This window comes from Sorex fumeus, unplaced genomic scaffold (genome assembly GCF_029834395.1).
Source record: "Sorex fumeus unplaced genomic scaffold, SorFum_2.1 ptg000169l, whole genome shotgun sequence".
NCBI classification, from domain to species: Eukaryota; Metazoa; Chordata; class Mammalia; order Eulipotyphla; family Soricidae; genus Sorex; species Sorex fumeus.
The window spans coordinates 4739134-5024261 of NW_026606226.1; the positions used below are offsets into that span (position 1 = coordinate 4739134).

At 48.7% G+C, this 285128-nt stretch overlaps 6 protein-coding genes across 10 annotated transcripts; 3 read left to right on the top strand and 3 right to left on the bottom strand.

The window, feature by feature from the left end:
* Positions 1-11310: 11310 nt before the first annotated feature.
* On the bottom strand, positions 11311-23891 carry HTR3A (5-hydroxytryptamine receptor 3A). Its single transcript, XM_056107542.1, has 9 exons — positions 23837-23891; positions 20667-20833; positions 18906-18950; positions 17112-17221; positions 15568-15737; positions 13726-13886; positions 13066-13276; positions 12773-12973; positions 11311-11606 (listed from the first exon to the last, which is right to left on the bottom strand). The coding sequence occupies exons 1-9, from the start codon at positions 23889-23891 to the stop codon at positions 11311-11313; spliced, it is 1416 nt and encodes a 471-aa protein (XP_055963517.1).
* A 23577-nt stretch (positions 23892-47468) lies between these two features.
* On the bottom strand, positions 47469-127329 carry HTR3B (5-hydroxytryptamine receptor 3B). The gene is made up of 10 exons (XM_056107543.1): positions 127264-127329; positions 126737-126830; positions 80595-80740; positions 64399-64443; positions 60837-60946; positions 58619-58788; positions 57923-58080; positions 49700-49910; positions 49374-49556; positions 47469-47704 (listed from the first exon to the last, which is right to left on the bottom strand). Exons 1-10 carry the CDS (start codon positions 127327-127329, stop codon positions 47469-47471), a joined length of 1419 nt encoding a protein of 472 aa, XP_055963518.1.
* Positions 127269-185375, top strand: USP28 (ubiquitin specific peptidase 28). 5 transcript variants are annotated; one of them, XM_056107589.1, is made up of 26 exons: positions 127269-127384; positions 142288-142365; positions 144433-144565; positions 146040-146145; positions 147839-147998; positions 150006-150092; positions 150753-150890; positions 152050-152123; positions 153071-153144; positions 154937-155085; positions 157593-157720; positions 158050-158145; positions 160795-160974; positions 166415-166632; positions 167792-167862; positions 171073-171301; positions 174127-174318; positions 174887-175023; positions 175282-175464; positions 176635-176730; positions 177540-177718; positions 177834-177912; positions 179661-179740; positions 180663-180786; positions 181952-182147; positions 184089-185375. In XM_056107589.1, exons 1-26 carry the CDS (start codon positions 127328-127330, stop codon positions 184262-184264), a joined length of 3420 nt encoding a protein of 1139 aa, XP_055963564.1. In that variant the 5' UTR covers positions 127269-127327; the 3' UTR covers positions 184265-185375. The 5 variants fall into 5 exon arrangements, with proteins under 5 accessions (XP_055963564.1, XP_055963565.1, XP_055963566.1 ...); XM_056107590.1 differs by lacking the exon at positions 160795-160974; XM_056107591.1 differs by lacking the exons at positions 175282-175464; positions 176635-176730.
* A 9632-nt stretch (positions 185376-195007) lies between these two features.
* CLDN25 (claudin 25) lies at positions 195008-195661 on the bottom strand. Its single transcript, XM_056107544.1, has one exon. The coding sequence runs from the start codon at positions 195659-195661 to the stop codon at positions 195008-195010; it is 654 nt and encodes a 217-aa protein (XP_055963519.1).
* Positions 195662-204985: 9324 nt separating this feature from the next.
* ZW10 (zw10 kinetochore protein) lies at positions 204986-235080 on the top strand. Its single transcript, XM_056107570.1, has 16 exons — positions 204986-205158; positions 206657-206791; positions 212204-212305; positions 213255-213332; positions 213471-213630; positions 215134-215286; positions 216089-216280; positions 218568-218731; positions 219275-219457; positions 222172-222407; positions 225523-225594; positions 226530-226699; positions 228689-228819; positions 229430-229561; positions 230448-230650; positions 234422-235080. The coding sequence occupies exons 1-16, from the start codon at positions 205054-205056 to the stop codon at positions 234540-234542; spliced, it is 2337 nt and encodes a 778-aa protein (XP_055963545.1). The 5' UTR covers positions 204986-205053; the 3' UTR covers positions 234543-235080.
* A 13857-nt stretch (positions 235081-248937) lies between these two features.
* TMPRSS5 (transmembrane serine protease 5) lies at positions 248938-264868 on the top strand. The gene is made up of 11 exons (XM_056107681.1): positions 248938-249036; positions 254131-254234; positions 254342-254445; positions 254818-254940; positions 256067-256205; positions 256693-256803; positions 260882-261060; positions 263117-263215; positions 263634-263776; positions 263954-264106; positions 264789-264868. The coding sequence occupies exons 1-11, from the start codon at positions 249019-249021 to the stop codon at positions 264795-264797; spliced, it is 1182 nt and encodes a 393-aa protein (XP_055963656.1). The 5' UTR covers positions 248938-249018; the 3' UTR covers positions 264798-264868.
* Positions 264869-285128: the final 20260 nt, after the last annotated feature.

Sequence of the window (285128 nt, forward strand, 5' to 3'; positions counted from 1 at the left end):
TTAAATGTCAAGGCAGCCCATACCTCTGGCTCCCTTTGGATGTAGAAAGTGGGAATTTGGGAAAGAAGCCATTACCTTTTCCTGGGTTTCCACTTGGCTTCTTAGTTTAGGCACTAGGCAGCCTAACAAGGCTCAGACTGACAATTCACCAGAAGGTTTGTTTCCTTCTTTCCTTCTGAGCTTACCAAGCGTGATGGGAAGGCCGGAAAGAGCAGGGGGTGAAGGAGTTACCCCACGGGGCCCCTGTTGGCCTTTTCTCAAGCCAAAGCTGAGAGCCCAGCATGTGACCAGGCCAGCCTGCTCCACACCATGGCACATTCTGTCATCTGTGCCAAGGCGTCCTCTGAAGTCCTCTGTTGCAGAAAGGGAGACGGATCTCCCAGTTTGGCCCCTGCACTTCCTTGCGTTTGGCTCTAAAGAGTGAGAACGCTTGGGTACCTAGGGAGGCCCCGGCAGCCTCAGTGGGTGATGCCAGGAAAGGGGGATGTAAAGTGTGGACCTAAGGTTGTCATATGGCCACATGGACCCGACACCCAAGGCTTAGTGACCCCAGGTCAACCGAGATTGTCCTTGTTCGACCCTCCAGTCCATTCAGAATGGGTTTTCTTTCTTTCTGTCTCTCTTTCCTTATCTTTCTTTTTTTCCCTCTGCCCCTCCATTTTGGGAAGGTACAACCTCAGGAGAGTAGAATCATCCAGGATATTTAGATCAATTTTGATATGAGTGCAAAGCCAGGAGTAACCCCTGAGCATCACCGGGTGTATCCCCCAAACAAAAAAAGCATACTGAAAAATCTGGGTTTGCTCTTCAAGCCCATGTTCTCGCTTGCTTGTCTGTTTCTTTGCTTGCTTATTTCCGCTCTGGAGAAGAGCCTGTGTTCTCTCTTAATCACACACTTCCCCCTTTCTCTCCCCTCACATTCTTCTGGATAAGTTTCAATAAAACCTATTTTGGGAGCCAGAGTGATACTACAGTGGGAAGGGCGTTTGCCTTGTACACGGTGGACCAAGGTTCAAACCCTGGAATTCCATAGGAATTCCTAAGTACCGCCAGGGATAATTCCTGAGTATAGCCGGGTGTGATCCAGAAAGGCATAATAAATTAATAAATAAAAACTATCTTGCTTCACTTATAATAATAATAATAATTAAAATGAACTGTGATGCTGATTGTGAACTAAACAGACAATTCCCAGGGGTCCCAGGACTTGGGGCCCTCAGCCCACAGGGGTCTGCCTACTTCTTCTTCTTCCTCATGAACTTCAGAGACAGGGCCATGCCCAGTGCATGTTCAGCACCCTCAGGTTTGGGATCGGGACCATCTTAGATTCCAGAACACACTTTCCTTCCCAAGTTAACTGCAGGGCACAGAATGTGTGACCCGTCCCTTTGACAACTGGGATTTCTCAGGCCCCCAGGGGACCATCACAGGCGCCTCAGAAGCAGCTGATGACAGAGATGAGGAAGGGGCTGTGTTGACACAGGGGGGCTGACACAGGCTGTCTGTGGCCCACGGGCTTGGGGTGAAGACATGCCCAGGTCTGGCCTCCCCAGCCCTGCTGAGGTCACAGTGTCCCTGCAGGGCTGCCCATCAGCATGCAATCACTCGTGCCACCTCTTCCTCTTGTTCTACTGTCTGACCCTGTCTTGCTTGATCAGGGAGGGCCACACCAGGTGAGGTGGCGCTGGGGTGGGGGGTGGGGTGGGGTCCAGGAGGGGACACAGCAGCCGGGATCTGCCTAGCGATACACAGGGGCCCACGCCTACCAAGTGTGTGTGCTCATCTGCCACCTAAGGCATATCTCTGGCCTGCTCCTGTCTTCTCTGGACGTCTGGTTCCCCATGTTCTCCTTCTCTGCCTTATTTTTCTTCCCTACCAGGAGCTGACTTAGACTAAAAGGTCTTGGGCACGTTCACGCTTACAGACTGGCCCCAGCTCCACGAACCAGTGGATTGAAAACCACCAAACAAGCCCTCTGGCAGCAATGGGCACTGTGGCACCCTCTCTAGGGGTGACGTGAGCTCTGGCCCCAGCACCCTTCAACATCAGGGCCCCACAGAGGAGGCAGATTGCTCTGTGACTGACTGAGTAGAGCTCAGCCCTTCCCCCCACACTCCGGGAACAGCCCTAATGATGGGGCATCTGGGTGACAAGGTGTGGTGTGGGCACCGCCACTGTCTGTGATGCCTCTAGCAACAACGAGTGCCTGAGAAGGCAGAAGAGCCCTTTCTGCCTTGGTGCTCAGATGAGAGAACGCACCGGAACCAACCCTGAGTTTGGGAGGCGAATTGCTAGAATGTGTCTGAGGAGTTGAACCAGAAGGAGGCGCGAAGGGGCTGGGAACAGGGAGGATGGAGAGTTTCTCTGCAGGCTGCTTCTTGGGGACCAGTCTCAGGGCGCCAGGCTCCCCCAAGGGAACCCCTGCAGGTCAGGGACAGAACCTGCCAATCTCAAATCCATTCCCACGTCCCACTGCTCCTCCTGAGGGTTCCCTGGTGCGGTGATTGGACGAGACTCTGAAATCTCTCCACCTGCCATCATGTCCTCCAGCTGGGGTGGCCCGGGAATCCACCAGCCACTGGGAGGTGGGTTCTGGGTTCCAGCTTGGAGGCCAAAGTTGCAAACTGGATCACAGCCCCCACCCCACCCCCCAGAGCTCCCTTTATGAGCCGTTTTACGGGGGAGTTTTCAGTGCCAGCCTCAGGGCTGGGCGGCGTTCAGCCAGCCAGAGAAAACAGCCTGAGCTGCCGGGAACGTGAGGGTTGCCGCTGGGTACTTGCAAAGGGCAGTTGTATTTCATTGCGAGTCAAGCTACTTCATTGGCAGAGAGGCTGGGAGAAAGGGGGGGGGGGTGTGGGCAAGTCCCCCAATCCGGAAGGTGTATTTCTCTCTGGTTCGGGCACCCCAGGGAGTCGGCACAGAGCAAGCAGATCCCGGGGGCCCCGTGACGGAGTTTATGGCAGCACCCTGCCTGCTGGCTGCGAGTTCGTGCCCGGGGTTAGTGGGACCCAGGAGGGCCTGGAATCCAGCTGTTCTGGGCACACTCTTGCTGCTCCTGCACTCGGGACTGACTTTGACCTTTGTGAGTCCCAAAATAGAAGCCAGAGCTTGCAGGAAGCAGCACAAAGCTCCCATGCACGTGGTTACCCGGGATCTCCCACTGGCAGAGGAAGGGAAACCTGAAGACAGAGGCACCGCTGGCCCGGGTTCTAATCCCCCATACTGCCCAAACCCAACCAGAACCAAAGCAGGACAAAGATCTGTGAGGCAGGGGCAGTACCCCGGATAGTAGGGTAGTGGAACGCTTTCCTGACATGTCTGTTAGTATCTGTTAGTATCTGTCCCAGCCCAGAGGTTATGTGATTTCACTGTGAACCCTCACCCAGATAGAGACTTCGGTGAGCCTGATGTGACAGTGTAGACTGGTGGGTTGGGACAAATACAGTTGGGATCTCCCTTGATAAAGAATCTATGGTGCACTGTGGGAAATCTCTGTGGCTTCTGCTTACTTGTGATCCAACACTACTCTATAATCACGAGTTTTGGGTTTTTTTTTTTGGAGGGGGGTTTGGAGTGGACAGGGGGACCTGGCTAGGTCACACCTAGCAAAGCTCAGTGTTGAACCTGGTTCTGTGCTCTGGAGTCACACTGGAAGTACTCAGGGGACCGTGCGGTGCTGGGGATTAAAACAGGGGTGGCAGTAAGCAAGGAAGTTCCGTAACCCTCGGACTGTGTCTCGGGCCCAGGGCGTGAATGAACACACTTGTTCTTAGGTAAGTCGGGACTCTACTGTGAGAATTTTATTAGGACAAGAAATACCTTTGAGGGGAAATGGAGCTGAAGCCAGGGAAGGTGGGAAGCCAAGTCTGACCCCGGTCAAGGAGAGAGCAGAGGAAGGGTGGGTGGGATCGTTCTAGAAATCCCTGGCAAGGCAGCTAGAGAGTCCTCCCAGCCGGGCCACCAAAGTCCCCAGGCTCCCTGCAGCGCACAGTCACGGGCTGGGAACAGCCCAGGAAGATGTGGGTTCAGTGGGGCGGCTGGAGCCCAGGCCTGTTCCCTCCCTGTGATGGGGTATGCCCATGGCCACCAGGGGGTCCCCCATTTCTGCATCTAGGTTTTAGAAAAACAACCAATGTTTCCCCATTTGGAGAATTCCTGGGGGGCAGACCAGTAGCCGGGGGCTCCTGACCACCCAGGGGGGCCCTGCAGGAGCTGCTCTCCGCTCAGATTGCTCAGTGGGGAAGGCCTGGCTGAGGGCTTGTGCTCTGTACCCGGCACACCTGGGCAGGGGTAGAGGGCACTAAGGCACAGATGGGGGACACAGGCACAGCTGGGGATACAGGCACACTGGGGGGGGGGGGGATACAGGCACACCTGGGGGGGGTACACAGCTGGAGGTATAGGCACACCTGGGGGTAGAGGCACACCTGGGGATACAGGCACACCTGCGGGCACAGGTACACCTGGGAGTACAGGCACATCTGTTGATACAGTCACACCTGGGGATACAGGTACACCTGAAGGATATAGGCACACCTGGGGAATACAGGCCCTTCTGGGAGCATGTGTCCAGTACAACCTGGGGTGCCCTTGGTGCTCCTCAAGAGCTCCCTGGCTGTGCTGCCCTGATGGTCCCAGGAGAGCTCCGCCCCTATTTGGAGGACAGGCCTCCGCTCTCTCTCCTTGGGGCCTGGAGCCTGCTCTGATCAGTCCTGACCGCTCTGAATCTCGGGGGCAGCCGTCTGGGCCATCAGCGGTCTGAGCCTCACCTGCAGTCAGTCTAGACACTGCCACCCGGCCCGGGGGAGCCCAAGTGGCCAGAGCCCAGCACTGGGCAGATGAAGCCTTATTTATGTGCCAGATCTGTCTGCAGAGGGAGCAGTAAACTGTGAAGCAAAGTATGAAGGTTGGCAGCAAACGCTGTAAAGTTTTATATGGCTGAAAACTAGGGATAAAAGATAGAACCATTTAAAACCAAGTGGATAAAAGGGGCTTCCACAGGCCTGTAAAACAGCCTGATGATCACTAATTGCCAGTTTTGTTTTGTTTTGCTTTTTCCAAGTAGAGAGGGTCTGCATGGCCTCTGAAGGGCCCGCGGGGGTCAGGGAGCGGGGCTGGCCTTGCAGGGAAATTCTGAGGGCGATTTCCACTCACTGCTGCCATGTGACCTCAAGTGACCTTGGGGTCATCTCACCCTGGGACCACAGAGTCTTCTTTTTTTTTTGCTTTTTGGGTCACACCTGGTGATGCTCAGGGTTTCCTCCTGGCTCTGCACTCAGAAATTATTCCTGTGGTGCTCTGAACCATATGGATGCTGGGAATCGAACCTGGGTTGGCTGCGTGCAAGGCAAACGCCTTACCCGCTGTGCCATCACTCCAGCCCCCACAGTCTTCTTTATCATGAGAGAGAATACTCCAGCTCCAAGTCACACTATCCCACTCAGCATCCCCACATCTCTGGCAGGCAGCATGTTGGGAAGGTGGCAAGGAGGAAGCTGAAACCTCTGAAACTAGGAGAGGAGACAGCCCTGAGCAGATGGCGGTGGGCGAGAGGGTTGGTGAGCTAGGGCCCCCAAGCTGAGGGCTCTCTTGGAGCTGCCTCTGTAGGTCGAATAGGAGCTTGCCCAGAAAAGGTTCCAGGTAAGAGCTTGCATGCATCCAAAGGCCCCTGGCAGAGATCCAGAGGCTCCATTCCCACTGAAGTTCCTATCACCTGAGTCAGATTGTGCTGAGGGAAAACAAAACAAAACAAAACAAAACAAACACGGGGGAATTCAGAGACGTGAAACCCGCTGGCCCAAGATCTCAGAATGGCAGAGGGAACAACGTCCAACCTCCAAATCCCTAGGGGCTGTGGCTCCGTTGTGTAACAGATCAAAGGGGCTTTGCCAATAGGATTAAGTAAGGATCTGGGGATGAGGGGTTGTTCTGGGTAATCTGGATGAACCATTGTGATCTCAAAGCTCCCTGCCGAGGGAGGCAGAAAACTAAAGCTCCCGAGTACAGACAGCTCGCGACAAAGACGCCAGGTCCCTGGCCTCTGGGACCTACCCGGGCCCTGCAGCAGGTCCTGGATGAATCTCTCTGTTGCATCCTCCTGCTCAAGGACGCCGCCCGGAGCTTGCTGGGTGCAGTGCCTGACTCTCACCCTTCTTTCTCTTGGAAAGCATCAGGGATCTAGTGTGGGAAGCGCTGGAGTGGGGGGACGGGGGGGGTGGGGGTGGGGAGTCCTCAGGTGCAGGGAGACCCAGGCTGACAGTGTCACCAGAGTTGGCTAGATTACGCTCAGGTCCAAACCCTTCTGCACCGCATCTGCAGAAAGGGGCATAGCCAGTTGTGCGGCCCGGGTCCGAGCACATCAGCAGAGGCAGGGGAGCTACCACACACACACACACACACACACACACACACACACACACACACACACACACACCCTGAGGGCAGGGACCAGCCTGCGCCCAGAGCACTGGCACAGAGCTCTAAGCATTCTAGAACGTGATCTTTAGTGCTAGTCACAAGACAGTGTTGGCCTGGGAGAAAGGGGGCTTCTGAAGTCTCTGGGGGAGGGGGCCACAGGGGGCTTCAGAGGAGTAGGTGGAAAGGGGGTCAAGGGTTCCAAGAAGGACCTTCCAGAGAACACCTGGACTCTGCTGCCACCTTGTGGTCAAAATTTAGGGAAAAATAGTTGTGGCTGTCCTGGGCCAAAAAATGGGCCTTAGGGAGGGATGACCTTGTTTCAGAGTTCAGTGGGGGTCAGGCGTGGGGGTCTGCTCTCCTAGACCCCCAGAGACCCAGACTCCGTACTCATGGGCTGTCCCTCTGCCAGTTTAGACAAGAACACGGTAGGTGGGGGCTGGAAACCTCAGTTTTGCAGTGGCCACGCACTTGCTCCCCTTCGGAGCTGTGGCCTGGAGGGGCGTCCGCAGAGGGACGAGTCCAGGTATGAGACGAGATGCAAGCACAGATGCTCGGACACAGGGCGCTGAATCCAGCCCCAGTAGCGCCCGGGGATGGGGACAGGAACTTGAGCTCCCGCGGGGCTCCTGGTGCAACCAGCTCACCTCGCCCTGTAGGGCTTTGCTAGGGGACAGTCCTACTGCCTCTGCCCCATGGGAGAAACCCCTGGCTCCAGGGGTCACTTCCCTGGGCTTTGTCCCTTGTTGGGGACTCAACATCTCTCTCTCTCTTCCTCTCTCTCTTCTCTCTCCTCTCTCTCCTCATCTCTCCTCTCCTCTCTCTTCCTCCTTTCTCTCTTCTTTTCTATCCTTCTCCTGTCTTGCCCCCCTTTCTCCTCTCTCTCTCCCTCACTTCCTCTCTCCTCTCCTCTCTCTCCCCTCTCTGCATCCCTCTCTCCCTCTTCTCTCTCCTTTCTCTCCTCCCTCACTCACTTACTCTCTCTCCTCTCTGTCTGTCTTCTACCTCTCCTCTCTCTCTTCCCATCTCTTCCTCCTTTCTCTCCCTCTCTTCCTCTTTTCTATCTCTCCCTCCTCTCCTCTTCCTCACTTCCTCTCTTTCTCTGTCTCCTCCCTCTCCTCTCTCTCTCCCTCACTCACTTCCTCTCTCTCTTTCTGTCTCCTCTCTCTACCTATCTCTCTCTTCTTCTCTCCCTCTTTCTCCTCTCTCCCTCTCCTCTTTTCTCTCTCTCTCTCTCTCTCTCTCTCTGCCCCCCCCCCCCCGGGCATGAGGCTCTGTCCTCTCCTCCCAGCTCCCTCAGGGCAGGTGCTGCTGGGGGGGTTCGGGTCTCACAGGGCGTCCTGGAGAGCAGGAGCGGGCTGAGGGGTGACTTCTGTTTGAGAGGGGCCTGCTAGGTTTCTACCGCTGGACTCTGCGTCTCTAAGCAGAGGGTGGGCCTGCCCCAGGCCTGCATGGGAGGATTTAAAGTTCAGGAAAAGGCAGGAAAACCCAACTTGGCTGGAGCTGCAGAGCCAGAGACAAGTGGGGAAGGGGTGGGGGGGAGGGTCCCATTGCCTGGACAGGGTGGGGGCAGGGCCAGAGCCCAAATGAGGCCCAGACAGTGCTATGGGTCCTCGCCCACGCCCACTCCAGTGGCGTCCCTCCAATCAGGGGAGGGGCTGCCCTCTCCTGCCCCCCACCCTCCCGAGCATTGGGGGAGAGAGGGAGTGATTAGCATGGGGGCATTGTCCCGGTAATGGGCCCCAGCTGCCGCTTGAAAGGCGAGACAAAGCGCCAGGCCGCTCCACTCGCATTATCCCCTCGTTAAATCTCTGTTATTAGATTAGATTCCAAATGTATTGATTCGGGCCTGGGGGGAGGGGCCGGAGCGAGGCGAGCTGCTGCCTGCTAGTCCCCCCAACCCCCACGACTCCCACTCGGGTTCTCCTGGGGAGTCCTGGGTCCCCCGATCTGGGTCCCCATGGGTTTTGCGCCCTAAAAGTTACAGAGAGATGGAGGGAGGGATGGTCCTTCGGAGTCATTGGGTTCAGGGCATCATATCTGAAGGGGAAAGGCAGCCCCACCACCACCACCACTAGGGATGGTGACTGTGGCGTGGTCCCCAACTCGGAGAGGTACCAAGGGCCGGAGAGATTCAGCAGGGCCATTTTCAAAGCCTGCAGTGGAATCCTGTGGACAGAAGAAACACGTTTTGGAAGGGGGAGGGGTTGGGAACTGGTGGTAGGAGGCGCCAGGGAATGGAACGGATTATGGCCACGGATTGGACCGTGGACCCCGTGGGGTGGTCTCTTCTGCCCAGGTGGGGAAAAGGGCAGAGCTGTGGACACAGGGCTGAAGGAAGCTGGGTGGGAGGGAAATTTCGGATGTTCCCTGTTCCTCGCCTCCCCCCCTCCCCCGGCTGGGCGCAAGGCGAGCGCGCGCACGGGGGGCGCGGATGGATGCGTTTGGTGCACCGGGGACGTCTCTGGCGCTGGACCTCAGTTTCCCGTCCCGGGCAGCGAAGCCTGGAAGCCTGGCTGCCGGGTCGATGCACTGATTGGTTGTGGCTCGTGGAGCGAGAGATGCTACAAGGAGCGGCTGGTGCGAGGGGCTTAATTGGCTGCCTGGATGCGGGGCGTTGTTACCCCATTGATCGCGGGGGCGGGGGTCGATAGGTTGATCCGTGTCTTACTAGTTCTCTGGCCGGACACTTTGTCAATGCCCCCCACTTACTGACCAGTGGCGCATCGACAGCCGGAGTGTCCAGCTCTCGCTCGGATGCCCCCGCATCCTCCAGCAGCCCGAGTGAGAAGAGGCAGTCTGAGGGGGCCGGAGGAAGCCCATCTCCTCTTTTTATGCAGGAGGCCCTACGTCCACCGCCCTCTGTGGGGGTGGGAGTGGGGTGGGGAGGAGTGACCTCAAAACCTCCCCTTCGACCACAGATAAGCATAAGCTCTAATGGTAAAGGTCTGGGGTGGACGCAGAGGACGACCCCGTGCCCAGATTACCTTAGGAGCCAGCACCCAGTGACGGTATTTCATGAGCACCCCTGCTCACCCCTGGGTGGGAAACCAGGAATGCAGAACCAGGCAGAGCTTCCTACTCTTCCACACAGGGACTCCCCAAGGGTCACTGTCTCGCCCCTTTCTGGCCAGTGGTGGTCACAGTTTTCTGAACAAGAACGGCTGTTTGGGGCCAAGGGGAGGACTTTGGGGTCTTTTGCTGCAGCCCTCCTGTGGGCCAGGCTGTAGTGGTCCATCCCCAATCCCTCTCCTGGTGTTCCCCCTGAGCTGGGGGTGCCCTGTCCCTGGCCTCCAGGACTCCTCCGAGGGACACGGAGCCCAAGACGGAGTGAGAGAAGAGACTGGAAGGGGAAGGCAGGAGCCAGGAAAAGCCTCACAGGGAACAGGAGTCCTTCCTGGAATGTTCTGGCACTCTTGCCCTCTGAATGCCTGTTAGGTGGAGACTCAGGGGGCTCTTTTGTCCGTCATAAGCCCAGGGGCAAGGATCTGAGCAGAAAGATCAGAGTCTAGGCCCTGACCCTACCTCCTTTTTGCATTTTTTGGGGCGCAAACTGCATGGGCAGTCGAGAGCCCAGCTCAGCTTTCTAGGCGTTGGTGAGCCCCAAACCAGTGTGGGTGCTGGCCAAGGTGCTGACGTCCTTGCCTCTCCTCCCGGCTCCTCTGGCAGGAGGGCAGTTTGCTCTCAGCTGCCCTGAGTCCAGAGCCCAGAGCCCAACCAGTGGACACTGGCCCTTCTAGAATCTCTGTGGAGAAGAGAAGGGGCGCATCAGGGATCCCCCTTCCTAACCCTCCACTTACTTGGTGGTTCTGGTCCTGACCCTACACCTTAAGTCCCACCTCCAAGGGCCTGGAAGATGGAGTTGTTTTGGTTTTGGTTTTGGCTGTTGAACCACTCTGGGTGATGCCAGGACTCAACCTTGGTGGGACTCGGTGGAGTATATAGGGTACTGGGATTGAACCTAGGTTGGCCACATGCAAGGCAAGTGCACTACCCACTGTACTATCTCTCTGGTCCTTGAAGATGGAATTTAAACTTCATTGCCAGGGGGTTTAAGTAGCCATTGCTAGAGCATTTATCTTACATGTTGGAGATCCTGGGTGTGATCTCCAGCACCATAGGAAAAAAAAATCAAACTCTGCTTCTACCTGCAAACACTCCGCCCTGCAATTATTAGGGATCCCCAGTGAGGAAGTGACCCAAAGATGTGGTTAAGGAAGCGCTGGGCAAGAGAGAGGGAGGGGCTCTGGCCCAATGGGACCATGCACCAAGGTGGACCCAATGGCCCCCCAGTCTGGGGGTTCCTGGGGGAAAAAAGGGGGGGAAGCATGCACTTTCTGAGGTTGCTTCTTCCTAACGCCATGCCCTGGGGGAAGCCGGGCCATTCCCAAACCTCATCAGTAGCTGTCCACCCGCCCCCAGCGGCTGACAATGGACGCAGGTGAGTTGAAAGTGTCATTGATTTTATTACCCCTGCACCCCCCACACCTCCTGGAACAGGAGCAGCGCCTGGAGGGAGTGCCAGAGGGGATAGGGATGAAGGTACCTTTAGGGCTCAAGAAAGAGCCTGGGGTAGAGAGCTGGGGAATCGGGCTTTGAAACTGCAGAGAAAGGTGCAGGGTACTGAGGCTCCTTATGGGGGGGGGGGGGCTTCAGGCCAGTGGAGAGCCTGAAGCTGGACGCTAAGAAGGAAGTGAGGGCTGGGGTGGAAGAGTGTTGGGAGGCAGCCAAGGATGGACCAGGGCAGGGAGGAAGCTGGGTTTGCCACACAGAGTTGAGGGGCCTAAGAAGTGGGAGGCCAGTAGGGTACTGGCTGGGTCTGTAGAGCTGAAGGGCGTGAGAGACTGGGCAGGGTGAGTGTCCACCGGGCCTTCCCGCGGCCTGACCTGCGCATGCTCAGCAGTACTGCCAGATGGACCAGAGCGAGATGAGCGTGGCACTGTAGGCCAGCACAGCCAGCAGGTAGACGCGGAAGAGCAGCCTGTCCAGCACGGAGCCCACCCGCAGCCAGTCCCGGGCCACCTCGCGACTCTCATCCCGCCGCTCCAAGTAGAGGCGGATGGCGGTCAGTTCCTGCAGCAGCCCACGCACGGCCAGTGAGGCAGCCCGTGGTGGTGGGGACGGGCTGCCGCTGGCCCGCGGAGGCTTCTCCAGCTCACAGGGTGCGCCCGGAGGGCTGCAGTGGCTCCCATCTAGAAGCAGGGAGCATTGGACAGGGAGTGAGGCCCAGCGGGTGGAGGGCCCCAGGGCACCTCCTGCACTCCCAGGCCTCCCGAGCATGACGGAGTGTGGTCCTAAGGGCCCCCAAGCCCTAGGAGGCCAAATAATAGACCAAAGAGGACTGAAACCTGAGACATGCCCCTGTGGCCTGCAGAAATATCACTGCAGACAGTCTGGAAGGCTGTAGCCAGAGCCTGTTTGCCCAAGGGAGGCCTGGGCTTGCTGCCTGCACTGTGGCCCCCTCGAGAGCACTGGACCCCCTCCCCCCAAGCACAGAGCTGACAGGCCCTGAGCAGCGCCAAGTGTCTCCCCAAGACCCAGCCAAGAGGAAGTTCAACTGGGCTGCCGGGAAGATGCCTGCGATCAGATCCAACACAAAGCATCAGCAGCCCCGCAACACACCTCACACACACATGCACATACATGCACATGCACACACAGAGACATATGCACATACATGCACACACTATATGCGTACACATACATATGCACTATACACCACATGCACACACACATGCATACATGCACATACACACACTCACACACATTCACTTACTATACACACATGTACATGAACACACACTACACATGTGCACACACACTCACACACATGCACAACCACACATGCACACACTTGCACATGCACACAAACACTTGCACACATGTACACACATGAACACATTCGCACACACACGTATGCATACACAGACACAACCACACACATGCACATGCGCCCATGTGCACACATACACACACACACACACACACCAAGAAGCAGAGCTGGGGTAATGCCCGAGAGCCCTAGGCCCGCCATGGTGGCGCCTATACTTGGCCTTGGACCCGGCCTGGGCATGGAGGGGCAGGACTAGAAACCCTGTCTTCTGCGCTTTGTTTTTTAAATTCAGGAGGGGTCGCACCCAGCAGTGCTCAGGGGTGCTCCTGGTTCTGTGCTCAGAAGTGCCCCTGGCAGTATCAGGGGACTGTACCTGGTGCTGGGGACGGAACCAGGGCTGGTGGGATGCCAGGCAGGTGCCTTCACCGTCCCCCATGCCTGACCCTTCCCTCTAGCCCCTGGCTGTGATTTGAACCCCCAAGGGACCCCTCTGTCTCTCCAGGAGAACGGGCCGCATCCTCTCACCTGCACATGCACGGGGGGAGGTGGCAGGGGGTGGAGGCTGCTCCCCGAGGCACAGCAGCCGGGACACGCGGTCAAGGACGAGGTGGCGCAGCCAAGCGGGCACTGGGCGCTGCAGGTCCTGCTTGTGCACCAGCCGCACGATGAGGATGGTCTCGGCCAGGCTGATCACCAGCAGGGCCATGCACACCACGAAGTAGACGCCTGTGCACCCCACGGGGTGGGGGGACACGAGCAGAGGGTGGGAGAGAGCCGAGGAAGGGACCCTCTGCCTTGGCCCCGGGACTAGGACTCACCGATGAGTGGGGTGCCGATGGCCGTGGCCGGCAGTGTGTCGGACACAATGATGAGGAACACGGAGTAGCCCAGGAGCAGGGTGATCTTGAAGGACACCCTCTCGCCGCTGTTCGGGGGCAGGTAGAAGCCCACGATGTCCATGACCATGAGGAAGATGCTTGGCATCAACAGGCTGACCACGTAGAAAAGGGGACGCCGGCGGATGACCACCTGGAGTCGAGAGAGTAACCGTGGGGAACCCAGAACATCAACCTGGAATCAGCACCCAGAGGCTATAGCTGTGTGGACAGTCTGCAGGTGAGGGACAGAGTCCACCAGGATCATCAGGGACCACTCGGCCCAGTGTCCCTGGGCACCTGGCCAGAGTTCCAGGAATCAGAGCGATTTCAGAACCAAGAAGAGGCCAGGCAGCCTCTTCCCAACATGCCTATTGATTTCTTCTTGGTTTTGTGTGTTTGGGGGGGGAGACACTGGATTCAAAGTCAATCCGGTGGGCTATTCAATGCAAGACCTTGGATGTGGGGTCCCAGGGGTGACCCCGGCCACTCCATCAATGCCAAGGATCAAAGCCTGCCCCTGTGTTATCTTCCTAGCCCCCCCCCCGACATCTCGCAAAGCCTACGGGGTGCCCTCCCTCAGGGGCGCCATGTCCCACTCACATAGAACTTCATTTCTGCATAGGTGTCGCTGCCTTCAATGCTGAACTCCCGAAACTGGGTGAGCACCGAGAGAAGCTCCCACTCGCCCTGGTTCATGAAGATGCTCTTATCTGACTTCACCTTTTCCGGAAGGCGCCACAGAGAGATGTTGATGTCCTGGACTGAGAAGGAGGCGAGCAAGCGAGCAAAGACACAGATACCCAGACACGCCCGTGGGATGGAGTGTCCGCCGCAGAAACACATCAGTGGGGAAAACGCTCAGTAAACGGTGGCATCCAAATCCTGAGCTATTCCTCAAGAGAAAACTTAGGAGCAAAGAGCTAAATTAACCTGGAAAAATGTCCAAGACTTCTTGGTGAGTAAAAAAAAAAAAATCAACTGATAGCCGATTATATACTTGTATATATATATATATATATATATATATATATATTTTTTTTTTATGACATCTTATTGTCTCATTCCTACTTTGGACAAACTTGCAGGCTATTGAATGTAGCCTGCCCACAGGGCAGAGTCTGGCAAACTCCCCGTGGCATACCAAATATGCCAAATACCAGTAACAATGATGGGTCTCATTCTCCTAAAGAGCCTTGAATTTAATCTCAGGGCTAGGATGAAAGAGACGTTACTGGGGCCTGCTCGAGGCAATCGACGAATAACAGGATGATGAAATGAAATGAAAAAAAAATATATGACACATTCATGTAAAATCAAAACCTAGTATATAACTTTTGTGTTTTCCATGCATGTGTGTAAATGTCTAGATGCAAAGGCCAGAGAAGGATCCAGGGGAATGATCACTAGGAAGCAAATTGAATAAAGGTGGTTTTTCCTTGCAGAAGAGGAGGCTGGGGTGTTGGGTAGACCTTGGTAGGTCCCTAGGGTTAGCCCAATAATTGGGGAGTGTGCCATATTTTTGAAAAAAAAAGAAAAATTAAGATTGGTTTTGAGGTTCTTAAGGCAATAGAAGGTTTGAACCATAATCAAATTTGCATTTTTTTGGCTTTTGGGGGGGTCATACCTGGCAATGCACAGGGGTTACTCCTGGCTCTGCACTCAGGAATTACTCCTGGTGGGATTCGGGGGACCATATGGGATGCTGGCAAACGCCCTACCCTACAGGCTGTGCTATTGCTCCAGCCCTCCGAATTTGCATTTTAATAAGCTTCCTCAGGACTGTGAGAAGCACGTGTTGGCCAGGACAGGAGTAAATGGAAGGAGGCTGGGAGATGGCTCAATGGCTAATGCATTGCCTTGCAAGCATGAGGTGGAGAGTTCAATTCCCACTCCCGCCTCATGCGCCTTGCATGATCTTGGCAGCTCTGCGAGGCACTACAAGTGGCTTCGGACTGCTCTGCAAGCACCTCAACTAAAGAGTGTGACCTCCAGCAAATGCCATGGCTCCAAAGATGTTTGAGCACTGCAGTCAAGAGTTTAACCCACCCACCCACCCCCAGCAAATATGTGTGAGCACTGTAGCGAGCCTTAGTGAGCAGCTGAGCTTGAGTGTGAGTCCTGGCCAATGACAGGGAAGGAAAGCAGATGGGACGAAGCTATGGAGACTCCAGCTGAGGTGAACATGGCTGGGATTGGGCGGGCGGGGGGGGAGCATCAGAGATTTGGTGCCAGGTCTGGTGCCAGTTCCTGCATTGTCCTTGGCCTGGCATGTAGAGGGGGTGACAAGGCAGTGTCAGCTCTGCTAGAAGTGGGGAGGAGGCAACGGAGCTAGTAGGTGTGGAGCAAGGAAGAGGTAAGTTGGGTGAGCCGGGGGGTGCACACCTCACGGGCGGGTCTCCCCCCACCCCCAGCCCCCTAGGAGTGCCCCCTTCCCCCGCTCACTGGTGTGTAGCCAGCTGGTGAAGGTCAGCGAGCAGTTCTGCACGTCAAAGGGGAAGTTGTAGATGTCCAGGCTGCAGGCGGTCACCACCTGCAGAGGCTTGTAGTTCATCACCTGACCTTGATGCTGGACGTACACGTATGGAATCTCTGGGGACTTGCCCACATCCACGCTGGCCAGGGGAGAGAGGTCAGGGTGGGGGCTCAAGTAGCAGGTGTAGCCCCGAGGCTGATGCTCTCGGAATAAGCCACAGGGTAGAGACCCCAGAAGGCCCCCCACCCTCTCTGACCCACTTTGAAACAGGTGTTTTCAACCTTCTTGCCCACCTGACGCCACCTTACCTACCAATGTCAGGTAAGGGCGTTTCTTTATTTGTCAAGGTGGTGTGCAAGGAACCCCTGGGCCCTTGACCCACGGGCGGAAGGAACATGCCCAGCGAATTTTCCATGGGCCGCACAGTGCTCAGCTGCCCACTACCACCGGACAGCTGGTGGCAGTGGGCAGCTTTGGTGGGGGCAGCACCTGGTTCCCCTTTGTCCCTTATCCCTGGAAGTTCTGTGAAGTGAAACGTCCCCAGACCCTACCTGTCTGGGACTTCCTCCAGCTGAGCCATGCAGGACCTGCCTGGGCCCCTAGGTCAGCTGCTCTGCTCAACTAACTACGGGGTGAGTGGCACTCCAGAGTCAGGGGGCAACTTTGGACTCCCCCGGTCATTGGCTCTACCCTTGACTTGAAAGTTCAAGGAGTGAAACCAGAAGAGGATCCAGGATGGAGATGCCGTGTAGAGGTGCAAAGGGTGGAAGAGCCACTGCCCATAGGGAAGCCTCTGCCTGTAAGGGGGTCACTTCCTGTAGGGGGTGCCACTTCCTGTAGGGGGCCACTTCCTGTAAAAGAGCTACTTCCCGTAGGGGAACCACTTCCTGTAGGGGACCACTTCCTTAGGGGGTACCACTTCCTTAGGGGGTGCCACTTCCTGTAAAAGAGCTACTTCCTGTAGGGGACCACTTCCTTAGGGGGTACCACTTCCTTAGGGGGTGCCACTTCCTGTAAAAGAGCTACTTCCTGTAGGGGGCCACTTCCTATAAGAGGGCCACGTCCTATGGGAGAGTCACATCCTGTAGGGGAGCCACTTCCCTTAGGAGGGGCACTCCCAGTGGAGGGAGCCATTTCCTATGGGGGAGCACTTCCTGTTGAGGTATAGACTGTCAGGGACAGAGGTGACTTAGCAGCAGAGGGAGGAGGCAATTGAAATAAATGAGTGGGAGGGAGTGGGGGGATGGGGGTGACCTGCCCTGTCCCTCGTTAGGCTACTCTAACTTCTAACTCTGTGGCATCACCACTGGCTGCCTCGCCCCAGACGGGACCCCTGGAGGGAAAAGTTTGGGTTCAATATTGGTCTATGGAAAATAGGGCATTTAAAGGAAGAAATAGGCACGCAGAGAGGACGTGGGCCCCTTCTCTTCTGCGCGTTTGAGGGTGGGCCGCCTCAAAGCCAGCGCTCCCAAGCCACCAATGCCCCCAGCCCTCGGTCCCTGCCAGCACTCACAACTCGTTGATGAGAATGTCGGGGACCCAGATGCTGTGCGTGGGGATGGACAGCTTGGTGATGTTGTCGAAGTCCTCGGGCTGCCACTGGAGAAACTCATCCGTCCAGAACTGCAGGGGGGCACCCCTCATCTCAGGTTGGAGGCCAACAACTCAGGACCACTGCACCCCTTCGTGTCCAGGCAATAGGCGGGCACATTATGGGGGGAGTCTGGGTGCCTGTGACCCCCGGTCTTTGCACCCACAGACACAGCCTGGGAAAGCCCGGGCCACTGCGAATGGTGGGGACCCCCATCCTCTACTGCAGTCTCCAGGAAGAGCTCCTTGCATCCTGGTCTGCACGTGCATGCCCGAGCCTCCTGTCGCTTCACCCCTGCCTCAGTTCCGGGGGGACAGCTCTTGAGTGAGGGACACCAGAATGAAGGTAAGCACTTGCATGGGTGGGGGATCACACCTGGGGGTGCTCAGGGTCCCTCCTAGCAGTCATCAGGGGACCAGGTAGTGCTGGCGACAGGACTGGTGGATTAACTCCTGAACCACCATCTCTACAGCCGTAGCCTCTCGACTTTTAAAACCTGTGAACTGGGTCCTTTGTGGGTTCCAGCTATGTGGCACAGAATGCAGGGAGCAGCTTTCTTCTTGCCTCTGCAGGGAGCAGCCACCTCTGAAGGGTCAGCCCCTCCCCCAGGACAAGTTGCAACCCCTTTCCCGGGCAGGGCCTGGTGGCTCCTCTCTGCTCTGTTGGCCCTTGCCCTCACGGCCGACCTGGCATCTGCCATTGGGCCCGGGGGCTCCGCCCCATCCTGCTTCGGCAGACAGGGAGGGTTCTGAGGGGCCAGAGGTGGGACCCAGGCCAGGGGTCTCCCGGAGAGAGCTGGGAAGCCCCTCCATGTTGGGGTCTCCATGAACTCAGGAGAATAACTCCTCAGGCCGACCAGAGCATCGGGGAATCGGCTTTCTGGTTCTGCGTCTGGGATCCGGAGCACTGGGGTGGAGGGCACCTGTGAGAGCTGGGGAGACCCCGCTCTATAATCTCATCCTCCTGCGCCCCACCTCTGTCTCAGCCTCTCTCTGCCCTGCCGCCTCCCCCAGCCCAGGGGCCAGGGCTGGACAGTCTGGAGACCACATCATCCACCTTTACCTGCCTCCCCACCCCTCCCCTCCCCACCGTCCTCCTCTCTCTCCTCTTCTTCCCTCTCCTCCTCTCCTTCCCACCTTTCCACACCTCCTCCTCTCCCCTCTCCTTCCCTTCCCTGTTCCCCCTGCCCTCCTCTTTCCTCCCACAGTTCTCTCCCATTCCATGCTCTCCCTCTCCCTCCCCTCCACCTCCTCCCTCCCTGCCCCTCCCCCCTTCCCTCTCCTCTCCCTTCCCCTCTCCTCCCCTGCCCTCTCCTGCCACCTGTGAAACACCCTCTGCCCCTGGGCTCAGGGACCTGGTCATAGGGTGATGCCCGTGAGAGCAGAGGCGAGGGGAGAGAGCCAAAGACGTGAGGGCTGAGTGGATGGACTCGGCCGACTTCCATCACCTGATTGGCCTCCAATTTGGCTTAATAGAAGGAAGAACGTTCTAGCAATTAGGGCAGTGCGGAGAGCCAAGTGGCGGCCGGGTGAGCGGTCAGTCGGAGGAAGTGCTGGCATTACAGGAATGAGGAAGGAGCTCAGAGCAGGGAGCGGGCGGAGGATGCTCAGGGGCTCTCTCAGACCCTGACTCTCACTCATCATCTCACCAGCCTGCCCCAAGCCTCGCCCTCACCAGGCCCCAAGTCCAGCCCAGGGAGGGGGCAGATGGGCTCACCTGGCGGTACCAGATGTAGGTGGTCAGCACCTGGTTCTTCTCGTCCTGTGAAAGGAAAGGGAGCTGGACAACAGGGGCCCTGGACACCACCGGGGAGCTTTCTCCCATGCCCCTGCTGTCTGGGAAGGGAAGGGCGGGCAGTCACCAAGCAGGAGAAGCTCCCTGGCCAGCTTTCCCCTTCCTTCCTCCCTTCCTTCTCCCCTCCCTCCCTCCCTTCCTCCCTCCCCCCTCCCTCTCTTCTTTCTTCCTCCCTCCCTCCCTCCTCCCCTCCCTTCCTCACTTTCTTCTTCCTCCTTTCCTCCCTCTCTTCCTCCCTTCCTCTCTTCCTCCCTCCCTCTTTTCCTCCTTCCCTCTCTTCCTCCCTCCCTCCCCTCCCTCCCTTCCTTCCTTCCTTCCTTCCTTCCTCCCTTTCTTCCTTCCTTCCTCCCTCCCTCCTTCCCTCCATCCCTTCCTCCCTCCATTCCTTCCTTCCTCCATTCCTCCCCTTCCTTCCTTCCTTCCTTCCTTCCTTCCTTCCTTCCTTCCTCCCTTTCTTCCTTCCTTCCTCCCTCCCTCCTTCCCTCCATCCCTTCCTCCCTCCATTCCTTCCTTCCTCCATTCCTCCCCTTCCTTCCTTCCTTCCTTCCTTCCTCCCTTCCTTCCTCCCTTGCTCCCTCCCACCCTTCCTCCCTCTTTGGGCCACACCCAGTGCTCAGGGCTGCTCCCAGCAGAGTTCATGAACCATGGGGTGCTGGGGATCAAATGTGAGACTCCCACATGCAAACCCACGAACACTAGCCCTCAGAGCCATCTACCTAACACCAGAATTTCCTTCTTAATTCTAACATGTATATGTGGTGTATAACACAGCGGTAGGGCGTTTGCCTTGTACGCGGCTGGCCTGGCCATGCTGGGTTCGTTTCCTCCGCCCCTCTCGGAGAGCCCGGCAAGCTACCGAGAATCTCTCGCCCTCACAGCAAAGCCTGGCAAGCTACCTGTGACGTATTCGATATGCCAAACACAGTAACAACAAGTCTCACAATGGAGACGTTACTGGGCCAGCTCGAGCAAATCGATGAACAGGATGACAGTGCTACAGTACTACTAACATCTATGACTTTTAACAATAAATATACAACAGAATGAAATATTGCAATAGCAAAAGGTTTAATCATACTGATCTTCTGTTGTCTTCTACTATGTTATGAAAATTGTATATGTGTTCATGATTTGACACATCTTACATAGATAATACACATAACACATTGGGAGATGATTCTTCAGCACAACCCTGTCTGTCTGTCCATTCATGCATCTGCACCCCATATAAAGGTCAGTTTCCGAGTCCGGCAGCCCTAACTCGGCCCTGGCGCTGATGGACAGCTCCTTCGTGAGAGATGTTCTGCAGCCCAGAGATGCTCTGCCTGTGCTGAGCTGGGCTTGGTGATGGGGGTACCTGTGGCCTCCGTGTAGCTGCCACCCCCAGACAACCCCGCCCTGCACTCGCCCTGCTTGGGACTGATGAAGACGCAGATCTAGAGGGTCTGCAGCAGCCGAGCCGTGACGGTATAAAACGCCCTGTGGGCATGGAGACCCCAAGTGTGACACCTCCAAGAGCTTGAAGACAGATGGTCCCGCGGTGAGGCCTGCTGGTGGGGGGTGGGGTGGGGAGATTCAGGGACCCCATCTGCGTCCTGAGCTGCGTCCCAGCCATCACGACCGCCTCCTCCCATCCCGCACTCCCAGGCCCAACTCCAAGCGGGACCCGTGCTGGGCTCTCACCACGTTCAGGATGGCGTAGATGATGACGTCGATGGACACGGTGGTGGGCGTCCTCCAGTCCCGCACGGGTCGCACGCCCTTCTGGTATCTGGCCAGGAGGTGCCGAGACAGCCGCTGCAGAGGTGGCTCCGGGCCGCTGTGGGCTGGGAGTGCCCCCCTCTGCCTGGCTGGGAGGGTGGAGAGTCCTAAGTTCACTCTCGGACCCCCATGGAGAGTGTTGTCCCCACCGACCCGCCTCTCTGAAGGCCCCTGCACCCTGCAGGCAGCTCAAAGCACTCAGGCTTCGGGAGTCCCGAACACAAAGTGCCCCTAACACATAGGAGCCAGTGCCGGGCCAGGCTGAAGAGCAATGTTGAATGCGGGTGAGAGGGAGCAGGGTGAGGATGTGTGTGAGTGTGTACAAGTGTGTGAATGTATGAGTGTGTGTGTGCATGTGTTTGTATATATGCGAACGTATTAATGTGCAGGTGTGCATGAGTATGTGTGAGTGTGTGTGCTTGACTGTTTGTGTGTGAGTATATGTGAGTGTATGTGTGTGCGTGTATTTATATATATATGAGTGTATTAATGTATGTGTGTGCATGAGTATGTGTGAGTAATGAGGGTGTGTGCGTGTATTTGTACATGTGTGAGTGTATTAATGTGCATGTGTGAGTGTATGTGTGTGCCTGACTGTGTTTGTGTGTGAGTATATGTGAGTGTATGAGTGTGCATGTGTATATGAGTGTGTGTGCGTGAGTGTGATTGTGTGAGTACATGTGAGAGTATGAGTGTATATGCATGTGTTTATGAGTATATGTGAGTGTATGAGGGTGAATAGGGTGTATTGTGTTAGTGTGTGCATATGTGTACATGAGTGTATGTATGTGAATATGTCTATGTGTTGTGTGTATGCATGAGTGTGTGAATAGTGTGTATGCATGTGTGCATGAGTGTGTTTGTGTGAATACAGGAGAGTATGTATGAGGGTGTACGGGGTGTATGTGTTAGTGTGTGCATATGTGTATGTGTCAATGTGAGTGTATGTGGCTGTATGAGTGTGTGTGTGAGTGCATGTGCATGCATGCATGCATGTGAGTGTGTATGTTTAACTCCGTATGTGAGCATGTGTGAGTGTGAGTTGTGTGTCATTGTGAGTTTGTGAGCCTAATGTGAGTGTGACTGTGCCTGTGTGTGTAGCAGGAGCCCAAGGGAATCTGTGGGTGTGGGGGAAGCACCCCTAAAGACCCTATTCCTCTTGTGACTCTTCTGGTGCCTTTTCCCCATTGGGTGCTGGGGTTTGAACTGTGCCCCACCCTGGGAGGCAGAGAGACCCCCCCAGGCCCAGGTCCCTTCCCACCTGGCCATCCTATGTCCACAGGGGCACATTTCTGGGTCTGCCCAGCCCCTCTGGGTCTCCTTGACCAGGCTGGACTGGTGAAGAATGGAAGGGGACAGACATCCTGGAACCCACAAAATCCACCCAAGAAGACCCCCCCATCCTGCATCTAGACACACCCGCCCCTGGGTAGCGGAATGCCAGGCCTTCACAGGGCAATGTGAGGGAATGAGGAGGAGGCCGGGAGGACCTGGGGGAGGCAGCAGGAGGACTCAGCCCCAAACCCAGCCTCACCCCAGTGACAGGAACTCCGTGAGCCTGTTTGCCCTCCACCTTCTGGAAAATGGAAACACTGGCTGAGAGGGACCAGGAACTTGGACCATGACTGTGAGGGAAGCCAGCAGGTGATGCACTCAGGGCCAGGCCGGACCAGTCCCCACGGCGAGCGCCCCCAAGTGGCTCTCTGGAAAATCACAGCCCCGTGCAATCTCCCAGCTGCCTGCATCCCTCAGGGCCAGCTCCGCAGGGAAGGGACAAGGGACCACTGGCTCTCTCTCCTTCAGGACAGCATCAACACATGTTACTCACTCTGGCCATCAGGAGAGCTCGTTTTCAGCCAAGTCACCGCAAGACAGGGGAATGCCGGGTCCCACAGAAGCAGGGCCTAAGACTCAAACCCACCTCCCCTGCGTCTGCACTGCCCCAAGATCCCAAGGACCCTGGCCCACACCTGTCCCCTGGACACAGAACAGCCTGGGCCCTTCAGGGCCTCAGCTCACTGCCGGTGGCAGATGCTCAGACCAGCCCTGTTGAGCCCAGGGTGGCTCTTCTGATGCAGCACCCAGGGGACCTCTGTGCCCAGTCACCCTCAAACCTACCCAGTGTCTGGACAGCACTGCCCTGGCCTCCCCAGCTGGATGGAACTGGATCCTTTTGTGAGGCCCTTGGATAAGGCAGGCAGGCAGGAAGGGAGAAGGGGCACGCAGAGAAGTTTGGTGATGTTGGAACTAAGCCCCAGAAAGGAATTTTTGGTCTGATTTTAGGGTCACACCCAACACTGCTCAGGGCTCACTCCTGGGACTCTGGGGACCATCGGGGTGTGTTGGAGACAGAAGCTGGGACAGGCACATGCCAGACAAGCACCGTGCCTGGGGGTCCCACAGCTCCGGCCCCTGGAAGGGAGCCTCTGAAAACAGGCTCACAGGCCAGTGCAGGAGGCGGGGAAACCCAGCACGAACACTCTTAACCCACTGACCCCATCTCAGCTCTAACAAGCTGGCGTGACCGAACAGTGAAGCTCTCCCTCCTGGAGAAGACAGTTCCAGCATAAAGGGGGTGACGACATGGGCTCCAACACCCCACAGCTATTGCCCACTGCCAACGGATGCCAGGGGTCCTCTCCCAGGCCAGCACCCACATTTCCCACAGCGGAATCTCTTCTCTGCAAGCCTGCTGGCCACCAGGCATCGCTCACCAGGGCTCACCCCTCCCAACTTTTTTGTTTTGGTTTGGGGGCCACCCCTGGCAGTGTGCAGGGCTGGCTCCTGGCTCTGGGCTCCTAGATCACTCCTGGTGGGATTCGGGGGACCTTACAGGGCACTGGGGTTTGAACCTGGGTCAGCCGCATGCATGGCAATGCCCTGCCTTCTCCTCTGTGCTTGTGTTCCGGCCCCATCTGCCCCATCTGCCCAACTTTTAAGCGGCGTGGTCTCGAGCTGAGAGGGGTGACAGCTGACCCGGCTGCCACATCCACGCCCCAACCTGAGGGCACCTAACATGCAAAACCCCACCCCCACCAGACTGCCCAACTCCCAGGTGGTGCAAGTCCTGCCTCTTTCCCATGGGCCCTTACCTTCTCCCGGTGCCAGGAGCACAGGCAGGAGTGAGGCGAGCAGAGCCAGCAGCATGGTGCCCTCCCGCCTGCCCGGTGCGGCCCTGCAGGTGAGCCCTGAGATCAACCAACCCGCTGCGGCTCTCCGCGAATTTCTGCGGCTGCAAACCAGGGCTGGCCACCAGGGCTGGGAGGCCGCCGAGCCCTCCAACCAGCGCTTCCTCCTCTTCGGGATCAGGTTTCCGAGCAGGAGGGGAGGGGCGAGCCAGCAGGAGGGAGTCCCTGGGAACCCGCACCAGGGGAGGGGGGACCCCCAGGGAGGAGGCCTGCCCGCTCCGCCTGGCTGATGTCTTGCGAAGTCCTTTTCAGTCTGGTGGCCTGGCCGAGTCGCCCCAGATGTTGCTCAGGGTTGGGGTGATGCTGGAGCCAGGAGCCTGGAGGTAGCTCTCTGCAGGAACACCCTCATGACTGTCTTCCTTTCCCATAGACAGAAAAAGTAACTCTGTGCCCCGATGCTGCCATAGGGTGGGCTGGGGTAAAGGACGAGACCAGGAGGGGTCCCCACAGGACCACACAGGGGACCTCGAGCCCGGGGGTGGGGGGATCTCTGCCGAGAAAGGGGGACCCTTTCATTCTCATTTAAATATTCATATTTAAAAATGTAATGCAATATATTTTAGGTCCCAGAGTTGAAAACTTACTTATAGACATGAGAAGAGGTACTTTGTTGTATTGAATTAAACGGTTTTAATTTCCTTATTTACATAGGTTATGATCATATAGCCATCAGAAATTGGCTTTGACTGATTTATTTTCTGATCATCCTATTTGCCATTGAAGTTTTGTTGGAACCCGCAGCATAAAGTAAATTTGTCATGTCCCTAAGGGGACAGATTGGGATTGGGAGGGAAACTGGGGACATTGATGGAGGGAAGGTCACCACAGGGGTGGTGCTGGAACACTAAATGCCGGAAACAACTATGCTATGGACAACTTCATAAATCATGGTGTTGTAATAAAAATAAAATAAAATAAAAATACAATTTTTAAAATATATTCATATTGATTTGCTCGAGCGGGCCCAGTAACGTCTCCATTGGAGACTTTGTTGTTACTGTGTTTGGCATATCGAATACTCCTTGATATTCGGTAGCTTGCTGGGCTCTCCGAGAGGGGCGGAGGAATCGAACTCGGGTCGGCCATGTTGGCCGCTTGTAAGGCGAACGCCCTACCCGTTTGTGGGCTGGAGCGATACCACAGCGGGTAGGGCGTCTGCCTTGCACGCAGCCAACATGGCCGACCCGAGTTCGATTCCTCCCGAGAGTATTCGATATGCCAGACACAGTAACAACAAAGTCTCCAATGGAGACGTTACTGGGCCTGCTCGAGCAAATCGGTGATCAACGGGAGGGCCTTTACTTTACTTTTATTCATATTGAAGCCATGAAGTAAGGCCAAAGAGAGAGCTCCATGCATTAATGTGCGAGTCCAAGATCCATTTCCTGCCCTGTGGGGTCCTGAGTACCACCAGAGCGACTGGATACGGCCCCAGAAGTCGTATATAGCTGCACATATAGCTCAGTTCATGTCACACACGTATACTTGTACATTTACTATACATAGGAAATATATGCGAGGCATATGCTCCCCCACCTGTTCTCTCTCCCCTTCCAGTATGAATTTAACACAATTAACCAGACACCTGGCTTCCTTACTCCACGGCCTAAAGTGTCCTATTCAAAGCCCCTTGTCTATCCATGAGGGACCCCACACACACACACTTGCTCAAAGCTGAGAGCAGGTTAGAGAAAGAGAAAGCAGGGAGAAGTAAAAGAAATAAAGAGCGAAAAGAAACTAGAAGAAAAGGTGGATGCGCTAAGAAGGGAAAATGGTAGGAAATTGAAATGGAAAGTGGGAGTGAAAATAGGGAGGCTGGGTGCTAGCCGGGGTGGGGGGCAGTGCTGAGACCCACCCCGGGAGGAGAGGGGGTTCAGGTGAACACAGAGATGCAGTTCCGGCTTCTACAAGGAATTCTTGGAATTCTCATGGTTGGCCCAATTGGGTTAGTGAGGGAGGAAGCCAGGAGCACATTAGGAAATTAGGCTCTTAGGTAACGGGATTAGAGGCAGCCGGTCAGGCCAGGACCTCGATGGAACTGGACCGCTTGTGGGCCCCTTTGATGGGGTAGCAAACAAGTCTTCCCCCAAGAAATTTCCTATTAATGGACCTGATGGCACAACATACGGGGTGGGGCTCGGAGCCGTGGCCAGGGGCGGGGTGTACATCGCCTCTGATGAAACGTGGGAGTCACTTTTGCCCCTTTTAAATAAGCAGAGAATCAGCGCGAGGCCTTGGTGAACTCTGCGTGGCCGTGGGGGTGAGCAGAGAGCAGCGGCCTGGCTAATTGGATTCCCGAGCTCTGCCGGCAGACGGCCAGCCTCCTCCCAGGGCGTGGAGGCAGACACGAGGCTGGCCGCCAGCCAGCGTGGACAATGAAAAGACATGGGCTTCGGAGGCCGGGTGTGCCCTGAGTGGCCAGCTGCTCCCAGGGCCCCGGCCACACAAAGTGGGAGGAGGGGGCTGAGGCCATCCCTGTGCCCAGAGGTGTCCACTAGGCCTGGATTCTGTCCACCGCGCCATCACTCTTCTCGCTGCTATTTCCCAGGTCAAAACACAGAGTCCAGAGCCCCCGAGAGAGTCCAGGGGTTATGGTGCTTGTCTGGCACCATATCAATACCCAGCACCCCATATGGTCCCTCAAGAACCAGAGCCAGGTTCACCTGCCTCCCAGCACTGCCGGGGGTGGGGTGGGGAGGGCAAATTTAGCAAACAGAATCTCAGAGTGTTGAGTCCTCTGCATCCTGCCCAAGGCCCCGGGGCCAGTGGGGTCCAGAGCTGTGAGCCAGTGACTCCTGGCTTCAGCCTTTCCCGTGGCATCTGCCACCATCGCTGTTTATGGATCTGTAAAAGTTTTACCACTCAAGAGCTTGACCTTTTAAAACCTATAAACTTAAAAACAACAGCAATAACAGTAACAGTGACCTTCTGCAGCCCGTCAATGAAGTGACCCCCAAGAAATTTCCTATTAATGCGTTTAACGGTATAACACATGGGGTGGGGGTAGGGGATAGGTGCAGTGACCACCAGAGGTGAAAGATAATTTAACAAATACCCCAAGGGGCTACCTGCAGGGAAAGGTTGAGGGGTGGAGGTTTCCAGTGCTTAAGGCAGTCAGACCCTTCAGCCCCTAGTGACTTCAGGGACCTCTGCAGAGGAGGACATTCAGGCTCGGCACTAGCTCATGGGGGCCCATGTGGGACACCATCTCCCACTCCACACCGGGGGGGGGGGGGGGGCGGGGTAGTGAAGGAGGAAGCCAGGAGCACATTAGGAAATTAGGCTCAGACAGGAAGTGCTTTTCCACAGACAGGAAGTGCTCTCCCTCCTCCCATTCCAGGGATCTGACACATCCGTGAGTGGAGGGGTCTGACTTAGGAGGCTCTCTGCCCAGGGGAACGTGAAGCCCCAGGATGGGAAGTGTCTGACTCAGTTCCCAAAGTGGAGCAGGGAGACCAGAGAAGGGAAGCCATAGCATGCCCATGGACAGGAAGTCTCCTCCCTCCCCACTGGGGTTCTTTCTCGAACGTGCATGTTTGACCCTTCATCACGGCCCGGCCTTTGGGGTGGATGCCCTGACCCCTAACACCGCTGCCAAGCATTTGCCAAATGTGCCCTCGCACCAGGCCCCTCCCACCGGTCCTCTGCTCTGACTGCATGTCAAGTCACCGTCTGTGACTGTGGTGTAAGAGCTCAGCTAGGGCTGTTGCGGTGTCCCCACATGATGGGCTAAGCCATGTATCCTAGAAGGGCAGCAGTATGACCAGTCCCGTCTTGTGATGGAGCAAATTGAGTCCCGGCGACCGTCGTCCACTTGTGCGGGTTCTAGAGCGAGCGGAGGAAGTGGAAGCAGGTCTCCCCCACCTGCCACCTCCCGGGAGGATGAGACTCTGGCTCTCATCCCAGGGGTGAATTAGAAGCTTCCCTCCTGCCTTCGTGGCTCTGGCGGAAAGGCCAGGCTCATTAGGCTGGCCCTCCATGAGTCTGCTAATTAAAGATATTTTTATTGAAGAGTGTCATAAGTAAGACTCTGGGATGACTTAATGGACCATTAAGTTTTCTAGCTTCCCGGTACCAAACACTTTCAGAAACACCGTGTCCTGCCACCCTGGGCTCCGCAAGGCAAATGGTGCAAATGTCACATTGGTGCAAATGTCACAGAACCTGGTGGTGGGCAGTGGGCTGGGCTGGGGGTGACCCTCGTCTTCAGCAGGCTCACCCCAGAGAGAGGCGCTGGCATTTTGGTTTTATTCTGTGGAGCCTGGCCCCTGGACAGTTCCTCCCCAGCAGTGTCCACTCAGCCTACCTTTGTCTCCGGGTACCTGGGGAAGTGGCTTCTCGCCCTCTGACTGGGTAAGAGTGAAAGTAAGAGGGGCTGGAGTGATAGTATAGCAGGTAGGTGATAGATAGTATGCTTACCTTGCATGTGGCTGACCCAGGTTTGATTCCCAGCATCCCATATGGTGGTCCCCCGAGCACCACCAGGAGTGATTCCTGAGTGCATGAGTCAGGAGTCAGCTCTGAGCATCACTGAGTGTGACCCAAAAAGCCAAAAAGAAAAGAAAAGAAAAAGAGTGGAAGTAAGAGCCTCTTCTCACATTTGGTGGTCACAGGTGATGGATGATTCTCCTGGGAGGGGAGCATTTTTTGTCTCCCTTCCACGGGGAGTCCAACAAGGAGCAGGTTGGGAGAGAACCCCAGTCAGTGGTCTGGGAAGAACCCTGGGCCTTAGGGACCCTGCGATGCTCTTTGGGAACACCTGGAAGTCTAGGCCAGGTCCTGGAAGGTGGAGAGCCCTGGACCATGGAGATAGAGTTTGGGTCCTCCCACGGCCCTTCCTGGAAGTCCTGCCCATGTGGGCAATATCCACCTTTGCCCTCCAAGCCTATGCAGGAGAAGACAGGAAGTCTTGGGAGTGAGAGAACCGTCTGAACAAAACAAGATGGAGGACAGAACTGAGCTGCCTGCAAGGGAGATTCGGGGCCTGTTTCCCTAAGTGACATGAAGTCATGTGTCACCTTCTCACAAGCCATGAGAACAACAGGGGGTCTGAGAACTGAAGTGGGCAGGGTTCCTTCTTCTCCCCTGTCCACGTGGAGAAAGGGAGAAGGATGTCCACCCCGGCCCCAAAGGAACCCCCCTTCTCCAGGCTTGCCAGAGGGGCAACGAGGGGCCACAGCTGACCCTGGATCTTCCTCCCTGTCCGGGACTACTCTGCCTCTCCCCCAAACTCCATCAAATTCTCACCCTTGAGAGGGAGGCCAGATTCCAGCCCCCCAATAACACAGGTGTTGCAAGGGTAAGTGACCCCAGAAAATGCATCGGCAGCAATGTCAACAGCACTGAGGGGACGTGACGGGGCTGGTGCGGGGGTTTTACTGACTCGTGTTCTCCCAGAGCCGGCCCTGGGTGCAGAAGGATATTTGGCTGAAATTTCCCTCTAATTCAAGGGAATTACTAAATTCCAGGGAGGAAGGGGCCAGACAGGCCATTTTGTTCCTGGCCAGGGGCCATGAGCCCATCTGGCCATCCCAGAGCTGGACCTGCGGATAGAAGATGGTTTTGGCTAAATTTTCTAACTTGAACTCTAATTTCTAGAGAGAAAGGGCCCAGAGAGGCCTTTTAGTCCAGCCTCCGCCCCTGGCTTCTGGGATGATCAGTATCAATGCATGATTTGTTTTTCTGAGAGATTTTTAAAGGAAGGAGCTCACCAGTCCCTCTGGGAGTCCAAACAAAGTTTCTTCTAATATTTAACTTGAATTGCACTGGGTACCATCTGAATCATTTCCTATTTATCCTGCAGACGTGAGTCCCAGCGCCCAGCCGGCTGTCTGTGAGAGGCAGCGAGAACAAAGTAGTCCTTTCTGGAAATTTCCAAAGAAGAGAGTGGCGGGGGTGGCGGGTCACAACACTGAGCTAACAGTGCAGGTCTCTGCTCCCACCGGAACGTAGGTGACTGTGCTCCACTTTGGGGTGGACGATGAGCACTGGAGCATTTGGAGACTTACCCAGGATGTTCAGCTGCAAGACAGTATGCCTCCCATTGAAGCTCCTCCATGGCTGGGCTGAAGGAGTCAGTCTTCTCGCTCCTTCCCTGGGTTCGAGTGCAAGAGGAGAGCCAGAGAGAGGACACAGGGAGAGATGCTCACTGCTCAGGCTAGCTCTGGTTCAGTCCCTACCACTGCTGAGGGGCCTCTTGAGAGCCACTGCAAGTGATCCTTGAGCACAGAGCCAGAAGCAAGCTTTGAGAATTGCCAAGTGTGGCCCTTCTGAAAAATAAACAGACAAAAAAAAATTAGAACTGGAGAAGGCTGAGGAGCTAGCTCAGAAGTTAGGGACACTTGCCCTGCATGTGGAGGCCCTGAGTTGCATCCCCAGAAATGCGTGTCCCCCTGCAAAGTCCCTTTGGGTATGGCCTGGAAACCACCCAAGCACCAGGGGGGTTGCCCTATCGGCCTCCAGCACTGTAGGGCCCAAGTGCCATGCTGGGCCCGAGCACTTAACCGAAGACTAGTTGGTCATCCCTGAGTGGAGATGGGACAATGGGGTTCCCAGTCTCCCTCTTGCCTAGGGGGAGCAGTGAAGGGTCACTCAGGGACCAGCTATTTTCCCCAAGAGCCACAGCTCCTGTGCAGAACTTGAGGAGATCACAAGGACCCCTCCTTTGGGGGACCACTCTCTTGTTCACCCAACATTGATGGGAGAGTATGTGACCCTCAGTTGTCACGAAGGCGCATCCCAGAGGTCATGATCTCACTTTGCTTTTCACGCCCTCCTGAGTTAGAAGTCTCAGGGAAACGTCACTCGGGGCTTTAGAACCTTCTGGTCCAGTCCCCGAGTCAGCATGAGCCCAGCCAGTCTCTACGAGCACAAGGATGCAGTGGCGGCCATCCCTTTTGCAGAAATCTTGCTGACCCTGTTGCCCTGCTCTGCCTCTCAACAGCCTCCACTCCCTTGGCACTGTTCTCCCTTGGCACTCTGTGGAAGTCTGGCTCTGAAGGAGCCCACCGTCCTTCCACCATCAGGTGTTCTCATCCAAAGCAGAAGCACCCGATTCCTCCAGCACATACATCAGAAGAGGGAGGTCTCCAGCCAGCAGGGCAGGGGTGAGGTGTGACAGAGCACAGGGGTGAGGTATGATGGAGGCAGGGGTGAGGCATGGTGGTGCACAGTGGTGAGGCATAATGGAGGCAGGGGTGGGGAGTGATGGAGGGCAGGGGTGAGGCATAATGGACGAAGGGGGTGAGGCATGGTGGAGGATGGGGGCAAGATATGATGGAGGGCAGGGGTGAGGAGTGATGAAGGCCAGAAGTGAGGCGTGATGGAAAGCAGGGGTGAGGCATGATGGAGGATGGGGGTGAGGCATGGTGGAGGGTGGGGGCAAGACGTGATGGAAGGCAGGAATGAGGCCTGATGGAGGTAGGGGTGAGGCGTGATAGAGAACAGGGGTGAGGTGTGATGAAGGGCAGGGGTGAGGGTGAGGCATGATGGAGGGTGGGGCTGAGGCGTGATGGAGGGCAGGAGTGAGCATGATGGAGGTAGGAGTGAGGCGTGATGGAGGGCAGGGGTGAGGCATGATAGAGGGCAGGGGTGAGGCGTGATGGAGGTCAGGGGTGAGGTGTGATGAAGGGCAGGGGTGAGGTGTGATGGAGGGCAGGGGTGAGGCATGATAGAGGTAGGAGTGAGGCATGATGGAGGCAGGGGTGAGGCTTAACGGAGCACGGGTGCTATAGGGCTGAACCATCAGCCTGCCAGGTGCTCGCCAGAGTCGGTGCACTGAATGCCTGAGGGGACGAGTGATGCCAGTGTCTCTCATTCGTAATGGAGGAAAGGGAATGGGCCAGGCTGCTCCCTGCACAGGGCTCTCCCCACCTTTGAGCCCTGATCTGTCCTCTATCTCTTTTGGGGTTCCCTGAGCCTCCCAGTGGCCCTCACAGCCCGCTGAGCCCTGCTCACACTGTCTGCTTGGAGAACTATTGCTCTAGTCTCGTCTCTGCCCGCCCCAGTCACTTTCCTGAGTGCCCCTCAACCTCCTCCTAGCCCATGTGACCATGTTTAATGCCAATAATCTCCTAATAGCCAACACAATTAGCTGTCTTTGAGTCTGTCTCCACCCGTAGAACACCGGCTTGTGTTTGGGGGCCCTCACCTGCCCGTATATCATGGAACGGGATGTCTGTGTCTGGGTTACAGACAGAGGCCAGGACACTGGGGCTCAGGATTTGCTGAGCAACCCTCCTGGGTGCCCCAAGAGGTCCCGATCTTAGCCAGTAGATGCCAGACACTGTTAACAGACAGACAGGCTGACTCACGCACGACAGGCCTGGGGTGTGCCAAGCTTGGGTGTCAGGAAGCAGGTGTGAGGCTGGAGCGCTTCTGGGATCCTGCCTGGCACCCTGCCCTTCAGAGGCCGCCTTGCCCCCCAGTGGGGTGTGGCTGGGTTTCTGCCCCTCCCTTTGCCTTTACAACCCATCTGGGAGGCCCTCCAGGGGCACGCAGGGTCGCATACCCCGAGACACCTGGGTCCGAATGGCAGAGAAGTTTGCTGAAATGGCATAAGAGACTGTGCAGATGGGATCAGAATCAGCCCCCTGTGACGGGGAGAGAATTCTCCCACCCTAAGTACAGTCACAGCATCCCGAGGAGAAGGCAACTTGACAGCAAGAGTTCCTGGAGTTGGCAGGGCTGGGCAGTGAATCTGGAGGAAGATCCCCTCACCCCCCCATACCCCAGCTCCTGGGAAACTGCAGGAAGCTGAAAAGGTGAGCACAGGGATCCTCACCTCAGCTCCCAGAAGGATTTGCTGCAGCCACACCCTGACTTGCACCCAGTCCACCGGGAACATTTCCTTCCTCAGTGAAAGAACCACTGCTAAATCCATTTTGGAAAGTCAGACTTCATTTCGTACCTCAGGGTCATGAGTTTCCAGCCTACTAAGAAAAAACACCAGACCCCAAGGGCATGGGTGTAAACACCCGGACGTCTGACCACAGATAACGAGGATGATTCAAATCAATGTAACAGGGTGTATTAAAAGATGTTTCCCATAAAGTAACAAAGTATGAGATTAATACCCAAGAATAGCTGAGATCAGCACCAGGAGGATTACTCCATAACTTAGAGGCCAGCCGGGTATCCTAGAGGAAAGGGCAGTTCAGATAGAGAAGGGAGCACCAAATAAAGGATGTTTGGAGGATCCTCCCAGGAGGGGAGATGCATGTCGAAAGTAGACTATGGACTGAACATGTTTGCCACTCAAAGCCTCTTTTGCAGACCACAACACCCAAAAGGAGAGAGAGAACACAGGGGATTTCCCTGCCACAGAGACAGGGGGGATGGGGGGATGGGGGTGGGAGGGATATTATCCATGGTGGTGGAAAATGGGCACTGGTGGAGGGATGGGTATCTGATCATTGTATAATTGAAACCAAAGCACAAAAAATTATAAATTTACAACTGTAAAAAAATAAAATAAAATAAAATAAAGGGGAAAAAATTAAAAAAAAAAGATGTTTCCCTACTGGACCCTCCACTTGCTTGCTCAAGGCTATGAGATTACACCTGGCAGGGGGCACCCGGGCACGTAGGCAGGAGGGCATGGGCATAACACCTTTCTTGGAGGGCTGTCAGAGTTCCAAGTTTCTTAGGCTTGCGAACCCTCAGTGCTGGGTCCCTCGTGTGTGTGTGTGTGTGTGTGTGTGTGTGTGTGTGTGTGTGTATGCGAGTGAATAAAACACTTGAAATATCTGTCCTGTCTCTGTGTGTCTCAGTCGGCCGCTGAGCTCAGGCTTGTGGCCACTTAACACTCAGCACCTGCACCACACCCATCTCCAAGTTTGTTGTTGCCCTTCAGACCCCGGAAGGCCAAGATTGGCCTGGGGGGACCTGCTGAAAATGTTCAGAGTTATTCCAGCCCTGATGGACCATGCTCCCCCGGGGGTGCTGTTCCAAGTGGAGCGACCCTCCGCCTCCCTGGGAGCTCCCCACGGCTGGAAATAGCCCCCAAAGTGGCTTGCTGGACGGCCGTAGCTTCCCCAAGAGGACCCGCTCCATCTTCCTGCTTCCAAGTGTTTAATTAGCCCTAAATGAAGCGGCCTCGGCAAGCCGCGTGCGCTCTGCACATTTGCTGACATAATCACATTCGCACAGTTGCAGTTGCCGCTGATTGTTAGCCTGGAAGTTTTCCTCCCTGGTGCCCCCCACTCCCACCCCGGGGTGCTCCTGGAGACGATCCGTGAGTACCTTGAGAGGCCGAGCTCCTCAAGTCTATGCTCTTGTTCATGACCTTCCGAGGCCCATCACTCTGGCTCTCTGCCCAAGGTCCAGCCTGTCAGCCCCAAAGCATTCCTGATGCCCCCACGCCCACGCCAACACTGTGTGACCAGCGCAGACGCAGGAATTTAAGGTGACTCTGTCCCCACCATCTTCCCTTCCTGGAAGAAGAAATTCTTCCCAGTCCTGCCTGCTCCACTGTGCTCCTTAAGCAGCGCGGCTTCTCCCCCAAATGTCACCCCCATAAAGAAAAACAAACAAATGCACAACCTACGGGGTGTTTGATATACGCCCACCAGGGTGGTTCTGAGACAGCTTCTGGGGGTAGAGTTGAGCCATGACGTTGGTGGCACACCCAGGTAGAAAAAAACAGCACGGCTTTGGCAGAGGGGCCCCCTCCAGCCCTGCCTCACCCCTGCCCACAGCCTCGCCTGTCACCCGGGCCTCACCCCTGCTGGCACTGGGCTGCAAGGAGGCGGCAGAAGGCACGCGGCCCCTCCTGCTTAGCCATTCGCCTCTCAGGGAAACTGAGCCCTCATTCCTTCCCCCAGAGCCGCAGAGGCCTGGGCTGGGGTTCGAGGGGGAACCCAGGGAGAGGCCGCTGTTCAGAGGCCACATTCTTGGGGTGCAGGAACAGGAAGGAAGGTCGGTGCTCCTCCTGGAGAGAACCATCCTGCCAGCGCCCCCAGATGGGTTGTGGCCTTGGCGGGGCCAGCTGCAGGCTTCAGGGTCTGTCCCCACGGGGGCGCCTGGTCCCTGACGGTTGTGCAGGACAGAGAGCGGCCGCTGTCAGGGGGAGGGCAGTGCCCACGGCCTTCCTCCCCTCGCTACCGGCTCCCTTGGACGCGCACACAGCCATCTCCGCCATCTGCCCACAGCATGTAATTCCGGCGCCCAGCTGCTCCGAGCGCTTCACTGCGCTGATGGCAGGGAGGGCAGATTACCCCGGGGGCCTCGGTGATTGGCAGGTGCCCGAGGGCCCAGCTGCCCTGGTGGCAGAGGCGGGTGCCACGTGACACTGAGAAGCTCCCTCCACCGCACCCCTCACCACCCTTGTTCCCCACGTTCGTGCTTTAGATCAGCCCACATTTGGCTCAAGGTTTTTTTTTTTTTTATCTATGTCTTGGGGAGGGGGGAGGCATTGGCAGCAGTGCTCAGGGGTCACTCCCTCACTGTCCTTGGGGAACTGTCGCATCCCAAGGACTGAGCCCAGGGCTTCTGTGTACAGAGCATGAGTCCCAGCCCTTGAAGCATCTCAGAGCCCCTTCTTGGCTAGAGTTTCTTCCTGTCTCTGTCTCTGTCTCTGTCTCTGTCTCTGTCTCTCTCTCTCTCTCTCTCTCTCTCTCACTTTTATTCTGACTCGATTCTGGAGGCTTTAGATGATGATTCTTTTTTTCTCTTTTTTTTTTCTTTTTGTCTTTGAACCACACAGTGCTCAGGGGGTATTTCTGGTTCTGTGCTCATGAATTACTCTGGGTGGTGCTCGGAGGACCACATGGGATGCTGTGATCCAACCCAGATTAGCCACTTGCAAGTCAAGAACCCTCCCCCTCTGGACCATCTCTCTGGCCCCAGGGATCAAGCCCAGTGTTTTACAGATGCAAGGCCTGAGCTAAGCCACATTCTCCACCTTAAGATAGTATGTTTCTCACCAGTTTCTGCCTTCTCACCAGTGCCTCCTACTACTGCTAGTCCAGGGACTATGTTTTGAATAGGGAATCTTCAGGTTTCATATATCTGATCTCTCTGGGCTCTCGTAAGCGCTCCTTGGGAAGGCAGTGACAGTAATACTCATTATTCTCTGAGCCTCTGGGGCCAGGCACTGGGCTCAGCATTTCATAAATCTTGCTCTGGGATGCTCGCGTAAAAGCTCCTTGCCAGAATTTACAGATTTTGGGGGGAAATGGACATTCTGAGATAATAAGTAACTTGCCCAAGGTCACAAATTTAAGTGAAGAAGTGGTGGAAGTGGAACTTGAACCCCACAGTTTCTTATTCTTAACCACTTCCTCTCTCCTGCTACAAATGTGATCAATATGACTGTTTTAAGAATGTCCAGGGACTGGGCTGGAGTGACAGCACAGAGGGGAAGGCATTTGCCTCGCACGTGTCTGATGTGGGTTTGATCCCCAGCATCCCATAGGGTCCCCTGAGCACTGCCAGGAGTAATTCTTGAATATGGAGCCAGGAACAACCTCCGAGCATTGAAAGAGGGGGTTGGGGGAGAAGGAGGAGGAGGAGGAAGAGGAGGAGGAGGTGGAAGAGGAGGAGGAGGTGGAAGAGGAGGAGGAGGTGGAAGAGGAGGAGGAGGAGGAGGAGTTGTGATGGTCCAGGGGCTGGGGAAAAGGATCAAACGGTTGGTCCCTGGAGTACCACCTACACAATGATGGGTGAGTGGACTCCAAGTATTGCTAGGTGAGGCCTGGGAGCAGCACAAAGACTGATAAGGCCTAGGGGCAAACTCTGGGGTCAGAATTTGCCATAGAGCTGAGAGCCTGGACCAAACATCCACACGGAATTTCGGCTTTCTCATTTCAAGCTCAGGGGTCTTTGGCAACCCACTTATGCTCTCATGCCTCAGTTTCCTCAACATGAAATGGGCCCAAGACTGTTATTAAGAGGACACACTCTAAGTTCTCTTTTGATGTATATGTATCTCATGGTACATCTAATTCTCAGAACCCTCCTATTGCCTGTCTGATGGGACCTAGTGAGATCAGAGCAAGAAAGCACTAGGAGACACGCCCGCCACAGGTTAGAAGTGGCATCCCTTGGGAAAAAAAGGGGACCTCCCTAGCAACAATTGAATCTCCCACATAGTCAATGGCTTTGCATGTGCTAGTGAGCATTTTCTGAGCATTTCAATAGTGTTAACTCACTTAATTTCCATAAATATTCTATAAGCTATAAGCATTTTTCAGATGAGGAAAGCCATAGAGTTGAAATCCTTTGCTTTACATCACAGAAGCTCCCACAGAAGTGGGATCCCACTGCTAAATTAAGTTTTTACTACTCTGGACACTGGACATAAGGCAGAGAACATGACAAAGCTCCCTGCTCCCCTAAGGATGACATGCTGAGGATCCAGACTCACGTGTACGTGGCAAATCCCTCCATCAAGGTCAGCTCTGATGACCACCTTACCCCTGCTGCCCTGTGACAGGCATCCCTGATTCATCAGTTTTCCTTCCACACAGCGGCACAGACAGCCTCTGCCAGTCATCAGTTTGGCACTGACCCCCTGTCTCACCAACACTGCAGTGGAACCAGTGAATGGTCCTTAGCCCAAAGCCTCAGTTCTTTCCATGGCACCCGAACCAACAGCACCTCCAGGCCAGAAATGCCAAATTTCTTTCCCAAGGTGGGATTCGAGCCCCTGGCGAGGCCCCTGTCCCAGGGTAGATGCTCAAGTGACAGCTGCTGGATGGACGAGGGAACAAACGCAGGGATGAATGTGCGTTGCCGAGCTATTTCCGGCAATGATCTTCTCCTGCAGGCTCGTCATTGCACTGACTCAGACAACTCTGGGGTCCGTCTTCAACACAAAGTTTCCTGTGTTCATCAAAGTGCCTGGGACATTGAGACTGCTCCAGCAGGACTCTCTGAGCTGGCTGTCCTGCCACTCTGACCGGTTCCTAGAAACAGTGAGTAGCCTGTAGCCTGATGGTGGATCTGATTTCCAAACGCAAACTCACTCCCCGGAGCACACATCTCAACCTGCTCCTGTCTAATTCCCCCAGGGCTGGCGACCAACCACTGAGGACGAGCACCACAGCGCACAGATCCCCGTCAAACTGGCCACTGAGCCTGCTCCCTCGCCTCACACTTCCCTCCCCCAGGCAGTGACCTTCCTGCCTGCAGCCTGCTCCTGTCTGGTTTGTGCATGCATGGGGCATCGGGGTGGGTGCCCCGCCTCCATCCCTGACCAGGAGACTCTCTAAGACTTTTCCAAGACTTCTCCACTGTAGGATAACACAGTTTTGTCCTTCCTGCATAGCCTCAGGTAGTTTAGGTTTATTGGGTTGCTCCCATCACCGTGCTCCCGTTCCTCTGTGTTTATTTGTAACTTCTTTCTTTCTTTGTGCTCTGTTGACTTGTAAATATTGTTTTTCTCTTCTCCCTAAGTCCTTTCCATAGTTTATTCAAAGCTATGTCCTTTTTGTATGGACACAAGAAGACATGCTTTTGTAATGTGACTCTCAGTGATATTTCCCTCCTGGGCATCTGTTCTCTCACCTAAACCTCAGCTGCCTTTACTTCCTAGCGCCCCCAAAAGCAGGGTCCCGATGAGGGACTGGATGGAACCAGGACAAGCGGTAAGCTATGTGCTACATCGAGATGGACCTGGCCAAAGAGCCATAATGCTTAACTATAAGTTAAGAGCTTGGTCATGGACAAATGCTGTCATGATCCAAGAAGTAATATCTAGATGTGGACCCTGCTAGGGTTAGGAATGATTAATCTGGCCTGAGCGCTGTAGTCCGAGTCTGTGGCAAGATGTTCCCAGGAGAGCTGCCCTACAAGCCTCGATGGTATCTCTCACTGTGTCCATACAAAAATAACTAGTATTAAGATGTTGATAGTTATCGGACTGAGGAAAGGAGAAAAACACCTTAGGAGGTATTTTACCTGGGACAGTCAGGAAGGGCTTTAGAATACCTTTTAGTTGGGCCCCCAGGAAGGGCTTTCTTATGTTGATTTTCCTACCTGAGTGGGTGCAGTGTCAGCCCAGAGTGTGGGGGAGTTGGAGAGAAGAGAGCTGGAGAGAGAGAGAGAGAGCAGGGCAGCAAGATGGACCACAAGATGGACTGCAGAGAGAATAGCAAGGGGGACAGAGAGAGAGGAATTTAGAAGAATACAGGAGCAGGCACGTGGAGAGAGAGGGAGATTGCCCAGGCTGCGAGATGGAGCGCAGAGAGATGAGTGGGAGAGACAGGAGGAGACGGGGATGAGGAGCAGTGTGAGACTAGAATGGGAGGCTCAGAGAGACTGGGGCAGGCGTGTGCGGAGAATGGAATAAACGGCATCTGATCAATCAACCGGTTTGACTCGTTTCATCCACAGTCAACCCCATGACCCGGGCCGCCCCAGCTGGGTGAGCGGCCCGGGGCACCCTGAATGTAGGCGGCCAGAGGAAGAGCCATTGGAGCCCCCCTGGCCGCCCTTAAAGATTTTATACACTCCACTCTGTTCCAAGCACCAGCAGAGCCAGAGGCAATGCCTCACCTTTCTACAGAGTCAGAAGTGAGACTTTCATTCTGCTCTTTTGTTCATTTACCACAGTGTGTCAGAGGTTTTTCTAGGAAATCAAATCATTTTGCCATCAACTCACAAATGCATAAAACCTAGTCTTCAGAATGATGAGGGTGTTTATGGGGGGAACTGAGTCTACCTCATTCACTGTTGAATACCTCTTGGCATGAACAGATAGAGTCCGGCCTTCCCCCTTCCCACCACACTGCAGTGAACATGCCCCAGACAGAGAGTCCGGCCTTCCCCTTTCCCACCACATTGCAGTGAACATGCCCCAGACAGAATCCGGCCTCTCCCCTTCCCACCACATTGCACTGGGGAGCGTTTAGTGCTCAGAGGCCATCTCGAAGTGAGCATACATGGAACTTAATGTTCCAGTTGGGGAAAGCTCAGTTGTGAGGATCCCCTGTGCAGGGGGCTGCCTCTGTCCCCTGTGCCTGGCTGTCCTCCCAGGCTGTCCCCTGTGCTCAGTTGGCTGCAGGTGTGGCAGAAAGAGCAGCAGAAAGAAGAATGACTTTAGCCGTTGTGCAGCCACTGGCGACTCCTTGCCTGGTCCCTCTGCAGGGCCAAGGGGATGGGGGAGGTAGTGCAGGAAGGGGGAGGGGGGCTTGAGGCTGAGAGAGAACTGAGAGACGGGACAGAGAACAGCGAGCAGCACTGACTCCCTGGCTCAGGGGGGACACTGACTAACTAAGATGGCCTCTGGGCACACCTTTGCTAGGCAGAGAACTCAAAGTGAAGGGCGGGGGGATGGGGGTCCCCTACTCCAGGCCCCCTCTCCCTCTGCAGAGAGCTTCCCCACAATCCCTGCTTTATAGCCTCTGCCAAATGAAGCACAAACTTAACTACATCACCCCCCTCCCACAGGACAGGGGAGAGATGGGGCTGCACGCTGGGTGGCTCCGGCCCCCTCTTCCAATCACTTGCCTGGGTCATTTCAATTACGGACTCCGGCGTGGAAGGGAAGTGCGTGACTGCTCATAAAAAGCCCGCATGCTGGTGCTCAGCTAATTGTAAAGCTCACGCCAGCCCTGCAGGTGGGTTGGCACTGCGATGGAGTGGGAAGGGCTGGGAGGGGGAATCCCTCGGACCCCACCCAAATGGGGCTGTAGAGGGTACCCTGTGGTGACCACTCAGCACTCCATCCAGGAATCCACGGACTAACTACCCCCCAAGATTTGAGCTGTCGAATCATCTGCCCCACTGATGAGGGCAGGAAGGTAGCTCACTTCCCTTCAAGCAGCCTTACCTTTAGAAGTACAATTCAGGGGCTAGAGAGAGAGTATAGCCAGTAGGGCGTTTGCCTTGCATACACCAGACCCAGGTTGGATGCCAGCATCCCATAGGGTCCCCCAAGCACCACCAGGAGTAATTCCTGAGTGCAGAGCCAGGAGGAACCCCTGATCATTATTGGGTGTGACCTCCCCCCAAAAATTATACAAGTACAGTTTAGTCCTCAAGAACTGAGGGGGCCCGGAGACCCCAGGGGCTGCCCTGAGACCAGGGCTAATTCCCAGGGGACCGTTTCATGTTGCTGCAACATGTCCTGAAATTCTTCAGTTTTCTTTCTGATCTGGTTGTCTGGGCTTAAGTCAGCGCCAGGAGTGAGTGCGCTTAAAGTCAGCGCCAAGAGTGAGTGTCTGATCCCAGTGAGGCAAGAGGCAAGTAGCTGGGCGTCTGGAACCACAAGTCTCCGACAGGTAGGCCAGGGGTGCTGGAGAGAATGTGTTGAGAGGAGAGCAAGACCCTGGCCACCTGAGCTGTTCCGTACAAGAAATTGCAGAGGCTGGGATAGTGGCCCTTGAAAATCACTGCTGCCAAGTTTAGCCCAGAGTCACACGTCACTTTCCAAAATTTGTTTGACCACACCCGGCCATGCTCAGAGGCTACTCCCAGGAGTGCTCAGGGATCGACCCTAAGCCTCGTTGCATGCAGAGCACAACCCTAGTCCTTTATTTCACTTTTCCCTCCAGACATCAGCCCAAACTTGGAGCTGTGGTTTCTTGGTGAGTGATTGAAACCATATGAGCTTCTGGAAAAACCCCATTTCTGCTTTGCTTCTGGGCGTCCCTCCCTCCATGAAACAGGACTCATGAAATATGGGGGACTTGGGCAGAGCTCGGACTCTCCAGGCCCCGAGGTGTCGACGACCTGGTCTTCCACTGCAAGAGGGAACAGTGTTCCAGGAGTGGGTGAGAGAGAGAGAAACAAAGGCAGTGACATGACAGGCTCAGAAAGAAGCCAGAAGAAGCTAGGCCGACGTTTCAGTTCCAGAAGTCCTGGGATTGAGTCATGATTTCCCCAAAGTGAGATAGCCCTGGTGAGGTCAACTAAGGGTTACCAATCAGATGCAGGTAGGGAAGTCCCCCCTCCATTATAACCCTTACATAACTCTCATGCAACCCTTATATAACTCCAATTTATAACCAATCAGCTAAGTACAAATAGCGAAAAGTCCCTCAGACTGCAGCCAAAAGAGTGGTTCTTGGAAAGTCCCGTTATATAATGTGATGGCATAAAAACCCTTCACTTTTGAGAGTTGGAGCTGCTCATTCCGAGAAGGCTGCCACTGTGTCAGTGAGCCGGACGAGGGCCCTAGCTCAAGCTTGCCAATAAAGTCCCTTTGCTTATTGCATCGCAACTTGTTTTCACATGATTCCTCTGGGGAGATCTCGGCCTGGTTTAACATAGAGGGCCTACAACACTGAATGATGCTCTTGATGTGACTCTGACACTGTGGGGCTGAGGACAAGCTCCAGGCTGCCAGGCTGAGATCAGGGCCACTGAACGGCAGCTTCTGAGAGGCTGATGGAGAACCTGGGAGCAGTTGTCTAGGGAGGAAGGAGGGAAGGGTGAGCTGCCTGGGAAGTGGACTGGCAAGTGCCTTGGGCATCCCTATCTCACCCAAGCCCCCTCCTCCACCAATCCCCAAGACACAGGAAGTCATGTGATAGTCCCAGTCATCAAACCCGGGGCCCTGGGATAAAGGCACATTCGGGGGGCGGGGGGTTGGGGGATAAACAGGGGGACGCCCAGGGATGAAATCAAGTATGAGAAATTAGAAATAAAAACCCACCACAGACACATGCCTGAGTCCATCTGCTGAGAGCAGGCAGGTCTGAGTCTTATTATATTAGACTGAGAGACACATGAGAGACCAAGACACATGCCTGAGTCCATCTGCTGAGAGCGGGCAGGTCTGAGTCTTATTAGATTTCAAGACGTGCGTGGCTTCTCAACATGGTGTGAAATCTACAGCTTCATCCTGATCCTCACCACTCTGTGGTATGAGCAGCGCAGCTAGAAAGCAGCAACGTAAGATCGAGCCAGGTAAATGGAGGTTCTGAGAAGCCAAGCCCGAGGTTTCCTGTCTAGACGGCAATGGAGCTGGTCCCAAATCAGGGGCTTCCTGGCCACAGAGGAAGGAGGCTGTGTGGTGAGGAGTTCACTGTTTCCTGTCCCTGCCTGTCACTGAGGAAGAGGAGAGAACCGGGAGCAACCCAGGGGTCGGCTGAGCAGGTGGAGGCAGAGGAGGCCACAGCGGAAAACAGGAAGTGAAGAGTGATGATGGAGGGGAGGTTTCACGGACACTTCCTGCTCTGAAACTTCTTATACTCCTCATTTCATTAACAGCAGCAGCGGAATTTCATGGACAATTGGCGCTGAGCACTAACTGGGAGCTAATGAGAGAGGGAGGCTTCAGGTAAAGACTGTTTGAATTTCAATTCTTTTTCTTGAGGGGGGTTGGGGGCAGATTTTTTTTTTCTTAGGGACCATTTTAGTGCTGGAAAAAGTTTCCAGCAAACAGCTTTGGATGTGTGTCCTCTGCCTGCCGCTTCAGGTGTGACTCCCATCACTGAGTTCTGTGTGAGGGAACAGAGCCAGAGGACTCGGAGCTTGGATAGATTTTGACCCTCAGATTTGGGAGGCACACCCCAGAAACATCTGCACCATGCGCAGTAGGCTAGAGTGAGTTCTTCTGCAAAACAGAATTACCTGCAGCAGAATTCCGTGCAGCCAGGGGCAAAGGTGATGAGGATTAAGTGAGCAACAGAAAATAGGGTCACTAGCCGAGGAACATATGATCTGACACACGTGTGCATGTGAGTGCAGGGGTTTCGGTCAGAGGCCTCACACACAGAGAGACAAAGGGTCTAGGACTGGAAGCTGAGGCTTGGACAGAAATGAATACCTTCCCGAGGAGGGGAACAACAGACTGGGGAGATCAGAAAGACCGGAAATGCTGTCAAAGGAAGCAACGAGAAAACAAGAAACAGAGGAGTTTGGAACCCCAGATTCGCTGCTTGGACACAGGCTTGATCAAACAGATTTGGTTCCTGACACACATCAGGAATTGATGAGTCCCCCAAATGCCAAGTCATCAGGGTGTTAAGTGAGTGACAACAGGCATGGAAGGAAAGTCGAGGGGCCATCGGGACTGGGGTGGGCCACTTTGTGTGTCCATCAGTTAGATCACAGATACTTGGTCCCAAAATCATTCTAGATGCCTTTGTGAAACACTTTATGAAGAGGAGATTAACATTAATATCCGTGGACTTCTGGGAACAGGGAAATAGTATGGAGGTAAAAGTGCTTGGCTTACACGCCACTGGCCGAGCAAGTGAAAACAGAGATAGATAAATGGGACTATCTTAAACTAAGAAGCTTCTGCACCTCCAAAGAAACAGTGACCAAAATACAAAGACAGTCTACAGAATGGGAAAGGATATTCGCCGAATACACATCTGACAAGGGGCTGATATCCAGGATATACAAAATACTGGTTGAACTCCACAAGAAGAAAACATCCAACCCCATCCAAAAATGGGGCAATGAAATGAACAGAAACTTTCTCAAAGAAGAAATCCGAATGGCAAAAAAGCACATGAGAAAATGCTCTACATCATTAATCATCAGGGAGATGCAGATCAAAACCACAATGAGATACCATCTCACACCTCAGAGACTGGCCCACATTCAAAAGAACAAAAGCAACCGATGCTGGCGTGGATGTGGCGAGAAAGGGACACTCCTTCACTGTTGGTCGGAATGTCCACTGGTTCAGCCCTTCTGGAAAACAGTATGGACGATTCTCAAAACATTAGAAATTGAGCTCCCATTTGACCCAGCAATACCACTCCTGGGAATATATCCCAGAGAGGCAAAAATGTATAGTCGAAGTGACATCTGCACTTGTTTGTTCATTGCAGCCCTCTTTACAATAGCCAGAAACTGGAAGAAACCTGAGTGCCCAAGAACAGATGACTGGTTAAAGAAACTTTGGTACATCTACACAATGGAGTACTATGTAGCTCTTAGAAAAGATGAAGTCATGAAATTTACATACAAGTGGTACAACATGGAAAGTATCATGCTAAGCGAAATGAGTCAGAAAGAGAGGGATAGACATAGAAAGATTGCATTCATCTGGGGGATATAAAGTAACAAAATAGGAGATTAATACCCAAGAATAGCTGAGATCAGCACCAGGAGGTTTACTCCGTAGCTTAGTGGACAATTGGGCATTCTAGAGGAAAGGGCAGCTCAGATAGAGAAGGGAACACCAAATAAAGGGTGTTTGGTGGTCCCTCCCAGGAGGGAGGGGAGATGCATGTCGAAAGTGGACTATGGACTGAACATGTTTGCCACTCAATGCCTCTTTTGCAGACCACAACACCCAAAAGGAGAGAGAGAACACAGGGGATTGCCCTGCCACAGAGGCAGGGGGGGATGCGGGGATGGGGGTGGGGGGGACATTATCCATGGTGGTGGAAAATGGGCACTGGTGGAGGGATAGGTATCTGATCATTGTATAATTGAAACCTAAGCACAAAAATTGTAAATCTACAACTGTACCTCATGGTGTTTCACTAATAAAAAAAAAAAAATTAAAAAAAAAAAGTGCTTGGCTTAAACACGGACAGCCCCAGTTCAATCCCTGACAAAACATTATGGTCCAGGAGTGACCCCTGAGCAGAGAACAGCCCTGAGCACAGGGCAGGGGGAGTGGCCCAAAAATCAGTGAACATTTTGAAGAAAACCTATTTTCACATCCAGAATGTGGATGGGTTTCATAGAATCTTTTGACCTAAAAATCTGCTGACTCCCTGTCACTATTAGTAGACTAATAGACAATACTATATATTATCACGGTCATAGTCCTCCCGTTATTCATCGATTTGCTCGAGCAGGCCCAGTAACGTCTCCATTGTGAGACTCGTTGTTACTTGTTTGGCATATCGAATACGTCACGAGGAGCTTGCCGGGCTCTGCCGTGCGGGTGAGATACTCTCGGTATCTTGCCAGGCTCTCCGAGAGGGGCGGAGGAATCGAACTTGGGTCGGCCATGTTGGCTGCGTGCAAGGCAAACGCCCTACCTGCTGTGCTATCACTCCAGCCCACTATATATTATATATTTATAAAATATATATATTTCCCATCTTTGGACTCTGCCGCCTGCCTGTCTAGCCTACAGATGTTGGAGCTGCCAAGTCTTAAAGGAGAGGGTGGGATAAATTGTGTCTCTCTCCCCCCAATTCCTGATCCCCAGGACTGCAGTATGTGACTGGATGTGGAGAGGGAGGTCTGAGTTGAGATGAATTTGTTAGGTGGGCTCTCGGCCAGTACAGAAAGCATCACAGGAAGACAGGAAGAGTGGGTGCAGCTAAGTCAACACACAGGAAGAAGCCAACCCAACGATGTGGCACCAAAGACGCCACACCACAAGCCAGGGGAAGGCCTTGGAAGAAATCAGCTTGATGTTGCGGCTTCCAGAACTGTGAGAAAATCTGTTTGTTTCCAGAGTATATGAATGTGCTCGGAACCGCTGCAGGCAGACCCAGTTGATGATTTTGAGAATATGGATTTTTTTTTCTTTTTTCACACACTGTGATTCTCAAGGGTTACTCCTAACTCTACACTCAGGAATTATTCCTGGCAGTGCTTGGGGGACCATATGGGATGCTGGGGATCAAACCCAGGTTGGCCGCATGCAAGGCAAATGTCCCACCTGCTGTGTTGTCACTCCAGCTCCTGAGAATATGGATTAGAAGTTCCATGACCCTCATGGCAGGAAAGGCAGAGATTTCCTATTCCAGTTGATACGAGGTTGACCTTGAGAATGAGGCTGAGAGGAGGGAAGAAGGGACTGTGGGTGGCATCTGTCTTCTCTACCTGATTCTGTCAGAGACTTAATCACCACTCAACGACAAAGATTGGGAGAAGAAGTAATCTTAATATTATTTTTAATACTTAAATAGAAAAAGAAAAGATTTCTAGGACCAGAGAGAAAGTTCAACAGACTCAAAATATGCAGAGCATGCAGGGGGCCCGGGTTTTGTTTTGTTTTTTGGCTTGTTTGGGGGCCACACCTGGCAGTGCTTGGAGGTCACCCCCAGTGGTGTTTGGGGGGATGGTGCAGCATTGGAGTTAGAAGAACGCATGTGTGCAGCCCTTCGACTTCCTTCTCCAGAGGCCTGGTTTTGGTTCTTGGCATTTCAAGCACCCCCTAAGCACCACCAGGACTGACCCCAGAGTGGTAACACTTGAGTCCCATCTGTGTGTGTACCCCCCAAAACCAACAACTTAAAAAAAACCATTAAAATGTACATCTATGCTCGTTACATACCAGAAATTTTTGAGATTGCTAATGTATAGAGTCACTTCATGAGAGTGGACAGAGAGAGGAAGGTGGGAGCACTTTTTTCTGAGCCCTTGTAGGGTTTTACACTGTGGCCATGCCGTATCACTCCTGGGTTATCTGACTGTTCATAGGATGCACAGACATGGCGGGTGCTGAAGGAAGCATGGGGGAGGGGTGGAGGGCCGTGCCTACGCGACAAACTCTTCCTCTTCCGATTCTCCACCAAAGTGCTTTGCTGTGAGAACGCAGATGCAGACCGGTCCACCCGCACCGGGTTCAACAGACTCAAAATATGCAGAGCATGCAGGGGGCTTGCCTTTGGTTTGGTTTTGGCTTGTTTGGGGGCCACACCTGGCAGCGATCGGAGGCTCAGAAGCCGCTCCACAGAGCCCAGAGGGAGCTCAGGGTGACGGCGTAGAGCCCCAGCACCACCAGGTAGCAGTGAAAGAGAAGCCGGTCGAAGCGGTCCACGAGGACCAGCCACCGGACTCGCTGCTGCTCCGCCTGCGCCCAGGTCCCGAGAGAAGCACTGATGGAGTGGAGCTGGGTCCAGATTTCATCCAGGGGCCCCACCTGGCCCAGGCGCTCTTGACAGGTGGGGGAGTCTGCGGGACGAAAACAGCAGAGATGAGCCAGGGGCTGCCCAGGGATCCCCTCGAAGTCCTACTGAAATTGATGGCCGCATCCTCTCCGAGGGAGGAGTAGATTGGGAGGGTGCGGAAACTTTCTATCTGGCAAGAATGTGCTAAAAGGAAGCCCTGGGCAGAGCTGGCGTGGAGGCGGGCTGGGCTAGACCTGAAGATTTTCTGAGCCTTAGCGGGTAAGATGCTTTTTAAAACTTTCCACCCTGTAAGAACTGTGTGCTGAAAACAGGTAAAGGAACGGACATGAGAACCTCTCAGTAACTGTATTGCAAACCATAATGCTTAAAAGGGGAGAGAGGGAGATACACACACACAAACACACACACACACACACACACACAGAGAGAGAGAGAGAGAGAGAGAGAGAGAGAGAGAGAGAGAGAAGAGAAAGAGAGAGAGTAAGAGAGAGAGAGAAAGAGAAGGAAAGTGCCTGCCATAGAGATAGTCTCAGAGAAGGGTGGCCGGAGGGAAACTGAGGACATTGGTGGTGGGAAATGTACATTGGTGGAGGGTTGGGTGTTGGAACATTGTATGACTGAAACCTGATCATGAACAGCTTTGTAATTCTGTCTCTCTTGGTGATTCAGTAAAAAACAAACGAACAAACAAAAAGTCACTTTCCATCCCGGGGGCTGGAGAGATAGTACAGTGGGTAAGGATATTTGCCTTGTACTTGGCTGACCCGAGCATCAAACCCCAGCATCCCATAATGACCCCCAAGCCCGTCAGGAGTAAGTTCTGAGTACCGAGCCAAGAGTGGTCCCCAAAACAACAACAACAAAACAAAACAAAAAAAAACCTACAACTTTCCACTGAGATTTACTCGAGCGGGCCCAGTAACGTCTCCATTGGAGACTTTGTTGTTACTGGAGCGATAGCACAGCGGGTAGGGCATTCGCCTTACAAGCGGCCAACATGGCCGACCCGAGTTCGATTCCTCCGCCCCTCTCGGAGAGCCCGGCAAGCTACCGAGAGTATTTGATATGCCAGACACAGTAACAACAAAGTCTCCAATGGAGACGTTACTGGGCCCGCTCGAGCAAATCGACGATCAACGGGAGGGCCTTTACCTTTTCCACTGAGAGAGATATACTTCCACTATTCATCCACACAGCAACCCTCCACTGTAGTATTCTGGGGTCACAATTCCATCACTCTTGGTAATTGGTTAAAACTGGAAAAGGAGGGGCTGGAGCGATAGCACAGCGGGTAGGGCGTTTGCCTTGCACGCAGCCAACATGGCCGACCCAGGTTCGATTTCCAGCATCCCATATGGTCCCCCAAGCACCGCCAGGTGCTGAGTGTCTTAGCACCTGCGTGTCTGACCGGCTTCCTGAGTGCATGAGCCAGGAGTAACCCCTGAGCATTGCTGGGTGTGACCCAAAAAGCAAAAAAAAAAAAAAAACTGGAAAAGGAGTAAGTCAGGAGAGAATAAGCACCAGGTCTCTAGTCTCCAACAGTGCTGGGTGAAAGCTGGGAGAAGGTGGCCACAGGCCCAGAGCTTCCTTAGGAGGTAAGGAACGGGTGGCATAGATTTCTCACGTAGCCTGACAGGGCCTGGTGCCAATGGGCACTGGTGCTGAGAGGGATAAAGTAGAACTTGGTGGTGGCCGCTAGGCCTCTCACAAACCTGGTGCCCCCGCAAGGCCATCCCCGGGGTCCGTTTGAGGCCCGTCAGACTCGGTGTGCCCTTGGAGGCACAGAAGGGGCTGCACTCCCTCGCTGCAATGTTCGTCGTGGAGAAATCTCACCAGCAAGATGGATTTGGATAAGCTGAGCACCAACAAGGCCATGCAGACTGTGAAGAAGACCCCTACGGGAAGGAACAGAGGTGGGGGTAGAACATTAACCAGGATTCTGCGGCCTGTCTCCCCAGCCCAAAAACACCCCATCACACCCCTGGCGAGGTGGGTGGGTGGAGACAGGTGTGGCCTGCAGCCCCCAGGCTGCTCTCACCAATCAGTGGGGTGCTCCCTGCGCTCCTTGGCATCTCGTCAGTCATGTTGACCCGGAAGACAGTGTACCCCACCAACACTGTTGTCTTGAACATAATCCTGGCACGGCAGCTGGGCGGCAGGTAGAAACTCGCCAGGTCCACGAGCATGAGGAAGATGCTGGGTATCAGGAGGCTGACGACATAGAGCAGCGGGCGCCTGCGAATCACCACCTGACCAAGGGCCAGGGCACCGGCTGAGCCAAAGGACTGGGGTTTGGCTGAAGCACCAGTTGAGGAACACCGAGGTCCCAAGATTTTCACAGGAGGGGAAAAGTCTATTGAATCCCTCTTAGAAATGGATTCTTTTGTGACTTGGAAAAGGGGGGAGACATCCCTTGATTATTTATCTTAGCCTAGAGTTAAGATGAATAACGACCCCAAAGAAGCTACCCTTTGCTTACCACTTGCCATAAACCAGGCAATGAACCAAACATTTAAATGCTTTATCGCATTCAATCCTCACAACTCTAAGGACTGAGAATTTTTTTTAATCCATTTTATAAACAAGACAGATCCAAAGAGATGAAATTGCCTGTCCAAATACACAGCTGGTGAGTCTGGGGAAAAAAACAACTGCTTTAAAGTCAGTCTTACACCCAAATCTCTCCTCTTACACCAGGCCTTATGAAATAGCTATTATTGTGTGGGGCCCAGTCCCTTTTCTCTCTAGGAATGTGAGTGTCTTAGCACCCGCGTGTCTGTCTGAGCTTGGTAGGAACAAAGAGCACTGTTAAGCTGGGAGGTCTGAAGAGATGGTTTGCAAGGCAGGGGAAGGATGGAGGAAAAACAGGAGGAGGAGGAGGCCAGTACCCCAAAGACGGGGTGGGGGTGGGGGAGCAGTGGAACCTAGGGAACTATAGAGCTGTGTGGCTCGAATGCTGGGTAGGGAATGTGACTCCCCTTAGGGGTGCGCACACCCCCAGCCGACACAGAGGGAGGTGTAAGTCCCACTTCCTGCCCTCCAATCTCCTGCTTCATTCATGTGACCCCTGCACCTGCCAGGAGTGATCCCTGAGTGAAGGGCCAGGAGAAAGCCCTGAGCACCACTGGCGGTGACCCCAAAAGCAAACAACTAAAAAGTCACCTTGAGGAAAGACCAAGCATGCCTCCGGGCTGAGTGTCAATCCAGATGGGAGCGTGGCGGGTACCCTCAGTGCTATTTCTGCTACTTTAGTGACCTTGGGTGAGGACTTGAACCTCTTCTTGCCTTTTTTTCTTAAAAAATAAAAGGAAGGAAGGAAGGAAGGAAGGAAGGAAGGAAGGAAGGAAGGAAGGAAAAGAGGATGGGGGGACTGGAGTGATAGTAGAGCGAGGAAGGTGTTTGCCTTGTACACGGCTAACTGGATTCCATCTCCAGCATCCCGTGAGCACCACCAGGAATAATTTCTGAGTGCAGAGCCAGGACTAATCCCTGAGCATCACAGGCGTGAACCCCAAAACAAAAACAAAACAATAAAAGGGGCCATGCATCTATTTTGAAGCGCTCCTTTAACATGTGTGAAGCTCTGGGTTCGAGTCCCAACACCACACTACACCCAAATACTACTCAGAGCATCTCTGAGCACCAAGTCTAAAGCAGGCTTCCCCTGTCTCAGCATTGCTGGGTATGGCTCCAAAACCAAACAAAAAAGCAGCTGCGGCTTTAAATTGTGGGTTGTGACTCCATACAGGGCCGACTAACTGAAAGTGGAGTTGTGAAAGATCTTTTTTTTTTAAATTTAAAACTCTATCTCTTTGTGATTATCAGTAGAATCGTATGCCTGTCATATAGGCCCATCTGTCAGGATTGCATCACAATTTCTCAGGGAACAAGGGGTCAAGAGGGGTCAAAGTTGAAGAGCCCCTGATTTTGAGTGCCTGCCTTGGAAGCTCACAGGGTCAAGTTCAAATCTCTGGGGTCCCGCATGTGCCTTGCTCACAATCTTGGAAGCTGTTTGAGTGCTGCTGTGTGCAATCTCTGGCGCTGTTTGAAGAAGTGTGACCAGTCCTCCATGAGCACCACAACTCAAATGCAGTGACCCAAGGTGAGCACATGGATGAACAGTGAGTGGGTCCTGGGCAAGGGCCAGATCATCGCCACAGCACCAACACCAGTAACGACGGCGAAGGGATGAGGGAGGGAATGAAACAGCCTCCCCTTGCCTTGCCAAGCATCCTGGGTGCAATTGAGATTACCAGTTTGCACTTTAAATAAAGCTCCTCCGGAAGTGGCTCGTGGGGAATGGCACCCCTCCACCCAGCTGAGAGACTATAAAGCAGAGCTGGAAGTGAAGAGGGGCGGGGCGAGGGGGACCCCCGAGTTCCTAAAGACTGCTCATTCCCCAAATGCCAGGGGCGCCAGGTGGTGACAAAAGCTGAGCAGCTGGGAGGCAGGTTGGGGCCGGGAACTGTGTCGTCCCAGGCTCCACTCAGTTCTAAGCTCTGCAGTGCCTTTCTGCATCTTGACATTTTAGAAATGGGAGTCACGTGTTTGCTCTTCGCACAAGGACCCATGGGTGAGTTTGTGCAGAGGCTGCTCAGTCGGGAGGCTCACTGGGTACCAACAGTCACTGGGAGCCGAGTGGAGCCAGGGAGACCTGGGAGCAGACAACTAACTCCTGCTGTCACCTAAAGGAGACAGTTTTCTACGGTGCACAAAATAGAAAAGCTACAGAAACCCTCTCTTGCCCCTTCTCCTGCTGTTTAGCAAAGATGGTCCCATTCCTAATACAGACCAAATCATGACTACAGGGTTTGTTTTCTTTAAGAACAAAAGAGCCACCATTTTTCATAGGCTGATCTCGACGCATTGTTACCTACAGACTAGATGGATGGTCCCACAAGCTCAGAGCAAGCTGGTTCTCATGATTTCACTGGAGCTGGTTTCCTTTATTCCCTTGTCCAGGGAATCGTGAGCATGGAGAGTGTCGGACATTATCCTAGATGCCAGAGTTAGAACAGCTCAGTGCACTGGTCCATCACACACACACACACACACACACACACACACACACACACACACAGAGAGAGAGAGAGAGAGAGAGAGAGAGAGATACATACCCCTACCCCTGCAGCCCTGTTTGATGGGATCAGATTCTGGGTGGTTTCACAAAGATGCAGAGGAAGATTGGGCAAGGATGGACTTAACTGGAGTCATCACCTAATTCAGTTGTCGAGTGAAAACTTAGACATTTGGGTTTTAGAGCTGCTGCTGACATGGGCTAAGTGGGATGGTCAGGAATTGGGGGAAACCCAAGAAAATGAGACTGTGCTGGGTTAAACGACCACCAAGACTCTCCATCCTTTCCAGATGTTCAAAATGTATCCTTCTTTGGGGAGTGGGACCATCAGAAGTGTGACTAGTTAAGCTGAGGTCTTTCAGGGCCAGGGATAGAGTACAGAGTAAAGGTCTTTGCGTTGCATGCGGATGATTCCCACTTGACTCCCAGCACCACACAAGGCCCCCTGAGCACCATTAGGAGCGACCCCTGAGCACAGAGCCAGTAGTAGCCCTAAAGCGCTGTTGAGTGCAGTCCCCAAACAAAGTCGAGATCTTTCTGGAGCAGGGTGGACCTAAGCCGTGGACCCTAACTCATGAATCAATTTGCGACTGGTGTTTTCAATGTGAGGAAAGCCTGCAAGGAAGCCAGCATGGGCTAGGAGCTTAAGATGCATCTGTCCAGTTATGATGGAGTCTGTTCCTAACGCTTCTACTAGCTCCAGTGGAGGGGAGGAGTGGCATTCATCCAAACCAGGGCTCTCCTCCAGAGGTCAGTCATCAAAAGCTATCCCCCTTGGGGGTCCTTGCAGGAGTGTACCCTAGGCATCCACTGGGGGGGATAGGTGGGTTTGGGGAGACATTTCTCCCCGCAGAACGGCCCCTACCTAGCGCCCATCATTCCTAATGGACTAAAGGAGCTGGTGCCTTTAAATTCCCCAGCAAAGGAAGGAAAAGCAGTTTAGTTTCAGTCCGTGTTCTCCATTAGACACCCTTCAGGTGTTAGCAATATTATGCCACAATTTCATTATCCATTAAAGCCAGGTAATAATAAGTACACAAAGGTATTTGGAGCCTATTGATGTTAATGAAAGAGATCAATCTAATTCAGAATGTGTGTGTGGAGAGCTCCTTGGAGATGGAATAGGCCCCAAGGTTAGTCTCTAATTGCCTCCATGATGGTAGACCCCACCAGTACTCAATTTTGCATGACCGTCTTTATGACATAGTTGGAATTTTGACGCCTAGACTTGCGCTTCATATAGAACCCATTTTCCTCCTCTCCCGAGCCCCTCCCAACATTCCCAACTCCAAAAAGAATGGAAAAGGGACCGCCACTTAAGAGCCATGCAGTAGAGGGAGAGTTTCTTGGACCTGGGCCAAGAGTCGAGCTGGGTTGCTGGAGGGTTCATGATCCTGGGATTCCTGGAGTATTCCCAGGAAGAGTTCTAGGGCTCTAAATCCATCTCCCTCTGCTGCTCCTCTCCTCTGCTCCTGAGAAGAATCTCTCATGAGAGTTGATGACCTGCATTCAATGAATATCTCAGCCAAATTACTCCACCCAAAAAAAGAGAGAAGCACCTCAGAAAGAGAGTGACCGGGGCTGGAGTGATAGCACAGCGGGTAGGGCATTTGCCTTGCACGAGGCCAACCCGGGTTCGATACCCAGCACCCCATATTGTCCTCTGAGCACCGCCAAGAGTAATTCCTGAGTGCAGAGCCAGGAGTAGGCCCTGTGCATCGCCAAGTGTGACACAAAAAGCAGAAAAAAAGGGTGATTGGGGGACTTTTCTTTCCCAGAGGCCCCCTTGCATTTTTCTAGCAAATCTGCTGGCCACCCAATTCCTGCCCAAGCACTTGTAGCACTGTCCTCCTCTTGTTCATCGATTTGCTTGAGCGGGTACCAGTAACATCTCCATTGTGAGACTTGTTGTTACTGTTTTTGGCATATTGAATATGCCACAGGGAGCTTGCCAGGCTCTGGTGTGTAGGCAGGATATTCTCGGTAGCTTACCAGGCTCTCTGAAAGCGGTGGAGGAATCGAATCCCAGTCGGCTGCTTGCAAGGGAAATGACCTACCCACTGTGCTATTGCTCCAGCCCAAATGGTTTTTAAATTTCACGAGAAGCTAAGTTCACCGGTTCCCTTCTGTTCACATCCCACCCACTGTGACTTCTAGGGATCCTCACCTCTGTCCACTCCCCTCTTCACTCTGTGGAGACCAAACACTGGTCCTGAATTCTCCCTCCAGCTCTTTCCAAGGAACCAGCCACCCTGATGTGTGCAGTGGGGGGGGGGGGGGGGGGGGGGGGGAGAAGAGGGAGGGAAATGCCTCCAGGGAGGCAGGAAGTGAGCCCACAGGGTTCTCAGCTCTGACGTTCCTGTGCTCTCAGCCCCAGGGGAAGCCACTGACCACAGCCTCCCCCATGCCCCGGGATAAGCACCACGAGTTCTAGGCCAGTGGAACTGAGGCACCTCTTTGGCTCTGGCGGGGCATGAGGATGAGAGATTTGGACTGGATCACACTCCCTCCTGCCCTCCTGGGGCCTGCACAGACGAGGAGGGATCTGAATCTCCTGTCATCGCGCTGCTGAAGGGCGCCAGGTGTGGCTGTGGCTGGATTCAGAGGATGCTGGGCTGCAGGACGGGAACAGCCTGGCCCAGAGGGCGTGGCAGGCCTGGGCAGGTGGGCCCTGAACAGGCGCTTTCAAATCTGCAGAGCCACAGACAGAACCGCTCCCGGTCTGGTGCCCGCCCTGCCATCCACGAACCATAACCGTGCTCTGATTTCCTTCCTGGCTCTTTTCTGGGAGACCCGGGGTCAGTGGGGGTGGGCAGCCTGCTAGACCCCCACCCACCTTAGTCCTGGCAAAAGTTCCAAGAGCACAAAGTCCCAGAGAAGTGCCTGTCCATCCGGCCCCTCACGTCAGCCCTGTGGCTGGGACATAGCCTGGAAAGTAAAGGAACGTGAGTGCGGCTCTGGGGTCCAGGACACTGCTCCTTCCTCAAACAGCCCTTCGTGCCGCCTTCATCCTGCATCAAGTTGTATCTGCTCACTGACTCCCAGCAACACCACTGGCAACTTCTGTTATCACGCTGTTGGAACGCCTCAGTACCTCAGTCACGGTTCTGTTGGTGTTTTGGTTTCCATTTCTGGGACCACACCTGGTGGGGCTCAGGGCTGACACCTGGCTCTGTGCTCCAGGATCAGTCCTAACTGGACTCAGTAGACCCTAGGGGATGAGATCAAACCAGGGTCGGCTGCGTGCCAAGCAGGCACCCCTTGGACCCTCCTTGGTACTATCTCTTGGCCACTCAACACAAATTTTAAAAAGTAAAAATAAAATGGAGCTAGCTCACAGGTGCCTGCTACCCCTGTTGAGAAGACCAATCGGTATCTAGGACGAAGGGTGACAACCAAACAGCTGCCCAGGGTGGGGGAGCCGGGGTGGCGGGGGACGAGAGGAACCGGACCATCTCCACTCACCTGCCGGTCCATCCTCGCTCTCGGCCCATGTGGCGCAGGTAATGGGGTGTGCAGCGTTCTGGAGGGGGGTGGCGGGGGGCTGGCAGGTGACAGCGTTCCACCTTGCGTGTGCGGCTCCCTCCCACTTTCCTTTAATGCTTGCCATTATTCGGGCTGCATTAATAATGTTTGTGGGCTCATATCTTTAAAATTAATGAGGTGTTTACTCTTAGCCAAGAAACTCATTGAAATTGGAAAAAGCTTTCTTTTCTCTCCTTCCTTTCCCTCACTTAAAAAGGGAGGGGGGGGAAAGTGGACAAATGGATGGCAAGGCAAGCTCTTTGCTAAAAACCTCAAAGCAGACGAGGTGACCCACACGCCCACCCACCACACTGCTCTGAGCCGCCCCCTGCCCCAGCCAGTGCCGTTGGTATCCCAGCTGTTTTAAGATGCTCTGGGTTAACAAGAGCTTTGCTGGGAAAGCTGTGTATCCCCCTTAGTTCATAGGGAGGCATCTGTCCTCATTAATAGTTGGTGTTTCCCCCACACACACACCCTACACGTAAACATATAACAGTCCTTTAGCTCATAATTACTCATTACAATCTTCATCTCTCACCTACCATTTCCCAACTGGGAGCCAGACAATTCCCTTTGGGTCCCCAGGATAACCCAAGAGGATTACAGGTGAAAATTATATAAATGTGGGGCTGGAGCCAATGGTACAACGGGGAAGGCATTTGGCTTGCATGTGACTGACCCAGGTTCGATCCCCAGCATCCCATATGGTCCTTGAGCACTGCCGGGAGTGATTCCTGAGTGCAGAGCCAGGAGCAATCCCTGAGCATCCCTGAGTATGACCCAAAAAGGAAAAAAAAATAATCATATAAATGAGAGTCCTGGGGCTTAGCCAGTAGAACGGTCATAGGGGTCTGCTGCTGGGTAAGTGCTGAGAAACACTGGTCGAAATGTTTCTTCTGTCTCCAAGGGTTTGTTTGAGGGAAAATTCCCCCCGAGTGTGTGAGCTGGGCCTTCTGGCAGCTTGGGCTTGACAATGAGACCCTTGACTTGGCATGGGCACCTCACGCCCCTGACCTCGAGCCGATTGTTTGAAAGCAGGGCTCAGCACCAATGGGGTTGTCTAAGGTTAAAATGGAAAGAAGGGTCAACCAGGAAAGGGGTGGACAAGGCAGCAGGCTTTCCTGTCCTGTCCCCCACTGACCCCAGCACCCTTGCTGGATGAGTGACCAGCACATCTAAGAGCCTTCCTGGCAGAGTCTGAAAAGCTGGGTGCACATCACGTATGTTCAGGGCCGTTTTTATCTGATCTGGAACTGCCAGGGGGCTCTGCAGACCCTGCTGGTGACCTGAACCTCCCTGAGATACTTGGGTTAATAGCATGATCATGTTATGCCTCTGCATCTGGAATCAATTAATAATCGACTCAAAACCAGGACGCTAATGCAAGAAAGTGGTCCTTCTCCCAAGTGGAGTTGTGTGGGGAGAGTGTCCTGTGGTCTGTGGGGACTGGATGCAAAGGTTGGGGGACCCCTGGATGCTAGAAGGTTCCGGTCTCGGGTGTCTGAAGTATTCGCTTGAGGGATCTGGAGCCCAAGATCTGGACTCTGGAGATGCTGGAAGATGCACAGGTCTAAGGGCCTTTGAGCTTAAAAGATTGAGCACAGAATCCTGAGCCTGACCTGCAGAGGCAGCTGCGGGCCCAGGGCTGGCAGCACCTACATTAAACTGAATCTGAGCGAAGCTCCCAGTGCTGCTCTCCAGGATGCTGTAGGCAGAGGACACGGAAACCAGCTCCCACTCGCTGTCGTTCATAAACATCTTTTGGTCGTGTTCAATGTCTTCTCTGCTCCTCAGGAAGGCCAGGTCTACATCTTCCACTAAAGAGAACATAAATAACGGACTTGGAGGATGAGAACGAGGCACCGAACACCCAACACCCAAATTTGAACACACACTCCCGCCCCACGCATATCGTAAGTGGGACGGAGTCCAATGTCATGTTCAGAATTCAGGATAAAACCGTTAGAGCCACGGGAAGAACTACCAAGAATTTAGGGTGTGGACCCCTTTATAATGATAAAGCTGGTTCTGGTATTCCCAAAGCAAAAGCAAACAAATGGGTGCTACTCAAACTTGGTCTAAGTTTCTGCAGGAGCCAACTCACTGCAAAAAGAGATCAAAATGTTTTAAAGTGGGGCCAGGGATGTGATTCCATGGGATAGTACGTGCCTTGCATGTGTGAAGCCCTGGCTTAAATTCCTGGCAACAGCAAACACAAATTTTTTTAAAATTTTAAGTTAATCATGTTCAAGAATGAAACAGACCTGAAAGAAAACAAAACATAGAACTTGGCCGGTGTGTGCCAAGCCAGTAAGCAGACTCGGGGTTGTTAGAGTGGTCTTTAAAATGCTTTACCTGTGTGTAAAACACTTTTGAAGGTCAGGCTACAATTCTGGACGTCAAATGGAAAAGCATATGTCTCTAGATTGCATGCAGAGACCACCTGGATGGGCTTAAAGTTTTTGATGGTTCCGGAGGAGTTCACATAGACATAGGGAAGGTCGGGGGATCGCTCCATCTCCACGCTGGATGAAACCCAAGAGACATTGTTAGATTTTGTTTCAGTACATAAGTCCAACTTATTATGGGATGGCGGTATCCATGACATCCAGTAAAACCTCAGGGGTTAAAAGTATACCTTTCACACTTCAGGCTGGCATAGATGGACAATCTCACGAGAATATTTATTTGTTACTATTCTGATGCATGGAATCCATGAGTAGCTTCAAATATAGATGATCGAGTCTGTATCTTTTTAAAATATTATTTTTACAAAAGTTGCTTACAATAATTGAAATATTGAGTGTTCAATATTCCAACACCAATCCCACCACCATTACACCTTCCCACCACCATTACTTTCAATTTTCCCCACCACTTGCCCCCAAAGCAGGTCCTAAGTAATTTATATTTTATTGCTTGCTATAATAATCCACTAAAAAAAATTCCTTAGAGTGCTGGTGGTAATGCCAACTGGTTCAGCCCTTTTGGAGAACAGTATGGACGATTCTCAAAAAATTAGAAATTTGAGCTCCCATTTGACCCAGCAATACCACTCCTGGGAATATATCCCAGAGAGGCAATAAAAGATAGTCGTAGTGACATCTGCACTTGTTTGTTCATTGCAGCACTGTTTACAATAGTTAGAATCTGGAAAAAAAAACCTGAGTGCCCAAGAATAGATGACTGGTTAAAGAAACTTTGGTACATCTACGCAATGGAGTACTATGTAGCTGTTAGAAAAGATGAAGTCATGAAATTTACATACAAGTGGTATTACATGGAAAGTATCATGCTAAGTGAAATGAGTCAGAAAGAGAGGGACAGACATAGAAAGATTGCATTCATCTGGGGAACATAAAGTAACAAAATAGGAGACTAACACCCAAGAATAGCCGAGATAAGTACCAGGAGGTTTGCTCCATGGCTTGGAGGCCAGTCACACATGCTAGGGGAAAGGGCAGCTCAGATAGAGAAGGGAGCACCAAATAAAGGGTGTTGGGAAGATCCTCCCAGGATGGGAGATGCATGCTGAAAGTAGACTATAGAATGAACATAAAGGTAAAGGTAAAGGCCCTCCCGTTGATCGTCGATTTGCTCGATCGGGCCCAGTAACGTCTCCATTGGAGACTTTGTTGTTACTGTGTCTGGCATATCGAATACTCTCGGTAGCTTGCCAGGCTCTCCGAAAGGGGCGGAGGAATCGAACTCGGGTCGGCCATGTTGGCCGCTTGTAAGGCGAATGCCCTACCCGCTGTGCTATCGCTCCAGCCCAGAATGAACATGATTGCCATTCAATGCCTCTTTTGTAATCCACAGCACCCAAAAGGCGAGAGAGAACAAAAGGGAATGCCCTGCCACGGAGGAAGGGTGGGATGGGGGGTGGGAGGGATACTGGGATCAGTGGTGGTGGAGAATGGGCACTGGTGGAGGGATGGGTACTCGATCATTATATAACTGAAACCCAAACACAAAAATTTGTAAGTCTACAACTGTACCTCATAGTATTTCACTAATAAAAAAATTTTTAAATAATAAAAAATAAATAAATAAAAATTTTTAAAACGTTTCCTTAGAGGAAAGTGTGTGAAGATTGTTGTATCTCACCATGGAGCCATAAGCCCTTGTATAATAATTACTAACATGTTGTTATAGGTTGAACCCTGTGTGCTAATATATGTATATTTTTTATTGAGATAGGTTGCCTTGTACTTTCAAATCTGCGTCTTAAATGATGCCAACTCATGACACTTTTAACCTGAATGTTACCAACAATATATTCCTCATGTTGAGAAATAAAACTGAGTAACAATGATCGAAAGTAAGCAGCAACTGACCTGAATCTTCCAGTCTAAACCCCCAGAAATATACTCCAGGGCTAGAAAAGATAGTTTAGGGCATAGGGCGCTTGCCTTGCTTGAGGCTGACCCCAGTTTTATTCCTTGCACTGCACATGGTGCCCTGCATACCTCCAGGAGGCAGTCTTGAGCACAGAGCCAGGGATAGCACTCCCTAAGTCACTCAAGGTATGCCCCCATCCTGCAAATAAAGAAAGACACCCCAGCAAACTTACAATTCATTAATGATGATATCGGGAGCCCAGATGACACTTAGAGGTAGGGAGATCTCAGTAATTTCATCAAACAAGCTGGAGTTCCAGGATAAAAACTCATCATCCCAAACCTGTTAGAAGTAGCCAAAAAAGGGAAATTTACCAAAAATAGGCAATGTCATTTTCATCAAATTGCTGAAGGTGGGCTTGATGAATTACCCAAATTATCAGCTTGTTGGTATTATTAGGGAAGATTTCCTATCCAAATCCTAAATCTGGTTGCAAACAATGGCCATACCTCTGACAAGGATTCTGAAAGTTACATCTACTGTAAAACTAAAGATCATAAGCATTAAGATGATATCCATTCCTCAAGGGAGCAAGAAATGTCAAGTGGAGCAAGGAAAGCCTCTTTAACAAATGGTGCTGGCAAAACTAGACAGCTACATGCAAAAATATGGCCTCAGACTCTACCTAACGCCATGCACGAAAGTCAGATCAAAATGGATTAAGGACCTCAACATCAGATCAGAATCCATCAGATACACTGAAGAAAAGGTTGGTAAAACCCTCCATGACTTTGAAGCTAAATGTATCTCAAAAGATGACACGCCACTGACCAAGCAAGTAGAAATAGAGATAAACAAATAGGACTATCTTAAACTAAGAAGCTTCTGCACCTCAAAAGAAATAGTGACCAGAATACAAAGACAGTCTACAGAATGGGAAAGGATATTCACCCAATACCCATCTGACAAGGGGTTGATATCAAGGATATACAAGGCACTGGTTGAACTCTACAAGGAGAAAACATCCAACCCCATCAGAAAATGGGGCGGTGAAATGAACAGAAACTTTCTCAAAGAAAAAATCCAAATGGCCAAAAGGCACATGAAAAAATGCTCTTCATCACTAATCATCAGGGAGATGCAGATCAAAACAACAATGAGATGTCATCTCACACCACAGAAACTGGCCCATATCCAAAAGAGCAAAAGCAACTGGTGTTGGCGTAGATGTGGGGAGAAAGGGACTCTCCTTCACTGCTGGTGGGAATGCCAATTGGTTCAGCCCTTTAGGAAAACAGTATGGACGTTCTTCAAAAAATTAGAAATTGAGCTCCCATTTGACCCAGCAATACCATTTCTGGAAATACATCCTGGAGATGCAAAAAAGTATAGTTAGAAATGACATCTGCACTTGTATGTTCATTGCAGCACTGTTTATTTACAATAGTCAGAATCTGGAAAAAACCCAAGTGCCTGAGAACAGATGACTGACTAAAGAAACTTTAGTACATCTATACAATGGAATACTATGCAGCGGTTAGAAAAGACAAAGTCATAAAATTTGCATATAAGTGGATCAGCATGGAGAGTATCATGCTAAGTGAAATGAGTCAGAAAGAGAGGGACAGACATAGAAGGACTGCACTCATTTGTGGAATATAAAGTAACAGAATGGGAGACTAACACCAAGAACAACAGAGATAAGGACCAGGAGGATTGCTCCACAGCTTGGAAGCTCACCTCACATGCTGGGGAAAAAGGCAGCTCAGATAGAGAAGGAACCACCAAGTAAAGGATGCTTGGAGGGCCCGCTCGGGATGGGAGATGTGTGCTGAAAGTAGACTCTAGACCAAACATGATAGCCACTTAATACCTGCCTTCCAAACCACAACACCCTAAAGAGAGAGAGAGTAAAAGGGAATGTGTCTGCCACAGAGGTGGGGTGGTAGTGGGAGGGAGACTGGGATCATTGGTGGTGGAGAATGGGCACTGGTGGAGGGATGGGTACTCGACTATTGTATGACTGAAACATAAGCACAGAAGTTTGTAAGTCTGTAACTGTACCTCATTAAAAAATCACAGTCACATCTCACACCTCAGAGACTGGCCCACATCCGCAAGAACAAAAGCAACCGATACTGGCGTGGATGTGGCGAGAAAGGGACACTTCTTCATTGTTGGTGGGAATGCCGACTGGTTCAGCCCTTTTGGAAAACACTTTGGACGATTCTCAAAAAATTAGAAATTGAGCTCCCATTTGACCCAGCAAAACCACTCCTGGGAATATATCCCAGAGAGGCAAAAATGTATAGTCGAAGTGACATCTGCACTTGTTTGTTCATTGCAGCACTTTTTACAATAGCCAGAAACTGGAAGAAACCTGAGTGCCCAAGAACAGATGACTGGTTAATGAAACTTTGGTACATCTACACAATGGAGTACTATGTAGCTGTTAGAAAAGATGAAGTCATGAAATTTACATACAAGTGGTACAACATGGAAAGTATCATGCTAAGCGAAATGAGTCAGAAAGAGAGGGATAGACATAGAAATATTGCATTCATCTGGGGGATATAAAGTAACAAAATATGAGATTAATACCCAAGAATAGCTGAGATCAGCACCAGGAGGATTACTCCATAGCTTAGAGGCCAGCCGGGTGTTCTATAGGAAAGGACAGCTCGGATAGAGAGGGGAGCACCAAATAAAGGGTGTCTGGAGGATCCTCCCAGGAGGGGAGAGGCATGTTGAAAGTAGACTATGGACTGAACATGTTTGCCACTCAATGCCTCTTTTGCAGACCACAACACCCAAAAGAATAGAGAGAACAAAAGGGATTGCCCTGCCACAGAGGCAGGGTGGGATGGGGGAATGGGGGTGGGAGCGATATTATCCATGGTGGTAGAAATGGGCACTGGTGGAGGGATGGGTGTTTGATCATTGTATAGTCGAGACCCAAGCACAAAAATTTGTGGATCTACAACTGTACCTCATGGTGTTTCACCAATTAAAAAAAAAGAAAGCATTGGAAAAGTTCAGTCCAAAAGAAGGGTAGAGGGGTATGCAAAGCCTTATGTCCTCACAGGTTGTGGTGTTTGGAACATTGTTCACACAGGAAGAGATAAATGGACAAAATGGTCCAGACATATATGAATAAGGTTCTCTTAGCAGGTGAGCCAATCTCCAAATACCCCCAATACTCCAAATACTCCTGGCTCTGCACTCAGGAGTTACTCCTGGTGGTGCTTGGGGGACCACATGGGGATGCCGGGAATTGTACCTTGATCAGCCACGTGCAAGGCAAACACCCTACGTGCTATACTATCACTTAACCTGGGACACAGTCACTGATGTGGGATTGGGAAAATTCCACTGCCCCACACTGGGCATCAATTGTTGTACGCAGGGAATCCCTCCCCAAACCTAAAGATAGCTTCTTTGCCTAATCCCAAATAAAGAATTAATCAAAGGGAAAAAAAATCACGGCCACAGTCCTCCTGTTGTTCATCGATTTGCTCGAGCGGGCCCAGTAACATTGTGAGACTTGTTACTGTGTTTGGCATATCAAATACATCACGGGTAGCTTGCCAGGCTCTGCCGTGCGGGCGAGATCCTCTCGGTAGCTTGCTGGGCTCTCTGAGAGGGGCGGAGGAATCGAACTCGGGTCGGCCGTGTTGGCTGCGTGTAAGGCAAACGCCTTTACCCACTGTAAAACTTTTTTTTAAAGATGATATCCATTCCTTTGAATAATTTTGTTAGGAGTTCAGCACGTATGGAGGCGAACAGCAGTCTACCTCTTGGTACCACACACTGGTCTTCAGCTTCTGAGTCTGTGTATCCTGCAAAACAAAAAGAAAATCCACACCAAATCTCAGAATGGCAGTCCATGAAAGCCCAACTCAGCAATAAGGCAATTTAGAGAACAAAATAATAATAATAATAATAATAATAATAATAATATAGTTTATCTAGAAATACTGATTAAAAAGACAGCGCCAGGATTCTTCAATATCTGAGAATTCTTGGCTCTATTTCTTATGTACTGCAGTCTCTATAAAACTTACTTTGTCTATGACAAAATGGCACTTTGACTGCACTTGACATCTGGAACAACTTGTGAATATTTTCCCCACAGAATACTTTGCCATTAATCAGACTTAAAACTGATAGACTTTAGCCAATTCTGGTCTGAAAGATAAAAACAATTTTTTTATCCATAGTCAAGGTACTATTTGTCTTTCAGCGAGTCCTTGTTTTAATTAATTTACTTGTATTCTCTCTTCTCTTTGTTCTTGTTGTGATAACCAGGGGAATACATGCCTGGCTATGGTGCCTAAGCGGGGGGGCTGTGTGTCATATTTGAGGGCTACACACCTGGCCGTGGGGATCTCTGAAGTTTGAACCCCTTCCGAGTGATGCTTAGGGATGAGCACTGAGGTGCGGCACACATGTGACAGTGGTGGGGCATGCAGAGTGACTGCAGCCCCACACAAGCGCCCAGCAGAGGCTGCACTTCCTAGCCATGGTATTCCTACATGCTTGCTGTGGCACCTGCTGGACCCACCTGGCTGTGGCATGGCCAGAAGTCATATTTTTTGCCTCTAGCCATACTTTTTAAAAAATTTTTATTAGTGAAACATCATGAGGTACAGTTGTAGACTTACAAATTTTTGTGCTTGGGTTTCAGTTATACAATGATCGAGTACCCATCCCTCCACCAGTGCCCATTTCCCACCACCACGGATCCCAGTATCCCTCCCATCCACCCCCATCCCCACATTCCACCCTGCCTCTGTGGCAGGGCATTCCCTTTTGTTCTCTCTCTTTCTCCTATTGGGTGCTGTGGTTTGCAAAAGAGGCATTGAGTGGCAATCATATTCGGTCTATAGTCTACTTTCAGCATGCTTCTTCCATCCTGGGAGGATCCTCCCAACACCTTTATTTGGTGCTCCCTTCTCTATCTGAGCTGCATTTTCCCCTAGCATGTGTGGCTATAGCCAGAAGCCATTTGTGGAGCCAGGGGCCACAGGCAGCAGAACTACACAGAGCATGTTCAGTGAACATGGGATGTCTGGACTTCAACTTGTGACCATCTGCTCCAAAGGCAGATGCTTGGAGCCCCATGCCATTCCTTCAGGCCTTGTCTGAGCCCCAACTGCTGCTGGCAACCTTTCTGGCTAATGTAGTTCCAAAGCTAGGGATTTACAGAGCCTTTGTGTTTCAGTAATAATCAGCGTAATGTCAATGTTTAGTAAAATGCAGTTTGGGGAGTTGATGGCATGAACTAACAGATGTTTCCTCCCCAGTTCAGGATTGATTTAATTATCCTGCTAATTTTTAAACACAACTAAATGATATTTTTTGTGTAGAGGATCAAGCCGTCAAGATGACCACTGCGAAGATTCCAGATTGGGGAGAAGACAGACCCATGGATATTTCTTCCATGGGGTTGGTTTCCCCAGAATTGTATGGTAGGTCTAAAATACCAGGTGGACACAGAGTGGCATTTTTGTTGTTGCTGCTTTGGGGCCACATCCGACCATGGTCAGGGATTACTCCTGGCTCTGTACTCAGGGATAACACCTGGCACAGCTCAAGGGACCATATGGGGTACCAGTGATTGAATCTGGGTTGACTGTGGGGCAAAGTAACTGTCCTACATGTTACACTACCACTCTGGTCCCTAGAATGGCATCGCTTGAAAGAAAAACAATAAAGTGTTAATATTAAAGTTCCCTGATCACCACTCGGTATGGCCCCACCTACAAAAAATTCCCCCTTTTTGGGTTGCCCACACCTGGTTTCACTCCTAAACAGAGAGCCTGGAGTAGCCCCCAGTCTCTATTGGGTAGTCTGAATCCCCCTAAATTAATTTCCCTCTTTTTGCATCAAGAAGACAAATTGCTACTAAAACAAACATTTCCAGGTATCTTGGGAAAGAAGGGGTAGAGACCCTACTTAAATGGATTAAGAAGAGCTCGCATAAGTGAACTTCTCCTACAGAATTTGATGAGGTGCCTGGGGAAGACAGTTTGTTCCGGTGGTACAGAGAGTGAAAGACAGAATTCGCAAGTATTTCTCCAAGGAACAGCTTGAGGAGGTAGAGAGGAGACTCCCAGCCAGGGCTCAGCAGGGAGCCTGAATAAAAAACAACAACCTCTACTGAGAGAACCCAAGGTTAGGTGACATCTCTGTCTCCTGAGAGTACCAGCTGAGAGAGCCTGAAATAGATCGTGTCTCACCCACTGAAGGGCGAAAACGCAGCTCCTGGCTTAGCTGCAATTGATGAGCTGGCAGCTGTAGGAAGGGGTGGTACAGTGGACAGAGCACTTGCATTGCATGTGGCTGACCAGGGCTCCATTCCTGGCACCCCATATGGTCCCCCAAACACCACCAGGAGTGAGATCCCTGAGCAAAGAGCCGAGTAAACCCTGAGCACTCCAAAACAAAAATAAACCTAAAAATGGGGGGAGGGGCACAAAATGTCGTTTATATTACTGAGAAACAGCAAACTTCACTAATCTTTCACAATATGCCTTGTATCTATTCCTGACCAATTTCTTGATCACTGTCTCTCGGGGTCCGTGAATGCATCTTATTGATGCAGCAGCCATGTGGCTGAGGAAGGGCCTCTGTGCTTTTTTCCTTTTTAGTTTTGGTTTGGGGGCCACTCCTGGCGGTGCTCAGGGCTTACTCCTGGCTCTGTGTTCAGGGATCATTCCTGGTGGGGTGTGGGAGACCATCTGGGGTGCTGGGGAGCAAACCAGGGTCAACTATGTGCAAGACAAGCTCCCTACCTACTGTACCGTCTCTCCAGCTCCAAGGTTCTCTGTTTTTATATTTCATTTTCTTTATCATTTATCCAATTGATTCTTTTTTACTGCCACGTGAGACTAGCTCGTTTTCTCTTTGAGCTGTCATTTCACATGCAAGCACAGCCTTAATTTTTTTCTTGGCTTGCTCTTCAAGCCCTTAAACACTTGTCTAGCTTGCTTGTCTCTATGTTTCTTTTTTCCCTCTCTCTCTTTTTTCTCTTTTTAAAAAAAATAAATTGAATCACCATGAGATACACAGTTACAAAGGTGTTCAAGATTGAATTTCAGTCATACAATGTACACACCCATTCCTTCACTAGTGTATTCCATCCCAGTGCCCCCAATTTCCTCTCTATTTCTCTGTGTTTCTTTGCTTATTTCCACTCTGGAGAAGCCTATGTTCTCTCTTGAACACATATTTCCCCTCTTTTTCTCCTCTCATGTCTTTCTAAGAAAGTTTTATTCAATAAAAACTTTTTTTCACCCTCCCCCCAAAAAAAAGAAAGGAAGAAAGAAAGAGAAGAAAGAAAGAAAGAAAGAAAGAAAGAAAGAAAGAGAGAGAGAAGAAAGAAAGAAAGAAAGAAAGAAAGAAAGAGAGAGAGAAGAAAGAAAGAAAGAAAGAAAGAAAGAGAGAGAAGAAAGAGAAAGAGAAGAAAGAAAGAAAGAAAGAAAGAAAGAAAGAAAGAAAGAAAGAACGAAAGGAAGGAAGGAAGGAAGGAAGGAAAGAGAGGAAGAAAGAAAGATAGGAAGGAAGGAAGGAAGGAAGGAAGGAAGGAAGGAAGGAAGGAAGGAAGGAAGGAATTCTTTTTTCTTCAACTGGAAGATGGTTCAAAGGCATATTGCCCCAGAGTTGTTAAATTCATGGCACCACGCGGCCTCCTGAGCAATTCCAAAAGTAACTCCTCGAGAACTGTTGATATAGTCCCAAAATAAAGATAAATAAATTTTTAAAAACTGGGTCTGAAGCAATAGTACAGCGGGTAGGGCATTTGCCTTGTATGGAGTGAACTCATATTTGATCCCTGGTATGCCATATGGTCCCCCAAGCATCACCAGGAGTAATTCTTGAGTGCAGAGCCAGGAGGAACCCCTGGGAGTCGCTGGGAATGACCCCAAAAGTCAAAGTAAATAAATAAATAAATAGACTCTATCCTAGAAGTTGTTCTTTTAAAAATAATAAATAAATAAATAGATAAATAAACTAAGGGACCAAGAAGATATCCAGGTGGTTAGGGAGATTGCCTTGCAAGTAGCCAATCCTAGTTCTATCCCTGGAACTTGATGGTCCTGAGCACAGCCAGGAACAGCCCCTGAGCATTGCTGGGTGGTCCAGAAAATTAAATGAAAGATTTTAGAAAATCAAAATCCAGCCATTTCCCCCCTAGCATCTTATGGGGGTGTCTGGAAAGCTACATCAATTCAGCCCTACAGAACACAATGTCGAAAAGGAGTTTGAGGCTAAAACTAAAATCCTTTTTTGTTAACAGAGACAAGTTTCTCAATGCCAGCTGGTGAACATAATTGGTTCTCTGGTGGCATTATTCACAGCTTTCCCTCTGTGTATCTTTTTCTCTTTTTTTTTTTTTCCTTTAGATACCTTCCATCTTGCTTGTTAAAAGCAAAGGATATTTCAGAGAATTGGAATTCATTAGTCTTCCTAACAGAGGGAGTCTATTTAGATCTAAATTGGTGGTTAGCAAATATACAGATAATTCCCGCACATTCTTATTTATCTTTCCCAGTTCCGAGGACTATAGAAACAGATGCCTCAGCGTCTGGCTGGGAGGCACTCGTCAATGGACTGGAATACAAAGGTATCTGGGATTTGGAATTGACAAAACTCAATAGAAACAAATGGAGACTCTTCGCTGTTGAGTAGATTATCTCTATAATCAGATTTCCCTAAGGTACTCATAATACCCAGAAATTCTAAGGCAAGACTGTAGTCTTTCATATAAACAAAACAGGAGGCAAAAACAGTATAATGGAAGCGAAGTGCAGTGCGGAAAGCTAGGCTGGAGCCTCTTCATTCCAAACAAAAGTTGCCTGTAGTTCAGCTGTTCACACATGCACCCAACAAGTTATCTGCACTCTCTGGTGGGGGGGAGGGGGGGGCTGCTCAGCTGAGCAGGATCTGGGAGCAGATGAATCAAGTCCTTCAAAACTGGCCCTGTCAGTAACCAAAGTGAGGAAAAGGTGTTACCTAAAGGTAACAGAGACATTTGCAAAGTATATTAACTTAAGTCAGTCTTGAAACAATAAAGGCAACTGTAGAAGTGGTGCTTACATATTTTCATGATTCAGACAAGTATCTATCTAGTTTCTTGGAAGATATATTGTTATGCATATTGTGTAAATGAGTGTGAGGGTTCAAGACATGGGTCAATGAACTGGAGCGTAGGGATTGACTGAGACCCAGGTTCAGTCCTGGGTACCACATGGCCACCACCTCCTGCCCCCACCCTAGCACCACCAAGAATGACTCCTGGAATTTCAGGCTGGGAATAGCCCCTAAACACCACTGGGATTGCTCCTTCATCCCAAATCAATGACCATGAGCACAAAAGTTCATCCTTTACTCGCTCAGTAATAAATTGGAGAATCTTCCCAGATAGTTATGTGCATTTCAGTGGACTCAAAGGAAGGAGGAACTGCTGTTAGTTGGAAGAACTGAGACATTCCTTTCAGAAACTGCAGTGTGGAGGACTATTAATATTTTGCAGATGAAAGGAAAGGAAGATATTCAGTGGATGAGATAGAAGAAAGAATGGCAAAATGACAAGTTTAAGTTCGACCCAGTAGTGAATATCTATTGAAGACTGAATAGAGAGGAATATAAACACATTTTGTTTCCAAAGGGCAATTTTGCCACATCTAATAATATTACCTAATATTTTCTAGTAGCAAATTAGTATATTGCATAAAAGTAAAAAAGAGACATCTCTATTTAAAATGATAGTATTCTATGTACCTATCACAAGGAAGCTGATTTTCTTTTATCTTTTTTTCCAGGGTAGGAAGAATTAGGTTTTAAAAATTCAATTTGATATATCTTTATCAAGATCATTCTAAATTATTTAGTTCTCAATAAACTAAATATTTAGTTCTAAACAAGCAACCTCTGAAGAAGCCTGAGTATTCTACTTTTCTGAATTGGAAAAGTCATAAAATGGAAGAATGAGTAGAGAAGGGACCTGGAAAGGGGGTTTAATTTTTTATTCAAGGCTGAGCCTACCTCTGCTCTGGGGACTCACAAGAAATGGCTGAAGTCATACGCTTTTCATTAAGCAAAGTCTGACAATCCAGTCATCACAACCCACAGACTACAAGGACTAATAGTTCTTATGGAGGTGAAGACACAACCACAGCCAACATCCAAGTTCAACATCCAGTTAAAGAAAAAACTGAAATGAATCTTTTTACAGGGGCTATGTGTATGAAAGCCCTGGTAAAGTACTTCCTTCTGGAGAAGAGAAGGGTAATTTCTTTGTCGAATTCATTTATCAAAATATTGTTGCAGGCTCCTCTTTATACTTGTGTGAGTAAGCACACAAGTAAACACACAAGAAGGGATGGGTAATTCCTTTATCAAATTCATTTATCGAAATACTGTGGCAGGATCCTCTTTTTACTTGTGTGAGTATGCACATAAGGTGAAGAGAAGTTAAATTAGCGAGACAAAGGCTTGAAGCTGTAAGATAAGACAATCATTGAAGCCCTGTTATAACAATTAGACTTTTAGTTCAAAATTACTTTTTCCCAGGTCAGTCTGTACCTGTAAGGCAAGTTCATCAGCATCCTGATGGCGCCTTCAGACTTCCAGATACCCCAAAATTGCTGCTGTGCCTTTGGCCAGACCCCAAAAAGTTGGGGCAAAGTTTACCAAGAAAACCACCTCCAGCTCAGCTATGTAATTGGAGGCATGGCCTCTCTGGTTCCCGATCGAATTGCTTAACAGCCATGATCCCAGAGACTCAGAAACAAATCTTGAAACCCAACGGCTTTTGGCAGAAATGCGTCTAGTCCCTGAAGTAGGTTACAGGCGCTGGGCCACCCCAGGTGGGAATAGGTTTTGTTCCTTGGCCTGTTCCCCCTGGAGGCCCAGTGGCCGCCATCCTCCAGAGGCCACAGGACAGTCAGGTTTGGGTCCGCAGTGAAGAGACACTCACGGGATGGGGGTGGAGCCGGCCCTTTCCTCCCCATACCAACAAGACCCCGAGTTGTTGCCCACAAACAGTCTCTCTGGCCCCCGATCAAGCTGCTTAACGGTCATGAACCCAGAGACTTAGAAACAAATCTTGAACCCCAGCGGCTTTTGGCAGAAATGCATCTGGACCCCGCAGTAGGTTACTGTCGCCAGGCCATTCCAGGGGGTAAAGGTACTTCCCTCCACCTGCTCCCCCAAGGTGGCTTGGTGGCCACCATCTGCCAGAGGCCATTGGACAGTCAGGTTTGGGCCTGCAGTGACGAGACATGTGGGGCCTCATGGGATGCGCATGGAGCCGGCCCTTTCCTCCCCGTCCCAAAGAGACCCCAATCGCCACCCACGAATGGCCTTTCTGGCTCCTGATCAAGCTGCTTAACAGCCATGATTCAAGAGACTCAGGAACAAATCTCGGAACCCAGCAGATTGGGCAGAAATCCCTCCAAATTTATGTAAAATTTCGGAATTTCAAAATTGCGTGGCCACTGCTGCAGCCATGTGACATCATATGTTATTCATAACCAGCAATAGAAAACAAATTGTCTACTGTTGCCTTATCAGCAGATCTGGGTGTTGGGGTAAAATCCAAAATAATAATGGTGGGTCTAATGTCAAAATATTGAATGTAATCAAAGTAGAGAGAGACTAATTTGGAAATCATCTGCCCCACAGGTAGGGGGAGGGTGTGGAACGGGGGTATACTGGGGTTTTGGGGGGTGGAGAATGGTCACTGGTGAGGATACGGTTGTTTCATTGTATGACCAAGACTTAAACCCGAAAGCTTTGTAACTGATCTCATGGTAAGTCAATAAATAAAATTATAAAAAATGAAAAAAAAAAGTAAGGTGAAGTTCATGCCCAATTCAATCAGCTAATCAGTGGCTGAATAAATAGCAGTATTCCTATATAAAAAAAATTACTTTTTCCATGAATTCTAATTTCCAGTTTTCAAAAAAAATAGAGTATGAATCATAATGCTAAGATGTCCACAAAAGAAAATACTTTCATTAAAATTGACACTGGGGGGCTGGAGCAATAGCACAGCGGGTAGGGCATTTGCCTTGCACGCGGCCAACCCAGGTTCGATTCCCAGCATCCCATATGGTCCCCTGAGCACCGCCAGGGTTGATTCCTGAGTGCAGAGCCAGGAGTAAACCCTGTGCATTGCCGGGTGTGATCCAAAAAGCAAAAAAAAAAAAAATTGACGCTGTGAAATTATATTCATAAAGTAGATTAAGGTGACAACATTGTTTTGTGGGGTATGTTTCACATGTAAATGTAAAATTGCAGGGGGACATAGAACAAAAACTGGGAATGGGAGAGTGGAATTTGGTTTTATGCTTCTTTCTTTGGGGAGGCTTTCTAGAGGAGATCACCAGGATCATGCATTACAGAGATTAAGAGGCCATGCGGTGCTAGTGTTTCAACCAGGGACCCAGTTTATGCCAAGTTGTGCTTTTGCCATTTCTCCAGCCTGGGCAAACAGAGTTTCACTGTTGTACAGATTCATACCTATTTTGAGATGAATCTGACAGAAAACGTTATATTAGTTTCAGGTGTACAACATACTGACTTGTATATAATGTGAAATGATGAGCACAATGGATATAGCTTATATCCATCACTATGTATCGTTGTCATTTTTTCCTTGTGCTGACAGACGTTTGTAAATTTTATGTGAAATGTAACAACGTTAGTTCTACATGCTTTGTTTTAATAAGTTAATGATGATGGTGGGCTGGAGCGATAGCACAGCAGTAGGGCGTTTGCCTTGCACACAGACAACATGGCCGACCGAGTTCGATTCCTCCGCCCCTCTCGGAGAGCCCGGCAAGCTACCTAGAGTATCTCGCCCGCACGGCAGAGCCTGGCAAGCTACCCGTGATGTATTCGATATGCCAAACACAGTAACAACAAAGTCTCCAATGGAGACGTTACTGGGCTCGCTTGAGCTAATCAATGAACAACGGGAGGACCGTGATCTAAAATGATGATGGCACCAGAGGTGATACTAGCTATTCAGCTATTAAGGTGCTTATCTTGAACCCCCCTCCCCAAAAAAAAGAAAGAAAAGAAAAAAAAGATGGAAAAACTAATAACAAAATGTGTGATAAATGGATGAATCACTTCAATTAAAATGCATAGACTGACAGATTCAAAAATCGGTGGCCGGACCAGAGAGATAGTACAGCAGGTAAGGTGCTTGCTGTACCTGTGGCCGACTAGAGCTCAATCCCCACCACTGAATATAGTTTCCTGGTGCTTCCAGGAGTGATTCCATGAGCAGAGTCAGAAGTAAGCCCTGAGCACAACTGGGTGTGCCCCACCACCACCACCAAAAAAAAAGCAATAGTTTTTTCTGCAACTGTAAAGCCGGGTGGTTTCCAGCCAGGCTGGGGTTATTGGGTTTTTATTCTTCCCTGAAGTCTTTCAATAAAATGCTTTGACCCCTCCAAATAATAATTTTTTAATTAAAAAAAAACCTCTGAAGTGCAAACTAGAAACTACTGTCATGCACAACAACTTAGATAAGCCTGAAGGGAATGATTCTGAATGAAAGAAGTTGATCTCCGTGCTAACATCTTCCATGGAATCATTTCTGTAACAATCTGGAAATGACACAAATATAAAGTTGGTAATTTATTGGTTGACAGGGACTAGGTACTCCGGGGAAAAAACACCACAACATCACTCTACAAGAGCAAGGACAGGGCCTGGAGCAATAGCACAGCATGTAGGGTGTTTGCCTTGCACATGGCTGACCCGGGTTCAATTCCCAGCATCCCATATGGTCCCCCGAGCACCACCAGAAGTAATTCCTGAGTGCATGAGCCAGGAGTAACCCCTGTGCATCACCGGTGTGACCCAAAAGGCAAAAAAAAAAAAACAAACTAACTAAAAAAAGCAAGGACTTGATCAAGAGATAGGAGAGCAGGGAAGGCACTTGCCTCGCATGTGGTCGACCCAGGTTCAATCCACGGCGCTGTGTGTAGTTTCCTGAACACAACCAGGAGTCTCTCCTGAGCATGGAGCCAGGACTAGCTGTGAGCACCATGCAGGAGCAGTAAGGGACGGAGGGAGGAGGGACGTGGCTCAGCATATGCCTTGCATGGGTAAAGTCCTGGGTTCAAGTACCAGTGCCACAAAACAAAACCGGAAAATAACTTCCTCAACCTGTGACAGAAGAGTTACCAGTACACTACAGTTAAATCATACTTAATAGTAAAAGACTTTTCCCTAAGGATGGGAATGTACAAAAGAAAACTTAAAGAGAACTGACTGTTGACTCCCGGGGGCGGGGGGATGAGATTGGGAGGAAGTAAAAAGAGATGAAAGGGATCAGAAGGAATAAACTTTCAGACATATGTCTCTTTTTTTAAAAGTATAGATGAGCTATTTTAATTGATGTAGTATTACATTATAACATTATAAGTTTCAAGTGTATCATTGAAAATCAACATGAATATATATTACATTAAGCTTGCCCTAAAAATGCAAGTTTCAGTAGTTGGAAGCTTGCCATAAGTGTGTAGGGGCAAAGGGCAGTTAGGATAGAGAAGAGACCAGCATGGCAATAAAAGTTAGAAATGATCACTTTGGACAAGAAGGACAAGAACTGTGTTTATAGGGAGATACATAATAACCTCTCAGTATCTGTATTACAAACCACAATTCCCAAAAGGAGAGAGAGAGACAGAGACAGAGAGAGAGAGAGACAGAGAGACAGAGAGACAAAGAGAGACAGAGAGAGACAGAGAGACAGAAAGAGAGATAGCGAAGAAAAGTGCCTGTCATAGAGTAAGGCAAGGGCTGGATGGGAAGGAAATTGGGGGCATTGGTGGTGGGAAATATATGCTTGTGAAGAAATAGGTGTTGAAACATTGTATGATTGAAACCCAATCATGAACAAACTTGTAACTGTGTATCTCACTGTGATTCAATGAAAAAAATTAATAAAATTAAATTAAAATGTAGTTCTATTGTTTTCTCTGCATTTGTCCCCGTTCTTCCTATTTATCCATTCCTCCTTCCCCCTTCCCTTGGGTTAACCACTAATTACTCTTATAACCTAAAAAGCTATTTTATGTCATGCACTCATTTTTCGCTTCAGAAAAAACAACAAGTAAAATCATGTGGTGTTGTCTTTCCCCATCTGGCTTACTTTAGCAAGCATAACATTCTCCGTCTACATTATTACAACGGCATATCTAACCTTTTTGGTGGGGGACAAGTGTGTGTGTATGTGTGTGTGTGTGTGTGTGTGTGTGTGTGTGTGTGTGCGCGCGCGCATATGTGTGTGTGTTTACATCACATGATTTTGTAAGTCATTCATGGGTATGTAATATACAACAATAATAGATAATATTATATTGTGTATTTGAAAGTTGCAACGGAGTGAATCTGGGTCTGTTTCACATTCATGGTACCCTCAGGACTTGAACTCGGGACCTCAACTCATGCAAACCAAGTGCTATCCACCTGAGCTACTTCCCAGCCAAGAACAGTGAATCTTACAGGTTTTCATCCAAGAAAAACACTGTGTAAGTTCTGATAGTGATGGATATAACTAGAATCATTGTGATCATTTTGTACTGTATATGAATTTTGAATTATATTATATATCCAAAAATAATATAATAATGTCACATGTCAGTTTTACCTTAACTTATTTTGATTTTTATTTTGGCCCTATCTGGCAGTGCTCAGAGGAGACTCATGGCTCTGTGATTGGGATTTTTCCCAGCGGAGTTTAGGAGACCATGTGGCACCTGAAATCAAACTCAGATCTCCTGCATGCAAAACAGGAACTTTCTCTGGCCAAACCTTAATTAATTTTGCTATTTTAGCGGGGGAGCACACAATGCATGCTCAGAGGTCGTGCTCATCTTGGTGCTGGTGGAATTCCTCTTGTGGTCCTGGGGGGGCGGGGGGCGGCGAGAGGGGTGGGTAACCAGAACCTCTTGTATGCAAAGTATGCGCTCCAACTCATTTGTTGACCTTACACTCAATTTTTTTCAAAAGGAAATATACAAGGTGACTTTACACTAAAGAAGATTCATTTAAAATTGGGCAAAGGGGCAATGTGATAGTATAGTGAGTAGGGAGTTTGCCTTACAGACAGCTGGTCTGGTTTCAAATCTCAGCATCCCATATGGTCCCTGGAGAACCTTCCTAAGTAATCCCTGACCACAAAGCCAGGATTAAGCCCTGAGCACTGCTGTGACCCAGGTCCCCCACAAATTATAATAAGTATTGCTAAGATGCCAATTCTCCCCTAAATTTCTTTGCAGATTTTCCACCCTCCTAGATAAATTCTAAGAAGAGTTTTAGAAATTAAGAAAGAAAAGTTCATGGAAATTGAGGAGTTGATTATAAAACTCCTGCCCCCGCGCCTGGCTGTCCTCGCCGGGTCCCCTTGGAGGGGAGCGGGTTGAGCTTTCCTCCCCACCCCGACCAGGGCTCCGGCAGCCGAAGACCTCTAGGACCAGCCACCACCATGCTGAGACCACTCTCCGCACACATGAAGGTACTGGCAGAGGGACAAAGCCACGCGGGTTCCGGGGCCGAGACCTCCAAGCCTACTCGAATTGGAGTCAAGCATCTTCCACCCAGATCCTCCAAATTCCAGTAGGCGGGGGTCACACCCACCACCTGGCCTCCTGGCGCCGTGTAATCCCATCAGCGGCCAAGACTCAGAGACTATAAAATCCAGATCCTGGACGAGAACAGTGCAGTCTTCTGCCCCCGCGCCTGGGTGTTCCTTCCCGGAGTCCCTTGGAGGGGAGCCGGTTGAGCTTTCCTCCCCGCCCCGACCAAGGCTCCAGCAGCCGAAGACCTCCAGGACCAGCCACCACCATGCTGAGACCACTCTCTGCACACATGAAGGTACTGGCAGAGGGACAAAGCCACGCGGGTTCTGGGGCCGAGACCTCCAAGCCTACTCGAATTGGAGTCGAGCATCTTCCACCCAGATCCTCCAAATTCCAGTAGGCGGGGGTCACACCCACCACCTGGCCCCCTGGCTCCGTGTAATCCCATCAGCGGCCAAGACTCAGAAACTATAAAATTCAGATCCCGGAACCACGCGGCCGCATTTGCGGCCGCTCGACATCTTATCAGAACTTTTTTTTATGACATCTTATTGTCTCATTCCTATTTTGGACAAACTTGCAGGCTATCGAATGTAGCCTGCCCACAGGGCAGAGTCTGGCAAACTCCCCGTGGCGTACCAAATATGCCAAATACCAGTAACAATGATGGGTCTCATTCTCCTAAATAGCCTTGAATATAATCTCACGGCTAGGATGAAAGAGACGTTACTGGGGCCTGCTCGAGGCAATCGACGAATAACAGGATGATGAAATGAAATGAAAATGAAAAAATATTAAGAAAAAGAGACAGACATTTACTGTTTAAATTTTGAACAAGGCACCAAAACAATTCAATGAAGGAAAAAGAAGACTTTCAAAACTATGGTACTGGAGCTACTCCTATATAAATGGGGAGGGGAAGAGGATTCACAAGCCAAACAAATGCAAAATCAGTAGCAAGAACCTTGAATCATACCTGATGCATTCACGCATCACAAAAATTCTCCACAGACCGTAGATCTAAACCTAGGAGACTGAAAACTGTAAGTTTGGCAGAAAATATAGGAAAATATCTGCAAGAAGTTGGAAGCAGCAAAGATTTCCTAGTGCCCAGAAATCATTATAAGAAATAGATTTCATTAAATTAAAAAATTTCTGTTCCTCATCAGGAAACCCAATTAAGAAAATGAGCAATCTATAGACTGCAAAAAACATCTACACTGCATATCCAGCAAAGAATTATATCCAGAATATAAAAACAGCTCCTCTAAATCTAGTATAAAAAAAACCCAACAACCCAGAAAAATTAGGAAAAGATTTGAGCAGGTACTACACACACACACACACACACACACACACACACACACACACACACACATAACCAATAGCCCTTACATAGAGCCCCATATCATTAACATCAGGAAAATTTAAAATTAAACCACAGTGAGGGACTGAATAAATACTACAGTGGGTAGGGTGCTTGCTTCGAATGCAGTTGACCTAGGTCAGATCCCCGACATCCTATGTGATCCCGTTAGAACTGTCAGGAGTGATTCCTGAGTGCAGAGCCAGGAGTAACCCCTGAGCATCTCTGGGTGAGGCCCCAAAACAAAACCCCACATTGAAAATACCACTAATGGGCACTGGTGGAGGGATGGGTATTTGATCACTGTATAACCTAAACCCAAGCACAAAAAATTGTAAATCTACAACTGTACCTCATGGTGTTTTAAAAAATAATAATAATAATACATTAACTAGGGAATACAAAAATAAATAAATAAATAAATAAAAAGAATAGGAAGTCAATTGAATGACACAATATGTATGGTACAAGAATTCTAGCACAGGGGGTGCTCAGTAAACACTAGTTACTGTTATTGTGATGAATATCTTATCTATTAATCATAATTCCTTTGAAGTACCCTCCAACTCAATAGGTCGGGACGGGAGATGTGTGCTGAAAGTAGATAAAGGACCAAACATGATAACCTCTCAGTATCTGTATTGCAAACCATAATGCCCAAAAGTTGAGAGAGTATTTGGAATATTGTCTGCCATGGAAGCAGTGGGAAAGAGGGAAAGAGGGGGGGGTTATACTGGGGATATTGGTGGTGGGGAATGTGCACTGGTGGAGGGAAGGGTGTTTGATCATTGTGTGATTGTAACTCAAACATGAATGTAACTATCTCATGGTGATTCAATAAAATAAAAAAGAAATTAAAAAAGAAAAAAAAAAGAAAATACCACTAAATCCTTACCAGTAGGACTGATTTTGAAAAACCTGGTTACTCCAAAAGGTGGTCAGAGTAGAGCAATGGACACTCTCAGAGCAAACTGTGGTGAACATGAAACACCTATCATGGAGTCTGAGGAAGTAGGAAAAAATCCGCAAGAACTTAGAAGCTAAGGTGTTTGCCTTGCATGCAGCAACCCAGCTTCCATCCCGGCACCCCATGTGATTCCCTGACCCGCCCCCAGGAGCCAGGAGTGAGCCCTGAGCATAACTCATGTTGTCCCCAAACAAACCTATTATTATTTTGGTATTAACAATTGTTAGGTTGGTGCTGGAGCAATAGTAGAACAGGTAAGTAGTTTGCCTTGCATGCAGCCAACCGGGTTCCATTCCCAACATCCCATATGGTCCCCTGAGCACCACCAGGAGTAATTCCTGAGTGCAAAGCCAGGAATAGCCCCTGTGCATTGCCAGGTGCGACCCAAAAAGAATAAAACAATTCTTTTTTTTTTTTTGCTTGTTGGGTCACACCCGGCGATGCTCAGAGGTTACTCCTGGCTCTGCACTCAGGAATCACTCCTGGCGGTGCTCGGGGGACCATATGGGATGCTGGGAATCGAACCTGGGTCGCCCAAGTGCAAGGCAAACGCCCTACCCACTGTGCTATCACTCCAGCCCCTGAATAAAACAATTCTTAGAGTTATTTTTTTGTGGAGGTGGGTGGAGATACAGGGCTTGGGGCATTTGAGTCACACTCAGTGGTACTCGGGGGTTATTCCTGGCTCTATAATGAGGGGTTACTCATAGCAGTGCTCAGGGGACCATAAATGATACCAGGGATTGAACAGAGGTCGGCCACATGCAGGGTAAGCACCTGTGCTATTTTCTCTAAACCTGCTATCAATAATTCTTATGAGAAAACATTCTATTCTGAGACCCATTAGGGCAGGATGTGCATTTGTGAAACCCGCGTTGTCCTTCCCCGTGTAAGCTGAGCACTAGAAAGCATGAGCTGCCGAGGGAGATTTAACCTCAGGCTTACTGCTAAAGCGGAATCTAGCGTCACCCGCCTCTTGGGGTCCTGTCTCTGCAGTAGTTTTACAAGAGTTACTAATGGGACTGGGAGAGGAGTTAGCATCCTTACCACGTCCAGTACAGCTCGGAAAACTATGTCCAGGTAGACAGTGGTGGCATCGGTCCAGTCATGAACCGGCCTCACTTCCTTGTGGTATGCCTGCAGCAGCTCCTTGGTGAGATGGGACAGGGCAGCATTCCTGGGAGTGGGGGAGTCTGAAAGAGAATCGCCGTGGAGCAGGAGAGAGGAACTCAGCATCTTGAATTGATTTCTAACTGTTCAGCCCTCAGTGGCTCATGGCAGAACTGAATTTGTGGCGCACCCAATCTGTTTAAGTTCACAGCCAGCTAGTGGGCCCTTCGGCAGATCCTAATTTTAAGTTAGCTGACAGTCAATCGGACCCACCTGTGAAATCTCACAATAAACCCACTCCATCTCCAATTTCTTTTATACTGCAATCGCATCTTGGAGATACAGGCTTCCTTTTATTCCTATGTCATTTCACACTGGTACAAAGAAAGAAAGAAAGAAAGAAAGAAAGAAAGAAAGAAAGAAAGAAAGAAAGAAAGAAAGAAAGAAAGGAAGGAAGGAAGGAAGGAAGGAAGAAAAAAAGAAAGAAAGGAAAGAAAGAAAGGAAGGAAGGAAGAAAGGTAGGAAGGAAGGAAGGAAGGAAGGAAGGAAGGAAGGAAGGAAGGAAGGAAGGAAGGTACTCGGGGCTAACCTTAATCTCCCCCAGTTTTTCTTCTGCCTTTCCATTTGTAGTTCAACAATTAGGGGACCCATGCAAAAACATAACAGACAACCCCAAGATCTATGCATATTTCAAAAGAATTGAATTCATGAGATTCTCACTCATACATTTCTTGTTTATTAAAAAAAAAACTCATTAAAAAAAACATATTACAGACTAATACCCAAAGACGTAGAAACAAGGGCCAGGAAGGAAACTTGTCACAAGCAGAAACAGATAGGATAGAGAAGGGACCACTGTGACAATGATAGTTGGAAATGAACGCTCTGGACAAGAGCTGAGTGCTGAAAGTAGGTAAAGGGATATGCATGATAATCTTTCAGTACCTGATCTGCAAACCATAATACAGTTATGCATAAACCAATGCAAGAGAGAATGAGAGAGAGAGAGAGAGAGGATTAAAATGCCTGCCTTAGAGGCAGGATGGGATGATGATGGGAAGGAAACTTGGGGACACTGGTGGTGAAAAAATGTACACTAGTGAAGGGATGGGTGTTGGAACATTGTATCACTGAAACCCTACCATGAACAGCTTCGTAACTGTGTGTCTCTGGGTGATTCAATTAAAAAAAATTTTTTTTTTCTTTCAATCTCATTCCTCCCTCACTCTGCCTTTCAATCAAATGCACTTGTCAGAAAATGAGATCTTCCTTTTGGGCAATTCCCCTCCAGGTCTGGGCAGCAACCATCTCCTCTGACCCAGGAATCCTGATTTGTAGCAGAGCTATGCATGACTGGTGTTGCAGGCTGGGGTGGCCAGGGGGAAGCAAGCCAGAGAAATGAACACCAACAATTGGAAGTGACAAATTTGTGAGAACTTCCTCAGAATTGCAAAAAGATATTTTGTTCAGAAGCTGTGCATGGGGCCCCTGGGGGATTCACGGCTTCACTCAGTTGTCGCGCTGACGCGGGCGCACAGCCCCTGGCCCTGTGTGCGTGAGTGAAATCCATCAGCGGACTCCTGTGCGTGATCTCGCCCCGCTGCCAGGGTTTTGATGGTTATTTTGATGGGCTGCTGAAGGTGTGTGTGTGGGATCCAGCAGGAAGCTGTCAATGAGCTCTCTCTTCCCCGTGTGACAAAGCTGCTTCTGACCATTTCTTTATGAAGGACGCCTGTCACTGACTGCTCCGGGCAGCGATGTCTGTGATTTATCAGCGTCGGTGGGACAGAGATGCTAACCACGGTGCTGGAGGTGCCATTGCAGACTCAGTGTGGGCAGTGGAATATTCCCTTTCATTACCACGAGAACTGCGAGGCTAATGAGCATTTTAACTCCCTCACCACTCACCCGAGAAGCCGCCTATAGTGGCATCGCTATTCAGGCATGCACTACGAAGGTGGGTGGCTGGCATCCGGCGTCATTTATAGGGGTTTTGTGAACTGTGGTTGTCAAAAAAATGTGCTGTGAATCTCTCTCCCCGAGACCGTTTCTTGCTGTGGTACCCCAGGGGAGAGAAGTCAGGAGTACAAAGCGAGGCTGGTCTTGGTGCTTTTCCTGGGAACTTTCCCTGTGGGCAACTTTTACTTTTACCTCGCTTGGAAGCTCCCAATTCAAGTCCCAGTTGGGGAAACTGAAATGTGCATGTTTCAATCCACAAAACTACCAGAGACAGAATGAAAACATAATTCTGAGAAAGGACCTTATTTACCCTATACGCTCCACTCGTAAAGACGCCTATTCCCCCTAGGAAACTACTCATAGGTCCCCTATGAATAAGCACATCTTTTTTAGAACATGTCAAAGTCTTTAGGTTAAAAAAAAAAAAAGAAAGTTCTGGAAGTTAGAACTATGGACAAAGAGAAATAAGCCGGGGTAGGAGGAAAACACAAAAATAAGTGCAAAAGGAAGTGCAGGTAAATTGTCCATGGGATTTTTTTTTGGTTTGCTTCAGATGGGAAGAAATAATAAATTACATTTCTACTATGAATGCAAATTTGCTTGAGGAGCAAGATCAATTACAGGAGAGAGATTAAGGATTTAAGTGACCATTAATTAAACGTAAATTATGCCCTTTGAAAGCGAATGTGACATTCACACAAGCACCAAATGACTCACAGTTCAGTGATGTTTCATCAGACACTGGTGGGAGCTAGCAACAGACCCAGGAAAGATTCCTGGCTAGCACCGCCTTCTTGAATGCTAATAACCAGCTTCAAAGAATTCGTTGTGAGGTTTCTGGAAAGTGAAATGTGTGAGGGACTGAGCTATGAGTTAATAGCACTCTTAGGTGAGGAGAAATTTTTAAAAGATGATCCAACAGAAAATTCCTTTGTTGTCCTGGTCTGAGTGAATTACATTCTGCGCACCCATCTTAAAAGCATTCTGAGCTCTTTGATGAAAAAAAGCCATTCTGAGCCTGAGACATAGCTCAAAGGACTGAAGCGTGTGTGCTTGGCATGATGGAGCCCCAGGTTCAATTCCCACCTGGACGGTCCTCCAAACACCACCTGGAACAACCCCCAAGCACTAAACCCAGGAGCAGTCCCTGGGCACTGCTAAGTTTGTGTCCACCCCATCCACTCCCCAGCACACACACACACACACACACAGGAAAAGAGCTGTTTGTACTTTTTAGAAGAGTTGTATGTATATATCAGAGAGGTTATAAGTAAATAGAGGGTTAGGTGTGTGAGTCCCTAATAATGGTTGTTATAACTTTTTTTTCTTGCAGTGCTAGGAATTGAACCCAGGACCTCATTCATGCCCTCATTCATGTCCTACTATATCCCCAGTTCCCTAATAATGATTGAATACTTTCTGGACCCAGGAACTCGGCAGAAAGCCCTTTCCACGAGTGATCTTATTGAACCTTTACAATGACTTTCTGGGATCAGCCCGCTGTTAGGGTGACACTTCTACCATAGGTGAGGGGCTCTATAGACTTACTACTGTCCAAACATGAAGTGGCTGGGTTTAAAATAGGGCAGGTCTGAACCCAAAGCCCTTTCACTGGTGCATTAGACCCATCTAGTTCCTGAGAATGTTAGGAATAGGAGTGAGTGACCCCAAAAAAGGCTGCCATGCTGCATGGAACATATTATTGGAGAAAAATGACCCATTGTTATTTTCTCCACGTGTCTGTCTTCAGGTTAGAACTGCACATCTGAAGTTTCCAATGCTATCTCTTATTTGACCTTCAGGAATATGAAAAATAAAATAAAATGGACTCAAGGGAAACAGAATCCCTAAGAGACTGGCTGGTAGGCAGAGAGGCAGAAATGACTCCCTTCCATCCTGAGATTTCCCCACAGAGGACAGCTGCAAATTGGCCGTTAGTTCGAGGGTCTTAGATTTACAAATTATCATCATATTAATCCAATACAGATTCCAAGGGACAATTTTTTTTTGCAACAAATGTTCCTAACATGATTTATGTTCAAGCACTGATTATTAGACCCTACTAAAACACATTTTCTTCCATGTTTGGAACAAAAATCAAGCATAATACAAAACATCAGAAAGCAACGGCATTAAGAATTTCTTGTTTCCTTACATTCATTTTTCTATTTAATCTTACTTAGTTTAATGTTCACAATTATTTTGTGCTAAAAAACCCATTTGGTATGTAATGAAATTCCTCTGCTTTCATTTTTATAATTAAGATATGCTTTTATCCTTTAAGTTCAACATCCGGGATTTTTTTTTTGTACTTTAATGATAAGTGGCTACTATTCTTCTCTAGTCAATTAAAAAAATCATTTCCAGCTTTCTGGTCACCAAATTCCTTCCTCATTTCTGTAATTGCCTTGTTCCACTTTCAGTTGTACTTTTAAAAGTGAAAACTCAGATATGATCTGTAGGATAATCTTAAAAAATAAAATGTGGGATATTGGGTATACTAATATCATAAATAAATTCTTGACTTGTGCACATTTTCTAAGACTCTATTGTATTCTAACTAAAATGGTTCAATCCAGTGTAGTTAATTCTGGCACTGTAGAAATATAGTTACAGAAATTTATTTAGAAGTACGTTAGTGTCAGAAGCATTTTCAGATGGGACTGAACTTTAAAAGCTGCATGTTTTTAGCACTGATATTTATAGATGCATTTTTTGGTTATATAGATTTATACAGCCCCTGACACCCAAATGATATTCATCTATCTGTCCCACGATGCAGCCAAGGGATTCTTTCTTCTAGTCAGGTAAGGAATGTTTTTGATAAGAAAATATATATTAACTAGACATAAAGAAAACCTGAAACAGAGTGGCCCAGTGCTCTATTTTCTTGATTTCAAATGGCTGTAAAGAGAGTATGATTTCTGAAAGGCAAAGATAGATCAGATAAGTCCAATGTTCCAGGCCCCATTTTCAGCAATAAAAAAGAAAGTCCCACAATGTGACCCTGCACATATGTGGATCTGAGTCTGTAACTGTAAAAGTCAAGTCATAAGTCACTGGTATCCATGCAGCTTCATGGGCTGCCAAATGACAGGATGAAAAACAAACGAGCAGTTACGGAGCCCAGAGAAGAAAACTGCCTGCTGCTTCCAGTTCCCCAGAGTCCATGTCCTCCAGGCCAAATCAAGAGATCTCAAAGGACTCACCTGCAGCCACCACCAGGACGAAGGGCCACAGTGAAGCCATCACACTTGCCAGTATCCCTGGGCACATCTCACAGAGGAGAGCGATGCACACTTGCCCGTCGAACGGAAAGCCACTTAATTTTTCCTCAATGTTCCCCTCCACTCTGTTTCTCCACTGCCTGTCAGTTTATGCAGTTCTTGCTGGGGCTATTTGATAAAACGGGACCAAAGGCAATAACGGCACCACACCGTCTTTCCAGAATTGATGCGATCACCATCCTCCTTCATGTCTCCACTTGGTTCTGCCCTGGGATCAGATCATAGCCAACATTTCCATTTCCCTAACTGAAGATAGCTAAGTGAATAATAGAATCTAAGAGGAGCCCCTAAGGAGAGGAAATTCCACACTAATATGATTTCCTTTACAGCCTTTACCTAAGGCAATGTTCTTGCTGACATTCAGGACACTAATTTCATTAATAATTGAAGCCCAAATAGCTGTTTCAAATCAGACTTATGCAGTAACATCTTCAGCATTTGACAATGGTTATTGAACTCCTTGGATTACATAAAGCTAATGGAAACCTGGTCTTGTCTAATGAAGAACAACTGCTAACAATACTGAGGGAAACTGCTTTTTTTGTTTTTCCTAAGTCCCTTTAATTAAAAGAAACATTGATTTTTGATAAATGGGAGTACCTCTCAAATTTCCACTGTTTGAGAAGGAGACTATATAGAGGATGTTTTTGACCTTACTAAGACAATTATTAAAGTTTTATGACTTTTCAGTACATTTTTCAGTTTTTCACTTTTTGGTTGAATACCCACTCTCTCTTCGTTATTGAGGAAAAAAGATACAAAAATCTATATAAAAACTCTTTCCTTAGTAGGCCCTTAGGTTCTCTAGAAACAAGGTTTCATATTATTTTTAACATTTTCCCACCTTTTTAAAAATTGTTTTATGGATTGTAAATTATAGATTGTAAATGTTTTCATAGAGAAAGTTGAAAGAGAAAGTATGTACCTAATCTCTTGATTATTTGGTTCCTTGCCTCATAACTCACGAGACTTGACTCTACTTTTCATCTTATAGTAAAATGTAGCTTGATTGGTTTCCTACAGTTGGTGAAGAGAGTTAGAAATGTGGAAAGGGAGGAAAACTAGAATGAACCCTGGAACTCACAGAGTTGGTTTTGGAGTTATCATTCTGTTAGAGAAATAAATACAAGTGTCAGTGTGTGTGCATGCATTTCACATACAGTGGGCCAGAGATCCAGCTCACTCCGAAAGCAATGAGTATATCTGGCACAGATATACCTACTTAGCAGTACCAGAAAAATGGTGGGCGAAAGGAAATCAGGAGAACCTGGGAGACTTGCTGTAACATGAAAAGTGCTAAGGGAAGGGCTGGGATGACGGTACAGAATTCAACCTGCATGGGCTCCTGGTGGCCAAATCCATGACAACCTGAGTATCAAAATCAATAAAGATGGTCAAGAATTATGACCCATGAAATAATCATCTACAAGTTCATGCTGATTTAATGCATAAAAATAAGGCTTTTATTCATTAGAATGCCAATGAATAAATGTAGGAGGAATGATGGCAACTTCAGGACAATAATTCATGGAATATCAATTTCAAATGGATGAAAATCTCAGGTACGTCGGTTTTGTGAGTGAAATCTCCAGACTTTCACAGAGTCGGATATGGGCTACCTTCCTCCATATTCCTGTACTTTGGGAAGCCCTGGCAGCCACATCCATGAACCACCTCATGGTGGTAAGTAAGCTCATTCACTGGCCATGATCCGGAGACTCATAAATGAATATAAAAAGGGATCAACAGCTGCAAAGATTCTTTTGACCCCTTGCAAGGCATCCTTGAAGTGGGAGGATGATCCCGGGGCATGCCCAAACAGAGCCCCAGCAGCTGAAAGCCTCCGCACTCCACAATTGCGGAGGAGAAGGAGGAGGAGGAGGAGGAGGAGAAGAAGGAGGAAGAGGAGGAGGAGGAGGAGGAGGAGGAGGAGGAGAAGGAGAAGACAGAGGAGGAGGAGGAGGAGAAGGAGGAGGAGGAGGAAGAGGAGGAGGAGGAGGAGGAGGAGGAGGAGAAGGAGAAGACAGAGGAGGAGGAGGAGGAGAAGGAGAAGACAGAGGAGGAGGAGGAAGAGAAGGAGGAGGAGGAGGAGGAGGAGGAGAAGGAGGAGGAAGAGGAGGAGGAGAAGGAGGAGGAGGAGGAGAAGGAGAAGACAGAGGAGGAGGAGGAGGAGGAGAAGGAGGAGGAGGAGGAAGAGGAGAAGGAGAAGACAGAGGAGGAGGAGGAGGAGAAGGAGGAGGAGGAGGAGGAGGAGAAGGAGGAGGAGGAGGAGGAGGAGAAGGAGAAGGAGAAGAAGAAGAAGAAGAAGAAGAAGAAGAAGAAGAAGAAGAAGAAGAAGAAGAAGAAGAAGAAGAAGAAGAAGAAGAAGAAGAAGCACAAACTCACCTGCCCAGCTGAGAGTCATGCACCGTGAAACAGGAACAAATGAGGAGACACAGCAGCACTTGGTAGCCAGCTGCATGCAGAGATTCGTGGCTCAGGTGGACACAGAAAGAAACACCAGCACCAAGTCCACATCTAGGACACTCTACAAGACAACGAGTGCCTGTATAATCTTCCAAAATGCCAATGTCATGAAAGTTCAGGAAAGACCAAGACATGGTATCAACGAAAAACAGATGGAAGAAACGGGTTTCTGGATTGGATCATTTTGCTAGAAAAAACATTTTGGAGAGAATGGGTGAAATTCTAACGAAGTCTGTGGGTTAGATAGTAGTCGGGCAGCAATGGGGAAGGCCTGGCTTTGTGTTGAGATGAGGTCAAACAGCAACCCTGAGTGTAAGAATAATACAATGAGCACTCAGAGATCGAAGGGTACCCTGCTGGCAACTAGTCTCAAATGTTCTTTCCTCTGTTCTTCCTGTTTCTATGTGCATCCAAAATACTCCAGAAAACAGGGGGGAGGGAGTTAAATGCTGCCTGAGAGAAGAAATGTGATGTGAAGTTGTGGAAAGTCTTTTTGACAAAGACCATTTAACATGGAGAATATCATGCTAAGTGAAATGAGTCAGAAAGAGAGGGACAGACATAGAAGGACTGCACTCATTTGTGGAATATAAAATAACATAATATGAGACTTACACAGAAGGACAGTAGACACAAGGGCCAGGAATATTGTCCCATAGTTGGAAGCCTGTCTCATGAGCTCGGGGATAAGGCAGCTGGAATAGAGAAGGGATCACTAAGTCAATGATGGTTGGAGGGATCGTTCGAGATTGGAGATGTGTATGGAAAGTAGATAAAGAACCAAAAGTGCTAACCTCTCAGTGTCTGTATTGAAAACCATAATGCCCAAAAGTAGAGAGAGTGTGGGGGGAATTGTATCGAGGCAGGAGGAGGGATAGAAAGGAGGGTGGTATACTGGGGTCATTGATGGTGGAGAATGTGCACTGGTGGAGGGATGGGTCTTTAATCATTGTATGACTGAAACTTACAATGGGTCTCATTACCCTGACCCTAAAGGAGTCACTAATACTGTAGCATTGAGAAGGATGAGGAAGGAGATCATGATCAGATCACAATCATCCTGTTGTATGTCGATTGCCTCGAGCAGGCACCAGTAACGTCTCCTTCTTTCTAGCCCTGAGATTTTAAAAGAGCCATATTCATTGCTCTTTCGGGGCTAGGAGAATGAGACCTATCATTGTTACTGGTATTTGGCATATTGAGTACGACATGGGAAGTTTGCCAGACTCTGTCGTGCGGGCAGAATACTTTCGGTAGTCTGCCGGGTTCTCCAAAGTAAAAACAAGATAATAAGATGTCGCGTGGCCATAAATGCGGCCAAGCACTTCCGGGAACTGGGTTTTATAGTCTCTGGGTCTTGGCCATTGATGGGACCACCTGGTGCTGGTAGCAGCTGGTGGGTGTAACTCCTACCTACTGGAAGATGGGGGATCTTGGTGGAGAAGGCCTAGTCCTGATCTGAGCAGGCTTGGAGACCTGAGCCCCGGAACCTGCATGCCTGGTTTCCTCTGCTGGTTCCTTCATGCATGAGGCTTGTCCAGACATGTGGAGACTGGTCTCAGCATGGCTGTGGCTGGTTCTGGAGGTCTTCTGCTGCCGGGGCGGAGAGGGAAACTCAACCCGCCCCCCTCCAAGGGGCCCCCGGTAAGGACAGCCAGGCGCGGGGACAGGAGACACTCTACAAGGAGAGGCTGATAAAATCTCAAGGCCAAACTAGGCTGCCAAAATGAAGAAAGACAAAAATGATTGTCTGTATTTTCAATGCACGTACACAGGCATCAGATGCATCCATCGAGGACCTGATGGTACAAGCGCGAAAGATCATGTATGACATCATTGGTCTGACCGAGACAAGAAGGCATCAATCACATCATGCCATTTTTGACACTGGAGAAGAACTGTCCCTCGGAACATGCGATAAAAGAGGCATCGGAGGCGTCGGTGTCCTTGTCAACACGAACTTGCCCATGAGCATTGATTCATTTGAATGCCTAACAACCTGAATCGGTTGATTACATTTGAATAGATGTGGGTCACTGCCAGCAGTTTCTATCTTCATTGTCTATGCACCAACATTCAATTATGATGAAGGAGAAATTGAGGAGTTCTACACGGAGCTGGAGAAGTTCTATACACCTTCTACAAGATCATTGTTGGTGATTTTAATGCCAAGATAGGACCGAGAAGATCAGCCGAAGAACTCCACATCGGGACACATGACCTAGAATGGAATGAACAGGGTGAGAGACTGTCTGAGTTCATCATGTTGACCAAGACCATCCATGGTAATTCACAGTTCCAGAAGGCCGAATCTAAATATTGGACATGGGAGTCTCCCGGTGGACGGTTCCACAACGAAATTGACCACATCATATTCAATCGATAGTTTTGCCTGACCGATGTCGCTGTTGTTCGAAATTTCCAAATGGAATTGAACCACAGTCTCCTTCGTGCGGGGAGAAATGGCTGCAAAGTTTAAGAAGAGAACTCCCAGAACGACCACCAACTGAGAGCTCATTGGCACTATTGCTACAACATGGGAAGATGCTCGTCGTTGACAACATTGATGAGGAATAAGATTGACTAGTTCAGCACCTCCATGATTGTGTGAGGAACGCCAAGAGAGAGATAGCCACAAAAAAAAAATGCCTGTCTTTGAAAACTCTTGAGCTTATTCGCCAAAGTGGTTTGGCGCATGCCTTAGACAACCGCAAGCAAATGTCCGAGCTCGCAAAGCAGTGCAGAGATGCGATAAAAGAAGACCTCAAAAAGAGAAGAGCAGAAGAAGAAGCAGAAGGTAGATGTGGCAGAAGCCGGGAAAAGCATTCGTAACGCCCGCCTGTCCTTTGCCAACTAAAAGACCAAGATGACTGCCTCCGACATCCTGATGGATCTATCACATCTTCCAGAAGGGCAATGGAGATTATCCATGACTTCTACTCAGATCTCTTTGATAGCCACATCCACCTGCCCACATACCAAATTCCGCAGGATGGATATGTCGTTCCCAACGTTCTCCCTTCCAAAATCCAACATGCCATTTCATCGGTACAGAAGTGAACAGCACCTGGCCCAGACAAGGTCAGACATAAACACCTGAAGAACCTGCCGTCAGTACTCATCAATACGCTGGCTTGGCTCTTCACACGCTACCTGTCTGAATGCAAGGTTCCGTCCCAATGGAAAACCAGCAGGACTGTACAAGACTGTACAAGAAGGGAGACATCCGCGATGTTGGCAACTATCACCCAATCTGCCTATTGTCTGTCATCTACAAGCTGTTCACTTGAGTCATCCTGAATAGGATTAGCAGAACACTAGATGAAGGACAACCATGCAAGCAAGCCAAGTTCCGCAAAGGATTCAGCACAACTGACCATATCCAAAGCTCATTGAGGTTTCTCAAGAGTTCAAGATGCCGCTCTGTCTAATGTTCATTGTTTCAAAGAAGACCTTTGATTCTGTGAGACAGAAGCAGTCATTGAAGCCCTAGCCAATCAGGCATTCAAACTCAATTCATCTGGATCCTCCGTGAGCCGTATTATGGATTCACTACTAGGATCTCACCATTCTACAAAGAAGTGATCATCCTGTCAAGAGAGGGGTTTGGCAGGTTGATACCATTTCACCGAAACTCTTCAGTGCCACCCTCGAGAACGTCATGCGATGACTGGAATGGGAAGGAATGGGAGTGAAGATAGACGGTCGGCAACTACACCACCTCCGCTTTGCTGATGACATTGTTCTAATAACACCAAACATTAGCCAAGCGGCACAAATGCTTGCCGACTTCAACCGTGAGTGTGGAAAGGTCGGACTACAGCTGAATCTCATGAAGACAATGTTTATGAGAAATGGTCTCATTCCTGACGTTTTATTCACTCTCAACGGGACAAACATCTCCGAATGCAACAGTTATAGTTGTACCTAGGTCGAGAAGTCAACATGAGGAATGACCTGGCACGGGAGTTGTGCAGGAGGAAGAGAGCAGTTTGGAATGCCTTCAAGAGCATCGGAGAAATAACTAAGAGGACGAAGAATCTCCGGCTCCAGGCACATCTCTTCAATTCCACTGTTCTTCCTGCATTAACATACACCTCGGAGATCTGGGCCCTACGAAAACAGGATGAGAACGCGATTCGAGTCTCCCAAAGAGGAATCGAAAGAGCTATGCTTGGAGTATCACGTTTCACTCAAATGAGAGAAAGAATCCAGAGTTCCAACCTCTGTCGATGGTCAAGAATCAGGGACGCTATCTCATTTTCCAAGGCGTTGAAAATCAGATGGGCTGGACACATAATGAGATTTGGAGACGACCGCTGGACTAAAGCCATCACTGACTGGATTCCACGGGACATCAAAAGACCACGTGGCTGCCCACCTACCAGATGGTCAGACTTCTTCATCAAGACCCTGAATGATCAGTTTGAGGCTCTTCGTTTTCCTAGAACAAACATACGCCATTGGGCTACACTAGCACACGACAGAGACAAATGGAGACATTACTGGCTCCCACTCAAGCAAATCGATGATTAACGGGAAGTCAAGTGGTCAAATGATGGCTGAAACTTAAACATGAAAGCTTTGTAACTGTATCTCCCAATGATTCAATAAAAAAAAGAAAGAAAGAAGGAAGGAAGGAAGGAAGAAAGAAAGAAAGAAAGAAAGAAAGAAAGAAAGAAAAGAGAAAAAGAAAAATGATCATTTAGAGAGCAAGGTCCAGAGTTGAAGAAAGTACTCAAAGCCAGAGCCTCGTAGGCAGGAGACCCTGAACTTGCTCCCTGGCACTGCACAATTTCCCTGCACTACTGGAGTCACTCTGAACCCACCCCAGCTTGGGTGCTATTGGAGCAGCTAAAAAAATAAACAAATAAGATAGAGAGTGATGAGGTTTCATCAAAAGATGAGACCACCAAGGCTGATGTGGCCTTCTAAGTCCTAGGACTTCTCATCAGTTCTCCACACGACTGGCTTCTCCCTCACCCAGATTAGGACGGCAAGCAGCAGACAGCCTGTTTTTATGGGTCAGGAACACTGAAGCTTGTCTTTAATGCAAAGGTTTAATTGAGATGATGATCGACCTTGCACTCCTGCCCACACATTTCAGAAAGTCAGACCTCCTGGGACACGCTCTCCTTCCCCTCGCTTCCCACTTTCTCAAAGGCCCATCTGTTACTGGAAGGCCACTGCTAATGATGTGTATTACAGGTACATTACGACCTTCATTAGCTAATTTCACAACAGTCGGGTGATCCTTCCCATTACAGATCTTTATTGGCTGATGATGCTGCCAGGTCGGGAATGAGTCTGCGTGAGCGATTTGTCTTCGACGTAGTTTATACAGATGTTTCCGGATTTCCAAGCTCCCTCTGGCTCTGCACTGTCCCCTGGAACTGTCCACTGTCCCCCTGCCTCCCACCCCACTGTGCTGACCTGGCTGAGTTTCAGCTGTTTCTTGGGGCCTTTCTTTGAGTTTAGGGCCTCTGACCACAGAACCTATAATTTTTCATGAATACATTCTCCATTCACTCCTTAAATCTTCTACTCACATTCCTGATATTCCATTGGTCAAGGATTTCACCCTTCTTTCCTTCTGCATTGGAAGGATGCGTGAGGTGTCTGTCCATTCAGGCTCTTTGAAACCAGCTGATACAATCAAAAATAGGAATCACTCAGGGGTAAACACTTGGGTTTCTGAAACATGACCTAGAGCAAAGAAGGCAAGACTTATCAATCAGAACCAGCCAACCTGGGTCAATGGTCCAACCCAGCCCTGTCTTTAGGAGAAAACTAGAGATAAATTTCTCCATTTCTCCTGGGCCCTTATACCAAATCTCTCTTATATGGACCAGTGTCTTCTGAAAGAAATAGGGGGAGAGGTTTTATTATGCAAACATAATAAGCAAGTGTTTATTATGCAAACAGCAACTGAGTTATGTGTCCTTAAAGACTACTAAATAGTTTTTAATTACTGCTATATCAGTAAATCCTATAAATATGCAAATGCAATTAGTTCACAAAATAGGCCTTAAATATCTTTATTCCTCTCCAACAAAGTTCTTTGAAGTTAACCGCCAACTCTCTTTGTTCACTCCCTTGGCAGTCATACTACAATTGACAGGGATTTTGACAGATGTACATATTCAAGGGGAACCACATTCTCTGAGCACATCTGGTCAGCCTGGAGAGGAGCAGAAACGGGCACCCTGGCCAAAATCGGAGCCCACATGGGTCGATTCCCCTATGAAATCAAACTCCAGAGATTGTCCTCTGCAATAAACATCAAGGTGACGCTGACAGCCCATTTCAAGCCAACAGCCACACTCCACATCTGATTTTCTCCTGGCTTAGCCATTTACATGGAATAATAATGCACATTGTGAGGCCCTCTGGAAAAAGAAATAGAAAAAGAAGCAGCACCCCGCCCCACCCCATGCCCTGTGCGGGTTTCTGTCCTGTCCGAGTTCACATGAGAAGGCTCACTCAGAATGAAGGTCCTTTGCCATGGACTCAGACACAAGACACAGCTCATTCTGCTTCCCTGCATAGTTACCCGTGAGAGGCTCAGAGCCTTGGCCCGTTACTGCCCGTTATGGCTGCTAAGCCTTCATTTTCACATCTGAACAAAGGCTAGAAATAAGCTCTGCTGAGTTTTCTATGGCTGCAGAGAAAACTGCCACATACTTGGTGGTTGAAGACAAAACTCATCTATGAGCTCACAGTTCTGTAGGCCAGAAGCCCAGTCCCGGGACAGAGGCCCCCAGGCTAGCTATCATGGGGGCACAGAGGGGCCATTCTTCCTGGGTCCAAAGAACCCACGGTGGCCATCTCTGCCCGGCACCATTCAGAGACAACAGGTTAGTAGCTGGAAATCTGCCTCAATGGAAGATTTGCCACATGGAAAACAACCAGCCCCACGGACCAGGAGCCATTCCACCAACTGGTTACTGAACAGCGTGGAATCAAGGTGGGCACAGAGACGGCCTAAGTGCAGGGCGTTTTGAGTCAGTCCTGAAGAGAGAAATCAATGACAACAACAACAATAAAAAATACTCTTCCCGTTTGGGCTGTGAAAGGCCTAAGGCCCAGCCCACAGACATTCCAGTTCCTTTTTGAGTCCATGTGAAGACCAGGCTAGCCACATTAGCTGTGAATACCAGGGCCAAAATTCTACCTAACCAAAGAGCTAAGGATAAGAGTCTCCTTTTTAGTGGGATTTCTGGATTACACCATGAATATTCCTGGCAGTGCTCAGAGGACCCTGTGTGTTGAACCAGGGTCAGCTCCAACAAAGTGAGTGCCTCAACCTCCCTGTCTCTGGGCCCTGAATATTAATCTATTAACTTGTACTTCTGGATACCTGGGATGTTTCCTACCTCTGAGACAATGGGATGGAGTTTAAAATAAGCATTTTCTGATTGCTCTCATTTGTGGGGTACAAAAAATCATAATCTGCAATTAATATCCAAGAACTGAAGAAACAGGGGTGAGGAAGAACGGCCCATACTTGGAAGCTTGCCACGAGTATGTGGGGGGTGAGGGCAATTAGGATAGAGAAGGAACCAGTAAGACAATGTTAATTGGAAATGATCACTCTGGACAAGAACTGAGTACTATAAAGGGATATACATGATAACATTTCAGTACCTGTATTGCAAACCATAATGCCCAAAAGGAGAGGGAGAGAGAGAGAGAGAGAGAGAGAGAGAGAGAGAGAGAGAGAGAAGAAAAGTGCCTGCCATAGAGAGGGAAACTAGGGGTCATTGGCAGGGGGAAATGTACACTGGTGAAGGAACCTTGTATGACTGAAACCCAATTATGAACAACTTTGCAACAGTGTATCTCACAGTATTCAATTTTTTTAATTAATTAATTTAAAAAAAGGCCCTCCCGTTGATCATCGATATGCTCGAGTGGGCCCAGTAACGTCTCCATTGGAGACTTTGTTGTTACTGTGTCTGGCATATCGAATACGTCACGGGGAGCTTGCCAGGCTCTGCTGTGCGGGCGAGATACTTTCGGTAGCTTGCCAACATGGCCAACCCGAGTTCGATTCCTCCGCCCCTCTCGGAGAGCCCGGCAAGCTACCGAGAATATTCGATATTGTCAAAAGACCGCGTGGCCGCCCACCTACCAGATGGTCAGACTTCTTCATCAAGATCATGAACGATCGGTTTGAGGCGCTTCATGTTCCCAGAGCGAACAGATGCCATTGGGCTACACTGGCACGCGACAGGGACGAATGGAGACGTTACTGGCGCCCGCTCGAGCAAATCGGTGACTAACGGGAAGTTAAGTGATTAAGTGATTTGTTTATTGGGCCACACCTAGTGGTGCTCAGAACTTTCTCCTGGTTCTGTGCTCAGGGATCCCTCAGGAGACCTTATGGGGTACTGGGGATCGAACCCAGGTTGGCTGTGTGCAAGACAAGCGGCCTACCTGCTGTACTATAGCTGTAGCCGCAGAAAAGGAATTTCAAATGGGCAGAGGATGCTGAGAATCAAATTTCAGCGGTATATGGGCGGACCTGGGCTTAATCCCTGGCACTGCCAACATAAATAACAAGTGGTCACAGAGCTGGGGTATACGTCACTTGACAGAGCCCCTGTCAGGCATACCAGAGGTCCCAGTTCCATTCCCGCTCATGTTCCCAGGTGTAGGATAACATTGGTTTGTCCTTTCTGCCTTGCCACAGGGGGCTTAGGTTTATTGGGTTACTCCCATCACAGTGCTCCCATTCCTCTGTGTTTACTTGTAACTTCTTTCTTTGTGCTCTGTGGACTTGTAGATATTGTTTTTCTCTTCTCCTTAAGTCCTTTTCATAGTTAATTCAGAGCAATGACCTTTTTTTGTATGGGCACAAGAAGAGAGTTAATGCTATGCTTTTTTTTTTATGTAGGAGTACTGCTATTTGTTCAGCCACTGATTAGCTGATTGAATTGGGCATGAACTCCACCTTGCTTTTTTTTTTTCATTTTTAATAAGGTAAAGGTAAAGGTAAAAGGTAAAGGCCCTCCTGTTGATCGTCGATTTGCTCGAGCGGGCCCAGTAACGTCTCCATTGGAGACTTTGTTGTTACTGTGTCTGGCATATCGAATACTCTCAGTCGCTTGCCGGGCTCTCCGAGAGGGGCGGAGGAATCGAACTCGGGTCGGCCATGTTGGCCGCTTGTAAGGCGAACGCCCTACCCGCTGTGCTATCGCATTGAATCACCATGAGAGCAGTTACAAAGCTCTCGGGTCTAAGTCTCGGTCATACAATGAAACACCCGTACCTTCACCAGTGACCATTCTCCACCCCCAAAAATCCCAGTATAGCCCCATGCCACACCCTTCCCCTACCTGTGGGGCAGATGATTTCCACATTACTCTCTCTCTCTCTCTCTACTTTGATCACATTCAATATTTTGACCCACCATTATTATTTGGGATTTTACCCCAACACTCAGATCTGCTGAAAAGGCAACAGTAGACAATTTGTTTTCTATTGCTAGTTAAGAATAACACATGATGTCTCGTGGCTGCAGTAGTGGCCGCACAATTTTGAAATTCCAAAATTTTAACACTTAAGTCTGGAGGGATTTCTGCCAAAACCTGCTGGGTTCCAAGATTTGTTCCTGAGTCTCTCGGATCATGGCCATAAGTTAGCTTGATCAGGAGCCAGAAAGGCCGTTCATGGGTGGCGACTTGGGGTCTCGTTGGGGTGGAGCGGTGGAAAGGGCCTGCTCCATCCCCATCCCATGAGGCCCTGCGTGTCTCGTCACTGCGGACCCAAACCTGACTGTTCAGTGGCCTCTGGAGGATGACGGACACCGGGTTGCCAGGGGGAACAGGCCAAGGCACGAAACCTATTCCCACCTGGGTTGGCCCAGCACTGGTAACCTACTGCAGGGACCGGGCACATTTCAGCCAAAAGCCGCTGGGTTTCGAGATTTGTTTCTGAGTCTCTGGGATCATGGCCATTAAACAGTTCAGTCAGGACCCAGAGAGTCCATGCCTCCAATTATATAGCTGAGCCAGAGGTGGTTTGTGGGTGTGTCTCCCACATACCTAACTTTTGGCCATTTACTTTCTTGGTAAACTTGGCCCCAAGCTTTTGGGCTCTGGTCAAAGGCACAGCAGCAATTTTGGGGTATCTGGAAGTCTGAAGGTGCCATGAGGCTGCTGATGCACTCGACTCACAGGTACAGATTGACCTGCTAGCGGTACCATACCCCCTGCTATGCTTTTATAACTTGGGAGTTAATTGACTCTGAATGATATTTACCTCCTGGTCTGGTGTGGTGACTACCCCAATACAGAGAGTTGTTGGAGAGATGAGAGAGAGAGAGAGAGAAAGAGAGAGAGAGAGAGAGAGAGAGAGAGAGAGAGAGAGAGAGAGAGAGAGAGAGAGAGAGAGACCAGGGCAGCAAGATGGAGTGCAGAGAGACTAGCTAGGGGAACAGAGGGAGAAGAATGGAATGTAGGAGAAGTATTCAGGAGCAGGCGCACAGAAAGACAAGAGATGCAGCTGAGAGATGGAGCGTGGAGAGATGAGCGGGAGAGACAGGAGGAGACGGGAATGAGGGGCAGTGTGAGACTAGACTCGGGGGCTCGGGGAGACTGGAACAGGTGCGTGGGGAGAATGGAATAAACGGCAACTGATCATCAACCAGCTTGACCCGCGTTTCCTCCTTCATCCACCCCTTGGCCCGGGTTGGGGAGCGGCCCGAGTCCACCAAACCCCGGGCGGCGAGAGAGAGGGCCGTCGGGGCCTTTCCTAGCCACCCAGAGATTATACGCCCAGGTGGTTTCCAAACCACAAGCCCTCGTCTCTGCAGGCTGAGCAACACTGGGACTGGCAGGGTCACCCAACACTGGGTGTGGGGGTGCCTATTTAAAAAAAAAGCCAACTTTGAGGCCTGGAGCGATAGTACAGAGGTTGAGATGCTTGTCTTGCCCAAGATTCCCCAAGCACCACCAGGACTGAGTGCCTGAACACAGAGCCAGGAGTAAGCCCCAAACACCTCCAGGTGTGGCTCCAAATTACAAATGAAACACAAAGCTGGGGGATGGTGAGAGAGTCCAGGAGTTTGGGACTTGACTTGCATGTGGCCTGTTTTGGTTTGATGTCCAGCGTATGGCCCCTAAAGACTGCCAAGAATGACCACTGAGCACAGAGCCAGGAGTAAGCCCTGAGTACCATAGCTACCCCATCCCACCAAAAAAAAAAAAAATCAACAGACAGAAAAGAATTTTATTTGGGGGGCCAGAGAGATAGAATGCCAGGTAAGGTACTTTTCCCTGCACGCAGCCAACCACATATGGTTCCCTGAGCAGAGCCAGGAGTAAGTCCTGAGCACAGTTGGGTGTGACCCAGACACCCCCCAAAAGAACTCTGGTTTACCGGAGGGGGTGGGTGAGGTCCCACCCTGCTCCAAGGAACCCAGCCCTGACAGGCAAAAACTTCCAGAACTCACCGCTGCCACGCTCACAGTCGCTCTCCACACACTTGGACCAAGCCTCACCCACAAGGAAACCTATCCCTGGACCATGCGGTATCTCATATCTCATACCACTCATACTCCAAGAGTAGAGCACCACATTTGTGGGTTTAAAGTAGAAGGCAGGGGCTGGAGCGATAGCACAGCGGGTAGGGCGTTTGCCTTGCACGCAGCCAACATGGCTGACCCAGGTTCGATTCCCAGCATCCCATGTGGTCCCCCGAGCACCGCCAGGAGTCATTCCTGAGTGCATGAGCCAGGAGTAACCTCTGAGCATTGCTGGGTGTGACCCAAAAAATCAATCAATCAATCAATCAATAAATAATAAAGTAGGAGGCAACCAATCTTAGAGGGAAATATATTTTTACAGATATAAGCACACAAAGCTCAACCTTTAACAACGTATTAGTAATCTCTTATAGAAGAGTTTAATGACCCCTGGGTTAAATACAACACAATTATGTAATAATCTTTAAAAAAAAAAAAGAAATACAACAATCTTCACACACTCTTCTCTAAGGAAAATTTCTTAGAGCATTTACAGTGGTTTATTCATAACAAACAATACAAAATAAATTATTTCAGTTCTGCTTTGGAGCAGGGGTTGGGGTTCAGGATGGAAACATCCCAAATATGGTGGTGGGAAGGATAATGATGGTGGGATTGGTGTTCAAATATTAAATGTGATCACCTATTGTGAACTATTTTATAAAAATAAAATAAATTTTTTTTTAAAAAAGAAATCTGGTTTATAAAAGGAAGATGATCTCACAACGACCCTCCCCTTTTCAAACCATATCCAATATGCTGACCTTCCAAGCATCCCCCTACACACACACACACACACACACACACACACACACACACACTCAAAGACTGAAGTGGAGGGCCCGATGAATTGGGAGTCCAGTGGACTGATGTGCTTGCTCCAGGGAGTGGCCATGCAGAGGGGAAGTTGAATCACAGTGGCAGGGGGGTCCCGCTCTCTGGGGAATCTCTGAGGGTGCCTGCAGTCACCAGCACCCAGAGCCTGCCTGGAAGACCCATGGTCAGAGAGCCTGGGTCTATGCCCCCAACGACCTCAGTCCATGTTAGTTCAACCCCAGGTAAGGCAAATAAACTCAGTTCCCCACTGCTCCAGGCCTTCTGCGGGAATGATGGGCCTGAAAATCTTGCCTAGTCTCGCCTGATCTGTGACTTGTGTCAGGCCCCCGGGTGCTTCCACTTAGGCCCATTTGGGGGTTTCTGTGGACAAAACCATTTCAGCCTGTCATGATCTGTTGATCAAAGCAAGCAACAAGGTACCCTGGTTTGGGTCAGTTTCTGGATATTCTTATCTGATGTGCGCTCCAAATGGTTAAAGCATTGATGATCTCTCAGAGCTTGTTTTGATTTGTTGGGGGTTGGGGGGGGGTGGCTGAAGCGATAGCACAGTGGTAGGGTGTTCGCCTTGCACGCAGCCAGCCCGGCCGAGCCGGGTTTGATTCCTTCGCCCCTCTCGGAGAGCCTGGAAAGTTACCGAGAGTATCTCGGCTGCATGGCAGAGCCTGGCAAGCTCCCCGTGACGTATTCAATATGCCAAACACAGTAACAAGTCTCAAAATGGAGACGTTACTGGGCCCGGTCGAGCAAATCGATGAACAATGGGAGGACAGTGGACAGTGGGGGTTGGGGGTTCAAGCAGTTCTCAGGAGGCTCAGAGTGCCTTCCTGGGGATCACCGATCACTACCTGTGTAAGGGGGTTCAGTGTGACACCCAAGGCAGTACCCCTCATACAGCTGAGAAGTCACACCAGGATTGGCCATACAAGGCATGCGCCCTAACTGGTAGAGATCTCACTGGGGCCCCCTTATGCGTTTTTTTTTAATTTTTGGGTCACACCCGGCGTTGCACAGAGAGGTTACTCCTGGCTTTGCACTCAGGAATTACTTCTGATGGTGCTCGGGGGACCATATGGGATGCTGGGAATCAAACCTGGGTCGGCCAGGTTGCAAGGCAAACGCCCTACCCGCTGTGCTATCACTCCAGCCGCCCCCACCCCTTATGCTTATTTATTGAATTCATTGAGTCAGTAGAGGTAGAAACTGGGCATTGCAGCATCGAAGAGCTTGGGGTGGAGGTGGGAAGGAGTGTCTACCATCCAATGCCAACATCTGAGTAAACCAGGGAAAACAAAGGTTAGAAACAGAGGCCAGATTTATTTAGGGTGAGATAAAGAGAAACTTTCTAAAGTGGACATCTGTGCCTACAGAGAGAGTTAACTAGCCAAGGGAGAAAAAAAGTTGGCAGAAGGAGGCATTGCATGTGAAAAGGAGGGAGGGACAAGGATTAAAAAAAAAAAAAGGCAGCAAAGTGTTTTTCCAAGGTCCCTTCCCCTTCCCTCTCCCCCTCCCCACCACACTCCGCAGCCTCATCATATAAAATGGGAGGCAGAGAATTCCAGATTCACATGAGTGTGGTAGATGAACAAGTTCATGATACAAAGTGCAGGGGGTGGGGCTGGGAAGGGGGGGGGGCGAGTTGGAATAAAATGGAAAAGTGAAATATCGTATCGCGTGTATAAGTGCTGTTATTATGAGCAGTCTCCAAAATGCCTGTAGCAATTATTCTAAAATGCACAACAGCTGTATTTGTCCCCTTTCTGCCATTGCTGAAATGTACACTGTCATTGCTCCAGGAGGACGGCTTGGCACTAATAACAGGCTGGCTGGCTGTGGCTGGAGGGTGACAGACCTCTAGTTAGAGCCTTAAAGAACTGAGCGGGCGCGCGACAACCCGAAAGCGCGCTGGGAGTGCTCAAGTGAGTGTGGTCAGAGCGCCGCCTTGTGGCCGCGGTCAAGACTGCAGCCCCAGACCGCGCCAGGGAACGCATTTGACAGGGTTTTGCGCGGTGCACTTAGACCTGGTTTGAAAGTCGTATCACGCCACGTGTGCAGGTCGCCACTCTAGTTCCTTTGCTCTAAATAGCCCTCTCCGGCTTCACCAACACCGGCTCCCACCAACCCTGTGATTTCCGCTCTGCCTATCACAGTCAGCCCTTTCCTCCCTGTATACTTCCTCTTGCTCTCCTCCTTTGTTCTCCAGATCTCCCACATTTCCAGAGGTGAAACAAAATTTATTCAACCTGCTCAATAACTTCTCAAGAGGGAAATTCTCTATTCTCTTAAGAGTGTGTGGGGGGAGGTGGGGACTCCTTATTTCTCTCCCTCTCCAAAGTTTCCAACAATATTATCAAAGCTACAGAGGATTGATATTAGAAAGGATAAAATTCCATTAAGTTGACTGTCTACCTAGGACTTCCTGAAGCATATCTGAGGTGAGAATTCATGTACAGTGCTTGTCAGGGAAGGACTCACAGCTGCAATGGCTACGGAAAAGGGCTTTCAGCTGCCTCCCCAGGCAGAGCAACAGCAGCAGGGAGACTGAGCGTGATCCTTGTCAGGGTTGCTGGCTGGGAGTCTCTGAGGAGGGCTCCTTCCTAAGGGAAGTGTCCACTGTCAGCTCTTAGTGAGGGCATCAGCACACAAATAAGCTCCCAGTGGCCAAGAGAAGGAAACAGTGAAAAGGGTTGGGAGAAATCTAGAAAGACCTGGAGCTTTGCAATGCAGGGAGAGCAAGGGTCTGGTGGGGAAACCAAGTTTCCTCCTTGCCCACAAGACAATAGCGTTCCCAGAAAAGAGGTCATCCCTGCAGAAATAGAGTAATCTTCACTTCAATATCACCCATCCTGAAGCAAGCTCTTTTCTCCGAATACTAAAAAGCAACAACAATAGCAACAAATCAAAACAAAGGCTTATTGATTCCTAACTTGATCACATCTTTAAAAAAAAAAAGGATATACGTGAATAATCTTTCAGTACCTATATTGCAAACCATAATGCCCAAAAGGAAAGGGGGGAGAGAGAGAGAGAGGGAGAGAGAGAGAGAAAGAGAGAGAGAGACAGACAAACAGACAGAGAGACAGAGAGAGACAGAGAGAGAGACAGAGAGGTAAAGTGTCTGCCATAGAGGTGGGGGTGGCAGGAGGGAAACTCGGGACACTGGTGGTGAGAAATGTTCACTGGTGAAGGGATGAGTGTTGGAACATCATATGACTGAAAACCAATCATGAACAACTGTGTATCTCATTGTGGTCCAATTTTTTAATTAATAAAATTACTTTATTTAAAAATAAATAAGGAACCGGCAGAGGAACCCAGGTGTGAGGGACCTGGGGCATAGATCTCCAAGCCTGCTCAGATTGGGGCTGGGGCCTCCTCCACCCAGATCCCCCATCTTCCAGTATGTAGGCATTACACCCACCAACTGCCCCGGTGTAATCCCATCAATGGCCAAGACCCAGAGTCAATAAAACCCTGCTCCCAGGGAAGAGAACAGCGCAGAGTTTCCTGCCTCCGCGCCTGGCTGTCCTCACCGGGGCATTCGCATTCACATTAGAGTCTGTGTGACATCTTTTTATCTAGTTCTTACTCTGGAGAACCTGGCAGGCTACCAAAAGCATCCTGTTCACACGGCCGACTCTGGCAAACTCCCCGTGGTGTATTCAATATGCCAAAAACCAGTAACAATGATGGGTCTCATTCTCCTGACCCTGAAAGAGCCTCGAATGTGGCACTTTTTAAAATCTCAGGGCTAGGACGAAGGAGACGTTACTGGGTCCTGCTCAAGGCAATCGACGAACAACAGGATGACAGTGATACAGTGATTTAAAAAAGGATAGGTAAAGGGTAAAGGCAAAGGCCCTCCCGTTGATCGTCGATTTGCTCGAGCGGGCCCAGTAACGTCTCCATTGGAGACTTTGTTGTTACTGTGTCTGGCATATCTAATATTCTCGGTAGCTTGCCCTGACATCCTACGACCTTAAAATTTAAGTTAACGGAATATAAGCCTAAACAATTCGTTTGCCAACCTGGTTGCAAACTAGAATTTAAGAACCTGATTCACAACACCACAGATTCTAACGTTATGCAGAGGGCGGGGCTGGGGCCTTGGCATGACCTTTATACCACGGCTGACCCTGCTGCAGCCCTAAAACCCCATGTTTCAAGCCCTACAAACACACTCACCAGAAGTGGATAAAATGTATTTTCCTTCACCCAAGTGCTCTGAGTTGCAACCTGGCTGCTTGTCTAAAGACCTGCTGGGCTCTCTGTGGAGGCCAGGCCTCCTTCCTGGAGAGGGAAGCCCCCTTCCTCCTGCTCCAGGGTCCCAATGTGCATGGCTTTGTGAGCCGCCAGTAGCACAAGGGCTGGGTACCTGGTCTCAGCGGGCCTCTAGGCTCTTCTAGAACCCGGACCCGCAGCAGGAAGTCACCAGGTGGTTCGTGGGGCTGGAGCTGGGGAGGGGTGATGGACTCAGGCCCTGATGTCAGTTTGCAGTCCACAGAGAAGCAAACACTTACAGAGAGCGAGAGAAGGGACACAGAGGGATGCGAGACCAGAAACCACATGTAGCATGGTCAGAGAGAGAAGCACTTTTTATTCTTGATTCTCCAAAGACTGATTTCTTCCTTACTCATGTGGCCCAGCTGAGCCACCACAAGATCACTCTGTGGCTTTCACAAAATAAATCGCCCTCCCTAGCACTTTTTATTTAGACATGCTTGGTGCTGGTTTCTTCTCATACTTGCAAATTGAAATTAAAAACCCTTTGCTTGGGGACTGGAGTGATAGCACAGTGGGTAGGGCGTTTGCCTTGTACGCGGCCAACCCGGGTTCGATTCCCAGCATCCCATAGGGTCCCCTGAGCACCGCCAGGGGTAATTCCTGAGTGCATGAGCCAGGAGTAACCCCTGTGCAACGCCAGGTGTGACCCAAAAAGAAAAGAAAAAAAAGCCTTTGTTTTATCCATTTGTCTGTTCTCAGGCACTCAGGTTGTTTCCAGATTCTGGCTATTGTGAATAGTGTTGCCATGGTACATCTACACAATGGAATACTATGCAGCTGTCAGGAAAAATGAAGTCATGAAATTTGCCTATAAATGAATGGACATGGAGAGTATTATGCTGAGTGAAATGAGTCAGAAGGAAAGGGACTGACATAGAATGATTGCACTCATTTGTGGGATATAAAAAAAATATATAGTAGAAGGATAGTCCATGACGAGGTTAAATCAGGACCTCGAAGGACTGGCCAATGGTTAGAATCAACCAGAAGTGTGTGTGTTGGGGGGGGGGGCGAAAGGTAGGTAAATAGAGAAGAGGCCAGTATGACAATAATAGTTGGGAATGATCACGCTGGACAAGAACTGAGTGTTCAAAGTAGGTAAAGGGATATTCCTGATAACTTTACTGTTTCTGTATTGCAAACCACAATGCCCGAAAGGAGAGAGAGAGAGAGAAAGAGAGGGAGAGAGGGAGACAGAGAGAAAGACAGAGAGGGAAAGAGGGAGAGAGAGAGAGAGAGAGAGAGAGAGAGAGAGAGAGTGCACCTGCCATAGAGGCAGGCTAGTGGAGGTGATGGAAGGGCACTTGGGAACACGGTGCTGGGAAATGTAACTGATGGAGAGATGGTGTTAGACTGAAACCTAATCATGAACAGCTTTGTAAGGGTCTATCTCACAGTGATTCAATAAAATCTTTTTATTTAGAAAGATTTTTTTAGAGAAGATTTTTTTTTAAAGAAAAAATAAAAGCCTTTGCTAAAACAATGATAATTTAACCAGGTGCCTTTTTTTTTTTCCTTGTGGCCAGGAGATGGCTCAAAGGGTCAGAGTACTTGCTCTGCTTGCTTGAGTCCTGGTTGCATCGCCAGCGGGACCTGGAGTGATAGGACAGTGGGGAGGATGTTTGCCTTGCACACGGTCAACCCAAATTAAATCGCCGGCATCCCATATGGTTTCCTGAGCACTGACAGGAGTAATTCCTGACTGCCGAGCCAGGAGTAACTCCTGCTCATCACTGGGCGTGATTCAAAAAGCAAAAATCAAACGAATACACATAAACTCCCCCGAGTTCTGCTAAAAATGGTCGCTGAGTGCAGAGCCAGGACTAAGCACTGAGTGTGTCCCCCCCCTTCCAAAAACAAAGAGCTAGAGCACATGTTTTGCATATAGGAGTCCAAAGTTCCATCCTATGGCCCCTGAAGCCCTCAAGTACTAAGCATGGAGTAGCCCCTGAGCACTACTGGGTGTGGCCCCCAAACTGAAGAAATAAAATATCCAAACATATAGACCTTGATATTTTTCCCCTATTAGGTAAACAGAAGGATGTGAGCCTAGAGCGTTTCTCTAGTTCTGTGTGTTTGTAGAATCGTTCCTCTACTCCACATCCCCAAGCCCCCACGTCTGTCTCACTAAACCTGAAGGCATTTAAGGACAAGAGTTTATGCCCTAATATCTAGCCATAATATAACACAATAAAGAGGCAGATTCCAGGTTCAATAAATCATTGAATTCACAACAGGTTCGTCGAGTAGCTACACATACATTTCTTTATGGGAATTTATATTCCCATAGTTGTAAGGTTCAGGGGGCTGGAGCAATAGCACAGCGGGTAGGGCGTTTGCCTTGCACCCAGCCGACCCGGGTTCAATTCCCATCATCCCATATGGTCCCCTGAGCACTGCCAGGAGTAATTCCTGAGTGCAGGGCCAGGAGCAACCCCTGAGCATTGCCGGGTGTGACCCAAAAAGAAAAAAAAAGCAGCTGTAAAGTTCACGGTCAAGGTGTGGCATCACCTCTCCATTGGCGCCAGGGGTTACTCCTGACTATGTACTCAGGAATTATTCCTGGCGGTGCTCGGGGGAACATATGGGATGCTGGGAATCGAACCGGGTCGGCCGCGTGCAAGGCAAATGCCCTACCCATTATACTATCACTCCAGCCCCCTCACCCCCGGATCCCTTCTTAAGAGGAAAGCAGGTTTTGAGTCCTTGGGCTAAATGGGCTGGAAGATGTTTGCATGCCGTGGGCCGGGTTTGATTCTGGGCACCAGGAGGATATGTGGTCCCTGAGCAGTGCCAGGAGGGGCCCCTGCATTCCTAGCTGGGAATGGGCCCTGAGTGCCACCATGTATGGCCCCAAGTCCTCAAATGAACCAAAGAAGAGACCAGTCCCATTGAAGTAGTGTCTCCCATTTGTTCTTTGAACCGTACTCAGACCCAATGGCATCAGGGGCTAGAAGTCAACATATGAATCCAGTCTCTAACTCACAGCTTCATTTTCAGAGTCTGCATCAATGAGTGAGCTTTCCGCTTTGCTATTTTTTTTTCTTTTCATTTATTTTTTTTCAGGGGGTGTGGGGAGGTGTATCCAGCAATACTCAGGGCTTACTCCTGGAGCTGAGCTCAGGGATTATTCCTGGTGGGCTTGAGGGATTAAATGTAGAGTTAAGGATGGAACCCAGGTTGGCCACATGCAAGGTAAACACCCTACCCACGATACTATCACTCTGGCCCCTAATTACTCTTTTTTTTTTTCTGTTTGGGTCACACTCGGCGATGCACAGGGGTTACTCCTGGATCATGCACTCAGGAATTGCTCCTGGCAGTGCTCGGGGGACCATATGGAATGCTGAGAATCGAACCCGGGTCGGCTGCGTGCAAGGCAAACACCCTACCCACTGTGCTATTGCTCCAGCCCCCCCCCCCTTTTTTTTGTTACTCTTGTATTAAGTTTACTTTACTTTTTTTTATCTTTCCTTTTTTTCTGGGGGAGGGGGTTCATTTGGCCCCCACCCCCAGCAGTGTTTAGTGCTGGAGTTGCCCCCCAGTGGTGGAGTCCCAGATCCTACACTGGTACTCAACGAACCTGCATACACTTCAGGAGCCCTTTGTAATCGCCCTGTCTTCTTTGGGAAGGGATAGGTTTGGGCCACACCTGGCAGTGCTCAGGAGTCACTCGTACCAGGTAGCAGGGACCAAGCTGGGGGCAGCTACATGCAAAGCAAGTGCCTTAAGCTCTGTACTATTCTCTCCAACCCACAGCCTTTATCTCGTTAGAGTTGCTGGTCCAAGAAAATTCACATATGGGTCTCTAAACCCAGGCACTTCCCTAAGCCTGGGACCATCACACATGTTGATATGTTCTACGTTATTAACTTTAGTTTTAATTGTTTCTTTTTTTTATTTGGGGGCCACACCCGGCCAGCACTCAGGGCTTACTCCTAGTGGGCCTGGGGGTGGGGGGGGGGGGTGGCTAAGGGATGCTGAGAATTGAATCCAGGTCAATTGCCTGTGAGGCAAGCGCCTCACCCACTGTTCTTTGGCTCGGGTCCCAAGTGGAATTTTTGTCTCAGTACTTCTCTCAGTCCTATGCAAGCTTCTATGTGTGTTTTCTGGGGCCCAGTCTAATTTTTTCCATCATTTCTGGCGCCATGCCAGCAGTGTCCCTGGGTGACTAGGCCCACCCCCTGTACTGTGGTCGGAGATTGAGGACCCACCCAAGGACTCACATAAGGAAGAGCCTGTTGGGGCCAGAGCGATAGTCTAGCGGGTAGGGTGTTTGCCTTGCATGCGGCTGACCCGAGTTCAAATTCCGGCATCCCATAGGGTCCCCTGAGCACCGCCAGGAGTAATTCCTGAGTGCAGTGCCAGGAGTAACTCCTGAGCATCACTGTGTGTGACCCAAACAGCAAAAAAAAAAAAAAAAAAAAAAGGAAGAGCCTGTCACCCCAATCCTGTCCCGTGATTCCATTCTAGCTTTTACTCCCCAGTCTTGATGGCTGTCCTCTGTAGGAGGCCCTGACCATGGCACATTAGTCTTCCCCAAAAAATTAGGAGACAAAAGGGAAAATATTTTACAATACAGACATTTTAAGTGCTTGTACCTACTCTGAAATTTGGATTTTTGACATCCCTGCATAGCATCCCTCCTACCCTCATTTCTCGTGGTGCTGGGGACCGAATCCGGGTCTCCTTTCAAGTAACCAAACACGGAGCCAGCCGCATCCCTGGCCCATGATCTGCACAAAAAGGAATGACAACGTTTTTCATTTGTTTCATCGTAGAGTTCTCCTCATTGTCCATCGTGTGCTAATGTAAATTGAAACTTTGACTTCCAATGGTTAGAGGTGCTGTTTGTTGGATCTTTGACCTGCTTTTGATAAAGTACTGGGCAAAGTTTTTCTTTACCTTTGATTTTTTTTTTTATGGAGGCCACACCTAGCAGTACAGGGGAACCCGGGGGTCACTCCCAGGAATTCTCAGCCAGGGAAGGAGGCCAGATTGTTCATAGTGCTCGGCTCAGCAGTGCTTAGGGTCTCAGTACTGGGGGTCCCTGGGATAGCCCGAACAAGGTAGGGAGAAGACCCCACTGTGTTGGGGGTTATACTCAAGGTCTCGCACGTGCCAGGCCATATTCCAGCTCTTTCCCTTTTGGGGAGAGGATGGGACTTCCCCACTGGGGAATCCAGGGTCTGGGGGTTTCTCCCCATGATACTCAGCCAGGAAAGGGCAGGTGACGGCTTGATGCTCTGGCTGGGTGGGATCAGGGATCGAACTCGGGACTTAACACAGTCAGAGCCAGACTCTACCATGCTGAGTTCTCGCTGGACGCCTTCCTTCCTTTCAAGTCGTCTTCCTAGAAAGCCAAGACTTTGGGTTTTTTTCTCTCTCTCTCTCTCATTCTTTGGGTCACACCCGGAGATGCACAGGGGTTACTCCTGGCTCTGCACTCAGGAATTATTCCTGGCGGTACTTGGGGAACCACATGGGATCCTGGGAATGGAACCCTGGTCGGCCAGGTGCAAGGCAAATGCCCTACCCGCTGTGCTATTGCTCCAGCCCCCAAGACTTTGGGTTTTATGGAAACAGCTTCCTTCGATTCTTGTCATGCCTTTATCATCAGTTCTTGATTGCTTAAGTCAGTCTTGTCCCACAGGGCCAGGAAACAGTTCAAAGGGCTGTGCACAGGCTCTGTGTGTGGGAGGTGTGGGCTCAACCCCCACACCAGCATGGTCCCTCACCCCACTACACCCCTGGGCCCCTGCGCAACCCTCAGCACAGACGGGTATATAGTCCCCCACCCCAAGGGGTCAGCTGGGTGTAGCCCCTAAACAAACAAAAACAATGGCTCGTTTGCAGGGCCTGGGCTCTGGCGAAGTGGTAGAATGTGTGTCTGGTGACCTGAACTTCAATTCCCTGCACTGCCCAAAATAGTGTACATTAATAATCATGTACATCAATAATCGGGCCCACTTTTAGGCGAATAAACTAGTTCACTGCGATTATCTTTTTGAAATCTTTTTATTTTTATTGAATCACTGTGAGATAGATGATTACAAAATTGTTCATGATTGTGTTTCAGTCATACAGTGTTCCAACACCCATCCCTCCACCAGTGTAATTTCCCAGGACCAGTGTCCCCAGATTCCCTCTCACCCCTTCAAGCCACCCCACACCCCTGCTTCTCTTCTCTCTCTCTCTCTCTCTCTCTCTCTCTCTCTCTCTCATTTTAGGCATTATGGTTTGTGACACAGATGCTGAAATGTTATCATCCCTGTACTGCTTTCAACACTCGGTTCTTGTCCAGAGTGACCATTAACAACTAGTATTGTCATAATGAACCCTCCTCTATATTAACCACCCTCCATCTCCCACACCATAAACCCACCACTGACCAGTCCTCCTGGCCCATTTTCCCTGGCCTTGGATAGTAGTCTCATACTGGTTTTTTTTCCGTATCCCACAAATGAATGCAGTCATTCTACATCTGTCACTCTCCGACTCATTTCACTTAGCATGATACTCTCCAAGTCTAACAGCTGTGTAGTATTCCATTGTGTAGATGTACCATAGTTTCTTTATGTGATTATCTTTGAGTGAAATACGAACATAATTACAGAGAGAAAATTTATGTTTGCAGCAAAAAAAGTACGTAGGCAGTAAAAAGAAATTTACATAGGCAGTAGATTTTTACTTTCTGGTCCTGTCAAAGAAGTAATATAGTGTTACTTCTTTTTGAGACTTGGTTATTTACCTGTAAGGTAGACTCAGTCCTCAATTCGTCTGGTTTCCTCCAATACTTAACTTCCCAGCATTTCCCATTTTCTCCCACCCTCTGATTTGGAATTATTCAAAGAACAAAGATTGTCCCTGAGTCTCCTTGGGAAGTGACTTTATCGGTCCTCCTCACTGTAGCACTGTAGCACTGTCCTCCTGTTGTTCATCAATTTGCTCAAGCGGGCACCAGTAATGTCTTCATTGTGAAACTTGCTGTTACTGTTTTTGGTATATCGAATATGCCACAGGGAGCTTGCCAGGCTTCGCTGTGCGGGCGGGATACTCTTGGTAGCTTGCCGGGCTCTCCAAGGGGGGGGGAGGAATTGAACCCGGGTCGGCCGCGTGCAAGGCAAATGCCCTACCTGCTGTGCTATCTCTCCAGCCCTCCTCACTACCCAGACAAAAATAAAATATCAGAGAATAGAACCTCCTGTCCAGGTGTGGGACCTGCAAAGTGCGTTGACCAAGAGGAGAAGCTGCCAATACCAGTGGGATCTGCTTCCACCCAAGACACCCAGCAAGACTGAACTCAGCCTTGAACTCCCTCTCTCTGCGTTCCTGCCTTTCTTTCCCCTGCATTGATCTCACAAGTTGGTGCCTTCACGCAAAGATCCCCAGGTCACTGCAACGGTACTGGGAGGGGGTGGGGTGGAGTGGGGAGGGGGTGGGACTCAGTCTGTCGGATTGCCACAATGCTGATCTTGTTTAGCCCTTCACAAAACTTCCCCCAGATTCCTAATGCTTCCTAAAAACGTCCAAAAATCTCACTTTGAGTATCCTACACTGTGGAGGTCCAATGCCCTGTCACTGGTTAACGACTCCAGCCCTGGGAACTTTGTCCAGACTCTATTTGAATAAAGGAACATCACAAACAAAGCCAAGAATAAAGACACCAGTGTAGGCCATGAATGCTGAGATTTTACTGTCCTCTATAGCTGTGATGGGGTTGAATTTTTTATTTATTTATTTATTTTGCTTTTTGGGTCACACCTGGCAATGCACAGGGGTTACTCCTGGCTCTGCACTCAGGAGTTACTCCTGGCGGTGCTCAGGGGACCATATGGGATGCTGGGAATCGAACCTGGGTTGGCCATGTGCAAGGCAAACACCCTACCCGCTGTGCTATCTCTCCAGCCCCTGAATTTTTTTAGGTCACTAACAGGTCACTTCCAACTAGATAACCAGGCTTGAGGCTGGGAGACAGTGCAGTGCCTGGGTGGGTTTGCAGGGGCCTCTCTGACTCCTCGGACACCCCACTGAGCAGAGAGTGCTGTCTAGCCCTTTGAGCTAGTGCCAAGCCCCACAGCTGTAAACTTTCCCACCCCGAATCTGCTAGAGCAACACCTACCCAGCAAAATCCTTCGGACTTCCTTGTCTGAGTTGTCACAGCCTTTCATTGTCTTTCAGCAGCGAATCCGTGACAGATGAACATCTATGCACTGGGATTAGCACTTCTGGGAAAGTGGAGACTCACCGGGCCAGCTGCCAGGTTTCAAAAAGCTGCTCCTTCTCTGGGCTCTCGGAAGGGTTCCGGTGTTCGGGGCCCTGGGTCCAAGCTGAAGTCCAAACACTGGGAGTTACTCTACAAACATCACAGTCATCCACCAAACCACCAAACGATCTCCCTGGACGGACTTCCACGTTTGAGGAAGGAGGAGAGTGAGCAAATAGGAACCTGAAGTCCCGATCTAAATCAGTTTTTCCCCAGGGGAAGGCTGGGGGAAGGGAGTTAGTAGCCTCGAGTGCGAATGCAGGACCTTTGGCTTAAAGAAGGCACTTTTGCAAGGGGCAGGTGTTGAGTAATCTTTTTCCTGAAAAGAAACAGCAGAGCCAGATAACCTTATCCATGGCCATGATCCAGAGACTCTTAATTCTTCTCTCTCAGAAAAGAGCTTAAAATGACCGGTCATAGCCATGCGCCAGGCGGTTTGTTAGGGGGCACCCAGGAGCAGGGTTGGTGAGGACCCTCCCTGACCCCACAGAACCAGCTCTGGCAGTCAAAAAACTCCAGAAATCAACGACCACCATGCTCAGGGCCGCTCTCCACACACTCAGGCCGAGCCTCACCCAGGAGTGAACCTATTCCTGGACCACGTGACATCTCATTCCTCACACCACTCATATTCCAAGAGTATCGCACCACATTTAACGAGGTTTAAAGGAGAAGGCAGGGGCTGGAGTGATAGTACAGAAGGTAGGGCGTTTGCCTTGCACGTGGTCAACTCGGGTTCGATTCCCAGCATCCCATATGATCCCCTGAGCATCGCCAGGAGTAATTCCTGAGTGCATGAGCCAGGAGTAACCCCTGTGCATGGCCAGGTGTGACCCAAAAAGAAAAAAATAAATAAATAAAGGAGAAGGCAACCAATCTTAGCGGGAAATATATTTTTACAGATATAGACATATATATACACACACATATATAAGCACACAGGCTCAACCTTTGACAAGATAGTAATCTCTTATAGAAGGGCTTAATGGTCCCTGGGTGAAATACAACAATCTTCACACTCTCCCCTAAGGAAAGTTTCTTGGAGCATTTTCAGCAGTTTATTCATAACAGACAATACAAAATAAATTATTTCAGTTCTGCTTTGGGGGCAGGAGTTGGGTTTCAGGATGGAAACATCCAAAATATGATGGTGGGGAGATGTAATGATGGTGGGATTGGTGTTCAAATATTAAATGTAATCAAATATTGTGAGCTACTTTATAAAAATAAAATTAAATTAAAAGAAAAGAAAAGGAAGAGCAGATCAGCTAAGTTAAACCAGAGGTTCAGCAAACCCTGGAGAATCTGAGTGGTGGCTGTGGTTTGCAATTGTGCCTCAAAAATTTTATTGTAAGAAATAGATTGATTTTTTTTTTTTTGCTTTTTGGGTCACACCCGGCGATGCACAGGGGTTACTCCTGGCGGTGCTCAGGGGACCATATGGGATGCTGGGAATCAAACCCGGGTCAGCTGTGTGCAAGGCAAATGCCCTACCCACTGTGCTATTGCTCCAGCCCCGATAGATTGATTTTAAAGAAGAAAGCAAGATAGAAAGGAAGGAAGAAAGGAAGGAAGGGAGGGAGGGAGGGAGGGAGGGAGGGAGGGAGGGAGGAATGGAGGGAGGAAGGAATGAAGGGAGGGAGGAAAGGAGGGAGGGAGGGAGAGAGGGAGAGAGGAAGGGAGGAAAGAAAGAAGGAGGGAGGGAGGGAAGGAGGAGGGAAGGAGGAAGGAAGGGAGGGAGAGAGGGAGGGAGGGAGGGAGAGAGGAAGGGAGGAAAGAAAGGAAGGAAAGGAGGGGAGGTGGAAGGAAGGGATGGAGGGAGGGAGGGAGGGAGGAAGGGAGGAAAGAAAGAAGGAAGGAAGGGAGGAAAGGAAGAAGGGAGGGAAGGAGGGAGGGAGGGAGGGAAGGAAGGAAGGAAGGAAGGAAGGAAGGAAGGAAGGAAGGAAGGAAGGGAGAGAAGAGAGTACTATGTGCAAATTTTCTTCTTTTGTGGGAAGGGGCACACACAGCAGTACTCAGAGGTCATTCCTAGTAGGGCTCAGGGAACCATTTGTGGTGGAGGGTCCCAATGCCAGGCTATCTGCAAGGCAAATGCCCGACCTGCTGTACTGTCTCTCCAAATGCTCTATCGGCTGTACCAGGTCTCCGAGCGCCCTATCAGCTGTCCTTGCACTCTGGCAGCCAAAAGAAGTCAATTATACCAAACCCCACGCTGAGACAACTCCCAACCTAACTGCAGTTTCAACCTCCCCACAAAGACGAACTTTAAATGCTCTGGTCTGCCCTGGTGAGGGAACCTGCTTGATAACTGAGCCCTTGCTTGGCAAGGAGGTGTCTCTCCCTGTGTCCCTAGGGGTGTGGCCCCCAAGCCAACAAAGAAAACCTTTCATTTTGTGCAAAAACTTGTAGCATCTTGTTAGCTAGATGGGCTGATGTCCAGTTAATCCATTATTTAGAAAGTCAATGCATGCTCCAAACTTCTTCCCATGTATTTTTGCCTTTTCAATGGTAGTTTAGCGTAGGCTGTCTCCAGAGAGGGCACATTGCTAAGGAATTGTGAGCATACACTTACCACCTTTGTCCATGTACATATACAAAACATTCCGTGGTTTGCTTTTCACCACAGGGCACGTGCTTCTGAGATTCACCAGGACACTTGTAATCCATTCACTTTCACTACTATGTAATATATCCCGCTGAGTGGTTACACAAAAATGTATCACCTTGACTGTTGATATGTTTTCCTGTTCTGCCTGCTGTTGAAAGTGTCTGCCTGGGGCCCGAGAGAGAGTTCCGCAGACCCAGGGCAGACTTTGCTTGCTGACAGTCTGGTTTGATGGCCAGCACCTTAGGGTCCTCGAGTACTCCTTAGAGTGACCCCAGAGCAGAGACTAGAGTAACCCTGCCTCCAGCACTTGCCTCTATGACCCCTTCCCCACAAAGGAGAAAAGCCAAAATGAAACAGAGAGTGCACCGTCTTGTATATATTTCCTGGTAAAAAGATGGACTTTTCCTAGGCTACTATAGAAGACAGCCATGGCTGGTTCTGAGGGAGGTGTGCACCTATTCAAATTTGGAGGGGGGGAATGCCACATCTGAAGATGCTCAGGGGTTACTCTGTGCTCAGGGGGTGCTTTGGGCAACCCTAGGCCTCACTTGAGGGAGGGATCGTGTAGCGCCAGGAATTGAACCCAAGCACCCTGTAGGCTAAGCATGTTATGTTTTCTCTCACCAGTGCCCACATGCTTCGATTTTAATGACTGATTGTAAATTACTTTCCAAGGCAGTTGTGTTTACACTATACAGTCTGACCAATATTAAGTGAGGTATTATTTTTTTTTTTTACCATTGTTGGGGTTGGAGAGATGGTTGAGCAGGTAAGGCATTTGCCTTGCACACAACAGAAGCAGGTTCAATCTCCAGCACTACATATGGGCCCCTGAGCCCTGACAGGAGTGATCCCTGACCACAGAGCTAGCGAGTTGTTCAGGCACTGTCACTGTCACTGCCCTCCTGTTGTTCATCGATTTGCTCTAACAGGCCCAGTAACGTCACCATTGTGAGACTTGTTGTTACTGTGTTTGGCATATCGAATACGCCACGGGGAGCTTGCCAGGCTTTGTCGTGCGGGCGAGATACTCTCGGTAGCTTGCCGGGCTCTCCGAGAGGGGCGGAGGAATAGAACCCGGGTCGGCCAGTTGGCCACATGCAAGGCAAACGCCCAACCGCTGTGCTATCACTCCAGCCTAGGAGCTCAGGCAACAACAACAAAATGACAACAACAACAAAAATGAATATCCCACAATGCACAGGACAGTTGCCACCACAAAGAATTGTTTGGGTCAATATGATGAGAACTCGCTCTGGGTACTAAAATGCTGTTATAGGTGTGCCAATATTTCCTCCCTAAAGTATTTTCTCAAGGTATCTTATGGGTTTTTTTATTTGGGGGTGGGGGGGAGCACACTAGTCTGTGCTCAGGGATAACTCCTGGTGGTGCTCAGGGACCAAGTCACGTGTGATCAGCCACATGTAAATGCCCAGCTCTCCTCATGATAATAGTTGATGAAGAGATCCTAAAAGACTTTTTTGTTTGTTTGTTTGTTTGTTTTGGAGTCACCTACCTGGCTCTGCTCTAGGGTTACTCCTGGACCTGCACTCAGAAATTATTCCTAGTGCTCAGGGGGCCACATGGGATGCCAGGAATCGAACCTGGGTCGGCCGCGTGCAAGGCAAGCACCCTACCTTCGTACTACAGTTTAGCCTCACCCAGGCCCTAAAAGTAGTAATTTTAGGGGCTGGAACAATAGCACAGCGGGTAGGGTGTTTGCCTTGCACGCGGCTGACCCACGTTCCATTCCCAGCATCCCATATGGTCCCCTGAGCACCGCCAGGAGTAATTCCTGAGTGCAGAGCCAGGAGGAAACCCTGAGCATCGCCGGTGTGACCCAAAAAGAAAAAAAAAGTCGTAATTTTAACAAAAGTAATACCATCAGCAATTTCCTTTTTATTGATTTTGTTTTGAGGTCTGAGCTAGGAAAGTTCTCTTATCCTCAAAACAAGAGAATTCTCCAGAAAATACTTTCATTTTAAATTTTGCTTTGTAAGATGGCTTTAATTAAAAAAAAAACCACCCTAATTTCTACATATGATATATTCTAGGGGTCTAACACTAGTTTTTATGTTCATAATGAACTGAACACCAAAAATCAAACATTCTTCCTCCCCACTGGTCCACGCTCCAGGCCCAGGTGCACTGCAGCCACTGACGCCCCGCAGTCCAGCTCAGGAGTGAGCTGGCTCTCCCTCCCTCTCCTCTCCCAACTTCCCCCCACTCGAAAACTCCCTAAGGAAAATGACTCACTTCTGCCATGTCTGAGATACAAAACTTTTTTCAGTGATGTTTCATTATTATCCTTTTCTCAAAAATTAAATCACTGTGAGATACACAGTTACAAAGTTGTTCATGATTGGGTTTCAGTCATACAATGTTCCAACAAACCTCTACTTCACCAGTGTGCATTTCCTACCACCAATGGTCCTCAGTTTCTTTTCTTCTTCTCCTCCTCCTCCTCTCCTCGATCCTCTCTTCTTCTTCTTCTTCTTCTTCTTCTTCTTCTTCTTCTCTTCTTCTTCTTCTCTTCTTCTTCTCTTCTTCTTCTTCTTCTCTCCTCCTCCTCCTCCTCCTCTCCCTCCTCCTCCTCCTCCTCTTCTTCTTCTCTTCTTCTTCTTCTTCTTCTTCTTCTTCTTCTTCTTCTTCTTCTTCTTCTTCTTCTTCTCCTCCTCTCCTCCTCCTCTCCTCCTCCTCTTCCTCTTCTTCTTTTCTTCTTCTTCTTCTTCTTCTTCTTCTTCTTCTTCTTCTTCTTCTTCTTCTTCTTCTTCTTCTTCTCCTCCTCCTCCTCTCCCTCCTCCTCTTCCTCTTCTTCTTTTCTTCTTCTTCTTCTTCTTCTTCTTCTTCTTCTTCTTCTTCTTCTTCTTCTTCTTCTTCTTCCTCTTCTCCTCCTCCTCCTCCTCCTCCTCTCCCTCCTCCTACTCTTCTTCTTCTCTTCTTCTTCTTTCTTCTCCTCCTCCTCCTCTTCTCCTCTTCTTCTCCTCCTCCCCCTCCTCCTCTTCCTCCTCTCCCTCCTCCTCCTCCTCTCTCCTCTCTTCTTCTTCTTCTTCTTCTTCTTCTTCTTCTTCTTCTTCTTCTTCTTCTTCTTCTTCTTCTTTCTTCTTCTCCTCCTCCTCCTCCCCCTCTCCTCCTCCCCCCTCCTCCTCGCCTCTTCTTCTTCTTCTTCTTCTTCTTCTTCTTCTTCTTCTTCTTCTTCTTCTTCTTCTTCTTCTTCTCCTCCTCCTCCTCCTCCTCCCTCCTCCTCTCCCTCCTCCTCTTCCTCTTCTTCTTTTCTTCTTCTTCTTCTTCTTCTTCTTCTTCTTCTTCTTCTTCTTCTTCTCCTCCTCCTCCTCCTCTCCCTCCTCCTACTCTTCTTCTCTCTTCTTCTTCTTTCTTCTCCTCCTCCTCCTCTTCCTCCTCTTCCTCCTCCTCCCCCTCCTCCTCTTCCTCTCTCCCTCCTCCTCCTCCTCCTCTTCTTCTTCTTCTTCTTCTTCTTCTTCTTCTTCTTTCTTCTTCTCCTCCTCCTCCTCCCCCCTCCCTCCTCCTCCCCCCTCCTCCTCCGCCTCTTCTTCTTCTTCTTCTTCTTTCTTCTTCTTCTTCTTCTTCTCCTCCTCCTCCTCCTCCTCCTCCTCCTCCTCCTCCTCTTCCTCCTCCTTCTCTCTCTCTCTCTCTTTCTCCTCTTTCTCCTTCAAATTATGGTTTGCAATACAAATACTGAGAGGTTATCATGTATATCCTTTTACCTACTTTCAACACTCAGTTCTTATCCAGAGTGATGATTTCCAACTATTATTGTCATACTGTTCCCTTCTCTATCCTAACTGGTCCCCCCACCCACACACACACACACTTATGAAAAGGTTTCAACCATTGACCAGTCCCCCTGGTCCCTGTTTTTCCTGGTCTTAGATATTAGTTTCATGCTGTTTTTTAAATATCATACAAATGATATTATATAAAAGAGCTATGCTTGGAGTATCATGTTTCACTCAAGTGAGAGAAGAAATCCGGAGTTCCAACCTCCATCGACGATCGAGGATCAAGGACGCTCCCTCGTTTGCCAAGGCATCGAAAAATCAGATGGGCCGGACATGTAATGTGATTTGGCGACGACAGCTGGACTAGAGCCATTATCAACTGGATTCCATGGGACATCAAAAGAACGCCTGGCCGCCCCACCTATAAGATGGTCGGACTTCTTTGTCAAGACCCTGAATGAATGGTTTGACGTTCTTCGTGTTCCTGGAGCGAGCAGACACCATTAGTCTACACTAGCACGCGACAGAAATGAATGGAGACATTACTGGTGCTCACTCAAGCAAATCGATGAGCAATAGGATGACAAGTGACAAGTGATACAAGTGATCCCACAAATAAATGCAGCCATTCTATGTCTGTCCCTCTCCTCTGACTCATTTCACTCAGCATGATACTATCCATGTCTATCCACTTACAAACAAACTTCATGACTTAATTTTTCCTGGGGGGCTGCATAGTATTCCATTGTGTAGCAAGGTTCTTTATCCAGCCATCTGTTCTCAGGCACTCAGGTTGTTTCTATATTCTGGCCATTATGAATGGTGCTTCCAAAAATATGGAAGTGCAGATGGTGTTTCTGCTGTGTGTTTTTGGGCCCCCTGGATATAGTCCCAGAAGTGGTATTGCTGGGGTCAAACGGGAGCTCAATTTCCAGTTTCTTAAGGAATGCCCATATTGTCTTCCAAAAAGGCTGGGCCAGTTGGCATTCCCACCAACAATGAAGGAGAGAGTTCATTTCTCCCAGGATCCGTGCCAGCACTGCTCTTTTACCCTTTTCATTATTACCCTTTTTAGCTGGGACCAAATTAATTTTCTCCTTTTTATAAAGAAAACTGGATTCCAAGAGATTAAGGTGTTCATGAATTATCCTGAATTAAATTGAAGAATTCTGAAGAATTTTGTATAAAAATTTGTTAAAATTATTTTTTAAATAATCTGGGCTTATTTTATTTTCCTGGTGGATTTATTTATCTTTTAATTTTAATTTTAATTTTTAAAATTTTTATTAGTGAAACACCATGAGGTAAGTTGTAGACTTACAATTTTTGTGCTTGGGTTCAGTTATACAATGATTGAGTACCCATCCCTCCACCAGTGCCCATTCTCCACCTCCAATGCTCCCAGTATCTCTCCCATCCCCATGACCCCCATCCCACCCCACCCCTGTGGTGGGGCATTCCCTTTTGTTTTCTCTCTCCTTTTGGGTGCTGTGGTTTGCAAAAGAGGCATTGAATGGCAATCATGTTCGGTTTAGAGTCTACTTTCAGCATGCATCTCTCATCCTGGGAGGATTCTCCGAACACCCTTTATTTGGTGCTCCTTTCTCTATCTGAGCTGCCTTTTCCCCTAGCATGTGATGCTGGCCTCCAAGCCATGGAGTGAGTCTCCTGTACTGATCTCGGCTATTCTTGGGTGTTTGTCTCCTATTTTGTTACTGTATATTCCAATCTGGGTTTATTTTATTTTTTCTTATATTTATCGATGAACAACAGGGGGACAGTGCTACAGTGCTTATTTATTTATTGAATCACTGTGGGAAAAGTTACTAAGCTTTCAGGTATAAGTCTCGGTCATACAATGATCAAACACCTTTCCCTTCACCAGTACTCATTTTTCACCACCAAGAACCCCAATATACCCCCACCCCTCCCAATGCCTGTGAGGCAGATGATTTCTATTTAACTTTTCTCTACATTGATTACGTTCATTATTTTGACAAAAGATGCACCATTATTGTTTAGAATTTCCCCCCAACAATCAGAATTGCTGAAAAGGCATTGTAAAATTCTTTGTTTTCTATAGCTGGTTATGAGAATCATATAATGATTTTGGATTTCTGCAAAGAGCCAGATAATTACAAGATTGGTTTCTGTATGTCTGGTGTTATGGCTGTGCCAGAGAGCTGCTCGTGGAGGGCAACTCGTGACCTCGGTAGGGCATGAAAGACGAGCCAGTACCACCCTCCCTTCTCATGAGACTGCAGTTGCCCCGTCACTGCTGGCTCATACCTGGCTTTCCAATAATCTCTGAGGCAGTGGCCACCTTGAAAATCATTTTTTAAAGATTTTTTTTTGGAAGGGTGGGGGTAGGGGGTACAGGGCCACACCCAGCGGTGCTTGGAGCTTACTCCTGGATCTGAGCTCAGGGATCACCCTGGCAGAATTGGGCAGGAGGTGTGGGTGGGGTGGAGGGGGGTACTTGTTCAGGAACACATGGATTGCCAGAGATTGAACCCAGGTCAGCCATGTGCAAAGCATCGTACTGCTCTGTTATCATTCCAGGCCCTGCTGTACTATCTTAAAAGGCTTTTAACAATTTTGGTGCTTTTCTTCTTTAAAATACATCTTTTAAAAAATGCACCTACTGGGGCTGGAGCAATAGCGCAGCGGTTAGGGCATTTGCCTTGCAGGCAGCTGACCCGGTTTGATTCCCAGCATCTCATATGGTCCTCTGAGCACCGCCAGGAGTAATTCCTGAGTGCAAGAGCCAGAAGTAGCCCTTGTGCATCGCTGGGTGTGACCCAAAAAAGAGAAAAAAAAAAAAAGCATCTACTTTGGGAACCTTCCCACCAGGGCTTCCAATGTTACACCCTGAGGCACTTGGGAGGCCATGCAGTATTGGGGTTCCAGTGAGGTGACCCATAATGCAGACAGGTACTCCAGCCTTCTACAAATCCCCACAGATTTGTAGATCTCAATGTTACAAAATAACACAGAAGACAGGAGGTTGTTATTTTGACCATCAAGCTCAAATTTGTGTATGCGGTTGGTGGGGGGAGGGTAGAGAGGATTGAGAGGGGTTGTAGCACATTGAACGGTGCTTGGGGGCTACTTTGGCCCTGTGCTCTGGGAGTTGCTACCAGGTGGTCAGGACACCGAAGCTGGGCAGCTGGGCCCCCCTGCATGCAGCAGAATTGGCTCTCAGCCTCTGGGACCAAATGCCTCTCAAGTGAAAATGAATTCTAAATGTTTCAATTTTCTACAAACTACATTTGCCTGCGGCCTACACTTTAAGAAGGGTAGAAACCCATTTACTATATCTTTCCACTGGCAAAAGGAAACTTTTCTGCAATATTTCCTATATAAGTAGGGAGCAATGCCTTAGCCTAGCCTGAAGTCTTTGCACAGCTGGGACGCTGAGGTAGAGGGTGCTCCATTTGGCAGGGTTATACCCTGGATGCTGGGGGTTGGGCTGGGGTGCTCCAGGGTTGTTCTTTGTGATGCAGGGAGTCACGTGGTGCTGGGGGCAGCCATTTTTGCCTTAAGCCCTGTACTAGCTCTCCCGCCCTGACCCTAGGCACTTCAGAAAAAAACGAATATAATACCATCATCTAATTATTTTTTATTGCCTGTTTTATTGCGTCCCCTCCTTGGTGTTATTGTTGCAATGACCAGGTTCACCCCTGCCTAGGGCTGGGTTGCTGGCACACTGAGCTTGAGGGGGTCTGCCGGAGACCCCACAGTAGGTTGCCAAGCTAGCATACCCTTCATCTAATGATTTAATCTAGAGGTTGTAGTGGAAATATCCCCGTTCTATTTTCCCCTAGGAAAAGAGATTGCTTTCCTAACTGCTAAGGGGCTGTTCCTGAAGGACATTTCTGACGAGATCATTCCGGTAAAGGAATTCAGAGCTCAAAGAACAGTCACACCTGTCAATCAACCTCAGGCACCAGCTTTCAAATCCAGTTGGTCTGAAGTCTACGTCAAAAACTATTTACAGAGTGAAGTTGACAAGAAATAGATTTATTTCCTCTTCTCTTGCCTTCTTCCCTTCACTTGCTTATCCCACATAAACATTTAATAGCTCTGACCTGAAATAGCTTTATAATACAAACTATACTCTGGGCTTGAGGACATTAGAAGCAAAAGTAGAAATCCAGTGACTCAGTAATAATAGTATCGGGATAAAAGGTTTTTGATTTTAGGCTTTTTGTTTGTTTGGAGGGAGGGGCATACCCAGCAGTTGCTCAGAATTTATTCCTGGCTCTGCACTCAAGGATCATTCCAGGCAGAGCTTGGAGGAACCATATAGGATGTCAGGGATTGGAACCCAGGTTGGCTGCGTGCAAAGCAAGTGCCCTACCTGTTGTACTATCTCTCCAGCCCCTGTCAAACAAACACTGTCCTCCCATCGTTCATTCGATTTGCTCGAGTGGGCCCAGTAACGTCTGCATTGTGAGACTTGTTGTTACTGTGTTTGGCATATTGAATACTTCACAGGTCGCTTGCCAGGCTTTGCCGTGCTGGTGTGATATCCTCGGTAGCTTGCCGGGGCTCTCCGAGAGGGGCGGAGGAATCGAATTTGGGTTGACCACGTTGGCTGCAAGGCAAGGCAAACGCCCTACCCGCTGTGCTATCGCTCCAGCCCCTCTCCAAGCTCTCTCCAGCCCCATGGGACAAAAAAACAAGAAAAAAAGTTTTCTTTTTTAAGAAAGGGGGAAAACCTGCAAAAACACTCCCTTTCACTCCCTTTTCAAAGTCATGTCAGTTGTGAATTACTGCTATTTCCCCTTGTTCCGATTATTTTTTGTTTGGCTAGCTTCTCTTAAAATAATGACCAGCTAATAATTTATTCTGAAATGAGACAGGATTTTCGACGGTGAAGGCATATGTTCCATGACACCTGCTTTTGATATTTGATCACGCTCAAGCTTGACAACTGATTGCCAAATGGTGACATAAGCGTGTTCATAAATACTCCAGTTGGACAAGCTGTGCCTTTGGTGACAGCCATGTCCAGAACGAGGCAGTAGTGGAAGTCACGGTGGCTGGCAAGATGGATCAGCTCGAGAGCTTTCAAATTGGTTAGATGAGGGCTGGAGTGATAGCACAGTGTGTTTGCCTTGCACGCGGCTGACCCAGGTTCGATTCCCAGCATCCCATATGGTCCCCTGAGCACCACCAGGAGTAATTCCTGAGTGCAGAGCCAGGAGTAACCCCTGTGCACCGCCAGGTATGAACCAAACAGCAAAATAATAATAATAATAATAATAAAATAAAATAAAAAGTCAAATTGGTTAGATGGATCTGAATCTGGATCTTATTGGATCAGAATTTCTAGACCTGTATGTTCTCAAGCCTTCATGGAACTCGGGGGCTAGTGTTTACCAAATGTCCCTTCTGTGTACATCCTCTTCCAGAGATAAGGGTACAGATAAGGTTACACAAGGTCTTTCAAACAACGTTTTCATGAACACGGGCTGCAGGTCTTACACACATGGAAGACACAATCTTCTGGCAGGACTAAGGAAAGACAAACAAACGCTGTTCCAAAGACATGGTAAGAGTACACAGAAATCAAGTGTTCCAGCCATGTAGAATGCAATGCCACAAATACACTAGACTAAGGATTCAATCTGTTTACAGACAGGGCCCCATCCAAGCCATGAACACGTTCTGATGATTTAGCAAAGGAAAAAAAAACAACAACAGATACCATTAAAAGTCGCATAAATCACCAGATGTAAACAGCCTGTTGAATGGGAGAGTTTGTGATCACTGGACTAGTTTCTCTACGGGGGAAAGGAGACCCCCCCCCTCCCCCCATGTGCAGAGGCAGGAAGTAGCAGCAGGGTTCTGGCTGCTGAGAGTGTAATAGCATCTCCCAGGGAGCTGCACTCGTTCTGCTCCCATTTCCTTCAGCCACAAGCTGTGATCACACGCAACTTTAGCCAGGGCTGGGAAACCTCACCATCACGTGCTCGGCAACGCCCGAGGCCAAATCCTGGACCCAGTAAATTCACACCAGAGGCGCTTCCCCGGGGCACCACACCCAGGCAAGGGCAGAAGCAGTGCCCCCAACACAAAGGCATGCTGTGCTGTCAGTGGACATCTGGGCCAGCCAAACATACAGTAACATGTAGATAGGTTTGGTAGGTTTGGTAGGTACAACTTCCCCCATTGCTGAAAACAATTCCCTACATTGCTGAAAATACGAGTTCGTTTGGGGTTATATACCTTCTCTCAAAAGGCCATCATGTCAGCATCCAGCTCAAACTTATCGAACTATGATCAAATTTGAGCTCCACAGACTCTCAAAGGAACACCACTTGCTGGCCTGGCTCAGGATGCCCAGGTGGGGTTTGGAGCGCCAGACTGGGCATCCGTGCACAGAAGCTCGCTCCGGGCCACTGCTGTCCTCCTGTGCACTTAAACGGTGTCCCGCTGTTGCTGGCTGGAAGGTTACCCAAGAAGTCTCCAACACACTTGCTGTCTGAATTGAAGAGTCTTTATTACCCTGCAGGGGCTGCCCAACCTGAGAGCGAGGGTTTCCCTGCCACCAACAGCCAGCCCTGAGCTCAAGTCCGGGAGGCAAAGTTCTAAACATTTCTTATCTCATTCTGCTCGGCTCCATCCATCAACATTCTCATTAGCGCTAGAGCAAGCAAGCACCAGGACGGGACAGAAGCCAGACGCTCGCGGCTGATCCTTGAACTGGCTCAAGACTTTTTGACTTGGCAGCTGCCAAGAGCAATGCGTGCGGACCACCTAGCGAGGACCCGGGTTTACCCTGGGCATTCTGTCCCTGCGTCCTTGGAGCGTCTCGGCCTGCATCCTAGCTCTTAGCGGTCATCTACTTTTCTGCTAACTTTGGGCCACATCCTCACGTGGGGAAATTCGGAATGGTCAGGTGGGAAATCCTCGGGCACCGCGCTCCTAGGCAGGGGTGCCACGTTGGGGGGGGGGGGGGAGCTGTTTCAAGTCCACCGCGCCGAGGCAGGAGTCAGGGGGAGCTCTAGCAAGGGTTGGGTGGAGAAGGAGAAACAAAAGGGGCTCTGGTTCCACGGCTCCTAAGGCCACTGCCACGGGCGGCGACGCCGCTCACCGTTAGCCGCGGGCAAGGCGGGGATCACGCGGCTGGCGCCGGGGTCGCAGCCCGGCGTGCGCGCGAGCACGTACAGCAGCTCTCGGCCGCGCGCCTTGGCGTGCGCGCGCAGGTGGGGGGGGGAGGGGGGGAGAGAGAGAGAGAGAGAGAGAGAGAGAGGGAGGGCGGGGCGTGTGGGCTGCGGCTCCGGCGCACGCACGAGCACGCACAGCCGCGCTCGGCCGCGCGCCTTGGCGTGCGCGCGCAGGCGCGGGAGGGGGCGGGGCGTGTGGGCGGTGGCTCCGGCGTGCGCGCGCGCGCGCCTCGCGAGCACCGACGGAAGCTCTCGGTCGGCCGCGCGCCTCGGGGGTGCGCACGCAGGCGGCGGCTTCGGCGCACGCACGAGCACGCACTGCCGACGCTCTCGGCCGCGCGCCTCGGCGTGCGCGCGAGGGCGGGAGGGGGCGGGGCCTGCGGGACCGCGAAGCGAGGCCCGGCGCGCGCGCGGGGCGGGGGTGGGGGCGGGGCCTGCTCCTGCGAGACCGGGCTCGCGGCGGCGGCGGCGGCGGCGTGCGGCGGGAGGCGGGTGACCCGCGGACGGGCGCCTCGGCCATGACTGCGGAGCTGCAGCAGGACGACGCGGCCGGAGCAGCCGAGCGGCACGGCTCGGTGGGCGCCGCGGGGGCGAGCGGGAACGGTGGGGGGGGCGCGGGCGCGGGGTCCCGGGGGAGGAGGGGAGGTGTGCGGGGCCCCGGGCGGGCGGCCTGCGGGAGACCCCCGCGAGCAGGCTGCAGCGCCGAGATGGGGGGCCTTCGGCGGCACCGCGGGCCGGCCGAAGTTCGGGGGGGGGCTCTGGCGTGTTGCAGGAGCGCCTGGACTGGCTAGCTCGGGGGGGGGGGGGCCAGCTCCGCGGAGTTGCTCCCCGGGGCCCCCCGCGACCTGCGCTGAGAAACTTCAGAGAGGGGCCGCGTCGGGTGGGTGTGCGCGTGGGTGGGGGGTTTGTTGTTGTTGTTCTAATTTTCCAATCGGTCTTTGGCCGCGCTGTTTTTCAAAGTCTGGAGCACGACCTAAGTTCCCGATGCCGAGAGCCGGGATTTCAGCCCCGCTCCGAGGTCCCGGTTCCATTCCCGTCCTCTCTGTCCCCACCGCCCACCGCCCCTCCGCCCCCCCACCCCCCCCACCCCCCGATCCCCGGCCCCGCTGGTTTCCTTCGCTCCGATTTTAAATTCAATAGCACCTCCCCGATCGCTGCATTCAACCCTAGATTTTTTTTTTTTTAAGGCGGGGGGCAGGACCAGCGCGATGAATAGGGCTGCTGAGAATCCTTTGCTGTTCCTCCGGAGAACGCTGAAATCAAGACACAGTTTCGGGGCGGGGAGGGAAAGCGCAGGTCGGAGTGAGATGCGCTGGAAGCCGGGTGGGGTCGGGGGGAGGCTCGGGTCCGCGCAGAAACTTGGGAAGTGGGCGCTCGGAGAATGCCTGCCACTGTTGCTTTGCAATGTTATAATTTAACACGTGCCTCCTCCCTCCGCTCTGGTGCCGCCGCCGCCGCTGCCGCTGCTGCGAGAAAGGATGGACGGGAAATCCGTGCTCATCGTGCAAGTGTGGAAGTAGGAGCCCCATCACTTGTTTTATTATTTGATTAGTAGTAGTAGCAGTAGTAGTATTTTGCACGTGCAGAGTTCGTAGAGGCCTCCGCGTGCAAAAACTTTCCAGCCCAGGAGCGTGTAAAATGAACACTGGCTGATCTGCCAGGCTCTGAGATGAAAGCGCCGCTGCTGCTGCTGCTGCTGGTATTTCCGGGTTGATTTCTAATGGAAATAGTGTGGCTCAGTGTTGACAAAAATGCCTCGTCTGGGTCAGGAGGTGGTTTTTTTTTTTTCTTTTTTTTTCTTCTCTGTTTGGTTTCAGAGATCAGTTCTGTTTGTTTTTTAGGACAGTGACTTAACAGCAGATGGGAAAATCTTCCTTCCGAGACAGGTCACAGTTGATTCAGAGGGGAGACTATTTTAAGGGCGAGCAAGTCATCTTTAAATGGCTTGGGACGGCTTTGGCCGAGACCCTGTGCCTGTTTAATCAGCAGCATCCCTCATGCTTCTCCTGGACGCTGAGTGCTGAGTGACTCCCCCCATTCCTGCCTCTTGGGACGGGAGAGCTTGAATGGAGATCTGGTGAGCTTTGGTATGTGAAGTCATAGCTAACTTTGGAAAGCTCAGGTGGCTGGCGGGAGTCCCCCATGCCCTGCGCCCTGCAGAGTGGTGACATTTAGTGTTCTTCCCAGTGATTCATCCCATGCTGACTGCTGATAAGCTTGGAATGCTTGATACTGTTTTGCGCCCCCCCCCCCCCAATTTTTTTTTTTGTGTGTGTGTGTGTTGTAAAATAAATGCTCCTCGCTTGAGGCTGCAAAAGTATCTTTCACATCTCTGAAGAGAGGTTTGGAGATTTTAATAAGGTCGTTCTTCTCCCAGAAGTTTCCTAGCAGGGGCTCTTAATTTGAATTCTTCGAAGCACTCACTGGGGTCCCTTAGAGGATTTTTAATTGTTCTAGTTGAGAAGAGCTCTTCCCCCCTCCCTCCCCAGAAGTTATTTAAAACCTCCAGTGCTTCCCTGCCCTTATTGGTCAGTTGTCCATGGGACAGACAGAGCCCTTTATAGCCTCCCAAGAATTTTGCAGAGAGAAAATTGTGATACTCTTGAAATAGGTTCCCGGTAGATCCTGAGGACTAAAAGAGGAAGCTTGGTTACAGCACTCCTTCCTACCTTCCGCCTCCTCCCCCCCCCCCCCCCATCTTCAGATACAATCTTCAGAATATTTATGGGCTGGTTCCTGTATTTTAATCAATTCTTGCCAGTTAGAGAAAACCCAGTTGCCCCCTTTGCTGTCATCACAGGATAAACAACTCAAAGTCACGTCGGTGCTTAGAAACCTGTCAGCCTTGGCGGTGGTGCTAAGGTTCAACTTCTTTTTTTTTTTTTTTATGCTAACGGGTGCCCTCGGAAAGCTGCCCTTGTCCATGAGAATTTAAAGGCCTCTGCTCTCTCCTGATTTATCGGCTCTCCATTCTCTTTCCCCTGTCTCGTATTTGATGGATTGATTTGGGGGGTGGGGGGGAGCATCAGGTCAGGGCTTCATTACCACCCCCTACTCTTCACACACACACACACACACACACACACACACCCGCTATAGCCCCTGATCCCATGGGACGCGGGGGGTGGCAGATTTATAAAGCACAGTGACACACAGGATCTCAGTGCGCAGAGGCTTCTCGTGCGCCTTGTCAGAGAAATTCTCCAGTAGATAGGTCATGGCAGGTATTTTCAAGGGAAAATAAAGCGAAGTTGTGATTGGAGCAGGTCCTGTGTGCCAGAACTCAACATCTATTCCCCACCCTACCGCCAGCAATCGCGCCAGCAAGTTTGCTATCGATGCCGCCTTGCCGGTGTTGCTGTTGTTTTTACTGCTCGTGTTCCAAGGAGGGTGGGTTGGGTTATGCCTATCCGACTGTGGTGCTCGCACATTTTTCTTCAGTTATGCGCACCAGGGGCTGGAGAGATAGCACAGCAGGTAGGGCGTTTTGCCTTGCACACCGCCCCTCTCGAAGAGCCCGGCAAGCTACCGAGAGTATCTTGCCCACACGGCAAAGCCTGGCAAGCTCCCCATGACGTATTCGATTTGCCAAACACAGTAACAAGAAGACTCACAATGGAGACGTTACTGGTCCCGCTCGAGCAAATCGATGAACAACGGGAGGACAGTGCCACAGTGCTATGCTCACCAGGGTTCCTGCACCCGCTTGAAGAGCGTGGACTGCCGGTGAGTGCTCACCGTGGGCTTCACACACTCGCTACGAGGCCTTGGGATTGCACATCTCTTAGTCGAGATGTTCGCTGTGGGGAGGTCACATGGATTTGCAGTGACGGCAGTGCCACTGGATATGGCATGTGGCACTGAGAACCACAGGTGGCCAGGCGTAACCACTCACAGAGCTGTTGGCATCACCCCTGTTACCTATAGTGGGACTGGGGATTGGACGCCCCCCAAATTTGATCTTAATTCTGTAAGGCAGGGTCCTCTTAGCCACTGAGCTAGTACCCACCTCCCACTCCATGTATGAAGTTCATTAAAAATATTTGCCACCCCCAAACATTTTGGGGGGGCCATACCAAAGTGTTCTCGGGGCTTGCTCCTGGCTCTGAGCTCAGGGGATCGAATGCAGTGCTGGGGATCGAACCCAGGTTGGTCGTGTGCAAGGTGAAAGCGTCATACTGGCTAGGCTCTCTCCCTCCAGCCCAGTTCTTTTAAAGTTAAGCTTAGACTTGTTAATTGCTACAGATTGTAGCCCTTGAGGGAGGATGCTGCTGGCATCTTACCAAGGAAGCCAGGGATGCTGCAACACCTACACTCCACAAGATTCCAGAATAGTCCCCAAAGCAGTTGTCAAGCCAAGTCTTCCAAGGAGGGTCTGAGCCGTGCTTGGCTGGTGGCACCTGAAGCCCTGTGCTGTCTCTCTGGCCCAAGGGTAGATGTCTCAATCACTGCCGTAGTCCATCACACACAGAACCACAGAAGTTCACTGTCCATTCTCTACTGACTTGTCAGCATCATTTAAAGGACTTTAAGTAACAGGAGGCCTGGAGAGTTGTTTGGATAGGTTGCAGTCTTCATCTTGCAGGTGCAGTGCTAGACTTTGGGAGTTGATTGACTTCTGAAACATATGGTCTGGCAAACACCAGGACTCAGGTGTTGAGTTCAGGACCCTCTAAATTCCCTGCACTTAGTGCTCTTCTCCTATTTGGACAGAGCACCTTGTTTTAGTCTGGTTCATCTGCCCTTTTTTCTCTGCTAGCAGCCGGCTTGTTTGCTTTTTTGCGTGCACGCGTGATGTGCGTATATGTGTTTGTGTAATTTTTTTATTATTATTATTTTGTATTTTGGTTTGCGGGCCTTACATGGCAGTGTTCAGGGGATTTAGAGGATTGAACCTGACCTGTAGTCTACTTCCTCAGCCTGTTGAGCTGTTCTTCCTGGGTTCCAGATGTGCATTTTTAATCCTGAGTTGCAAATGACTGTGTGTGTGTGTGTGTGTGTGTGTGTGTGTGTGTGTGTGTGTATGTCACACCTAGCAATGCTCGGGATATTCCTGGCACCTCCCTCAGGAATCAGTCCTGGAGAGCTTAGGAGACTATATGGGATGTCAGGGATCAAACCCGGCTCGGTCACATGCAAGGCAAATAGCCTATCCATGGTGTAATCGCTCTGGCCTGGCCCCACAAATGACTTTCGCCTCTTCATTTTCAGGGCTTTTGTTTGTTCCTTAAGTTTTGGTTTTGGACTACAGTTTTTTTTTTTCTCTTCCTTTTGGGGTTTATTTTGTTTTTATTTTTGTTTTGTTTTGTTTTGTCTTTGGACTCCACTGTTTTGTTTGTTCCATTTGTTTGTTTTGGTATGGGACTACACCGAGTGACTGAGCTGGGGGTGAGGGCCACTCCCAGTGCAGTGCTCAACCATCCCCGCAAAGCAGGTGTTTTGCCCCTTTGAACCATCTCATCAGCCCCTACTTCCAACTTTTGTGAGTAGTTCTCTTGGATTTCAGCCACCTTGGCTATGAACATTTGCTGCTTAGTTGTTTTTTTTAAATGGCTACTCCACTGTATATTACAAGTACCTGTTTGTAACAATAGGATATGACATATGCCGATTACTGCCTGAAGCACTTTCCTGAGCCTGTTTTCATCTGTACAGAAACCTGCCAGGTCTGAGTTATGTCTTAATTACTGACTCAGATTCCTATAGTGTAGCTTCGAAGGGATCCCTGTGAAAGGTTCATTGATCCCATTTCCCTTCATCCCTGCAAAAGAGCAGTGGGGCTTAGCCAAAATACAGGGCAGGTAGCCAAGCTGGGGCTCTGGTCACTCTCGCTTCCTTACAGTAATCATGCCTTTCCGACAACCTCTTGACAATTTAGGAAGTTCTCTGGCATATTTTTATCAACTCCATAAACAAACCTATGAAGTAGGATTTTACGTGGTAGGTAGAATTGACATAAAGACAGACAGCTAGTAAGTCAGAAAACCAAAGCCATTAGCCCAGGTAATCCTCATTTGTGTGCAGGGGATTACCCCTTTTTGGTGTTGGGGGTGTGTGTGGGGGGGGGGGCACTATCCCAGCGGTGCTTGGGGTACCACATGGGGCTGGAGGTTGAACCCTGGGACTCTTGCATTCACAGCATGTGCTCCCTGGCACCAGAGACTAGTATTTTCACCATAATCTAGATGAAATGCCTTTGGAACAGCAGATCAAGGCTCTGGGCTACGTTCTGCTTTCCCGCCTTGAGACATTAAACACAGACAGGTAAAAATGCTGGCTGGAGTCAGTCGCAAAGCCACGTTAAATATCTGCACCCACGATAGGGGCCACCACATGCTTTTCCTGAGGGCAGGTAGGCAGTTTGGGGGTGTTTGGTTCTTTGGGGTCACACCTGGTGATGCTGGGGGCCGCTGCCAGCTCTCTGAGCTCAGGGGAGCTGTTTGGGGCCCCCATGGGGTTGAACCTGGGCCTCAGGGCTGTCTCTTGGACTACAAGGGTGTTTTGTTAAGGATTATGGCAAGTCATCCATCCTTGCTCCCTCTACCCCGTAGGAGGTCATTTTACCCTGGAGTGTCCTAAACAGTGTTTCTTTTCTAGCCTTCCAGCCACCATCATCTGTCCTTTTTCTGGTTTTTGGTGTGTGTGTGTGTGTATGTGCATACATAAGAACACATTTTACCCATTTTTTCCCCCTTCCTATAGAGAGCTATAGGAAGTGACCTGCAGTGACCATTCATGTGTAGTTAGTTGAGGGCCTGTGTCTTGTCCTCTGGGTCATGGCAGTGGCTGAGAAGCGCAGTGGCTGGGTCCTGGCAGTTAGTGTGCTCAACTTTTTGAACAGCTGCATTTAGCTCCCTGCCAGCAATGATAAGGGTCCTGCTTTCTCCACCTCCTCAAACCCTGGTCACTGGCCATTTTTGTTTTGTTGCAAGAGGTGGTTTGATTTGCATCCTCTTTTCCGTTTTCTTTCTCTTTAGGTTTTGGGTCACACTCAGCAATGCTCAGGGGTTACTCCTGGCTCTGCACACAGTTCCTGGCGGACGCTCAGGGGAACACAGGGGATGCCAGAAGTTCCTGGTCAGGCACTAGCAAGGCCGGTGCCCTACCCGCTTTCCTATCTCACCAGCCACTGATTTGCATTTTCTTAATGGCTCACGTTAAGTATCTTTTCATATGCTTAGTGACCGCCTGAAAGAATCGCCTTTAGTGAGCTGTCTACTTGAGAATGTTGCACCTGTTGTCTGGGGTTTGAATAGTAAGTTTGTTTTTGTTTTTGTTTTTTTTTAATTTTTATTAGTGAAACCTCGTGAGGTACAGTTATATAGACTTATTGAATAGTAAGTTTTAAAGCTAACTCAAAAGTTATGGATTGAAAATGCTTTCTTCTTTTAAGCTTTGAGGAAGTTCAGTTTTCTGGTTGTGGGCGCCAGGAATAGAGGCGCCAAGTGGCCCCTCCTGGCTGGTAGCATCTGTGAAACAAAGGCTGCTCCTGATTTTAAGAGGCAAAGCTGAGTGGGGGAAGAGAAACCCCTTTTGCTGGGGGTGGGGGGCTCAGCCTGAGCCCTGGGATAGTTCCCTGAGTCCCCTGCAGCCCTCGCCCCCCCCACCCCGCCCCCCAGCACTGCCCCAGGGATGGCCCCCAGACCAGAAGAGACCCTTTATCATGTTGTGGAAATTCCCTCCCTCTCCTGGTTTTCTGATTCGTCTACATCGATAAGGTCTAAATAGGAAAGGGCGTTGGGTTTTGTAAAGAGCTTTGGTCTGTGAGAATCTATGGACCCTTCTGGTTTGTGGACCACGTTGGGTGGTTTTCTTACCAGGTTTCATTGGCCCCGTCGGCATAACCGTTCTCATAGGCACCAGTCTGAAAGTGTTGGGCTAAGCTCACTCTCTTCCTCCTGTGAGCTGCTTACTGCCTTTCCACCTCTCCTAACCGCTTGGCACATCTGGTTTGTCAGTAGCCCTGTAACTCAGCATTCAGCTCTTCAGCTTTGTTTCCCTGGTCTTAACCGACTCTGAACCAGCTCAGAGATGCTCCGTCAATCCCCTCAAAGTGCCTCCTCTGCCCCCGCCCCCAGCCCCGTCTTGCTTCGCTGAATTTTCATTCATCGTTTCATGTCTAAACTCATCCTGACTTTTAGAATCCTTCACAGGCCAATCCCACATTACCTCTCTGGCTTCTTGTTACTTATTAAAAAAAAAAAAATGATGGCAAGGCTAGGGAGGTAGTTCAGCAGACTGGCTCAGTGCTCTGTATGCATGGGGGCCCAGGCTCTATTCCTGGCACTGCCAGGAGTGGCATCTTGCACCACCTTGCAAAAGGAAGAACAGCCAGAAACAGAATCTACGGCCTCAAGGCCCAACTAATTGTAACTTTATTTATTTTCAAGCATCATATAACACTATACACGCATGTAAATTTGTTTTCTTATATCTTTTCCCTGATTTCTCCCTGGATTTTCTGTTTCCTGCATGCCAAGCGAGCACTCTAACCACTGTAGTAGCCCACCTCCTCCCCTGTGGGTTTTTTATTTTTTTATTTTTTTATTTTTTTTATTTTTATTTATTTTTTTTTTTTTTGCTTTTTGGAGATTGGGCGCGTTCAGGGTCGCACCCGTGGTTCTCAGGGCCCACTCCCAACTCTGAGATCAGACATCGTTCCTGGTGGTGGGCTGGGGGTTGACCTACAAGAAAAGCATCTGGCCTGCGGTGCTCTTGTCCCCTCATTTATATGACTTTTCAAGTAGCCTGTTTCAGAGACTTGAGCCACAAAAATCTATTTATCTTTTTCTTCAGCGTAAGTGTGAAGTAAGGTCAAGAGTCACCTGGACTAAGAGGAAGTTCTTTGTGAGAAGAGAGACCCAGAAACTCTGTGGGCTTCTTTGACCCTTCTGAGAGTTTCGAACTTGGGGAGGATTAGTGACCAGTCCAGCCCTTGGAGCCTTAGACCAGGGCTGCTTCCCTCCTTCGCATGGTCCCTTTTTTCCTCGAGAAACTCTGCAGCCCTGAGCATACTGGGTATACAAAAAGGGCATCTACGTCATTTAAAGATTATAAATCACAAATTCATCTTTAAACCATTTTGGGGAGGGGTGGTCCTCAGGGTATGTTCCTGGCTCTGCTCAGGAGTGACTTCTGGCGTTGTGGGGGCGGGGGGGGGTGCTGTGGGGATCACATGTGACCCTCGGGACTTGAACCAGGATTGCTGGGGTATAAGGCTAGCTCCTTAACCTAACCTGTACTGGTTCCCCTTGGCTACTTTAAAACTTTTTTTTTTTAAACAGCTTGATCTTGCAGCCCCACCTAGAAGCTAGGCTCTAGACTGTTTTTTGGGAATTTCTGGTGTCTTATTTTCTTTGACTCCTAAAATCATTCTTTTGTTTTTCCGACCCCTGCTTCCTCCTGACTCTGCAATCACTTCTGGTGGCACCTATAGGGTGCTCGGGATCGAACCCAGGTCGGCCACGTGTAAGACAAGCACACCCTCCCTGCTGTGCTGCCCCTTCAGCCTAGATCATTGACGCTCTTGTCCATTTTGTTTCGTTACCAAGAGTATCTCGCCCGCACGGCAGAGCCTGGCAAGCTCCCCGTGACATATTCAATATGCCAAACACAGTAACAACAAGTCTCACCATGGAGCCGTTACTGGGCCCGCTCGAGCACATCGATGAACAACGGGAGGACCGTGACCGTGACTTAAGTTATTTCAATATTGGAAAACCAGAACTTGATTTTTTTTTTAATTAGAAAAATTGGGGGTGGGGGGTTGTGCCACACAGCTGGTGATGCTTAGGGCTTATTCCAGGCTCTTCATTCAGGGATCACTCCTGGCGGGGCTCAGGGTACCCTATGGGGTGCCAGGGATCAAAATCTGGTTGACTACGTACAAGGCAAGTGCAGTACCCTCTGCATTACCACCCTGACCCCAGATCTTTAATTTTTAGAGGGAATTTTATTCATCCCCCCTCGGTAGGTCTTTGGAATAAAGAAACATTAAATTATGGGAGGGGGGGCAGTAGGCCACACCCAGCAGTGCTCAGAAGTGACTCCCGGAGGTGCTGTAGAACCGTAACTGGTGCCAGGGATCCAAACTGAGCTAAGTCTGTTGTGACCTCTTGTCAGACTCAGTTCCCTGCCTCCTGTACTGTCTCTCTCATCCCTGTATTTACCTTTAAATTTTAAACTATCTTGATGAGACAGGACAGTTGAGATCTGAGAAGCGTGAGCTTCCGAGGTAAGAAGAGCATCCTTCTTTGAAGGAATGGACCGTTCTGGGCAAGTCCTGCCCAACATTCTGCCAACTTGAAGATTTCAGAGATTAACCCTCCCCCCTCTCCTGGGAGACACCTCTCCCTAATAAACTGAAGATAAACATCTTAACTGGTAATGTCAAATTTGCCTCATCAAGAGTTTCCATTTAGCTGTGGTTGAGGATCAGACCCAATTACTGCTTATTACCAAAAAAAAAAAAAAAAACCCACTGAGTGCTTAAGTGTTTTTATTGTGTGGCTAATCCTGTTTATAGCTTATTGTGAGGTGAGTTACTGTCCCTTAAGAAAACTGCAGGCCTGAGAAGTGGACCAGATTACACCAAAACCACCACATAACTGCGGTCAGAAAACCTCAGTTCCTTTCTGGAGAGATTTGTGGGTACCTGTCTCTCTTCCCTGCCCCAGGGCAAGAGAAGAGAGTACTTTTGTTTTATGACAATGACATGAATTTAGCAAAGGAAATGCAGACCTGTTGGCTCTTGCCAGAGACTTAACTTCTTTATTCCTGGGCCCACAGGCTTTGTCTTGTCTCCTGCTGGGCGTGACCTTTATATATAGTATCAGAGGGGGGTTGAGGGGGGAGAAAAGAATTTCAGTGGGCTGCCTGTGAAGTTTTTAGGAGAAACTGAGTGAGAAATGGCCATTGGATCCTACTGTGATTGGAGATTCTTACTACCAGCACTATTGTATGACTCAGGGCTGGAGCGATAGCACAGCTGGTTGGGGTCGGGCTTTTGCCTCGCAATTGGCCAACCCTGGTTCGATTTCTCCATCCCGCTCGGAGAGCCTGGCAAGCTACTGAGAGTATCCCACCTTCACGGCAGAGCCTGGCAAGCTCCCCGTGGCATATTTGATATGCCAAAAACAGTAACAAGTCTCACAATGGAGATGTTACTGGTGCCCACTTGAGCAAATCGTTGGACAATGGGAGGATAGTGCTACAGTGCTATTGTATGCCCCAGGTTCTGAACTAAGCTCTCTTGACTCCTTGCCTTGGAGAGGCAAGGATTTCGCGTTCAAGGCAGATAACCAGGGGGCGAGAGGAGCCCGGGTAAAGACAGTCAATGCTGTCTACTCCCAGGCTCATTCATTGCCTCAGGTGAGGGAAGCACAGCTAAGGCTAGCATGGACCAGACAGGGAGGAAGCAGTTTTATGGAGGTTCTGGGCCAGATTGGGCCCCCAGGTTCAGGATGACGTTCCAAGGTGGGGGTGTAGGGCCGCGTGTCAGAGAGGCAGATGTCCCAAAGCCCCACAGAGGCTGGTTGTGAAGTCAAGAGCCTGGGGAAGCCAGCGAGGTGGTGCGGCTCGAAGGAAGGTTCCTTTGGGGCAGCTGCAGTGGCTACAGTCAGTCCCCTCTCCACACTTGGTCCCTTCCTAAGCACTGCCCGGCTCCCTCCTAAGCACAGTGCCGGAAATAGCCCCTGAGCACTGCTGGGGGTGGGGTGGGAAGAGATTGAGCAGGTTAGTGGCAGAAAAACTGGTGCAGGTGTGCCCCGCATTATCCGAGTTCGAACTGTGGCTGTGGCGCTTTGGTTTTCTGAAGGACTTAACTCTCTTACTTGTTTTTGCCTATTGAAAGAAATACAAAGAGGACTTTTGCTTTTGCAACAAAAGGCGGAAAAGCGGACGGTGTTCAGCACTTGCTTTGTGCAGCGCCTGCTGCAGAGACCAGCTTCTTCCTTGTGTTTTTGTTTGGGGGCCACACCTGGTGGAACTCGGGGATCTATTCCGGGTCAGCCGTGGACAAGGCAAGCGCCCTATCTGCTGTATTATCATTAGTGCTCCAGCCACCCCTTTTGTTTGGGGAAGGAGGCACACCAGGCTCAGATGCTACTCTAGAAACAGTGCTCCCTGGTTGCTCCTGGCAGCACTCAGGGCACTATTTTATGCCTATGTCAGGGATCGAACCCAGGCCTGCAGCTTGCCAAGCATGGGTGCCAGTCCTTTGAGCTGTCTCCCTGGCCAGCCCGAGCCTCGCTTTGTAAACTGCAGGTCATATAACTGTATGTCACTGTCACTGCCCTCCCATTGTTCATCAGTTTTCTTGAGCGGGCCCAGTAACGTCTCCAGTGTGAGAGTGTTTGGCATATGAAATATGTCACAGCTTGCCAGGCTTTGCCGTGGGGGCGAGATACTCTCAGTAGCTTGCCGGGCTCTCCAAGAGGGGCGGAGGAATCGAACTCGGGTTGGCCATGTTGGCTGTGTGCAAGGCAAACGTCCTGCCCGCTGTGCTATTGCTCTAGCCCATAACTGTATGTAGGGATTGCAAAATTAAAGGCAGAAATGGAAAATAAGTTTTTTCATAATTTAACCTCAGGAAATGTTTGATCTGTGTCTCTATTTCACATTGATATGTATCCAAGTCTTACTCAAACACGGTTTGGGTGATGAAGGTTTATGAGTGGACATTTAGGAAGCTCGGGCCAGATCATTGGCTGTCCCATCTCCCTGTACCTAAGGACCAACCAGCTCCCAGGCATGGAGCAGGCCGTGGACAGGCAGTTGAAAACCTCTGTTCCAGAGGACACCACTAGCGGGAAGGGTTCTGCGAGCGTCTTCCTCAGGTGCTCCTCCTGCATCCATACTGGGTTGGATGTGGCACTCCTGCTTTCACTCTCTGGGGTACTCAGCAGTCCTGTTGAGTGTGAGCTGGTGGATTTGAGTCTAGGAATCACGATCACGATCATCCTGTTGTTCGTCGATTACCTCGAGCAGGCACCAGTAATGTCTCCTTCGCCCTCGCCCTGAGATTCTAAAAAGTGCCACATTCAAGGCTCTTTCAGGGTTAGGAGAATGAGACCCATCATTGTTACTGGTATTTGGCATATTGGGTACGCCACGGGAGTTGGCCAGACTCTGCCGTTTGGGCAGGTTATGTTCGGTAGCCTGCCAAGTTGTCCAAAGCAGGAATGAGATAATAAGATGTCGCGTGGCCGCGAATGCGCAAAATAATTTTCCATAGGAATTGATGGCGACTGGCTGGGACTTGTACATGTGAGACCCCCACGTTGGATACCCTGGCACTGCAAAAATACGATTAGTAAAACACATCCGTTATTGTGGATTGCTCCTGTGCGTTACGGCATCTTGACACTTTAACAGGGAAAAGCTGCAGTGGTTTTTACTGAATAGAGGAAGTTGGACTTGAAATTAACCTGTAAAGTGTTGTTTGCAGAGCTGTGCGGGTGTATACACATAGATGTTAACTCTGTTAGCTTTTATTTGTTTGCTTATTTATTTTGTGGCTCTAAGGATTAAATCCAGGTCTTCAAACACCCAGGGCAAGTACTCTTTTTTTGTTTGTTTGATTATGGGCCACACCCATCAGTGCTCAGGGCTTACTCCTAGCTCTGAGTTTGGGAGCTCCTGGTGGGGTTCAGGGGACAATATGGGGTATCAGGGATTAAACCTGGCCAGCTGCATGCAAGGCAAGTGCCCTATCCTCGGTAGCTTTCACTCTGGCCTCACAAGGATTATTCTACCTGAGTGATCTACTTAGCCTCTGTTCAATAGCTTTTTTTTTTTTTTTTTTTGCTTTTTGAGTCACACCTGGTGATGCACAGGAGTTACTCCTGCTGGCTCTGCACTCAGGAATCACTCCTGGCGGTGCTTGGGGGACCATATGGGATGCTGGGAATCGAACCTGGGTTGGCCAGGTGCAAGGCAATATGCCCTACCCGCTGTGCTATCACTCCAGCCTCCCTCAATAGCTTTTTGTTTGTTCTTTTTTTTTTATTTTTTGGACCACACCTGACTGTACTCAGGGCTTACACTTCAAGTGCTCAGGAATCACTCCCGGCAGATGCAAGTCAAACACCTAACTCACTCTACTCTCTCTCTGGTCCCTGATTTTGATTTTTTTATTTTAGAAGATTCTATATGATCAGAGATACTTCAGTTCACATATTTTCACAACAGCAAAGTCAAATGGCATTAGAATTCATTTGGGACAAAACCTTGTTGTATTTTGCGGGCACTCCTGGCAGTGCTCGGGGGGCCGGCCATGTGCAGGGCCAGGGACCGATCAGACACCAGCCAAGTGCGAGGCAATCCCTGGCTCAGAGAAAAGTTTTTAATAATTTCTCTGAAGATCGTGCATATTTAGCTTTTGCCAAGGCTAACCGGACACCTTTGAGTCTGACAGTTGCTGTCCTGGTCGGGGACAGCACTTGCCTTTGACAGGCCTCCAAGACTGCTGATCTCAGCAAGGTCCGGTTCCATTTCTAGCCGGTGACGATGACCTGTGACTCGAGCAGAAAAGACCGTTGACGCTTGTCCAAGGACAGTAGATGGATGTTTCAATCGGTTATTTCGGGTTGTGTCGTACGTCAGCGTTACATGGGGCCCTCAGCTGTTGAAGAGCATCGGGCAGTTCCTCTCGTATTACAGCTGGCCGGAGCGGATGGCCCCATGGACGCATTCCCTGCCAGAGAGTTGCTGGGGAACCAGCACACAGCAAGGAGTAGTGATTCTATAGCGGATATCCTAGGGGATGGTACCAATTAGATTTCTTTGCACTGAATTCAATTTGAACGATTTCATTTTCAACATGCATCTCAGAGACCAATTCATGTAGCCTAGTCAGTTTTTCAAAATTACTTCTAAGTAAGTGGCTTGTGTTAACTTTTGTGTTGGTGACAAACCAGAGGAAATGTGCCCGCGAAGACCGAAAGGAGATTATAGACATGTGATAGTGGGAAATCAACATGGGAACAGTGTCGGTCGAGATTAATGGGAACATTTCCTGTCTTCTCCCTCTCTGTCATCTTCTTTCGAATTCAGACTCTTGCTTTCTATTTCTTCCTAAGCCTTCGAAGCTGAAGTTTATTTAGTAGGTTGTCGGTGGCATCGTTGGTCAGTTGTGTGATTGGAAAGTCATTGTCAGTGAAAAGTGACACACAGTGGTATGAGCAGTGAAGCTTAAAATAACCCAGCTTCACATGCGTGCACATTCCCGGGACTCCTTCACTTGCATGCTGCTTAAAGAAAGAACAAGTTTTTACTCACATTTCTTCCAGACGTGCCAGAAGCATTCCCCTGCCCCGTTGTCAGGTTGTTTTTTCTTTTTTTTTTATTAAAAAAAATGCAAATCTTAGACTTGTTAGAGAAACAGATTCTTGTCAATATTCCTTAAGTGCATTGAGGTTTAATTTCTGACTAACATGTTTGCGGGTTTTTTGTTTGTTTGTTTGTTTCTCACATGTAGAGCTGTCAAATGCTGTTAAACCAACTGAGAGAAATCACGGGTGTTCAGGACCCTTCCTTTCTTCATGAAGCCCTGAAGGTTAGTTGGGGGTTGCAGGGGAAGCGGGGGGGGGGGGGGTAGACTTTGTTAGGCCAAAGGCCTTTCAAAACAGTTGTTGTCCTCACATAGTTAGGTTGGTGCAAGCTATTTTTATGCCAAAACATAAGAATGTGGGAGCTCTTTACGAGTCAGTTGTCCTTGAATTTTCAACTTGTAATTTATGAGGGGAGACTTGGGAATGAGGGAGAGTCGGGTCCAAGGGAACCCTCCAGGGTAAAAGATTTTAGAAACATGTCAACATGTCAATAAATGTTTATGAGGATTTTGACTAAATGGAACAAGCTGAAGTATAACTTAAATCTGGAAGTTTGAACTGGGTATATGGTTAAAAATAAACCAGAAACCTTGTTACTTTGTTTCCTGGGCTCATGACTTAACTATGGCAGCGCCCAGGGAACCGTATGAGGTAAAGGGGATTGAACCTGGGTTGACTGCTTGCAAGCTAAGTATCTTCAGCCCACCTTGTTACTTTTTGACTGGTGAGATAGTTCAGTGGACTGGGGTCTACCTTTTTCAAGCAAGAGACCTGGGTTTGATTCCCTATACTAAATGCTCCCTGGAGCACCGAGCCAGGAATAGTTCTTTGAGCACTGCCAGCTGTGACCCTAACTCCTTCCTCCCTCCTTCCCCCTCCCCCCCAAAAAAAGAGGCGGGAAATGAGTCTGGGAGAGAGTAAGTACAGCAGGTTGGATGCTCGCCTTGCATGCAGCTAACCCTCGATTTGATTGCCAAACGTGGCCCCAGAAATAAGCCTTGGGGGCCAGAGTGACAGCACAGTGGGGAGGGCGTTTGCCTTGCACGCAGCCGACCCGGATTTGATCCCCAGCATCCCATATGGTCCCCTGAGCATCGCTGGGTGTGACCACCCCTCTCCTCCCCCCAAAAAAAGAAAGAAGTCTTGAGTAAAGCCAGGTGTGGCCAAAAAAAAAAAAAAGCCAAAAGAAAGGAAGGAGGGAAGGGGGGAAGAAGGAAATTTTTCCTAAGACATTTCATTAAATGAGAGAGAGAGAGAGAGAGAGAGAGAGAGAGAGAGAGAGAGAGCGCACGCCGGTAGGGCTTATGCCTTGCACGTGGCCAATCTTGGTTCAGTCCCTGGCACCCCATATGGTCCCCCAAACCCTGCCTTGAGTAAGCCCTGAACACTGCCAGGGGTGACCCGCCCCCCACTAGAATCAAAATATGAATTAAAAAAGAAGAAATAATATACCTTTACAGTGTAAGTTGACTTCAGTTAGAATCTGCCCTTTTTGCCCCAGCTCCTCTGTGAAGTCAGGCGGCGTCTCCCAGCCATGGCTTCTGCTCTTGTTTGTACAGTCTGGGAAACCCAAGTTTGGCAGCTCCCGGAAACGAGGTGTTTGATGTGTACTTTGAGCTTATTAGGCTCTGTTATTCCACTGTGGGGTTTTTTTTTTTTTTTTTTGGTTTCTTTTTGTTTTGGGGCCAGGCCTGGTGGTGCACAGGAGGCCTTGCCCTGTTCTGTGCTCAAGTGGTCAGCTCTGGCCCTGGATTCTTCTTTTTTGTTGTTGTTGTTCTCCTGCTTTCTATCTTCAGGTTACTTGTGGATGGGCTTAATAGATCATTAGAATCATAAGGAGTCACTTTCACAAAACTAATTAGCTACTTTTTTTTTTTTTCTTGTTGGGTCACACCCAGCCATGCTCTTGGCTTTGCACTCAGGAATTACTCCTGGTGGTGCTTGGGGGACCATATGGGACACTGGGAATTGAACCCGGGTCGGCTGCGTGCAAGGCAAACACCCTACACTGATACCTACTATCACTCCAGCCCTAATTTTCTTTTTTGGGGGGGGTTTTCTTTTTGGTATTTGGGTCACACCTGGCGATGCACAGGGGTTACTCCTGGCTCTGCACTCAGGAATCACCCCTGGCAGGGCTCAGGGGACCATATGGGATGCTGGGAATCGAACCCAGGTCGGCCGCGTGCAGGGCAAACGCCCTACCCCCGATGTGCTATTGCTCCAGCCCCAGCCCTAATTTTCTACTTTAAAAGTGCGAGGTGATACTGTTGACATCTTTATTCCCTTAGGCCAGTAATGGTGACATCACGCAGGCAGTCAGCCTTCTCACAGATGAACGTGTGAAGGAGCCCAGTCAGGATCCCGCGGCTACAGAACCATCTGACGTCGAGGGTCATGCGGCCAGCCAAGAAGCCTTAGCAAGTGAGTAGGTGCAGGCTTGGTCCAGCTTTGAACTCAGAAACAAGATAGAGTGTCTGTGAGTTTCCTACCAGTTATACCAGACTTGGGGCTGGTGCAAACATCATTGGACTGGTTCTTTCCGGCAGTCAGCTGCCTTTTAAATGAGCACCTGCTATGTCCCGAGCACTGTTTTAGGCACTGCAGGTGAAGAAACACTGCAAATTAAGAGACTGCTTTTCTGTGTTTCATTTTTTTCATTGAAGAGACTATTAGTCAATAAAAGTAAGGGCTGGAATAAAAAAAGAGGGAAAGGAGAGATGAACACCCGATTCTAAATGGGATGCAATAAGTTGATGCTGGGGTGGAGGCCTAGAGAGATGGCACAGGGGTTAAGATGCAGGCCTTGTATGTGGCTCTGCCTCCTCCTATGGCCTCCCTAGTCATTATGGGGCGTTCTCCAGCACCCCAGGATCCCAGCAGCTCTGCATCCTCGGGTGCCCATTTGGCTGAGACTCTGAGAGGGGTCCCCAGGTCTCCCAACCACTCCTGGGACCCTCCCCTTTCCCCTGGCCATCCCCGAAAGGAAAAGGTTCAAAGCAGGGGAGTCCGGAGTTGGTTGTAAGTCCTTTGAGCTTTAAGATGGGTCTGTACTTCGACTTGCAGGAGGCCAGAGTCAAGGGAGGCCTTGTGAGTGAGCACTGTGGGGGGGGGGGGGGGTGGGGAGGGAGTGCAGATCGGGCTGCAGAACCTTCCTAAGTGCTTGCTTTTCCTTGGGGTCAGAGAGGGCCGGCCGGCTGTTGGAGTTGGGCTCAGAGGAATGATGCCAGCTGGCTTCAAGGTCATTTTGACCTCTGCATTGAGACCAGAGTGGGGCAGTGAGCCCAGGTCACAGCAGGGAAGCCTGGAGCCCTCGAGGAGGCGGTGGCCGATGCTGGTGGCCGGGGCCTGGATGTGGGGCTGGTGAGCAGGGCTGCTGTGTGAGGGTCGCGTGCAGAGGTGAAGTTAGGAGGGTAAGAGCAGGTAAGGGGAACGCGCAGGCTTTTTTGTTCGTTTCTGGTGTCTGGGCCATACCAGCGTTGCTTAGGGGTTACTCCTGGCTCTACACTCAGGAATTACTCCGGGTGTTGTTCTGGGGACAAAATGGGATTCCAGGGATCGAACCTAGGTTGGCCACGTGCAAGGCAAGCACTCTGACTGCTATACTGTTCTAACCCCGTAAAGGGATCATTTAACCTACAGGAGTGACCTTGATTGTTGTGGAATAAGGCTGAAAAAGGAGGTATTTTACTTCTGTACTGTTGACTGGCCTGAGGTTACAGCATGGCTGTAAGTTACTCATTTGATTCTGGTAGAGAGTAAAATGTTGTGGCCCAGATGAGCCATTGTAATTTTTATCTCGGAATTTTTTTTTTCAAATGCTTTTTTTAACTGCACACAGAGAGAGGGGCGCGGTTTCCTGTATATCAAACTGACTGAACATCTGTTTATTTTACAGAAGTTATTGATCTTACTCACGATAGCAAGGATGATCTTCAGGCTGCTATTGCTTTGAGTCTCCTGGAATCTCCCAAAATTCAAGCCGATGGAAGAGATCTGAACAGGTTGTTCATTTGATCTGATAGCTTTCGTGTTCCCCACTAGTGTGTAGATGAACGGCAGTTGTTTGGTGCATGCCACCAAGAGCCAGTTTAGCTCACACTCTTTTGATCACATCTGAGTGAAATCTCTCTTTTGGGAGTGGATGGGGGCTGGGAGACCCCCCCCCCCTCCGCCAAGCAGTACTCAGGCTGTTCCTGGCTCCGTGCTCAGGAGTGGCCCCTCATGGTCCTTGGGGAACCAGATCAAGCCAGGCATGCAAGGCAAGCACCTTACCACGCTGCGTTCTCTCTCTCTCTCTCTCTCTCTCTCTCTCTCTCTCTCTCTCTGTCTCTCTCTCTTCCCTGTTCTCTTCCCTCTCCCTCCTTCTCCCTCTCTCTCCCTCTCTCTCCCTCTTCCTTTCTCCCTCTCTTTCTCTTTCGCTCTCTCCCCCTCTATCTCTCCCTGTCTCCCCCCTCCCCCCCAATGAAATTTCTTTCGGAGAACATTTAAATTTCCATCTGTTTACCTAACCTTTGATTCACTTTTCCAAAACCTGAGCACCTGAGTGTGACCGAGTATCCTAGATGTGACTGTGTGTCTTTGATGGGACCCCAGTGACCCTTAGCACTGCTGGGCTCCAACTGCATTGCAGGGCCTGAGCACTAAACCGTGAATCCGCACAGCATAGAGAGTGGCCCCATTTGGCCCCGCTCCTCCCCAGAGCAAAGCCAAGTGTGATTAGAGTTTTATTGCAGCCCGAGGTCTTCGAGTAGAAGCCAGCAAAGACTTATAGTTCACAGTTACGCCAAGGAGGGGCCCCATTCTAGGGCACGTGTAAGCCGAGAGCCTTTATCAACCTGGGGTCTTGGAGAATGAATGCGCCTCTCAGCTTCCCGTCTCGGAGGTGACCAGGGCTACATTTCTTAAAACTTGTTCGCATTTGATAATTACCTGGCCTAGCACAGAGACATAGACTTCATTGGCGACCTGTCAGTTCCAGACTCGCTTTTCCCCCGTCACGTTGCTGAGGGTCACGGTTGTGTGCGAGGCTGTGTGGAGGCCCATCACTGCATCCTCGGCTGTGCCTCGATTGGCCTCTTTCAATAGAGGGTCTGAGCTAGGGTCCCCTTTATTAGGAGTTACCGTACAGTAGTATTAATGTGTCTATATTTAAGTCTTTGCTTGTCCGCTTGTTAGAATATTGCAGTTCCTAGAAGAAACTACAGTTCTGTAAGGGTCTGAGCGATAGTGCAGCAGAGAGGGCATTTGCCTTACATGCGGCTGATACTATATAATTCCCTGAGCAACTCCAGGAGCGATTCCTGAGCACAGAGCCAGGAGTAACCAACCCTTGAGCCCTTGAGCATCGCCAGGTGTGATCCAGAAAGCCAAAAATGGGGCTGGAGCAATAGCACAGCGGGTAGGGCATTTGCCTTGCATGCGGCCAACCCAGGTTCGATTCCCAGCATCCCATATGGTCCCCTGTGCATCGCCAGATGTGACCCAAAAAGGGGGGGAGGGGAATGAATAAATAAAAACAAAAAGCCAAAACAAAAGAAAAGGTAAAAAACGTAGGAGGCCCATGATTGCCCAATAAAGAGTTTATCTGGCATGTTTCATTATTTCAGCAGGGGTGCCGCCATCATCCTTCCTATGGAATATGTTCTCTAACTCTTTTTATCTTTTCCTGCTGGTGTGGTGTGCTTGGTAATGTAGGATGCACGAGGCAACCTCTGCAGAAACAAAACGCTCCAAGAGAAAACGCTGTGAAGTGTGGGGAGAGAGTCTGAATCCCAGCGATTGGAGGCGAGTGGATGGCTGGCCCGTCGGGCTAAAGAATGTCGGCAACACATGCTGGTTTAGTGCTGTTATTCAGGTATGATATTTTTAAAGTCTAAGCATCTCCTGGAAATAATTTTTTCGTTTGTTAAGCTGGTTGGTAACATTTATTCTTACTCTTTTAGAAAGAAACCATAAAACCGGGGGTGGGGGTGGGGGTGGGGGTGGTTTTCTCCCATAATATTACTGTCATTTAGAATCTGATGCTGTGGGGTCTAAATTGGCGGTACTGAAGGCAAAGTCTTGTGAGTTGTTGATCGCACGTTGGATGGGAGTCACTGATGGATCAGCATTTAGTGAACGCGTAGGAAGCAGAGCAAGAGTGAATTAGGGGGCAGATCAGTAGTCGGAAGCCAGACACAAAATGACGGCGGTCTAGACTGGAGATGTGACACAAGCCAGGGAAGGAGAAAGTGATTCTGGAGGTATTAAGGAGATGGGGTCGACGCACTGTAGTGGAGTGACTGGACATGGGGGAGAGGCCAGGAGCTAGTTGAGAGAGACCTGGAACTAAGTAGATGACAGCGCCGGTTGACACGGGAAGAAGAATCATATGGGTGTGGTTAAGAGTGGAATTCCATCCGCTTCAAACAAGCTGGTTTTGAGGTGCCAGTGTGGTGTCTCCACCTCTGACTTCCCTGGGTGCTACCTTGACATCAGCGTACAACTGGCTGTAAAACTGAGTCAGTGCAGGCCCTGAAGGCCAAGTTGCCTCCCTCAAAGGCTGGAGTGGGGGATGGAACTGAAGTGATAGCACAGTGGTAGGGCATTTGCCTTGCATGTGGCCAACCTGGGTTCAATTCCCAGCATCCCATGTGGTCCCTTGAGCACCGCCAGGATTAATTCCTGAGTGCAAAGCCAAGAGTAACCCCTGAGCATCACCAGGTGCAACCCAAAAAGCCAAAAAAAAAGGCCAGAGAGGTAGCACTTCTGGCAGGGCACAGCTTTGCACACTGCCGATGGCCCACCTGGATATCCTGTCACCCACCAGAAGTGATCCCTGAGCACTGAGCCAGCCAGGGTATGAATGCCCAGGAAAGTACGCGCTTCTGATCACAGTTTGCCTCTTCAAGAGTTCCGACGTCTGCGGACTTGAAGGACTTTTCATTTGAGGACTGTTGGGAAGGAGTTTCATCTGTTCGAGGGATTGGAGTAGATTTTCTATTTTTGATTTTTTGGTCTTGGGGCCATATCCAGTGGTGCTCAGGGCTTACTCCTGCCCTGGCTCTGTGCTCAGGGATCACTCCTGGTGGGCTTGGGCGGACATCTGGTGTCCCCGGGATTGAACGCAGCTTGGCTGTGTGCAAGGCAAGTGCCCTCCCCACTGTACTATTACTTCAGCCCTTCAAGGGGTTATCAAAGGTTATTAACTTTGAAAAAGTACAAATAGTAGGGTATTGTATGGTGTCCCAACAGTGAAAAAACTCCCTCTTTAATTCTGCCAGCCAAAGTTATTAGCTCTTACCCCCTGTTTTGTTTTCATCCGGCTTTGAAATACATCTTGCAAATCTCACTCCTGCCCTCCCCCCAGGTATAACCAAAGGGGTGTCCCTGAGCATTACATCACACTATGTCAGCTAGAATTGAACTCAGCCTGTAAGCAATGTATCACTCTGTTTTCTGCACCTGTTTTTTTTTTTCTGAAATTTTTTTCTCTTTCAGTTTTTGAGATTCAAGTGGCTGCATGTAATCGTGGATCATTTATTTTCACTGCTGTATAATAGTTTTCACTGTTGTATAGTAGACCATTTTATGAAAAGAGCTTTCTATACTTAATGACTACGTAGTCCTCTGCTATATATGTATTTACGATAGTGTCTCTAGCCTAGTCCTCTGGCTTCCCCCTGAGTCGCTTACAATTTTCTCCTGCAAAGGATTCAGACATTCAGCTGAAAATTTTGTGCACATCTAATGCCGTTCTTTTAGATTTACCAGTAGAATCACTCAATTGATTTTATGCCTATTTTTAAGGTAAAAGTCATTTTAAAAATACTTGAGATGGTTAGAAATAAAGGTTCTGAATCTGTTTCTTTCCCTGTTTCAGTCTCTCTTTCAGTTGCCTGAATTCCGGAGGCTCGTGCTCAGCTATAGTCTGCCCCAGAACATTCTAGAAAACTGTCCAAGTCACACGGTGAGTTGGTTGTTGAGAAGCTGCCCTGGGGGTTGGTCGCTGATTTCCTCGAAGCTTCTCTCAGTTTTGACTCGAGCCGGTAGCTGAGACATTCTGATGCAAGCCAGGCTTCGTTTCCATGCTCAGTGGCTCCTGTTCTCTGTCACGGGCAGTAGGGTTGGGGAAATGTAGTCGAGTGGGGATGGAAGGTGGAGGGCATTTCCAAGAAAGCCCCGAGCCCCTGAGAGAACTCTGGCATGGGGCGGGGAGGGAGAAGCAGATGTTTCTGGCGTTTGAGGCTTTCTGTCACTGCTCTGTTGGGGCAATGCAGGACAGGTGACCAGGTGGCCGGAGGGCTGGGCTTTCTCAGAAGAGACTGACTGAGGCTCCTCGCGCCAGAGGAAAAGGCTGCGGCTCCTGCCCACCTCAGGACTGTCCCAGCCCCACTCATCGTCTTCACAGGGCACAGCTCGGGAAGGCAACGCTCTGGCTTTTCTGACACTGCTGTCTCTGGCTCCTACACAGATGGTCTTGGGTTTCTGGTCAGCGTCTTAGACGACGCAGACCTTAGCAGAGAACCTATCACCCGGCTAGCCCTGGTGTATTTACCCACCTCTGACAGGGAAGCGAGCGTCTTGTCGATTTCCGAATAAGAGGACTCCATTGCTGTGTCTCCCGCAGGAAAAAAGAAACATCGTGTTCATGCAAGAGCTTCAGTATTTGTTTGCTCTCATGATGGGATCAAATCGCAAGTTTGTGGACCCCTCCGCAGCCCTGGACCTTTTAAAGGGGGCATTCCGCTCCCCTGAGGAGCAGCAGGTACAAGAAACCCATTCTGGCCCTGCAGACCCCGCCCCCCACCCCTGGCCCTGACGCTTGAAACCATGCCTTGTTAATCTGCCCCTGCTCTAGTTCTGACCATCTCGTAAGCCATGAACAGGACCAAGGGGATGCGTGACTTTCCAGTCATGGCCTTTTCTAGTGCCCAGGGAAGAGATGGGAAGGAAGGTGTCTGATGGGCGAATACTTGTGCTGCATGTGTGAGACTCTGAATTTGATCATTGGTAACACATACGCGCACCCCGCGCGCGCGCGCACACACACACACACACACACACACACACAGAGCAATGCATGCGCACTGTGTGTGTTTTGTGTGGGAGGCTGGTGGCACACCGGGAAGAAATAGTAGTAGAAAGATTAGAAGTTCACGGGGGGGCTGTTCACGTAAAAAGGAGGTTGGTAAAAACCTCACATTGTAAACAGTCTTTCACATCTTTGTCTTGGGATGAGCCAGCTGGTAATTCTGTTTGTATTTATTTATCATGCCGGGGATGGAACAATATGTGAAGCTTAAGCTCCCAAGTGCCTGGCCTGAAATCCTAATTGTAAAACTATCTAAATCTGAGTTCAGAGATTTCTCTCTTCTAGACATGAGTGGTTTCCTCGCCTTACTTTCTCATAGAAATACAAAGCTGTCTCTATTAGAACAGCTTTTTCTTCATAAAATCAATTGTTTACCTCCCCTCCTGTTTAAATATTCTTAAATTCTACAGAATTCTCAAAACGTTTCATATAAAAGTTTCTTCATTCAGATCTCACACTGTTTTTAGAGGACTCAGGTTTGTTCTTTGCCCCTTTTTTCTGTTTTTTAATTTTTTTGTAAAGTAAGGCCTAAGTGGAACGGTTTTTTTTATTTAAGACCGACCTGGAAGATTTTGTTAGTGGAAGTGGCTGGGGGTGACAGAGATGACAGTCCCTCCTAACCACTATTTCAGAGGTCACCAGGTGTGCCTTCTACTTTATCTTCATATTATAGTTAGTTCCTCCGCATCTTGTATCTGCATGATACTTGGCCCCAGAAAAAGCAATTAAGAAAAAAAGAAGAATTTTGTCCGTTGGTGGGAAAGGGCAGATTTTCATGTCCCTCCAAAGAGTGTTGGGTCTAACTCTTATGCAATTTGTGCCTCTCTTATAGCAAGATGTGAGTGAATTTACACACAAGCTCCTGGATTGGCTAGAGGACGCGTTCCAGCTAGCTGTTAATGTTAAGTGAGTGTTGAGGATTTGTTTGTGCATCCTACCTACTCACAGCGGTCCAGTGAGAGTCAGGGTCTGGGGGGAAACCCTCTGCTCCTGAAGCAATGGCTAGTCTTTCCCAACTCCGGGGTCACCGCTTTTCAGTATGTACCGTTTATCCCTACCTTCTTCGGGGTTCTTCCTTCTGAACATAGAGAAGATCCTCCTGACTTCCAACCCTTTTTACTACACGGGTCCTAACACGTGGTTGCCCGTGCTGTAAAACGTATTGCAAATTCCAATCAGTCCCAGATGTGAGTGCAGCAGTGCTTGTCAGGTGACTGCATTTCAAACTCTTTGTGAAGTCTGTAGAATGCTGGAGATAGCTCAAAGCCATTTCAGTCACCGGAGTGAAATTCAGAGGGGGAAATAAACATGTATGTCTCAACGAATACAGATGATAAGAAATCATTGTTTATTAAAATTGTTTGAACTCTGGATAGAAGAAATGTGTGTGTCGGAAAAGCAAAATTGCGACCTGTGTAGTTAATAAGAATTTAAGTTGGACTTGTGAAAATGAACTATTTTCATTCTTATTTCTGTATTATTTCTATACCTGAAATGCATCTAACATCGAATCTAGATGTGTGTATGGAATAGAAACACATACACTCATCTTCACATATGATCCCCCGTTAGGTTTTCAGTTCTCTAAGGCCAGGATTGTGTCTATGTGTCTAGAACTTAGCACAATACCAGACATATAACTTGTTCAAAGAGTGTTTAAGCTAGCCTAATCCATTACTTATTTTAGACTATTCCTGACTCTTTAGGGGGGAGTGATTGAAACATACTGTTTTTGCTTTGAAATGATGGGTTGGGTTTGGAATACTGCTTATTTGATCTAAATAATACAGAATGGTCTCTCTCTCTCTCTCTTTTTTTTTTTTTTTTTTTTTTTACAAAAACAAAAATAGCAGTCCCGGGAACAAATCTGAAAACCCAATGGTGCAGCTCTTTTATGGAACTTTCCTCACAGAAGGGGTTCGTGAAGGTAAATTCTCTGCTCTAAATGTTCATTCCAGTCTTGTGACTGTCTCTCTTACTGGTCTCTCTGGGGATGAAGAAAATGAATCGAGATGAATGAATGAATGAATGAATGGATGGAAAATGAAAAGAATCAAGAGTCAGATGGATCTAGGCTCAATTGTTTGTTCTGCCTCTTAAAAGCTGTAAATTGTGGGCAAAGTCGAACTCCTCAGTCTCCTGTAAAACAGGTGCATAGTCTGTATCTAAGAATTGTGACATTAAATTGTACAATATTTGCGCCCACATTTACCAATGCCAGATATGCTATAATGCTACTCAGTTTTCTGAGTTGGGTTTTTTTTATGGTGTGATAATTGAATCTCAAAAGGTTTTATTGAGTTAGACCGCCAAAAATGTGTACTTCGAGGCTTATCTAAGCTATGTGCTGGACACATAATTTTTTGTTTTTACTGTAGAGAATTTTGAACGCATTAAATTGAGCAGTATAAAAAACTCCCACGAATTTAATAACCAGTATCCTCTGGCCAGTCATCCCCCATTCTCTGTTCTCCCTCCATCATTATTTCCTTTTTAAAAACCTAATAGCATTTTCACTATAAACAGATAGCCTTTCTTTTCTTATTATTTTGGGGGGGGGCATACCTGGTGGTGCTCAGGAATCATTCCTGATAGTGCTTGGGGGATCAAACCCAGATCGGCCCTGGGCAAGGCAAGTACCTTACCATTGTACTTACTATGTAGATGTGTTTTTAATTGCATTTTTTATATCATACCTAATATGTATTCAAATGACCAATTTGTTTTACGAATTGAGTTGATTTATTTATTTTGGATTTGGGCTATGCCTAACCGCTGCTACTCCTGGCTTGGTGCTCAGGGAACGTGTCGTTCCCCAGGATCGGATCCAAGTCTCTGCATGTGGAGCCTGCATTCAGCCCATTGAGCTAGCTGCCAGGCCAACTGAGGGTGTATTTTTATAGTTCTTTAAAATCAGAAACCAAAAATGCTTCGTTTACAAACTTGGCTGACAAGAACTTCACATAGTGGTGCCACATTCAGTGGCAGGGACTGGGCTTGGGTCGTGATTTCTGCCGTCTGAGCTAGGTTCCTGGGCCTTTGAAATTTATTTCGTTTGGGGGCCACTACCAGCTAAGTGCTGGCCCTTGGTCGTTCAGGATACTGTGAAGTGCCAGGGATCAAACCCAGGCCTCGTGCGTGCATAGCACATATTCCAGCCCACGGTGGGGTGTGAATTTTTTTTTCCCTTTATTTGGTACAGTCAGCAGCCCTGTTGCATGCAAGTCCACTGTACAGTTGGATGTGTTCATGTTCCTCTGACCTCCTCCTTTTTGTGAGTTGATAGTTGGATGTATTTGGTAGAGATTTGAACAGGCTGCGGTCAGTCTTCTTGGGGTAAGACGAATACACAGGAAGAGGTGGGACAGCTTTTGGTCATGAGGCACATGAAGTCCGACTGCCTGTCTTTCCACATAGTTGGCAGTGGGGCTGCCAGCAGGTGTTTTTTTCTCTGTACTCAGGAATTACTCCTGGCAGTACTCAGGAACCATATGGGATGCCGGGGATCAAACCCGGGTCGGCTGTGCATAGCAAAAGCCTTATCCGCTGTGCTGTCGTCTGGCTCCACCAACAAGGTTTAAGAGAACCACTCAGCCCATTCTCAGGAAGTTGCTGAATTTAAGAAGGGAGTGCCTCTGTGGTGCCAGAAGAAAGCAGATCAAAAGGCCTGAGAGAGCAGCGGGGAGGTCTGTAAAGGAGCAATCTGTTTCTCTGCCTAGGAAAGCCCTTTTGCAACAACGAGACCTTCGGCCAGTATCCCCTTCAGGTGAACGGTTATCGCAACTTAGACGAATGTTTAGAAGGGGCCATGGTGGAGGGCGACATCGAGCTGCTTCCTTCAGATCACTCGGTGAAGTATGGACAAGAGGTGAGTGAGATCTGTCAGCTGGGCTGGTGACAAAGCCAGTTCTGTAGGAATGGCGAGCGTTGGCCAAGCTTTTCACACTATGTATTCAATAACTGTTCACTTTCAAGAACCGAACAAATCTGAAGTCTCGAGTTGATAATGAGTTTGAGTCTTGGTGTTTGCTAAAACATTGACTAAATCCGCGAATGTTACTCGCCACACTTACACTAATGTTAATTCATATAAAATACAAATAGCTAATCATATTAAGGTTGTGTGCTGCCTACGTAGCTCTGTAGCACTGTCCTCCCGTTGTTCATCGATTTGCTCGAGCGGGCACCAGTAACATCTCACAACAAATTGTGAGACTTGTTGTTACTGTTTTTGGCATATCGAATACGTCATGGGTAGCTTGCCAGGCTTTGCCATGCGGGCAAGATACTCTTGGTAGCTTGCCGGGCTCTCCGAGAGGGGCGGAGGAATCGGACCCGGCTCGGCCATGTCAGCCTCATGCCTTACCCGCTGTGCTATCGCTCCAGCCCTGTGCTGCCTCTGATGGGTGTGTGTGTGTGTGTGTGTGTGTGTGTGTGTGTGTGTGTGTGTGTGTTTCCTGCTTTTTGGGTCACACCCAGCAATGCTCAGAGCTACTCCTGTCTCTGTACTCAAGGATCACTCCTGGTGGTGCTCAGAGGATCATATGGGATGCTGGGAATCGAACCCTGGTGGGCCGTATGCAAGGCAAACCCCCTCCCTCCCTGCTGCACTGTCGCTCCAACCCCACCTCTGATGTTTTAAGTATGATCAAGTTTCTCTCTTTCTATTGAAGCCTTTCTGTAGCTGAATAGGCTGAACCCACTTTCTTCATATTTTAGGAGGGTGAAAAGTACAGTGATTAACTCCTGTGGTTTGCTATTTAGAATATTTTCCCTATTAAAGTATTGACTGTCCTTATTTGCAAATTCTGCCTTTGCTTTCAAAGTATTTTCTGAATTTTTAATTGTTTCTTTTCTCTTTTTATATGCTGGAAAGAAGGTGGGGGGGGGGGGCTAACTAAAGGGAGAGCCAGGGTGATTAATGCCTCCAAAGTTCCCATAGGGTTAAAAAATGAGTTGCCTTTGTAAACATAACTGATAGCATCGCACAGCTTGGATTATTCTTTCTTTTTTATTTTTATTTTATTTTTTTTTTGGCTTTTGGTGATGTTCTGGGGTTAATCCTAGCTCTGCACTCAGTAATCACTCCTGGCAGTGCTCAGGGGACCGTATGGGATACTGGGGATTGAACCTGGGTTGACTGTTTTCAAGGCAAGCGCCTTACTTACTGTTCTGGCCTCCAGTTTACTTTCTTTTTCAGGTACTCAAAGTAACATCCTAGAGTAATGTGATTGAATTCCTTGCAAAAACACATTTTTAAGTTCTTAAGAATTCCAAGCTTTTCTCATAATGGAAGTTGTAAAAATTCAAAATCATGAGGCTGTCAGTTTTTTTTTTTTTTAGACATTAGGGGATTAATTCATTTAGTTTATTAAACATAATTTCCAAGTCTGTTTAGGCAAGCTGTTCTCTTCAGGGTTTGAACCTTCTGAATACTGATGACTTTGCGTGTCGTATAGGTGCTTGGGGGCTGGAGCAATAGCACAGCAGGTAGGGCATTTGCCTTGCACACGGCTGACCCGGGTTCGATTCCTCTGTCCCTCTCGGAGAGCTTGGCAAGCTACCAAGAGTATCCCGCCTGCATGGCAGAGCCTGGTAAGCTCCCTGTGGTGTATTCAGTATGCCAAAAACAGTAATACCAAGTCTCACAATGGAGATGTTACTGTGCCCGCTCGAGCAAATCGATGAACAACAGGAGGACAGTGCTACAGTGCTACATAGGTACTTGTGCAATCCAACATATTCAGAACTTTTTTTTTTATTATCATTGCCTTGTTAATAAGGTTAATAAGGTCACACAGGATTTGCATTTGTGCTAATATTCAAGTACACACTGTTACCCCACCACCCTCCACCACTGTCTGTTCGCCTTCTCATCCCCCCTTTTCTTCCCCAAGAGTGGTTATTTCTAAGGATGGTAGCCGAGTAAATGTTCTTGACTGACTTGTCAATTCGGAGACTTGAGTTTTTAGCCACATTCCTTAAGAGGAAATGAATATAAATTATTTTAATTTAAAAAAAATTATTTTCCTTTTGGGTCACCCCAAGCGATGCTCGGGGGTTACTCCTGGCTCTGAAATTACTCCTGGCAGTGCTTGGGGGCACCATATGGGACGCAGGGGATCATACCCACATCAGCCGCGTGTAAGGCAAATACCCTAGCTGCTATTCTTATGACTCCGGCCCCACGTGGGAATGATTCTAAATGGTCTTTCTCTTTAGTATTGGGGATTTTTTTTTTTAAGCACTAGTACAGGCTTGATATGAACTTAAATTATATACCAAGGGAGAAAATATGATGAGAGATAGTTTGAATCTGACTCTTGTGACTTCCTCATATTAACTTCTTTCTCCTCGTTTCTGCTCCTGGCATAGCGTTGGTTTACAAAGCTACCTCCGGTATTGACCTTTGAACTCTCAAGATTCGAGTTTAATCAGTCACTCGGTCAGCCAGAGAAAATTCACAATAAGCTGGAATTTCCTCAGATCATTTACATGGACAGGTGAGTGCTGTGGAGGTTAACATCTTGCTGTGTTGCCGCAGCAGGAGTAAGTGTGGCGGAAGTGGATGGCACCTTCGGGGCACCCAGAGGCTGGGCACAGTTTCAGCCCTCACAGCGCGATCCACAGATAAGAAGCATCCCCTCTCCCTGCGAGCTTCTTAGAATTGCAAACTTGTGGACCCTAGCGTACATCCACCGAATCCCTATTTTGCCGAGATTTTTGTGCCAGTAATGTTCCTAAATGTAATCTTTCAGAAACATAATTTTTAGATTTCAGGATAACTGTCAACACAATAAACTGTATTTTGGGGCTTATCATTTCCTCTTAGGTACATGTACAGGAGCAAAGAGCTTATTCGATCAAAGAGGAAATGTATCCGGAAGCTAAAAGAGGAAATAGAAGTTCTGCAGCAAAAACTGGAAAGGTGAGTCTTGGACACCTTTGTGATTAGAAATGTAAAAGGAAGGAAGTAGCACAGGATGCCGGGGCTCTGGGTTCTGGGGCACATGCTTTGCATGTGGGACCCCAGGTTCTGTTCTCAGCATTGCTGGGTGTGCAAACCCCTCTCCCCACCCACCCCACCCCCACAGCACCCAAAGTAAAGGTTAAAAGCCAGCAGATTTATATTTAACCTTTAAAGCCGTTTTGAGTATCAAGCAGTGCATAGCAGTGCATTTCTTTCTGGATGGCAAGGAGAAGTGTTTCCTGAGTGTATGGCCTTCTTGAAGGTGAGCTGACAGGGCTCATGTTCCCCCTATGTCTAGGTAGAGCCTTTGCGCTTCCCTCCCCCTCGCAAAGCAGTTTCTGGAATGTCTTGGATAAGCAAAAATGTAAAACAAGGCCATTCTACTGCAAGCAACGCTGATTCCAGAGGCTGATATTTCATTATGTGTGTGTGTTATTTCTTTGGGGGATAAATGTATATATGTACATTGGGATGTGTGTGTGTGTGTGTGTGTGTGTGTGTGTGTGTGTGTGTGTGTGTGTGTGTGGTGTGGGCCTCCCAAGTAGGGACTCCTTCCCCCCCCCCCCCCAGTACTTAGCCTGCATGACCAGATGGTGCAACCCAGCATTCTGGATGCTGCTGGGACCCTGCAGGGCTGGGGCCTCTGAGGCTCTCCCTAGCCAGTCTCAGAGGGGCAGTCATGTGGTTCGAGGGATATAGCCCAGGGCCCTCTGCTTGTCCTACAGTCTCTCCAGCCTTTGAACTGGCCCTCAGCCCCAGGGCTAATATTTCTGACCCAGACAAAGCCCCATCTCTTCTGGAGAATCTTTCCCCTTTACTTTGCTCTAGGATGTATTTTGTGGGATCACCTTGCAACTTTTAAAGAAGAGGTGAGGCAGTTGTTTTCTAGATAGGAGTGATCCCTGAGCACAGAGCCAGGAGTCAGCCCTTAGCACAGAGATAGGAGTCAGCCCTGAGCATAGAGATAGGAGTCAGCCCTGAGTGCAAAACCAGGAGTCAATCCTGAGCACAGAGACAGGAGTGATCCCTAAGCACAGAGCCAGAAGTCACCCCTGAGCTTAGAGCCAAGAGTCAGCCCTGAGCACAGAGCCAGGAGTTAGCCCTAAGCACAGAGCTAGGAGTCAGCCCTGAGCGCAGAGATAGGAGTCAGCCCTGAGCATGGAGCTAGGACTCAGCCCTGAAGCACCGCTGGGTGTAGTCCCCAAACCAAGAAAATAAAACAAAAATTAAGTAAATTCTGTTGATGAGACCTTGAAGAAAGAAATCTTAACAGCTTGGAGCTAGCCCAAAGGGGCAGCCCATGTGCTCCCTGTGTACAGGCCCTGCCGTGCTTCGGTCCCTGCTCTACGTGACTGCCCAGGCACCATCAGCCGTAGTCCCGCAGCTAAGCTGTACTCGGCAGCCCCCGACAGCCACCGGCCCCAGATATCCCAGACAGAATCAAGGTCGTGCTTTCCCCTTCGTCTGCTTCCTGGTTTGGCTGCCCCTGTCTACCCCGCACCCCGCCAGTTCCTGGGTCACCCGTGTCCCTCCCTGACTCTAATCAGCCCTGCTGCTGCCAACCCCGCTGGCCCCCAGCCCTCGCTCTGGAGGAATTTAGCCAAGGTGTACTGTGATCAGACTGGAATCACACACTCCCTCTCAGATAGCATCCTGGACATGAGTTACAGGTTTTCATCTGTGAGGTTTAGTTTCACTGTATTGTTTGTAAGATGGGAAAGTTTTTATTGCCTTTTTGCAAATAAATAGATCTGATTGTTGAAAATCAGATATCCCCAATTTATTCAGTTTTTTTTTTTTTTTTTGACAATTCCCCTGGTGGTTGGGGGCTAGTCCTGCTCTGTGCTAGACATTTTGGGAACAGAACCTCAGCTTCCTGCCCGCAAAACACAAAAGCATGCACCTCAGGACTTTGGAGTGAGCCCCTCATTTGACTTTTACTTTTGGGAGATTTGAAGGTGGGAGGTGGGAGTGGAGGAGGCCCCTCTCGGCAAATCTCAGCCAACCAGGCTGCGTTCCTGCTAGAGCCTCAGTGTGTGGTCAGACTGTGTGGTGCTAGGGGGTCCATGAGGTGCCAGGGATAGAACCCAGGTCAGCCATGGGCAAAGCACCTACCCCTCCTGTACCAGCTCGTTGGCCCCTCATTTTACTTTAAAATAGTACTTTAAAAAATTTTTTCTTTCATACTCTATTTCCGAATTTCTGTAAGCCTTACCTTTCTCTGACCTGTCTTCATTGCAAAGTGGTCTAAACTCTAAAGTGTTAGACTAGCATCTTTTTTTTTTTTAAGGTTTGAGTACATGTCTTTGATTATTTTCTTTTTTTAGACACAGAATTTTTCTTTGCCGACCAGACCCTAACCATGAGAGTGTTATCAAGGGAACACATAGCTGGCATGACTTTGAAAACCGTTTCCTGCCAAGTGGAACAATTTAGGGTTGTGAATTCTCACTTTTGTAGCTAGAGGACTTTTTTACCCTTGAGCCTAGGTGAATAACCGCAGCCTTGAGGATCGAAGTTTTTTTTTTTCCTTCCCGTTGGCTCCACTCTTTAACGGACTTGTCAGCCCGGCCCGTCTAGTGAGTCCCACTGTCTTGGCCTCCTCAGGTACGTGAAGTACGGCTCGGGCCCCACTCAGTTCCCGCTCCCGGACATGCTGAAATACGTCATTGAGTTTGCCAGCACGAAACCTGCCTCAGAAAACCCCACGCCGCAGAGTGACGCTCGTGTGACGTTGCCGCTCCCTTCAGCGCCCTTCCCGCCTGCTGACCCAGCACCCGAGGAGAGGTAAACGCAGGTGTCAGTGGCACCCTTGGTGCTTCCCTTGGTCCGCTTGTTTGATGGGGACCGACCTTACCTCCCTATGAACAAACAGCCCCTCCGAAAGCATGTGGCGGCTGCAGGCTCCCTAGGAGAAAGCGCTGCTCACTCTCACACGTCTGGTAATCTTCATCGTGCCCACCCGTGCGCTTATGTTGGCCCCCTGCCCCCTGGGATGGTCGGGATTATTCCCAAGGCCTGTTGAACTGCCTGGCATAGTTCATGTGCCAGCGAAGTGCTGCTGTGAGTCGGCTGTGAGCTGGCTGCCAACGGAGGCCTTCCATGAAGGGGTGAATCTCAAATCCACTCCCAGCACCTCCCTTCCAGCCTGCTGACCGATGGGCCACCCATAGGTTACCGCCGATCCCCAGGATTGCCGGGTGTGACCCCAAAACAGAAACCAACAACCCTAGGATCCACCGTTCAAATGTTTTAGGCTTTAATGCTAAGAAAGTCACCTATTGGGGCTGGAGTGATAGGACAGCAGGTAGGGCACTTGCCTTGCACGCGGCCGACCCAGGTTCGATTCCCAGCACCCCATATGAACCCCTGAACACCGCTAGGAGTAATTTCTGAGTGCAGAGCTAGGAGTAACCCCTGTGCATCACCAGGTGTGATCCAAAAAGGAAAAAAAAAAAGCCACCTAGACCCCTAATTTCTCACCCCCACCCTCACATTTATTTTTGGTCTTCTTTGTCTACCTAGAAATGCCTGTTAGGAGTAAGATGTGCCAGGTATTAAGCATGACTTATCTCGGGGGCATATCCAGCCCTTGGGCCATGTCAAACTGCAAAATCACATGGCCTGGCTCTGGCCAAAGACATCACAGCCACATACGCTGGCTGCTGCTGCCCGTCAGCCTGTGTGAGTAGGACCTGCAGATGTCATAAATCCTCCAGTGGCCCAGGGCAGGAGAGATGGTCCTCACTCTGATCGTGGGGTTGGCAGAGGTCTAGAATGGAGAATCCTTTCACTTTTACACTCGGTGTGTTTGGATTTTTTTTTTTTCTGTTTTGGGCTGGAGCGATAGCACAGCGGTAGGGCGTTTGCCTTACAAGCGGCCAACATGGCCGACCCGAGTTCGATTCCTCCGCCCCTCTCAGAGAGCCCGGCAAGCTGCCGAGAGTATCTCGCCCGCGCAGCAGAGCCTGGCAAGCTCCCCGTGACGTATTTGATATGCCAAACACAGTAACAACAAAGTCTCCAATGGAGACGTTACTGGGCCCGCTCAAGCAAATCGATGGTCAATGGGAGGGCCTTTACCTTTTACCTTTTTTTTTTCTGTTTTAGGGCCGCACTGGGCAGTGGTCAGGGCTTACTCCTGGCTCTGTGTTGAAGTGTCATTCCTGGTGGGATCCAACCCCGGTTGGCTATGTGCCAGGCAAGCGCCCTCCCCTCTGTACTGTCTCTCAGCCCTATCTGGATTTTTTTTTTTTTTTATTAGTGAGACACCATGAGGTACAGTTGTAGACTTACAAATTTTTGTGCTTGGGTTTCAGTTATACAATGATCAAATACCCATCCCTCCACCAGTGCCCATTTCCCACCACCACGGATCCCAGTATCCCTCCCACCCCCCATCCTCCCATCCCACCCTGCCTCTGTGGCAGGGCATTCCCTTTTGTTCTCTCTCTCCTTTTGGGTGTTGTGGTTTGCAAAAGAGGCATTGAGTGGCAATCACCAATCTGGATTTTTTCATACGAGATTTTCTTGTCCCTCTGGGAATAAAAATGGTTTTCATTTTTTAAACAGTGTCTGACCAGGGGCCAGAGTGATAGTACAATGCGGAGGGCGTTTGCCTTGCACACGGCCGACCTGGGTTCGATCCTCGGCCTCCCTTATGGTCCCCCAAGCACTGCCAGGAGTAATTTCTGAGTGCAGAGCCAGGAGTAACCTCTGAGCGTCACTGGGTGTGACCCAAAAAGAAAAAAAAAAAACAGTGTCTGGCCAGGGCCTCAGAGGCCTTTAGCACCCGCGATTATTCAAGCAGCGGCAGAAATGAGAAAATTCAAGTAGGCCCAGGTTCAGTTCCTGGAACTGAAACAGTCTCGGTTTCCCAGCAGTGAAACAATGTGTAACTAGCCAACCTGAACCCACCTGGGAAAGTTCCTGGGCCCAGCAAATGGGCTCAATCAATCAATCACGGTGCCCCAGAAATTGCCTTTAGTTTACCCTAAAAGAATGAGTGGGATATGTAACCATAAATTGCTAGTGGGAACTATTGTTTAACTATTGCCTGACCACTGTTACCCTGGACACTTGCCAGAACACCTTTGTTGGGTAACTAAATCAGGTTTCTTTCTGAAACAATAAGGCATGTGCTGCTGATGTAATCAAATCCTGTATAAACTGCTTGCACTTGAAAGTTGGGTTCGCTATCATGAGGCCGCTCTGGGTGAGATAGTTGACCCCAGTATACTGGGACAAAACTCCTGCTGCTTTTGCATTATCCTGTTCACTTCTCTGTCCATCTCGCCACTTGGGAACCCATAGTCCTGGGCTTAATAATTCAAACCTTCAAATCCTGTGTTCAGTTCACTCCCTGCCTGCCACCCCCCCCCCCCCGCCCCGTCATCCCCCTAGCAGAGTGGGGCCGCTTTTTGCCCCACAACAAAACAAGAGTAATTGGGAAGGTTATTCAATCACAAAGTCCGATTGCCTGGTATTATTAGGTTTTTAAAGTGACCACCTAGAACCCGGAACAACTTATGGTATTAATATACCTGCTTTTTAAAAGCACTGTCTGTAGCACTGTCATCCCGTTGTTCATCGATTTGCTCAAGTGGGCACCAGTAATGTCTCCATTGTGAGACTTGTTGTTACTGTTCTTGGCATATCAAATACGTCACGGGTAGCTTGCCAGGCTTTTCCGTGTGGGCGGAATACTCTGGGTAGCTTTCCGGGCTCTCTGAGAGGGATGGAAGAATTGAACCTGGGTCGGCCGCGTGCAAGGCAAACACCTTGCCTGCTATGCTATCGCTCCATCCTGCTTTCTTAAAATTTTTTTAATGAATTCTTTTTTTTTTTTTTTGCTTTTGCTTTTGCTTTTTGGGTCACACCCAGTGGTACTCGGGTTACTCCTGGCTCTGCATTCAGAAATCACTCCTGGCGGTGTTCAGGGGACCATATGGGATGCTGGAAATTGAACCTGGGTCGGCCGCATGCAAGGCAAATGCCCTGCCTGCTGTGCTGTCGCTCCAGCCCCAAAATACCTGCTTTCTTGCTCTTACATTAGGCTGAGTTTTCTATATATGTGGGTCACTAGAGATACGAGTCCATTATTTTGTGGGTCGGGGGTGGTTTCTCTTAAGGCCTAGCTAAAGGGCATCCGGGATGTGGCACAGCAGTGACATCTGTGCCAGGTGTGCAGGAGACCTGGGTTTGATCCCCAGCACTATACCCCCGCCACCCCAGCCCATAAAAAAAGAACCAAAGTTAAAGTTGTGTATTTATTTACGTTGTTCAGTTTTGGTAGGGAACAGAAACTTCATTATTCCTGCTGTTTCGTCTCTGTGAATTTATGTGATTGATCAGAATTACTCTGCATATTTTATTGTTACTTAACAGCGGGATGTAAAATTTTAAAAAAATGGTCCTTTTGTGTTTTATAGCTAGAGTATTACATTGCTTGGCTGAGGCTAGTATTTTTCCTTTGGTGTTTAACTCCGGACTGTAGCCCTGGGGGCCATCTGACATTTATTCCTGCCCATCTTCTCTCCGGGTGCCACTTAGTAATTCTCTGCTGATTTTTTTTTTCTTTTGTTCCTGGGGGGTAGGGTGGGGAGAACCTTGCTTTAGTCTGTTGAATCTTCAAAACCGAGTAGTCGATTCCTTTCTTCTTGATCCCAGTGCCCAATCGTGTCCATTTTTCTTCTCATTCCTTCCTTGTGAGAAGGTATTGTAAGTGTGCAGAGAGCCAGAGTCAGAGAACCGGGTAGATCCAAGTTTAAATTCTTAATCCATTAGGGGCAGAGTGCTAGTACAGCAAGTCAGGCTCTTGCCATATGGTCCCCTGTGCCTGCCAGGAGCAATTCCTGTGTGCAGAGCCATGTGTAATGCTTGAGCACTGCCCCAAATCAACAAATTTTTTGGTTTATTTGTTCCGGGCACACCTAGCAATGTTCCTGGTTTTGCAGTCAAGAATTACTCCTGGTGGTGCTTGGGGGACTTTACAGGATGCTGCAGATCGAACCCAGGTCATCTGAGTGCAAGGCAAACACCCTCCCTGTTGTACTCTCTCTCCGGCCCACTAATAAATTTTTTTTTAATTTTTTATTTATTGAATCACCGTGAGAACAGCCACAAAGCTTTCCAGTTTAGTCTTGGTCATACAATGATCAAACACCCATCCCTTCACCAGTGCACATTTTCCACCCCCAAGAACCCCAGTATACCTACTCCTCCCTCTGCCTGAGTGGCAGAAGATTTCCACTTTACTCTCTCTCTACTTGCTTCACATTCAATATTACGACAAAAGACCCACCATTATTATTTGAAATTTTCCCCGACAATCTGACCTGCCAAAAAGGCATCATTAGATAATTTGTTTTCTATTGCTGATTATGAAGAACATATGATGTCGCACGGCCACAATAGCGGCCGCAAAATCCAATAGATTTTGGATTTCTGATATTTTAGTAGTAAGTCTGGAGGGATTTCTGCCAAAAGCCACTGGGTTCTGAGATTGGTTTGTGTGCCTCTGGGATCATAGCCACTCAGGAGCCGAGGAGGCGTTCGTGGCGGCAACTCGGGGCCTCGTAAGGGCGGGGAGCAGGGCCGGTTCCACCTCCCCATCCCATGAGGCCCCCCATGCCTCCTCACTGCAGTCTCATACCTGGCTGTCCATTAGGCTCTGAAAGATGGCGGCCACCATGCCGCCACCGCCAGGGGGAAAAAATGGAGGGACAAACACCCTTTCCCTCCCAGGGTGGCACGGCACCATCGTTTAATGCATAATCCAGATGCGTTTCTGCCCAAAGCCACTGGGTTCCAAGATTGGTTTTTGTGCTTCTAGGATCATTGACTGTTCAGGAGCCGGAGGAGGCGTTCATGGGCAGCAACTTGAGGCCTTGTCAGGGCAGGGAGCAGGCCACTAATAAATTCTTATCCCTCAATAGTTGGGTGAACTTTGGTGAATTGCTTAATTTCTCTAACACTGTAATCGGTCTTAAATCGGAATAGTAATAGCATCTGCCTCATAATCAATTTGTGTTAAATGAGATACCTATAAAGGAAAAAATACCTGTAAAGAAAGAGGTATGGTTTGACTCCATACCTCTGCAGAGTACGTGCTCAAAAATAACTGTATTTTCCATCCAGCTGGCTGGAGGCCAAAATATCCCTTGAGAATTACCATATGAGCGTGGTTTCTGTCTTCCATATGAGTGTGATTTCTTTCTTCCTTCAGTACAAGCAAAGAAGCCTCTTCTCAGGATGGCGAAGGCACATTTTCTTCCGAAGATTCGTTACTCAAGCTTAAGACGATGAGTAAGACACTTCCACCTTCCCGGACTTCCTTGGAAATGCCCGCACACCCCGCTCCTCGGACAGTTACGGATGAGGAGATAAACTTTGTGAAGACCTGTCTCCAGAGGTGGAGGAGCGAGATTGAACAAGATATACAAGGTTGGCTCTTGTCAGACCTGCCTGGGTCTGGGTCCTGTGGCTCAGTGGTCAGCATTTGATTGCCTGTAGGAGGCCCCAGGTTCGAGTCCCGGCACCAGCAAAGCACATCATCTGTAACCTTTTGACTTTTCTGTTGGAATACTGGGATTTTGGGTCACTTCCTGCCATTGCTGTATTATGCAGTTGAATTTTTGTCCCAGTTTTTGTGTCCCATTAAACAACTGTGCGAAGACACTTCCTGATTTCCTTCCTCATTACGTCTGGGACTTCCTGGGACGTGTGGGGAATCCGGATGTGGCTGGGATTTTTCTCTGTTCGAAGGTTTCCGTTCCTGGTGGTTACCTGATTCTGGCTTCCAGTTTGGGAAGCGTAGCGTTCACTTCCCTTGACGACTACTTTTAAAAGTCTTTTCTCTGTAAATTATATTTCACTGAAGATGACGAGGTGGAGGGTATTTCAGCAGCGTGAACAGCTTGAAATGGACTCATTCCGCATGCTGTGCTTCCAGTTCCTGGGCCTCTTTGTTGTGTTGTTCAAACAGTCTATTCTCTTCTTCTCTTATCCAGGGAAGAAAAATATCAAGATTTCCCTCCCAAGTTCCTAGCCTTCAGGAATCTAGCCCAGCCTTTTGCTCTGCCTTCTCCTTTTCAAGTCCTGGGGATATTATTTTACGCCCAAGTAACTTATTGAAGCTTTTTGCTAAATAGAGTTTGTGTTCCCTCTTCAAGAAATCTCAGTACCAATTACATGAGATTATTTTTTTTCAAGCCATGGTATTATTAGATATTGCTATTACCTAGGCTGTGTATGCTATCAGGTTATATAAGTCTAATTACATTAAGCTAAAAGCTTTCATCGCCTGCCTTAAGAACCTTATGCTCTCAGGCTGGAGAGACAGCCCAGTGGGTAAGGCGTTTGCCATTCTTGCACCTGAACTTATGGTCCCTGGCAACCCATATGGTCCTCTAAGCACTGCCAGGTGTCCTCATGAAAATGTTTGATTAAAACAAAAACAAAAACCCTTATGCTCTCTCATGGAGTAAAGTAACCAATCATCAGAACCTCAGAGAATAAGCAAAATTCTTTGTTTAGTTGAAGAAACTTAAGTGTCCTAGATTGAGATAATTTTAGCTAATTGTTTTTATTTATTTTTTAACAGACTTAAAGAATTGTATTGCAAGCACTACCCAGGCAATTGAGCAGATGTACTGCGATCCTCTTCTTCATCAGGTGAATAAAATGGATGGGAAAGTAATTAATCAAGACTTGATTGTCTTGCCTGTGCTCGTGATAGATACAAAATTAAAAATTTGATAGCTTTCTTTGAAACTAGATGGGAAGCTGCCTGAAACATAAGAATACATTTCAGAGGAGTTAGGTATTACAGTATTGTTTCATTGTGATGTGGGGGCATACCCAGAGGTGTTCCCACCGTACGACTGGCTCTGTGCTCAGGGATCACTCCTGATGCTTGGAGAAGACCATATAGGGTGCCAGTGATTGAGCCAGGATTGGCCATGTGCAAGGCAAGGGTCTTACATTCTTTATTATTTTTTAAAATTTATCTTTATAAACTTGTTCAGAGTAATTAATTGCATTCAGTATTCCAGCACCAATCCCATCATCATTATTTCAGATTTTCCCAACCACCACCCAGGCCTGCCCCAATAGCAGGCCCGAAATGATTTATTTTGTATTGCTTGTTAAGAATAATTGCTGAAAATGATCAAAAAGATTTCCTTAGAAGAAAGTTGTGTGAAGATTGTTCTGTCTCACCCTGGAGCCATTAAGCCCTTATATAAGAGATTACTAAGGTGTTGTTGAGCCTTGTGTGCTAATATTTTTTTAATTGAGATTGGTTGCCTTCTGCTTTATATTCCGAGCTTCTGCTTTATATTCCACTTAATGTGATGTGCTACTCCTGGTACATGAGTGGTGTAGAGTATGAGATGTCACTCCAGGAATTCTAAACTTTTGAGTGGAGTGGTACAGCCGGAGTTAAATTTTTAACTGTATGGTGACTGTGGCGTCCAGAGGCATCTTTGCAGTTCACTGATCTCTTTTGAGATTTATTTGTGAGTCTCTGGATCATGGCCAGTTACTGAGCTTATTTATATGGCTCCAGAGGCAGTTCCTGAACGTGACTGCCAGGCTCCTGGAATAACAGGGAGATGAAGGAAGGTCGCCCATCCCCAACTCCATGAGGGCTTGGAGATTTTGTTCACAAAATCTGCAAACCTGAGTTTTTCAACAGATTGGTTCATGGATGAGGCTCAACTCGAGCCTGTGAAGATGGGCCGTGTGGCCATGCAACTGGGTTCTGGAGGTTTACAACTACTGTGACTCTTTTTGTGTGGGTGGTGGGCTCACCTGACCCCTCCGGGGTGCCTCAGATAAGACTCAGCCTGGCACGGGGTTTGAAGGCATCTCTCAAGGGTCTTAAATTATTTATTTGCTTTTTGGGTCACACCCGACGATGCACAGGGGTTACTCCTGGTGGTGCTCAGGGGACTATATGGGATGCTGGGAATCGAACCTGGGTCGGCTGCGTGCAAGGCAAACACCCTACCTGCTGTGCTATTGCTCCAGCCCCCAAGGGTCTTAAATTCTTTACTAGCTGTCTGACCCCAGTACTCCATTCTTTTTAGACTAAAGAAGCATTGCTTCTGAACTTTCAAGCTTGATCTTCATTTTTCTGCATGGGAGTTTTTCTATACGGTAGAAGGGTTTGCTGCCAAACATTAATAAAACTATCTTAACAAATGATGATGTAAGTCGTGCCCTGGGGAAACCTTGAATTAGGGGGCAGGTTACTCATCCTTTCTGAAGTGATTCTTCATAGTCTTTCTCTTGGCAAGCTTTTAAGCTTAATTTCCAATTACTCTGAAAGGGAGGAGGGCCGTGCAGAAATGACTATTTTCCACATGGAGTTTTTTTGGAAAGGATTTCCTCTTTCAGGGCCACGTCCAGTGGTGCTCATGGGCTACTCCAAGCCCAGGGTGGAGGGTTGCTCCCAGCCTGTCCACCCTTGGCATCGGAGATCAAACCTGGTCCTCTTGCATGCGAAGCATGCGCTTGGCCACTCAGCCCATGGTGCTGTCTCTCCACCTGGACTTCTGCTATAAATAACAGTTTGGGCATGGAGGGGCCAGAAAGGATTCCACTTTGGGGCTTGAGCAGCTCTCGGTGACTTTTGTGTGACTGGCTGGAGAGAAGCTCCGTCTCCGGGGTGGCCTGAAGGCACAGTTCTGCTGTGTTACTTGAAATTTTCTGTTTTACATTTCAAAATTTTCACCACCAGGCCTGGAGTGAGAAGCGGATTTAAAGAACTTGCCTTGCACACAGCCAGCCCCAGCTCCAAGTCCTCTCAGGCCCTCACGTTAAACCGTTGGCCCGTTGGCCCTGGGGCCACTTGGGCATTACTTGGCAGCCCTGCCTCCAGTAGATTAAAAAAAAAAATGTCAAGGTGTGGGTTAAGTCTAAGTTGGATTTGACACTGTGACTGATTTTTTACATCAGTTCTTCCCTTGAAACTCAAACATTGCTCTTGAGTTCTCCATCTGGAAAAGTGCTCTTGCTTTCCAAGTGCTGAAGCAAACAAGTATAAAGGCGTCTATGTCAGGCCAGATAGAACGGGCATGAAAAGTGCTTGCCTTGCATAGAGCTGGCCCTGGTTTGATCCCGGCAGCACGTGGTCCCCTTGAGTACCACCAGGTGTAGCCCATAGATAGATAGACCGGTGGATCGATCTGTTTTCATCTGAGGTAGGTGGATGATTGCATTTTAGTCTGCGATATAAGGACTAGAGACAGAGAGAGTCTTGCAGGCAAGGTGATTGCCTTGCATGTGGCTGACCCAGACTTGATACCCAGTGGCCCAGAGGGTCCCTAGAACACCACCAGATGTGATCCCCGAGCACAGAGTCAGGAGTAAGCCCTCAGCACTGCCATGTGAGGTCTCAAAACAAAAGCAGAAAAATACAGAGCACACGTGAACATGCCTTCAGAATAAAATGTGCTGATTTATAAATAGGGATAGTACAAAAGAGTGCTCGGCTCCCGGTGGGACCCCAGTGCTACAAACATTTGATCTTCATGAGGGCGGCGAGATGACTCCATTCACAGGTAAACTGAATTTACCTGTAAATTGGATAGATAAATAGATTGAGACTACTTTGGTTTCTGATCAGGTGACGAGTTTAGGATTGGGAGAGTCCTCGGGGAAGTCCTGTACTTTGCCCTTAAAGATTGCCCCACGGTCCCAGGATTGGTAGGTTCCACGCTGTTAGCTGCCCATCAGTCAGAATGTTTCGATGTGAACTTTATATCAAACCCACTTCCCATGGGCAAGCTTTCCCGTGTCGAGAGGGGTGAGTAATTCTGATCACCCTGATGGGTTGTTTTTCTCAGTGTCACACAGGAATGTGCCTTTTGGTTTCAGGTGCCTTACCGCCTCCACGCGGTTCTTGTTCATGAAGGACAAGCAAATGCTGGCCACTACTGGGCCTACATCTACAACCCGGCCCGACAGGTCTGGCTCAAGTACAACGACATCTCTGTTACTGAGTCTTCTTGGGAAGAACTGGAAAGAGATTCTTATGGAGGACTGAGAAATGTCAGCGCTTACTGTCTGATGTACATAAACGACAAGCTCCCCCACGTGAATGCAGGTGAGGTTGTCTTCCCGTGAGCTGGAGATGGGGGAAGAAGGAGGGGAGTGGTCTGGACAGCTCATGGAAGGAAAAAATATGTGCTGCTTTTTGGTTTTGTTTTTTTGTTTTGGGGCGACACACCTGGCAATGTTCAGGAGTTCCTGGCTCTGCACTTGGAAATCACTTCTGGTGGTGCTTGGGGGACCATATGGGATGCTGGGAATTGAACCTGGGTCAGCCTCATGCAAGGCAAACGCCCTACTTGTTGTACTTGTTGTACTATTGCTCCAGCCCTAAACAATATATGGTTCTTTATTTCTTTTTTTTTTTTCTTTTTGGGTCACACCCGGCGATGCACAGGGGTTACTCCTGACTCTGCACTCAGGAGTTACTCTTGGTGGTACTCAGGGGACCATATGGGATGCTGGGAATTGAACCCGGGTCAGCCGCGTTCAAGGCAAATGCCCTACCCGATGTGCTATCTCTCCAGCCCCTCTTTATTTCTTTTTTTCTTTTTGGGTCGCACCCAGCAATGCTCAGGGGTTCCTCCTGGCTCTGTATTCAGGCGTTACTCTGCAGTGCTTGGGGAACCATGTGGGATGCCGGGGATTGAACTTGGGTTGGCTGCGTGCAAGGCAAGTGCCCTTCCCACTGTACTATTGCTCCAGCCCCCAGTATGTGGTTCTTAAAAATGTAAACCTGGGGCCCCCGGGATGTGGCACAGTGGTGAGGTATCCACCTGTCAGGCAACAGCTCCTGAGTTCTGTCCTGGACTCATTTTCACCACAGGGACCTGCAATCCCTACTTCAGCTCTTTCTTCGAGTTTTGTTTCATTTTGATCTTATTCCAGTGCCGTCCTGTGCACACATGTTAGCACCCTTTGAGAACCTCTAAATTTTATATATGCATTTGCCTGAATGGTTTCCTATTTCTCATAACGCTGCCACTCATTCATGCTCAGGGCAATAATAATTGCATACGTTTGTCCTTTGCTCATGACTGCACACCTTTGAAATATTTTCGCGGTAGTTTCTGGCTCCAAAAGCGAGAGGAAGGGAGGAGAGGAACTTAGGGTCCACACCCATCTTTGTGAGGGGTGTGGGGCCTCTTCTAGCTGTGCTCCACGTTTCCCAGCTGAGGCTCTGGTTGTTCAGGATCTCCCTCCGGTCTGTAACAGCAGAACCAAGATTCAAATTGACTCCAGCTGAAAATTCTTTCCTCAATTCCTTTTGTGTGACTGTCCTTTTCTCCCTTCTGTGAGAGGTCTCCTGGTCAGCGTTCCACGCATCTCAGGTCTTCGTGGGCCTTTTCTTTCACATAGCTAACCCTGCTAGGTGGTACAGTGAAGAGGACACGTAAACCACGTGAGCAGGCAGCCCATTCATCGCCTTTCTGAGTTGCCAGCGTGACTAGCGGATCAGGGGTGGGCAGCAGGAACGTGTCACAGCGGTTGATCTTCACGACGGCATATTTGCAGTGTGAAGGCGGAAACAGCAGTTTGTGGGAATTACTGTACAAAGTGACTGTTGGTGGTCTGTAGGCTTCGTGAGATTAGTTATAGAGCTCTTTAAAAAAAAAAATAGGGATCCCAGCTAGCAGTGCTCAGAGACCTGGGGCCATTCCTAGCAGCACTCAGCCACTGTGGCGGGTGATGACTCGGGGCCAGCAGTGTCAGTTATTATACTCACTGCCCTATGTGCTGGGCCTGTTCTCTGCCACCTGGGTTAACTCCCCTGTCCCTCATTTTTATATTATGAGCACAGACAAGTAGAGCCTCATCTGCTTGGTTAAACAAGTTAGGAGCTGGAGTGATAATACAGCTGGTAGGGCAAAAGACAGCTTGCATGCGGCCGACCAGGGTTCAATCCCCAACATCCCATGTGGTCCCCTGAGCACCGCCAGGAGTGATCCCTGAGCTCAGGGCCAGGAGTAACCCCTGAGCATCACCGGGTATGACCCTAAAAGCCAAAAAAATAATAATAATAAAAAGACTAGTCAATAGCAAACCATATGTGGATAGATTGTTCTGTTGTTTTTCGGTTTGCTGTTGGTTGGTTGCAAAGTTAGAAACTGGACTTAATATGTCCTTAACATTTTTCATTTAAGCTTTGAATGCGCAAGGGTGTCTTTGACCACCTAATTATATCAAACTGCCTCTGTTAGCGCTCAAGCGTGTGAAACTCAAGGCAGTATGAAGTCTTGAAAATCACCCCTCACTCTCTAGAAGGAATTCTCATCAGTGATAGGTGCCAGTAGTCCCACTGATAGAACTGGATGGTTTGAAACTTCCACTGGATCTAATGGATTCTCTGAATTTCTTTTGCTTTGGGAGATACACCCAGCAGTGCCCAGGGCTGGTACTCCTGGTTCTGCACTTAGGGAGAGCCCATATGCAAGGCACATGCCCTACCTCCTGTACTGTCACTCTGGCCCCATGATTTTCTGAATCTCTTAAGAAATGTTTAGTTCATTCTTATTACTTGGACAGCGATTGGCCCTTTTTCTGATTCCTTGCTTTCGCTTTAATTCATTTGCTCATTCATTCATTCATTCAGCAGGTGTTCAATGAGTGCCTGTTTCCTAACATACCAGGGACTGTGTATTACTGGTGTATTGTGACTACTGGCTTTGTTTTGTCAGTGTTTCCAGTGGCTCACATATGTATGTATGTATGTATGTATGTATGTATGTATGTATGTATGTATGTATGTAAGTATACTTCATTGGGTGTCAAAGAGAAGACAAGTGTCAAATTTTCTTTCTTCTAGAAGGACCCGTTGGATTCCCGTGACCGTCGGCTGATGGCTCTGACTCTGCTTTAACTCCGTTGTTCTTTCCTCAGATGCAGCTCGGAAAGAAGCAGATCAGATGCTAGGAGAAGTGGAAGCTCTGTCTGTGGAGCTTAAGCATTACATTCAGGAGGACAACTGGAGGTTTGAGCAGGAAATAGAGGAGTGGGAAGAGCAGTCCTGCAAAATCCCTCAGATGGAATCCTCAGCCAACTCAGCGTCCCAAGACTTCTCCACATCACAAGGTAGCTGAGAAGACTGCCAAAGCCGGCTGTCCTGGTGCAGCCAGCCCCAGTCCGTGAATGGGATTCAGGTGTAGTCGGTTGAACAGTCAGCCAGAAAGAGTTGTGGCTTTAGAGTCTGGTTTTGGACGAGCAAAAAGGAGTATCAGGAAAACTCACTACTGGGCCTTTCACTGTTTTTTTTTTCCTTACTTCCCAGATTGTTTCAGGAAAACCATGATAGAATTAGTAGGGGTGTGTGTAATAGCAACCCCCGACCTCCCCACCCACACACACTTGATGGAAGCAGTTCTGTCAAGTGATCTTCCTACGAGCTGGTTGTTTATAGAAGGCCGTCTTGGCACAAAGAAAGTGGACAGAGTTGGGAACACCTTGAATTTTCCTCGATCCTGACTGACTGCTTGTTCAAGTAGCCGTTTCTGTTGCTAGTTTTAGGAGGGATTCTGGTTTGGATTTGTTTTTCTTCTTGTTTTAAAGTTTGCTAGAAGGCTGGCATATTAAACTTCATGTCTCTGCAGCTCACCTCTCACAGCGTCTATGGGGCTCATTCCTCTGTGTCCTCCTTTCCCAGAGTCAGCCGTTACCTCTCATGGAGCTCGCTGTCTGTCATCGGAGCACGCGGTGATCGTGAAGGAGCAGACGGCCCAGGCCATCGCCAACACCGCCCGCGCCTACGAAAAGAGCGGGGTGGAAGCAGCCCTGAGTGAGGTATGGACTGAAGGATGGGTGGATGGATGGATGGATGGATGGATGGATGGATGGATGGATGGATGGTCGGACGGACGGACGGGTGGACAGACAGACAGACGGACTGACTCTCTGACTCCACCATTGTCTCACTGTTCTGCAACTCCCCTGTCTCTGCTACATTTAACCAGTCCCCGTTTCTTTCCTCTCTCTCTCTCTCTCTCTCTCTCTCTCTCTCTCTTTCTCTCTCTCTCTCTCTTCCACTCTCTGCGGCCGCAGCGTGAGGAAACCAACCCCACGCAGCCCAGGTCCCCGGAAAAGCTTGCAGAGCCGTCAGAGCAGCCCCCCGAGGCTGCTGGCGCAGAGCCTGTGGCCGAGCCTAATTCCGAGGTCTCTGAAGTCGAGATCCCCAGTGTGGGGCGGATTCTGGTTAGATCCGATGCAGACGGCTATGATGAGGAGGTACAGCCCTGAGTGCAGGGTCCAGCTCTTCGTTGTCAGTCTGATGTTCCTGTCTCGTGTTGACTCCACCTTTTTTTTTTTTTAAAGGTGTCTGGGAATAGTTAATATTTTTCTACTGAAACAAGTAACGGACCGGTGGGCCTTGTCTGCTTTTGACTTCCATTACAATTGTTTTTTTTAAAAAATTGCTTGTTCCCACGTTGTGGGCTTCTCCCAGTATCTGTCCAGAGTCTCAATGACTCAGAAAGGTAGAGTTTCATTCCTTTGCGAATGTGGGGCCCGAAGTTGCCTTTTGTTTTTAAGTTAGGAATGATTTGGGGTTGTTTTTTTGTCTTGGGTCATGTTGGTCCGTTGTTACCCCTTTGAACATAAATAAATGTCTCAGTTGTGAGCAAAACAAACATAACAGAGGTGACTGTTTTTATTCTCAACTCCTGGGAAGAAGCCGTCAACTCACCAGTTAGTCATATGCTTTGCACTTGTCCCTGCATGAAGATGATCATGAGACGTTTCCTTTAGACTTTTAGTTATTCTTGGGGGACGTAGTTAAGACTATGTCATTAAAACGTTATTATTTTATTAATGCTTCTAGGGGGCATACCCACTGGTGGTCAGGGCTTATTCCTGGCTCTCTGCTCAGGGATCACTCCTGGCAGTTCCTAGGGAACCGTATGTGGTGCCTGGGATTGATCCCGGGGTGGCCGTGTGCAGTGCAAGGACCTCTCCGGCCCTCGAGACTTTTCAGTGTCATAAATTCCTCCTAGTAAAGCTCTAGGGTTGTTGCGTCCTTAGGCTGTTGCTCCGAAACCGTGGGGCGAGTTTGGAATACTCGCCACAGACACTTCCTCCCCAAGAGCTATAATTTCACTCGCTGCTTCTGCAGTGCCATATGGGAGCTATTTTTAGACGGGTGTCTTTCTTTATCCTCGAAATTAGAGAGTGCACGGGGGCACACCAGGCTGGGGGAGGTCCTTTGTGTTGCGTAGTGGGACGGGGCTGGAGCGTGTGGAGGCGGGAGGGAGCGTGGGAAGCTTCACCCGCAGCGGCTGCTGGCCACGAAGCCGCAGGTCCGCTGCCCCCAGCCCCCGCTCACCTGTCTCTCCCGCTGTCGCCTTTTGAACCTGTGTTTCTCTCTCCTTTTTCTCTGTGTTGTGTGCCCTCCTGTGGCAGGTGATGCTGAGCCCCGCCATGCAAGGGGTCATCCTGGCAATAGCTAAAGCCCGGCCGACCTTTGACCGGGACGGGTCTGAAGCAGGGCTTATTAAGGTACCTCTGCTTTTTCCCTTTCAATCCCTTGTACCACGTAGAGACAGTAACGCAGTTGGGTGCTGACGAGTGGGGTGGAAAACGGTCTTCGTGGAAAGCAGATATACCATGTCCCATCTGCCTAATTCAGGGCCTGCCGTGGCTTGATTGGCTGCTCTTCTGTGTGGCAGGAAGTGGGCACTGCCCTCCTGTGCCACCCGACCCTGGGTCTTGCTGGTCTTGGGAATTTTTTTTTCCCCCCTGCTTTTTGGGTCACACCCGGCGATGCCACAGGGGTTGCTCCTGGCTTTGCACTTAGAAATTACTCCTGGTGATGCTCGGGGAACCATGTGGGATGCTGGGAATCGAACCCGGGTCAGACGCATGCAAGGCAAATGCCCTACCCATTGTACTATCACTCCAGCCCCGGGAAATGTCTATTAGTAAGGCTGTGAATGAGACATTGCCTTGGTAAGTTGGGTGCCACAGTGTTAAGACAGTAGGCTGTGTTTTTTTTTTTTCCCAAGAAACTTGAATAAAATAAAATCGAAGTTTACTTGGATAGATCCATTGCATTTAAGTAGTGGGTTTTTTAAATTTTTTATTATGATTTTGAGAACTTCATGAGAAAAACGAAGGAAGCTCTGGTGAGTGTAGAACTCTCTGGTGCCTGAGTGGTAGGGCAATTTCACCGCTTACAGACCGTGACTGTAAAAGTTTCGGACTCTGAAGTCTCTCGGTCGGGAACTAAGTGTTTTTAGAGTCGCTCCCTGGGTGCAGAAGCCGCCCACGGTGCCGCCTCCTCTGACCACCACGTGTGTCTCTGACAGGCCTTCCACGAGGAGTACGCCAGGCTCTACCAGCTCGCCAAGGAGACCCCCACATCTCACAGCGATCCCCGCCTTCAGCACGTGCTCGTCTACTTCTTCCAGAACGAAGCGCCCAAGCGGGTAGTAGAACGGACCCTTCTGGAACAGTTTGCAGATAAAAATCTTAGCTATGACGAAAGGTGAGGAGGAAATGGGGCAGCGAGTTTCCCCCTCCCCGCCTTTCAGGGCGCGGTTCTGCCGTCTCTGCAGGTGGAATGACCGCATCTCACTGCGCTGTTTCCCCCCTCCGAGCAGGTCCATCAGTATCATGAAGGTGGCGCAAGCGAAACTGAAGGAGATTGGTCCAGATGACATGAATATGGAGGAGTATAAGGTAGTCTTTCTTTTATACTTGCACCTGGAGCAAGCCTGACCATTTCGTCATCGGATTTGCCCTCTTGCCTGACCCTACACTTCCCAGATTATACCACTTGGCCATAAGAATAGATGAAATCTATAAAGTAGCTTTATTCTCCTACTACTAGAATCAACCCTTCAATACCTTCAGCCTTGTCTTAGAAAATAGCATTCTTGATGGGCACTGGTGGAGGGATGGGTATCTGATCATTGTATGATTGAAACCAAAGCACAAAAAATTGTAAATCTACAACTTTAAAAAAAATAAAATAAAATAAAGGGGGAAAAAAATTAAAAAAAAAAAAAAGAAAAAGAAAATAGCATTCTTGGGGCTGGAGCGATAGCACAGCGGTTAGGGTATTTGCCTTACACTGGCTGACCCGGGTTCAATTCCCAGCATCCCATATGGTCCCCTGAGCACCGCCAGGGGTAGTTCCTGAGTGGAGAGCCAGGATAACCCCTGAGCATTACCGGGTGTGACTCAAAAAAACAAAAAAGCAAAAAAAAAAAAAATAGCATTCTTCAGGACTGGAGAGAGAATTCAGTGGGTAAGGCGTTGGGCTAGCACACAGCACACCTGGATTAGAAACACACCAGTACTGCACAGCGTGCCCTGAGCACAGCCAGGTGTGGGCACCAAAATGAATATATGTAGAGATTTTATATATAAATCTATATGTAAAAAAATTACATATACATATTATATATTCTATAATTGTGTGGGACCCGGGGCTGAGATCTCCAAGCCTACACGGTTTGGGACTGGACCTGCCAATAGCTAGACAGTTACACCCACCAAATGCCGTATAACCCCAACAACAGCCAGGATCCAGAGATTATCACACTCAGCTCAGCGGCCGTATGACATCTTATCATCTCATCCCTACTTTGGACAAACTGGCAGGCTACCGAATGTAACCTGCTCACACGGCAGAGTCTGGCAAACTCCCCATGGCATACCCAGTATGCCAAATACTAGTAACAATGAAGGGTCTCATTCTCCTAACTCTGAAAGAACCCTGAATATGGCACTTTTTTAAAAAATCTCAGGGCTAGGATGAAGGAGATGTTACTGGGGCCTGCTCGAGGCAATCGATGAATAACAGGATGGTTGTGATTGTGTGATTATATATTCTATATAACACAAGCTAATATATTTAAAGCTTCTATGAACAAAATCTTCTAGGGCCAGAGCATTAGTACAGTGGTTTTAGGACTTTTGCTTTGCACCCGGCTGACCCCAGTTCGGTGCCTGGCATCCCATATGTTTCCTCAAGCATCACTGGGATTGATTCCCTGAGTGCAGATCCAAGAGTAACCCCTGAGCATTGCCAGGGGTGGTCCAAAACCACAAACAAACAAACAAACAAAATCTTCCATTTCACAGGCACAGGACTTTGAAATTTAAGATTAGACTTTTGTCCCAAAGTGTTAAATGCATTTTTAATCTGAAAAGTTTGCATTTATTGCTTTTGCATCTGGCTGTGTGTTTGGGGGACCTTATGGGATGCCGGGGATCGAACCTGGCCTTATGTTCTCAAAAACTCTTTGTATTATTGGACTAGCTGGGCTGTGGCTCATGGTGAAAGTGTGTGCCTTGCGTGCTTGGGATCTGGATTTGATCCTAAGCGTGGGCGGGGTAGGGGGGGTGATGACTTCTGGTGGTAGAAAGTGTGGAAATTCCTTATTCTTGTAATCCTTAATTGTGATTGTTTTCTTTTGCAGAAGTGGCATGAAGATTATAGTTTGTTTCGAAAGGTGTCTGTGTATCTCCTCACAGGCCTGGAGCTCTATCAGAAAGGAAAGTATGTTGACCTTTCTATGCCCTCAGTCAGTGGTGTGGCCCAGGACTCTTACTAATCACAGCAGTGCTTCATGTTCTTTAGCCCGTTTACCCCCGTGTCTCTGTTTTGTTCCAGTGTTGCATGACTCTTGCTCTCCCTCCTTCACATAATAATAAGTTTATCAAGAAAGAGATATAATGGCCAGATTTTTTTGTGTGTGTGATATGTAAAGAGTAATTTAAAAAAAAATTTTTTTTGGATTGGTAAAGGTAAAGGCCCTCCCGTTGATCGTCGATTTGCTCGAGCGGGCCCAGTAACGTCTCCATTGGAGACTCTGTTGTTACTGTGTCTGGCATATCGAATACTCTCGGTAGCTTGCCGGGCTCTCCGAGAGGGGTGGAGGAATCGAACTCGGGTCGGCCATGTTGGCCGCGTGTAAGGCGAACGCCCTAACCGCTGTGCTATCGCTGTGCTATCGCTCCAGCGATTGGTAAAGACCTCAATATAATACCGACTACAGTTTCAATCGAGGTGAGGGGGAAGGAGGATATTTCATGGCACGCCTTCGCTTTCTGGGCCAATTTGTTGAAGAGCTGGGGCCGGAGCAATAGTACAGCAGGTAGGGCATTGGCCTTCCATGCCACTGACCCGGGTTCGATCCCTGGCATCCCATGGGGTCCCCCAAGCACTGCCAGTAGTGAGTGCAAAGCCAGGAGTAACCCCCGAGCATCGCCAGGTATGGCCCCCAAACAAACAATTCGTCGAAGAGCTGAGCCTGGCTGCCATCTTTTGCCCCTTTGCCCCATGCTGCCTCCGCTTCTCCTTCCTCTGTATCTTACTTAACTGCTCTGTAGCTGTAGTCAAATACGTGACTGGCTGGAGTGAGGTTGACGTCCCAGGTGCTGGCGAAGGCGGCCTGAGCTGTCGTTCTCCGTCTTCTCAGGTACCAAGAGGCTCTCTCCTACCTGGTGTACGCCTACCAGAGCAACGCAGCGCTGCTGCTGAAGGGCCCCCGGCGGGGCGTCAAGGAGTCCGTCATCGCCTTGTACCGCCGGAAGTGCCTCCTGGTCGGTGCCGTTCGTACAACCTCAGCGCATCTCTTACCGGGTTGTGTTTAAATTGCTTCCCTTGGAAAAACAAAATAACGGGAGTCATCAATAAAACAAAGGGTGGGGACAGAGCAATAGTATAACAGGGAGGGCATTTACCTTGCGTGTGGCCAACCTGGGTTCGATCCCCAACATCCCCATAGGGTCCCCAGAGCCCCACCAGGAGTAATTCCCGAGTGCAGAGCCAGAAGTAAACCCTGAGCATTGCCGGGTGTGATCCAAAAAGCCAAAAAAATTAAAACAGGTGGAAGTGGGTACAGCTTCCCAGACCCAGCAGTGCGGGGCAGCCCAATGTAGCGGGGCCTGGCGTGGAGGATGTGGAAGTTGCTGGAGGAGGAGCTCATAGGCGTGCTCCTCACGGTCGTGCCATACAGTGAGGGAGGGGAACGAGGCTTGTGATTGCCTCAGAGTGGGTGCAGATCTGGGGACGCTCTGTCGTCCGCCTGTGCTAATGTGACCCAAAAGGGCAGTAATGCCACAAGGAAGAAATATAGGATCTCCCACAGCTTTTAGCTTTCTCCTCAAGAGTAACTTCACAGTCAGGGCCTTACCTTGCTTGTGGCCGATCCTGGTTCGATACCCAACATTTCGTAGGATCTCCTGAGCACCGCCAGGAGTGATTCCTAAGTGCAGAGCCAGGAGGAAGCCCTGAGCACCGTGTACTATCTCTGGCTCCCCAATTGGTTTTATTTTTTTGTAGAGGCCAGACCCAGAGGTGTCTGAGCAGATGGTATTCATGCCTCTGGGATTATCACGGCCACACCCTGTGGTACTGGGGGTGCAAATAATGTGCTGGGGTTTGAAGCAGGGGCTGTACATAGGCAGAATCCTCTGAGCTACAGTCCTGGCCCCAGCAGCACTAGCTTTTAAAGCGTCCCCCAGGGAGGGGCCAGAGCAATAGTACAGCAGGGAGGGCATTTGCCTTGCATGCGGCTGACCCGGGTTCGATCTCCGGCATCCCATGTGGTCCCCAGAAGTAATACCACTGCCAGAAGTAATACCTCTGTGCAGAGCTAGGGGAAACCTAACACCGGGTGTGACCGAAAAAGCAAAAATAAAATAAAGCTACTTGTTTATGCTCTTACCAGTAGCTGTTTTTCTTCTAACTCTACCTTTCACGTAGGAGCTGAATGCTAAAGCGGCTTCTCTCTTTGAAACAAATGACGAGCACTCGGTCACGGAGGGCATTAACGTGATGAACGAGCTGATCATTCCCTGCATTCACCTCATCATTAATAATGACATCTCCAAGGACGACCTGGACGCCATCGAGATCATGAGGAACCATTGGTGCTCTTACCTGGGGCAGGATATTGCAGGTCTGTTATTGCTGGGTGCTTGTAATCATTTCCGGGCTCTCTGGGATTCTAGAGATGGCTTTGGTTCCATGCAGCAGACCAGCTGTCGGTTTTTGTTTTTGTTTTTTTTTTTTAAGGGACTCTTGGAACCCCTAGCTTGTGAACCCGCTATTCACGAAGTAAGGGAGGGGAGTCTGATCCTCTGCCCGTTAAGCCCCCTGTTACCCCCATTACCCGCAGAGACACCTGCACAGCCAGCCAGAAATAAAACATCACTGCTCTCCAAACTTGTTTCATCTGCCAAGATCTAACTCTGGTTTTATAGTCAAAAACTAAATTTCAGAACTGGAGAGATAGTATAGCAAGTGTATATCTTGCCTTACATGCCTCTGGAATAACATATGGTCCCCGAGACCTGCCAGGAGTGATCTCTGAGCACAGGTCCAGGAGTAAGTTCTGAGCACTGCCCGGTATGATGTATTTAAGAAAAGAAAGAAAGAAAAGAAAGCTCAGAGCGCATGTTTTGCATGCAGAGGAGCTGGATTTGGTCACTGGCAACACATGGTCTCAGGAATAGCATTTCAGCACCACTGAGTGTGTCCCTAAAACCAAATATTAAGAATGACACAGTGTAGGGCCGGAGTGATAGTACAGCAGTTAAGGTGCTGGCCAACAAGAGTTTGATCCCCGGCTTCCCATGTGGTCCCCTGAACACTGCCAGTAGTGATTTCTGAGTGCAGAGGCAGATGTAACTCCTGAGCATTGCCGGGTGTGGCCCAAAAACAAACCAAAAAAAAAAGCCCAAAAAGTCACTGTGCCTTATTTTGCATGCTGGAGGCATGTGTCCATGCATGACCCTCTGTGCACCTCCAGCATTCACCCAGAGGGAGCAGGCCCACTTTCGTATCCACATTACCCAATGTTGCCAGAACTGAATCTTCCTATGACTTGGAAGTTGCAAGACAGAGTTGTTATTATCAATCATGTCTTCAAGATTGAAAAACATAAAATGTCTCTGCTTGTCCACAGCATTTTGGAGAGGACAAACAGTTCTTTTTAAGTGCATTTGGTAGTTTTTGGAAAATTGGTGTGTGTTCAATTGAATTTCCTTGTCAGTGAGGTTAAGCTAGTCTGTTGACATGTTGCAGCTTTCAGGCTTCTAAGATTTGTTGAAAAGTTCTAAAAATAATAGCAGGGGCTGGAGTGATAGCACAGCGGGTAGGGCTTTTGCCTTGCACGCAGCCGACCCAAGTTCGATTCCCAGCATCCCATATGGTCCCCTGAGCACCGCCAGGAGTAATTCCTGAGTGCATGAGCCAGGAGTAACCCCTGTGCAAATCCGGGTTGTGACCCAAACAGCAAAAAAAAAAAAAAAAAAATATTAGCAGCTACAGATTTCCACTTAATATTTTTCGTTTTCTCTTTTCACGTGTGACATAGAACATTTACTTGATGCCCCGGGGGTCCACCCTGGGACTTAGTAATCACTTGAAAGAAAGTAGCCTTTGAATGTGTCTGTGGTACAGTCTCCTATCTACTGCCTCAAATGCATTTTGTAGGGTGCCCTCCCCAGAGTGCTTGTGGGCCCAGAGATCTCTCTGCCATGCTCAGGGGGGCTGATGGGGGCCACTTGGTGGTGGGGATCATACACAAATCCTCAAACATACTTGGCATGCATTCTACCCCTTTGTGCTGTCAGACCAAAGTAACCGGTGGGGGGCGGGGAGGGGGGACTACATCCAGCAGTGCTCAGGAGTTAACTCTTGGCTCTGCACTCCGGGAACATTTCTGACAGTGCCCAGGTGTTGGGGAATCAGGCTTTGCTGTCCAGAGTGATGTTTGACCTTTGAGGTTGGGCAGTGGGTGTGCAGAAGACCCTCCAGTCCGGTTGCAGACTTAACTACTTTTTCTCATATCCATACTCCTGTGTGTATAATCATCAAAATTTTTTTCCCCCCACAGAAAATCTACAGCTGTGCTTAGGGGAGTTTCTGCCCAGGCTTCTTGATCCTTCCACGGAAATCATTGTCTTGAAGGAGCCTCCAACCATCCGACCCAATTCCCCCTATGACCTCTGTAGCCGATTTGCCGCCGTCATGGAGTCCATTCAGGGGGTCTCAACAGTGACAGTGAAGTAAGCCCCCGTCTGCTGGGGGCACCATCCCAGTCTGTGGTCGCCTGCCTGTTGCCCGGAAGTCTGTGGACAGCGTGTTAACCTTGGGAGAGGGATTAGACGGAGAAGGGAGATTCCTGCCCGGACCCCAGCCATGCCCTGTGTGCGACGGATTGAAAGTACACTCATGCTTTTCCAACACAGAATCATGTAAGCAGTACGATGGAAGGGACTAGAAAGGCAGGAACCAGCGCTGTATTAGGTCTTGAATCATGCCCGAAGGTCTGAAAGGGCTTCTGGCACCTACACATGCTTGGGCTCTCCCACACCACTTGCCATTTAAAAAAAAAAAAAAATCCTCTACCCAGCATCAAAATTTCTGCCTCCAGCAGCTCTGCGTCAGAACCCAGCCCAAATGGACAGCTCCGAGGCACTGCGGTGGACAACTGTCGAACTGGGGAGGGCTGCAAGACCGGTGAGCGAGAAGCCTCCACTGGCTCTTAATAGGAGCCGACAGGCTGTGCCCCGAGTGAGGTGCTAACCACGCCCCGTCTTAAACTGGGGGCTGGCAGCTAAGATTCCCGTGGCGAGAAGCAGCTGCTGAGTCGCCAGCAAACCATCGCTCCCTTTTCTCCTCTTATTTGATGTTTTTAAATAACCAGAGAACCTCATGCCCAGTCCTGGACGAAAGGAAGGGAAGTATTACTAGGTGGACTAGCATCGTGAAACTTGACTAACTTTGAGCATTTTGGTAACTGTTCAGGTAAACTTCTACAGCATCCGCCGATCTTGAAGGATGTGTCCGAGGCTGTCGCTGGCCACAGAGTCAACACTTTTGATGGCCCCACCCCTTGTTTTGTTTTGTTTTGTTTTGTTTTCTAACTTGGTTTTGGTTTTGGTTTTTTGCCTTGGAAAAAATAAAGGGGTGTGGGTTTGTAAAAAGATATATATATATATATATACATATATATATGTATATGTAGAGAGAAATAATCTGACCATTTGTACAAGGCTTCAGATTGGATATTGTGTCTTAGCCAAATTTTCAGATTCCTGAGGGAACCGTGGGAGGGAAGAACACTTCTACATAACTATGCAGATTTTATAAATGTGCAATAAAAGTATTTGTTTTACTTTGAAAATGTTGGATGAGCTTTAATATATGCACAAGTTAATCACAATCACAAATCACAAATCATCCTGTTATTCGTCGATTGCCTCGAGCAGGCCCCAGTAACGTCTCCTTCATCCTAGCCCTGAGATTATATTCAAGGCTCTTTAGGAGAATGAGACCCGTCATTGTTACTGGTATTTGACATATTGGGTACGCCACGGGGAGTTTGCCAGACTCTGCCCTGTGGGCAGGCTACATTCGGTAGCCTGCCAGTTTGTCCAAAGTAGGAGTGAGATAATAAGATGTCATAATTAGATGGAGCTGGTTTTTATAGTCTCTGAGTCTTGGCCGTTGATGGGATTACACGGCGCCAGGGGGCCAGTTGGTGGTTGTGACCCCCGCCTACTGGAATTTGGAGGATCTGGGTGGAGGATGCTCGGCCCCAATCCGAATAGGCTTGGAGATCTCGGCCCCGGAACCCGCGTGGCTTTGTCCCTCTGCCAGTACCTTCATGTGTGCGGAGAGTGGTCTCAGCATGGTGGTGGCTGGTCCTGGAGGTCTTCGACTCCCGGAGCCCTGGTCGGGGCGGGGAGGAAAGCTCAACCCGCTCCCCTCCAAGGGGCCCCGGCGAGGACAGGCAGTCGCGGGGGCAGGAGACTGCACTGTTCTGCACAAGTTAAATACTTTTTTTTCGTTGTTGTTGTTAAACACATTTAAAAATAGACAAGGGATTTGTGTGTGTGGGGAGGGGGCATGATTTTAGTTTGGGGCCACACCTGCAATGCTCAGGGGTCTTTCCTGGAAGCTCTCGGGCTGCACTGTCAGACACTGAACCCAGGCCTTTTGTATGCAGTTGCTCTTGCTCCAGCCCACATAAGATTTTTGCATATTCGTGAGACAGGTTGGCCTTTTAATTTTCTTTCATTAAAAAACAATAACAACCACAAAAAAACACAACTGGTTTCGAGCCACATCTTGTGCTCAGGGCTTACCTCTGACTCTGTGCTCAGAGGTCACTCCTGGCAGGCTTGGGGAACCACATGGGCTACTGGGGTTCGAACCTGGGTTGGCCACATACAAGGCAAGAGCCCCTACGTGCTGGACTATAACACCAGACCCTGCGGTGTCAACTTTGAAAAATTATTAGAAATGAAGGCAAAAAGTTTACATGTATATTGGGAAGACACACCTGGCAGTACTTAGGGGGCTTGTGTGAACTCGGTGCTTGGAGATTAAGCCTAGCAGTGCTTAGGGGGACCCTGGAGTACACTGGGCGTTGAACCCATGCCACCTGCATGCACAGCATACAGAACCAGCCTGTTCAGCTATTTCTCCAGCTCTTGAGATTATAGGATATTCCTGATCTCTTTTTTCATTACTGATAGTATGTGGTTTCTTTTTTTTTGGGGGGGGGGGCAGTTAGAATTTCCAGGGAGTTTATCTTTTGCAAGAACTCTATTTTGCTTTTCTTTATTTTTCCCCATACTTGGGGGAGAGGGGGAGGATAGAGTGCACCTGACAGTGCTTATTTATGGGTTACTCCTGACTTTGCTCTCTTTGCTCTCAGGTGGTCCTTGGGGGATCATCTGTGGTGCTAAGGACTAGACCTGGGTGGGCCTTGTGCAAAGCAAGTGTCCTACCCACTTGACTATCACACCAGTCTCTTACTTTTCTCTTTTATGACTTTTTCCCCTGCCTTTTAAATTCTGCGCTTTAGCAATGATGATTAACTCTGGGTCCCCCCAAAAAAAAACTATCACAGGTGCCAGTGATAGCTCAAAGGGCTGGGACGACTTTACATGTAGGAGGCCTCTCAGATTTCATCATAGCACTCACGGGCCCTGAGCAATGCTAGGAGTCATCTTCAAGCTTGCAGCTGGGAGTTTGCTCCTCTAGGTGTGACCCCAAAACATACTGCATGGCTTTAGAAAACACAGCTGCAAGGCTGCCCACGCTGTTGAAGCTGACAGGTACAGGTAGGAATTAAAGCCAACCCTCTGACCCACGCTGAGGTCATAACCTATGTTCCTGATGGACAGTCCAGCTGAGAGCTTCCTCCAATTCCTATACCTACTAAGATAGTGCCTTTTATGTTTTCGTCAATATTAATTCCATGCTATGAATTGCAAAGAAGCCTGTAGAACCTCTTTCTTTTATTTATTTTGTTTTGCTTTTGGACTCACACCCGGTGATACACAGGGGTTACTCTTAGCTCTGCACTCAGGAATTACTCCTGGCAATGCTCAGGGGACCATATGGGATGCTGGGAATTGAACCCGGGTCAGCCACGTGCAAGGTAAACTCCCTACCCATTGTGCTATCACTCTAGCCCCAGAACCTCTTTCAATAATAGTTTATAGCTTTTTTGTTTCCTAAATTATATATCTGCTACTTACATTCCTGGTGTGAAAATGTTGATGGCGGAAAAGAGTATTCTTTTCTTTATAATTAACCATTCCTTTAATTTTCATAAATACATGAAAGTTGAGCGGCGGGTTCAAGTTCTTGGTTTATTATATTCATTAGTTTTTCCAAAATGTTTTAAGAAATTCACATTTGGAGCTGGAGCGAGGTAGGGCCCTTGCCTTGCATGCAACCATCCTGGGTTTAATCTGTGGTATTTCATGGTTACCCCGAGCACTGCGGGACATGGTTCCTGAGCACCTCATATGTGTCAAAACAGAATTCTTCCTTTGCATCACTGAACAATAAATCGGACACCCATGACAAATCAGAGTGGAACTAGATTTTAAAAATTGGGTGTAGGGCTGGAGCAAAAGCACAGCGGGTAGGACGTTTGCCTTGCACGCAGCTGACGCAGGTTCGATTCCCAGCATCCCATGTGGTCCCCCGGGCACTGCCAGGAGTGATTCCTGAATGCAGAGCCAGGAGTAACCCCTGAGCATCACCCGGTGTGACCCAAAGAGGAAAAAAAAATTGGGGGTGTGTGTGGTAGTGGGCGAGGTTGGGGGAGCCAGCAGCGTTTGGAGCTTATTCCTGGTTCTGTGCTCAAGAATCACTTCTGGTGCAACTCAGGGAACAATATGGGGTGTTAGGGATCAAACCTGGGTCAGATGTGTGCAAGGCAGATGCTTTACCCACTGTACCATTGGGCCCTTTAAGAGGTTCCTTTAAGGAGACCACACCAGTTGTTGCTGGGTGACTCAGTTTGGTTCTTGGGAGACAGTGTAGTGCTGGGGGTCAAATCTGGGGTCTCCACACACAAAGCTTGTGCCCCAGTCCTTTGAACCATCTCCCTGGCCTTTAAGACATCTTTGGAAGGGCATGTCCATGACTTCCCCTTCACTTAATTGTGGCGTTGCCCATGAGTTGCTGGCTCTTTAAGGATGACCTCTCAAAGTCTTTTGGTTTGGGGGCCACGCCTAGCAGTGCTCAAGTCTTGCATGTGGCTCTGTGCTCACAGGTCACTTCTGGTGGGGCTCAGGGGACCACATAGAGTTCTGGGGGTCGAACCCAGGTGCTACCCGCTGTACTGTCTCTCCACCTCTCACTGGACTTGGGTTGTATTCTGATGCTGGTTTAGGGACAATACCTGCTGTATCAGAAAGATAAAACGTTAAGAGGAATGGATAGGAAAGTTCATTTCCAAGAACCCTGTCGCAATCCCCTATTTGGCTCTGAGAAGTGGCTTGGATTTTCAGACTGTTCTCATCAGCTCCTGCAGTTCTCCTGAGCAGTGCCCCCGATCTCCTTCCCCCCCACACTTTGGGCTCCTGGGAAAGCTTCTGGCCCAGGGCTGGAGAGATAGTTCAGGACAGGCGACTCGTGTCTCTTCTGTTTGCAAAGCACACGATAGTGACCTTACCAAAATGTGTTCTGGGAGATGAATTGATCACAAATATGAAGGAAGACTGGAAGCTAAGATTTTTTTTCCTTTTTGGGTCACACCTGACGATGCAGAGGGGTTACTCCTGGCTCCACACTCAGGAATTACCCCTGGAGGTGCTTAGGGGACCATAGGGGATGCTGGGAATCGAACCCGGGTCGGCCACGTGCAAGGCAAGTGCCCTACCTGCTGTGCTATCACTCCAGCCCCCCCCCTTTTTGTTTTGTTTTGTATTGTATTGTATTTGTTCTTTTTTTGTTGCTGCCAGTGACCAAATCCAACCCCTCTGCATGCAAAACATGCACTCTGAGCTATCTGTCCTAATTTTTTGTTTGTCTTTTTGGGTCACACCCAGCAATGCTCAGGGGTTACTCCTGGCTCTGCACTCAGGAATTACTCCTGGTGATGCTTGGGGGACCATATGGGATGCTGGGGATTGAGCCTAAATTGGCCATGTGCAAAGCAAACACTCTACCTGCTGTACTATTGCGCCAGCCCCTATCTGTCCTATTTTTTTTAATACATCATACCTGCTAATGTTTGGGGCTTACTCCCGGCTCTGCATACAGGGCTCATTCCTGTATGAGGCTTGGGGGACTATATATGTGTGGTCTGTATGACCCTGGGGATTGAACCTGTATTGACTGCATGCTAGACAAGCATCTTACCTGCTGTGCTGTCCTTTGGCCCTTTATCCTCCTTTAAATTTTTACTATATTTCCTACCAAGCAGGTAGGTAAAAAAAAAAAAAACAGTGAGTGTTAGCTGCAAAGCATCTCTTCCCTCCAACTTGCTCAAAAAAATGAATTCTTACCAGAATATATTCCTTTCTGAGGATGATACTCTGTTGGTTTCTTGGGAATCAGATCAACAGTCTCATTCCAACCTCCTATGTTTGGAACAGGGGTGGGTGATCCAAGCAGGAGGATCCTTCCTGGTCATTCCCGACTCCTGGCTTAATGTGAGAATGCGAAGATGCAGTACTAGGGATTCCCTGGGTCCCTCTGGTGGTGTTTGGGGGCCTTCACGGCTGCACCCTGTGATGCCCAGGAGAACTCTAGTTGAGGGCATCAAAAAAGGGAGGGAGCAAGCAGAGAGTTGGTATGGAGGAAGCTGTTTAAGGTGCTTGCCTTGGTCTAGGATGAAACGATGAGTTCAGTGCTTGCCACCCAGCAAATAAACAAAATGCTTTGGATGAGGCTGATCTTGGTTCAATACGTCAATTGTGGTTATTATTATAATTGTATTGTTTTTGTTTGTTTGGGGGCTATATCTGGCAATACTCAGGACTTACTCTTGGCTCTGTGCTCAGGGCTCACTCCTGGAAGTGCTCAGGGGACCATAACTGGTATCAGGGATCAGTCAGTCTCATGACAGACAAACAACCTAGTTGTATCTTTTTTTGCTTTTGGGGGGCTGGAACGATAGCACAGCAGGTAGAGCATTTGCCTTGCATGCAGCCGACCTGGGTTCAATTCCTCCGCCCTTCTCGGAGACCATGGCAAGCTACTGAGATTATCTCGCCAGTAAGGCAAAGTCTGGCAAGCTCCCCGTGGTGTATCTGATATGCCAAAAACAGTAACAAGTCTCACAATTTGTTGTGAGATGTTACTGGTGCCCACTCGAGCAAATCGATGAACAATGGGAGGACAGTGCTACAGTGCTTTTTGGGTCACACCTGGCGATGCTCAGGGGTTACTCCTGGCTCTGCACTCAGGAATTACTCCTGGCGGTGCTAAGGGGACCAAATGGGATGCCAGGGATTGAACCCAGGTCAGCCACGTGCAAGGCAAACACCCTACCTGCTGTGCTATTGTTCCAGCACCTAGTTATATCTTTCGGGCCCCTGGTTTGTGGTTTTGGGGTTGGGGGCTACACCTGCAGTTCTCCAGGGCTACTTCTGTGCTCTATACACGGAGGTTGCTCCCTGGAGTGCTCAGGCGTCAAATCAGGGCCATACTTATTCAAGGCAGTGCCTTGACTGCTGTACTATTATCTCTAGTCCCTACCTTTGGTCCTTTGCAAGGAGAGTTTGCAGGTCAGAAGACTTAAATCAGAGTTTGCGCCCATGTCTTTGCTGAGGAAGGCATAATTGGATGGTGACGGATGATACCAGCATCGGCAAACATGGGCCTATGAGGACCACATGCCACCAGCCGGCACAGGTGTCCCAGCTGGCCATAAAGACCCTGTTTAGATCGAAACAAAAGCCTAAAGGTCAAGATTTCCTTTTGTAGGGCTTTGCGTTTTCCCTCTGCCTTGGTGTTGGGAGATTTTCTCAGTATCCCAACCCAGTGGAACGACAAAGATGGGCTGAAGGAAATGCTTCCTGACAGCAGAACCCTGGGTGTAGGTTCTAGCCAGGTCATCATGGGTCTGCTGACTGAATGCTCTGGGCATGTTTACTAACTAGCAAGACAAAAGTCTCTCTCCCCACCTGGAAAAGCAAAACAAACCTTTAAAAATAGTTAAAGCTCCCAAGATGAGGTTTGGAGCGATAGCACAGTGGGTTGGCTGTTTGCCTTTCACACAGCTGATTCCCGCCCCCCCCCCCGCCCCCCCGCCACAGTCCATATGGTCCCTCAAGCGCCACCAGAAGTGATTCCTGAGAGCAGAGCCAGGAGGAAGCCCTGAGCATCAACAGGAATTACCCTGATCATCACCAGACGTGGCCTCCCAAACAAACTGACAAAAAGATCTTATTCCTTCCCACACTGCTGTATCCATTTCCGTCTTACCCATTTTCACATTTCCTCTCCCGGTCTAACCCATTCCTTAGCTTCTGGTTCACTTCCAGAGGATGCACAACTGGCCATTGACTCCCGACTTAAGCTAAGTTCCTCTCAGTTCACGCATGCTCTTCTCGCCTCCCGCAGTTTGTTCTGAATACAATTTCCACTTATTTGTGTCATTTCACAGAATTATCTTCTATGTACCAGGGGCAGAGATGAATGCTATCTTTTTTTTTTTAATCGAGTCACGGTGAATTAAAAAATTATTCACGATTGATTTTCAGGCATACGCTATTTCCAACACCAGTCCTTTCACCAGTGTCCACTTGCCTCCACCAATGCCCCCCGGTTTCCCTCCTGCCCCTAACCCCTGCCTGTCTCCATAGCACACACCCTCCCTTCCCACCTCCTTTAGGCACTGATACTATCATTACATTTAGGTAATGATACTGATAGGGTTTTGTGCATAGCAGTTCACTACCTTTTAGCGCTCTCTGCCCACATCAAGCGAATTTTGTCTTTTTTTTTCTTTGGGGACCACATCCAGCTGTGCCTGGGAGCTGCTTCCAGCTCTGTGCACAGATTCCCCTTCTGCAGTGCTCTGGGGACCATGCGGTGCTGTGACTCCAGCCTCCCTCCTCCCCCCTTGAAAGACTCCCTCCTCCCCACTGTGTTCCAGTCACTTCTCAGGCCCCCAATTTTGTCATCTTATTCCTGGTTCTTATCACAGTGCCTGGCACAAGGCAGGTGCTCCATGAACATTTGTTAGATGGAAGAAAGCATGATCAAATGGAAATGATGAAACAGTCCCTTGTAAATACAGCGGGAGGGGCGTGCAGGAGGACGCTTAAGGATTGAGTCTTATTCCTGATTGAAACTTGGTCTAAAAGGGCATTGAATTCTTGTAGACAAGAGGGAGTTGATTTAAAAAGAAACGGAGGAGGGGGGAGGGCTTTGCAACCAGAGACCCAGCTAAAATTGTGATGTAAATAGCTCCTTCTAGTCAGAAATGTATTCACCTAAGAGCCATTCGGGTTTATGTATGTACACAAAAAGGCACAGAGGAACCGGGAAGGAGATGTCTGCTGAGATGGATTCCGAGACAACCCTACGTTGAGCCAGAAGGTGGAAATGAAGTTGCGTCAGCCTCGACTCATTTCCTAAGAAAAACAAAAACATGGCTTTTCTAAGGAAGGAATTAGCCTGAGCAAGATGGGCAACGTTGTTTATTTTTATCTCGGGATCCGTGGTGTGTTTCATGCGGGGCAGCATCTATCTTGAGATGCCAGGGCCATGCCGAGCTATTTTATGGAGAGAAAAGAAGTGTTTGCCGTGGGGCTGAGTTGAGCTGGCCAAGCGCAAGCACCCCCATGTGCCACTGGGCTGCAGGAGGGGCCTGGTTGGGCATGCTGGGATTGTGCTCTGGGGGTTGATTGTCCATGGGCTTGATGGTGACTCTTTCCCACCTACCCAGGGAGTGAGTGGCAGGTGTTGGCATGGAAGGGAGAGGTCAGTGTGAAGTGAGAGTTGGAGAGGCTGCAGGAAGCATCTCTGAGGACCTGCAGACCGGGTGCCTAGGAACACCTTTGGTGGTGGAGTGAGGAAAAAGACCAGCAAAAGAGCTGATAATATTTTCCACAAATAAGCAATTTTTTGGCATAGCCTCTAGGTAAAGGTAAAGGTAAAGGCCCTCCCGTTGATCGTCGATTTGCTTGAGCGGGCCCAGTAACGTCTCCATTGGAGACTTTGTTGTTACTGTGTCTGGCATATCGAATACTCTCGGTAGCTTGCCGGGATAACCAATTTTTCCTGGGTTGTCTGAAATTTCACTAGGTTAAGCAGCAAAAGTGCCAAGTTAGGGGCCAGAGCGATAGCACAGCAGGTAGGGTGTTTGCCTTGCACACGGCCGACCTGGGTTCGATCCCCGGCATCCCATATGGTCCTCCAAAGCACTGCCAGGAGTAATTCCTGAGTGCAGATCCAGGAATAACCCCTGAGCATGGCTGGGTGTAACCCAAAAGGCAAAAAAAAAAAAAGTGCCAAGTTAGAGGTCAACCAGATGGTTCACCACCCTACCATCCACTCACTCACTTGTGGTACCACTCATACTCACGGTTTCTTTGTTTGTTTGTTTCTTTGTTTACCTACACTGGACGTGCTCAGGGGTTACTCCTGGCTCTGCATTCAGCAATCACTCCTGGCAGGCTGACCATACATGGTGCCAGGAATGGATCGAATGTGTACAAGCAAACACCCTATTCACTGCACTATCTCTGTGGCCTCTATTCCCCATTTCTTAGCTCCATGCTGGGAAGAGAGGGAACCTGTGATCTCTTAATGTAGAGGAAACAGTAATATGTCTTCCCTTTAGGATAACAAAACTCTGAAACAGTGAAGAGATTATGAAACTCTTTCAGATTGCATGCTTCAGGCTCAAAGAAAAATAGAAGGAAAGCTGGAGCAATAGCACAGCGGGTAGGGCGTTTGCCTTGCACGCGGCCAACCTGGGTTCGATTCCCAGCATCTCATATGGTCCCCTGAGCGCAGAGCCAGGAGTAACCTCTGTGCATTGCTGGGTGTGACCCAAAAAGAAAAAAAAATAGAAGTAAGTTTCCTATTCTCAGATGCCATTCTGAGCCAATAATTCATTTCATTTCATGACTCATTTTCGTTTGTTCTGTCTCTGTCCCCCTTCTCTCTCTCTTTTCTCTGTCTCTCTCTCTCTCTTTCTCTCCCCCACTACTACCCACTTTAAATTTTCTATGATGGATACGATGAATGCATTTTCGAAATATATTTTCCTCAGTAGAAAGAATCGGGTATATAATTTATACTCTGATTTCAAAAGCATTTTATACTTTTTAAAAAAAAATCCCACCAGAAAAACCTTTCTTGGACAAACTGCGCCTTGACCTTCCATTCTGAAAGGAAGATCACCATGCCCGCCACCCTCCTTCCCCCAGAGCAAGGCGAATCAGAATAGCACGATGAAGGCTAAAGGGAAGAAAGGACTTTCCTGGTGCTCCTTTATTCCAAGAGGTTCCTGCACAGACGCCCTTCCCGACGAGCTGGGTCCTAGGTCACGGTGTGCACAGAAGGAAGCAGAAACTCGTCCACGGGGGTGCAGGAGGGTGGGGGCGAGGTCGCGTCGTCGTCTCTGCCCAGGCAGGTGGAGAAGACGAGCAGTGACCCCCCACAGGCCAGGAAGAACCCGGCCGCCCAGCCCAGGAAGAGAGCGTCCCCGAACTCCCACCGAGGCACGATCTCCGGGATGCGGTCGTCCCAGAAGTCCTGGATGGTGGCGTGGGCCACCCAGGAGACCGGCACGAGGGTGGTGGCGGAGGCCGAGACCTCCAGGGTGCCCCCCAGCAGGCAGAGCCGCCGCTTCTCTCCCCAGCGGAGCCTGTGGAACCGGGAGCACTCGAACCCCAGGCCCGCCAGCAGGAGCCCCAGGAGCCCCAGCCCCTGGGAGGCCACCACGAGGATCCGCGCCACCTGCAGCTCGGCGGGCATGGCCAGGAAGGACTCGAAGGCTTTGCACACGCTGCCGACCTCCTCCTGCTCCACGCAGACCTCCCAGAGCCCCAGGCTCCACGTCTCCATCTCGTTGAGGTCCAGGCTGAGCGTCTTCCAGCGCGGCAGCAGCAGCGTGGCCCAGGAGCAGCCCCAGCCCAGCAGCGTGAGGGCCAGGCCCCCCAGCTGGGCCTGTCCCCGGCGGCTCCGGGCCATCGTGTTGGCGCGGGCGCGGCGGGCAGAGCGGACTGCCGGCCGGCGGGCCCGGGGCGGGAGGGACGGGGAGGAAGCTGCGGGGACGGGCGCTGCGTGCCCACTGGATTCCTGTTTCCGCGGCGGGCGGGCAGCTGCGGAGGCAGCAGGTGCCGGGGACGCGGCCGGCCGGCCCGGCGCGGGCGGGGGGAGGTGCGGGTTCCCACGGAGCGGCCCCCCACCCCACCCCCGGCCAGGCCACGGAGGAGCCCCGGGAGAAGCCTCCCCCGGCCCATTTCGGAGGAAGAAGCGCCGCCCGGCTTTGAAGTTCGAATCCCGCCCCGGGAGAGGAAGAGGATGATGGTGTGGGAACGTGCAGGGACGTCACCCCTGTGCCACGGCTCATCTGACTTTTAGCTAGACAATAATAGAGGGGCTGGGGGGGGGGGAGAGACAGACAGACAGACAGACAGAGACAGAGAAAGACAGAGAGATGGACAGAGAGACACAGAGACAGAGACAGAGACAGACAGACGGCCGGACGGAGAGAGACAGAGAGACAGACAGAGACAGAGACACAGAGAGAGATAGACAAACGGACAGAGACACAGAGAGAGAGAGACACAGAGACAGAGACAGAAAGAGACACAGAGAGAGACAGAGACACACAGAGACAGACAGACGGACAGAGACAGAGAGAGACACACACAGAGACAGAGAGAGACACAGAGAGACAGAGACACAGAGATGCACAGAGAGAGACAGATGGACAGACAGAGAGAGACACAGAGAGAGATAGACAAACGGACAGAGACACAGAGACACAGAGAGAAAGAGACAGACAGAGAGAGACAGGGACAGAGACAGAGACAGAAAGAGACACAGAGAGAGACAGAGAGAGACAGAGACACACAGAGACAGACAGACGGACAAAGAGACAGAGACAGAGAAAGACAGAGAGATGGACAGAGAGACACAGAGACAGAGACAGACAGAGAGACATAAAGAGACACAGAGAGAGACAGACAGACAGACGGACAGACAGAGACAGAGAGAGCAACACAGAGAGATACAGAGACACAAAGAAACACAAACAGAAACAGAGACACAGAGAGAGATAGACAAACGGACAGAGACACAGAGACACAGAGAGAAAGAGACAGACAGAGAGACAGGGACAGAGACAGAGACAGAAAGAGACACAGAGAGAAACAGAGAGAGACAGAGACACACAGAGACAGACAGACGGACAGAGACAGAGAGAGACACACACAGAGACAGAGAGAGACACAGAGAGACAGAGACACAGAGATGCACAGAGAGAGACAGATAGACAGACAGAGAGAGACACAGAGACAGAGAGACAGAAAGAGACACAGCGATACAGAGAGAGACAGAGACACACAGAGAGACAGACAGACAGACGGACAGACAGACACAGAGAGAGCAACAGAGAGAGATACAGTGACACAAAGAGACACAGAGACAAAGACACAGAGAGAGACAGACGAATGAACAGAGACACAGAGACAGAGAGAGACAGAAAGAGAGAGACACAGAGAGAGACAGAGACACAGAGAGATACAGAGAGAGCGAGAGCGAGCGAGCGAGCGAGCGAGAGAGAGAGAGAGAGAGTGCGGGGCTTAGGGCATTTGCCTTGCACAGGCCAACCCAGGTTGGATGCCCAGCACTACAGATGGTCCCAATGAGCACTGCCAGGTGTGATCTCTGAGCACAGAACCAAGAGTACGCCCTGAGCACTGCCTGGTATGTCCCCCAAACAGAACTTTTTTGTTTGTTTTGTTTTGTTTGGAGGCCATACCTAATACCTATTACAGTAGGTGTGATTCAGGGGTCATTCTCCTGCAGTTTGGGGGTTGGGGGATATGTGGTATTGGGGATTGAACCTGGGGTTCCAGCTTGCAAAGCCTATTCAATCCTTTGAGATATCTCCCTGGCCAAAGAAGCTCTTATTTATTTTCTTTTGGTTAATTTATTTAGGGTTTGTGGGCCATACCTGAGTGTGCCCAGGAGCTATTCCTGCCTCTGTGTTCACGAATGACTCCTACTAGGGTCAGGGAATCAACCTTAACGCCTATACTCTCTCTTCAGCCCTAGGCAGCTGTTTTGTGTTTTTGTTGTCGTGGTTTATTTTGGGTCACACTTTGCTGTGCTCAGGGCTTACTCCTGGCTCTGTGCTCATGGATCACTTCTGATGGGACTCAGGATGTGTTGAGGACAAAACCCAGTTGACCACGTGCAAGGCAAGCATCCTGCCCACCATACTATTTCTCCAGCCCCTCAAAGCAACCGACCATTTTAAAAGGGACGTAAAAGGAAGTTTAATCATCTTTATATCAGTGAAAAAAAAAAAACAAAAGAACAGGTGACCCAACAGTATGTAGAGTACATAGAATCCAATTTTCACAGGAAAGTACATTTAAGGGCTAGGGCCGAGGTTCAATCCCAGGCACTGCATGGTTCCCTGAGAGATTTCCAGGAGAGACCCCAAAGCTCCAGGCCAAGTACAGGCCCTGAGCACTGCTGGGAGTGAGCCAAATTCAACTGAACCAAAACAACCATCAACAAGAGCACCTTTATCTGGGTATCTTACATCACATCATCTTAACCAGGGTCATTTCCGTGGTGGAGCTATACTTTTTTTTCACCCTTATTTGTGCTTATCTAGGGAGTTGACAATTTTTATGCATCTGCCACTTAGTATCTGTAGAGGCAGAAATTAATGGCCGATCGCCACCCCCCCACCCCGCCTCCTTCAAGGAATCTAACCCAAACCCAGAAGGGAAGTGAGTTCACGGAAGAGATGAAGAGATGTCGTCAGATCTGCTCCATTCCTATTTTGTGCGGCTGACAGGAGGCACGTCCTGACAAGAAAGCAAATAGTTTGCATTTACTGAGGGTGACTAAATGCCAGGCTTTTGATTAGATCCAGCTTGGATTTTCTGACACCATCATTGTCATCCATGTTATGTGCCAAGCTTCCCATAAGTAACAGATCTTACGCCTGAGCCAAATGGCTCAAGCAGAGATATTTCATCTTCTTGTCGCCCACCCCCTCCCATGAGGTGGTCAGTGGTGAGAGATGCAGAGAGGCGAGCACGGTTCTCTGAATGCTTCTTTTCTGCTTTTTCTTTTTTTCTTTTTCCTGGCCACATCCGGTAGTGTTCAGGGGTAATTCCTGGCTCTGCACTCAGGAATCACTCCTGACAGTGCTTTGAGGACCATATGGGCTGCCGGGGATCGAACTTGGGTGAGTGGGTCGTGTGCAAGACAAATACCCCACCCACTGTACTATTGCTCCAGCCCCCTTTTCTTTTCATGTCACACCCAGTGTGCTCTGGGATTATTCCTGATTAGGTACTCTGGGGTTACTCCCCAGCAGTGCTCTTGAAACCATGCAGCGCCAGGGATCAAACCATTCTACATTTACCTCCACAATAATGATGACCATATTTATTCCCTTATTTTTAATGCTTGATTTAACGCACTGTGGTTACCTAGAAATGACTTAGTAAACATGTAATACAAGTTTTCCAGGTTCTTTCTCACCACCATGTGATAAGAACAGCTTTTAATAGAATTCCAAATTAGTTTGATAGCTCAGCACTGAAGTTGATCTGGTTTTCTAGGGAGAGGCACCTCCCAGGATGTTAGATACTTTGTGTGGTTTTTATTTTTTTTTTGCGGGGGGGGGTAGGGCTGGGGGGCTTGGGGGACCACCTGGGGGTGCTGGGGAATCAAACCCAGGTGGACTGCATGCAAGGTAAGTGCCCTGTACACTGTGCTATCACTCTGACCCCATGCTTCCTGTTTTAACTCATTTCACTTCCTTTGCTCATGCTACAGGAAGCTGCCCTCATCTCATTAAGATAAGCAGATTTGTGGCCTGGGAGATAACTGAATAGTCACGGCCTGTCCTGTAGGAACTACCTGTTCAAACCCCAGAACTGCATGACTCCCCAAACACCTCCGGATGTGGTTGCTCCCATCCAAAGGAAAAAAAAATAGATTGTCCTACAGACACTTAAAATTGACCAAGATCAGGGGACAGAGCTCAGCGGCAGAGCACTTGCTTTGTATGTGTGAAGCTCTGGGTTCAACCTCCAGCACTGCAAAAACTGAAACAAAAACCAAACCAGACTTCCCAGCTGGAATAGTGTTATAATGAGAGCATCTGCGTTGCAGGCACACGGTCAGGAGTTCAAATCACAGATGGTTCATATGTGCCAAGTAGTATCCTGGTGTCTGATTGAGCCGACAGCTCTGCTCTGTGAAGTCCTCTGTGCACAGCTCTTTCTGGCTGTGCCACAGGTAGACATGCGTAAGTAACACACACACAGACACACACACACACACACACACACACACACACAGATGTGATCCCCAAAGAGCACTGCAATTAAAAAAGATGTGCAAACACCAGAGTCTGGAAACATGGTTCCTGGCAAGCACATGTGTGTGAGTGATCACCCCCATCCTCCCGCTCCCCCATCAGGACCACAGTTGCATCTGTGAGTGTGCCTTAATTCAGAGTGCCTGTGTGTAATTGCTGTGTGCAAACTCTGCAATGAAGAGCTCAGACTCAGTGTGCACCACGGCCAAGTGTGCAAACACCACAGCCGAATGTGCAACCTGCTGTGTGACCTCCAGAAAGCACCAAGCAAAATATGTGAGCACTACAGGGCTGGAGTGATAGTATAGCAGGTAGGGTGCCAGACCTAAGATCTCGAAGGCGGCACCCCATATGGTCCCCTGAGCACCACCAGGAGTGATTCTTGAGTGCAGAGCCAGGAGTAACCTCTGAGCATTACTAAGTGTGACCCCCAAACAAAACAAGGTAAAGGTAAAGGCCCTCCCGTTGATCGTCGATTTGCTCGAGCGGGCCCAGTAACGTCTCCATTGGAGACTTTGTTGTTACTGTGTCTGGCATATCGAATACTCTCGGTAGCTTGCCGGGCTCTCCGAGAGGGGCAGAGGAATCGAACTCGGGTCGGCCATGTTGGCCGCGTGTAAGGCGAACGCCCTACCCGCTGTGCTATCGCTCCAGCCAAACAAAACAAAACAAAACAAATATGTGAGCATGATAGATGGGCAAGTATGTAACAATCAGTTATCATAAATATCATCAAAAACTGTGTAATCTCCAGGTGGCTAGGGGAAGACCCGCGACTCTCCCTCTCGCTGCAGTGGATTCAGGCCGCTTGCCCACCCAGGACGGCCCAATGCCATGGGCAGACGAAGGAGGAAACGAGGGCCCAGCTGGTTGATGATCAGTTCCCGTTTATTCCATTCTCTCCAAACGCCTGTTCCAGTCTCTCTAAGCTCCCCATTCTAGCCTCACGCTGCCTCTCATTCCTGTCTCCTGTCTCTGCCGCTCATATCTCTGCACTCTTTCTCAGAGTCGTGTCTCTCATCTCTCCATGCGCCCGTTCCTGCATTCTTCCCCTACATTCTTCTCCCTCTGTTTCCCTTGCTAGTCTCTCCATGCTCCATCTTGCTGCCCTGGTCTCTCTCCAACTCCCCGTATTGGGGGTAGACAGCACACCCCGTCAGCAGCAAAATCAACATAAAAAAGCCCTTCCTTTGCTCATGGGCACAATACCACTTAAGGTGTTTTTCTCCTTCCCTTAGTCCAATAACTTAATTAACATCCTAATTCTACTTCTTAATATTAGTTATTTTGTATGGATACAGTAAGAGATACATTGAGCTTGTAGGGTGGCTCTCCTGGGGACATCTCACCACAGATTCAGACTACAGTGCTCAGGCCGGATTAATCATTCCTAACTCTAGCAGGGTCCAAATTTAGTTATTACTTTTTGGATCATGACAGCATTTGTCCATGACCACGATCTTGACTTATAGTTAAGCATTGTGGCACTTTGACCTGGGTCATTTCGATGCCAAGGTAGCACGTAGCTCATAGCTTGCCCTGGGCCCATCCAGTCCCTCGTCGGGACCCTGCTTTTGGGGTGCTAGGATAAGGGCAACTGAGGCTTAGGTCGAGAGAACAGATGCCCTGGAGGTAATATTATCTGGAGTCAATTTACTCCCAAGTTTCAATTTACTCCCAAGTTACAAAAGCATAGCATTGTCTTCTTGTGCCCATACAAAAAGGGCATTGCTCTGAATTAACTATGCAAAGGACTTAAGGAGAAGAGGAAAACAATATTTACAAGTCAACAGAGCACCCAGAAAGAGGTTACAAGTAAACACAGAGAAATGGGAGCACTGTGATGGGAGTAACTTAGTAAGCTTAAGTTTATACTAAGCTCCCTGTGGTAAGTCGGAAAGGACAAATCAAAGTTATCCTACAAACAACAATGAAGGAAAGGGGGGAGGGAATAAAAAAATGATTAGGATCTTAGGGTCAATATCTGTTGGTCTTGACCCTCATAAGATACTTGAAAAATTAAAGAGGGGCGAGGGTTGTAACTCAGTGGTAGAGTCCTTGTGATGTAACTCAGTGGTAGAATGCTTGTCTTGCAAGTATGAGGTCCTGGGTTTGATCCCCATGTTAAAAAAAAAACATTGAAATTAAAGCAGTTCATGTTTATAATAGAATAGTTAATAGTAACATATAGTAAAGCATATAGTTTATAGTAGAATATAAACATAGTAAAATAGAATAGTAAAACAGTATATTTTATAGTAGAAAGGAAACAGTAAAATAGAAAAGAATGAATACCATTAAGTCTACCACTGTTCTGGTGTACATTATTTACTTCTGTATACTTGATTTTGTTTTTTAAGCAGAAATGTTTCTTTTTCTTCTTTATTTCTTTATTTATTTATTGAATCACTGTGGGAAAAGTTACAAAGCTTTCAGGTTTAAGTCTCGGTCATGCAAATATCATATACAATTCCCTTTACCAATACTTATTTTTCACCCTGAAGAACCCCAATAAACCCCCCCTCCCAATGCCTGTGAGGCAGATGAATTCTAGTTAACACTCTATCTACTTTGATTAGATTCATTGTTTCGACAAAAGATGCACCATTATTATTTAGAGTTTACATCCCCAAATCAGACATGCTGAAAAGGCATTGTGAAATAATTTGTTTTCTACAGCTGGTCACAAGAATCAAATGATGTCGCGCGGCTGCTATTGTGGCCGTGCAATTTTGGGTTTCTGGTATTTTACTTATTAAGCCTAGAAGTATTTCTGCTGAGAGTCAGATAATTATGAGATTGGTTTCTGTGCTCTGGAGCCATGGCCGTGCCGGAGAGCCCCTCATGAGGGGCAACTCCTGACCTTGGTAGGGCGTGAAGGACGAGCTGGGAATGCCCCCCTTCCCATGAGGTTTCAGTTGTCCCATCACGACTGGCTCATACCTGGCTTTCCATAAAGCTCCGAAGTGGCTGACATCTTTCTTTCCAGAGGGAAAAAGGCGGAAGGGAGCAACACCCTTTCCCCTTCGGGCAGGCATGGTGGTGCGGATTAACGCATAGTCCATTCACTTTTAAGCAGAAAGTTTTAATTGAAATGTATTTAGAAACATGTGATGGGAGAGAAAGGAGAAGTACATGGTCAGGAGAACACAGGCTTCTCCAGAGAGGAAATAAGCAAGCAAAGAAACACAGCGACAGAAAGTAGACGATAGACCAAACATGATTGCCACTCAGTGCCTCTCTTGCAAACCACAACACCCAAAAGGAGAGAGAGAGAACAAAAGGGAATGCCCTGCCACAGAGGCAGGGTGGGATGGGGGGTGGGGTGGGGGTGGGAGGGGTACTGGGACCCGTGGTGGTGGAAAATGGGCACTGGTGGAGGGATGGGTACTTGATCATTGTATAACTGAAACCCAAACACAAAAATTTGTAAGTCTATAACTGTACCTCATGGTGTTTCACGAAAAAAAAAGAAAGAAAGAAACTCAGCGACAAAGAAGCAAGATACATGTTAAAGGGAGAACACAGACTTGAAGAGCAAGCTGATAATTGTATTTAAAAAATGGGATGTGGTATAGTATACTCGTGAATGTATTTTGGTGTGAAATGCATTTAAATAGTGCAACATGGATTGGAGACCTAGTACGGCAGTACTTGCATGTAGACAAGCTGGGCTTGGTCACCAATGGTGCTAAATGGTCCCCTGAACCCTACCAGGAGTGATCCCTGAGTGCAGAGTCAGGAGTCAACCTTGAGCACTTCCAGGTGTGTCCCCTTCCCCCCCCCAAATAAATACAATAATGCAACTTAATTTTTTGTTTGGTTTTTCGGTGCCCCCCCTTCAGTGGGGGTCAGGAGTTACTCCTGGATCTACATTCAGGAATCACTCCTGGCAATGCTCAGGGCACCGTATGGAATGCCAAGGATTGAATCTGGGTTGACTGCATGCAAGGCTGCTGTCATACCCACTGTACTATCGCTCTGGCCCGCGACTTAATTTTTAAAGCTTTTAATAAAGTTAAGTTGTAATCTCTGATTTAAAGAAAAAATCCTAAATACTTTGTTCTAGTCCACGTAGCATTGCAATTTATTGTTTATTTGTTTTGGAGTCACTATCCAGCACTGCTCAGGGCTTAAGCCTGGCTCTGCACTCTGGAATTCACTCCTGATGGTGCTCGGGGACTATACGGGGTGCAGGGGATCAAGTTCTGTTGGGCCACGTGCACCTTACCCGCTGTACTATCTCTCCAGTCCCCTGTAACTAATTTTTAAACTCTAAGTAATATGATGTACAAGTATTTAATATGTACCTATAGTACATGTTTTTATCATATGTACACAGAAGTGACTTAAACTACGCAATAGAGAGGTGTGGAATTACAGGCCGATTTTTATTTATCAGCCGATGTCACTTCACTGCTCAACTCCAGAGGGCACCACTCCTATAGGCTGGTCACTGCAATCAAAGAGAACCACCAAGGTTAAAAAGATGAAGCGCGCCCTAAGGCTCTTCCGGCTCGATAACATTTCTCAGGCAAATGTTACAAAATTGAGAAACGCTAGGACTGCTTATCAAATAACTTTACATTTCTTGTAGTGAAAACAGGAGGGAAGAGAAAGGTGGGGTTTTTTTTCTCCCTTTTTTGAAAGCAGCGGAGAAAACGCGTGTCGGAGCTGGCCAACCAACCACTAGACTCCGGGAAAAGGCGCCGCCGGGATAGCCGCGGTGCCTCCTGGGAATTGTAGTTCCGCTGGACCCCGGGAAAGGCGACGCCGGGGTAGCCGCGGTGCCTCCTGGGAGTTGTAGTTCCACTAGACTCTTGGGGACTGGCCGCGCCGGCATAGCCGCGGTGCCTCCCGGGAGTTGTAGTGCGGCCCGCTGGGCCCGGAGGACTCCGTTTCCCGGCAGGCTCTGCGGCGGGGCCGGCGGCGGGAGCGGAGCGGCCGCGCTGGCTCCGGGGCGAGGGACGCGTCAGTGTCCGCGCGGGTCCTGGCGGGCGCGATGGCCTCGTTCGTCACGGAAGTCCTGGCGCACTCGGGGAGGCTGGAGAAGGAGGATCTGGGCACCCAGATCGGCCGTCTGACCCGGCAGGTGGAGGAAGTCAAGGTGAGGGCGGAGCAGCCGGGAGCGGCGGAAGGCACCCCCGGGGCGGGGGTCGGGGGCGAGGCGGGTGGACTCCCGGGCCGCCGGGGAGGGGCTCGCGGCCCAGTGACTCCTGACTCTGTGCTCAGGCTGACTCCTGGCTCCAGGATCACTCCTGGCTCACGGATCACTCCTGGCTCCGTGCTCAGGGATCACTCCTGGCTCTATGCTCAGAGCTGACTCCTGGCTCCGTGCTCAGGGGTGTCCCCTGTTTTTATGCTCAGGGCTGACTCCAGGCTCTGTGCTCAGGGTCACTCCGGGCTCTGTGCTCGGGGGTCACTCCTGGCTCAGTGCTCGGGGATCACTCCTGGCTCAGTGCTCGGGGATCACTCCTGGCTCTTTGCTCGGGGATTACTCCTGGCTGTGTGCTCAGGGATCACTCCTGGTTCTGTGCTCAGGGCTCACTCCAGGCTTTGTGCTCGGGGTTCACTCCTGGCTCTTTGCTCGGGGATCACACCTGGCCTCATGCTCAGGACTGTCTCCTGTCTCCGTGCTCAGGGATCACTTCTTGCTCTGTGCTCAGGGCTATCTCCTGACTCTGTGCTCAGGGCTCAGTGGGAGCTCTCTGCCCAGGGCTGACCCTTGGTTCCGTGCTCAGGGCTCACTCCTGGCTCTCTGCTCACGGATCACTTCTGGTCGGCTCGGGGGACCATATGGGACACCAGGAATCAAACCCAAGGGCAAGACAAGTATGACTTACCCGCTGCACTATTGCTGCCACCCTAGTTATTTGTAGTTGAGTTTTAGGCTGTTCCAACACTGACCCTGCAACCAGGGTCCCTAGGGCCCCTCCCACCTTCCTCCCTGTCAGTCATGGAGCTTTTAAGTTTTTAAGTTTGGTCGTTGTAGTTGGGATCTTGCGCTTGCAGTGTTGTTGGCTCTGTAATTTGGATTTATACATATATCTCTACCCCTCCCCCCCATGGCATCTTACCCCGTCCATGTCTTCTTACACCTCCCCTTGATGTTTTACCTCTCTTGTCCTTCTCTGTAATCTAGGGTCAAGGGTAATCTCAGGTATCCTCCTTTCGATACATTATAGGCTTATAATAAAGCCCTTTATCACATCATTGTAATTTGACAGAGAAGGAAAGAAATTGGGGGGGGGGCAAGGAAGAAGGTGAGAGAGGGAAGTAATAGGGAAACAGAGGTTAGGGACCAGGGGTCTAGCAGTATAAAATTCAAAGCATAGACTCCACAGCACCCAACACATGCAATCTAGACGACCACCACCGAACTTTTGAAATGTGCCTGTCAGGGTGGCAGGTGGAGGGAGGTGGGGGTGGGGGTGCTGAGTGGGAGGGATCACGGGAACACTGGTTGGAGGGAAATGGTACTGGTGGTGGCATTGGTTTTGGAATATTGTAGGCTTAAGACCCAGCTGTCAGTAACCTTGTCAGTCATGGTCCTTTAAGTAAAGATAAGTAAATTATGATTTTTTTCCCCCTATTTTATATTTTAGGGTGAAGTATGCAGTTTGATCAGCAAAAAGTACAATGAGTTCCTGCCTAGCATGCAGAGTGCGCAGGACCTGGTGACGCAGGTGGATAAGCTCTCTGATGACATCGACCAGCTGAAGTCCAGAATAGAGAGAGAGGTAGGAAATTTGTTAGGACTGGAGATGTGGTTCAGCAGTAGATGGGTCTGATCCCTGGCAACACACACACGAACACACACACACACACACACACACACACACACGCATATACACACACACACCAGCTGAAGTCCAGAATAGAGAGAGAGGTAGGAAATTTGTTAGGACTAGAGATATGGTTCAGCAGTAGATGGGTCTGATCCCTGGGAACACACACACACACACACACACAACACACGCACACGCACACATACACACATTCTCACACAAGTTCATAGTTCATTGTATTTGGGAGGTTTGTAGGCGACTTTTTTTTTTTTTTTTTTTTTTTTTTTGCTTTTTGGGTCACACTTGGCGATGCTCAGGGTTACTCCTGGCTCTGCACTCAGGAATTACTCCTGGCAGTGCTCGGGGGACCATATGGGATGCCGGGAATTGAACCCAGGTCGGCCGCGTGCAAGGCAAACGCCCAACCCGCTGTGCTGTCGCTCCAGCCCCAGCAGCTCATTTTTGTTTGCGGGCAGGCATTGATAGTCTCTCACAGTGATGACAGTGAGGAAATAAGTAGAGTTGATGAGTAAATCCAGGATTCCCGGAAGCAAGACCTGGACTCCAGTCCTTTGAGCTATGTCTTGGGTCTGTATAATTTTTTCACTCACTCTCCTCATTAGCAAATGGAGGTTTCGGTAGAGAGTTTTAGGGTGACTTCCAAACATAAGATATAAATACCTTAAATGACCATGACTTAGGTTTTTGGTGGGGGGAGGCACAGCTGGCTCCGTGCTTGGTGGTGCTCAAGAGATCATGAGGTGCCAGTGCCGGGTGTGGCCCCCAAACCAAAACTAAATTCATACCTAAACTAGGAGACAAAAGAAAAAGGACAAATGATTCTATCCTAAGCCTCACATGTTTTTCTTTATGAAGATAAAAATCCTGAGACTTTTAAAAAATGTCAAGTACCAGGACGAACAGCATGGGCTTGCCTGGCACATGGCCAGCCTGGGTTCACTCTTCCTCACCACACAGGTTTCACTGAATTGAATACTGTCAGGTGTGATCCTTGAGTACAAACCCTGAGCACTGCTGGGTGTGGCCTCAAAACAAAACAACAAGGATAAAGTACTGTCCGAATGCAAGACAGTATTATAGCCTTTAAAAAGTTACCATAAACCTTGTTTATGGGCCAGTTACCTTAAGGCACTCAGCATCTGCTTTGATCTTGGGGCCACACCTGACAATGCTCAGGGCTTACTCCTGGCTCTTTTCTCAGAGATTACTCCTGGCCAGGGTTAGGGGGACCATATGGGGTCCTCGGGAGCAAAACTGGGTTGACCATATGCAAGGCAAATGCCCTGCCCACTGTACTACCTCTCCTAGTTTAAAGTCTTGGCCAGCATTCTGCTATCTGCAGCTCTCTTTATCTAAGCTTTGGCATAATAGTTGTCTTTTGGCCTTCTGGAAAATTTACTTGGTTTGCTATTTACGAACACTCTTTATTTCCTATCAGAAAATTACTTTTCTTGGGCATGCCTAGAATCCTTGTTTTGTTTTTTTTTTTTTTTTTTGGTCTGTTTGTTTTTTGTTTTTCTCCTTGTTTGTTTTTATATAGTAACTACCCAAAATTATATTCATTGAAATTGAAATGGGATCGCATAGTTTTAATATTTCTGTTTCAGTTAATGATTCTATAAACGTTAGCAATATACTTTACTTGTTGGGACAGGCTTGCCTCTTCCTACTTCCAAGTTCAGTTTTTTTTTTTATTTGTTTGTTTATATTCTTTTATATGTCAGAACAGAGAAACGTACATATCTGTAAAATTTTATCACAGAATTGTCTCCGTCTGTCTTACAGGGACAATTTGTCTGTTTATCACTTTATGGGACAGTGTTTACTTACTCTGCTAACTATAGAAAGTCTGGTGAGGAAGAGTGCTAGAGTACTATCACAAAAGCAAGCAAGTCTAGAAACAAATACCTGTTTATAATCTAAAAACTATTTTTAACCTATTATCTTATTAGGATTTTCGCCTCCTTTTTGACGAAGCAAGCAGTTGAAAGAGAGCCAGCTGGTAGGAGAGGTTTAAGCCAAGTCGTTCTGTTTTACTGTTCTTGGGAGTGCGGACTGTGAGCGTTTCTGGCAGCTCTCCCACGTAGTATCACGGAACATGCGTGGGGCTGGCAGTATGCAGGGCCTGGGACCGCGTGTACTCTCTCCGGGCCCACTGGGATGAATATTTTTAGTCGTCGTGATCTAGGTTTGCAGACTGTTCTCACGTGTAAGGCCTTTCCGTTTTATTTTTATTTTATTATTTTTTTTATTTTATAAAGTAGTTCACAGTATTCGATTATGTTTAATATTTGAACATCAATCCCACCACCATTACATCTTCCCATCACCATATTTTGGATGTTTCCATTTTGAACCTCAACTCCTGCCCCAAAGCAGAACCAAAATGATTTATTTTATATTGTTTGTTATGAAAAACCACTGAAAATGCTACAAAAAATGTTTCCTTAGAGGAAAGAGTGTGAAGATTGTTTTATTTCCCCCAGGGGTCATTAAGCCCTTCTATAAGAGATCACTAACATGTTGTTAAAGGTTGAGCCTTGTGTGCTAATATATATATATATATATATATATATGAGAAACGGACTCGTTCCTGACAATCCCTTCGCTCTTAATGGAATAAACATCTCCGAATGCAACAGTTATGTGTACCTAGATCGAGAACTCTTTATATTTATATATATATACATGTATATATGTATATATATACATATATATATATAAAATATTGCTGTCACTGTCCTATCCTCCCATTGTTCATCGATTTGCTTGAGTGGGCCCAGTAATGTTGTGAGACTTGTTACTGTGTTTGGCATATCAAATACTTCAGGGGTAGCTTGCCAGGCTTTGCTGTGCGGGAGAGATACTCTCAGTAGCTTGCTGGGCCTGATGGGTGGAAGAATTGAACTCGGATTGGCTATGTCGGCTGTGTGCAAGGCAACGCCATACCCACTGTGCTATCACTCCAGATATATATATATATATATATGTATATAAATATATAAAAATTTTCCTTTTATGATTGGTTGCCTCCTACTTTATTTTTTTATTTTTTGTTTTTTGGATCACACCCAGCGATGCACAGGGGTTATTCCTGGCTCATGCACTCAGGAATTACTCCTGGCGGTGCTCGGGGGACCATATGGGATGCTGGGAATCGAACCCAGGTCGGCTGCGTGCAAGGCAAACACCCTGCCCGCTGTGCTATCACTCCAGCCCCGCCTCCTACTTTAATCAAATGTGGTGCGGTACTCTTGGAATATGGGCGGTGTGAAGTATGAGTTTCTCAGCTACGCACTCTAGGAATAGGTTCATTCATGGGTTAAGCACAACCGGAATGTATGTAGAGTGGCCATGAGTCTGGTGGCAGTTGAGTTCTGGGGGTTTTTGGTTATGGGGGCTGGGTCCCTTGGGGTAGGGAGGGGTCTCATCCACCCCCCTCCAGGGCTCCCCGAATGAACAGCCTGGTGCGGGGTCCTGCCCGCTTTATTTTACCCCATGTCAAGTCCTGTTGAAAGGGATCTGAGATTTGTAATGGCTTGCTTGTGACCGAATTGGCCTGCCACAGCTTCCATGGGTGTTAGTAGAACCTAAGAAACTTTGGGGTGGAGACAAGAGAGTTTATTAAATAGAGGCGTAGCCAGTATGTGTTTCTGCACAGTGCTCTCGTCGCCTAGGCAGGCCGTGGGCAGTGAATTGCACTGTAGGAAACCCCAGAGTTTAGGAAGCTTAGTATAGTGAAGGTAATGGAAAGGAACAGGTCTGCTTTTGGAGGAAATGGCATCTCTGTTTTCCAGGCTGTTTCCTATCCAGATATTCTTCAAGAGTCTTGCACAAAGAAGCAGTGACTGCTTGACAGAAATGCAGGCGATCCCGTAAGAATTGCCTTGCAACAAACCGAAGAGTGACAGAACTGATAACCCCTAGCGACTTGGTAGGAATCTCTCAGGCCTCATCTCGGACCTGCTTGAGGGAGAATAAGTACATAATAAGATAACCAAGTAATACTCTAGGATTTTGTTAAGGGCGAAGAGAGGACTAAAAAATTTCTTTCTTTTTCTCTCTTTTTCATGCAGTCTTTCGCATCATTTCTGCCTTACATTTTTGGTGAGATCCTAGGTACCTGGTCCCCCCCTCTCCTGTGAGGAAGAATTTATAAATGTAGTTGGCAAGCCGAGAGAATGGATCTTAGCAGTCCGTTTACACATGCCCTCATTCATTGTCTTGTTTTGGTGTAAGAAAAGCGATACGGATTGAGATAGCAGGATTTAGAAATTGAAACCATAGGAATTGACGAGATCGCTCAGAAAGGGTGTATAGATGAGGGCTTCTCAGCCTTACTCCTGTTGATTTTTTTTTTCCTTTTTGGGTCACACTCAGCAGTGCACAGGGGTTACTCCTGGCTTTGCACTCAGGAGCTACTGGCAGTGCTCGGGGGACCATATGGAATGCTGGGAATCGAACCTGGGTTGACTGAGTGCAAGGCAAATGCCCTGCCTGCTGTACTATCGCTCCAGCCCCCTCCTGTTGATCTTTGAGACTGGATAATTCTCTGTCATGGAGGGTGATTCTGTACAGTGTAGGCGGTATTCTAGCGGTGTCCTTGATTTCTACAGCTTTGGTTGTGACAACTCACTCTATCTTTCGATGTTGCCACATGGCCTTGGATGAACCGGGGCAAAAATTTAGTTTTTGACTGGTTTAGAGAGTAAGAAGAGGGCCAGGAGGAAAGGAGTGTCAGCATGTGTGAAGTGCTTAAGGAGGACATGTGTCCCCAAGGAAAAATGACAGGAATGGTCAGAGAACTAGGAGGAAAATCCATAGAGAATGTTGCTAGGAAAGTGACAGCGTACTGATAATTAAATACTAATTGTGGGGGCTGGAGTGATAGCACAGCGGGTAGGGCGTTTGCCTTGCATGCGGCCGACCCGGGTTCAATTCCCAGCATCCCATATGGTCCCCCGAGCACCGCCAGGAGTAATTCCTGAGTGAAGAGCCAAGAGTAATCCCTGTGCATCGCTGGGTGTGACCCAAAAAGCAAAATAAGTAAATAAATAAATACTAATTGTATATGCTTTGCATTTGCTAATAAGGACATGTTTCTGGAACCAGCTGGCTTAGAATTCTTGCAGTGACATGGGAGAGGTAGAAACCAGATCATATAGTGAACAGTAGGTAAGGAAGACTATATTCTGTGATTCCCACATGCCCCATCCAGGTTTTCTGGCATTTAAACTCCAACGTGAGTTTGATTTCCGTAGTAAAGTTCACTGGTAGCTGTGACTAGTTATTGTGTTAAGTAGAACATCGCATTAACGTACTTGTCTTTGATGTGTGAATTAGGTTCGCCGAGATCTTCACGTATCAACAGCTGAATTCACAGACCTGAAGCACCAGTTGGATAGAGACTTAGTCGTCTTAAGTTTGCTTAAACAGCTGCAAGAGGTCAGTAAACTCAGCTTGAGCTTTAGTATTTCTGTGGTGATAAGTTTTTTATTTATTTTAATTTTAATTTAAAATTTTTTTTTGCTTTTTGGGTCACACCCAGTTTTGCACAGGGGTTACTCCTAGCTCATGCACTCAGGAATTACTCCTGGCGGTGCTTGGAGGACCATATGAGATTCTGGGAATTGAACCCCGGTCGGCTGCATGCAAGGCAAATGCCCTACCTGCTGTGCTATTGCTCCAGCCCCCCTCCCCCTCGTGGTGATGAGTTTTTAAATTGGTCTTCTAATTAAATTCCCTAGCTTGAAGGTATCTGTTTATGTTGTATTTTTATTAATTTTGGGCTTGGGGGCCATACCCGGTGATGCTCAGGGCTGACTCCCACCTCTGTGCTGAGGTAAACTATATAACACTCCTGGCAGGTTCAGAGTACCATATGGGGTACCAGGGATCCAACCTGGGTTAGCTGTGTGCAGAGCAAGCGCCCTACCCACTGTCTCTCTGGCCTCATACTTTTAAATTGTAAAAATAAACTTGTGCTCACTTTGGCAGCACATATACCAACAGCAAGCAAATAGTCTTGAAATATAAGAATAGAATTCCTAATCACTGTATCACTGTCTTCCTGTTGTTCATCGATTGCCAAGAGCAGGCCCCAGTAACATCTCCTTCATCCTAGCCCTGAGATTTTAAAAAGTGCCACATTCGAGGCTCTTTCAGGGTCAGGAGAATGAGACCCATCATTGTTACTGGTTTTTGGCATATTGAACACGCATGGGGAGTTTACCAGAGTCTGCCGTGTGGGCAGGATACTTTTGGTAGCCTGGCGGTTCTCCAGAGTAGGAACTAGATGATAAGATGTCGCGTGGCCGCAAATGCGGCCTTGCGCTTCTGGGAGAGCAGGGTTTTATAGTCTCTGGAATTCCTAATATCTATGCTTATCTTTCAGTTTTCCACTGCTATTGAAGAATATAATTGTGCGCTAACAGCGAAGAAATATGTCACTGCCGCTCAGCACCTAGAAGAGGTAGTAAACACTTTCTTAAAGCATAAAGAACTAGTTCCTGTTCTTGTTTTTATTAAAATCGGGACTCTGTGTCTTCCTTCTATTCCAATTGCCCTGATCCAAGTGGAGTGTTTAACCGTCATTCCGTTTCATGACCAGGCACAGAAATGCTTGAAGTTAATAAAATCCAGAAAATGCTTTGACTTAAAAATACTGAAGTCTCTCAGCATGGAGTTCACAGTCCAGAAACAGAACATACTTTATCACCTTGGAGAAGAGTGGCAGAAATTGATTGTGTGGAAGTTCCCACCATCAAAAGGTACTGTCGGTCACAAGGGCCTTCATTTCCTTGCTTGATCTGGCTGAACCGGTTTGATCTCTAAATATATTTTAAGTATTTTATACTGGTATTTGAGACAGTCTTATTTAATTGATTTCCACGTCTACATTGAATCTCATATTAACTAAATTGGGCCCCGAAAGTGTCCTCCCTTCCCTTCAATATCAGTCTCCTTTTCTTCTAGAGAAAAGGTGAGTGGGTTGGTAAAGTCTGTGTGGACAGGATGTGGTTAGAGGTGGAAGTTGTTTAAGAACACCCACATATATTCTCTGCGTTATGGGATGTGCCTGTTCTTGGTTGTCCTCATCCCAACTGTTTGTTTTGACTAGAAAGGGTGAAAAAGAAGCTATTCAGATATTCTCTCGCCAAGGAAGAAGACAAGCGGTGGGACTCAGTGGGTTGGTGAGATAGTGTAAGGGTTAAGCTACATGCCCTGTATGCAGCTGACCCTGGTTCAATCCCCGGCCATCACCTGGTCCCCTGAGTGTCTCTTGGGGGTAGCCCTAGACACCTGCAGGCATCACCAGGTTGGCTGGATAATCTCCAGCATTGCAGGGCCCTCGCATTGAACCACTGTCCTGGCTGGCCGGGAATCACCATCGGGGGCCCCCATGTCTCTGAGCACTGTTTGGGATGCCCCCCAAACCAAAACAGAAGCGGTGATGAAATTTTGACATGGGGTGCTTTGCCAGGTAAAGATATTAGGTAAATGACTTTTTTTTCTTTTGTGGTGCTGGAATTTGAGCAGGGCCTCAAGGCTGGTTCTTTACTGCTGGTCTCCATCCCTTGGCATCTGACCTTTTCTGATTAAATTAGTAGACTCCTAGCCCCTCTACACACCATCAAATATGAGTCACCTTTGATGTCTTGTTTATACAAGTTAAATCCGCGTGTAAAAGATTAATCATTACTTAGGGTATATTTTCCAGCAGTGTCTTGCGATTTCATTTATTTGAGCTTCATACTTTGCCCAGATATGTTATGTGTCTGCACTCACTTGTATGGACTTAAGTAATTTAGTTTTAAGAAGGAAGTAACCTAGAAAGTTTGGGGTTATACATTTAACAGACTATAAAATTAAGAGGCAGTGACGCGTGTTAATTCTTTGTTAGGGACGTTCCTGTCGAACTTGCGCAGCGGGCAGTTCTCTTCCCTTGGCAAGAAAGACGTAGAAGTTGGAAGTGAAACCAGTACCTCACTTCTATTTCGTTTCTTGACTTTGTTTAGTCATTTAATATGTAGTTAATAAGCATTTATTGGAGGCACATCATCTTGTGTTTATGCCTTAATTCCTTGACGATACCATTAAAAGTTATTTCCTGTTTTAAAATAATGCCAAAGACGTGCATGCCATAATTAATACATCATTGCATCGGAAGTATATTACAAATATTGTTTGCTTATCTGTAGAGTTCTGAGTCATAGAAATGGAGACACCTTGTATTGCTGATACAGCTGATATTTTTTCCCCCACTTCTTTAGATATCAGCAACTTGAAATTTTGCCTGCAGACAGAACTCCATTTATGTACTGAACAGGCTCAGAAGGAGGAGAACAGCCAGGCACCACCAATCAGCTCTGTCCTCTTAGCATTTTCTGTTCTCGGGGAGCTGCATACCAAGTTGAAATCATTTGGTAAGGTATACCACTTTATTTCCTTTGCACCTCATCTCACAAGGTCCAACATTAAATGCGTGGCAGAAGGATTGTAAAATATTTTCTGGGTAGTATCACTGGTGGAGTGATTGTAGAGTTTGGCCTCATGATTTGCTACGTGTTGTTTAATGGAATAAATATTACTCTCTTTAATTTATTTTTAATTTTTTAATTATTTTTGGGGGGCTTTTTGGGTCACATCCAGCGATGCACAGGGGTTACTCCTGGCTTATGTACTTAGGAATTACTCCTGGTGGTGCTCGGGGGACCATATAGGATGCTGTGAATAGAACCTGGGAATAGGCAGATACCCTACCCGGTGTGGTCCAGCCCTTACTCTTTTTTATTAAGGACTTGGCTCCCTTCCACTTCTCTCTGACTTAAAATTTACCTGTCGCTATTTATTTGATTTAATTGTTCAAAGTTACCATAATACATAGAATAGTTGGAAAATTTCACTGGGAAAATCCATAGAACGTGGCGGTGGTACCAAAAGCCATGGTGTATATATTTTGTTAGACTCAAGAGTCTTTTACTTATTTTGATATCCTTTAAAAGTCTCTCCTAGGGGCTGGAGCGATATAGCACATCGGGTAGGGCATTTGCCTTGCATGCGGCCAACCCGGGTTCAATTCCCAGCATCCCATATGGTCCCCCGAGCACCTCCAGGAGTGATTCCTGAGTGCAGAACCAGGAGTAACCCCTGAGCATCGCTGCGTGTGACCCAAAAAGAAAAAAAAAGTCTCTCTAAGTGTCTTTTAATGTTTGTGTAATTTTTCAGGTCAGATGCTGCTAAAGTATATCCTTATGCCTCTGGTATCTGAGCCATCCCTTCATGCGATGATAGAAACTCAGCCCAATAACATTATTATTCGCTTTGAATCTGTGGCGACAGACTTGGAACACCCATCACCCTGTGAAGTTTTTACAAAGATAAGACTGATACTAGAGGTGCTACAGAAACAACTTCTAGGTATGTTCCTCAAGAGTGTTTTTATATTTTGGAAAAACTGATACTGGATTCTTTTGTGTATGAGTGGGGCATGGCGTGGGCCTCCTACATAAATAATATGTTCTCTAAGTATGTTCCCTAAGACATACCCCCAGTCTCACTATATGTTTCTTTGGGGGCCACACCTGCCAGTGCTCAGTCTGGCTTTGTCACTCAGGGGACCCTTTGGGGGTGCTGGGATTGGCTCCGTGTACTCCCTCTCTGGCACTTAATATTGTTTTTAAAAGTAAACAGTTATTTATTTATTTATTTATTTATTTTGCGTCACACCTGGCGATGCAAAGGGTTTACTCCTGGCTCTGCACTCAGGAATTACCCCTGGCAGTGCTCAGGGGACCGTATGGGATGCTGGGAATCGATTCTGGGTTGGCCACATGCAAGGCAAACACCCCATCTGCTCTGCTATTGCTCCAGCCCCAAAGTAAACAGTTCTTTAAATTGGATTTTTTTTTTTTTTGGTGTAATTTATGGTACCTTTTGTGAACCTTCAATTTTTATTTTTTTAATTTTTTATTAGTGAATCACCGTGAGGTACAGTTACAAACTTTCGAACTTTTGTGTTTGCATTACAGTCATACAATGATCGTCTACCCATCCCTCCACCAGTGCCCATTCTCCTCCACCAATGTTCCCAGCATCCCTCCCACCATCTCCACCCCATCCCCCACCACCCCGGCCCGCCTCAGCTTAAATTGGATTTTAAAAAGTGGCCACAGTCTGAGTGAATGGAGATTTTGAGTAACATATGCCAGAGGACCACAGTAGTTACCTTATTTTTTGCTTTTCTCTGCATTCCTTCTTCCTGATATTGGTTGATGTAGGGTCAGCAGAAGTACCCCAGATTCTGTCTTTGTCATACTTGTGGCCCTACGTGTCTGCTTTATTCTCACTAGACTTCTAGTAACATTACATTCTCGGACTCTGATTACAGGAGAAGCAGACACGTACGCAGTGCTCTTTCACTCACAGTAATAGAAAATCTCCATTTTGAAACAAACATGTGGAAAATAATCCCTTTTCAATTTTATTGCTTATATTCGTGCTTAAAATGGTTAGTTTTTTATTGTTTGAATTCTTTTATTTTGTTTTGGGTCATACTTGGCGGTGCTGAGCACTAACTCCTGGCTCTGTGATCACTCCAGCCCCAGTAGGTTCTAATAACATAATTTTTTTCCTCTGGTAAATTAGAAGTAGATTCACAACAGTTGGTCCCCGTTATGATTATTGTTATTAACTATTAGTAATAATTAGCTGTTATTATTAACATTGTTATTAACTATTGTTTAATTGTAACATGGCCGACCTGGGTTGGATTCTTTCGTCCCTCCTGGAGTGCCCGGCAAGCTACCAGAAGTGTCTCGCCTGCACGGCAGAGCCTTGCAAGCTCCCCGTGGCGTATTCGATATGCCAAAAACAGTAACAAGTCTCACAATGGAGACGTTACTGGTGCCCGCTTGAGCAAATCAATGAACAACGGGAGGACAGTACTAGAGTGCTACAGTACTATTTAATTGTAGTATGTTTTAAATATAACTCCCTCAAAATGCTTGGGGAAATAACACCGTAAAGATATGCTTTTTCTTTTCTTTTTCTTTTTTTTTTTCTTTTTGGGTCACACCCGGCGATGCACAGGGGTTACTCGTAGCTTTGAAATCAGGAATTACTCCTGGTGGTGCTCGGGGGAACATATGGGCTGCTGGGAATCAAACCCGGGTCGGCCGTGTGCAGGGCAAACATCCTACCCACTGTACTATCGCTCCAGCCCCCAGATGTGCTTTTTTAAAAAGTACTGAAATACTCTGTTTGGTAGATGAGATATTGCTCCATATACATTTTATTGATGTTTTAATTAGAACAAATATAAAGAAGTATGCAGAGGTAGAAAAAGTATGTTTATTCATATTAAATAACCAAAATTTTAGTTTTTTAAGGCTTGACATGCAGAACTTCTGAGTGCTTGTTATATGATCAGTAGATTAGCAGAAATGATTATAATGTAAATGGCGTAATATCTTATTGTTGTAGAGTACAGACAGTAATACATCGTAGACAGTTCATTTGAGAAGTGAAAATAAAATAATTGTGTGTCATGCTTTGTCCCACGCTGTCATTGAGACAGCTGTTGGATTATCTAAGCAGTTTTCTTCCTCATCATCTTAAAGTTACAAACTCTAGAAAACTTGGCAATGTAAAAATATTTCTCGACTACGAATAGTTTCTTGTTTAAAACTTTCTCTTTTGCATTCAGATTTGCCTATTAATAATGACCTAGAAAGTGGAAAAGTGTCTGAAATAATTTTGCCCGAGATCCTGGGTGAGCTGATCTGGGAGGATTTATCTGAGTGCCTGATTAAGAACTGTTTGGTCTATTCTATCCCAACGAACAGCAGTAAGCTACAGCAGTACGAAGAGGTAAGAGCAGATATCCCAGGTGCTGTGAGAAAACTAGAGCTTCCCTCTGGTGTCTTTCTTCCATGGAGATTGTTTATCCTTTCATTATGTTTTTAAAGAATATAATACTTTGTTTTTTTGTTACGGGGCCACACGTGGCAGTGTCAAAGCTTACTCCTAGCGCTGGGATTACTCGCGGTGGGGCTTGAGCCACATGGGGTTCCAAGATTCAAACCTGGGTTTGCTGCGTGCAAGGGAAAGGCCCTGTCTTCTGTACTCTCTGTGACCCTCTCTCTCTGGATTTGAAGTTTTTTAAATTTTATTTTACTCTTGTTCTTGGGCTACACCTAGTGGTGCTTGAGAGCTACTCCTGACTCAGTGTTCAGGGATTGATCCCTTGCAACGATTAGGGGAATCCGGGTGCCGAGGATTGAACCCGGGGCTCCTGCATACAAAGCCATATTATATGCTAACCCCTTTAACCAATCCGCCTCACCCTGGATTTGAAGTTGTAATGCTGAAAAGGAAACACATGCAGTGTAATTTTTCCTTTGAATTTCTCAGATCATACAGTCCACTGAAGAATTTGAAAATTCTCTAAAGGAGATGAGATTTTTAAAAGGCGATACCACTGATCTGCTGCAATATGCCCGAAACATAAATTCTCACTTTGCCAACAAGAAGTGTCAGGATGTGATCGTGATGGCTAGAAATCTAATGACCTCTGAAATTCACAACACAGTGAAGGTACCAAGATTATAGTATTATGTTATATTAGGAAGCGGCTCATTTTTGAGATGAATATGGTAAAGTGGAAGAGAGGGTAACAGTTCCAGAATTCCCGGAAGCAAGTTCCTAATCTTCTAAACATTTTCTTACCTTTAAGGTGTTCCTAATAATTTCCTCTTTCATTTGATGTGGTGAGGTTCAGATTGGGTAATGCACTTGAAAGCATTATATGAATTGGAAAACAGTCCTCATAAATGTAATAGATTACTGTTGAATTTCGATGGTATGTCATTGTTTAGCTTTTTCGCAACTTTATTACTTAAGTTTTTAATATGTAATTTGTGATAGGTATAACTGGATCTTATTATGTAGAAGGATTATATCCTGTTATTATGTACAGGAATTATATCCTGTTGTGAAGTGTTGACTTTATTGCTTAGATTAATACAACGTTTCTCTATCTTTTTCTTTCCTGTGGTCCTTGGGCATATTGTTTGGCCCCTAGTCTCATTTTGTGAGACATTTACACAGTTTTCACCTAAGATCCCCTTGGATTATCCTGGGAGCTGGCAGGGAGGGTCATATGGTCCCCTGAAATGTTAAACCAATGGATATGTTTCGAAGTTATAAATAATAAAAAGGTGTGATCTATGTAAAATATAAGCAACTATCTGGAAAATCAGATTACTACGCAGTGAGAGTAATTTGCTTTTTTAACTGTATTTAACCACATTTTTTGGATTTTTGCTCCTGATTTTTTCATAGTTGGTAAATGATAATAATGTATCACTGTATCACTGTCATCCTGTTGTTCATCGATTGCCTCGAGCAGGCCCCAGAAACATCTTCGTCCTAGCCCTGAGATTTTATTTATTTATTTTTATTAGTGAAACACCATGTGGTACAGTTGTTGACCTTACAGGTTTTTGTACTTGGGTTTCAATCATACAATGATCAAGTACCCATTCCTCCACCAGTGCCCATTCTCCACCACCAATGATCCCAGTAACCCTCCCAACCCTCCCATACCCCCATACCATCCTGCCTCTATGGCAGGGCACTCCCTTTTGTTCTTTCTCTCCTTTTGCTTGCTAGGGTTTGCAAAAGAGGCATTGAGTGGCAAACATGTTTGGTCTATAGTCTACTTTCAGCATGCATCTCCCATCCTGGGAGAATCCTCCTAACACCCTTTACTTGGTGTTCCCTTCTCTGTCTAAGCTGCCCTTTCCTGTAGCATGTACGGCTGGCCTTCAAGCCATGGAGTAAACCTCCTGTAACTTATCTGGACTATTCTAGGATATTGGTCTCCTATTTTGTTACTTTATATTCCCCAGATGAATGCAGTCTTTCTATGTCTGTCCCTCTCTTTCTGACTCATTTCACTTAGCATGATACTTTTCACGTAGTACCATTTGTATGTAAATTTTATGACTTCGTCTTTTCTAACAGCTGCATAGTACTCCACTGTATAGATGTACTCAAAGTTTCTTTAACCAGTCATCTGTTCCCAGGCACTCAGATTTATTCAGATTTTTAGCCCTGAGAATTTAAAAAGTGCCACATTTGAGGCTCTTTTCAGGGTCAGGAGAATGAGACCCATCATTGTTATTTGTTTTTGGCATATTAAATACACCATGGGGAGTTTGCCTGACTCTGCCGTGTGGGCAGGATACTTTTGGTAGCCTGCCAGGTTCTCCAGAGTAAGAACTAGATAATAAGATGTTGTGCGGCCGCATTTGCGGCCACGTGATTCTGGGAGCAGGGTTTTATAGTCTCTGGGTCTTGGCCGTTGATGGGATTACACGGCGCTGGGCGCAGTTGGTGGGTGTAATGCCTACACACTGGAAGATGGGGGATCTGGGTGGAGGAGGCAAGCGCCCTGCCCTCTCTGGATCCCTCTGTTTACTTCTAAACAGGAAGTTCATTGGCCAGTTTTCAGCGTCACTACACATTCCCCTCAAATCTCTACAGGTTTTATTTTGTTTGTTTTAAAAGGGGAGCATATGCTTGCCTGAACAAATTCTTTGACTAAGCGAGCACATGTTCTGGTGGAAAATTATTGATTAAATGATACTGGAATGCAGAATGATCTTTGTCTGCAACCATCTAATGGTCTAGACTGAGAAAGATGGTTTTTCCATTTACTTGGTATTTCGGGCTCATTTCATAGGTTTGGGTCTTTCTAACAAGGTTGAGATTACTTGGGGAAATGTTATGGTAAAGTAGTTTACTATTTCTTATGATATCAAGCGTCATTTACATACTGACATTTACTGAACTCTTTCAGTTATTTTTGTTTTTGTTTTGTTTGTTGTTTGTTTGTTTTTGTTTTGGGACCACACCTGTCAATGCTCAGGGGTGACTCCTTGTTCTATGTTCAGAAATTTCTCCTAGTTATGTTTCAGGAACCATATGGGATACCAGCGATTGAACCCAAGTTGGCATTTTTTTTCCTTTTTGGATCACACCTGGAGATGCACAGGGGTTACTCCTGGCTCTGCACTACGGAATTACTCCTGGCGGTGCTGGGGGACCCTATGGGAAGTGGGAATCGTACCCAGGTCGACCGCGTGCAAGGCAAATGCCCTACCTGCTGTGCTATTGCTCCAGCCCTGGGTTGGCATGTTTTTTATTATCTTAGAAGCAATTCATAAATATCTTATCCCTTGTTGCTTCTTACATTTGCATTATTCTGAGAGCACTACACTTTCTGTTTCTCTATTTGAACCTAGATTACTTCTGATTCTAAGATAAGTGTGCCAGACTTACCCAGTCCCGATGAGGCCAACCCGTTAGCGGTACAGAAAGTATCCACAGCTGACTACAGAGAGGTGAATTTGGAGTCTGAAAGTACACTGGACCAACACACGTTCTCTTTCCCCCCCTGCCGTATCAGTGAGTCTGTGAAGGATTTAATGGAGCTTGCGTACCAGACATTACTAGAGGCGACCACCAGCAGCGATCAATGGTAGGACATTTGGATCATCCTAAAGTGCTGTAAACTGGGTTGAAGATAAAACCCAGCTGACTGGAGCGTATGCTTTGCATGTAGGAGCCCTGAGTTTAATCCCTGAGCAGGCCAGGAGATGCCTTGGAGCACTGAGGTGGGAGTAGCTTTTGAGCACAACAGAGTGTGGTCCCCAAACCAAAAAGAATAAATAAATAAAAGCTATCATTTGGCAAAATGCGTATCTATGTAGACTATACTTTGTTTTTCCTTTTTGGGTCACACCTGGCGTTGCACAGGGGTTACTCCTGGCTTTGCACTCAGGAGTTGTTCCTGGCGGTGCTCGGGGGACCAGATGGGATGCTGGGAGTCGAACCCGGGTCGGCAGCGTGCAAGGCTAACGCCCTACCTGCTGTGCTATCGCTCCAGCTCCACTTTTTTAAAGAAAATTAGTTGGAGGACTTTGAGTTTTTTTACTTTTCCCCCTAGAAATAACATGAATTTTTATTTATAGTTAACATATACTTATATGTTAGGATGAAAGAGACGTTACTGGGGCCTGCTCGAGGCAATCGACGAATAACAGGATGATGAAATGAAAAAAATGAAAATATACTTATATAGTGGACATACATGTTATAGTTGGCATATACTGTACTGACATACATGTGACATGTGAATGATGAACAAAATCATTTAATTTTTGTTAATCACGTTTTACCAACAAGCTGTTATACTTTTTTTCTGTGAATTAAGTGATTTTTACATGGTGAGGCCCACGTAAAGACCTTAGAATATTACTTAGAGAATGATTAATATGCTTATTAGTCTTGGCGTTAGTGGTAGTGGTTATAGCTCTACCATCTGTTTCAGCTTGGTCTGTCCCTTTAGCTTAGGTTTTATTTTCCCTGTGGAAATCCAGGCCTTAGTTAACTCACATTTTAGTTATTTTCAAAGCAGTAGTAGTGTGTTATATAGCCAGATAAAGAATGGAATGTACCAAACATCTGATTATATCCTTTCATGATGCTGACATTATATTCAGGATATTTCAATTTCCATTCTGCAGCCCTACTGAATTTCTGTTTGATAGATGTTTAATTTCTGTTTAATAGAATATTCTTAGAGGAAAGTGAGTAAAGATATGACAGGCTACCGCCTAACGGGATTGCAGGAGAGATTTACAAAAAGCTTTATTTATTTATTTGGTTTTGGGGGCCACATCTGCCAGTGCTCAGGGCTTACTCCTGGTTCTGTACTCAGGGATCACTCCTGGCGGGCTTGGGGGACCATATTTGGGGATCAAACCCGAGTCAGCCATGAACAAGGCAAACAAGTCAGCCATGAACAAGGCAAATGCCCTCCCTGCTGTCCTGTTGCTCCGGCCCTTACAGAAGGCTTTGAATTTGAATTCCCGTGCAGCAGTTTTTACTTCTTGCGCCCATAGTAGCTAGGGCATGCTGTGATACAATTGCATCTCCACCTGGGCTTCTAGAGGTTAAGGGTTGTTCTTGTTTTTGAGGGAGGGGCTGACTCAGGTGGGCACACTGGGCCTGGCCGGCACATTCAGTAATACTTTGCCTATTGGGAAGGACAGTTTAGTGATGAGACTTGACGATATGGAGCTGTTTGGGCCCAACTGGGCTGAGAGGGGCAGGGACCGGGGTTTGATCCCTGGTGCCCCAGGTCGTTCCCCAAGCCCTTCCAGGAGTGATCCCTGAGTGCAGAGCCAGGAGTAAGCATGGAGCACAGCTGAGGGTGCCCCCAGTGGCATCCTCCTGCCCCCCACAATTAACCCTACTGTGCTGAGAGAGCACTGGGGCCATGCGCAGTGGGGTTGGGGCCTCCGGGGTTATGGCCAAGTGGGCTTGGTGGACTTTGGGTTTCTGCGGGTTTATCTGGGTCCTGTGTACCCCGAGCATGCGTGCCTGGCTCTCCAGGGCCACCTTCCCAATCTAGAGTTTGAATTTTTATCTCTACGTGCAAACAGATTGCTGAATTTTACTCTGATGTTTAAGGGACATATTCGCAAGATCCTTTAAGGAATTATGTTTATAGGCACGTCTAGTTTAGTTTAAAGTAGAAAAAAAAAACACATAATGGTGTTTTCTCCTTCTTATATTATTCACCTCAAATGTACCAAAAAGTAAGAGATGCAAGGTAATATTTTCTAAATTTTTTTTTACATCACAGAGGACCAAATAATATTCTCATAAACTAATGCTTATTGGCACTCTTCCCACTAAAAGCTAATTACTGAACCGGATATATTAAAAACACACTGGATATATTAAATACAAGAGCCCACTTCACCATTATTAAACTGTAAACAACTTAAAGAGCAACTTAGGTAGCAAAATAAAAATAAAATTTAATCAGATGTCATAGTGATCAGATCATAACAGCACTGATAGTGATCAGATCGTAACAGCATCAGAGGGTGTGTGTTAACTGTGACTTTACTTTCTAAATATTTGTGGAATTCCTGTGACTTTTTCCAGGTACAGAGTTAAAAGATATCCTTGAGTAGAAGTGAGCTATACAAACCTTCTGTTTGCTCTAAGTGCATTTTAATAATACTCTTCAGGTATTCTAAGGCCAGATTTAAAGGGAAAACAAAACAAAACAAAACAAAAAAACCTTGAGGTTAGATTCTAACCTAGAGTTGTTGATTCATCTCCTTGCTTTGGGGTGGGAAGGAGAAAAGGTGAAAGCTGAAAGTCAGCCTGATTTTAAAGAACCCGGCGAATGCCTTTATTGATACCTTGCCCTTTGCCGAGCGCTCCAGCGACGGGTGACATTTGCTCGAGGCTTAGTTCCAGTTGTTACTGAAAGGATGGGATGCTCTGGGTACCAGCAGAGCACAGATTGATAAATGGAAAAGAAATTTGGGGTTGGAGGCCTTGCGGCTTAAATTATTAATGGACCTAGGTTTTCAGGACTGCAATCTGGTTAATAAATGGCAGTTGAGGCGCAATTTCCATCTTGATTCACGGCGTTTTCAGAAGCGGCCTCAGGCTCAGGCGCGCTCTGGAACCGTAGATTGAATTTGCTGACGCTCACTTAAGGTGCACGTTTGAATTCTTTTCCTCCATTTCCTTACGTTTTTCTGTTGCATCTGTGTTTTTCTTCTTAGTGCTGTTCAGCTTTTTTACTCCGTGAGGAATATCTTCCATCTGTTCCATGATGTTGTACCAACATATCACAAGTAAGTGCCACTGTGTCCGACTTCTAAAGTGTAACGCGTATGTCTAAGATATTTGCAAATCAGGTTAGAAACAGGAAAGGGAAGTACATCTGTTTTCCTGTTCACTCATTAATGTTGACTTCTCTTGGCAGGGTGGGGATGTACAAGGTGGTATTTAGGGCTGCTTAGACTATAGTTTTAGCAGTGCTTAGAGAACCGGGTCCTACTTGGTTGGAAACTGCACCTCCTGCGTGAGGCTTTTCTCTGCTTCTCCAGGCTGACTTTGAAGGGAATTAATTGCATCACTGTGTTAAATTTTCAGTCCAAAGAGTAGAAATAGCAAACCTGCACATTTCCTTGTCCTCTTGTGGATCACTGGGATAAAACAACCTCACTCGGTTGGGTGGGAGTGATGTGCTTGCTTCTTCTTTTTCTTTTTTTTTTTTTTTAAATCTGGGGGTTTTTGTTTTTGTTTTTGGGGTCACACGCAGCGACAATGCACAGGGGTTACTCCTAGCTCTGCACTCAGGAATTACTCCTGGTGGAGTTTGGGGGACCATATGGGATGCTGGGGATTGAACCTAGGTCGGTCATGTGCAAGGCCCTACCTGCTGTACTCTCGCCCAGTGATGTGCTTGCTTCTGGTGATGCACAGCGTTTAGAATAGACAATTAGAGCCTAGAAATACCTGAAAACCTGAAAAGTGTAGTAACTTAAGGCAGGAGAGACAGCATGGGGGATAAGGCACTAGCCTCGTGTGCAGTAGGCCCCAGTTTGGTCCCTGGACCTGCGTATGGTCCCCCAAGCACTCTAAGGAGTGATCCCTGAGCATAGAGCCAGGAGTAAGCCTGAGCACCTAATGCCCCCCCCCCCCCCAAAATAGAGTAGTCACTTTTCACCAACCACCAAACCTCAGTTTAATAACTAGTGGTTTCTTTTTCAATCCCTCATCCCAGGGAGAATCTTCAGAAACTGCCCCAGTTGGCTGCCATTCACCACAACAATTGTATGTTCATCGCACATCACTTGCTCACGCTGGGCCATCAGTTCCGATCACGTCTTGCTCCCATTCTTTGTGATGGCACGACCACTTTTGTGGATCTTGTTCCTGGCTTCAGGAGACTTGGTAACCGATACCTTAACTTTAAGAAATCGTGCTGATTGTGCCGCTTTTCAGTTTGGTAATCTTCCTAATTTATGGGTGAAGCGATTCAAAATGAGAAATGAGGTGGGGGTCCTGAGCTTCCCTGGCTAGTGGGAGGGATGCAGCACATTTAATTTGCATGCATTCTTGGTTCCTGGTTTTTTGTTTTTTTTTTTTTTTTTTTGCATTTTGGGTCACACCCAGTGATGCTCAGGGGTTACTTCTCCTGGCTCTGCTCTGCACTCAGGAATTGCTCCAGGCAGTGCTCAAGGGACCGTATGGGATGCTGGGAGTCGAACTCGGGTCAGCTGCATGCAAAGCAAATGTCCTACCCACTGTGCTATCTCTCCAGCCCTTGTTCTGAATTTTGTAAAGGAGTAACTACAGTCAGTATGGAAGCTTTGCTTTTTCAGAACATCATTTTATGGGACGTTAGAGTTACAGACCGCATAGCTAGTATGCGCTGAATTCACTAAATCAGAATTATTTCCATAGAATTGCACATAATAATTTTTTTGGTGACTGTTAGCATTGTTAGTAAGAACTAACTGTAAGGGCCAGAGAGATAGTACAGTGGGTAAGGCACTTGCTTTGCACGCGACGGGTGTGTTTTGATCTCTCGCACCTTTTATGGTCCTCCAAACACTGCCAGGAGTAAGCCCTGAGCCCTGCCACACACCTGGCCGCAGGTGGCAAAGACAGACAACAAGAAAACAAGAATAATCACTAGAAGTGATTATTGACTAGAAGTGATTATTTAACAAGCCTCAAGACAGGCCTCCCCCATTCTTCCTTCTCCCTCCCTTATTAGCTTTACTAGGGATTATTAAAAAATCAAAATAAAGGAAGGGCAAATAAATGCCCATCATATTAATAGGCTAAGAAAAGCAAATGATCTGTATGGATTCCTGACTTTGTCAGGTTCTGACTTTTTTGTTAGGTGGTATAGACAATTGAAAACAAAATCTTTTTTTTTTCCTTTTTTTTCCTTTTTGGATCACACCTGGCAATATTCAGGGTTACTTTTGACTGTACACTCAGGAATTACTCCTGGGGGTGCTCAGATCGTACCAAGCTCAGCCAGGTGCAAGGCAAACACCCTACCTGCTCTGGCCGTTCCCTCCCCCCACCTTTTTTTTTTTTATAGAAAGAGTAAATACAGGAGTACATGAGTCAGTCTCAGTGGAAAAATATTGTTGAAGATACCTCACTGGCTCTTAATGCTGAAGGAAGGGGTTCAGAAACCTCAGAGACCATAGTTTGCAATGGAAGACATCATGGTAGAACACTTACGGGTCTTGTGTGAGCAAAAATGTCCAGGAAGCAAGCGTTCAGGAGTACTGAAAGACTTTTAATCAGGCCGATCTGATTAAAATGTCGAGAGTCAGCCCCACAGAGATAAAACAGGAAGTGTAAGAGGAGGCCGAAGGGGGAACAAAACCTCACATACAGATAATTTTTCTGTTCAGACTTTGGACACTTGGGGAAGACTTATTTTCTGAGAGTGGATCATGGAGACGCTGGCTAACTTACTGGAAGAAATTAAGAAAGATGGGGCTGCAGCGATAGCACAGCGGGGAGGGCATTTGCCTTGCACGCGGCTGACCTGGGTTCGATACCCAGCTTCCCATATGGTCTCCCAAGCACCGTCAGGAGTGATTCCTGAGTGCAGAGCCAGGAGTAACACCTGAGCATCACTGGGTGTGACCCAAAAAGAAAAAAAAAATAGGGGACTGTGGCCACACCTGGCAATAGTTGGGTGACTCCCAGTGCCGTGCTGGGACCACACCTGGACATGTAGGACTCATTTCTCGGGAGCCTTGGGGCAGCTTGGACGTGTTACGCAACAGCTGCCTTCATTTGGGCTACCCAGCTGCACACCTCTCATGCCGGCCTCTCCTGTTCCACTCTGGTTTTGCAGTCGAACAACTTTTCGAATTCTTTTCTTCTCCTCCCCCTCCCCCACCCTAGGGACAGAATGTTTTTTAGCCCAAATGCGGGCACAGAAAGGAGAGCTTCTGGAAAGATTATCAAGTGCTAGAAATTTTTCCAACATGGATGACGAAGAGAATTTTTCTGCAGCAAATAAAGCAGTCCGACAGGTGGGCGACCTTGGAACTCTGCACTTGGTCCTCTGTCTTTAGAAGCCTGTCCCCACCCCACCCCTCTCCTCTTCTCTCTTTCGGTACTAGGAATTGAACCTTGGTCTTGGGTATGCATGTGTCCACTTTCCCGCGAGTCCCTTTCCCAGCTCCGCTCCCCTTGGTTTTTAATAGCCCGGTTGATTTCTTACACTCCCAGGGGGAAGTTTAGAACCTTTTAGACTCTTGTTTCTTTTCTGTTCCACCAAGCCAAAGGATGGGGGCCTATTTTTCATCTTCCCAATAGAATGACTAGTTATCCGAGAAGTTTGTCATAGCAAATATTAGGCCATGAACTCGGATTTGTGAAATTTAAAATATTGGGTCTCAGCTCAGTGCCCCTCTTTCCTTAGTGACTTATCCTTCCAGTGCATTTTCCCGTCGGGGTAGGTCTGCTTTTCCTGTAGCCAGTGTTATCACTTAAGGTTGAATATTCCCAGAGGCATTTATTTCAGGTTTACCTCACCTTTAAAGAAATGCCTCTTGAGGAAACACCCAATTTAGGAATGGAAATCTTAAAAATACGAGCTGTAACGGTCTGTTGCATGTAAATACCGTGTTCTTCCGACAGGTACTCCACCAACTAAAGAGACTTGGAGTTGTGTGGCAGGATGTCCTGCCCGTTAACATATATTGTAAGGCTATGGGGACTTTGCTCAATACGGCAATTGCTGAGATCATTGTCAGAATCACAGCTCTTGAGGTAAGAGTCATTAGCTGCCTCACCAGTCTTGAGGCTCAATTCTTATCCCAGATTGTCACTTTATTAACAAAGGGATGTTGAAGTTTCCTGTTTAATCAACAGTGGCAGAAAGAATTGTTCCATGTTGCCTGTCAAGCTCATACTGTTCTTTTTTTCACTTTTGTCTTATTTCTCTCTTAATTTGTTGGAGACTTGCTCATTGCAAGTTTAAATAATAAAGTCGGGTTATGGGACCAGAGTGGTAGAGTAACGGGAAAGACGCTTCCCTTTCCTGTGGCCAACCCAGGTTGGATTCCCAGCACTGCAGAGGGTCCTCTGAGCACCTCCAGGAGTGATTCCTGAGCACAGAACCAATGTGACCTCCTCAAAAAAGGGGATTCCACTGATTCTCTATGTAGCATTTGTAAGTTATGAATGAAGAAGTTGAAAATTAGGCAAAGTCCCTAAGACATAAGGTGAATGTGGCTTTGTGTAGGTATCATTGTTTGATCACCTTGCTGCTGCTGCTGTTATACATATGTTGACCCTAGAGGAAAATGGCCTAGACTGTGCAGCTGATGTTCCTAATGCATAGACTGGTCAAACCCTTTTTACAGTATCAGTCTGGTTATGTATCCCATGCTTTGCCAGGGATCCCTGCCACATTCTCCTGGAGAAATAATCTCTTTCATGCAGGCAAACGAAATTATTGACAATCTGTTAAAGCATAAATTTGTGACCTTCTAGCTTTAAAACTGCCGATGGAATCTTGGGTTGAGTCAGGTTAGTAATTGATTGGAAAATACTTTAATGACTTGAGCCCATGGACTGCATGTACCAAAGATCTACGATTTCCTGTTCTAAACGGGCCCAATTCTTCTCTTGTGTTCCCTGTGTGTTAAACTAGGACATCTCGACTGAAGACGGTGATAGACTACATTCCTTGTGTAAAACAGTGATGGATGAAGGCCCCCAAGTATTTACACCTCTCTCTGAAGACAGCAAGAATAGGAAATACCAGGAGGAGGTCCCCGTGTATGTGCCAAAGTGGATGCCGTTCAAAGAATTAATGATGATGTTACAAGCCAACCTGCAAGAAATTGGGGACCGGTGGGTATAGAGCTTCTCTGGAGACATTTATCGCTTCACAACTGTAAGAGTATTCTGACATGGGTAGCAGCACTTTTCCCTGTGCTCTGGAAGCCTGAGAGACCCTTTGCCACTTTGGCCAAATGGGCATGTAGTTCCATGTAAGGGTCTGAGGAGGCGTTGTTGCTCTGCCTGGGGGTGCTGGGGATTCTTTGGGCCTCTGGGCCTGCAGCCAAGTAGTGGCCCAGTCTAAGGCAGGTGTTTTTGTTTTTTGTTGCATTTTCTTTTTTGGTGGACTGGAGCAATAGCACAGTGGGTAGAGCGTTTGCCTTGCACGCAGCTGACCCGGTCGACCCGGGTTCGATTCCTCCGCCCCACTTGGAGAGCCCGGCAAGCTACCGAGAGTATCTCACCCGCCTGGCAAAGCCTGGCAAGCTACCCATGAGGTATTTGATATGCCAAACACAATAACAAGAAGTCTCACAATGGAGACATTACTGGGCCCACTCTAGCAAGTCAATGAACAACGGGAGGACAGTGCTACAGTGCTCTTTTTTGGTGTCAGGGATCGAACTGGGCTCTCCTGTGTACAAGACATAGGCTTTGCTTTGAAAAACTTCTAGGCCCTAAGATGGACTTTAAGATGTGAACAGAGAAGTGACTCTTCTCCTTAAGAAATGACGAGCACCTAACTCACAGTTTCTCTGCAGGGAGGTGTGTGTTGGGGGGTCCTCTGTTGTTTTAGAGATGAAGCAGTATAAGCACAAAAAAGGCAACTGATCTGTCTGCTTCAGCATGATTTGTCACAGGTTATATATTAGGCTAATCATCCTGGAAGTGCCAGAGTTGTTCTCAGCAAATAATTGTTCATTCTGAAACAATATAAATGAGATTTCTACTTGCAAAAACTCACATCAATATTTCTAAGTTGAATTTTATACAAATTTTAATTTTTTTTTTAAACCTCCTCCGTCCTGCCCCAATTTTGATTTTTATTGTTATCTCTAGTCGGTAAGAAAGAAAGCTGTAAGTATTAGACTCCAGAGGGCAGCAGATAAGAACTTTTCTTTTTGTTATTCTGAAATCAACTAAAATACTTTATTTTTAAAAGTGCCTCATACAATTTTTTTTTCTCCCAGAGATTTCAGTAAAGATAATATTGAGTTGAGGGATTTTTTTTTTCAAAAAAACTACACCTCTCATCATATAGCTTAAACATTTTTCAAAAAAGTTACATATAGGTGAGGAAATATATAATGTTTTCAGAATTTAAATAGAAAGAATAAATGTTTGTGTATCTCTTACCCACTTTAAGAAAAATACTGCCCTTGCCTTAAAGACCCTTGTGCTTTCTTTTCAAATGTTTGCCCTCAGAGGCAGTTGACCTTTTGGTTATTTTCTTGCCTTTTAAAAACAGTTTTACCATATTGCATGTATCCCTAAATAATATAATGTTTAGACTTGCTCATTTTTGAAACATCCTGTAAGTGTAATCTTCTATAACTTTTTTTTCGTACTGTCCTCCGGTTGTTCATTGATTTGCTCGAGCAGGCCCAAAAACATCTCCATTTTGAGACTTGTTGTTACTGTGTTTGGCATATCGAATACGTCACGGGGAGCTTGCCAGGCTTTGCTGCATGGGCGAGATACTCTCAGTAGCTTGCTGGGCTCTCTTAGAGGGGCAGAGGAATCGAACCTGGGTCAGCCAGGTCGGCCATGTGCAAGACAAACGCCCTACCCGCTGTGCTATAGCTCCAGCCCTTTTTCAGTACTATCTTTTGAAATTCATTTCATGGTAGTATGTATATCACGACAGTTCATTTTCACTACTGAATTTTTTCCTAATACACAGACACTTCAGTTATTCAATTTTATCACATTTTTATCAGTACTTTGTATTACTGGTATATCAGGTTTTAAATGGTGTGAAATGGTGACTCATTGTTACTTCAGTTTGTATTTCCTTAAATTCTGATGAAGTTGAGCATCTTTTTTTAAAAAAATTCTTTAACTCATTCATATTCCTTCTCTCGTAAAATGCCTCTTTATGAGGTTGTGTGTGATTTTTTTTTAAATTAAATTTAATTTTATTATTATTGTTTTTTGCTTTTTGGGTCACACCTGACGATACTCAGGGGTTACTCCTGACTCCGCACTCAGGAATTACTCCTGGCGGTGCTCAGGGGACCATATGGGATGCTGGGAATAAAACCCGGGTCGGCTGCGTGTAAGCCAAACGCCCTACCCACTGTGCTATCGCTCCGGCCCCGTGTGTGATTTTGTTATTGGAAATGCTCTATGTCTTTTGCTGTTGTTGGTTTTTTGTTTGTTTTTGCATTGCTAGGTCCTCAAACGTATATATATATATATTTTTTTTTTAATACAGTTTTTTGGGCAGTTAAGATTTGTTGCTTGTGACTCAAGTTATTATTTTTGAGGTACCATGATTTACAGCACTGTTACATGTTGCTTCATATTTACAAAGCTCCATACCACAGGCACCTCTTCCCTTTACTGTTGTCCCAAAGATCCCTCCCACCTACCAAACCACTTCCCACCCCTCAAGTAACCTCAGTTCTATAGACCAGCTCTTTAGTTCTGTTGCTTTGAGGCATTTGCTTGCTTGATTCTGTATCTTATTTTATTTTTCAGAGATTCTTATTTTTAAAGATCTTTTTTTAATTCAGAAAGTCCTTATTTATTTTGCTTGACATCCAAGTCTTTGTGTCTTTTTTTCTTTTGTTTGCAACGAATTTCCCTTCTCAAAATATTGTGGTCTGTCAAAGGATAGTTGATCTGATCTTTGTTTCCTTGATTTTGTGGGGACATGTATTGTGACTCACTTTTTGAAAGTACCTACAGAACCCAAGACTATGACTGTATAAGAATATGGTTGTAATTATGAAGCTGAAGCAAGGTTTGGTGATTCATAAGAAGGGAGAACTGTCTTACCTTCTTAATGTGGTCTCTTCATCTATGCTGATACAAAATGCAGTAGACATTTGGGTCCGGAGCAATAGTTCAGCAGGTAGGGCTCTTGCTTTGCATTTGGCTGACCCAGGTGCCGTCCTCAGCATCCCGTGCAATTTCCCCAGGCCTTCCGGGAGTGATCCCTGAGCACAGAGTCAGGAGTAAGCTCTGAGCATTGCCAGGTATGGCCCTATACGAAAAAATTAAAAACAAAAACGCCACCAAAAAACACAGCAAACAAACAGAAGAGTCAGGAATTAGAGCAGAGATCAATAGAGAAGAGGGGATATGTGGGTATCATTTTATTTCCATTTAAAATGGAGAACTAGAGGCTGGAGTGATAGCACAGTGGGTAGGGTGTTTGCCTTGCTCGCAGCCGACCCAGGTTCGATTCCCAGCATCCCATATGGTCCCCTGAGCACTTCCAGGGGTAATTCCTGAGTGCAGAGCCAGGAGTAACCCCTGAACATGGCCAGGTGTGACCCAAAAAGCAATAAATAAATAATAAAGATAAGAGTTTTTTAAAAAATTTAAAAAAAAATTTCATTGTCTCAAAAAAATAAATAAAATGGAGAACTATTTGGGATCATATAAGCTTGTGTGTGGTGTGATGTGGTGTGGTATGTGTATGTGGTTTGTGTGTGTGGTGTTGTGTGTGTGTGTGTGGGGGGGGGTGGTATGATCCAGCGCAGGGCCTCAAGCATGAGAGGCAAGTGCTCTCCTGCTCAATCCCCTGAATCGCCTTCAGGGGAGCTGAGTTTGAATCTTGCCCGCCATTCAGAGACAAACAGGAAGTCTTGAGTTTTGTCTTTTGTTTTGCAGGTGGGCAGATGGAAAGGGGCCCTTGGCAGCTGCATTCTCATCCAGTGAAGTCAAAGCTTTAATCCGTGCCTTGTTCCAGAACACAGAAAGAAGAGCGGCTGCCCTCGCTAAGATTAAATAGTTTCACCTGCTGGAGAAAGCCATGCCTGACTATGTGGATTCCTCCGTTGGCATAGTTACTCTCTTAAAGATTTCACCAGAACCAGTGACTTGGCATTGCATTTTATTTTTTAATGCATTGAATTTGGTGAGCCAGTTTATCATGGAAGGTTGATTTCACATCACAGTGCTTTACCTCTTGGCCAGTATGAGGCTCTGTTGAAGAACTGGATGTTCAGACATTAAGTAAAGTACCTCAGTTCATTGACTTTGTAGTTATCCTCTGTGGAGAAGAAACTGCTAAAGCCATGTACTTTGTGATGTTTCCTGGGCCTTGGGGAACTGTATCCATTGCAAATGTAGACCCTGTCTTGAGTCAAGGAATCTATTTTTCAGAAATCTACTATTTCTTTCTAATAGATTTCCATAACTCAGGGTAAAAAAATTTATAAGCAAATAGGAGATATATTTTAGAGGGGAGAACACGTCTGGCTTTGTGGAAATTAAGGAGGCATTCTTTATTATTTCTTTCTAATAAATAATAAATAATGCTTTTCAGATGGAGAGTGTCTTTCATGATGGGAACATTGACAAAAGATACCAACAGATGTTATGTTCCAGGTTTTTCTTTGTATTGGCATATATGACCCTAACAGAGAACTACCAGTTTGTGTCCTTTTTTTCCGTAACAGTTCCTGACTTTTCATAATTGGTAGAACTTGCAACAACTTGAGGTTTTTTTTGAAGCATTTTGCTATTCCAACTAAATTCTGCTTTCTTGGGTTGAATACTTTTGCCTTCTCAATTTCTACTGTTTCTTTGTCTTATCAAATGGCAAAGACTTTAAATTGCCTTTTTTCCTCCCGGTTTACATGCTCCCTGAGATGCTAATTCTGGGCTCTATCTCTTAAGTATTTATTTGGTATACATAGGTAATCTTTAACTCAGTGTTTTGTGTTTTAACTCTTTGCAACCATTAGAGGTGGTATTTTCTTTGTGTGTGGCGGGGGAGAGGGGTAAGGGAAGAGGGAGTTTGGACCCCACCTGGCACTTATTCCTGGCTCTGTGCTTAGGGACCCTCGTGGCAGGGGTCTATATTTGGTGCTGGGGATTGAACCTGGGTTGGCTGTGTGCAAGGCAAGCTCCCTGCCCACTGTACTCATTCCAGCCCCAAGGCAGGTCCTTTCTGGAGGAAGTTTTCACTAGGGCAGACATAATTCAAAGTTCTAATTACTGGCCCAAATAGAACGCAGTCTCGTGTCTCAGTCTTCATCTACTCATTCTTGTTCTGACCCATCCTCTAGTCATTCAGATTGTTTAATTTTTCTTTTTCCAATTTAGGGGTCACGGAAGAATTAATAAAGAAGCAGAAAAATAGTTTTCTTTTTGTAACAGAACTCAGATGTGGTTAATGAAAGCTATTCGTCTATTTTCATCAGGTCCTTCTATGAGAACTCATAGGAAAAATAAAATAGAATGATCTGAGCCCAATTTTAATGTTCGGAGAACAAAGAACTCTTCGGAGGAAGGGGCCACTTTACAGGCCAAAAAAAGTATCTTTTTGAAAATTCACACAATTCCAGATAGCTTTTCTTTCCCTCTCAGCAATTGATAGACTGGGGAACTGAGGACAACTGAAATAAGAGCATCACAGGGCTGTTACACAGAATAGCAGATCTCTTTTGTTCATGGAAGCTATTCCTGTTACTTGACAGGTATAGCAATTTGGGGGTGGGATCTCTCAGAACCGAAAAGCACATCCCTCACTCTTTCCCTCCCCATCAGGAAGGCAGAGAACTGCATTCCAGTGCTTGGAGGCTGTGTCCTTCTTTCCGGTTGGACTGGTTTCCCTGATGAATAGTTTTGAATACCCCGGCATATTGAAGAGACAGACTTCAGCCCCCTCCCTGGCCAAAACAACCCGCGGTTGATGACTAGGTGGATGTTCATTCTGGGGAGGGATGAGCCATTCGTGAGCACACTGGATTTTGCAGTTTGTACAGGATCTTTCTATTTTCATGGGGAACCTGAATTGGAATGGGAGCAGAACCCTCTTCCTTTAGGAAAAAAACATGGAGATTTGGGGAAAAGGAATTTTGTTTTTGCTTTTTTTGGGGGGGGGTCACACCTGGTGATGCTCAGGGGTTTCTCCTGGCTCTGCACTCAGGAATCACTCCTGGTGGTGCTTGGGGGACCATATGGATGCCAGGGATCGAACCCGGGTTGGCCGTGTGTAAAGCAAACACCCTACCCACTGTGCTATTGCCCTGGCCCCTGGGAAAAGGAATTTTAAGAGATTTGATTCATTGGGTTTGGGTCCACATTGAAGAAACCTTCCCTTGTTACATATAGAACTGTAGAGATGACTAAGATTTCCCAAGATAGTTTTTTAAAAAAGAAAAAGGAGGGAGGAGTTTTGTTAAAAAGGCAAGTTTGGGGGGCTGGAGGGGGTGGCTCCTCAAAGGACTAGAATGCAGCCCTGGTTTTGTTCCCTGGCACTGTATGGTCCCTTGTGTCTTGCTGGGAGCAGGGGAGCATCACTGGATGTCATCCAGAGCCAAACAGGCAGGAACGTTAACTGTTTAAATCTTTCAGAGGACTTGATTACACCTCTTAATGCATACAGATACTGAGTTGACATGTCTCGTGATCAGATTTTTTTTAAAACTTTTATTTTTGGGGTCACAATACCCGGTGATTAGGGGTTATTCCTGGCTCTGCACTCAGGAAACATTCCTGGTGGTGCTCAGGGGACCATATGGGATGCCAGGGATCAAACGTGGGTTGACCGAGTACAAGGAAAATTCCCTACCTGCTGCTCTATCACTCGGGCCCTCGTGGTCAGTGGTGAAGAGTTTTCTGAAGCCAAGAGCCTCCAGATGGCACTCTCTCCTCAGACCTAGAGGCATGCATTCCCAGCATCCACGCTGGGTCTGAGGAAATGGTAGCAAAGAAGCCTGTACACTTCACCCTGGGCTTCTCTTTTGACTTTGAGCAGCCCTGGAAGGATATCTAGACACTGAACATTCTCGAAGCTCCTTCATGTCACTGAAGGTTCACTGTGAATAGAGAAAACCGTATTTTGTTTGATTAATAAAACCACGCTTCTTCTCCTTCCCACACTTGCAAATACTTATGGTAATACTTAAGGCAAGCATTCCCCACTTGGCAGGGGGGAGGGGGTTTCATTCTATTTAATTCCTGAAGCTGTTATCTGTCATCTGAAGGTTATGAATGGGATACACACGAGTTTCCATTTTTGTGATAAGGAAACTAGCCCATGGATGTAGTTTGAGTTCCACAGCTAGTTTGTGCTGTGAAGTGTCAGTAGGATAATTTCTTAGTAAAGGAAAGTTGCTGTAGAAATGCATGAAGAAATAAGATTGGAAACTACCTCACATACCAAAGGTCTCAGCACAAAGTAATCATAAAATTGGGTTTGATCATTACATTCTTCAGAAGTCGATTGATTCTGAACATATGTTTACTTCCTCCTAAAAATGGGCATTTTGCCCAAGATTTCTGAAGAGCTACAAAGCCCTGCTTTGGAGTTTTTAAAATAATCCCTCACTTTGTCCCGAGTTAGGTTAAGAATTTTATGATGTCACATAATATAACTGGAGATAACCTTGATGTCTCAAAACCAAGTTATGAAATCTGCTCAGCGGTTGGGGGAGGGCACTAATTAGGAAGAGTATAAGTTTTTATTCCTCAGAAGTCAGATGTTCTAGATTTCTTGTTTAGTGGAAGAAAGGTACATGGGAGAAAATGGGTCTTAGCTTTCTCAGCTTTTGAACACTTGTGTAAAGGCCGAAGATATCTTTCCCTCCCCCTGTCTCGAGCCTTAAAAGTAGTTCGAGAGCATTCTGATTCATTCCACTTACATTCGGGGGGTACCAGGCATTGCTGTAGTCAGAAACTATTCCCTAAACCAAAATTCCCAGTCCCTCTTTGGTGATTCAAATCCATTAACAAAGATATTACATGAAATAAGTAGATTGATATGATTGAAGAGAATAAGTGCGATGGAGAAAAATAAATGTTCCGTGTTAAGTTTGAACTCTGTTGGAATTTCAGGGCAGGGAGGAGAAGTGAACTGCATTTCTATGGGATGTCCACCTCTTTGAGGAGAGAAAGCCATGCATGATATCTGGGTGCAGTCAGCTGTAAGCAAGACATCTGCCCTCGCAAAGTCCTCACGTGGGGTGGGAGGAGTGTGAATGTAGGGAAAAGCAGAGTAGGCGTGGGAGAGAGTATCTCGCCCGCACGGCAGAGCCTGGCAAGCTCCCCGTGATGTATTCGATATGCCAAACACAGTAACAACAAAGTCTCTAATGGAGACGTTACTGGGCCCACTCGAGCAACTCGATGAACAACGGGAGGACAGTGTTTGTTTTATGGTAATCAAGCATCAGTGGAGACTTTTGTGCCAAGTGAAACCTTTTTATTTTCTTTTGGTGTGTTTGGACTTTTAGGCGACATCTGCCATCTGCCAGTGCTCAGGGGACCGTATACAGTGCCAGTATTCAAATAAGGGTTGTGGCCATGACATACACTAGGCTCTCCGAGAGGGGCGGAGGAATCGAACTCGGGTCGGCCATGTTGGCTGTGTGCAAGGCAAACGCCCTACCACTGTGCTATTGTACCATGACGCATGAAAAAAATATATAATATTCAAATTTCTAATTTTACCTTTGCTATATATTTAATTTCAATGCTAATCTCTTCTTAAGTGTAGCATCTATAAATATGTTCTCATGTCTGTACCTACATGATTATTATTATTTGAAACTGAAAATCTAGGACTTCTCGGTGTCTATTCAATTTGTTTTGGTGTCTATTTATTTATTTTTAAGTGGGGCATGGGTCACACCCAGCGTTGCTCAAGAGGCTATTACTGACTCAGAGCTCAGGGAACCATTTGCAGTGCCAAGAATCAAACTGCTGCTTACAACACAAGCACCTTAACCCCTGCACGCTCTCTGAGCCCCTCCTTTTTGCACAGGGGTGGGGCACCCACACCTGGTGGTGTTAAGGGCTTACCCTGGCGGAACTCAGGGAACCATTAATGGTGCCTGGAATTGCACCTGGGCTAGCCTCTCCCAAAGCAAGTGCCTTATTATACTACTTCTGACCCCCAAGTATCCTTGTTGGGACATTTATCTCTTCACACATCTTTGTTGGGCTAACCTGTTCTGTTTTGGCCAGTGGGTTCCATTGCTAGATCTGCTGTCTCTTATATGGATGGTTTCTGTTCTAAGTTTCTTTGTTCTTACTCTCAGGATTTTATCTGTTGGTTGTTACACGTTATCTTGTTGTTTTTCTTAGTGTATATTTTGTTTAGAACTCTGAGCTTCTTGGATCTGCATAAATGACTCAGTTCTCAGACTGGGCACATTTCCAACTCTAAGTTCTTCCACCAATAGTTCTTCCCCATTCTCTCCTCTCCCTCAGGGATGTCTTTATTTTGGATATTGTTCTTGAAATTATCCCAGAAGTCCCTGACGTGTCTTCAGTTCTTTCCATTTTTATTTTCTCCTCTTTATTGATGGTTTCCTGTCTCTCACCCACCAGCATACTTATGTCTTCCTTGACTTTCTCCTGACTGCTTGGACTTTTGGGGTTCACCTCCCATTCTTATGGTTCCAAGACTTTTTCTTTGAGCTTTCTCTCTCTCTCTCTTTGTTTTTTTTTTGGGGGGGGGGAGGTCACACCCGGCAATGCACAGGGGTTACTCCTGGCTCTGCACTCAGGAATAATCCTTGGCGGTGCTCGGGGGAACCATATGGGATGCTGGGAATCGAACCCGGGTTGGCGGCATGCAAAGCAAACGCCCTACCCGCTGTGCTATCACTCCAGCCCCCCCACCCTTTCCCTTTGGTAGAGTCTGTTCTATGGATTCCCTCAACTCATGGAGCATTCATACTTCATCGGAGAGGTTGGAGAGTTTGGAGTTCTTGTCGACCTGCCTGGGCTTAGTCTTCACCCATTAATTCTCGTGGGCTTCTTCGCTTCTTCATGGTGTCTTCTGCCCTGTGAAGGGCCAAGGGTGTGGGGGAGAGTCTGGTTTCTTGCAGGCTTGGGCAGGAATCCAGAGTTCACCTTCCACCACATCCCACACAGAACCCGTGGGGCTGAGTACTCAGTACAGCTGCGGGGGGCAGGGCCTTTGTCCTCTCCCCAGCAGCGACTGCCTGCAACATCTCGGCCTGGAATGCTGGCAGCCCCCTCCCTGCCCGGCTGCAGACGGGCTGCAGCTGCTCGCCTGCGAATCCACCAGGTCCAGGTTCTTCCCACTCAGGCTTGCGCGGGTGGAAATGCCGAAGACTGGGGGTGTGTTTTTCAGCCCTCGGTTTCTTTTGCTGGGTCCATGTTCCACTACTTCTGCACACAGGTCAGATGCCTTGCTGCCACAGTGGGTCAGTATCATTCTAATGACCTTCCTTGAAGTGGGTTTTCTCTCTCAAGACCCTCTCTCTCCGGGCTAAGGTCCCATTTGGCATTACTGGAGTTAGGACTTTCGTGTATGAATTTGGAGGTGAGAACCCAGTTTAATTCTACAACATCAGAGCTCCTCCAGCTCACAGACATTTTTTTTTATTGTGGGTTCATTTTATTTCATCAGTTTACCAATAGCCAGGAATCTAGTCGCCTTCAAAGTGGGCCAGTACCAAAAGGAAAGAGACAGAGACAGAGGAGAGAGAAAGAGACAAAAGACAAACAGACAGAGAAAGAGAGAGAGAGAGAGAGAGAGAGAGAGAGAGAGAGAGAGAGAGAAAGTGCCAAGTGCCTGCCATAGAGGCATAGAGGCAGACTGGGGGAGAGGGGAGGTGGCAGAAGAGAAATTGGGGTCACTGGCAGTGGGAATTGAACACTGTGAAGGCATGGATATTGGATCATTGTATACTGAAACCTGATTATGAGCAGCTTTGTAACTATCTCTTGGTGACTCAATTGAAAAAACAAAAACAAAGTGGGCCAGCTCACTGGAGTGACCGGTCAATAAAAGCATTCAGTGGGCGCTAATTTAGTTAGCCACATTACTGGGGCAACTGCTTTGTGGCTGGTTCTGAGTGACAGAGAGTAGAGAGGTGGCTTGTAGAAGTGGTTGTAGGGTCCAGGGAACCCCAATGGAGCTTCAGACCCTGGAGACTTTGCTCCAGTTCGGGCAGGAAAGGGGAGGGAAGCTAAAGGGACACTTGCTGTTTCCTCCTTTGGATGTTTCTCCTGAAGTTCAAAGGGAAACCGAGAGAATTTGTTTCTTTTCCTTGCCCTTCTTGCCACTAATTAAGTCAGTCATCTCCCATAGATTTCTGAAAATTCCCTTTACTATCAAACCTTCATAGACTGGATTGGACCAATGCTTCTGTTCCTCTGTTCTAAGCTGACCTGATTCATCAAACCTTTCTTTCTTTCTTTCTTTCTTTCTTTCTTTCTTTCTTTCTTTCTTTCTTTCTTTCTCTCTCTCTTTCGTTCTTTCTCTCTTTCTTTCTTTCTTTCTTTCTTTCTTTCTTTCTTTCTTTCTTTCTTTCTTTCTTTCGTTACACCCAGCAATGCTCAGGGGTTACTCCTGGCTCTGCGCTCAGGAATTACTCCTGACAATGCTTGGGGGACCATATGGGATGCTGGGGATTGAACCTGGGTTGGCCGCATGCAAGGCAGACATCCTACCCACTGTACTATCGCTCCAATCTCCAAACTTTCTCTTTCTTGTCTTTCCTGCCTAAACCCATTTCTCACTTCAAAAAGCAGTGACCATGGGGCTGGAGGGATAGCACAGCAGGTAGGGCGTTTGCCTTGCATATGGCCGACTTGGTTCGAGTCCCAGCATCCTATATGGTTCCCCGAGGACCGCCAGGAGTAACTCCTGAGTGCTGAGTGCATGAGCCAGGAGTAATCCCTGTGCATCGCCGGGTGTGACCCCCCCCCCCCCCCCAATAAAAAAGCAGTGACCTTGTATGGAGCTCACGGATCTTCCCAGGAACCTGAAATGAAGCTCCAGGAAGGGGGAGAGCTCTGGATTTTACCCAAGGACTTTGTTTTGTTTTTTGGTGCTATGGATCTTAGACTAAAGTGCTTCACACACACATGGGGAGTGCTTTACAACCTAGCCATAGTCCTGAGAAAGATCTGCTTCTCTTTTTGTCCTTCACACCTCCTGGCAGGGAGAAGTTGGGCAAAACATTTAGCCCCTCTGGTGTCAATGTGGTAACTAGTCAAATGAGTGGAAAACTCCTGCCTTGCTTATCTTCCAGTATATTGTGAAGACAAAATAACACAGAAGTAGCAGTTCCCCTCCAAGCTGGTGGATAAACTAAAAGACCCACTTAGTTCTACCTATCCCTTGAGAAGGACTCCAAGGTCATTTCATCATCTTTGTGTTCTACGTGTGTGTGTGTGTGTGTGTGTGTGTGTGTGTGTGTGTGTGAATTCCAGGAAAGCAGAGAACTTACAAAGTGTCTCATCCTGCACTTGGTGCAACCAGGCATTAACTGACTTTGGATGATGAATAAAAGCTGATCTTGGAGAACAAAGAGGAAAAGATCGTCAAAGGAGGTCACATCTGGAGAGTTTGACTTATATTTTCGGAGTCACAAAGGTTTTGCACTCATGTCAGTTAATAAACATTGATTTTTTTTCTTTTTGGGGTCACACCCAGCGATGCACAGGGGTTATTCCTGGCTCTGCACTCAGGAATTACTCCTGGTGGTGCTCAGGGGACCATATGGGATGCTGGGAATCGAACCTGGGTCTGCTGCGTGCAAGGCAAACGCCCTACCCTCTGTGCTATCACTCCAGCCCCAATAAACATTGATTTTTTGGGGGTCACACCCAGCAATGCTCAGGAGTTACTCCTGGCTCATGCACTTCGTTCGCCTTACAAGCGGCCAACATGGCCGACCCGAGTTCGATTCCTCCGCCCCTCTCGGAGAGCCCGGCAAGCTACCGAGAGTATTCGATATGCCAGACACAGTAACACCAAAGTCTTCAATGGAGACGTTACTGGGCCCGCTCGAGCAAATCGATGATCAACGGGAGGGCCTTTAACTTTTACCTTTACCATGCACTTAGGAATTACTCCTGGCAGTGCTTGGGGGACCATAATGCTGGGGATTGAACTTGGGTCGGCCACGTGCAAGGCAAATGCCCTACCTGCTGTACTATCACTCCAGCCCCAATAAACATTGATTTTTTGGGGGGGTCACACCCAGCAATGCTCAGGAGTTACTCCTGGCTCATGCACTCAGGAATTACTCCTGGCAGTGCTTGGGGGACCATATGGGATGCTGGGTATTGAACCTGGGTCGGCCGCGTGCAAGGCAAACGCCCTACCTGCTGTACTATCACTCCAGTCCCAACACTGATTTTAAGTGCTAGCTTTTGCTGACCGAGAGCAGATAATTTGAAGGTTTTTTTTCTTTTTGGCTCACATCCAGCGATACACAGAGGTTACTCCTGGCTTTGTACTCAGGAATCATTTCTGGTGGTGCTATGGGGACCATATGGGATGCTGGGGATTGAACTCTGGTCAGTCGCATGCAAGGCAAACGCCAAATCGCTGTATTATCGCTCCTGCCTCTGAAGTTGTTTTTAATTAGCCACATAATTTGATTTTTTTTGCTACTCCTTTACATATTAGTTAAAGCAGATGCAAAAATGCCCTTTGTTTCCAATATAATGATTGACTCACCATGTGAATACTCACACAGTCCATATTTAGCTAAGTATTTCCCAAGTTTATGTCTTTGCATGTACATATGAGTGAATCCTAAAGAAAATAGCTTAAATGTAAGAAAAAGTGTTGTTTAAATGAGCATTTGGGGGGAATTTGATTTAGAGTATCTAAAGCACTGTAGCACTGTCCTCCTGTTGTTCGTCAATTTGCTCGAGCAGGCCCAGTAAAGTCTCCATTGTGAGACTTGTTGTTACTGTGTTTGGCATATCAAATACATCACGGGGAGCTTGCCAGGCTTTGCCATGCGAGCGGGATCCTCTTGGTCGCTTGCAGGGCTCTTTGAGAGGGGCGGAGGAATCGAACTTGGGTTGGTTGGGCCGGCAGCATGCAAGGCAAACGCCCTACCACTGTGCTATCTAAAGATGAACTCTTAATGTTTATCTCTGACTTGCACAATAATCCAGACATCACGATGGTTCTTTATGTAATAGAAATAGTTTCCTAGAATACAACTTCGTTCATGGGCTTGTTGTCTGAGCAGTTGAACAAGGAAGGCCTTCTTTCCTTTTCCTCCTGCGAATGTCAGCCTGTGAGGGGGCAGAGGACTGCGTTCCCTCACCACGCAGGACCATCAACTAGATGTGTCTGGGGGGAAAGTGAGTTTCAGAGCGTCTTGTCACCGTCGTTATGAACTGGACCCCTCTCGTGCTTGTTTTTCTCCTTCAAATCTGCCATTTTTTTTTTGTTTGTGTGCCTTAAATCTTACCAAAAGCTGAAATTTGAAATAAAATGGAATCTAGAAGTCAAATCGTCCTCATTCCTTAGTGTTTGTTGTTGCGGAGGTTAGTTTAGTCACTTTTTCATTTCTATCATCCACTGAACAAATTTCTAATTGTAGCTGGTGGGGGTCACTCCTGGTAACAGTGGGGATGATGTGGGGTGCTGGGTACAGAGTCTAAGTGTTGGTATTTTTGTTCTTCCATGTCATGTGCTCTGCCACTTGAGCCACATTTCTGGTCTGAGCAACTTTTCTGAAATAATTCTCTAATGTCTGCATTTTTTTTTTTTGTCCTGAATTGTGTCATGTCTCTATGTTTTTGCCCCTAAGGTCTTTGCTCAGTTAATTATCAGCTAATGATTGAATAGAAGAACTTTGGTGCTTGAAACAAGTAAATCTCTGAATCTTTGCAGAGGGGTTCTAGGGTCTTTAGGGGCGTACTTGAAGCCATGAAGTTTAGCCTTAGCCTTCTCTGGGGCCTGTTCAGAGCCTCCTGATTAGCTACAGGGAAGAGCCGAGGATGTTGTTAGATCTTTCTCAGTCACATGGACATAGATTCATCTTTGTATAAACATATTTTCTAGAGTCTCCAGAATGTTCTAGAACCTCCGAGAATCCACTGTGGCCATCTCATTTCTCAGATTTTCACCCGAACATTTTTGACGATCCTATTGCTTTTCTCATTTGCTACCCACAGGCCCAGGCTAACAACAGTTGTCCTAAAGGAAAAAGCTGTTCACTGAGCACCTTTAGAGCCAATTCAGTAAAGAGACCTGTTGGTTCCTGAAGGAGGCTGTGAAGGGGCTCTGCTCCTGTTTTCCTGACGGCTGTCAGGCTGCTGGGTGGTATGGTGATGGAGGAATGTTGTAGCGAGGGTGGTGGTTTGGGCAGAAGGCTGCAGGAAGTGAAAAGGACCTGTGTGAGTTCCTGTTTGGCATGGGCACCTGACCCGCTGGTTCATCAAAAGCAACTGCAAAGCTGCATTCAAGTCAATACCCCTCATCAATACAGCCTGCGAGCTGGTCCCTCTGGCTCTGGAACTGAAGTAGGGATGAGATTTGACTCTTTCCGGCCAGAGGAGAGGAAACGGAATTCCCTCAACCCAGATGGCGGTTCTTTGCCTTGACTTTGAGAAGTCAACTCCTTCTTAAAGGAGTTCAAGAACAAGATAGAAAGCAAGCAAGAGGGTTTAGGAAGGTAAAAGCTCAGAGCCAGGGAGTAGGTGGCGGTGCCTTTCAGGGGGACTCATGACTGCTGGGTTTTGGGTATGGCATAAGTTGAGTTAACTGAGGTATAAAATATTTGGTCTGGGTGATGCTGGGATCAGGCAGGGCTATTGGGGACCAGGCTTGCTCAAACATCACATGTGTTGTTGACTGCCAGGGAACGTGTGAATTAACATGTGTCTTGGTCTTAAGAAGGAAAGAGGAAATGAGGGTCACGGACTAGACACTCTGTGTGCATGCACCAGACCCTCTGAGTTTCTCAGAGTTTCTTATTATCAGGAGCTGGTGGAGGCAAGGATTGCAAGAATGTGGATTTTTCCCCCAGCCTCACATGCTGGTGGAAAAGGCAGTTCAGATAGAGAAGGGACCACCAAGTAAAGGATGCTTGGAGGACCCACTCGGGATGGGAGATGTGTGCTGAAAGTAGACTATGGACTGAATATGATGGCCACTTCATACCTGCATTGCAGACCACAACACCCTAAATAGGAGAAAGAGAGTAAAAGGGAATGCCACAGAGGCAGGGGGAAAGGAGGTTGTAGGTGGGGTGAGGGTGGGGAGAGAGATACTGGGAACATTGGTGGAGGAGAATGGGCACTGGTGGAGGGATGGGTACTCGATCATTGTATGACTGAAACGTAAGCATGAAAGTTTGTAAGTCTGTAACTGTACCTCATGGTGATTCATTAAAACATTTTTTAAAAAGTGGGTTTTGTGGGTCCCCCATCTTATCTTAGGGTGGGCTGGAGCAATAGCACAGCGGGTAAGGCATTTGCCTTGCATGCAGCTGACATGGCCAACCCGGGTTTGATTTTTCTGCCCCTCTCGGAGAGCCCGGCAAGCTACCGAGAGTATGTCGTCCGCACAGCAAAGCCTGGCAAGTTCCCATGATGTATTCAATATGCCAAAAACAGTAACAACAAGTCTCACAATTTGTTGTGAGACTTTACTGGTTCCCGCTCAAGCAAATCGATGAACAACGGGAGGACAGTGCTACAGCACTACAGTTTCTACCTTGACACTACACAGGCTCTTTCCCCTCACTGTGATTGGAGCAATTTAAAATGCCACAAAGCCCACTTTCTTCCTTCATTGTCCTTTCATTGTTCTTCAGCAAACATTTTCCATAGTGCTGCTAGCATTGGGCTAATAAAAGTAAAGTAAAGTAAAGGCCCTCCCGTTGATCATCGATTTGCTCGAGCGGGCCCAGTAACGTCTCCATTGGAGACTTTTGTTGTTACTGTGTCTGGCATATCGAATACGTCACGGGGAGCTTGCCAGGCTCTGCCGTGCAGGCGAGATACTCTCGGTAGCTTGCCGGGCTCTCCGAGAGGGGCGGAGGAATCGAACTCGGGTCGGCCATGTTGGCTGCGTGCAAGGCACAGCGGGTAGGGCGTTTGCCTTGCACGCAGCCAACATGGCCGACCCGAGTTCGATTCCTCCGCCCCTCTCGGAGAGCCCGGCAAGCTACCGAGAGTATTCGATATGCCAGACACAGTAACAACAAAGTCTCCAATGGAGATGTTACTGGGCCCGCTCGAGCAAATCGATGATCAACGGGAGGGCCTTTATTTATTTATTTTATTATTTTTCCCCTTTTAAAAACTATTATTTTTGATCTTTCCTGCCAGGCTACAGGCCTGTTACCTATTTGTGCTTCCTGCTTGGGCTAGGTGCTGGCACACAGTATTCACGTTGGTAGGCTGAAGAGCACTGTCTGAGGAGATCTCAGAGGATGTCTGGGGATTCTCAGATGTGGCCACCACTGCTTCTGCGAGATGTAACCCTCATGGTGTGGAGAACACTGTGTGATGCTGGGAGTTTACAGTTGACACCCTGAGGGAATGAAGAAAATAAGGAACAAAACAGCCTGGGTGGGTGGGTTGGCTTCTACTTACTGAGTAGAGCCTGCCAGGTACCAGGTTAAGAGCTTTGGATTCAGCATCTCATTGTATCAAGTATCAGCTCTCTAGGGGTAAGCCTATTAGTCTCATTTTACAGGTGAAGTAGATGAACTAGATGAAGGTCTGATTCGAACGCTCACAATTGAACGTTCCTATCTGAAGGAGCAGTGAAAGGGGCATGAGGAGATGGAGTCCCCCACTGCCTCAGCCCTCCAACCCTGGGTGTTCTTCTCCCCAGGGCTTGTTCTACTTCCTTGACTACAGACATGTGACTCCTGGGTGTGGAAACCCACCCTGGGCTCCACGGGGCCTCCCTCATACTTTGAAGCATAATCGTGCCGCAGACTCCTGCGGGTCCAGAGATGGGAACTCTGTTTCCCTGGCATTGGGGTGATAGACGCAGCCCTAGGAGAGAGAAAGTCATCCCTTATCGTCGCCTCCAACGATTCCAACATGCGGACAGCCCCAGACTGCGAGGAAACCCAACCCACACAGAGATGAGATGTGGTCCAAGGGGGTCCAGAAACATTTCAACCAATGCTTGAATCGCTCCAGTTCCGCCCTGACAGCAGGAAGGGGGAGTCGCCCTAGCAGGCATGGGCACACTTTTGGGCACAAGGGACCTGGTTGCTAAGCGACAGTAGCTGGCCTCCCCTCCTCCCTGTAACCTTTTTCTCTGTTTCCGAGCTTCCAGTTCACAGCTGTCCAGCCCGGCGCAGCCCTGGGCCCCCTCTCCAGCAACAAGGGGTCTATTCATGGTTTCTGAGCAGGGTTCATTGTGTCTCAGGCGCGTGTGTGTGGGGAAGGGGGATGAAGGGCGGAGCCATGTGTGAACTGGGCTGACTGGGCTTTTTATCAGAGCCGATCCAGCGCAGGAGAGAACTCTGCCTGGCGGATCTCGAGGCTCTACCTTGATGCTACTGACCCAGATGGTAAGGTGACACTCGGGTCTCCCCCAGTACCGCGTTCTGCCCTGGGGGTGCTAGACTGGTGGCCGCCTTTGCAGCCCTGGCAGGTCCTAGAGATGCTTTGGGTGACTCATCTTTCATGGTGTGACCTTCCAGAGACCCTCTTTTATTCGCCCCTTACAGGCCTGTGCACAGAGGCAACACTTAGCAAATCTTTTTTTTTTTTTTTTTTTTTTTTTGCTTTTTGGGTCACACCCAGCGATACACAGAGGTTACTCCTGGCTCTTCACTCAGGAATTACTCCTGGTGGTGCTTGGGGGACCATATGGGATGCTGGGAATCGAACCCGGGTCAGTCTCGTGCAACGCAAACACCCTACCCGCTGTGCTATCGCTCCAGCCCCAACTCTTAGCAAATCTTGATGATGTTAAACTGCTCCTCAGAAGGAGGAGGACGAGGTCCTGCATAATTAAAGATAATTTTCCCAGGCTACTTTCTGAGTGGAAAGGTGGGTTTTTGAGGAGAGGCTGGACAGAAAACTAAGAGCCCTTGAGGAAGGGCAGGTCATGCTGTGGGATTCTCTACAGAAGGTGCCCTGCGTCTCTGCCCGAGGGACTCCAGCCGGAGGGAAACCATGTCCTTAGCTCTCCCGGCTAGAGAAGAACCCCTGTCATCCCTCTTTCTGCCGCTCGCTCATCTGCTTCCTCAAGGCTGCTTGCCTGATAACCCCCAGTCTCACAGCTCCTGCCCTGCAAACTTCAGCTCTAGGCACAAGGAGTGTGTGTGTGTGGTTGGGCCGGGGCCAGGATCTTCTGGAGAAACAGGCCTGACGCTCTGGGTCCGGGGAGTGCTGGCCCTTCAATCTGTGCTGGGATTGGTGGAGGGGTAGAAGTGGTGATGCTAGTTACTCCTGGGATGTTTGGGCTGCCGTGCTTATGAGCCGACTTTGTGGTCAAGGAGATCATTTTCAGGGACCCCGGAGGTGAGTGGGCTGGTGAGCCTCCCAGAGACTTTCTCTGGCCAGCCGAGGGTCCGGAATCCCACTCAGTAGCGCAGCAAAGGAGGAGCTGGGCAGAACTTGGGTGTCAGAGGAACATTCCACGCAGTGCGGGAAAGCCCCCTCCGAGGCCAGGATTATGCAAAGTTTCGTGTCAGGATTTCGTGAACATGGGGGGCAGGGCAGTGGCGCAGGGAGAGGCATCTGTGAGGAACACGAGTGTCATGTTCATTTAAAGGGGACTCGTCTACTGGATTATAAATTTTTATAAAGGTGATCTGTAGGGCTGGAGAAATAGCACAGTGGGTAAGGCATTTGCCTTGCACGTGGCCAACCTGGGTTCGATCCACAGCATCCCATATGGTACCCTGAGCACCACCAGGAGTGATTTCTGAGTTGCAGAGCCAGGAGTCACCCCTGTGCATTGCCGGGTGTGACCTGAAAAAAACCAAAAAAAAAAAAAAAGAGCAAAAAAAAAAAAAGGTGGTCTGTAAATTATATGTAATTTTTTTTCTTTTCTCTTTCTTTTTTCTTTTTTGCTTTTTGGGTCACACCCGGTGATGCACAGGGGTTGCTCCTGACTTTGCACTCAGGAATTACTCCTGGTTGTGCTCAAGGGGACCATATGGGATGCTGGGAATCGAACTCGGGTTGGCCGCGTGCAAGGCAAATGCCCTACCCACTGTGCTGTTGCTCCAGCCCCAATTATATGTAATTCTTATTAACATTATTTAACATACTATTTGCTTCTACTTTATAATTTGAAATTCCCTTTAATCACATAACCTTGTTAAGTCCGTCTTTCCTCCTTCCTATTCTCCATCTCCCTTTCTTCCCTCCATTCTTTTCCTTCTTCCTTTCATCTCTCATTTCCTTCTTTCCTGCCTTCTATTATATATTTTTTTGGTGGTGGGGAGGGGACAAAGCCTCCCAGTTGATGCTCAGGGCACCCCACCAAAGAGTCTCAGCCAATCAGATTTGTGGCTCAGTGCAAGGACTTTGGGATGTGTTTCTGCTTAGGTATCATCGTGCCAGGCATACCAGGGCTGTCCTGGCAGTGCTTGGGGGCCTTCAGGGGTGCACTCAGTGATGCTCAGTGATGCCAGGTATCAGACCAGGTCAGAACATTCTAGGCATGCTCCCTAACCACTGTACTACCTTCTAGCCCCATCGTACATTTTGTATAAGGCCAGAACTAGGCCCTGGGTTACGTAGTCAAAGAGGAAGGAGAAAGAGAGGAAAGTTAGAACAATATGAGCATACTACAACAGGAGTGTGTGGGTTGAGGAATGCTTCCTGGAGATTTGTTGAGCAGGCTATGGAGGGATGAGGAGAGTGAGGTTTCCAGGACGGAAGTAAAGAGAGTTAATGTTGGCAGCTAAGGCTGGAGAGGTGAGAAAGGGCCAGATCCCAGAGGATTTTACAAGCTATTCCACAGCTATGCCTCAGGGTTATGGAGATTCATCAGGGAACAAAGGCATGGTTAATTTGCTCATATTTGCATGTTAGAAAGATTGGCAGGGAGAATGAATGAATAAAGACAAGACTGTCCAGGAGGGAGATGATTTCAAGGAAGTCGGGGTTATCTTAGAAATTCGAGAGCTACGGCTCAGAGAGAGCCTCGCTTGGCAGATTCACTCAGGAAGCTGCAGACCAAGCTTTGAACCGCTGGTTTGAGGTCCTCTCCCTCCTCCACCCCCACCGCAGATCCTACGTCCATTACTCTTCTTCATTGCTTATGAATCTTCAAGTGAATATATCACGTACTCAGCTCTATTCTTTCTTAGCCCCCATGATTTTTCCTCTTCAATTCTCTTGTCTGGAAGACTTAATACTCAACACATGTTAGCTCCACCCACACTCAACTTGGCATCTCAGAAGCTGCCTCTTCTAGGAAGCCTTTCTTTTCTTTTCTTTTCTTTTCATTTTATTTTAATGAATCACCGTGAGATACAGTTACAGACTTATAAACGTGCATGATTACGTTTCGGTCATACAGTGTTCTAGTACCCATCCCTCCAACCGTGTCCATTCTCCATCACCAATGTTCAGTTTATCAGTATCTCTCCTGGCACCTCACCCCGCCATGCATCCCCCTTCCCCCGCCTCTGCAGCAGGCACATTTCCTCTTTCTCTCTCCTGGGTGTTATGGTTTGCAATACAGGTACTAAGCGGCCATCACGTTTGGTCCATAGTCTACTTTCAGCACGCATCTACCATCCTGAGCAAGTCCTTCAACCATCATTTACTTAGTGGTCCTTCTCTATCCTGGCTGCCTTTTCCCCCAGCACATGGGATCGGCTTCCAAGCCATGGAGAGATCCTCCTGGCCCTTATCTCTACTATACTTAGGTGTTAGTCTATTAGAAAGCCTTTCTTATCTTCCCAACAAGATATAAGCTCTCCTGAATGCCAATGGTAGTTTACCTAATGATTTTTGTTTGGGGTCATACCTGGCAATGCTCAGGGCTTTCTCCTGGCTCTGAGAACAGGGAATCACTCTGGGGACTACTTAGAGGACTGTGTGTGGTGATTGGGCTGAACCTGGGTGGGCCACATGCAAGGTAAGTATATCTCTGGTCCCGAATGTTTTTTCTGTCACTTAACATTGTCGTTGTTTACCTGATTTGTCTTCAGAATTCAACTAGAAGTTCTTTGAGGAAGTGGGGTTGGGAGACGATAAGGATTTATCAGTTTTTGGAGGAGGAGGATTTATCTTTTGTGGGGGGACACACCCAGCTGTGTCCAGGGGCTTCTCCTGGCTCTGCTCAGGTCACTCTTGGATGTACTCGGAACCATATGCAGTACTGGGGATTGAACCCCAGTCTGCTGCATGTGAGGCAAGTACTTCACCCTCTGTACTATTTCTCCAGTCCCCCATGGATTTATCTTGAACTCCCTATAGTATCCTCTGTCTAAGACGAAAAACTTAACCAATTTAATGATGCATTGGAGGGGCTACTTTTTTCCTTTAGATGGACAGAAATGATGAATGGTGAGATCTTGAGTTGAGGGAGGGGGCTGGGGGGACTCAGGGGATGCCCCCTGTACTCATGGGAGGCAACTGAGGTCATGGACATGCGCTTTGGAATGGGTCCAACCTGGGTTTCCATCAGTGCTGACACGTCCTGGCTGCGATAGTAAGGTCAGTGGGACTGAAGAGACGGCTGTGGACACAGGGTAAGTCTCGAAGATGAATAATGCATAGGACAGGGCTTCTCAAGGATGTAGGTCACCTGCCTTGTAGGTGTGAGACTTTTTGCTTTGTCTGCGGCAACACACACATACACCACACCACACATCACACACACATATCACACATCACATACACACTACACCACACCACACATCACACACACATACCACACCACACATCACACACACATATCACACATCACACACACACCACACATCACACACACATATCACACATCACATACACACTACACCACGCCACACATCACACACACATACCACACCACATATCACACACATGTCACACATCACACACACCACACACCACACACCACACATCACACACATATACCACACCACACCTAACACACATATCACACATCATACACACACCACACCATACCACACATCACACACACATACCACACCACACATCACACACACATACCACACCACACATAACACACACATACCACACCACACATCACACACACATATCACACACACCACACCACACCACACATCACACACACATACCACACCACACATCACACACACATATCACACACATACCACACCACACATCACACACACCATACCACATCACACCACACCACACATCACAAACACACACACCACACATCACAAATATACACACATACCCCATACCACACCACACATCACACACACCACATCACATCACATACACACACACCACACCACACATCACACACACATCACACACCACACCACACACACATTACCTCACACATACCACCCCCTACACCCCCCCACATATACACACACACATACATGCACGCACACACACACACACACACACACACAGAGGCACCTGTAGGGACTTGCAGTGTCTGTGATTTTCCTCCCCAGTGTGGGGCTGCTGAGTGACTGACACTCTTTCCCCAGGGTCTGCTGCTGGCTGGCCAGGCCCCCGTGGAGGCTCAGTATGCAGAGAAGGGCCCAGGACTCACCATCTGCCGAGCAGAAACAGGACACACACTCCAGCAGCAAGCCAGACTGGGGCCAGACTGGGGTGAGGGCAGTGAAGGGGCCATCTCACCCCCAGATCCTCTCTCCGGGTCGTCCGCGGTGAGACCCAAACGCTCCTCTGCCTCCCCACAGTCTCTCGGGCCAGGCGCTGGTGTTCCGGGCGGCGTGGCTGTGTGCTGCTGGCAGTGCTGGGACTGCTGGCTGGGGCGAGTGTTGGCTCTTGGCTTCTAGGTAGTGGTGGGCCCCTTCAGTGGCATGGGGGATGTGGGCGGGGCTGGGGGGCAGGGACAGGCTGTGGGGCTCAGCAGAGAGCAGCGGGCACTGTGCCAGGGAACAGACAGCAAGGGGCCGTGGGAGGGGCAGAGAGGAAAGGTTTTAGCTTCTGCACGACGAGAAGTGGCGGGTACCCGAGTAGGTTCTCCCTGGGGGCCCTCAGCAAACTTGGCCTTGAAGTCAGAGAGACAGAGGCAGATACACAGAGGGCCCTGGGTGGGGATGTGACCGAGATGGGTGCTGACCGGATGTACTGGTCTCCCTCTGCCTGCTGGTCCCTCCTGCCCTCAGTCTCTTCTCTCTCACCCTCTCTGGTCTTTGCCCTGGAAGTGATGTATCTGTGGCCGACTGCCTCTCAGCCAGCCCCGGGGACCTTGCAGGACGAGGACGGGAGTCTGAGCTGCTCAGAGACCAGCGATGACAATGCTCTGCTCCCTGGGTTTCCCAGAAGAGGTGGGTCGCTCTGCAGAGACTGTGAGACACCCACCCCAGCCAAGCTTGGGGGTCCTGTTTCTTGTGGGAGCCGAAATGAGGGGCCATGAGTGCATCCCCAGTGCTCTGTATTCTTTCCTTGGTGTGAGGGTAGCAACGGGGTCCCGCCTTGCAGAGCTGTTTCTGAGCTGGGCCTTTCAGGACTCCTGGGAATTGTCTTGGTATCTAGCAGGGGCATTTCTGGGAGCCCAGACTGCCTGGAGAGATGGGAAGGTGCCCATGTATGTGAGGGAGGCATCATGGCATGAATGGGGAGTCCCGTGTAACTATTAGGGATCTCTACCCAGGCCAGGGAGCATCACTCCAGATTATTTCCGCTCACATCCTACCCCATCTCCCTTGCAGGTAAGAGAAGAGAATTAGAAGGTTCGATGCTACCCAGAGTGGGATCTAACCCTTGAAGTGAGTTAGAAGAAGCCTGGAGACTTTTGTTGGCCATGTGGCCTTGGGCATGTTCATTCTGTGACGTTCTGTTTCCTTCTCTCTAAAATAATAATAATAATATGGGGGATGGTGCAATAGCACAGCAGGTAGGGCGTTTTCCATGCACACGGCCAACCCGAGTTCGATTCCCAGCATCCCATATGGTCCCCTGAGCACCGCCAGGAGTAATTCCTGTGTGCAGAGCCAGGAGTAACCCCTGTGCATTGCCGGGTGTGACCCAAAAAGCAAAATAAAATAATAATAATAATAATAATAATAATTACTGCAGAGAGTCAGAAGGGTGATACACCTAAAATATAAGAGCTGAGCCCAGGGACAGGGAAGAGCAGGCACTGAGGAAATGGTCACCTGCTGGGTGTTCTCACAAGAGTTGAAATCAGGAAGGGACATTTCAGTCCTTCCTCCCAGGTGATGTGCCACCAGACTGGTCGCTGAGCTCCTGTGGGTCTTACTGTGGAGCCTGGGGGATGGTGCCTGTGCCCACGGGACTGCCTGGACAGGTGTCTGGGCACGTCTAAGCACCAAGCTGAGCTGCTTCTCTGGAAGGGGCGGGTTTGCTGAGGCCCAGGGAGACCTGCGCCCCCTGCAGGCCACTTCAGTCCCCAGGCCTCTCTGCAGCAACTTTTCCTCACTCCAGGTTCAGTGTCTTTCAGAATAAACCCCGAGGAAGACTTCTTGCTAGAGGTGCAGGTGCGGCCCCAGCAGGACTGGCTCCGGGTCTGCCACGAGGGCTGGAGTTCTGGCCTGGGGGTGCGGATCTGCAGGCTCCTTGGGCATCTCAGGTAATGGGGTCACACCTGGGGGATGGCCGGGCTGCCCCGGCATTGAGACCCCTGCCTCTCACTCTTCACCTGCTCACGGGCTCACTGTGACCACCTCTTGGCCTCCGGGTATGGCGGGGCCCTGCTAGGTTTCTCCTCCCTGTTGAATCTCGGTCCCAGCTCCTGCCCAGTCAGGCATTGATGACTCGCTGTCCCTGCCTGTCTGTTAAAGCTGGCCTCCTGGGGCTGGAGCAATAGCACAGCGGGTAGGGTGTTTGACTTGCACACGGCCGACCCGGGTTCAATTCCCAGCATCCCATATGGTCCCCCAAGCATCACCAGGAGTAATTCCTGAGTGCAGAGCCAGGAGTAACCCCTGAGCATTGCCAGGTGTGACCCAAAAAGCAAAAACAAAACAAAAAATAACAAAACAAAAACAAAAAACAAAAACAGCAACAACAAAAAATAAAGCTGACCTCCTCCTGTTCTGTTCCCCTCCACTGCCAAGACTCACCCATCAGGAGGGCGTGAACCTGTCTGACGTCAAGCTCAGCAGCACCCAGGCATTTGCTCGGTTCTCTCCTGGAGTAGGGCCCCCGGAGGAGTTGTGGCAGCCCAGGTAGGGTGTCTGCTTCCAGAAGTGGGGCCCCTTCTTCTCTGAGGGGGCCAACCCTTCTCTGTCCCTGAGACAGTGTCATCACATGGGGGACAGGACAGAACGTCTGGACAGGAACGTTTCCTAGCCAGAATTGGTGGGCTGCTGAAATGGCACTCTTAGTCTCATTTTTCACACGGGGAAACTGAGGCCCAGTGAGGTGAAGGGCCTTGCCCAAGGTCCTGGAACTGAAATGTGATCAGGGCCAGAGAAACAGTCTGGAGGTGATGGTGCAGGCCTGGCATGCTGCCAACCCAGGGGTGATTCCCGGCACCACACAGTCCCCTGAGCATCACTGGGGGCAACCCTGAGACCCTGAGCACTGTTGGGGTACCCGCGGCACCTCAGGGTCCAAGTAGCACCACATCCTGAGCCTGTGCCTTAGCTGGCTGAGAGGGTCTCCTGGATGCCCTGAACTCCACTTGGGAAGCCTAGCACTCCCCCCTCAAAAGAAAACTAAAATAGAGCCAAAGAAACCTTATTTTGATCTGTGTCTGGGACGGCCTCCACAGCCGTGCTTGAGCCCGCCAGGCTATACTGCGGGGCTGCCGGGTGGGATTGAGCTTAGGCTTCCACATACCCAATATGCATCCCAGCCCATAGTGAGCCTTGATGCCAGGCTTCTCTCCCAGCTTCCTGACGGTCGTGTTGTTTTGGCCAAGTGTTGCTTGGAGCCTGGAGGTGCCCCGACAACCCTCCAGGAGAGATCAGACCCTTGCCTCTGTGCTGGGGTGATGGGAAGCAGATGCAGGCATACTTGGGCTTCCTCTAGCTCCCTGGTCCTGCAGGCCACTGGGTGGGCTCACAGCCTATGCTCTCAGGTCTTCCCGCCCTCATACTTACCCCATCTGAACAGTTCCCCAAGACCCCTGGCCCCTGAGGGGACCTCATAGGAGCACAGATGGAGAACAAGGGGGTTCTCAGAAAGGTTCCCCGGTTATGCACCTGGATGGGTGTTAGGAAGTAGCACTGGGATTGAGTTTCCAGAGACCCTGGAGGGGCCGTGGATTTGGGAAACCAGACGGTACGAGAAGGATCCAGGCATTGAGCCACTGGGGGCAAGAGGTGTGTGAGGAGAGAAGAGGGCTTTGGTCCGAAGGCACTGAGGGGTTGAGGGAAAGGAATGAGCAGGCAGAGAGCGAGGATGTGCATCACAGGCCTGGGGTTTGGGATGGAACATTCTCGAAGGAGTGCACCGAGGTTGTTCATTGGTTCATCAGCCCCAGGTCAGGACCTCTGGGAAGAGCCGAGCATCATTGCTGGCAGGTGCAGCTTTGGTCAGCCCCAGCCCCAGCCCTGCAGCTGCTCTTGGTCGCTGGGCTGAGAAGGCACTGCTGTCCTGGGGGTCCCTGTGGGGGACCTGGGAGGGGAGGCAGGAAACAGTTGGCTCTGGGTACTTGAGAGATGCCCTCCCCCATCGAACCTGCCAAGTCTCTCCCTCCACACCCTCAAATGGGGGCCTGGGCTTGGGATGGTCCCTGGCTTGTGCTCTGCCCAGCCCTTGCTGGCATCTATGTTTTGCAGCGACAATTGTACTTCTGGCAGAATTGTCTCCGTCCAGTGCTCTGGTGAGTTGTGTCTTGGGTCCAGGAAGATGGCAGTGGAAAGGACCCCTCCTGCCATCAACCCCCTCAACCCTAACTCTGGAGAGCCCCAGAGAAAGGCTCAGTGGGGTATGGCTGTGGGTGGGGGGAGGGGAGTCCTCGCCCACCTGTGCTTCGGGGCTTCCCCCTTCCCATCTGTGCATGAGCCCTGGTTGAGCTGCTCTCGGCCCTGACTGTCCCCCCAGCTCCGGGCTGATGACCTGCACCCCTGATGGCCTCCCTGCACCCCCCACTCCCCTGCCACCACCTTGGCCTCTGACACTTGCTCCCCTCCTAACAAGCCCCGAGGTGGAATTGTTGGTTATAACCCAGGTGGCAGCTTCAGGAGACTCTCAGGAGGTGATGAATCAGGGTCCAAATGGGCGGGAGAGTGTGGACCCGCATTCTGAATGCCTATTACGGGACAGATGGGCCTCGCCTGGGCACACCACCCTCCCCCTGCCTAGCCTCAGATTCAGGGCCCCGTTGCTAATGACTCTGTTTACCCGGCTCCCGCCGAGGACTTGGTCCGTGGACACTCTCCTCTCTTTCCTTTCTTCTCACCGATGCTTCTGTCCACAGCGTGTGGGGCAAGGTCCCTGGCTTCCCGGATAGTCGGCGGGCAGGCCGTGGCTCCGGGGCGCTGGCCGTGGCAGGCCAGCGTGGCCCTGGGCTCCCGCCACACATGTGGGGGCTCGGTGCTGGGCCCCCGCTGGGTGGTGACCGCTGCACACTGCATCCACAGGCAAGTCCCGGGCTGCCGGGGTGGGGGCGGGAGGGGGCACGTCCACCTTTCCTGCTGGTTCTGGGAATGTCCCGTGGGAAGTGTCCCTGGCCAATCACCTGTTTCCCTGGGGCAGCTCCAGGTGTGCCTGGTGATGGGGGCAGGCACAGAAGTTCTCTGCTGGGTACCAAGAATGCTCTGTGTGAATAGCAATGGTAGACAAACATGGGGTCTTTAGAGTGGTTAATTTATTTTAGTTTACTCTATTTGGGGCCACACCCGGTGATGCTCAGGAATTATTGGCTCTGTACACAGGAATTACTCCTGGCAGGGCTTAGGGGACCATATGGAATGTCGGGGATTGAACCAGGTTGGCCACAGGCAAGGCAAATGCCCTCTCCATTGTCCTATCATGCTTGCCCTAGAGTGGTTCGTTTTTATAAAGGTTTTATATCCATGTCACTTTGTTGGGCTGGAGCGATAGCACAGCAGGTAGGGCGTTTGCCTTGCAAGCAGTCAATAAATATGGCCAACTCGAGTTCGATTCCTCCACCCCTCTTTTTTTTTTCTTTTTTTATTAGTGAAAAACCATGAGGTACAGTTATAGGCTTACAAATTTTGTGCTTGGGTTTCAGTTATACAATGATCAAGTGCCCATCCCTCCACCAGTACCCGTCATCCATCCCCACGGGTCCCAGCATCCCCCCCTCAACCCTCATCCCCCCCCCCCCCCCCGTCCCATCCTGCCTCTGTGGCAGGGTATTCCCCCTTGTTCTCTCTCTCTTCTTTTGGATACTGTGTTTTGCAAGAGAGGCTTTGAGTGGCAATCATGTTTGGTCTATCGACTACTTTTAGCATCCTCCACCCCTCTTGGAGAGCCTGGCAAGCTACCAAGAGTATCTCGCCCGCATGGCAAAGTCTGGCAAGCTCCCCCTGAGTATTCGATATGCCAAACACAGTAACAACAAAGTCTCACGATGGAGATGTTACTGGGTCCGCTCAAGCAAATCGATGAACAACGGGAGGACAGTGACAGTGACAGTGACACTTTGTTACTAAAGCACTAATGAAGTCACTTTCCATGTAATTATTTGCTGAATGTCTTTCTTTCTCCTCAGACTGGACATGCTCTAGGAGCCAGATCAGTCTTTTGCCCACTGAATTGCTGTTCCCCTAATGAATTTCCCACTGCCATGTCCCCCTGCTCTAGAACAGTCCTGGGATATAGTAGATGCTTAATAAATCCTGGCCCGCAGTTGGAAGGTGTAATTCATGAGTGTGTTCTTTGGGCCTCTTCTGGTGGAGGGCAGGGCAGACAGTGTGACACTCGTTCACCCTGAGGAAACAGTCTGGAGAGGTGTGCCCCTCCCCTCTTTCACACATAATAAACGAGGGATTTTCTGACCATCCTGAGAGTTGTATTATTTTTTCCCTCAAAAGACCCTTTGATTTTTGTGGTCAAACTTGGAGGAGGTGATGCAGGAGAGAGTAGAAGGAGGAGGAGCAGATGGACCAGTGACTCCCTTTCTCCAGCAATCTGTGGGCGTTTATTCAGAACCCACAACAGACCCTGGCCACGTCTTACCACCTGCTGGAGAGCACCAGGGGCGTGGACAGCTACAGAACAGGGACTCCTGCGGATGGCCCCTGCTGGCTTCCCTTTACCTTCCCGCCTTGCTTAGGCCAGTCTCTCCTGCCCGCCTCTGCCCTGGGCTCAGCCCGCTCCTGTGTGCAGTTTCAGATTTTCCCGCCTGTCCAGCTGGCGGGTGCACGTGGGGTTGGTCAGCCTCAGCGCCATCCGGCCGCACCAGGGGGCTGTGGTGGAGAAGATCATCCCCCACCCACTCTACAGTGCTCGGAATCACGACTATGACATTGCCCTCCTGCGTCTCCAGACACCACTCAACTTCTCAGGTGAGGGGAGGTGGGAAGGGCGGGTGGGCAGGTGGGCACTGCAGGGCCAAGAGACGACCTGGGGCCCAGGGGCCTTCAGGCACCAGGAGGCCTCACGCTGCCCCCTCCATCAGCGGCTTAAGAGTTTGGGTGTTTCCTGCACCCAAGGCTCCAACAAACTCTTGTACAACAAGCTCCTTTGAGGGTCAACTTTCTGGACCTTTCCACAGTGGGCCCATGGGTGGGATTTGTCTCAAGGTTCTCTTTGATTCCATCTACTAACAGGTTCTCCCACGTCTGTCCCAAGAACCACAGATCCCATCCACTTTGTCACATGTTACAATTAATAAGCCTTTTTATTTTATTTTAAATTATTTATTGTATTTAATTGGGCTGGAATGATAGCACAGCACTAGGGCATTTGCCTTGTGTGTGGCCGGCCTGGCGAAGCCGGGTTCGATTCCTCTGCCCCTCTTGGAGAGCCCGGCAAGCTACCGAGAGTATCTTGCCCACATGGCAAAAGCCTGGTAAGCTCCCCGAGACTATTTGATATGCCAAACACAGTAATAACAAGTCTCACAATGGAGACATTACTGGGTCCACTGGAGCAAGTCGATGAACAACAGGAGGACAGTACTACAGTGCAGTGCTATTGTATTTAATTAATTACTTTTTTGCTTTTTGGGGTCACACCCAGAGATGCTCAGGGATTACTCCTGGCAGTGCTTGGGGGACCATATGGTATGCCAGGATTGAACCTGAGTCGGCCATGTGCAAGGCAAAACCCCACCCGCTGTACTATTACTCTGGCCCTAATAAGCCTTTTTTTTTTTTTCACGTTTCCAGTCTTTCAGCCCAACCTCCCCACACTCCTGTACTTTTTGTTCTTTTGGTGGTGCTCAGGGCTTATTTCTGGCTAAGTGCTCAGGAAACAATCCCAGTGGGGCTCAGGACAATCTGGGTTACCGGGAATTGAACCTGGGTCAGCCACATGTGAAGCCAGCACCCTGCTTGTTGTGCCATCTCTGGCTCTCCTCACACACCTGAGAGTAGTTGAGGCAGGCACGTGAGGACACTGAGGCAATACAAGGACCCGTGGCAAACACTTCTTTAGCCTAGCGCCCAGGTCTTTCAGCACAGCATCGGCCCTGGAAGCTTCCAGCAGATCTGTGCCAAGGTACACAGACACACAGATGCACAGAGGCATGCATGCACGCGCACGCACAGACACACACACACACGCGTGCACACACACACACACACACACACACACACACACACACTAGTGCTCTCTGACCTGCTGTCAGTCAGCAGGTAATATTTCCAAGTGGACTTAAACACGTGTTTAAGGGGGAAATAAATTATTACTCACCCGGAGAGTCCATGTTCCTTCCAGGAAGTAGCTAATAACCATAGATAAAGGAACCGTGTTCAAGCTCTGAGTAGGGCTGAGCCCGTGCGTGTGCTCCCATGCTTGCCAGAGGCTGATGGGCACAGAGAGCGTGGCAGAAAAGCCTCCACCGGCTGACTCCGCTGGCACAGCTAGAAGCAGGAGAGAACTGAAGGGGAAATCTGAATCAGCTACTGCCTTGGGTCTGAGGGACCAGGGTTCGATCCCTATCACTGCATATGGTCCCCTGAGCCCCCCAAGAAGTGATCCCTGAGCACAGAGCCAGGAGTAAGCCCTGAGCACCGCTGGGTGTGATCCCAAAGCAAACATAAAATCACCTTTGTGCGCCACTTGCGGGTAAAGCCTCGCTTTTTGGGAAGCAATGCCCTCGGAAGGACCAAATGTCTTGGGGGAGAATCTCAGATGAGAAACTGGGGACCAGCACCCTGTAGGAGCTTCCATTGTTCCCTAGTAGTCCCCAGGTGAATTAGGGCACACTGTCCTCCCCATGAACCCACCCTCCTCCTTCCCACTCACGCCAGCCTTGGTATAGTGTGCAGCTGTCTAGGGCGCTGGTGGCGGTGGGCAGGAACCAGGATGGGTTGAGAGCAGGAAGGCTCTGTTATCCATGTCTTGCCCGGAGGTTAACACCTAGTCGGTGCCAAGGACCCCCGTGCCTCTCCGCAGACAGTGTGGGGGCCGTGTGCCTGCCGGCTGAGGACCGACACTTTCCCGCGGGCTCCCAGTGCTGGGTTTCTGGCTGGGGCCACACCGACCCCAGCCACAGTGAGTCAGCAACGAGGGTGCAAAAGGGGAGTGGGAGTGGGAGGGAGGGCAGTGGGGAAGGGGGGCGCCTCCACTTCCCTGACCACGTGGCAGGGCCAGACCCCTCCCTCCGGCACCACCTTTGGCCAGATTTAGGGACCCCAGTGTCCCCTGCCTGCATCTCTTCGGATGAACCATTCCTAGTTTCCCTAAGCTCCACTCCCAAGAGTGCTGCGGTCTTGGTATTGGGGGAAGGGGCGCTGGGGTGGGGTGGGGGGTGTCAGCATCTCCCCTTTTGCCTCTGCCCCCAAATCCGCCTGTGCCCTGCCTCCTTTACCCAGGCCCCGGGCGCTCACCCTGGCTACTTCCTCCCTTGGGGACGTCCCTGCCTCCCCTCCGTTGCCCTGCCCCCCATGCGCCCAGCGCGTGTCTCCTGCAGCTCACAGCTCGGACACGCTGCAGGACGCGCCGGTGCCTCTGCTCAGCACGCGGCTCTGCAACAGCTCCTGCGTGTACGGTGGTGCCCTCACGGCCCGCATGCTCTGCGCCGGCTACCTGGACGGCAGGGCCGACGCGTGCCAGGTGGGCCAACCCGTGGGGGGGGTCGGGGAGGAGGGCAGGGGCAGGGCCACGGGGCCATAGGGGGCTCTGGCCCTCATCCTGCTCCAGGAGCTCCTGGAGCCCCAGGGAGAGGGGTCCAGAGCAGTGAGGTCCATGGGATGGGGCAGGACTAACTGTCCGTGTCTCTGGGCCCCTCAGGGGGACAGCGGGGGCCCCCTGGTGTGCCCGGATGGGGGCACGTGGCGCCTGGTGGGGGTGGTCAGCTGGGGGCGTGGCTGCGCAGAACCCAATCGCCCGGGCATCTACGCCAAGGTGACCGAGTTCCTGGACTGGATCCACCACACGGCGCGCGTGAGTGTGAGGACGAGCAGGAGGGCAGCCCTGGGGACTGGGCTGAGCTGGGGGCTGGCCAGAGCCCGTGGGAGTGTCCCCCCGTGGGAGGTCGGGGAGGGGCGTGGGATGCGGGAACATGGACTCTGGTTTCGGTGCCTGTCCTGCTCCTAGCGGAAGAGCAGGCCTGAGCCTGTGGCCCCGAGAACCCTCAATTCCCTGTATGGCTGGTCCTGGCACCCTCCTGTGCTCTAGGGAGGACTCAGGAACTGGGTTTAGTGCAGAGTGAGTTGGGGCTGGATGCAGCCTCAGCTCTGGGTCTGTGGTTTGTGAGGCCGCCCTCATGCTCCTCTGTCCTGTGCTGTGCTCAGGGTGTATTTGGTCTGTCCAAACTACTGGACTGCAGCTAGAGTGGGAGGGTCAGGTGAGAGACCGGTGCCCCAGAGAGTGGGATCTACGCCAGAGACCCGTTTACCAAGTAATGCAAAGAAGATGGGGAAGAGTTGGGCACGGGGCGGAGGGAGGGTGACAAGCGTTTCCCAGGGAGCCAGCATATGCCTGTTCTCAGCCCTCACCAATACCTAGAGACCAGGTGTTCTTGGTAGTGTGTGATGGGCATGGGGACCGAGGCTGGGGACCGTGGCACCCCATGCATTGCGCTCTCTCCCCTTCAGCCCCCTCCTGTTCCCCGGCTCTCTGGCAGGTCCCCTAGATGGAGGAGCAGCAGCAACTCCCAACACAGAAGGCACGAACCCCTCGGTGCTGCCTGAGAGACAAGTCATCTCTCCAGCCCCGGGCCAGGGTCCCAACTGTCACCAGAGAGGAAAGAGCCGGGGCCAGGTGGGGAGCTGGCAGTACAAGGCCCCTCTGCACCAGCACTTGTGGCTGCGAACATCTTGGGGAGATGCTCAGGGTGGGTCCCCTTGGCCCAGTCTCTTCTGAAGCTGTCCTCTCAGAGACTCCTGGGCCAATGGGGTCAAGGGTGGGCCAGCTTGGGTCGAGTCGGAGATGGAATCAGGGCCCTCCCGCCTTGCTGCTTGGTGTCTCCCGAGTCTGGCTGGTCCCCTGGGGCAGGCCATACCGAAGCCAATCTGATGCGCTGTTGGTTTGAGAAGCACAGCTCTGCATACTGAACCATGGTTCTCTGTTATTAAAGTAAAGGCATGTATGGTCTTGTCTGTGTTCTCCCCTGCCCTCTCTTCCTCTCTCCACTCACACACTCGGGGAGAGAGTTCCAGCCCCGTTACCAGTCACACCATGTGTGTTTTCTGAAATCTCTGCAAAAATGCAGGGGACCAAACCTGGTGCCTCACCCCGGCCGGGCCTCTGCCTCCCAGGTGGGAAGGTCTTGTTCCCTGCTGAGCCCATTTCTCCTCCTTGGCTCCTGTTTCAGAGCAGGACTCAGGGTTGGGGAAATTTCTGAGTTTTATGCCCACTGAGCGTTGTTTTGGTTAAGCAACTTCCCAACACTCTCCTCTCCAGCAATTAAAATGGAGTTGGCAGCTTGTTTCTAAAAAACCGACAATGAATTTTTTTATGGTGCTTTCTCAAGGAAATGCAATTAGCTGTTAGCAATAACACAACTTTGTGGTGAGTCAACCCACGTTTTTTTTCTGGGAGGGGTAGTATAGTGCATATTTGTTCCTGGAGGACCCACAAGCTGGCAGGCCGGGGCTGGTGGAGCACTGAAAAGTAAAGGCCTCGATTTACTTTACTGTCGGGTTATTACCTGGGGAAGAGGTGCTGGGTGTCTGCCAGCAAATTGGAGAAACAACCAGGTGGCCCTGGCAGACGGCAGATGCCCCAGCCTGTGTTCTTAGAAACCAGACCTCTAGCCTCCTCCCTTTGATCACTTACTAACCCACTTAGGTTATTTCAGAGCACAAGGTCCCCTGGGCAGGGAGGGAGAGAGGGACAGGGAATCCCAATCTTTTTGTGTTTTTGATGCCACCCCCTCAACACTTGCTTAAATATTTCACATACACATATACATATATGTATATATAGAAGTGTTAAATTTATTATAAATATTAATATTTAATATATTTATGGTTCGAGCGGGCCCAGTAACGTCTCCATTGGAGACTTTGGTGTTACTGTGTCTGGCATATCGAATACTCTCGGTAGCTTGCCGGGCTCTCCGAGAGGGGCGGAGGAATCGAACTCGGGTCGGCCATGTTGGCCGCTTGTAAGGCGAACGCTCTACCCGCTGTGCTATCGCATTTATGGTTAGCATCTGTCCTCCCGTTGTTCATCGATTTTCTCGAGCGGGCCCAGTAACGTCTCCACTGTGAGACTTATTACTTGTGTTTGGCATACCGGATACGCACGGGTAGCTTGCCAGGCTCTGCCGTGCGGGCGAGATACTCTCGGTAGCTTGCCGGGCTCTCCGAGAGGGGCGGAGGAATCGAACTCGGGTCGGCCATGTTGGCTGCGTGCAAGGCAAATGCCCTACCCGCTGTGCTATCGCTCCAGCCCATAGTTAGCATAGATATTAAATATATATATCCCTCTCTCCTCCTCCCCCCGGGCCTCACACACGCAGGGCCATTGCTAGACTACTGAGTCACAGCCCCAGTTTTCCTTAATGTAAAACTGTTTTTGTTTTGATTTTGGTTTTGGAGCCACACCCGGTGATGCGAAGGAGTTACTCCTGACTGTGCACTTAGGAATTACTCCTGGTGGGCTCGGGGGACCACATGGGATGCTGGGAATTGAACCCAGGTTGGCTGCATGTAAGGCGAGCACCCTACCTACAGTGCTATCTCTCTGGCCCCCTTAATGGTTTTTTTTTTTTTTTTTTTGCTTTTTGGGTCACACCCAGTGATGCACAGAAGTTATTCCTGGCTCTGCACTCAGGAATCACTCGTGGCAGTGCTCAGGGAACCATATGGGATGCTGGGAATCGAACCCAGGTCAGCTGCATGCAAGGCAAACACCCTACCCACTGTACTATCACTCCAGCCCGCCCTTAATGGAAGTCTTGACTTAGAACATTTTCACTTGTTAATCATTTGGATATGGGTTTTTTGTTTAGGGACACTGTCCTCCTGGGGTGTTGCATCTTAACATCTGTGCAGTGAAAATAGTATCATCCCCATTCACAGACAAGATTAGTTCAGAAAGTGTTCGTGGGACCATAGCGATAGTACCACAGAATATATATTCTAGACACCCCCAGAATGTATCTTCAGGTTTGCCCCACCCTCAACTCTTGCTTCTCCTTTGTTCATAACTTTTAAAAAAACTGTGTCTTCCATGCTTCTACCTCAGAGAAGATTTTTCTTTTTGGGTCATTCCAAGCATTGCACAGGGGTTACTCCTGGCTCATGCACTCAGGAATTACCCCTGGCAGTGCTCAGGGGACCATATGGGATGTTGGGGATCGAACCTGGGTTGGCCGTGTGCAAGGCAAACACCCTACCCACTGTGCTATCTCTCCAGCTCCTCAGAGAAGGTTCATAGGGATGAGGTGGGAAGTTCGCTTCCTGCTTCTGAGGATGAGACTGCGCTTACCCTACACACCCAGACTGGAAGGGGTTGCAGATCAAGCAGGCAATTGTTGTGAATTCCCCCATCCCTGCCCGCAGAGGTCCTGGGGCCCAGAAGTCCAGCAGGAAATGGCACTGATGCCACAGGTGTAGGCAGCTTGGGAATCATTGCCTTGGTTCTACCTGCCGGGCACGTGCTAGTCTGCAGGTGTTGAGAAGCCGACTGAGGTAAGAGGAAGGAGGGGGAGATCTTCACAGATCTGGCTGGCTGGGCTGACTTGAACTCAGACCCTCATTGCTTCTCGAGGCATAGTCTGGACCCAGCACTTCCGGGAGAAGCCAGTTCCCAGGGACAAAGCCTCATCTGGTGTTCCGGCCACATGGTAGGCCTGTTCTCTCTCCAGAGGCTCCCGGGACAGAGGAGCCCGCAGACAGATGTGACAGCCCCTCTCTGTGTCCTGTCTGGCTCTTGTGCCCTGGTGAGGCTCTCAAGGACAGGGCAGACCTTTGACCTGGATGACTGCTTGGCTGCTTTCCAGGTCACTTTCTGTGGTGGGGCTTCATGGTCCCCCCCTCCCACCTCCCCAGTACACTGAAGAGTCTCCTTCCTGCTGTGAAGATTCTGGACCTTTCCCTTCTGTTTTCTCTTGAGTACTCAGTGCTGCTCATGGGACCCCTTCCACCCTCTGACCCTATCAGAACAGCGAGAGAAGCTTTAAAAAAATAATAATAAATTTTACTTATTTATTTATTTCTTATTTGAGGGCCACACCCAGCGATGCTCAGGGGTTCCTCCTGGCTCTGCACTAAGGAATTATTCCTGGTGGTGCTCAGGAGATCATATGGAATGCTAGGGATCGAACCGGGGTGGGCCGTATGCAAGACAAGCATCTTACCTGATATATTATCTCTCTGCACCCCCTCCCACTTTTTTTAATTAAACACGTTTTTATAGCCTCACATAGTGCTTGTGGGCTAGCAGGGATATACCTGGCAGTGTTGGAGAGTGGAAAGCGGGGAGGGCTGGAGTGTGGTGCCAGGGGTTGAACTTGGGACTCCTAACACAGACACAGATTTTACTCCTTTGTGCCATGTCCCTGGACCATAAATAAAATTTTATGGAAGTTCTGTTGCATTCTAATTCGATAAACTCTCTGAAGTGCAGCATGATAAGGCGATATTTCCAGATGACATTAGCATTCATGCAGGGCTTGGCTTCAGATTCACTCTGTAACTTGTGTGCTGGGCTCAAGGGGCGGGGAGAGTATCCTCAGAATCACCCCAACCTCTCAATTCTCCCAGGAATATTCCAGATTTTTTTTCCACATGGGGCTGGGGGGAACTTGGGCCACACCGAGCAGTGCTCAGGGACTATTCCTGACTCTGTGCCCAGAAGTGACCCCTCGTGCTATGCCGGGGACCATTATGCAGTGCCGGGGATTGAACCTCATTTAGCTGCTTGAGAAGCAAATGCTTAACCCCTTATGCTGTCTCTCTGGCCCAGGAATGTCAAAGCTTTAAGGCTCATGTCTAGAAAGCTCTACAGTCCTGGGCGCACCGGGTCAGTGTCATAGACGCTTGGTTGGCATTTTCCTGTGTAGAGGGCAATGTGCCAATAGGAATGTCCTCTGCCTCCTCTAGTCTGGCCTGCTTTAGAGAAATGTTTGTTCTGGAGGAGGACAAGGGGGCAGGAATTCTCTAGGCTGTGACTCTTAAAAATGCTGCAGCATCAGCAGGTGCTGGTGGAGCCCTCAAGAGCAAGTGGAAGTCTCTCCTACCCAGCCTGCAGATCACCGGCTGCCCCTCGTTCCCACAGGGCTAAACCTTGCCTGGGCCTCCCAGAAACTATCCTGTCATGTGCAGCAAGGTTTGCATAGTGCTCAAGTTGGTGGGCCCCCCTGGATGGCTGATATGGGGCAGGGAGGAGAGAGACGGTCACTTTCTCCCAATCTGCCTTTGCATCTCCCGGACCCAGGGTTACTGGGTTCTTGTCTTGCCTCACAGAAAAGAATTTCAGGAGTAGATGAGCAATGACATAAAAACAGATTTTATATGGAGGATTTTAGGAAGGGGAAGGAAGGAGAAAAAGTGTATGTGTGTGTGTGTGTGTGTGTGTGCGTGTGCGTGTGTGTGTGTGTATGAGAGAGAGAGGAGAGAGAGAGAGAGAGAGAGAGAGAGAGAGAGATCAACACACTCAAGAGAGAACGCAGGCTTCTCCAAAGGTGAAGAGAGCCCCTACACACACCGTAGCATTAGATATGAAAGCATCAAAGTCCACATCTCAGGAGGGGAGATGCGGGCACCACATGTGTTCGGGTGGCACATGTGCTCAGCCACATGGGCACAAGCAGTACATGGGTTCGGGCAGCATATGTATGCCTTTCCTTTGTTCACAGTGGCTATTATAGGGGTTTCCAACCTGTCCCCGCATGGGACTTCTACCTAGGTAAGAGTTTGTTGCTAGGGTGGTTGCCAAGGAGTTGGGAGTTGCTGATGGTCTTCTTTGAAATTCCTTTCCTGGCCTTTTGTTTCTCCTGGAACTTCTCTCAGAGGTGGAGGGGTCCAGCGTCCTCTAGGTCTGTTGCTGATGCCAAAGGAGGGCCTTATCAGGCCTTAGTTCCTGTGTTCACAAGGTGGGCCCTGATGGCCTTAAGGCTAGGTGGTTTTTCTTAGGAATCCATTGAACATCCTAGGAATCCATTGCCCCGGGCTGGTGCCTGCTGGCTTGCCTACATCAGCTGCTCTCCAGGGCCTGAACATTGATCTGGTTCCCAAGTTCTTACTGACTTCTGCTCCCCAGAGTCCGCTATGGGCTCTGGCGTGTGACTGGTGCTTGCCGAGCCCACCCTGAGGGGTGGGGGTCAGAGGGAACTTCTCCCCTCCACAGCTTGCGGGCTGTCCCGGCCTTTGCCTTCCGGATCAGAGAGGAGCAGAGCTTGCCAGACGGCTAGGACCCGCAGGGATTTCCTGGGTTTGTTTTTCCTCGGCGCTGTCTGCAGAGTTGAGGGCATGAATAAAAGAGTGAGGGAGATTCACTGTTCCCACAGCTTGGCATCAGGCCTGTATTTGCACAGTGGATTCAGCGAGACAGGACTGGAGTGGGGAGAAAGTCAGATTCAGCACAGACTTTTTCTTTTTTTTCTTTTTCTTTTTGGTTTTGGGGCCATATCCGGTGGGGCTTGGGGAAATGTGGAGTGCAGGGATGGAACCTGGTTGGCTGCAAGCACGCCTTACCTGTTGTATTGTTAAACCAGGCCGAAATCTCCCCAGAGGAATCACACGAAGACAAGTTGCAATGCAACAAGCAAAGGGTCTTTATTGGCTAGCTCAAGTTAGGGCCCCCATCTGGCTCATCGACACAGTGGCAGGTCCTCAGAGCAAGTGGACCCTTGCTACAGGTGCACAGTGTTTTATATTCCAGCATTACATAACAGGGGGGTGACTTTGGCAATGGTCTAGGGAGCTTTCTAATGCATGGTTGCTTCTGATTGGCTGGAGACAGGCTGAAGCAGCTCCTGGTCATTTCTGTTTGGCTGTCCTGGTGGCTGTTTCTGTTCAGTTTTCTGGCTGGCCATATCACTTTGGGAAATCATAACTAGGGGAAACCATAACTTAAGCCTTGATCACTTGATCACTTGACTTCTCGTTAATCGTCGATTTGCTCGAGCGGGCGCCAGTAACGTCTCCATTTGTCCCTGTCGCGTGCTAGTGTAGCCCAATGGCGTCTGTTTGCTCTAGGAACACGAAGAGCCTCAAATCGATCGTTCATGATCTTGACAAAGAAGTCTGACCATCTGGTAGGTGGGCGGCCACGCGGTCTTTTGACATCCTGTGGAATCCAGTCGGTAACAGCTCTAGTCCAGCGGTCATCTCTAAATCTCATTACGTGACCAACCAATCTGATTTTTGACACCTTGGCAAACGAGACAGTGTCCCTGATTCTTGATCATCGATGGAGGTCGGAACTCCGGATTCTTTCTCTCATTTGAGTGAAACGTGATATTCCAAGCATAACTCTTTCAATTCCTCTTTGGGAGACCCGAATAGCGTTCTCATCCTGTTTGCGTAGGGCCCAGGTCTCTGAGGCATATGTTAATGCAGGAAGAACAGCGGAATCAAAGAGATGTGTCCGAAGCCAGAGGTTCTTCGTCCTCTTAGCTATTTCTTCGACCCTCTTGAAGGCGTTCCAAGCCGCTCTCTTCCTCCTGCGCAGCTCGGGTGCTAGGTCATTTGTCATGACTTCTCGACCTAGGTACACATAGCTGTTGCATTCGGAGATGGTCGTTCCGTTGAGAGCGAATGGGGCATCAGGAACGAGGCTGTTTCTCATAAACATTGTCTTCGTAAGATTCAGCTGTAGTCCTACCTTTCCACACTCACGGTTGAAGTCGGCCAGCATTTGTGCCGCTTGGCTAATGTTTGGTGTTATTAAAACAATGTCATCAGCAAAACGGAGGTGGTATAGTTGCTGACCATCTATCTTTACTCCCATTCCTTCCCTTTCCAGTCATCACATGATGTTCTCGAGGTGGCACTGAAGAGTTTCAGTGAAATGGTATCACCCTGCCGAACCCCTCTCTTGACATCAGTGATTACTTCTCTGTAGAATGGTGAGATCGTGGTAGTGAATCCATAATACAGCTCACGGAGGATCTTGATGTTTTGAGTTTGAATGCCCTGATTGGCTAGGGCTTCAATGACCGCTTCCGTCTCAACAGAATCAAAGGCCTTCTTTAAATCAATGAACGTTAGACAGAGCGGCATCTTGAACTCACGAGAAACCTCAGTGAGCTTGGTTATCGTGTGGATATGGTCGATGGTGCTGAATTCTTTGCGGAACCCGGCTTGTTCACATGGTTGTCCTTATCTAGTGTTCTGCCAATCCTATTCAGGATGACTCGAGTGAACAACTTGTATATGACAGACAATAGGCAGATCGGGCGGTAGTTGCCAATGTCATGGATGTCTCCCTTCTTGTACAGTAGTACAGTCCTGCTGGTTTTGCTGGAAAACCAGCAAAACTTAAGCCTAGGAAACCAAAACTTAGGCCTGGCTCCTGATTGAGCCTGTCATGGTGCTGCTGTAGCCCCTTTATCTTTCAGTATTATCTCACCAACCCCTTGCAGAGACTTTCTGAAAAGATTGAAGGTGGAAGGGAGGTTGGAGGGGGATGTGGTCCTAGGCACCACTGTGTGTCAATGGTCTGGGCTGAGTCAGAGTGTCCTTCTACCTATCGCCTTTCCTCTGCACAAACCACAGGCAGGTTGTTGGGCCACAGCTCAAGCCAGGGGTGCATGGTGGTGACACCATGAGCTGGTAACGCAACCCCTGAAGACTTGAAGGCTGAGCCCCGCTGTCCCTCATGTCCTGCTAAGAGGCCCAGTCGGGAATGGGGTGGGTTGGTGGGTTCTGGATCTTGGAGCCTTTCAGCTGAGCATGACTGGAACCAGGTCCTCCTGCAGGTAGGTCTGGAGCTATAAACCCTTGTCCTGGGAATAACATGCTTATGGAGTCACCAGAAAGTGGGCTACTTTGGGCGCAAGGCCAGTTTTAATGGGTCAAACTGGAGGTAGGAGATAGCAGAAGAGTAGGAAGTTGAGGTGAGCCCTGGAAGGTGACAGAATCCATCTTGTCTGTGTGTGTGTGTATTTGTGTGTCTGTGCCTTGTGTGTGTGTCATCTGTGTGGATGTGTGTATTTTCATGTGTGGTTTGTGTGTGCAGATGCTCTGTGGGAATCTTGAAAGGCCGAAGGAAAAGAAGAGAAATCTAAGAAATCTGGGTAAGGCACGGCAGAATTTCTTCCCTAAACCCCATGAGGCATGTGGGAATCTGACAGAGCTCACCTCAGGGCTGCTGTTAGCTATCTGCTTCTTGGGAAATGTCTGGGAAATTCTCCTGCAGTGTTTTTTGGACATTAGGAGTGTCCTCCTCCTTTGGGGTGACCGAGCTAAGTCTCTGCATCTCTCAGCCCCCTGAAACAATACCTCAACTTTTGGACATAAATTTCTAGAAACTCATGATGGTAGGTGGGTGTGAGAGTATGTGCGTGTGTGTGTGTGTGTGTGTGTGTGTGGTGGGGGTGTGTGTATGTGTGAGTGGGTATGGATGTGAGTGTATGAGCATATGAGTGTATGGGGCATTTGTGTATGTGTAATGTGAGTATGAGAGAGTGTGTATGGAGTGTAGGTGTGTGAGTGTGTATTTGTGGATGAATTCGATGTGTGTGAATATGTGTGTGTGTGTGTGTGTGTGTGTGTATCAGTGTGAGGGGGTAGTCATTTCCTTAGGGACTTCTTAATGTTGTCATCCTATCAAGACTGCTTCCTCCAGACCTACTTGAGCATTGTGGGATTGGAGGACAGGAGAGTAGATGGAAAGTCCCACATTATGTCTACATAGCTAAAACCAACAGATAGTCAAATTTCAGAATGTTCTCGGACTGGAGATATAGCTCAGCAGTAGAACACTTGCCTTGCATGTATAAGGCTCTGGGTTTGGTTCCTGAACTTCCTCCTCCCCTCCCCCGCACACACGTTCTCTTGACATGACAAACGCATCTTCTTCAGTTGGGAGACCTTGAATACTTGGATTCCGTGCTGGAGCATGATGCGGGGAGGGGAAACTTCCTGGTGGCAGACTTGTCTTCCTTCCTGGTCTGTCTTCTGTAATGGGCCTTGCTATGACCGTGTAGCCAGGGCATCCCTGTCTATCATTGGGCCCTGACCTCTGGGAAAGTGGCCTGTGCACCCTCTGTATGCTGGTCAGGTCACAGTCTCGGGGCTTAGAAGGGGACATATGGATTCTGGGTGGGCATATGACCTCAGCTTGATGAACTGGTCAGTGATGACCCTTAGCGATGGTCTGGTAAGTGGGCCTGGATAAGGGTCAGTCAAGGGAGGTGCATTAGGTACAAAATGTAAGGAGGAGGGCTCGCCTTACCCATAAAGGACACGGATAAGATGACAGGAAGTGCATCCCGGCCCTGGACCCCTCTGGTCTCAGGACCCTAGGGTACATTTCTGGGAGCTCCACGTCTACAACATCCCAGTGCCAGGGAGAGGCCCTGGGCTTGTGCTCGGTGGAAAAACACCAGAGTGATTCATTCTGAGTCCCACTCACATGGTCTCTTGGAAATTGAGATAAACACCGAGAACAATTCTAGTGTACAAACACATTGTACTCCAGAACTCTCCCACAGAGCAGAATTCAATAAAAACTAAGGTGAGTCAAAACTAATTAGAAAAATGGATGCACTGAGCGGGGAAAGGCTGTGGGGGAAAGTTGGGATGTGAATCTATGTGTGTTTTGCATACCTGTATTTTTGTGTCCTTCCTTTCCCAAATCCATGCACTAAAATCCTGGATCCCCAGTGTGATTATATTTTGGAGAGGGGGTATTTTTTTTTGTTTTGTGGCCACACCTCGCAGTTTTCAGGGATTATAAATTTTTTTTAGTTTTATTAGTGAAACACCATGAGGTACAATTGTAGACTTATATCAGGGCTTACTTCTGGCTACGAGCTCAGGAATCACTTCTGGTGGTGCTTGGGGGACCATATGGGTGCTGAGAATCGAAGCTGGGTCAGTCGAATGCAAGACAAGTGCCCTACCCACTATACTATCTCTCTAGCCCTTGGGGAGAGAGTCTTTTTTTTTTTTTTTTTTTCCCCTTTATTTTATTTTATTTTTTTTAAAGTTGTAGATTTACAATTTTTTGTGCTTTGGTTTCAATTATACAATGATCAGATACCCATCCCTCCAACAGTGCCCATTTTCCACCACCATGGATAATATCCCTCCCACCCCCATCCCCCCATCCCCCCGTCTCTGTGGCAGGGCAATCCCCTGTGTTCTCTCGGGGAGAGAGTCTTTAGGGGGCAATTCAGTTCAGGTCTAATTCCTGGCTCTGCACTCAGGAACCACTCGTGGTAGGGGTCCAGGGTCCCTATGGGGTGCCAGGAATTGAGCCTGAGTTGGCCGAATGCAAAGCAAGTATCTTACCTGCTGTACTATCTGTGGTTCCATAATTATTTGCAGATAGAAGCTTATTGCCAGGAAAGGATTTACTGGCCATGGAAGACATTTCCCACCTACTGTCAGCAAATAAGATTTTAAGAAAACCCAGAGGTGGCAAATGATGTTTGTATTGTACCTTCAGAAGTGTGGTTTCCATATGCACGTGTCTGTGCAGAATAAGAAGTCCAAGACAGAGATGATGCCTCTGGTTCACAGTTCTGTGAGCCTTGTAGGAAAAACAAAGCTTATTCTCCACAGCACCAGCCAAAGCACGCCCACTCCCTCAGAGGGACACAGGGACACACTTGGGTGTGTGTGGGGGGGATCTTTTGAGGACCAGATTAGGGTCTCCAAGGAATCTTGGCCAACTTATATTCCTGTCCTCAGTTTCTTCATCTGTTGAATAGGAGCAGCACTGCCTCATGTTTTATTTTTATGGAACTAAAGTGAGATCAAAGGAATCATCTAGAAAGAGTCAAGTGTCGCCACACGGATGCACTTTTGGGCACACTCTGGGCACTTCCTCCAAACCCCCAAGGAGGCAGATGAGGTTGGGGCTGCCTCAGTCTGTGCCTCCCTTGTTGGGCTAGTCCCTATCACAGGGACCTTCTGCCTTTGTGTGTCTCTCCTCCTGAACCCTGACCTTCCCTGCCTATCTCCCGTTCTCCCTTAAGCGTTTCCTTTGCCTCCTCTCTTTCTTCCTTCTCTTCAGTGTTATCAGACACCTGTTGTGTGCCAGAAGATAAAAATAAAGTCCTCAGTGTGGCAGATAATGATCAGAGTCGCGTGACAACATGGAGACAGGCCATCACCTCAGTCCAGAGCCAGATGTGAGGCACTTCAGTGTGTCTCAGAAGCTGAGGAGATTCTGTCTGAGGCGGGCCTTGGCCTGTGAGCACTGAGGTGGGATGGGGGCAGGGTGCGGGTCAGGGGAACGAGAGGATGAAGGTCCTTGGTGCCAAGGGAACAGCATGAAATCCTTGCTATATTGGGAAACTGCCAGGGTTCTCTATGGCAGTTCTGTGCTGTGGGCCTGGAGCGGGTGCCCATGCCAGTGAATATGTGGCTCCGCACTTTGTCTTCTGGTAAATGGGAGGAAAGTTCAGAACAGTAAATCAGACGGCACTCACACCACAGAGCACATTTATACAGTCACAGTATTAGTCATATGTGGTGAGAGCAAATGTATATGATGAAAGTCTATTATTCTCATCAGATATGGTCATTATGAAGGCATATTGTCATAATACAACTTATGCACAGTTACATATGTGAATATACACTTATCCAATGGTCATGTAATATAAATGATAAAGTCATACTATGCTACATACAACACACACAAACAAGCGTGTATAAAGACCGTAGCTTCCTTCTGACCCCATATGGTGTCATGTAACTGAATGTGGGGTTTGGGAGAGACGTGGGCCTCAGTCAAAGGTTTCTGAGTGTGCAGAGATAAAAAATTCAAAACCATACACAGTGTATCCAAGGCATTTCTGACAGCCTGAGCTCTTGCTGCATTTCTCAGGTGAAAAGGAGTGGTGAGTGTGAACAGCTTAAGAATCCCTGCTATAGATAGGCAGAACAGGAGTGCATTTATATAGCTTATGAAATCATGTAATATGTATAGTTGCACATAGCCAACTAACATACATTATGTGGAATCATTTAATGAGTATAGATAAGCCCAGTGATGTTTGAGAAGTCCTGCCATAGATACACATAACAAGAGAATATTTATATAGTTTAGAGTCATATATGTATGTTTATACATTGTCATATGACATATGATCATTTAATAAGTATATATACTCTCATGTAGTGATATACATTATATAAGAGAAATTTAAATGAGTATATATACACTCTTCTATACAATATAGTCATATAAAGTGAGAGTATATAGTAAATACTCAGTCTGTGCAGTTACATAATGTGCGTTGTATACTTTCAGATAATCAGATGATAGGAGTGTATAATGAAGAACTTCCTCTGGGAAAATATAAAGGTGACTTTTGGGGGACACTAGAGTTGGGTTCATAATTATTTTTTTCTTTCTGGTTTTTAATCAGTCACACCTGGTAGTGCTCAGGGTTTACTCCTGACTTGATGCTCAGGGATCCCTCCTGGTGGTACATTGGGACCATATGTGGTATTGGGGATTGAAGTCAGGTTAGTAAGGTGCCAGGAACCCTACCCTCTGTACTATCTCTTGGCCTGGGGTTCCATACTCTTTTGGAGGGAATCACACCAGGCAATGTTCAGGGGTCACTCCTGGCTCTGCACTTAGGAATCACTCCTGGCAATGCTCAGGGGACCATATGGGATGCCTGGAATGACTGTAGGCAAGGCAAGCATTGTACCTACTGTCCTATCTCACTGATCCACCACACTTCCATTAAGGACAAAAATATTTGGACCCCTAAAAGATTTAAGAGGCAAAGGAATATCTTATGCATTTATTTTAGATGCTAAATTTAGGTGATTTCTGCTTGGTGTAAAACCAGTGTGTAGGATATTGCCATTCTGATGATTCTAAGGAAGAGCACAGCATTTGAATGTTGGCATCAGATGAAGAGTTCTGGCTGTTTCAGTGCCCAGTTAAATAGCCTGGAGAAATCTTCTTGACTTGTAGAGTTAAGTAGTTGCTAATAGCAATGGATTTTTCACAGCTTGACTTTCAGTCTCAGGGCGCTCTTTAATTAGAAAGGGAAGGCTTCATTCAGAGGCCCGCATAAAAATAAGTTCTGTCTTGGCATCCTAAATTAATGGGTTGAGGTCTTCTCCAGGTACCAAAATTGGGTCTGTGGCTTTAGATGATTAAAGTATATCTCAACTAAACATTAAATCAAGCATTTGAGATTCCCCCCGACTCCCCAAATCACATGGAAACAGGAGATAATAAGAGGTTTTATCTCCCTTGGCAGTGAAGGGTGTTATGTGACTTGTGTGTTGGCTCTCACTGTGGCTGACATGGAGAGTCAGGGCTGCGTCCATACACACTTCTTCAGTGTGTATGGTGAGAGGCTTTTCTCTGGGAACAGGCAAGGTAGCTACATCAGCCTTCGCTTTCTCATAGCACTGTGCCTTGATTCTTGTCTGATATAACTGTGCATATTGGGATAGCTTGATATCCTGGATGTCAAGAGATTGAGTGACCCCTGTAGATACGGGGTCTAACTGAACCGTCCTATTGGCACATACTCTGAGCTGCCACAAATGGACACTGGTGACTGCAGTCTTTTCCCAAGTACCTCCTAAGCATTGGGCATAGCCGTGATGTGATTTTTGGATCACACCTGGTGGTGCTCAGGGCTTACTCCTGACTCTGTGCTCAGGGATCACTCCTGGTGGGGCTGAGGGGATTCTATGGGATGCTGGGGATCGAATCTAGGTTGGCTAAATGCAAGGCAAGTGCCCTGCCCACTGTACTATCATCTCTCCAGCCCAGATTGATGTGTGCGTGTGTGTGTGTGTGTGTGTGTGTGTGTGTGTGTGTTTAATCTATATCAGTAACTCCAACTTTGCCTTCTGAGATGATTGTTCTTGCTATCTCTGTTTTACAGATGAAGAAGTGGTGAAGACACCAGGAGATTAAGCATCTTGTCCAAAGTCACAATGCTAGTAAATGGCTGAGCTGGGACCTGAACCCCCAGTCTAACTTTAGCCCTGAACGTCCCATCACCGTGCCTTCTAGTCTTCAAGGTAAGACTTTCCATTAGATTCCCAAGGTTAAATATCTTTTACTTGTGAAAGAATGTTGCATTAGCCACTTAATTTTCACCTCTTGCCCTGAGTGTCAGTTACAGAATGTGAATTGTTCTTCTGATGTTCAGTTTGGACTCTCAGCAGATATTATGTAATGTGTAATCAAAGTGTGTGTGTGTGTGTGTGTGTGTGTGTGTGTGTTTGTGTGTGTGTGTTTGTGTGTGTGTGTGTGAGTGGGGAAGCCTAACCTACATAGGAATTTTGATGGGATATAGCCCAATTTTCGAGTTGGGTCGGAACCATCCATGGTTTGGATTCCTAATGCTCTCTGACAGGAAACTGTCCCAAGAACCTATGGCAGGTGGGGGCCAGAACTGTAACCAGATAGATGGTTGGTGGCCAAGACTGTGGATGGGCGAGGTCCTCGCTCTAGAATCCTTCTGACACACACTTTTCTCATATTGGTCTTTCTAAGCAAAGAGAAAAAGCCCCTGATGTTTTCTGTGAAGGGGGTTGGGAGGTGGGAGAGATAGCACATTACATAGTGTGTTTGCCTTGTGCTGGCTGACCTGGGTTTGATCCTTGGTATCCCATATGGTCTCCTGAGCACGGCTAGGTTGATCCCTGAACACAGAGCCTGGAGTAAACCCTGAGCATTGCCAGGTGCCGTCCCAAAACCAAAACCAAACTAAACAAAAAAAAAGTTTCCTCTGAGGGTAGGAGGTTGTGAAATCTAAGAGGAGACTGAAATGCAAATGAAGCGGCAAAGCCACCAAATTAATAGGAAACAACAGGGCGAGGGAAGAACTGCAAAGCCAGTCTATTAGCAGGAGGTCTCCAAAGGCCAGACTGAATTTTCTCAAGAACTAATGCTTGCCCTGGAGGACTGCGTTAGCAAAGACCCATTGGTCAGGGTCACACACATTGACCAGAGCAGCACATTCTAGAACTGGGTCATCATCAGTCTGGTCAGTGACCTGTTTTCTAGGTCTCAGAGTGCCCACCACCCCTTGAAGTTGGAAAGGCTTTATTTCAGGAAGCTGGAGACATAGGACAATGGACAGAATATTTACCTTGCACATGGCCAGCCAGTTTCAACCCCCAGCACTCCACAGGGTCCCCTGAGCTCCACCAGGAGTGATCTCTGGCCACTGAGCCATTGATGGCCTCTGACCACTTACTCCAGCCACTTCAGTAAGCCTGGAGCACTGCTGGGTATGGTTCAAACATTCCCTTTCCCCCATTCTGCCCCAAGAAAGAGTATATTTCAGGGCAAATGAAAGGAATTTCCTGCTGGGGACTGTTTCACGGAGCTTGTTATGTCTGATGTCCAGCATCAAGAAAGGCTGTAATAGACTCTTGGGGAGTGGTGAGAGAAAGGGATATGATGGGGGAGCCAGAGAGGTGTCACAGCTATGAGAGACGTGACAGCATGTGGTGTCATAGGTGCTCAGAAAATGCCCCCCTGCTTCTGCTTTCTTTGTTCTGGCTCTTGCATCAGGAAGACCCTGTTCCCATCCCCCCCATCTAACCAAATTGGTCTTTCTTCAAGGTCAAACGCAAGGCTCCACATCTATGAAATCGCCTCTGACATCTTTGCCAGTGCTCGTTTTTCCCTCTCCCCGAATCTCTGAACACTGGAGTTACTAGCCCTGGACTTCCCTGATGCATTTCCGGTGTATTTTTTCTCTAAACTGTTCCATCTGTGATGATCTTTGTAGCTCCCATCACTGTCTGAAACTGCCTTGTTAGTGATTCTGTTGTTTTGTTTTGTTTGTTTGGGTGTCACACCCAGCGATGCTCAGGGGTTACTCATGGCTCTGTGCTTAGGACTCACTCCTGGCGACCTTGGGGGACCGTTGTGGGTTCTGGGGATTGAACCCGAGTCATCTGTGTACAAGGCTGTGTTGTGTACCTGCTGTACTATTGCTCCGGTCTCTTGTGGCCTTCCCTGTATCTTCCTTCTCTGCATTCTCTGCCTGTACCACTGAGCTCGCACCCCCAGCCCCTCTGCAGACTAGCCTCCAAGGCCATGTAGCCCCAGACAGGTGTCTCAGCTAATGAACTGCAATGTGTATGACCTTGAGACACGACCCGACTTCTGGGAGAGTTCGCACTCCACAGTGCTTGTACCTCAGGGCTCCTCTCTACAGCAGGTGCCTCAGTCAGTTGTGTTTATGGTACAGAAGATCTGTAGCTACTCCGCTTCTCCAGCTACCAGCTGACTAATCCTGAACAAGCCCTTCTCGTGGACTTCTACCGCAGTTTTGTTTACTTCCCTCGCAGCTGAAAGGTCATACATACCTTTATAAAGAATCAGCATGACAGATGCAGGAGATGAACATGGAAATGAATGCTGCTACTTAAGAGTTCTCGGTCATTCACCCTTAAAGAATCTGACATAGTAGGAGCTGGCTCAGACCTTTTCCGAGGAGTGGAAGAGGTTAATGACCATTTGCAACTTCCCATAGGTTATCCAGAAATGGGTGGTGGAATTAATGGTCTCCTTTTGTTGCTCTTGTTGGTTTTTTTTTTTTTTTTTTTTTTGGTTTTTGGGTCACATCCAGCTGTACTCAGTACTTACTCCTGGCTTTGTGCTCAAGGATCACTCAAGGTGCTCAGGGCATCACATGTGGTGCCAGGGATTGAACCTGGGTCAGCCATATGCAAGGCAAGTACCCTCCCCTCTGGACTATCTCTCGCCCCCAATGATTCTCTTTGAAGAAGGAGCTGGAGACAGTGGCGAAGAAGGGACGAGAGTCACGAGCAGGTGGGCAGGGACTGGATTCAGAGGGGGCCAGTCCACTGGCCATGCCCTCACTTTTACAGCTTATTTTCCTGTATCCTTCCAAAGACCCGAGAGTAAACCTTAGTGTTTTCCCAGATGTTGTGACTCAAACCCAGGCCTCATACATGCATACCTTCTACCATGCACCACTCCCAGCATGCATCTTTTTGTTTGTTTGTTTGTTTGCTTTTTGGGTCATACCCGGCAATGCACAGGGGTTACTCCTGGCTCTGCACTCAGGAATTACTCCTGGTGGTGCACAGGGGACCATATGGGATGCTGGGAATTGAACCGGGGTCAATTGCGTGCAAGGCAAACGCCCAACCCGCTGTGCTATCGCTCCAGCACCCCCCCCCCCCCCAACATGTATCTTTACTTTCTGTGGCACTGTCTTCTCTGTGGACTGATGCTGGGAAGACCTGGGAGATGGAGTCTCCTTGGGATCCTCTGAGTTCGGGTTCATGTAGAAGGGTCCTGTGGACAGCTGTGCTCCAGCAGCCACAGTTCCTCTGTTGGGATCACCCCTCAGACTCCAACCTCTTCTAGTGTGTGTGTGTGTGTGTGTGTGTGTGTGTGTGTGTGTGTGGTAAACCCAGTGGTTTTCAGGGCTTACTCCTGGCTCTGTGCTCAGGGATTACTCCTCATGATGCCCTTGGGAACCATATGTGGCGTTGGGGACCAAAGTGAGATGAGCCACATGTGAGGTGAGCACTTTATCTGCTGTCCTTTCTCTCTGTACCCCCTTACCAAGCCATCTTTTGAAAAATGTGGCTATTGAACTGTGACTCATTTAAACATTCTTCACTCTGTGTTCATGATTGGAAACTTGTGGTTCTAATTTTCCAGATAAATTGACTTGTGGAGGGAGCTTGACCATAGATGTAAACATGCTTAACCAAGTCACTTAAAAACCCAGGGTGCCACAGTGTGTGTGTGTGTGTGTGTGTGTGTGTGTGTGTGTTTGGGAGTGGGCGGTGAAGGAAAAGCTACTTTTCCAGGACTCTGGCTGGTCCAGGGAGCCCATGCTGGTGCCTGGTTTCTTTTATTCATTGTTTTGTTTTGTATTGTTGTTTGTTTATTTTTATATTTTTAATGGATCACTGTGAGATAGTTACAGACTTATAAACTTTTGTGATTATGTTTCAGTCATACAATGATCGAGTACCCATCTCTCTACGGTGCCCATTTTCCACCACCTATGTTTCCAGTATCCCTCCTGCCGCCCCCCCACCATGCACACCCCTTTGTCTCTGTGGCGGCATGTTCCCTCTTACTCTTTCTCTCCTTTTGAGTGTTATGGTTTGCAATACATATAGTAAGTGGCCATTATGTTTGATCTATAGTCTACTTTCAGCGCGCATCTTGATGCCTGGTTTTTGATAAGGAATTGCATGTGATTGTCTCTTGCGAAGCAGCGGTGCTCTCTAGAAGGAAACAGCCTTCTTCCCTCCTCCAAGGAAATCTTATTCAGTGAAGACTAGACTGAGCGCATCGAAACAGCCAAAATGGTACTGGAGAGATAGGAGAGTTGGCAGAGCAGGGACCTTACCTTGGCATATGGCTGACCTGGGTTTGATCTCCATATGACTGATCTGGCTTTGACACCAAGCACCCTAAATGCTCCCCTGAGCCTCGTCAGAAGCCCCTCTCAGTGAAGAGCCAGGAGTAAGCCCTGAGCACCACCAGGTGAGGCCCAAAGCTCAAAGCAAACCAACCAAACAAAAGTCAGGATGTCCCAGTCCCATATCGAACTAGCTGAAAACTTTGTCCCGTGTTTACCGACCCACAGTTTTCATGTGCCAGGTGAATGAGAGGAAAGAGGGTGGTCCCCAAAGCCCCCTTCTACCTCATGATCTCAAGTCATTAATGGGGCTTCTGAGCTTAGCCCATACCTTATGTTTTCTGAATTCTGCCTAGTTTCTCCTCAACAACTGCTCTCTTTCCTCCTTCTGAGCTGGAATGTCTTTGTGCACCCCCAGAGAGGATTCAGATTATTGCACAAAAGATGGAAAGGAGTGTGGCAATGCTCATGCCTACACAAACTGCTTCAAATCCTTTATCTTAAAGAAAAATTCAACAGAAACTGTGGACTTCCCAAGTCCAGATTCCATGGGAAAGCTAAACGTGACTGTGCCAGTACTACCTCTTCAGCCCAGTGCCCCTGGGGAGAGTAATTGTTTCCACTGTCATCGATTGTGAAATGGCTTCACTTTGGCTAGGAAGGAATTTAACTTCTATCCAGTAGCTCCTGATCTCTTATTCATAAATCCCCATCATGGGTTCTGTAGGCCAGCAAGGTTAAAACATTCCTTGGGAACATATTTTTATATGAAGTGTATTATAGGCACTGGTTGTCAAGGGGATCGTTGGGTATTTCAAACACCCTAAGGTTGTAGCATAGTGGGTTCATAATACCAGTGGCTAATATTTTTAGGTAATACAACACTGCATGCTAAGCCCTCGGGTGAAGCACTTGGTTGGCATTTTTCTCATGTGGTGGTCACAAAAATCCAATCCTGGGCTGGAGCGATAGCACAGCGGGTAGGGCGTTCGCCTTACACGCGGCCAACATGGCCGACCCGAGTTCGATTCCTCCGCCCCTCTCGGAGATCCCGGCAAGCTACCGAGAGTATTCGATATGCCAGACACAGTAACAACAAAGTCTCCAATGGAGACGTTACTGGGCCCGCTCGAGCAAATCGACGATCAACGGGAGGGCCTTTAAGAGTTATGGAAATGGAGGCCCGAAGACCTCAGATCACCTGCCCATACCGCAGAGCCAACAACAGAAACAGAATAGGGACTCAAACCCAATGCAGAAGGTATCTGGAACAGACACGGTTGAGACCCTGAGTCAGCACTGGCACATGGAAGTGACACCCCATTTCTTCCCTTCGTTGGCATTGCGGTGTCGCTCACCTGTTGGAGGGGAGAATGCCTCCTCAGGAGGCACCTTGAACCCCACCTTTACTCTGCCTTCCTCCCCCTTCCTCTCCTCACCTTGAGGAAGGCCCCAGAGCAGCCCAAGAAGACTTCC

What these genes read in the sequence shown, in the direction of transcription:
- HTR3A (XM_056107542.1), bottom strand. Translation starts at nt 23,891, where the DNA reads ATGCTGCTGGCTCTGCTCGCCTCACTCCTGCCTGTGCTCCTGGCACCG. An exon ending in CCTACATCTGGTACCGCCAG is followed by an intron (nt 17,222 to 18,905) that starts GTGAGCCCATCT and finishes GCCCCCCTGCAG; the next exon opens with TTCTGGACGGATGAGTTTCT. An exon ending in ATGCAGAAATGAAGTTCTAT is followed by an intron (nt 13,277 to 13,725) that starts GTGAGTGGGACA and finishes TCTCGACTCCAG; the next exon opens with GTGGTCATCCGCCGGCGTCC.
- USP28 (XM_056107589.1), top strand. Translation starts at nt 127,328, where the DNA reads ATGACTGCGGAGCTGCAGCAGGACGACGCGGCCGGAGCAGCCGAGCGG. An exon ending in GATGGAAGAGATCTGAACAG is followed by an intron (nt 146,146 to 147,838) that starts GTTGTTCATTTG and finishes TTGGTAATGTAG; the next exon opens with GATGCACGAGGCAACCTCTG. An exon ending in AAAACTGTCCAAGTCACACG is followed by an intron (nt 150,093 to 150,752) that starts GTGAGTTGGTTG and finishes TGTCTCCCGCAG; the next exon opens with GAAAAAAGAAACATCGTGTT.
- HTR3B (XM_056107543.1), bottom strand. Translation starts at nt 127,329, where the DNA reads ATGGCCGAGGCGCCCGTCCGCGGGTCACCCGCCTCCCGCCGCACGCCG. An exon ending in CGCCGCCGCCGCCGCCGCGA is followed by an intron (nt 126,831 to 127,263) that starts GCCCGGTCTCGC and finishes GCGCACGCCAAG; the next exon opens with GCGCGCGGCCGAGAGCTGCT. An exon ending in CAAAAGTGTTTTACACACAG is followed by an intron (nt 58,081 to 58,618) that starts GTAAAGCATTTT and finishes TGTTCTCTTTAG; the next exon opens with TGGAAGATGTAGACCTGGCC.
- CLDN25 (XM_056107544.1), bottom strand. Translation starts at nt 195,661, where the DNA reads ATGGCCCGGAGCCGCCGGGGACAGGCCCAGCTGGGGGGCCTGGCCCTC.
- ZW10 (XM_056107570.1), top strand. Translation starts at nt 205,054, where the DNA reads ATGGCCTCGTTCGTCACGGAAGTCCTGGCGCACTCGGGGAGGCTGGAG. An exon ending in CCGCTCAGCACCTAGAAGAG is followed by an intron (nt 213,333 to 213,470) that starts GTAGTAAACACT and finishes TTTCATGACCAG; the next exon opens with GCACAGAAATGCTTGAAGTT. An exon ending in GCTACAGAAACAACTTCTAG is followed by an intron (nt 216,281 to 218,567) that starts GTATGTTCCTCA and finishes TTTTGCATTCAG; the next exon opens with ATTTGCCTATTAATAATGAC.
- TMPRSS5 (XM_056107681.1), top strand. An exon ending in GGACACACACTCCAGCAGCA is followed by an intron (nt 254,235 to 254,341) that starts AGCCAGACTGGG and finishes CCTCTGCCTCCC; the next exon opens with CACAGTCTCTCGGGCCAGGC. An exon ending in GAGGAGTTGTGGCAGCCCAG is followed by an intron (nt 256,804 to 260,881) that starts GTAGGGTGTCTG and finishes TCCTGTGTGCAG; the next exon opens with TTTCAGATTTTCCCGCCTGT.